At 41.7% G+C, this 274,974-nt stretch overlaps 2 protein-coding genes across 5 annotated transcripts; one reads left to right on the forward strand and one right to left on the reverse strand.

Annotated features, from left to right (window-relative positions):
* Nucleotides 1–871: 871 nt before the first annotated feature.
* On the forward strand, nt 872–161,613 carry hth (Meis homeobox homothorax). 4 transcript variants are annotated; one of them, XM_089258150.1, is made up of 15 exons: nt 872–1,253; nt 40,158–41,291; nt 50,781–51,058; nt 53,910–54,051; nt 65,023–65,073; nt 67,168–67,218; nt 75,207–75,392; nt 103,192–103,315; nt 118,914–118,961; nt 134,133–134,228; nt 139,122–139,145; nt 149,293–149,441; nt 155,687–155,763; nt 158,384–158,442; nt 158,607–161,613. In XM_089258150.1, exons 2-15 carry the CDS (start codon nt 41,277–41,279, stop codon nt 158,765–158,767), a joined length of 1,461 nt encoding a protein of 486 aa, XP_089114276.1. In that variant the 5' UTR covers nt 872–1,253; nt 40,158–41,276; the 3' UTR covers nt 158,768–161,613. The 4 variants fall into 4 exon arrangements, with proteins under 4 accessions (XP_089114276.1, XP_030242659.1, XP_089114283.1 ...); XM_030386799.2 differs by lacking the exon at nt 872–1,253 and having other exon boundaries at nt 37,523–41,291; XM_089258157.1 differs by lacking the exons at nt 872–1,253; nt 118,914–118,961 and having other exon boundaries at nt 37,524–41,291.
* Nucleotides 161,614–251,356: 89,743 nt separating this feature from the next.
* On the reverse strand, nt 251,357–253,386 carry Cyp12e1 (Cytochrome P450 12e1). The gene is made up of 6 exons (XM_030388142.2): nt 253,274–253,386; nt 253,102–253,207; nt 252,739–252,982; nt 252,562–252,678; nt 252,046–252,499; nt 251,357–251,986 (listed from the first exon to the last, which is right to left on the reverse strand). Exons 1-6 carry the CDS (start codon nt 253,349–253,351, stop codon nt 251,399–251,401), a joined length of 1,587 nt encoding a protein of 528 aa, XP_030244002.1. The 5' UTR covers nt 253,352–253,386; the 3' UTR covers nt 251,357–251,398.
* Between the last annotated feature and the right edge of the window lie 21,588 nt (nt 253,387–274,974).

The following is a 274,974-nucleotide window of genomic DNA, read 5'->3' on the forward strand; positions in this document are numbered from 1 at the left end:
CTGCTGCTGCTGCTTTTGGTACGTTCGATGGCGGCAACGTTTGGTCCTTGTGTGGCTGGCTGGCTGCCTGTTTTGCTGTGTGTGCCCCCGGTTTGGTGTTGGTTCGCTGTGTGAGATGCGAGATTTTGGCTTTTGTCGCTCGCTTCTCTGCTCTTTGACAAACGCGACGCGACGCGAGTGAACAGTCAGCCAATTTTTTGTTGTGGCACCGCATTAAAAAAAACTCACACGCAGCTATTTTTCTAAATTTTTCTAATCAAGCTGAGAATCGAATGTGTAAATTGGCAAACGCGTTAATTGGCCCCAAAATGAAACGCGATTTGTGAGCCACGGCAAATATAAATAAATACAGCTCCCGCTGCTCTCCGCAAAATCGAACCTGTCGCGAAATTAGAAAATTTTTGGTGCCTGTCGTCTGTCGCCTGTCGGCCGTCGTTGTTGTTGTCCTCCTTGTCGTCGTCGTCGTCGGCCGGGCTGGGACGCCGGCGGGCCATGTTAGGGCGACGCATTGGACCCGTTCTAGCTGTTATTGTTACCATCGTCGTCGCCGCCACGTTGCCAGCGTTGTCGTTGCGTTCGCGTCCAGGTGCTGTGCCCACGTCGCATCTCTGTGGCATTAGATTCGAGGCGGTTCGCGGGCGGCTGGAGGCGGCTACATTGTGGGCTGCTGGCCCTGTGGGTGCCATGTGGGCATGGAGCTAAGATTTGGCCACTGAAAGTGTTAGACTTGGATGCGTAAAAGGCGCGCGCAAGCTAGGAAAAGTCGCGTAGCCCGCCGCCAGCCATCGTCTCCCATCCTCCACCCCCCTCAGCCTATTCCTCTTTCATCCACATTAGACACCCTTCACCCATAGTGTTTTAGTTTAAGAGGCTCTCACTCGTTCGCTCACTCGTTCGCTCGTTCGCTGGTTCGCTCGCTCGCTCGCTCTCTCCCTCTCCGCATGGCTCTCGCGGACTGTGCGAATCCCTCTCCCGGTCTGTCATCCTCTCGCTGGTGCGTGTCCGCTCTCTCTGTGAATCGCTCTTACAGTTGACATGTTTATGTTTTGGCAACAAACGGTGCTCTCTGTTGCAAATTTTGACAGCTGCACATGTCAGCACAGTGGTACAATTCACAAACATTTGGCTCAAAATTAAAATCTGCCCATTCGGCAAGTGGATGACAAATTAAGTCCAACAAATGGTTCCTAGCTAAAGCTACACTGATTTAACGATGCACGACGAGGAAGGAACTTGACAAAGCAAATTGATTGGTGAGTTTCTTTTGACTGGATATCGAATAAGTTATGAAATTGATAATGAATATTCATATCTTAGAATAATATATAACATAGATCAAATTCTCACTCCAGTATGAATGACAAGAGCTGCATATGAAAATGTTAAGAATTTGATGGAAGGGTATAAATATGCCTTAAATTTATCTGCTTGTTGATTCCATCTACTCCCATCCCCTCGCTAGAAACTCTTTTTTTTTGATATGGAGATTTTTATGCTGATCACACTTATCAAAAGTAGTTTGTCTTAAATTTGTATAATATATTTATAATTATGAAGTGGTTGAGTGTATATCTTGAATGGGAATCTCTTAGGATTGAGAGAGCTCTTCTCTAATATTATCTTTATATCTAATGTTAACCCTTTTCGAAATTAATTTTAATGTTTCCTTTTCGAATTTGATGCATAATTATTCACGCTTTCGATCTACACACATGGCTGTTCTATAAACTGGTTCAGCAGAATGCAAGGGGGATGAATAGGGCCTAGTGTAGGAGTTTTTGAGACATTTGACTACAGAACTTTACTGACTGCATTATACTTATTCATGATCTAAAAACGTATCACTTTTGGTACATAAATAGAATGAATTTGGAGTGAATGACTAAACATTTTGAATTCTATCTATCATATCCTAATTTACTAAACATTCTTTAAAGAATTTTTTATGCTATGTAAATAAAGGAATTTGTGAGATACGAGATATAGTATTACTATAATTAGTTTATATTTCAATTTAGACGTATCGGAAATATCTACCACTCTATACATTTCGGATTTTATGTCTCTAACTTCGGTAGAGGCGAAACGGACATTGAAAACACCAATATACTCTGCTACTTTCTTGAATGAGCGCAAGTATTTATGCAGAGTTAAATCCCCTTGAAAATCGTATAATGAAGAGCTCAAAGCTCTAATCTCTAAATGAAAATTTGCAGATGCTTTCTAAGTGAAAACTCGTAAGCTTTTGTTTAGAATAAGTTCAATGAACGACATCAATTGTCCAAAATACACATAATCACATCTAATGCAATACTACTGCCAGTTCATTGATTGTTGATCGCATCGAAATGCGAAATTATTCCCAACACACGCGCCTCAAGTTCTTTTATTTAAAATGGCTGCAATTAGGCGAGCTACAATTAAAGTGGCGTCTCCAAACCTAATCATCCACTTATCTAATATTGATAAGTGAAGCACACAAAATCTAATTTGCCGGCCACGTAATGCTGACAATTCGAAATCAATTTGCTTATTACTAATATCCCATTGGCCGCCGCAGTGATGAGGCCCCAAAGCCCAAAACCCAAAACCCAAAACGCAAACTAGGCAAATATGCAAATTGGATGAGCGGGCAAATGGCAAACATTTGAAATGTCGATTTAAATGCTGGCGAATGAGCCGAGCGAGTGCTGCATTTAATTAAAAGTGCATTATTACGTATATTATATAACGCATTATGAGAATATTTGAATGTGCATGCATAAGACAACAGGCTGTCTGCCCTGCTCAGCTCAGCTCTGCTCGACTCGCCTGGGCTCAGCTTGGATTGGATTGGATTGGAGCCGCAGTCGGGCTGGACGTCTGCCTTATTTGACAGGCCAGACATTCATCAACACAACGAATGGTGCACAGCTCGTAACGTTTGCACGAAAACTCATTATTTTAATTAACTTTCTCTTCACAAAACCATTTGGTGCGGTTGCCATGGACATCGACACCGACAACAGCAACACCAACAGCAACAACAACAACAACAACAACAACGACATCGACACCGGCGACTGGCGAACGGCAACAACAATCCGGAGCAAAGGCGAATGTTTTGCGATTTTGTTGCACTACTCGCACCGAATATGCACTGACACAGCCGGAGAGACCACGAGACCATGAGACCATGAGAGCTGCCTGCCTGGCTGGATGGCTGGCTGGCTGGCTGGCATCGCAGCTGCTTTTGGCCGGTTCGCTGGTTGGCTGGTTGGCCTGCTTGGCTGTTTGGGCTGATTGTCTGGTTGGCCAGCCTGCGGCTGTCCTTTATCCTGCTAAATCGCATTACTAACCTGTCATGTGAAATGTCAACCGTAAAGCGCTCGCTGATTGTTAATTTCACTTTTATTATCGCTCCGCGTTGACGCTCTAGTAGCTCACTCTGATATTGTTATTGTTGTTCCCGTTGTTCGCCATTTACCATTTCCCCATTTTCCCATTTCCCAATTGCCAAATGCCAATTGGCAACTGCCATCGGTTTGTCTTTGGCAGTTGAGAGCTCTTTAGGCTACAAATGGTGCCTAAGTAGCCAAAGCCGCATAGTTTGTTGACTTTGAGCCACATTCGTAGGGATTTCTATTGGCTTTGTCAAGACTCTCAGCCTATCATCGTGTTTGACATGGCCTAACAATCACTTTCCTATCGCATATAATTGTCATTTACTTATTTTATCTCTATAAAAGCAACTTGCTTTATATCATTAAGTGTAAGTATATATATGCGTTTTAATTATATATAATTTATGCGACTCTATAAAAAATTTACAGCATATAAAAGACTCGATTGATCAGAATAATATTGCATTGTCTTAACGCTTATTGGTTTACTGGAAAAGGTAAAAAAGACTCATATGTAAAAGAGTAGAGATTTTTTACTTTTATCAGATAAAAGTAAAAAATCTCTACTCTTTTACATCTTGGAACAATATTTGATGAAGATTGCACCGAAGGTAGATTCAATGATAGAGAAGTCGATCTATATCCAGTTGCTTTTGCATGCTTATAATAACATATTATTTGAATGAACTTTATATTTCTGCTTATTAGCTTTTGTGAACATTTAATAGATGATTCACAAAAGCTGAATCTAACTTTCAACTATAGAGATTTTATGATTCTACTTATTGTTCTTTAACAATTAAAAATGTGAACAATAATAGACTTTCATATTTCTACCATTCTCCGTCATACTATAGAAACTATAGATTTTAATATAATATAACAAACAAGTAAGAAAGCTCTAGTCGAGACTGCTCGACTACGAGATCCCCTGAACCCTTCGAGCAACTGATATTTCAATAATAATTCGCAAATACACACGCACACACACACACACACACACACACGCATACAAACAAACACACGCACACACACACACACACACGTATAAACATTGAGCTTGGGTTGCGCTGCAGTGTTGGCGATATTATGAGAACTTATTTGTGGAATAATTTGATTTCTAGACGTACGATCGTAATGAAACTTTCAGAACGTAATCATAATGTTTAAATGTATGTGTATACCGAAGCTCAAGTCTCTAGTATTTGATATACGACTTCTACAAAGATGATGGTGAGGGGGTGAATTTGGGGGTGGGGGGTAAATTTTAACAAAAACCGAAATTGTATAAAATACATCTTTATATACATTTTAAATTTGGAGACTCTAGCTTGAAAGATGTAGGAGATATAATTTTTTAAGTGATCTTCGATAAGGTTTTTTATCGATAAAAAAATATCGGAATGAGTTATCGTTTTTTAGTGATAAACTCGATCTGCGCGTGATATATACGGACATTTTAAAAAAAAGTTGAAGTCTCTAGCTCTTATATCTTCTGAAATCGACGCGTTCATACATACGGACGGACGGACGGACGGACGGACGGACGGACGGACGGACGGACAGACAGACGGACAGGCCCAAATCGACTCAGCTCGTCGTGCTGATCAAGAATATATATACTTTGTGGGGTCTGCCACGCCTCCTTCTGCCTGTTACATACTTTTAACAAAACCATTATACCCTGATTTCCCATTTTCAATGGGTTCAGGGTATAAAAACAGTTTTGATATTTAACATATATATATATATGTGGCTTTTCCATTATGCGCCAAGACAAGACACACGGCCTGGCATGAGATGAAGAAAGCTAAAAGCTTAAAAATATCACTAAACTATGTGTTGAATGAGAACACTTCACGTAGTATTGTGTTAAATGGGGTATTCCAGCACTATTTCTATCTCACTATTTCCCTTAAAAGCCCCACCATTTGCAGTCTTTGTTGAGCTGCAAGATTTATAGACATATTTTCAATGTGCCTTACTGATCTTTGAGAATACTAAAGGTAAAAAAACACATTTAAAATACAATCAGTAAATTAAATTAAATTATCAGTAATAGTAACTTTATATATATATATATATATATACAAATTGTTATAATAATTAAAACAAACTTAGACGGTGATAACTATTTATTTGTTTGTATAATTTATTATTTATTTTTCAGATATATTATTTTAAAAATATTGAATTAATACTTAAAAGATAATTCAAATTAAATTTAATAAACTTAAAATTGTTAGATTTAAGATTTTTTCTTTCCTTTTTGATACTTTTAAATATATTTTTTTGTTAGAATATTTAAATATAGATACATGTATAATAATTTTGATAGATAAGTTTTGATCTTTCCGCATTGATTTCCCAATAGATAAAAATATTTTTAAAATATATTATATTAACTTTTTAATAATATTTAAAGAATTAGTATTTAAATATGACTGAATTTTGTCATATTCCAAACTTTCATTTTTATTATAACTACAAAAATATTTTAAAAATATGGAATTCATGGTTATAAAATTAAAATAAATTTGTACTAATAGTTAAAAGTATACTAACTTAATAGTTTAATATAACTGATTTTAGATCCTTCAATTTTGAAAATATTGAATCAATTGTGCTTCATGAAATGAGGATTCTTCAACAACAAATTTGACTTGTCATTAACAGCAACAGATTAATTGATCTCATAGGCTCTACAACTTGGGTGCATTTAATCTATAAAAATACAAATCAGAAAAAGATATTGCTTTACAATGTGAAATGCTTCAATGGAAACTTCTTATAGCCCATCTAACACCTCACGCAATTCGCATTGAAATTAATATCTTATTCTATAATCAGTTCAATTATAGCGCTACTGAAGATAACATCTTGTTCTGGTAGTAGTTTGTTTTATACATCAGGGTCGCCGAGCGGTGCATGCATGCAGTTTCTTTCAACAATCATGTCGGGACTTTGTTCTGGGCAACATTTGGTCAATTGTCTCGTTAACAAATTGCACGGCGCAGAGCTTCAGCTCATTTTCATAAATGCAATTCGCGCTGTCTTCTTTTGTTGTTGTTGTTGTTGTTGTGGTTGTGACTGTGGTTTGGCTGCATGCCCCACTGCCCATCGGACTTGCTGGAGGCCACCTTCGTGGCAGCGCGTGGCGTCCTGCGCCCGGCCTCAACTAGTTGTAGCTGCTACCGAATGGTCGGAGCCAAGCAGCTCATTGCTCCACTCCACTCATGCGACGGCGTCTGTCACTGGTTATTCCCAAAGGTGCAAACAAAGTGATTATACTTGGCCATTGTTCCGACTCTCTTTGTGGAATGGTCGTGGTCGTGGGAGTAGGAGTGGGAGTGGAAGTAGATGTGGGAGTGCTGCGTGCTCGAGTGCGGGACGGTGCGTGCACGGCGGTGGTGTCCGGTGGTGCCGGGCAGTGCCGGATTGGGGGCGAGCGGTTTATTAATTGAAATGTTAGTGCAGCAGTTACAAAGCAGCTCCTAAATAATAGATTTGTATCGAGAATTGTGGCAAGCAGATATTTGATGCTCATTAAGTAAAGTGGTTTTAGTTTTGCCCTAGCTCGTTTTGCAATTTATGTTCTCGGACCATGTCGAGCTGCCACGGCCAATGACAATGACGTCGACGACGACGGCGACATCGACTATAGTGACGTTGAAGCTGACACTAAGGCTAACACAGAGTCAGAGTCAGACGCAGACTGGCAACTGGCAAGTGGCGGTTGGCGGCTTCACAAAAAAGGTCCGAAGATGAATTGGGTCTCGTTTATTTTAATGCGCTGTCGCCGCAGTGGGTCGTACAGATGTCTGTCTGGGGCCCGGCTGAGCTGGTCTCACTTATTAGACATTAGCCCAGTCGAAGCTCGTGACTTTGTTGTGGGGCGCTTTTGTCCCCATTCAAGCATTGCGATCCAATCCAAACCGATCCCTACCATAGACCATAGACCATAGACCATAGTTGTTGGGGCCCTTTGTGTAAGGTGCACATTAGTAGTAATTTTTAATGGTTTACTTTTTCGTCTACTTTGTTTGAATGCTGCGAACGGTTTTCTATTTAAATTGCCTGTGTTGTTTCTGTTTCAGTTTCTGTTTCTGCTGTTTCCCCAAGGTTTTTAGTGGTTTATTATTTAAATGAGAGTTCAGCTTAACGGCCATGCCTATTGTCCCGCTTCGACTTCTTCTTTCTATTTTCTATGCTATGTAATGCTTAGAGCTCTCCACATCATTCTGCTCTGTCTGCTCTGTTCGAATTTAATCAATTTGATTTATTCTCTTAGTTCATATTGTGTTGAAAATATTGTACGAACGCATTGTGTCCATGCGTATCCATATCCATATCCACAACCACAGTCACACACACACACACACCGCACCACCGTCACAGCCAAAGCCATATCGTATGGCATACAGGAAAAACAGATTTTAATTTTTGGAATTTCTTTTGCCGTTAAGAGGGGAGCTGAATTAGCATAAGCAGCTGAGGGTAGGGCCACGAATCATCTCCGCCTCCGCCTCCGTCCTCAACTTTGACTCCGACTCCGATTCCGAGTCTGAACTCTTAGGGATCTGATGGGCATTGTGTTTGATGCGATGCCGTTTCTTAGATTTTCAAGCTGAAGAACTTAAGTTTCTGTTCCGATACGCACATGTGCACACACATATTTACATCTAAGTATGTAAAATATTTATGGCAGCCTCGAATCACATAAATATATAACGGGCAAAGGCAAGTCATCTTCAAGTGGCGCATATTACATAGAGTGTTGTATTTATGTGGGTCACGCAATAAGCTGAAGAGATCTATCACACACATGCACCAAACGATCTTAATGAAATAAAACATACTCTAGCCTGGACAAAGACCAAATATGTACAAACATTTCGACGTTTCTGGCAAAGCGCAATTACGAAATTGAGAAATGATTGAAAGCTCAGTCAAAATGGTATTCAATTAATATTCTGTAAACTCTTATAGTAAATATAGTATAATATATATAATAATAATTAAAGTAAATAATATTCAAATGTAATGTATAAAAATGTCTTATGGCTTAACAAGTATTTGCTGTATTACGAGAGAGTCAGCGAGTAAAATAGAAAGAGACATCGGTAGAGAGAGAGAGAGAGAGAGAGAGAGAGAGAGAGAGAGAGAGAGAGAGAGAGAGAGAGAGAGAGAGAGAGAGAGAGAGAGAGAGAGAGAGAGAGAGAGAAAGATCGACAGGAAAAAGTCGATAAGAGTGAGCGATAGAAAAAGAGTGTTAAAAAGAGAGTGTGATCGATAGAGACTTAGATCTACCGAATGATCGAGGGAGAGGTATACAGAGCGTGGGAGAGAGGGACAGGGAGTAAAACAGATATCGCCCGAATGATCGAGAGAGAGGTATACAGAGCGTGGGAGAGAAGGACAGGGAGAAAATCAGATATCGCCAGAGGGAGGTATCGGCGTATAGGATGATCGATAGAGTTGAAGATCGATAGAGAGAGAGAGAGATCAGTATGCATAGAGAAAGAGAACGACAATTAAAGATATTGATCTGTAAGAAGAGAGCGAAATTGATAAAGAGAGAGAGAGAGAGAGAGTGAGAGTGAGATCGTCAGAGAGGAAGAATGACAGATCGATAGACAGAGTGATACAGAGAGAGAGAGAGAGAGAGAGAGAGAGAGAGAAAGAGAGTGAGAGAGAGAGAGAGAGAGAGAGAGAGAGAGCTCAACAGGGAGAGATCGATAGACAAGCAGAGATTAAGAAAGCGATAAATCGATTAAAAGGCAGATTGGCAGACAGGGCGATCCATATAAAAAGTAAGAGAGACGGAGAATAATAAAGAGAGAACGAAGTATAGTATGAGGATTAGTTTTAAATATATTTAGCTAGAGATGTCTTTGACCCTATTAAGTAAACTGTGTTTTTGCTCATGACGAAAAAAGAACTCTTACATATACATATGTGACACACTCGTGCGATCTCCACGAGCTTTAGTATTGCATATTTAATGAAATCACAAATCAGGCAGTATTGTGCCTTTTTAGCTGACGTAGGATTCAATTAGTAAGGCAAAAATGTTAGCCTTTACTGTTATCTTAATGTTATGTTAATGCTATGTTAATATTATTAGTATAAAGGTTAAATTTATGGCTCCAAAATGGCCAGCAGTGTGTAAACAAGCAAGATATACATAAAAGGTTGTTTACCAAAATGACGCAAGAACGGATATTTAATACGCTATAGACTTTTCTTAATTTAAAGTAGATCGCTCAGAATAGACGCATGTATACATATATATTATAGATAATGCATAAAAAATAATGAGTTTGCATTTTGAGTTAGTAGAATTCAATTTCATTTATGACTGACTTCAGCTCAAGTCGAGCAGTGGAAGCACTGCTGCTGGCTTTCACTCCAGCCGTGTCAATCGAAAAACCGATCAGGTACAGCTAACAAGCTGAGGCCAGCTACCAGATCCGCTTGCCACTTGCAGCGTGCAACACCCACCCACCAGCAGTTAAGCCAGCGCATTTATCTCGATGGCCACATACAATTGCTGAGCAACAGGAACAGGATCGGGCTGGCAGGCAAATACACAGCAATAAGCAACAGGCAAACAGCGCACCACACCCAGTCAGCCCACTTTTGTTTATGAGAAATTACATTTGAACTGCAAGCAGCAGATGCCAATCTTATTAATGTTGCTTGCTGTTTCGTCCGTCTGTCTCTGTCGGACGTCTGCCTGCCTGTTTCTTGTTGTTAGTCGTAGTTTCAGCCAATGCCTTGTCGACTAGCCAACATTTTTGCATACAACAGCAGCAGCAGCAACAGCAACAACAACAACAACAACCACAGGTTGCCTGGCATCCCAGGCCATTCAGGCCAAAATGTATCAAATTTCAATGCACAATCATCACAATCAAAAATAAAAATTCCGAAATCAACTTTTGTTGGCTTTTGGCTGCGCTGTGAGATCTCCGTTGTGACGATGACTGCAGCCGGGCTGCCCAGAGTCACACTTGGACGTTGTTGTTGTTGTTGTTGGTAGTGCTGGTGGTGTTGTAGCTGTGGCTTGTTGTTGGTAATATAAGATACGAAATCAAAAATACATCATTGGCAACAAGCGCAGCCTGGCTGCTCCAGCAAACGGTCTCCAGCTACGAGACCATCGGCCATCGGCCATCGGTATGGGCATCACATTGGCATTGCCATCCTCCTGCTCCTCCTGCTCCTGCTGCTGCTGCTGCTGCTGCACGTTCATTTGTCTGGGCAACGCTGATTGTATGCATGTTTCGCTTTTCTTCTGCCGCACGCTAAATGAAGTAAGCAAACGTTGATTACATGGCCTCAAGTGTGCGCCGTGTTCGCAGCCGCCTTGCTGAGGAGGAGCCGAGCGGTTGCGGATCGCTGGGAGCGCTGCGCGGAGTGGGATACCGGTCAACGGTGTCGTCTGGCTGAGTATCTGCATGTTGGCGCATCGCTCGTCGTTTTTAATGATGACTTCAAATGAGATGCTGTTTATACGTTGCTCATGCAGCCAATCTGCGAGGCAGGCCTGGCCATAATAGACTTCATTTTAGCCTGATTAAACGAATTCTCTTTTTGCTGAGCCTCCCGCTTGCCGTCGCCATGCTCCTGCTCCATCTCCAAATCGAAGTGTGTTAATTTTTAATTAGAGTTGTACTGTTATTTGTTGCCGCTGATGCTGTGTTGCTGTTGTTGTTGTACTCGTTGTTGCTGTTGCAGTTGCCGTTGTTGCTGCTTGATCAGCATAAAGGGTTAAGAATGCAATTGACTTTGTCTCGCCCTCTTGACTTCAGCCGCCACAAATTTGCAAATGCGAAGGAGACACGAGACAGGCGACAACCATATAAGGTGGGGCCCCGATTCGATGCGACACAAGCAGCGACGACTCCTCTTTACAACTTACATGTTCTTAATTACAATAAAATGTTACAAGCTTAAGGTGAGGTGAGGCTACGTACAACACAACAGCAACAGCAACCACGACGCCAATTCCAGCTTCAATTGCAGCTCCACGCTTCGGTGCACTTTGATGTAGGCAACAACAATAGCCCCAACCCAGAGCCCAGTGAGCCAGCCCAACTTGAACTGAGCCGAGCTGAGCAGAGCTGAGCGATGGCGGCCACGAGTGGGATCAGCCCACAGAGCACTTTCAATATTGTATTCGCGTATTATTATGAAATCAAGTCTGCTTGCCCTCCGCCTTCCCCATCGCCTTCGCCTTCCCATTCTCATTCTCGGTCTCATTCTCGTTCCGTCGACTCCGACTCCGCGGCCAGGTATGATATGCATATAAATAAATAAAAAGAAAATTGACAAGCTCATAAACTCGCTCGCGCCTAAGAGAAATTCAATCTCGTAGATACAAATGAAACGCAATCATATTTTATGCATGAGCCCGAAAAAAAGAAGAAGAAAAAATGTACAAAAACAAAAGCAAACGGCAACAGAAAATCACCAAACTGCAAAGATACTTACGACTGTATATAGTATATACAAAAATGTATGTCCCACACATGTGTCATTGCGGTCACTACATACATACGTATGTATATGTACATATGTATTTATATGAATATGAATGTGTGTGCGTGTGCAATTTTGGTTACTTAGTAGGGTGTATCAAGGCAAATAATTATTAAATTAGATTATCATGAAAAGCAGTTCTAGACATATATATATCAAGTATATAAAGTATATTAAATGATATATTTAAATATTATAATATTAATTTAAATATTTTGAAGAGAGCAAAAATGATTTAAAGGAAAAGTTTTCAATAAAATATATATAAATTCTGTTGGATTTGTTAAGATTTATATATACATATATCAGTTAGAATACAAATAATAAATGTATTAATAGCTGTTTATGCTATGGAGGAACGTAGCAAATTTTTATGAGGACACTAAAATATATTACAGTCTAGCTTGTGGTGAAAAACAGAAGTTTTTAGAGGGCGGATATCCAAAATGTTTCTTATTTAAGAATAATTATAGTTAATATAAATACTATGTACTTAAAAATATATATATTATAACTTCATACTATTAATATAAAGTAGTACTAAGTTTGAACTTAAAATATACGTACTTCTAAATAAATTTATAAATATATCTATAAATTATAAATATATTTATAAAATAAATCCTATAAAACTATAGGAAAATAAATAAATAAAACTGTATTTATTATATAAATATTTTTGATAATACAAATCATGTACATACACAAGGCAAATACCATTTGTGTCTTTTACTAGATTTCTAGTATTATTTTAAAACTTATAAAGAAATATATTAAAAACTTTTCCAATATTTGAACAGCTATAGAAAGATATTGAGAAACATCGTTTATCGTTTGTTTTTCAATGCTGGCCCGGTAAGAACTTTGAGAATTTTGTTGTCTTGAGCAACCCTGCTGAGCATGTGTGGCGTTTTGCTTATGCATTTGAGTGCAGTACCGGGCTGGCACTCCGACGAAGGTGTTAAGTTATGGCACAGTCTCCAGCTACACAGCTGGGCATCCAATTTGCTGGCCACCACGCGTGCGTCCGTCTCCTTATCCAGAAATTAAGCATCAGCATCGCATTTCGCAGCGCTCTCGTTGTTGTCGTTGTTGTTGTGTGGAGCAGTCATACCTATGGGTTTGCGTTTGGGTTTGGGCTCGGGTTTGGTTTTGTTGCTCAGTTTTGAGTGTGCTGGCAATGCTCACTGTCACCGGTTACCAGTAACCGAGAGCGCGAGCGAGAGAGAGAGAGAGAGAGGGCGAGTAAACCACACGCCCCGTTTGATTTATTGCGCATTGTCAAATTATCCTTGATAAGTCATTAATATATTTTTTGGCCACTCTTCTCAGTGGTAGCCGGCAGAGTCGTCCCCCAGTCGCAGTCATCATTAATGCCGTCTGTTTGTTTGTTTTGTTTTGACGTTGACTCTTGTGGCTAACGTTTACATTTCTGCTGTTGCACGCATTGCTGCTGCTGTTGTTGTTGTTGTTGTTGTCGCACAGTTGCACAGTTGAACTTTAATGCTCAACACTTTCGAATGTGCAACGCCCAATTCACATGGCCATAAAAAGCGCTAAGTAACCGTGGCTACCAGGGCGCCACACACACACACACACACACACATGCACACACACTCGCACATAGTCGGGCATAATTTATGTCTTTACAAGCTCTCAAATGAAGTGGCAAATTCACACTTTTAGCCAGCCCGTAAAAATGTAATAGTTCGGTCAGATTGTATGACCGACCACAAATAACATCATCATAAAACCCAATTCACAAATCATAAATATAAATGAATTTGTGGTGCGGAGCACCAATACGAACCCAATCCAATCCAATCCAATACGATTCAAACCAATTGCACGCCCAGACGCCAGACGAGTGCCCTGATCATCGATCCATTTCGCATACAATAAAGCAATCTGATTTTCGTATCATAAACTTAAAATGCTCTCAGCCGGGCTTCAACATTTGCGTTTGCCAGCCGTAAATCTTCCTTGGCCGAACGGCCGGCCGTCCAGCCGTCTGGCCTATCAGCATGTACATGCTATCCATGCCAGATACCGAGCTCAGCTCCTCGCCTGGCCCAGCCCGGCGCGGCCTGGCTCTGGTCCAGTGTTTGCGCATGCGCACGCGTTGCGCCGGCGTTGATAGATTTATGGCGCCAAATAAAATGCCTTAAGACAACAAACCAAATCACCAGAGAGCATAACACAGCCACAGCCACAGCAGCCACAGCAGCCGAGGGAGGAGGCATCGGGAGCGCTCAGATCAACCGAGTCTGGTTAATCAAATAGTAGATGCGAAGAAAAAAAAAAGAATGAGAGAGATCCCTCTAAACATGATCATTTGCGATTTTACTGTGGGCCATAAATGACTGGCGATAATGTTTGAGAACTGCAAAGCACCAGAATATGGCATCCTCTATGTTCAATTATAGATACTTTACGATGCATTCAAGCACTGGAATTATCAATGAAAGAGATTTGATAATCGTCTGTCAGAAGGGGAATATCTTGAGTGATTTAGAAATATTTTTTATTTGATATGCATTTAATTCACATTTTTATTGATTTATTTGCATATTCAAATAAATAGAACGTATATAAAATTGATGTAAAATAAGAACTGTTTGTATATCACTTAAGTTATTAAAGAAGAATGAAAATTACGGATTATAAATTAAATAATTGTATTTTAATTGTTTTATTAAAAGTCAAACTCTGAGAAATTCGTTATATATTATTAGATATCCAAACTTTACAAATGAAATCAATTAAATTAATTGATGATATTTATTACTAAATATTTAAAAATATTATATTTAAATAAAATATAGTATGACGCGTACTAGACATTAGCTCATAAATAATATTAAAAAATTAATTATACTAATGTATATAAATGCTAATACTTAATCTAGTTGCGTCAGAGGCAGCTAAAATACGCTACATTAATGTAAGTAAATAAATAAAAATTATTTTTTTGTAATAAACAAGAAATAAAGAAGTTCTAAATTCTTTTTATGTTAAGTTGTAGGATAATCTCAATAAATGAATAACAAATTAAAATATACAAAAAAATATTTGAATAGTTATAAATTGATTATATAAACTCAAGGAATACTATAAAAACATATTTTTTAAAGATTTGTGTTCTTTTTGATTTGTGATGATTATGTTAATTGTATAAAGTATCAATAAAAGTAAAAAATGACCAAGTATTTGTCATCAGTTATGTATGAAGCGCAATTTAGAATTTTATATATATTATATAATTTATATTTAAGATTCCCACATATAAAGGAAAATATCGGCTTACCATTTGTTAGAGTATAAATCGTTTAGAACTATTTAATAATTCAAACGAATGGAGTATTAAAGGAGAGTTACCTTCCTTAATTAAGTGTGAGCGTAGGGTATGGACGATGTCAACTTAGTTGTGGGCAAATCGAATCTAACTAACTAGTCGAGCATCGCGAGCGCACAATTTGCAAATCACGTTCATAATAATTCGCAGATACGATAATTAGTCGCAATGCGATTATAAGAGATCGCCTGACTGCTACAGCGAAGAAGGAGGAGGAGCAGTAGGAGCAGGAGGCCCACGGCGACGAGGACATTGCGCATGAGTAACGCGCCACCAGGGCAAGATTTATGGCCGCCGCCATAAGCAATACAAGGACTTGAGCAGCGGGGGAGGGCTGAGCAGAGTGAGGGAGGGGAGCTTACGTTCATTTGCGGCCAGGCGGCGATCTCGTGGCCGATCTGTGGCCGATCTGTGTCCGACTCTCGTAATTTATGCGCTCACACGCTGACATAATTGCGGCTGGAGTGTTGGATGGGCGTTCCACAAGCCGATCGTTGGCGGAGGTGCGGTGGGTGTGGGGTGGACTAGCGGAATGCTGGGCTGTCTGGCAAATTGATTGAAAACTTACAAGAACTGTAGCACAAATCGTGTCCACGGCGAGCGAGCGGCGATGGTTGGTTGGCGAAAATTTTTATTAAAAATAATTACACCTTTGTAGTTTGTCAATCAAAGCGTTAACGGGGCCAAGAGACGACGGCTCGTTGAAAAATCGCTACAACTTTTCGCTGACTCAACAAGCACACAAAATGCCGGCCAATTGGGGTCCTCGCGGCGGCGGTCGGCCGAGAGAGCGGACGAGCGACGTAAATCTCATTTGAGCCTCTACTGACATGTCGCAGGATTAAGTTGTCAATTGATGTAGCCATGGAGCAAGCGCATGGCAACGCCTATCTCGTTGTTGTAGTGGTCGTCGTTGTTGTTGTTTCTGGTTTGTACTCCTGCTGCATCGCCTGTTTTAGCAGTGCGAAAATATTGAAATAACGTTGTATGCCCAGGCAGCTCAGCTCGAGATTAGTTGCAATCTCAATACAATAAGCGCATTTTGATGGATTTTCAATTGATTTACGATACAGCGATACAACGATACAGAGATGCCTGATGGCCTGGCTCCTCCTGCAATTAACCGACAGCATTTGGTCTGGGCTGCCGCAAAGGCTGATTGAATGACTTGGCTGGCTGACTGCGCCATTGCAATGGCTGCTCCTCACTTGTCAGCTGCCCGCCCGGACAGTTGGCCAATAAAGATAATTTATGCATAAGTGCAAAAGTGTGATGGACTGGGTGTGAGAGCCAGACCTCTCTGCTCCTCGCTGAGCTGTGTGCTGATTACTCCAGCTGTATTTGCAGGACAGACAGTGCCCATAAGTCAATTAGTTATCCACGTCTGGTGCTGGTTTTGCGGTGCTAGAAACTCGATTTGCGATAAGATGGCCCACTGATACGAAATTGATTTTATGGCCGATAGAAGCCAGCAACACCAGCCCGCCCCGAGACCTGGGCCCCACTAAGTGTTTAAAGCTCTGTCCTTTCAATTACGGCCAATTAAAGATATTCCCACTTGTCTCAACAATCTTTGAAACACTCTTAATGAATGCACTGAGTGGCTGACAACCTCATACACACTCTACTACTACTACTACTACTACTACTATGCTGAGCCCCGATGCCTAAATGAACGTAACGTGTTTTCAATAAAATATGCCAATTAAGATTGCTTTTAAAAGTACTCGCGCAGTAAATGATAAATGGATATTGGCCAATTTACAAGACTAACTTTATTAACTAACGAACAGGCACACACACACACATATACACACACAAATGCAGCTCATATAACTCTCTCGCTGATTAGCAGGAGCGCCATTCGTATGCCTCATATAGATTACTGAATAAACATGTCAATTCAAGCCCGATTTGGCTCTTCATATTGTTACGATTTTACTGCATTGATGATTCTTATTTTTAATCCTGTGACAACTGAATAAGATGACTTTTCAGAATGATGATTCGCTTTCCTCAATTCAAGCAAATGATTCTAATTAAAGAGTCATAAACAAAGAGTTAACATTTATTTATCTTTTAATTTATTTTTCTTTGTGGGCAATGGGCAGGAAAATTTTGAGCTGAAGTAACGGAATCTTCAAAGATTTTACATGCTGAATTTAATTCTCAAATCGGCATTTGCTTAATATCTCTGTTGTTGTTGTCATCTAAAAGGAGTTGTACTTGAGTATTGTATGATAAGATGCAGATCTTGACTTCTTTCATTTTCATTTTATATCTTATTATGTAGCAACCTTTTTTTTAAAATATGTTAGAATTGGAGTACACTTTGCAGCGTTCTGTTGTTGGTCCTCGATCTATGTATGACTCCTTGATATTTTGGCCATTTTTTACTAATTTGAAGTTGTTTTCTGTGGTGCACGTTTTGCTTAGGTAATAATTTAATACAATAATTTAATTTTTTTTAGAATAGTTGGAATATTGGTTATTTGATTCTGTTGACCTGACAGTCAACCTGATAAACAAAAATCTATTAAGCTATTCATAAACTATGAACATTAAACTCTTATTAAATAGCTAGATTTCATGCTTTATGAATTGTTTATATATTATTAATATATTTATATAAATAAATTAATAACTATTAAACAATTACTATATTTGCAGTGAATATATTATATCATAGTTTATATATTTGTAGTATAGTTTTCTACAAACAGTAATATAGAAAACTTCTATATTACTTAAAATTGAGACAAGGAAGATTAAGCTTTGATTGCAAAATGTATTATAGATAAACTTCAATTGCAAATACTCAGCTCTGTTCAGCCTAGCCTTATATTTCAGAGAGTGGCACGAGCTATGTGAGCAGAAAATACTTAGACCAGCTAAGTTCGATAAAATATAAAATATATTATGGCAATTGTCTCTTAATGTGCACAATTTACAACAGCTCTCAACATCTTTACACGATTTTTTGTATTCCATTGAGTTGGCTAACGAGCTCTGTCAAAAGCAACTTTCTCTTCTGTTCTGCACTTATGCCAAAAACGAATGCCAAACAAAAAATGGAAAGAGAGGTGGGAAGAAAGGAACAACAAAAAACAAAAGTGCAACACGTGAACATTTGTCATAATCAAATCAAATTTTATGCACGTGAAAATGCATCAGAAAAATGTATTTCCATTTTCATGTTGCTGCTTGTTGGGAAATGTTGCTCTTGCCAGTTGCAGTTGCCAGTTGCCTGTTGCCTGTTGCTGTTGCTGTTGGCCCGTAAAAATGAATCGTGTTGATGATGATGACGGCAACGGCGACGACGGCGACGACGGCGACGACGACGACGATGATGATGGGCCGATACCAATAGCCATATCCATGCCATATACATAATTGGGCACGCGATGCAATAAAATTGGCACAGCCAGCGCCAGCAATCGCAGTTGTTATTGTTGTCGGTGTGGGGCTCTGCGAGGTGCGGGCGTGTCGCTGTTGGGTGGGGGTGGTGCGGATGGTGCCTTTGCATTTACAGTTTGCATATCATGCCAATGACGCAAGCTGTCAACTTCCCGCGGTGTTCATAAAAGTCTTGTTTTGTTTGATTGTCGCATAGCTCACACAAAGAGAGAGAGAAAGAGTGTGTGTGTGTGTGTTTGATACTCACATATGCATATGCAGAGTCATTGCATTTGCATTGTTATCTCATAGATACGGATGTCCGACCGCCAGACAGCTACGGCTCGACATTCCCGTTGTTGTTGTTGTTGTTGCTGATGTCGCCCGGATTTTTGGTTTTCCAGTTTGTTCAGTTGGCTCTGGGTTATGGCAGCCAACAAATATCTATCAACTGCACATTCCTGTTGCTCTCAGCCACTGACACTGCCACTACCACTGCTGCTGCAGTTGTTGTTGTTGTTGTTGCTGTTTTTGTTGCTGTTGCAGCGGCACTTATCACTTCATTGCAGTTTTATGGCGCGTCAAAATTGATGCTTAACGGTTTTTCGCGTTTGGCCACATTTAGAACCCGTCGCAATTGCAGTCCCCAACTTTTTAACTGCATCTGCCTGCCTGGCTGCCTGCCTGCATCGTCATGGCCCATGTGCCATACAATGAATTTGATTTTCATTTTGATTTCGATGTGGATTTCGCCGTTGATTTGCCTGTAGACGATTAGCGTGCCAAAGGCAACTTAATGTGCAACTGTTGCATGTGCTTTACACTTGATCAGCCAAGAGTTAATTGATGATGATTCTATAAAAATCTTGAATGTTAGGCAGTATATTCTCGAGCGGATTGGTAGTTGATATATCAATATACACTTTAGTAACCACTCGTTAGACACTCGAAGTGTAACCTATTCGAAAGATCACAACTTCGACTTTTCACTTCAATAAATTGCAGTATGATACATATTGTAAAAAATACTTTGTTATATCCAGTATAATAGTATAATGAAATATAATAGAATGATGATCTACAATTGGTTGCATTTCTGTTGCCTAACACAGCCAGGTCGAGATAATCTCTTACCTACTACACCTATTATACCCACTACTAAATCGAAGTAGTCGCCCTAAACACATTTCATAATTCATTAAAACTACAGTTCCGTTTTGAAAAAGTATAAATATATCATGCAAATGTATTTTGTTCCCCTTGCCAATACGTAATGAAAATAAAATTCGGCTCTTATGAATTGAAATTTGGTTTCAGGGTCTCTACAATTCGCAGTGTAATGCGAAACTCGTTGTCAGCTAAACTATCATTAGGTTTATAAACAGCCGTGCCGCCTTCTTATCACTCACTCGATGCATTCGCTTAGTGTGATGACAAATTTCTATGGCTATAGTCGATCCTCAAAAGAGTTAAATAAACATTCCCAAAAGATAATCGAATTGCATGATATATATATATTTCTATGACTTTAGTCAATCTGCAGAAATTTTTAACAAATACTTCGAACAGACCTTAACAAAATAATTTAATATACCTTCATTGACCATCATCAGTAATTTATTTTGCTAATATCCTTATGCAGTAAACTGAAACGTCTGAAATAAATACAACTTGAATAATTGAAATAGCCAAAAACATGCTGAATACCTATTTTCTTAGTTTAAAATACAAATATAAAATCCCCATTGATTTGACTTTAGTTATTTTAAATGAAAATCTCAGCAACTATTAAGATTATGTAATTCACAATAAAATGCTATTCGCTTGCCTATTCACATTCTTCATATTCCTGCCTTTATATAGACCTACATTATAATATTCCTAAAAAAAAAGAATTGGCTGAAAGCTAATCAAATTTCAGCTACAATATTTTTGCTTAAAAATGCATATTAATTCCTGTTTAAGTTCAAGTCATTTTTCGTCTGTTTGCAATTTTATCTCTCTGAGTATAAACAGCAAATGTTTTTGCTTCAACTATTACATGTACAAGTCTATCAATCCAGCTACGGCCTTCAGCTTCAGCTTCCATTCCGCTAATGAGCATGAGTCCTCGTATATCCTTGACTCACTTCCACATGGCAAGTGCCAGGCAGAACGACAATTCTTTATTGCTTTATGCATCTCAGATTAGCTGGCATTATCTTATCGGATGTGGAGCATGCCACAATCTAAATTTTATAAGCAACAGATTAATTTCCACTCTTTGTTCTATATGGGCTCGGGCATTTACATCTCAATTCAATCGCCTACGCACGTGAACCGGACATTAAAGTCTCCTCTCTGTCTCTCCCTCTCTGAGTCGCTCTCTCTCTCTCTCTCTTCCTCTCTGTATCTTTATGTCTATCTTAATCTATTTGGTGGGGTCACAGGTTGAGTTTCATTTTGCGCCATTGATTTTATTACCAATTTTAGGTGATTTTTATGTTCTAACAACAATTTGAGAAGTTTTACGAGACGAGACGAGGCGAGCATGAACTCTGCTGGCCGAATGGGCAATCGTTTGGTTTTGTCTTCTTCTCCTCTGACAACTTTTCATGCATTCAGTAGACTTTTTACGATCATTTAATTGAATCGTGAACATTTCTATTTGGTCATTTGGTCGAGAGCGCAGCGATTGGGAGATGCGCATAAAAATGCCCAAACAAATGAGGCTGTGAAATATGCAAGTGGATATAAAATATTTATAGAGTAGGCACAGACTGTCACACACCGAGCCATAAAAAGCGATCATTAAAGGGACTTGACTTCAAAATTGATAATATTATTATAACTTTGCTGCTCGAAATCAAAAGGCAAATTGAGTCACTGGCGCGATCCCAGGGGAAGCCGAAAGGCGACAGCTGAAAGTAAAAACTGTACAATGGCTCGAACAACTGGCAGGCATGTGGTTGCTCTCTCTCTCTCTCTCTCTCTCTCTCTCTCTCTCTCTCTCTCGATCGTCCTGGATGGTGCACGGATGCGCTTGAGTCAACACAGCCACAGGGCAGGAATTACTCAAACAAAATGGTCGTAAATCGAGAGGTTGACTTCTTGTCGTCAAAAATGAGGACAGCAACAGCAACAGCAACAACAACATCGACATCGACATCGCCATCAACCACTAAGCGGATTTTCAGGTACGCCGAACCTTTCGGCCCTTCGTTTTCCTTTGAAAAGTGCAGCTGAACGCAGCTAGACGCGCTTCGAGGAAATTCAGCCCAAAGAGAACAGCACTTAGAGCAGCTACAGTGTCTGGGGCGCAACCAGAAATTGAAACAAAACAATCAGCGAAGCGCAGCAAACGATGCGTCCTTAATTTCATTACCCAAAAAAAAAAAAAAAAAAACAAGAACAACAAAACAGAAAACTCCAACTGAGCATCACTTTCGCTTTCGGCGCAGCCAAGCAGATCCTAGATCCTAGTCCTTGCACATGTAAGTCGACACCTTGCGCTGGCTGTGAAAAGGACCTCGGGGATTAGGTACAGGCGGCCGCAGGGACGATCAGTCAGTCAACGAGCTAGTTAGTCACTCACTCGAGTGCGTACTGTGGCAATCGAGAGGCAATATATTCGCCATTTGATGGCTGAGCTTCCGCTGCGTGTTGGACTCGAGCTGACTTTTTATTTTAATGCCGGCACATTAAAATGCATTCATAAAAAAGAGTTTATATTCTCTTATAATTGTGGCCAGGATCGCGCGCGACTTAACACGTGATAGTTTATTTGGCTAATAGAAGCCGATCATAAAAGCCAACTTTTATATGCAATTTAAATGCCGCCCGGGACGTGTGCAGCTCTCTCTCTCCCTACTTCCCACTCTCTCTCTCTCTCACTCTCCCACTCTGTAGCTATTCAGTATTTTAGCATCAAATTAAAGTTGCTCGTTTTCTCGTAGGAGTTTTATTCTGCCTCGTTAAAGTTTACACGCTTTGGCATCGGCTGCTGCGTCTGATTTTATGCGATTTATATGGCCGATCTTGGCAGTAGTCTCAGCTGAATGCTGTTGCTTGCAAATTGCTGCTTGATCAACCTGACTTTGCAGGCTGCTTTCCCCTCTTCACATTTGCTCACTTTTATTATAGACTCCTATAATTAGAAGTATTTCATTTGCTCACTCCAACACGAATCGCGATAAGGTGTTCTAATTGATTTTAAATGATTTGACAAAATCTGAGCGCCCTGTATCGCGTCTGTCGCAAACATTCAACATCGAACATCGAACATCGAGCATTGAGCATTGAACAGTGAACATTGAATGATGATTCATTTGCTAGATGTTCAGCCATTTGACACATCACTTTCATTTCACCAAATTGATGATGTTTACTTATCTATGGGTGCGACGCGACTCGACTCGACTCGACTCGGCGCGGTTGCATACTCCCACCTCTGCCAATATGTAGGTTAAAGTGCGTTAATCTATAGTGCTTGTTTAGCGGATACCCTGTAAATACCATACAACTAATTGAGTTTTTGATAGATGGGACATGGAATTTTCAAAGTTTGCACTTATTGAGAGCTCTATGAATGACATTTGTTGATTTTGTGATTATATATGTAAAATATAGGAATATATTTTGTAGATTTATACATCAGAAGAAGAAGAACAAGATAAAGAGTCAAACAATCTTGATAAAAGAGCAATTATATATCATATACAAAATCTATGAAATATAATTAAAAGTTTAGTAAATATTCGAAAATCCCTAACTACAGATTACAGCTTAATAATACTCATATATAGAGATATATGTGTGTAGAATTGTATGTAGATAAAAAAGAAGTATGTAATTAAATTTTTTTTTTTTTAATTTTCTTTGAGTTACTTTAGTAAAATATATATAATATATAGAGACATGAGCTCTTAAAAGTTTAGTAAATATTCGAAAATCCCTAACTACAGATTACAGCTTAATAATACTCATATATAGAGATATATGTGTGTAGAATTGTATGTAGATAAAAAAGAAGTATGTAATTAAATTTTTTTTTTAATTTTCTTTGAGTTACTTTAGTAAAATATATATAATATATAGAGACATGAGCTCTTAACTCCAGATTAGATTATGTTAAAATATATTTTTATAATGTATAAATAGCTTTACTTAAAACTTATATATATATATATATATATATATATATATATATATATATATATATATATATATATGATAAACAAAGCAGACAGTGCCTTACAAAAGATCAAGTACCAAAAAGATATTTCTTTTATAAGTTAACAAAACATTAACTGTGAGTTTATGATAATATTATATAAAATATATAAATAAAGTACAACAATTATATAAAATTGTACATTATTTTAATTTTTTTTTTAATAATTTTTTTTTGTTTTTTATTTCTTTTTTTTATAAAATTACACAATAATTTTAAAATCAATAATATTTATTGTACATACAATATATATATATATATATATATATTAGACAAAAGAAAAATGAAGACTTCAATGATGTTCGATAAAATATCTAGCATCAAATTAAGATTTCTAGTTGAATTAATAGCTTCGAATCTTACGTATATACAACAAAATTATTTGTAAATTATCTTTGAATTCTTAAAGAATTATCTTTGAATTCGAAATGACTAATGACCATAATAATTATTTTTATATATATCATATATCATACTATTCATTTAATGATTAAATTAATTTATTTTGTTTAGAGCTCTTAATAAATGTAAAAGGAATTCCATAATATTATATTTAGATACATATATATAATATACAACATGTATAGCCAATATAAGAAATTTTACATCTTTTGCGCATCAAATTTAATTGAGCAACGCTCGCTGTCCTTCTCTGTCGTTTAGGGCTGGCCTATTGACCTTAGGCTATCTTTCGAGCAGCTTATCAGCGGGCAGGGGAATCACGTGGGTGCCTTCTGAAAGCGAGCCCAGATAGCTATCTAACTAAATACTAAACACAATGCCTAGCAGCCAAAGCTCTGTCTATTTGGCGGAGGTATGCGAGTGCGATGGGGGTGGGGAGTAGGGAGGTAACTGGCTGATCGAGGGGGGAGTAGCTGGCTGATATCTGCCACGTCTCTGTGTGGCAGCACCTGAACACGAAATATCAGTGATTGAGCGATCAGTTAAAACGTTTGTGAAGTGAACGCGAATGATTGAGTGGATATTGTGGAGCGGCGCGCCCCATTCCCAACATAGAAATGGACTTGGACTCCTCTGTGTCGTTTGTGGTTATGGTTGGGGTACGTGTGATAAACACTGAACGGCAAGTGTAACGGCAATGGCAAACGGGCAGAGGCAAGCGTCGGCATTAAGTGGCATTAGGCTGTGTCAAAAAAAGCATTTACTATTTCGCAGAATGTTTATTTTGGTTCGCCTTGTGGGAGTTTCTTCAATTTGTGTGCGTAGATATCAATTTCAATTTGGGTAACGATGCGACATGTCCAACGGTGGGATTCACTGGCCGACTTAACCGCTGAGCCCCCAGCTGAATGATCGGGCGAGCGAGGATCGAGCATGCGAATGGCGAAGGACCATCAGAGCAGCAGCAGCAGCAGCAGAGCCATCGATTGGCAAGTTTATGGCAGGCAAATGGCCGATAAGTTGGACGAGTTTATGACGTAGCACTTGTCAGTTTTGACAAGTTCGTTAATGGGCCGGCCAGCCGCGTTGCATTCCGGCCGGGCCAAGAGTGAGAGAGCCAAGTGCAGTTGCGAGGCGTGAAATGCTCAATTAACACGAAATTTACGATGCGACGGACCCTCAACCCATTAAGACAACCTGTTATTAGGCAAGGTCCTTGAAGCCAAACCGAAAAAACTAACCAGCAACACCTACCCATGTGTGTCTCTCTCTCTCTGTGTATGTGTGTGTGTACCTACAGCAAGGCCAACATAATTTATTTGCCTTTTCTCGCCTAGTTCTCAGCAGCTCGTCGAGTGTATAAAGAAACGCTCGTAAAAACTTTCTTTTGTTTCGACGTGCGCAACTTTACGACTTTGCTGAGTGCGTTCCGAATTTCCTTGGCCCTAAGCAATTTCTTTGCCCAAAAAATTTCAGGCTGGCGGTGAGTGAGCGAGCATGGGGCAGGAGGCGAGGCCGAATCACAGCCAACGGCAATGAAATATCAATAAAAGGAGCAACAATTTAATTTACACAAGCAACTCTGACAGCTTGTAAACTGTCCGAGCGGGAGAGAGACTCGACGTTGTCATAATGATAACACTTACTGGGCCATCAAATAGACGCATCGGGAATTTTTACGAGCCTCGGTGTGTCGCTGGTGAAAGGGTCGACCAGGAGCTGGTGCCTGGTGCCTGGGTCGTGCAGGGGTCGCCGTTGCTGTGGACATGGTTTGTCATAATTTTCTATTTATCGTGTAATTTGTAGCGCAATTTGTTGCTCGTAAAGTGCTCGAGTGAGAATATGATCGGGTAATGTTAAGTTAAGGTTAACATTAACGTTAACATAATGCACAATGGGCTATATAAAAATCGTAAAATGCGCTTAGAGCTGCCAAAGTGGAGCCAAACATCGCCGAATGACATGACAACATGAAATTTATAGACTTCTTTATGAAGTCACCAAATCATCCATTCCGTGCCAAGTTTATGTTCGCTTGATGAAGCCAAGCGGATAACTAAGTCACCTTCGTAAGCAAAGAGATTCTTATGCAAATATTGTATTATTACCCTGTTTAATTCTCTGTGGGCTAAAATGATTTGAGTGCTGTCGTCGTAGAGTCTAATTTAGACACATAATGTTGGAAAGGAATGAAGGGAATAAAAAACTTCAAATTGAAACAGAGAGAATGGGATAAATGCAGAGAAATACATATATTGATATGTAGTTAAATGGATGGATAGAAAACTAAATTGAAACTGGACAAACGCCATAGTACGGAAATATTTATCTACTTACGGATATGTACCTGTCGATATCGATATAACTTTAGATAGATAGCTGGATAGAAGGGCAGATAGGCAGACAGGTAGATAAATAGATAAAGACATGGAAGAATATATAGTACCGCCGGACAGAGATAGAGAAGAGAAACATGAAGAGCGAATAAAGGTGTTATTGCACTCATGAGAATCGCATAGAAGCGCAATATTTTTTTGTTGAATTAACATTGAAAATGCTTCTTTCAAATTAATCGAATATGCATTTCGATTCATTTATTTCTTATTATAAGATATTGCCCTAGAAGATAATATGTTATCATAAAAAACTATCTGTATTTCAAATTTGAAGGAATTGCTCAAAAAGTCCAAACTGAATGAATATAAACCGATATTTTATGGGTCGAATACCCCTCCCTCTAGTCTGTTAGTGCCTATTGCTGTTATTCCCACATCCTCAATTCACATTTTTTCAATAATAATCCATATCAATCGATCAGTTTCCATTAAGAATAAAGCACCACAAATATTCTGGCTTTACTGCTGGAAATGCCCAACGCTCAAAGGTCAAGTGGCGAGGGAACTCACACGATTCGTTTGCAGCTCGCGAATAAGATAATCAAGAAGCGCTTATCTAAGTCTAATTATAATCGAAGTACTCTCAAGTGCATTTCAGCCGACGGCTAAGCCCTTATCAAGTTTTTCTGGGAATAAAATTCCAGGCATTTATCTGATAAGACTGTCTAAATATTTGGAATATCTTTCCCACACACCGTTAATATATATTTATAATATATTTTTATATTATTACATATCTATTGGCGCTTAAAAATAAAACATTTCAGCTTTATATAGATTTAACAAACTGATCTAAGACACTTTTGACTGATTGACTGCCATTTGGGGAGGCCAAAAACCGTTGTGTATAAATAGACTCTTAACTGTTTTTTCCATTCGATTCGGCTCTTAATATATTGGCCTCAAATTGAATACAAAATTGATTTTGTTTCACGATTATCGTAATTCCTTCGGCCACTAAATCAACTGCAGCAGTTAGTTGCTCATAATAAACAAATAAATATATTTGCTTTGCCTGGGAGATGGAAATTTGTGTTAGGCAATTGCTCAAAAGGCACATAAACCATGCAAAAGTGCAGCGCGTACGAGGCGTATGCGCAATCTTCAATCTACGGCACAGCATCCGTTTTTAGACGTATCCATCATCGTATCGTGCCACACACACACACACACACATACACACACACACACACGGAGTCAGCATGAGGCGCAGACACACGAAAGTATTTTGCAAATTTGCGCTCAATTAATTGCATATAATTCATTTGTTGTTTGGCAACGCACGCAGAGGGCGGGCGCAGGGGCTGGGGCTCCTGGTCCTGCCGCTGGCTGCTGGCTGCTCTCTTGGCCAACATTGGGGTATTTTATGGCATTTTGATTTGATTTTTGACAAACGTCGACGTCGCCGTTGCCGTTGTCGTTGTCCAGCCAATGCCCCGTTTTTTGCTGTTGTTTTTCTTGTTGTTGTTTGCTCGTGTGCAACGCCCTCCCCTTTTTGCCCGCTCGCCAATTTGATTTATTGCCGACCTTGTTATGTGCAGGCGCATTAGCGATATATCCATTTCACTTTCCATAATGGTGGCGGGACCCAAGTGACAGCCCCCGTCAGCTCGTCAAGCTGCAGCAGACAGAGCGAGACGACAATAGCAGCTGCCTTTACGATGTTGCTAGCTTGTAAGCTTGCTGCTCTGTCTTTGAGTATGAGTGTGTGTGTGCGTGTGCTGGTCTACCTTTGTGTATGTGTTGCCTTGTAATTTAACAGGGGAAATGGTCTGCGCTCTCTCTCGCTCTTGTGCGCCCCTCTTGGTTTATAGCAAGTGGAGAGAGCACGAGTGCAATGCGACGCAGGGGAAATGCCAACACTATACTTTATGGCTGCGCTTACGATTATAGCATGTGAAGCACTGTGTGCGCAAATTTACGAGTCTTCATAATTAGGAAATGCAAAAGTGACGTCACGTGCCTTTTGTGATCCTGCCGGGCAAAAAGATCTTACCCTTATTTATTGACAGCGCGCAATAATAATTAAATTTTATATGTAATAACAACAGAAGGCAACGCCCGAGAGGGGAAAGACGACAAGGCAAAGTCGAGAGGGGAGAGGAGCGCTGGTTGTACCCTTCCCCTCTTGCCTTTGCCTTGGTGTTTTGCAAATTCTTATTTTAAGCTTTACTTAAGTTTTTAATTTTTGATTCTCATTTTTTTTTTTTGCATATTGGCAAATAAAGCCAATTTATAAATTTCGCTTATTCTGACGCCGCTTTTGTTATGCAAATGAGACGAAGAGGAAGAGGGAGATCAAAATGTTACATTTTTGGCGGAATAACTGAGCAACTCGCATGGTCAGTTCGTCAATTAGTCAGTTAGTCAGTTAGCCAAATGTCGAAGTCGGACTGAGATTCCGATTCAAATTCAGTATCCGATTCAGATTCAGATTTTTAGCCGGTTTGGCAGCATTTCCGCGCTGTGATGGACAAAGCTTTTAGGGAGCTCTCGAATGAATCTCGAATCTCGATTCTCGATTCGAGGTTCTCGAATATCTCATTTGGCATTCGCATTTGGTTACGCATTCACGGTAAAGGTCACTCGGGTCATTCGACGAGATGTCGATCCGCATTTGAATGTGTGACATCAGTGAGGCTGATTTACTTCTCCACTGAGCGCAGAGCAAACATATTGAATTACCCAAATTAGCAATTCCATTTCGGGGCAGGCGATATTTAGAGTCACAAAACGTCGATAAATCGTTCAATTAAAATTCGACCGTCAGCACATGGCGAAATCTCGAGCGGGCCAAAGAGAGAGACAAATGAAAGCAAGATATTGACTAGAGCAAACCTATTAAATACAAATAAATAATTAAATCAAAAACGACAAAATTTACATTTTGAGAAATATTTACAGGGCAAGAAAAAATAAATAAATAAATAATACATTATTTTAGTTTGGGAGTTTTTAATAAATTCAAAAGAGGCAAAAACAAATCACGGAGATTCAAAATGAATGAAATATTAAGTTTTAATATAAAATAAAAAAATAAATAATTCAACCTGAATATATTTAAAGATAGTTTAGACCATTTCAAAGTATTATTTCTATATATTTGTCAAACTGTCTTTATTAATTGTATAAAACATCTAAGAATACATAAGAATTTCTTCGATATAAAAGTTTTTAAAGTTTTTTGGATTAAATATGATAATTCTGTTTTAAGATATTTTATAATATGTCAGCTATATATATTATATAATATATATATAATATATATATATAGTTTTTTAACCCCTTTGTTATTAAGAAACATTTCGTACTCTGATTTTATTTAAATTTTCATGTTTACTTTATGATTTTTAATTGCCCAATGTATTTACAACTATTTTCCTCTTATACTGGATTAAATATCAGCTATTAAACTAATTCTCATTCATTTTTGGAACGTCAAAATATTGCATTTAGATTTAAATGGATTTTGTTGTTGTTATATTTCTACATGCAACTGCGCCAACTGCGAAGTTAGCAGAGTGTGTTTATTTATATGTATGTATATATGTGTGTGTGTGTGTGTGTGTGTGTATGTTAAGTCTTGTTTATGCTAGAAAGCAACTTGGAAGGGCGGACCAGAGCTTTCTTAGGTGTATAAATCGAACTCAAAATTTAAAAAGAACTTCAAAATATGCGTGAATTAAGAAGGCTTGCATTCCTGGCTCTATATAAGTGTGCTACAAGCCCTAATGCAATCAGTTAAAGCATTTCGAGATTGACCTTTTCTCCGATAATCTTGGACAATCTTACATCATATCAAATAACTGCGAATTATATCTAGAGTTAAGCCACATACATATATCATAGTACCATTCGGATATTCTACGGATTTCTGATTGTTGATAGTTATATCAAATCAAATAACTGCGAATTATATCTACAGTTTAATCATATTCATATATTAAAAATCCCTTCGGATATTACAAAAACTTTTATTGATTTTTGATTGAGCTACAATAGATTTACTCTGGGAATTTTTACTTAGCACTCCTATTTTAGCAGTTCCTGTGTCAAAATTTCAATATGTTAACTGTAGTTTTTAGCTGGTTTCCCGCTCATTTTTCTTTTGGTATCTGCTTTTGCTCACATTCTGCACGACCTTGAGCACAAATTGAAATTGCTGCACTTTGATTATCAGCTACTCATGCCTTATTCTTCTTCTTCTTCATCTTCTTCTTTTTGTTGCTTTCATTGTTTGGCTTCTGGTCAAACAGATTGAAATTATTTTGTTTTGTTTTTTTGGCAAGTTTTTAACAAGCAAAAAGGCCAACGGCAGCGCGAACAACGCTGCGAGCTGAACGATAAAGCCGCAGCAGCTGTAGGCCATGGCAGGAGTTGGGGGGGGGAGCAGCAGGCAGCGGGCAGCGGCACAGCCACAGGATTCTGGGCAAAGGCCACGTTCCTTATCGAAATGCCGACACAGTCGAAACAACGTTTAATTAGAGTTTGTTGTTTATTTATTTATTTGTATTTGCTCGAGTGTGTACAGAGTGCGTGTGTGTGTGTGTGTGTTTGTGTGTGTGTAGCTGGTAGCCAACTAAGAGCCAAGGCGTCGTCGTCTGCTGACCAAAGTCGTCTCTCCTTCCCTCTCTCTCTCTCTGTCTTCCTCTCTCTCTCTCTCTCTCTGTCTTCCTCTCTCTCTCTCTCTCTGTCTCTTTCCTCTGAACCGCTGCACTTTTACAAACATTAATAATTTCATTGAGTTGTTGTTGTTGTTGTTATTCCTGCCGTTGTTGTTGTTGTTTGTAGAGCTCGACGGCAACGGCTTCCGTTCTGGCTGCCAATACACAGACAGCTGCCCCGCCTACGCCCCCCAATCGCCCCATTCCACACACACACACATACACACATGTCCGGCTGTAGTGTGTGTTGTTGTTGTTGTTATATTTTTGAACATTTCATAAGAAATCGTTTGTGGCATTATTTAATTTTGTTATTTTTGTTGCTTTTTCGTTTCGTTTCTTTTTTTTTTGTTTTTGTTTGCTTGGCTTTTTGTGCGATTGTTGTTGTTGTTTCTGTTTATTGTTGTTGCTGTTGCTAGTTGTGCACATTTTATTTACTTTGTTGTCGCTGCGAGCTGACGAACTATCTTCAATGGGCACTCGGCCGAGTCCTTGCCACGTCCTTTGGCCGTTGCTGCGGCCAAGCGATAATAATATTTGTTATTTACTTAAACGGAAGGAAAAAAAATAAAATAAAAAGCAACAACAAGAAACAAAAACGGAAATGCACATAAATTTCTTTCTCGTAGATTATAATTCCGACCCACTCTCAACTGCTCGCCCCATCGCACTCTCCTTCTATCCCTCTCTCTCTTTCTCTCTCTCCTTCTCTCTTCTCTTTCTCACTCACTCGCTTTCACTGTTTGCCAATAGTTTTTCCTCAAGCTTTCCCTCCCCCTCCCCTTCCACTTCCATTTCCTCTGCTTCTGCTTCTTTTTCTTCTTCTTCTTTTGGCAACAGAGTTGCAAAAGCTCCAAATGGCAGCAGCGCCAGCTTTTCCAATCTATAAACAATGAACGCTCCAAATATATTTCTATATACATATATATATATATATATATATATATATATATATATATATATATATATTTATCTTCTTATTCATAATTTGTTCAATTTCAATGGGAAAAACTATGTTGATACAAATATGAAAAGTTTTCAACTTATTTTTACATACTCGCCCATAAAGGAAAGGAGTATATTGACTTAGGTATACGAATCTTTAGGTTCACCCAGCCATTTGCCCGCCGGTTCGTCCATTTATCCATCCGTCCGTACGTCTGTCCGTCGGAAAATACGCTACAAAATGATTTGAGATTCTTTATATATTCTCTGCCTTATAGTCCGACCGATATAAATAGTTTACACAATAATCGGATTAGTAAGTAATTTGTTCAACAATTGAAGAGCTGGAGATCCTGAGGATTTTTGGTTCAACTAATTGAGAGTATAAATTTGCTCTTAAAGTGAAAAAAAAAAAATGCCTGTACCACCGAAGGAGAATTTATGCTTAAGCTCAACAGATATCCCAGATACATTTTTTTAATTATCATATTTAAATTTACATATCCCGATACGAAAATTCGAAAGATCTGTATTGGACATAAACCCGGAGCTACTACAGATAAAAATAATTCAACTTAAAATATCTTAAATGGTGTTTGCTTATCATTTGATAAATAGAAATACAAAACAATAATAAAATAAAATTATAATAAAAAATAAAAATTATTAAATCCTTGGCTTGAAACTTTGTATGTATTTTGTTCACTTCATTTTATGTTTATTTAAAGTTTTACATTTGAAATCTGTAATATCGATAAAGTAAGATGTATAAATTATTCTCTATGATCAATGTGAGACGTAGAAATTAATTATATGAGATCAAATCAAATATCTCAGCATTGAAAATAAGAAAAACCCTCTTAGAAAATTTTCAGAGCAATTTTCGTTTAATGAAAATGAAAATGAAAATTTGAAATCTGAAATTTGTACTAGTAAGCTATTTCCTAATCTCGGGATTCCACGATATATGTACATAGATAAATACTGCAGTAAAGTAGTAGAGAAATATAAATTTCTTACACTTTTATAAGTAAAATGCGCCTAGTAGGGTAATAATACAGATAGTATGTATATGAATCAAATAATATATCAACATATTAAAAAAAATATATGATAAAATTTGGTACTAAAACTTAGTAATATAATCAATATATAAAACCGAGGACCTCTGTAGCTGCTGCTTCACTATTATAAGTTGGTTTCAAGAACATCTTATCTCCAAATATCTAAATTAATTAAATAAATTAATAAATAAATTTGGTATTCTATAAAGTATTCACTCTATTCTTTGTACTTGTAATACCCATAAGTATTACTGCATAAATAACTAAAATATCGATTATATTATTACAAATGAAATTGAAGTTCGTCTTGGTTTTGGTTTTTGTTTTTTATTTATATATACAATATATTTTTTTTTTAATTTCTCCACTTGTGCTTTCCTCCACGTTTTCTTCTTGAAGTGACATCAATTGCTTTGGCAGCCCTCTCTCTTCACCCGCCTCCTGCTGCTGCTGCCGCCTCACTCCGCCTCTCCTCAAGCATTCGATGCACTTTTCATCTTTATTAAGTTGTATTTTCTTATAGACAGGCAACAGCAGTCGCAGCTCTAATGCCATAAGTAGTTTTTCATTGGAAAAACAATATGGTTCTCTCTCTGTATATGTGCGTGTGTGTGCAGAAGTGATTTTCGAATGTCCCATGTCCCGCTCCCCTCACTCCTCTCCCTCTCCATGTCCCTCTCCCAGCATCTCTCGCTTCTGTGACAGTTTCAAGTGGTTTTTCAGGGCAATCAATCAAAAACGAAAAACATTTCTCGTGTCTGCCGATCGCTTGACTGCCAAAGAGAGAGCGAGAGAGAGAGCGAGAACGAGAAAGGAGATGAGGGCAAGAGTGGGGCGTGTACGACACATGTGGCCAGGCTGCATGCCTGATGCATCTTAATCCTGCATCCTGTCTCCCTTTCACGCCCACTCTCGCTCTCTCCTGCTCTCACTCATTTGCATGCTGACTTTAGCTGTTAATAACTGAAAACTAAATGAATTTCCACAATTTTCTTTTCGCCTTTCGCAGGTAACGTATGATGAATGGTCGCTCTTTAGTTGTTAGCACCAAGAAAGTCAGGTAAGTGTCCTTTTGGCATCTCTTTAAGTCCTGGCCGAATGGTTTGATAAATTGCAAAGTGCCTCGCAAACTTTGGCCCGCACCAGTGCCCGCCCAACCTCAGCAACAGTTGAATGTCCTGTCAGAGGCAGACGAGACGACAATTTGTTGCTGTTGTTCTTGGGCGGCTCACGCGGTGGGCGGGGGCGTGACCGGCATATTTATTTGTGCATATCGAGCTATTTTCGTTTGTGTGTGTGCCCAACAACGGGACTTTAGGTGCTGGACCTAAGCCCGTTTTATGGCAAGCGTTGAAAGTCACAAAATTTCGTTCGTTAGACGCAGGCAGAGCCCAAATGGAAGGTAAAGTATGACAGCAAACAGGTAAATATGCATTTATGTAAGCAGGTAGCAGTTCGAACGAAACGTATGCGATCATTAAATGTGCAAAAATAATGAGAAAAATCGAAAAGAAAACGCAAACAAAACTCCAAATAATTTGGTCCGCGTCGCGAGTCCAGTGACTCTATAACTGTGCGGCACTCGAGAACAGCTGTTTCGGTTTGCCATAAAAAGTGAGTGCGCACATTTATCATGCTGGCCCGCTCGCGCAATGCGGCGAATTCGGTTGGACGTCGTCGTCGTGCTTGAGCTCGTTTGCCGCTCTCTCTTTGTCGTGCGCGCAACGAAAACAAAAACAAACCATTAAAAGTGCAGCGAAATGGCCGTTTGAGCGTGAAATACGAGCGAAAACAATGCGGCGAAGAGCGGCGCGTTGCGAGAGTGCCGTTGTGTGACTGTGTGTATGCGTGTGTGTACGAGAGAGTGTACACTTGTCTGTCAAGATTATGGCGGTTTTTCAGCAACACCGAGTTGGGGGCTGCCAAAAAGAAAATCATCGTCGCTGTTGCTGTTGCTGCTGCTGTTGTTGTTTCCTCAAGCGCCGACGGCAACTCCTATTTTTCTTCATATGCCATTTTATACTTTTTTTTGGCTTTGACTCGCGAGCGACTTTCGTATTGCACTCGGCATTCGGCACTCAGTTCAAGTTGAGTTTGAGTGAGTTTCGCTTGTCTCACATACGCAGCTTCAGTCATACACACACATACAGCAACATTCACATCAAGTTGATATCGTGTCGTCGTCTTCATCTTTGCTGTCGCTCGCTCGTCGTTTTCATTTGATAAATTGCGTTTATAAGAAAGAGATGAATTGTCATGCACAGCAGCGCAGCGCCAACAACAACAGCGCCAGCTGTTGTGTGCTTGTGTGTGTGTGCGAGTCTGAGCGAGCAACGGTTGGCGCTCATTTGGGGCCCGCTGCCGCCGCTTTAAATCATATTGGCTGCGCCTCAGTCTCTGCCTCTGTGTGAGTGCAAGTGTGTGAGTGACTGAGTGTGTGTGTAAGTGTGCGTGAGCTTTCTCATCGCCACATTTTTCGCTCGCACACAGTTTTCTTCGCCTGCCTTGCCCCTCTCAACATCAACGTTCGCTCCAAGTGCTCGACGCTCGTCTGGGATTGGAAGTTTCCAAATGCAATTTTGCTGCCTTGAGCTTTTCGTCTTATTATCAAGCTGCCGTTTCTCTTGCTTTTTTTCTTTTTGTGTTTCTTGCAGGTTTTCTCCTATTTCTTTTTTTCTGTTTTTGCTCAGTGGGTGGAGACCTCGGTGCGCCCATCTCTCTCTCACTCACTCACTCTCGCGCTCGCTCGCTCGCGCCACCTCTGCCTGCCTGCCTGCCGAGCTCTGCTGATTTAAATTTCATGGTCTCCTCAATTTTAGCCAAGTTGTAATATTAAATTAAATTAAATTCCCTTTGCATTTTTCTTCCTCTTTTTCCATAGCCTGGCCTTAAAAAATGCACTAGACAAATTTCTGCTAACAAGCACCGTTATTACACGTCTCCCACCCGTCGCTCTTATTAATTAATTGAAGAACTTTCAAATTGCAATTGGATTAGCATAAATTAGAGAGTTCTTTGCCTACGAGAATACATATCAAATATAATTTGCTTCATATTTTCAATGTATTAAATTTGAATATCATTTAGAGAAGTTATTGAACAGATTAACAACCTGAGATTTGTTTTAATTGCCTTTAAAAATTCCATTGGAAAACTTTTGAATTAAAAGCTATTAAAAGGAAGAATAATTGAAATTCTTGAATTATATTTGTACATATATTATCCCATATATATTTACTAAAGTATATGTACATATGTATATGATATTGAATAAATATGTATTCAATATACACACATAAAATATGTAATAAGGGATAGATTTATATATATTCAGAAATAATACAAATTGAAATAAGATAAATTTTTAAAACTTCAAAACTATTTCGTTGTAAAACTCATATATTATATTTAATATAAACAGATTGAATTATTTTTATTTAAATCTTGTTTTTAAAGTCGCATTTTGAACATTGAAAATAAAATTTATATAAATTACGAATCAATATATGATTTCTCTTACATTTTTAAGAAAGACACGAAAAATTGAATAAAATGCATTCGTAATCCATATAAAAGCTAAATAGGTTGTTTACATCCCCTTTAAAACCCAATTCTTATATTTTTGTAATATATTTTACAAGTTTTCCTCAATTCTAGATATATACTTGGCGTTCATCTCCTTGAACTTGTGTATTAAATCACTTCAATACCATTTTGTTCATTTCTTTCAACGAGTCCGTTTTTGGCAATAACACCCACCCACACACACACACACATTCACGTGCAAATAAAATAGCAATTTATTACTTTTAATTGAATTTTCAAATGAATGCAAATTCTGTTCACTTTTGTCTGTTCTGTTCAGTTCGTTTTTTTTTTTTTTTTTGTTGGCACACAAATTTTGCATTAGCGCGTCTTAAATTTAAAACACCTTGGGTTGCAGCAACAACTTTGCATTGAAAACTGAAAAGGCAACAACAAGAATCTCAAACCGCAAATCAATCAACGTCTCATAAATTTGTCAAGACGGCGACAGTTAGACGAAAGCTGCGAAGCGAAAGAGGACAAGAGGAAGCGAGGACAAGTGTCGCTCGCTCTCTGCCCCTCTCGCTCTAACCAATGCAGCTCAGCGCTTGTGTGGGGGCAGGGGCTGAAGTGTGTACAAAATACGATCAGCTGTTTTGAAATGGAAACCAGATTAAGTGCAGCATCATCGTCATCATTATTATCTTTGTCATCGGGCCACAGCCCGGCAGCGGTGGCAACAACAATATCCTTGCCAACGCCAGCCAGCCAGCCAGCCAGCCAGCCAGCTAGCCAGCCAAAACAAAAAAACAAAGCAATTTTTCATTTTTTGCTAAAACGGCGGCAACATTAAAACGAGCGCCGGCGTCGACGTATCAGCAGCAGCGCCAGCAGCAGCCGCTCGTATTTGCCGTTGGCTGCCCAAAAAACAAAAATGGCGACCGGGCGCCGCGAGCCGGTTAACCGAAAAAAAACAAAAACAATTGGAAAACGGGAGCAACAAAAGGCAAACAAAAAAAAAAGACTAAAAGGACGCACAGGCCAAAAATGCGTTGTTGAAAAATTGCCTCGAAATATGTGTTAACTGCTTTTTAAACTGCCACGAGGACGACGACACGACGACGGCGACGACGTCGTCGCCAGCAGCAGCAGCAGCAGCAGCAGTAGCAGCAGCAACAACAATAACAAGCAGCAGCAGGATATGCATTTTGGGCCGTTGAATTTATCGGTGGGCGATTTATTATTGCACACAAAGTTCACGGTGCGAACAGCTGTTGGTGTTTGTGTTGTTTTTGTAGCTGTTGTTCCTGGCAGGATCATTGGCTAAGTGGCTGGATCGCCATGACGCCTGGCGACGGCGACGTCGTCGACAATGACGACAGCGACAGCGACGTCGCTGCAGCTTTTGAAGGCGTTACCTATTTGACTGTCGTTGTATGTGTAAGTGCTTCTCTTTTCGTATGCCTGTGTGCGTGTTCATGATTGTGTGTGTGCAAAGAGCGCAAAAAAATTGAGCGAAAGTTGAGCGCGTTTTGAAGTGACGGACAAGCGCAAGCAAGCAAGCTAGCGAAGGCGAAGGCGAAGGCAATGCACAACAACAAGCGACAGCGTCGTCTGGAGTGGCGGCAAAGACTAGAAAACACCTGAAAGCACTCACTGGCACAAACACGAAGCACGTAACACAGAGCAGAGAGAGAGAGAATACGCTCAACCCCAACCCCAGAAACCACCCAATGCCCAATGCCTGCGCGCACAGGTGGGGCGGCCAAAGAAGACTGAATGGCAAACTGATGCAAACTGCCACTCACTCAAGCGAAAATAACAAATGGGATTGGTTTTTGCTGATTTTCAACGCACGCACAGCGACGGCAACAGCAACAGCAACAGCAGCGACGGCAACGACGACGGCGACGGCGACGGCGACTACGACGACGAGTGTACTGGCAGCAGCAGAGAGAGGCGATGCGACGCTAGCAGCGGCCAAAACCTATAAGCCGTCTCCTTTTGGCCAAAGCCAAATAAATTTCAAACGAATGAACGAACGATGAGCGAGCGCCAACGACGACGACGACGACTACGTCGTCGTTGCGCAAAAAGAGTCGAAAAACAAATGGCAAAACAAAAACAAAAGCAAAAAAACACACATATACACATGCACATGCATACATACACATAGCAAAACTGAGCACAGTAGAGTAGCGCAGCCGAGGCATGACATAGCCAGATTGTGACAAGTGTGTGTATGACAGAAAAGGCGTACTAACAAATCAGTCATCATCCTTTGCGCTCTGCCTTTGGGCCCCATTTTGTAGTGCGCTCAAAAGAGCGCGCCTGCGCTCTCGCCGGTCAATTCGCCGCAATTACAGCAACAAAGCAGCCAGCAAGCGCACACATAAATACACACACACACACACGCACGCACCACAATTCGCCGGAGTCGAATGTGTTTGTATAGCCATCGCACTCGCACTGCTGGTAAATTTATGAGTCTCCGCGTTGTACAACCTTTTTTAATGGCACAATTGTTGCGTCGCCGCCGTCTTTGCGACTGTGTGTGTGCGTATGTGTGAGTGTACGATCGGGCAGACAGTGGCGTGCAAGCGTGCATGAGCATGATTGACAGTGTGTATTTGCCTTCGAACCGCGTACGACGTGCTTGTGCTTGTGCTGTCTGTGTTGTGTGCGAAGCGAGAAGCGAAGCCGAAAACGCCGAAGCCGTCGCCAACGTCGCAGCCGTTGAGAAAAATTATTATTATTACTATTATTATTGCTATTACATAGCATTATTATTGTTATTGCCGCACAGCAACAGCAACCCACAACAACTAAATCAAGAATAATAATAATCATAACTGAACATATTTTGGACGCCGCCAAAAAAATTTTTTCGTCGCGATCTCCAAGGTTAGCCAAAAATATCAAGGAAAAACAAAGAAACAATAATAAAGTCTCAAATAAGCAAAAAGCGCGCGCGTCTCGTTGCGCGACGTTACGATCGGTCGTTACGTTACGTTACGCGGTACGCAGCAACGTTAACGGACTTTCGTCGTGTTGCCGCTACCTTCGCCGTCTCAGTCGCCGCCGTCGCGTTACCGTCGCTAAAACCACATTTTGCAACATTTTCCCATTGCACGCGTTTCGTTAGGAGGAGACTCCAAAAACAAAAACTGCACTAAATGCCACTATAAACTTTAAACTGTAAACTGTTAACAGTTAGTTAATGTTCTTCGATTGGCTGCTGGATTGACAAGCTTTTGGTTTTTCATAGTATATTATAGTATGTAGAAGCAGCTGTGATAAATAGTGCGCATATTATACGAAAGCAAGAAGTATACGACATACAAAACAAAACAAAAAGAATACAAAAACAACAAAATATAAAACGGAACAACAACAACAACAACAGCATCTTCAAGGCAAACAATCTGAGAGGAACATTTCGAAGTAAACGAAAAATAGAAGACCAAGCAAAAGAAGAAGAAGAAGCAGCTGCAAAAGGCCCGAGCAATGGATTTATGACAACAACAATAACCCACGAGCAGAGCTAAAAGGCAACAGCAACTGCAAACTATGTTGCCTGGCCCACACAAGCAGCGACTACAACAACAGCAACTAGAAAGAAGAAGAAGAACTACTACAGCAACGGCAAACCCAATATGAAAACAAATTGTATACGATTTTTATAAACCGCAAAACAAAAACAAAAATTATATATAACTACAACAAATTATATGTAAATATATATATACATAACTATATGTATACAAAACAAAAAAGATCTCCCGCTAATAATAAAAACGCGCGCGTAACTACAACAACAGCAACAACAACAAAGTATACCAGAAACAACAACAACAAATTAAAACATAAATCTAAGCAAAGAATGTAAAAAATCTAAAGCAAAGATTTTAACAAATGTGCCTGTGTTAAAAAAAAAAAAAATAAATAAAAAATAAAAATTAAAAGAAGCAGAAGCGAGTAGTAGAAGCATAAAGTGCAAAGCAGCTAAGAACCACGTTGAAAAAAGAAAAGAAAAGATAGAAAAGAGGAAGCAGAAGGAGTTAGAGGAGCGAAAGCAATTCAAATTATTAAAAATACACAAATTCTAATAATATTTTTGTGAGTGTCAAGCATTAAAAATAAAATAGAAACAGAAAAGGAAAAGGAAAAAGAAAACACCACCCGAGCATAGCAGGAGGCCCCAACACATACAGAGATCTACAGAGAGAGATAGATCTTCGCTCCATAGAGAGATCGGCACGACGACGACGACGAGGACGAGGACGCAAGGGACGCGGGCCCCTCGTTTTGTGTTGAGCCGCCAACTGTCGTCTGTACACCACTAAAAGTGGCACAAATCGGGTTAGACGTCGCTCCCAGAGCATTAATGGCTCAGCCTAGGGTAAGTACTATAACTAAAATTAACCGTAAATCCAAATTCAGAGTCTCAGCGTCAGAATATTAGTGAGAAAAATTGGTGTCTTTGATTTGGCGACGGCATTTTTTAGGCGACGGCTTTTTAGCTAGGAAAACATTTTCACTCTCTGCAAAGATTTTCCACTCGAAAGTATCGTAATTTGTACAAAAAGAAGTAAAACTGGAATTTCGTGTTCTATAATTTCGGAAAAAATAATGTCAATTATTTGATAATTCAGTAAGAGCTATAATTGTTTGTGAATATTCCCGAGTTCTCGAGACAAGTGAAGATTTGCCCAATTATAGTGTTGCAAAATTGTGTAAATTTTCGTATAATATGTTTTGATTTTGTTGTTCCATGCCGTCGGGTTTTGGAATCGGCTTTGGCTGTAGCTCTGTGCATATATTTTTATTAAGCATTTGATTGTGGCGTGACAAGATTTTTATAGATATATCAAGCTATAAAAAAATTATAATTGCGAGAATTTTATCAACGACATAATCTGAGTACACGTTAGTATTTAGGTATATGCATACATGTTTTCAGAGAGTTATTATCAAATCAAGTCTGCAAATTGTTTCATTTGTTTTTATTTGTTTGTAGAATTATAGAGTTTTGGAAACTCGCAACAAAATGAAGAAAATAATTCTTAGATAAAAATGTGTGGTAGATGATTAAATGATACAATAGAATAAAATGTGATAAAAATAAAATATGTATTGAATGTGTAATGGAAATAGACAAAATATGTAATACAATATATGATAAAAGTAGAAATAATATAAAAATATAAGATAGATATTGACTACTAGATACATAGTCTAGTTTATATAAGATATATTTTATTTATTTATCTAATTTATATAAAATATATTCTATTTATATATTATAAAATTATGAGATTTAAGCAATAAATAGTAGACATATATAATAGAGAAGTAAGATAGAATCGAAAATGTATAATCTTATATGAGGGAAGAAATCGTTAGCAATCCATAAAATACATACATAAAGAATATTTAATAGGAATAGAATATATTACAGAAATATTAGGATTATATAATAGAAATGAAAAGAATATATAATAGACATATATCATACACATATAACAAAAATAGTAAGATTATATTGTTTGCAGTAAATATTAGGGTATTTTCATTTGGGAATCCAAACTCTGAAAAATCATAGGATTTGTATTTGCTTGAAGATGTCTGTAAAAGATACATTTACAAATTGCAATTAACATTGATTTATTTGCACATAACTTAAATAATAGAGTTAAATTTTGTGTGTTGGTAAAGAAATTTCGATCTATTTATTTATTTTGTTTTATATTATTTTTATTATCATAATTTGCCGTGGAGCTCTGGCCAGACATCAATAAATTATTTATCAGCTGACTGACCAACATACTTAACGCTCTTTTCTTATTTTCTGTTTTGTTTATTATTTATTTTGTTGTATTTTTGCTATTTGTTATTTACCAACTTTATGAACTGATTAACATATGTGTGTGAAACGAACTTGATATTTCTATGGATCGTTAAATCGTTAGAAAATGTATAACAAAACGAGAGCAAATCAAACTCAATGAGAAACTCTCTGTTGGTGTGTGTGTACAGTTGATAATTAGTATATTGCGTGTGTGTGTGTGTGTGTGCTTGACACTGTCGCACATAGTTAAGGCACTTCGCTCAGCTAACGATATGCCATATAGTAAAAGTTTAAGTTTTCGCCTTGATTTAAATATTTTAACTGCACTACATGCGGTTCGGTTCGGGGTTCGGGATTCCGGGTTCAATGCGTTGCGGTTCGCTGTTGGCAGGAATGACAGAAGATGTGAGCCGTTGTTCACATAAATTTACACTTGTGGTTTAATACGCCAAATTCTCGCGCTCTCTCTCTCTCACTCACTCTGTGTGAGTCTCCGATTCCAATTGCAACCAAAAAGTCATTGGTGTGTGAGTGTGTGTGTGTGTGTGTGTGTGTGTGTGTGTGTGTGTGTGTTTGATGTGATGCATATAATTTTATTGCACAGCATAGGCAGGACGGGCAGTGTACGGCGTACGATGTACGGCGGCTTGTCCGGCATTCATTGAGGGCAGAACGCTGTGGTTTTATTATTTACAATTACGATTTCATTGCATTTCTTTGCGTTGCGAATTCTTTTATATTTTTATAATTTACACTTGATACGAAAAACAAGAGCAACATTTTTTTGATACATACATTTATAATTTGATTATCTGATGCCTATCGCAGTTAATGAAAAACCAAAAAGAATAAATAGATTACAAAATGCGAGCAGCGGCAATTGCAAATTGTTGTGCAGCTGCCACACACACAGACACGGACACAGACACAGGCATTCACACTCACACAGATGTAGTCCCCCTCTGCATGGCTGCAACACTCAACATTCAACATTCAGCACAAAAATTGTTTTGGTGTTATTTTAATTTAAAGGTTAACCGCAGCGTAATTTGTGGCATAAAATATAATTCGTCTAGTGTGCGCGCTGCTCTCGCGCTCGCTGCAGAATGAAAAAGTCAAGTAAAAATCAAAATACAAATGAAAATCAAAATAAAAATGCAAATGCAAATAAAAATAATAAAATTCACATAAAAGTGCAACGAAAGCAAATGGCATTCGCGTTCGACATTCGCCTCCGTTTGCCACAGTTGCAGTTCGCCATTTGTGTTTGGCTCTGCGGCTGCATTTTCGATTTGGCCTTAAATTGTTTTCAGCTTCTTTTTTTTTAGTGTCTTTTCGATTTTGTTGGTTTTATAGTGCACAATTCTCACATTTCTCATGAGTCTTGCCTATTGGCAGTTTAACAGTTCATAGGCAGGTCGTATAAATATTATTCGAGCTCTATAAATTGAAGGGAAGCCATTGAACAAGATATGGCAAATATTTTACAAAATAAATATATTATAAATAAATATAAAAATTTCTTGAAAATATTATAATATAATTTAAAGTACCTATAAAACATATAAAGAGTATATTAAAAAATATTAATATTTAAAATACAGTTGTAATAAATTCTATTATTATTTAAAGTGCAATGAAATCAATTTAATTAACATTTATTTTGCTAAGAATTCTCTAGACATTTCTTGAATCTTATAATCCTATAGTTAGGTAGATAATATATTTATTTCACAAGTTATATAATAATATTATATGTAGGTTAACCTAAAGTTAGATTTACAATTTAATTAATTTATATATATTTTCGACGTTTCTTATGCTTGTACCAAAATATACGAGGCAATAGATGACAAAGTTTTAATTGAATTTCCAAGTTAATGCTAAAAAAATGTAAGAGCAAAGATAAGCTAACTAGATAAGTTAGACTAGAACAAATTTCTACAGTTATATGACCGAAAGTTGGCTGGGAATTACTTGACGTTTGCCAATTCTTATTCTCGTTACTTTCAACTCGAGTGATTCATAGAATCTGACGGAGAGAAAGACAAACTGTGACTTGGGAGACCAAGAAAGACGCAGCCTCCAATGAGTCATGAGGCGGATCTAAATTGAATCTTGAGCAGCTGAGTGGAATTTGAGCAAGGCTTACCCCAGCATAGAAACTTGTTCCTCAGGACTCGGGCGCAAATTTAGTATAAACAAATTATACAATTTATGTATACGTGTGTATGTACATTGGTTGTTATATATGCATATTTTTACCATATTCATAAGAGTAACAACGGCGACTGCATAAAAATTATGCGCTGCAGGCCACGCTGAGCCTCCGACACAGAACGGAACGACTCTGACAGTCTCCCGGTATTGGATACCCCATTCCCATGGACTGCTCTGGGCTCCTCCACTCTCGATAGCTTCTCCTGTGGCAGTGTTTGGGGTTTTATTATTTTTTTGTTTCTTGTTTTTTCGTGTGCTAAAGAGCTTCATGTTTAATGATCAAATTGCGTGCCTCGTTTGGTGCCTGTTGGTGCGTTGTTGTTGTAGCTGCTGCTGCTGCTGCTGCTGCTGCTGCTGTTGCTGTTAGTAGTTGTTGCCAAGAGGCCATTGGAAGTGTTTTCATTAGTTTCATTTCTTTTTACATTTGCGCCCAAATCGTCTTTAATTTTCGTTCGCTTACAAATATTTCGCACAATGTAATTTCCCCCAACATTAGCGCTAAGCGAGCGTTAATTTTCGGCAAGTTAAGTGAATTCCATTACATCTCTTTGACTTACGCGCTGGCCAAAAGAAAGATATGTACTATAAACTAACTGACACAAGCTGCCGTTGGGCTGGCTTGGTGGGGGCCAAAGCAACGAAAAGACGTGGAAAATCATTTAGACAAGTTGCACGCCGCTCATTAAATTAAATGAGCCATCAGCACGCAATTTATTTTAGTATTTTTTCTTTACTTTTTTGTTTTTTGTTTTTGTTTTTTGAGTAACTTTTGCCATGCCAGACGTAGACGCAGACGCAGACGCGGACGTAAACGCAGCTACTTCACAGTTTTGCCATAGCTTCACTCCATACATGGCTCCCCCGCTGCCCTCTGCTCTTCAACTGTTTCTTTAGTTCTTTCAAGCCAATTTAATTAAATAGACACCGCGTGCTGCTTAAAAAATTTGATAGAAAATGTGAGATAATATTAAAAGTTGTTTTTAAATTTATAAACATACATGCATACATACATACATGCATTTATATATAAATATATATTTAGAAATTAATACAGTGTATAGACGGACAGATACTAAAATGCCTTGAAAACGTGTCTGAAAGCGGCAAAATGTTTAATGATATTCCAAATATTCAAAATCATATGAGATTCGTTCGTCTGCTTGTATTTGGTTCATTTCATATGTATTTATGCATAAATTAGTTAAAAGCAAAATGACTAATCTAATTTGTAGATTTGTGTTTTGTTTTTGATTTTTATACTATTTTTTTTTAAGTTTAACAATTTTGATGAGTTTGAATATTTTCATTATTACTTTTTATTAATATATACAAGCCAAAGATATTATATTGCTTATATTTATACATCTTTTTAATCCCAGGCGTACTTAGGATATTCGAAATGCTAATTCCTAGAATTTCAATTAACTTTGATTTTTGGTCTGGTTGAGCTTATGACAGGTTCGAAAATTGCGCTAGCTATTATATTAAAAAATGTAAAAGTATTTTTGGCACTGCTTTTAATTTAATAAATGCTCGCACTGACGTCATTTGTTGTTCTTGTTGTTGTCTTATTTATTTTTTTGTGTTTTGGACAAATGTTAAAGCAAGAAAAATGTTTGCTTGCTGTCGCGTTGTTATTTGCGTAGTCGTTGCTTTCATTTTAGCTGCCGATCGTGTGATCTATAGTATAACTACTATATATGAGCTCGAGACATTCTTTTCCTAGCATTAATTAGAACTTTTAAAATAAATTAGCAATTGGCACGAGATAAATTAAATTCTCCCTTCAGATTTTAGAGTGGGTTTTACATGTTATTATTTATTTTATTTTAAATATTAATATTAATTTTATTTATTTTATTTGTATTATATAATTTTTTGTATCAATTTTTTATTTATTTGTAATCATTTTTATGATTATTTATTTTTTTTATACAAATATATATATATATATTTTGTTTATTATTTGCATTATTTTTTGTTTTATTTATTTTGTATTATTATTATTAGTGGTAATAAAAACGAGCGTGCTCGATTTGACTGCGGCTGCAACTGTAAATTAAAACAACGCCGAAACACGCAACAAAAATTAATTGTCTAACACCAAATAAACTATACAAAACATCGACGACGACTCAGAAGCAACAAAAAATAGAGAGAAAGAAATAATAATAAAACTGGGCGTGTGCCCGGCTTAATGAAATGCTCTTGGCTTTGCCGGTGGGGGTTGGGGATGAGGTGTAGGGGTGACTGGGACTATGGCTTACTCCAAACAGTTTGGGCGACTCTCTGACACACCTACAACACCAACCAATTCCAATTCCAATTCCAATCCCAATCCCAATCCAAATTCGAATTCTAGAGGCAATGGCACTAGCATATCTCAGGGTCATGTGGTTCTGCGGTTCGTCTGCTAATTAAGCGAGCAAAATAAAAAGCAACAACAACAGCGAAAGAGGGGAAAACAAAAAATTAAATTAAAAAAGAAAACGAAACAAATTCAAATACAACATGATAAACAATTAATTTTGATTAGCCGGCCAACGCCGCACAATTAAGAATGTGAAAGAATGAAAAGCAAAAGTGTTGTCCGAATAAGAAATCAATAACACTGTCCAGCACATTTAAGCACAGAGCTCCAATCGAGCGCATTTATGTATATGGAGCACACACACACACACACCCCCACAACCAAACACACATACACACTCACACGTGCTGGTGCTTTAAGGGCTTGCTAAAATGGCGGCCATTGTCACCACACACACACACACACACACACACACACACATACAGGGGCACACACAGACAGTCGCACCTATAATTCTTGCAGTCTGGCGCTGGTCAGTTTTAGGCGCCGTTAGATAAACTCCCCAACAGCAACAAAAACATTGAAATTGCCGCCTAAACTGAACACCTAACGAACGTACCACTATTTGAATCTATCTAGCCCACTCGCACTCGCACACTCTGTGGGCCAACTGCATCTGTGTGGCGCTGCATTTGGCTACAGTTTTCGGTTTCAAGTTCAGGCCAAAAATGTTTGCGCAAATGTTTTGGTCAGTTTTTGCCAGCCGCCCACTTTTTTGGCTGCCCGTTAGGTTGACACATGCGTGCGTGTGTGTGAGTGTGTGTGTGCGTGTGTTTGTGTATGCTCAACTATAACAACGAGCACAGTAACTGCCTAATGCAAGCTTAAAGTGCTGCACAAACTCTTGTAGGCCTTAAAGCCAACAATTGAGTCGAGTGAGTTGTTGCTGTCGTTGTAGTATTAGTTGTTGTTGTTGTTGGCTCGATGACTTAATGTCTCGCAATCACGACAAAAGCACACACACACACTTATACATATATAGATAACACATATACACACACACACACACACACAGAACAAGGACAACAACAGAGACTCAGCAACGTGGTTGAAACTCGTCCCGTCGTCCTCCCGTTGTCCCATTGGCCATGTGACTGCTGCGCCTGTCACTGACAGCTAGCGCCCCGCACCGCCCCCGCTCGCTCGCATTGTATGTGTGGCCCGCAAATACATAAATTTTTGAAGGATTTCGGCGCTGAACTTGTCAAAATCAGACGACAACACCAACAGAGCCAACAGAGCCAACATTGCCATATACACACGGAGCTCCCGTTCGCGTCCCCTGATTGCTGGCTGTGGGCTATTGATTCACCCATCGGTAAAGAGAGGAGTGTAGTGTACATACAGACGGACAATGCGAGAGCAGAGCTTGCGACGCGCTCAACAAGGTCATTGGCTCGGGTTCGTTTGGGGCCCGCAGATGATCATCAATCAAATGGGGGAAAGCCTTAAGTCTTCGGTGCCGGGTCTTAAGTGTGTTTGCCTGTTCGATTTTTTGGCGCGTTCGGTTACAAAAGTAACAAAAGTCCGCTCATTTGGGCACTGCCATTGGGAATGGGATTCGGGAGTGGGATTCGGAATGGCAGATGGGGAACGCGCGGGGAATACGCGCCGCTCAATTCCCACATTACTTATGTACAAGTACAAATTGTGGTAATTTTCAGAGATCTCTTTGTTGGCGATTTTGTTTGTGCTTTGCTTTGTTTTCTTAGCTGTGGCTATAACTGTGACTCTGCCAGTGTCTGTGGCTCTGCTCCGCTCTGGCGTTTGGTGGTGCTCCACAATTTCCTCATTTCTAAAAGCAACGTTGCCTGCGAGCTGCTTTGTATATTCGCTCATTCGCTGCTGGCTCTGCCACCAACACTAAAATTAGCATAACAACTTTATAGTTTAACTGCTCGACTGCCTGGGTCTGGCTCTTGCTCTGGCTCTGGGCCCGTTCGCTGGCCTGCAACTGATCCGGTCTGGCTGTATCTATAAGTTTGTATCTTGCATGCATTGCATATACTATATGCACAGGGACGCCAACACTAAGAATGAGTGACAAAGAGACAAAAAACAGAAAACACACAGAGAAACGGAACAAAACTCGATTTGTGCTTGCTGCAGCTCAAGAGCTGCACAGTAACTAATCTGTTGTGTGTATCTAAAGGATTGCAGAAAGCCAAAATGACAAAAGGTCTCGCTACGTTTTGCAGGTGGCTGTAGCAGCTGCTGAGCATACCAAAGTAGAAGCCATGGATGGGAGGGAGGGGTGCTAGGCAAACACAGTCAGCCATTGATAGACCCATTTCAAAGCAAGCAAGCACACACACACACACAGACACAGACAGAGTCTGTCAGGTGCAAATCCTGGCTGAAAGCTGAATGCCAAGTCAAGAGCCACTTGCCTCAAAGCGAACCCAATACCAATCCCAAGCCGCCAAGCGTCACTCAGTCAATTGCTAATTTAGTGTCAAAGATTTTTCCAAGACGATAACAACACACACACACACACACTCTCACACACATCAATTGCGAGGGAAAACTGCGGCAGCAAAAAGTGCCATCATTTCTTGTCGCTGCACAAAAATCTTGTCAACTGGCTGCGCCACGGCTTCAGCTCCTCGCAGCTCCAAAATTATGCAGTGTGAAGCGATGACGACGACGACGACGCCACTTGAGTATAAAAATGATAAAAATCTTACACAAAAACAACAACAACAACAAGCAGCAATCACAATCACAAAAGGCCGTAATCACAGAAGGCGGAGAGCAGAGCCGCGCTGAACTTTAAAAGCATACATACATACACATGTACATACTTACATATATACATACATATACACATATAAATATATTCTCTTGTAGTTGTTGCCGTTTGTTGCATATACGTGAAACCAGTTTGCAATTGCGAGCGAGACGCAGCTAGTGCGCGCTCACTCACACACACACACACACTGTGAGTGAAACAGATTAACTGATAACATTAAAAATTACTTTTTTTTTTGCTCTCTGTTAACTGTTTTGCTGCTGCTGATTTTTGGCGCTTAATTAATATGCAAAAAACGTCGAAAGAAAAGAAGCGACAACAGCAACAATCAGCTAAATATACTTATATCTCTATATACACACATAGAGATATCTATATATATCCATATATATAGATATGCATATAGTGCCGTAGCCAAAGTAATCACAAGGTCAAACACAATGCGAACTGTTTTGTTATTTTTTTGGGAGCTTCAATTTTTGTTGACGTGCTTGGAAATAATATAGAAATGAATGTAGGTAGACAAATGTACCGATATATAAATGATGCATAGAAATAGCTATCTCTGGGCAGGTAGAAATCTATAGACTGGCGCTGAGCAAGATTTCTGATTGAGTTAGTTACACAAATATTGCCAATAATATAAAAGTATAATATATTCATTCTTTCTCTCTCTCTCTCTCTCTCTCTCTCATAGTATGACGATGGCCTGCATGGCTACGGCATGGACTCTGGCGCCGCCGCCGCGGCGATGTACGATCCACATGTCGGCCATCGGCCGCCGGGACTGCAAGGCCTCCCCTCGCACCACTCACCGCACATGACGCACGCCGCGGCAGCGGCCACAGTTGGGATGCACGGCTACCATTCGGGGGCCGGAGCGCATGGTACACCTAGTCATGTATCACCGGTTGCTAATCACCTAATGGGCGCAATACCCGAGGTACACAAACGTGATAAGGATGCGATTTATGAGTAAGTAATACCCCAAAATAATTTCTTCTTACCGAAACCCTTTCGATTGCTCAAATCAATTGACGCTGAGCGCTGTGAATGAACCAGTTCAGCGATAAGCGCAGATCGTAAAGTGTTTGCTCATTCATAAATTGGATTAGACTCGCTCGAAGAGTGCAAAGTGATTAGCGATTTGGAGTTGAAAACATGATCACGTGAAATACTTGATAGGCTTCGATCTATATATAGATCTAGACTATCAAATCAGACCACTACCATATCAGTTTTGAGATTTAGTACGTCAAAGAGCAGCTCATACAGACAGATCTTCATAATGCTCAAGCATTTATAGAGGCACCTATGCTGATCTATTAGTTCATCAGGCATGATCACATGAAATACGCAATATATAGATCTAATAATGACTAGAATCATGATAATATGATCAGCTTGAGGTTGAGTACTTGAAAGAGCAGCTCATATAGGGGGATCTTCAGTTAGATCAATCATTTGTACTTCTCATTATCGCTTAGATCTTCATTCGACCTAGATCATCTTGATTAAATGACAAATGTAGCTTTCGGCCAATTAATTTATTTAATTTAGTCAAGTTCCGCCTGGCCTCCTGCCAAGATCCTCATCAAATTTTGGGCCTTTGATCAGTGATCACCTCACATATTGAATACCAATTGGCAGGGATCGAACCCTGGGCCGGGCCGCCACCTGTTGCCGCCTGTTCGCACCTCTGGCGCAGACTTCATACATACATATATAAATGCGAGGCGAGGGAGTAACATAATTTAACACACACGCGACTCAATGCCCACGATCCTGCTGCAGAGCAAACAAAATTTGAAAACGAGCAACAGAGAACAAAAAATACAAAATGTTTTTCTCTTGGCTGGGCGTGACCTTCTGTGTTTTGCGCAAAATACAAAATTATGGGTTTCCTTTTGGCAAGAGAATTTCTTTTTTAATTTGTGGGCTCCGAGTGCGGTTGTGGCTGCAGATCGGGGGGTGTGGCTCGTGTTTAGTGACGGACACGGCACAACGAACGTGCTTAGGCATTAGGGAGTCCATTCCAAATGAGCAGCAGGTTGTTATTGTTACTGTTGTTGTTGTTGTTGTTGTTGTTGTGCCTTCTGTTCGGTGTTAAGTTGCCAAAATGCGGTTTCGGCTTTTTCTAACTTGATCAAGGAGCAGGCAGCGTAGGACACGCTCTGCTCGTGTCATTCGCATTTCTGCAGTTGCGTGCGTCCTGCCAACTGGCAATTTTCATGTGCTGCAACTGACGATGGCCGGACCCGGGGACAGCTGCTTGAACCTTGTTTGTCTTTGGCTCGTTTTTGTATTCGCATTTTAATAAGCAAATATTTGCTTCATTTTTTGTGTGTTTTTTTTTCTCCGGCAATTTTATGAATGAGTTAACTTTGAGCTGCCATCAATCAGCTGTTGGTCGCTGACTGTTTGATGAGCCTCCGTGCTCATCCTCTACTATCGCAGTCTCAAGTGGGTGAGCAAACATGGCGCATGACTTCATTAGCACACTTTTTGGCTGGGACTTTGACTGTGCCACCTGCAACGGCCACAGCCACAGCCACTGCCACAGTCATCGGCACTGTAAATAAAAACTCGAAAATGCGCTTCTTATTTGTACAATTGACACCTTGAAAGCGGCAGCCAGACACAAAAATAATAATAACAACAATAAGAAATGGACGAATGAAAAAAGCAGCCGCTACAATAAAAATGAACATGCGCAGAACTCTCTTAACACCTTCTCGAGTGGAGTGCTGCAACAACAGCAGCAACAGCAACAACTTCAGCTGCCTGTCACAAATGCCAAGTCATGGCAAATGAGTGCACACTTTTTTCGTTGTTGCTTGGCTCGATCCTGGCCAGCGGCAAAGGGCATGGAAATGGAATTGAAAGTTGGAATGGGAAATGGGAATGGAAACTCTGCCGTTGCTGCTGCTGCTGCTGCTGGTGCTCTGCGCACTCGACTGTAAAAAGCGCAAGGGCCTTGGCATTAGCAGTTGTTGCTGCAGAGTTCAGGGGTTTCGGGCCATGGTCCGCTTATTAATAGTTGTTAAGCGCACGGCTACACCCTCGCCTCGCCAGTGGCCAATGGTCAGTTGTGCCATCTAATGACCAAATGAAGAGTGCCTGGGCAGGGCCAAGGAGCAGCCCCGACGGTTGCGGAGAGGGTTCGCTCGCTCGCTCACTCGCTCGCTGCCTAATTTTGTTCAGGTGCAATTTGTGCTTGGAGCGTGAAGAGCAGTTAACAACAATAAAAAACAATAGGTGAGCGAGAGAGAGAGAGAGAGAGAGAGAGAGAGAGAGAGAGAGAGAGAGAGAGAGAGAGAGAGAGAAAGAGAGGGTAACCAGCCGAAAATAGAAAACAAAAAATGGTCAAATCATGCATAGTTGCTGAACTAATCCGTCAAAATGTAGGGCCAGGTCATAATTGGAGGGATTATATGTAGATGTGGACGTATATTCTGTTGGTTTCGGTTTTTTGTCCTTAGGCTGAAACGAAACAGCTGCTGTTCATTTGCATGGCAGGAAATAGTTAAAAGCAGCTGGCAATCCACTGGGAAATAATGTTTCTAACTCATGAATATATATGGTACATACATATACATAGATATGGCATTGCCGTCGACCTTAACTTAAATCGGCACAAATCTTAATCCAACTCTTTTCGGTTTATTAATCTGTTGAAATATAAATTATAATAATAAAGAGTAGAATAAATAGAACTATAATAAAATATTTTAGATTAGTATACTGCTAGTACAATTTATAAAAGTGAAATATTAATAATAATAAATATTAATAATAATCTATTTCTATCTCTTTCATTTTGCAGACATCCACTATTCCCGCTCTTAGCGCTCATATTCGAGAAATGCGAATTGGCCACATGTACGCCGAGAGAGCCTGGCGTGCAAGGTGGCGATGTTTGTTCGTCGGAATCGTTTAACGAGGATATTGCAATGTTCAGTAAACAGGTAAGCAAAGATACCAAGGAAGAAGAAGAAGGGAAAGAAGGAGAAGGGTCGGCAGGCAACAGGCCAAGAGGCTACTATTGCCCTCTCTGTCATGCTGTTCACTTTGGGGGTAATTGGAGCCTTGCCACATGTGCCACATGCGGCACAGCCAGCAGCAGCTCGCGGCACACGAGTCTAACGAAGCAAGCCGTTAAATGATCGGATTTCGGCGTCTCTCCCTCTCTCTTTCTTTCTCTTGCTCAAGTGGCTGCAGCTAATTGCAAGTGACTCTGGCCTGCCACATGTTGCAAATATGTGCCTCCTGCCACAATTGACAGTTCCCAAAAAAAAAGAAGAGAAATAAGGCGAGCGAACGAGCTTATAGTAATTCCTTGCCACGCTGACATTTCAATAATTTACGATGTTTTAACACACAAATTATAATGTTGCAAGCTGTAAGCACATCCTGGCGCATTCTCTCCCTCTCTTTCGCTCACTTCCTCCCTCTCCATATCTCTTTCTCTCTCGTTGTCTGTCTTGCTGCCTTCTATTTATATAAACGAGATCACATTAACGACGCTCACTCAGAGGGCGAGCAAAACTTATGGCTCCATCCAGAGAGATTTTCATGTTGCACGATGCAACATTTTTGGCGCGTCAAAAAACAACAAAAAAAGGCAAAAAAAAACATTTTAAAATAAAAATGAAATGAGAAATAAAATATAAGAGGAGGCTCACTTTTGTTGCTCTTGCTCTTGCTCTTAGCCAGTTGAGTTTGATTCGCAACAAACACCAACAAAAAAAAAAAAATGATGTTTTTATTTATGGCCCATTTGGAATTTTGACAGGCCTGCCATGGGTAATAAAACCAACAACAACAACAATAACAACAACAGGCACATTTATCAAGATACATTTTTGGTCCTTTGGCTGGGCGAGATTTTGATGAACTTTTGTCAAATTGTCAATGAAATGCCAGAATGAAGTTAACAAATTTCGCATGGCCCGTGAGATGGGGGCTCAGGTTGCTTCATATTATTAAATTTTAATTGGATTTATCTCTCAACTTCATAATTCATAATTTCTAATGGTTGTCAGACATTACTTCACACTTTTGCCCAGTGAATGAGGCGCACACAAATACCTATATATACACAACTATATATATATATGTATGTAGATGCTACAGATATAGACAGCATCAACAACTTAGTTGTCGCTTGCATTTCATTTGATTCGATTTGAATTCATTTGGGTCTTTTCTTAGTTGGCCACTAAATTGATGCTGCTGCTGCTGCTGCCGCGGCGGGGTCGTTGTTGTCTCCGTTGCCGTCTTCGGCTGACAAAAATAACTCAAAAATGTCATTCGCCCATCGAATTTTAACAAACGAGCAGCAGCAGAGCACTCACCCAGTCGACTGACTCTCGAGTGCTGCCAACATGGGCGCTAAAAATATGTGGCGATGCTTCGTTTTGTTTTTTTTTTTATCTGCTGCCCCACTGTCGATGCGTTTTATATAGATAGTTTGCATCTTCTCTGCAGGCACATCATCTATATATATATTAATGTGTGTGTATGTGTGTCACTTCATTTTGAGTAAGCAACTGCGTAAAATGCGCCAACGCCAACGCCACAGATCGACAGCGTGAACGAGAGCAACAGATCGAGATCTCAACAATCTGAAAAGTCGGCGCACTCGGCGCATCGTTTGGCATATACTTAGTTAGGCGACTTTTGGTGTTGGCGCTGCTAATGATGCAGCTAAGGAAACGCTTTATAATTTCTCTTTAAAAGCAGCTGAAGAAAAAAAAAAACAACAACAGCATTATATATATATAAATATATATATGTATGTATATAAATATATGCGGTTGTGTGTACTTTATAAATAAGCAACAAAAGCTGAAGATGTTGTTGCTCCCAAAGCAACGCATCGCACATGTCTGTCTCACTCTTTCTCCCTCTCTCGCTCTCTCTTCCTCTGTCTGCCTGCCTGCCTGTGTTTTGTTATTGTTGTTGATTTGCTTAATGCTGCACAGCCTTTGTCTCCAATTTGCCTCTGCGCCCGCTTTTGTTTTTGTAAGACAAAGACAAACCCCATGCTGATTGCCCAAATAATTTTTATGATTTCATTTTAAGTAATTTTTAATGAAAATCAGTCGTCGCCCGCCTGCCCAACTGACAGTTTTTTGGCGTTTTGGCTAATAGTTTCTACATGCGACGAGTTGATATTTTGGCGTTGACAACGCAACTCCATTGTCTGATCCTCTGACTGCTGTTGTTGCTGCTGTTGTTGCTGCTGTTGTTGTTGCTGTTATTGCAGATTGCAGCCATGCGTGTAGCAGCAACAGCAGCAGCAGCAGCAGCAGCCTGCGTCTGCTTCTAAGTTGTTGCCTCACTATGTTGGGGGCTGTCTGTTTTGGCATGATGATTAATGAAGTGCGGGCAAACTGATGATGATGCTGATGATATTTTAAATTTGAGTTGGACTGTAGCTGTTGCTGTTTTCCATATGAGCAACATGAAGTTGTTGTCTGCTGTTGCTGGTTGCCTGCCTTGCGACTGTCCTTGACATTATAGCTATGGCAAAGACTGTAGCTACATCTGTCACAACATTGACACGGCCCGAACTGAGCAACTTTCTACACTGGAACTCGAAAGAGACAGCGAGAGAGAAACAGAGAGAGAGAGAGAGAGAGAGAGAGTAGTTATAGGAAACGCCTTTGGGCTATGGTTCGTTCTGTCGTTCTGGATTAGCAGCAGCAGGTAGCTCGCAAAAGAAATACGCAGAGAAACCCGAACAGGTTAAGCGTTAATACCAATCAATGGCTTGGCCTATGGCTGAGCCAGCGTTTGTACAAAAGCAATTTAATGTGTGCCCCGTACCCGGAGACTCGCTTTTCCCAACATTCTGTATTTTGTTGTTGTTGTGTTTTTTGTTTTCGTAAATTGCATTTTCTGATTTCGAATGAAACGAAACGAAACGAAACGAGAAGAAAGACACAGATTTCTATAGTGAGCTCATAATCAGGTATGAAAGGTTACGCTTGCGCAGTTGTGTATTGTCAGAGAGCGAGCAGGCAAGCCAGGCAAGGCAGGCAGGACGGCGGGACGGCGGGACGGCAGCCAGAGCTAGCTAGTCAGCCAGCAGGCAGCTTGGAATGCTCACTTGGAACTGTGCCTGCATCTCTACGCATTTGCGTGTGTCTCGTTTGCTGAAAGGAACTTAATCTCCTTTGTGCAATATTCCTCCCTTTTGGTCGCACTCCGCAACGAAGTCGCAGTCGCAGTCGGAGTCGGAGTTGGCCAGGCTCTCGTTCCTCGTTCTCGATGTTGTTGTTTTTCTTTTAATGATAAAAAATACAGAAACCTTTGCCTTTTTATTTGGAATTCGGTATTGGTACCTTTTTAATCTGAGCAGCTGTGCGAGCAAGTGAGAGCGCACAATCGATCTCTCCCGCTCTGGCTTTGAGCTTTGCGCAGTTATATTATTAAAGCATTGTTCTTTTATTTGCTCGCACAACCCTTAGAGCCAGCGGGTTCTCGGTTTTGAATTTCTTGGCGAACAAAGGCGCAACTACACACAATCAGGCCCAACTTGTTAGCCAAAAAAAAAAAAGAGAGAGAGGAAAGGAAAAAAAAGAATACTGCGAAAAGAGCAGCGCTGTTGTCCCGTTTGAAATGCGAATTGCGCAGCCGCAACTGTTGCCAAATGGCCAGCGGCACCGCTGAGCCACCACAGGGAAACTGTTTACAGCGCACCACCCACCCGGGCAGCGTATATTTACTTTGACTTACGTCGCTTTACTGCTGCAAACGCTTCTCTCTTTGCTTTTGATTACATTCGAATTCTTTTCCATTTGCGTCTGTGGCAGCTTTTCAGCTATTTCGGGTTTTTCGCTTTTCCAATTGCTAGAATTTCGAATTTTCTCCGTTCTATTCAAATATTTGTTTATGAAACCACTTGGCGCCTTTTAAATGTTATTATTTAGTTTGCTCTGCGTGTGTGTGTGTGTGCGAGTGTGTCTGTGTGTGTGTGTTTAGATTGAGCGCGCATTTGGCCGGGGTCGTTAGACGAATCGTCTGCTTATCTGATGACTTTCAATATTTGTACAGTAGTTTGACCCTGCCTAACAGCTCTATATGCACGATATGAAATGGTGCATGCTGCATTTCGTGGATACATTATCGCTGTGTGAGTGCCGCATTACTTAGGCCCTAATACGTTCATCAAATACAGGCCATAACCCATTAGATTGGCCCTATTAGCTGGCGATGGAATGCAGACGGACAGCAGCAGCAGCAGCAGCAGCAGAAAAAGAGAACGAGTTATTTATGTACATAGAGATATACATAGACATATCTTATATATGTACAGTTTACATATATATATTCTTAGATAGATCCACGCATTGATCTATATAGGTATTTAGTTGACTATTTCGTGTGCCTGAACATTTTATTAGCCAGGTGGCCATTATCATTTAATTGTGTAAGCATCTCGAGTATTTCACTCTGATCCAAAGTCTTTCGCTGCGCCTTTATTTATGTGCCGTTACTTATGAGCCGCCATGATTTATGTCCCGTTCTCGCGAACGCGACGTCTGCTAAACGCTTTCAATTAAAAGGTGAAGGAAGAAAGCGTCGACAAATTGGGCAATGAGTGCTGACAATCGATGGCAGTGGATACCCTGTAAATGGCTAATAAGTGGGGCATGCATTCGACACTGAATTGGTAGACAATGAGAACGATTGGAAGCATCTCTCTTTTGTCTTACATTCTATTTCTATTTCATTTTGATATTTGAATACCCTGTAAATTGTAAAATAGGCATGTAATCGACTCATATTTATATAAGTTTAGAGAATTGCTATGGCCTTGATACCCTGTTGGGGTTATACAGGCATTCTCTAATGATTAGGAGCTTTTATACTCTGTAAATTTCTTCAGTTAATACACTAGGGCAACAATGAATTTTATGTTTGATAACGATTCTAGTCTAATATTTGCAATGAGTATCCGCTCGTCTATACATCTCTGAGTGTACTCATTTTGGGTAGTCTCTGTCAAACGCATCTATAGCATATTTACTTTGCATTTTCTTGCTGTTATCAGTCAACGAACGCCGGATGTTTGTCCAGGCCGCGGCCCAGACGCCTCTGGCATGATGAGAGCGATCCATGAGGCACAGGTACCATTGATATGCGCCACAAGTAGTCAACGAAAGCATCACACAAATTGTTGGTGCTGCTGCTGCTGCTGTAACATTCCAATGCAAATATTGACATTCAGAATGTTGCTAATGTTTACGCGCTTCTATGCCAGATTGTTAAAAGGTATCCGAGCCGGGAGTGGCAGCTACCTCAGTGCTTCGTTTGTCTTGGGTCGTAAAAGATGGCCATAGACACACTTATAGATACAGATACACACACACACATACACACACACACAGAGGGTATCATAAAAAGTAAATCAGTCGAGACGCGCCGCATGTGGAACTGTCCCATTATGGAACTACGCGCATGTAGCTTTTACTCTGGCACTCGCACTCGAATTGTCACCTCAATTGTCGTAGTTTTTTTTCTCTCTAGTCTTGTAGTTGTTGTTGTTGTTGTTTTTTACTACTGATATTGTGTGCCCATTATAAAGATAAAAACGATGGCACTGCCAGATCGAGCGCGTTACACATTTCTCGCTGTGGGTTCGGTTTGGCTTTGCTTGATGTTTATGTTTATGTTTGTGTTTTGTTTTGGTTTTCAGTTCGGTTTGGTTGGGTTTTCTGGCTCGCCTAATGGACGGTTAAAGGTAATCAGGCGACATTAAACAAGCACTACAACAGCATTATCATTATAATCGTCATTATCATTAACGCGATTATCAACATCAGCAGCAATGCCAGCACACGTAACGTCATCAGCTAAGCAAATATCATTTCTTTTTTCATGTTTTTTTATTCGGTATTGCATTACAACAAAATTATTGTTCAACAAAGTTTTTTTTAGTGTTTTTGTGTGGGTGAACTGCAGCTCGAACTGGAGCTGGGAATAAGTTGAGGGGGGGCGTGGAGGGTAAAAGGCATTGCGGCATTGTGCAAGCTTTTAGGTACTTAACTGTGGCTAGCTGTTGTTGTTGTTGCTTGTAACAATTGTTGTAGGTGTGAGAAATTTGATAGGCTTCCTTGAGTCTTTGGTTACCGGGTTGAGGTAACTGCAATTTTCAAGTGAATGATTTTGGAAACAGATGTTAAGGCCTCATGCCAAGGCAGACGGCCAGACAGGGCTCGCGCGGACAGAGAGAGAACTTCATCAGTCGCCTTGCAGTATGATTATTAATAATAATTAGTAATTGGTAATTATTTATAGCTAGTCGAAAAACCAGTTCTATAAAAATCTTCAATTTCTTTTAAATTACATAGCCACACACACACACGCACATATGCACGCACACACACACAGCAAGGGCATTTCAAATTGTTACCTGTTGAGAAGTTAAATTTACTTTTGGTATTTAATTTTGTGTTCTAGAGAGATAAAAAACTCGATAACATTTCGACAGCTTCTCTCGGCAAATGTTGCGCATGTTTGTTGTTATAGTTGCTGTTGTTGTTGTTGTTGTTGTTGTTGCTGCTGCTGCTGGGCTAATTCGTTTGTCTTGCGTTTGTTTATGATAGAGGCGGAGGCAGAGCCCGCATGCGGTTGTGCGGCGCAGAGGGCTAGAGTCGGAGTCCGGCGCCGTGGCACGCAGCGAAATACAAAAGTAATAATGAAAATTAGTGTAGCGACGTGCAGTAATTTAGGCGCCACAGAGACACACACACACAGAGAGAAAGAGAGTGCGAGATGGAGAGGGAGTGAAAAAAGCCATTAGCTTAGATAAACTAATAAGAGAAACGTGCACAATGAACTAGTTCCATTTGCAGTTACAGTTTCAGTTTCATTTTCAACTCATGAGCTACCTTTGCCGGCGCTGACGTTGCGTCTGCGTCTGCGACTGCGACTGGGACTGCGATTGTTGTTATCACTGCAGTTTCTCAAGTGCTTTGGGGTTTGACGGGGGCTTTGCGCTGGCGATCGCCCGTTGTCCGGCTGGTTGGCTGTTTGGCTGTTTGGCTACTGTGCGCGCTGATTCCAAAAGTCGACATGGCAGGGTGCATAAATTGCTTTATGGCCGTTTGCTGGGCGCGCTTTATGGCCATTACTCAAGTGCTCAAGACTTCACTACACACACACTACACTACCCTACACACACTCTATACACTTGCACCTCGTCCTCTCTGTAGCGCGCACAGGTTTATGGCCAACACAATGCCCGGGCTATAAACGCGGGCGGACTTGGACGAGCAGCTCCTAGCTATTGGCATAATAAAAACGTAGCAAAAAGAAAAACAAACGCTCTCCGCTCCGCACAGCACACACACACACACACACTCACACAACGGCGGTTTTATAGACTTGAGCTCTTTTGTGGATTGCGTTTCGATTTTTATTTCGGTTTTTAGTGGCTCAAATTTCTATAAATTTATCATGTGAGAAATTAAAAGCAGTTCTGATTGAATCATAATTCTAAGTATATATACATACATACAATCAATGTGTGTGTGTATGTATTTTGGGTTTTACTTTGGCGTTTTATGGCCCGATTGTGGCTGATAGCACGTGGCCAGGTTGATGAAATAAATGAATTTGATTTGAAAATGCCATAGAATTTATGGCTGGCCAACGAAACGTCAGCAGCGCCGATCTTGCAACTGTGTAGTATCTTTTAGCGAGACAATCTATGGCAACGTCACCGGAAGAACACAAAACACAGAACACAGAACCCGAAATCGAATTCGAAAACCTCGAGAACCCCACACCGAACCCTCATTGGTGGCCACGGGCTGTCAGCAGTCGCTGCTGGTTGTATAATTGCATTTATTGGGGGGCCATCATAAAAGCGCTTCAAGAGCAGTATCTAAACAGTAGTGATTTTATTTAGTCGCCGTGCTGCTTGCGAAATTTATGAGCGGCCCATGTGAAACTGATTAGAAGCCAAAGAAAGAACCTGCGACAGTCCAGGGGCGAATATGACACGCAATTTTCTATTTTCTATTTTATTTTTAAAGTGCGTGTGCATGTGTGTGCGCGTGCTTGGGGCTTTTGTGGGGGTTTCCGCATTGGACACTACTTGGAAATTGAAAATGTGCTGCTTCTGCGCCTGGCTATAAATATGAAATTGTCAGCTGCAGACGCCCACGCGGCTGTGTTGACAAAATGTTCGCCGTTCATATAGAATTTTCCTTAGGCTTTCTCATTTTCATTTTCAGTTTGATTTTGATTTCCATTTTCATTTTCATTTCATGATGTTGATGTTATTTTCACGCCCGCTGCTGACTCGACGTTCCGGCATGTCCCGGCTTATTTATAGACTTGTCTCATGCTGTGTATTCGCTTGTTGGCAATGATTTATACATTTTTAAAAACCGCATCGCAGACAACGGCATTTCGTTGGCCCATCGGGCTAGCCGCTTATCAGTGGCTCTTGGCTAGTAATTACCACTGAGAGAGAGAGAGAGAGAGCGTGCCTCTTGAAGGAGCGAGCGAGGGCAGCCATTTTGATTTGGAGATTGAAAAGTGCGTGTGTGCCTTATGCCCCGTTCCCCGATGTCTCGCTCTCCCACTCTCCATCTCCATCTCCATTTCCCTCTCGCTCTGCATAAAGAAACCGCGACCCTCGTGCTTTTCATATCAGCTAAAGCAAAAGCGCGACCTGGTCGCCAGTCAGCCATCCAAACGGAGAGTTATCATGCAAACCAGTTTGACAACTTTAACTGTATGTGTGTGCGTGTGTGTGTGTGTGTGTGTGCAACGCCAGCGACCAACCAGCATTTGAAAATGCAACATTAAAGCCAACGGGCAACAGCTTTGGCACAAAACTCTCCACACGCAACTTCAGCCTATGCTCAATGGCTGTGCCTTGTATCAGTTCCTATTGTTGTTGTTGTTGTTGTAATTGTTGGTCCGTTTGCCGCACAATGGGGCGTTTTTCTCATGCTTCATTGTGGCCCGATGCCCACATATTTGCAGATGTTCGACTTGAAACATGGAACTGCAACTCCTTACCGAACCGAACCGAACTGTTTGCTCGCTCGCAATATAATTATTAGTCATCTATGGCTCAGTGGATTCTAATTGCCGTTACGATACTCCAAGTGGCTTGTATGTATATGGAGTGAGAGATTCGCCAGCAAGTGTGAATCATTACACTTGATTCTATAATAAGTGCATTAATAGACTGAAATGCCTATTTTAATCGGTAGTACTTAAAAGTCATTATAGCCAAGCGATCTATTAGGCAGTTAACTTTCGTATATATGTGTAAAGAGAAGAGATCATACATTAACCTCTACAGAGATCAGTACACTGACGATCAATGCGTACATAGACTTGAAATACTCATAGATGTCTTCTCATCCTAACCTCTTTAGTGATCAATGCAATGGTCGATCTATGCATTAAGAGACTTGCAATACTTATAGAAGACTGTATAACTCAACATCTTCAGAGATCACTGCTATTATATATATCTGCACTAATAGAAGAGATCATAGAGAGATCAGTTCAATGATCGATTTTCACATTCATCGACTTGTAATACCTATAGGCGTTTTCATAGCTCAAGCTCTCTGTTGATCTATGTTTAAATAGTCTAAAGGTATTTTCGAAAACATCATAGCTTAACATCTAGAAATATCAGTTCAATCTATCTATGCATTAATAGACTTGATATTCCTATAGAAGACTCCAACTTTGCAGAGATCACTGTAGTCGTTGTTTCACAGAGCTAACTGTTAATATACCTGCATTGTTAGACTTGAAATACTTATAGACACTTTCATAGCTCAACGTCTGCAGAGATGACTGCAATTGGCTCGATCAATAGATGTCTGCTGCTGCGACCGCCTGCAGTGTAGCCTTCCAAGCATATTTGCATTGGGTGGTCTCTGGCCAAGGCCAGGGCCAGAGAATAGAAAAGACACAAATGAGTATGCGAGTACAAGGTCGAGTCGAGTTGAGATCGTTGCGTTGCTATGAAATTTCGCAGCGGGTGTAGCTCTTTTTATGTCTTCTTGCCTTTTATCTACACATAGAGCTATCTATCTATTGAGGAACGACCCAAGCTGGTCTCACAGATCTCGCACAGATGGGGCATAGAGTTCCGTGAGAGCCAGCAGAGCGCCTCGAACGACCGAACAGCGATCTTCACTAATGGCAACAGCCAAAGCAACAACAACAACAACAACAGCAACAGCAACAATAATAAAATCAACAAATAATTCGCAGCATTTATTTGACCTTCTGTCGCATTTTGGTCGGTCGGTCGCGGTCTGTGTGGCCATTTTTTTTATCTAGCCACATATTGCTTTTGTGATTTTTATCTAAGTGTGGGGTTTATTTCTGTTGCCTTTTGCAATAAAAATAAAATAACAACAACAAAAGCGAACAAAATAAAAACGAGAATCGCTTTTATGGTCACAGCGAGTCACCTCTGATGTCTGATGAGCAACAACAGCAAAAGCAAATTTTACGCAAATGTTGCGTTTCCCATGCTGTGTTTTGGTAACCATCTCCCGTTGTTGTTGCTGTTGCTGCTGTTGTTGTTGTAGCTGTTGCCTCGTTTTATATGTAGTGTTTAGCTTGCTGAGCGCTTATCGCTTGGACTGTGAGCTGGCATCATAAAACTACGACGACACCGCCAGACGGACAACAGCAAAACATTGGCGACCTAGTCACGGAGTTGCTGCAGTTGCCACCTGCCTGCGTTCGTCAAGAATCAGCAGCAGCAACAGCAGCAACAGCAGCAACAGCAGCAACAGCAGCAGCAACAGCAACAACAGCTGCCACTGCTTATGCATATTTGCAACGATTTGAAGCTAGTATACATAATGTTTCTCTCTTATACTCATGCCATCTCTCTCTTTCTCTCTCTTGCGCTCTGCCTCTCATTTCAGATAAGATCACAGAAACCCTACTATACCGCAGATCCCGAAGTCGATTCACTGGTAAGTAAACAAAACGTTGCCCGGCAACAATGTTGCTGCAACATGCCTCTCTGCATGTGTGTGTGTGTGTGTGAATGCCTCTCTGCGATCACCTTGACCCAAAACAATGACAACAATTGAATAATTTTCTTTTATTTAGAATAAATCACAGCAAATTTAGCTGCAGCCAAAGCAATTTATGAGCATTTGTTTGCTCACTTGCAAGTCGAAGTCGACATCCACTGCTCAGAGCGGACCAAGTTGTTTAGTCATTTTATTGGACAGCGTTGCCATACTTTTCTCTCGCACGCATTTTGATTTTGCATGTTGCTGCAGGATGGGCACGGCCAACAACGAACGGGTTAAGGCGGAGACGGGAGGGGAAGGCAGGGTAGCAAAAGGCGACGAGCAAACGACCAACGACCGATGCTCAACGCGACTACAATATGAAGCAGAACGATTTAATGATGCATATGACATTTTTGCACTCTCTAAATGGCCAGCCTTTGGGTGTGCAAAAGACGGCGGCAACAGCAACAGCAACAACAGCAGCAACAGCAGCAACAACAACAGCAACAATAAAGTCATCGTCGTGCTCGTGGGTTAGTTAAATGCATTCAGATCTGGGCAGTCCGAGTCATAGCCCCAAGGCAAAGGCAAATGCCATCAAGACAACCTTGACGGCGATCATGGCATGATCATCATCAACATCATCACGATCATCATCTTGTTATTGCGCTGGGGCAACAAGTGTATATATAAAGTCCTCCTCGAGTTATGCCAATCTCTAGATTAAGAGAATATACATATGTGTATAAGAGAGTATATAGATGCAAGATTTCGCATGGCAACGCATGAGTCAGCATATATGTAGCTGCTGTCTGTCTGTCTGTCTGTCCGTCTGCCTCTCAGCGCATTCCACAAGAGATTTTTTGGAGAACATGTAAATCAAGACGGAAATGCTGCGTGCAAAAAGTGCAAAACGATCCATGCAATTGGGCTGTGCAAATCGCGTCAACAGTTGCTGTTGCTGTTGCTGCTGCATATAAAGAGATTAAGGGGCAAAACTAATTTTAATTGCGGCTGCCTTCGTACCACACGACAGACAGAGGCCGCTCTGCCCAGTCGTAAATGTGTCACTCACAGAGATGCTGCTGCTGCTGCTGCTGCTGTTGCGGCGTTTAATGTCGCTGGTTTTATGGCGTATTAGTCGCCGGCAACAGCAGCCAGGCAAGAGAAATCTCTGGCGGTGGCCCTAATTTTATGCACTTGCAGATTAGTTTATTAGTTGTAGTACAAACTCACTGAATGCCAGCTGAACTGCACAGCAGACGGAGAGAGAGCCAAATGGGGGCACCCGGACCTGCCTTGTCTGTTGGACAACTGTGATCGGCTTTGGCACCGGCAGCAGCTCCGGCTCCGGCTCCGGCTCTGGCCATGGCCGTGTGCGCCTGCGTACTTTGGCCATAAATCATTTTGGCATGCCACCACTCAGTGGTGCTGCTGCTGCAGAGTTCATGTTTGAACATTTAAAAGTGCATTTAGTAACACTTACTTAAACAAAAATACGCATTGGCTACATCATATACACACGAGCAAGAGCAAGAGCAAGAGCAGGAGCGCACTCTTATGCTCTGCGGCTGTATGGCCGTGCTATAAAAATGTTTATAGCATGTTTTCTCTATGTTATTATTTTACTATGCGGTTCAGTTGGCCGCAGCTTGGCATTAAATGAAATTCTTTAAACTTTTTGCCGGACGCAGAAGCAGCAGCAGCAACAGCAGCTGCTGTTGTTGGCGCAGCAACAGCAACAACAACAACAACAGCATGATCGGCAACAGTGGCAGCCACACCAGTTAGCAGCATCGTAAAAATGTCAAATGTCAAACTGACGTTTTAATTAGCATCTGGTCACCCTAACAGTTGGCGCTCTTGCGCTTTGTATGTGTATGTGTGTGTGAGTGTGCGTGTGTGAGTGTTTGTGGTTCCGGGGCGTCAAACGATTTGTTTGAGAGCCAACTTTATGGCATTGCATTTTATGATCTCTCCTTTTGATATGCATAACTCATCCTTGCTCTCTTCTCTCTCTCCCTCTTTCTTACGCTCTCTTTGCAGATGGTGCAGGCAATACAAGTGCTTCGGTTTCACCTTTTAGAGTTAGAAAAAGTAAGTAAACATTGATCAACTCGAATATAATACTTATATATAAATACTTAAGACACTAATTAAAGGCAATAGCAATACGTTTTCATAGTGCTCAGGCATTAGTTGGTAATTAAATTGTAGCCAGCGAGTCTTATGGCAAATGCTGACTTGCCTCGTGGTCAGTTAACTTTAAACACTTTTATGGCTCACTCCTTGGCTGCAGATCATCAGCTCAGCAGTCATGCAATTAACTGCTGGCCGGGCTGCCAACATTTATCACCGACCCCAACGACCACCCATAAAACCCATAAATCAATTGCAAAGCAAAAAAGTAAAAGAAAAAACTCTAGTCCGGCCAAATACCCTGCAATAAAATAGAGGATATGAACTCAATGCATTTACGATTGCAACTAAGCAGGAATCTGGGATTATAACTACTAGCTATTAATATGAACAGTGGATTATATGATCGATTCGAGCTTCAACTCTCACAGATTTCCATAGGGTATATTGAGACTTGGTTAAACACGACTGCGCTGCGCGAATCGCCAACATTTGTGTTGACATTTTATTGAGCTTGGAGACACACAGAGACACCTGGGCTCAGCAGGCGGCCATATCTCTCTTGCAAATGTCTAAATTAAAGCAGCAACAACCGTTGGCCGTGCAGCTGGCCGTGGCCAAAACTGCATTAATTGCCAATCAAAATTGTAACATGAAAACCGCTTGCATAGCTTTAGATAGAGATAAGTCGGCCGTCCGACAGGATGTGACATAGCGTTTACAGAGCCAGATATGAGCCGAGCAGAGCACAAATATTTGTCGCACAGGTGCTTATCGCCTCAGTCACACACAAAAATTTCGGCTGTGTCGGCGACTATTGTACGATATTTGCATTAGGCGCCGCACAATACAATGCATTCATGGGCGGTGCGGCTTTGTTGTTAATTCATGAGGTGTGGATTTATACCCACACCACACCCCGCTCTCGCTCTCACTCTAGCCGCATATAAATAATTTTTGGGAATGCAGCAACAAGCAACACCTACTTTATTATTGGACACTTTATAGTCTAAATGAAAAAATTACAGGTTGCCTAATTTGTTTTAATTTCAAATAATATGCAAGCGCTTGACTAGACTGGGTGCGTGTGCGTGCGTGTGTGTGTGCTGTCTTAATGGAAGTTGTTCCTCAACGTGGTCGTAATTAATGCCTGCACACTCCACTCCCTCTCCCTTGCCGCTGCTGCTGCTGTGCCAAGAAAATTAATTAGGCAAATGCGCAGCGAACCGTGGAGCGTCGAGCGTTGAGCGTTGGGTCGGGAACCGAAACTGAAGCCCAGCCGGAGTTGGGGCTGAGCCGGGCTTTGAGCTAAGCGCGTCATCAGACTTTGTTTTTTTTTTCTCTCTCTCTCTTCTCTTCTTTCGTTTTTCAATTAACTCTTAAGTAAGAAATTATGCAAAACATTATATAAAAACACAAAAAAAAAAAAAAGAAAAGAGAAACAACATCAATAAGAACGCACGGCAAACGCTATAGGAATACGAAGCTGAGGCATTTGGGGCTGAGAAATGCCTTTGTAGGCCTCCACGGCAGCCATTTACAGTTATTGGAACGCTCTGGCATATGGCTAATGACACATTGACAAATACGAACAAGAAAAGTCAATCAATGTGCAATTAGTGTTGGCCAATCTTAATTACCAACTGCAGCGCTTTCTATTGAAAGTAGTGCAGTAAGCCAAGTCAGTCAGTCAGTCAGAGAGTCTGAGATGGATCAGTCTGCCCCATTCAGTCATTCAGTCATTCGGCCAGCTGCAATTTGTTGCAACCGGCACCCTGTATAACAAACAGAGGAGCGTAGTGAACCGAACGAGATCTTTATCATCATCACACACACAGCACAGACAACAGACAAGAGACAAGAGACAACAGAGCACAGAGCACAGAGCGCACTGCGAGCACAGCCCACGACAGGTTTTTGTTTTGTCATTTGTCACTCACACAGCTTGCGACACACACGAACCACGACACGGCCAACCAACAACCAAACAGCCAACAATCGGCACAAAGAACTGTAGCAACTTGTACGAAAACAACAAAAATACAATTCATTTATATGCAGCCAACAAAATGCAGCGGGCGATTTTGGTGTATAAAATAAATAAAAAACACAAAATGAAAAAAATACAAAAAATAAAAAATAAAATAAGCAAAAAAGAAATATATATATAATACTTAAATAAAATGTGCGGGCTGACTGGCAAAAAAAAAAGCGTCCATATATGCTTATGTATATATGTACATATACACATATGGTCAAATTAATAGGTGTGAAATATTTTTTGTGAAAAAATGGTGATAACGTCTATATTTTTTCAAATATTTTAAAAACTCAACTGGCATTCAGAAATAGACATATCTCAGAATAATAAAAGCAAAAAAAAGTTAAAAAAAATAATAACGGTTGATATAGTTTTGGCAAATATCACAAAATACTCAAAATTTTGCTGGCCACATTAATAGGTGTGCCTAACAAATTAAAAAAAAAAAAATTAAAATTTTGGAAATATTGTGAAATATTTATGTTATATTTAGATTAAAGGGGATAATACCCCGTATGCCCGCTTTTATTCGCAAAGATTTTGTTGATCCTTGATGGCATAGACGGCATTAGCTTTCTACACCTTTCCACGGGAATGGCGCTCCATTTCTCCTGAGTGAGATCCAATAATTGGGTATAATTGAAGCAGGTAGTCTTGGAAATGAGTCTTTTTAGGTGTCCCCAAAGGTTCTCAATTGGATTGTGATCTGGAGACTAACTTGGCCACTCATAAACATCAATTCTATTTCCATGAAACCAATCCTTAGCTACTGGGGAGTCCTATTTAGGATCGTTATCCTGTTGTAATTTCCATTTTAGAGGCATGTTGTCGTGGCCATATGGTAGCATAACACTACTCAATAATTCATTTTCAGGAATCTGTCCATTATGGAAATGGGTGATGATTCCAAACCCATGCCATGAAAAGCAGTCCCAAACCATTATGCCGCCTCCTACGTGCGTAACCGTATTTTTTGTATATCTAGGATCCAATTCTTTGCCTTTAGGTCTTCGAACATTTATATTTGAGATATTCCCAAACAAATTTGTTTTTGTTTCATCACTCCAGAGAATATTCTTCCATTTACGCTCTCCCTCTAAGCCAAACCAGGCCTTGTGAGTTTGAGCAAAATGTTTGCTCATCTGAATATTTGATCCACGCAGAAGAGGAACTCTGCGAACAACTCTCCCAGGTAGATCCGAGTTTAATAGCCGTCGACGAACAGTTTTTTCTGATACCATATAGCCCATTTCGCCTGCAATCGGCCCCGACGACTGAAAAGGACCCGTTTTCGCGAAGGTGACTATACGGGAATCGTCGGTTGCGGTAGTTTTCCGCCGGAAACCTAGCTTCCTTCTGTCTTTTTTTGATTTAAGGGCATTTCTGATGAAGTTCTCAGATAGTCCCATGAGTGAGAAAATGCATTCACAAGCTTTATCCTCTTCACGAAGCTCGCGAACGAGGTTTCTCTCTTCAGCACTGCAGTGAACTCTACGACCCATCTAATTTTGTTAAAATGTTGAAAATAAAAATTTTTATGCTTAAATCTAATTATATTTAACGAAAATACTATCTTTGCTTACTTAAAAACTCTTTAATTTCTTAATATTTTTTTTTTTAAGAAAATACACTTATTAATGTGGCCAGCAAAATTTTGAGTATTTTGTGATATTTGCCAAAACTATATCAACCGTTATTATTTTTCAAACTTTTTTTTTGCTTTTATTATTCTGAGATATGTCTATTTTTGACTGCCAGTTGAATTTTTAAAATATATGAAAAAATATAGATGTTATCACCATTTAAATAAAAAAAAAAAATTCACACCTATTAATTTGACCATATGTGTATATTGTATGCATGTATTGTATCTGTATCTGTGCATATTTGTTGCTGCTGCTAAAAACAACACACAGAATCAGTTAAAAAGACGCTTCAAGACTTGTGTCTGTCAAAACTGGTTTGCCAGCCCCATTTGCCCAGTCCTCAGTTCCCATCCAGCACGGACAATTCTCGTCACACAGTCACATGCAAAAAAAAATACGAAAAAAAAAAAAACACTCAACAACGACGGCGCATTGCAATTGACAAACAGACAGTGGGACACAGTGCCACAGACAGACGGAAGAGACGAGCGGACAGACAACACACGTTGGGTCAGTTGCACACACCCCGGCAGGGGGTAAGCAGTCGCAGCTTGGCGGCTGTACCGGTACTGGCACCGGCATGGGGGCTCCACTGCGACTACCACCACCAATGCCCCAGCGTACACGCCGAATTGGGGGCCTTGTTTTGATGGCCTGGCCAGTTTGGTGCTACAACACCAAACGACAAGCAACAGCTGTATTTTATTTGAATTCAGTTTTTTTTTTTTCGGCTAAGCGAGACTTGAGCTGCAAGCTGGACTTGAGATTTGATGGGGCCACAAAAAGAACAAATCAAATGAAGTGAAATGTGTGGGTTCCACATTCATTGGCATTAACACTGCGAGCATCTCGAATTTAACAGATGATATAATAATAGAAGGCCAAAGTGGCATACGATATGGAGTATACCGAAATCAGTGTTATTTTGGATTCCTCTTTGAAGCGTCATCGTAAACGTAACGTTTCTGTTACGTCAGTGGCAAAATATGGGCATTCCTCTTTCAAGCATATTCGTAAACGTTGCTTATATGAGCGCATTTTCTAAACGTCAGCCAAGGAGTTTAGGCTTACACATCTCTCTTCACTTTCTTCTTTGAAGCGCATCCTTAATCGTAACGTTCCTCTTTCAATTACATTCGTAAATAAATTCGTAGGTGTCATACTTCTTTAACTAACTTCGTTTCGTGAACATTTTTGCAGTTTTCCGTGTTTCTTGAAGCATATTCGCAAACGTTACATTTCTGTACTTCAACTATAATATTTTGGCATTTCTTTTTCAAGCACATTCGTAAACGTTTTACTAAAAATATATCTTGTACTTGACACTGAACTCTGCAAGCTATCAGCTCTTCATAAATTTGTAATTCCGCGTCATAGCATTTTCCTCAAACGTCATTCCATTTACAAAATGTTTGATATCAATTCATGTTGGCAGAGCATTCACAGTTCGCTACATTTAGATCTCAAAGTCAAATAACATTTCTATCTATTTATTTATTTGCTTTTTGTATTTTTTTCTGAATTAAAAAATTTATTTTTGCCAAGCGCTTAGATTCAGTCTGTACTGTTTTGTCGGCAATCGTTGCTATTGTTGTTGTTGTCGTTTTTGCTGTTGCTTTTTTAATTACATTTCATTTAAATGTCAGCAGTGTTGTACATTTTTTGCCGCACGCTTGTTAAACGAAATGCAAAAAATAAAATAGAGGGAGAGAGGGAGAGAGAGAGGGAAAAAATAAAACTTGTTGCTTGACTGGGACTGAGACAGAGACTGAAACTGAGACTGAGACTGAGGCTGCCGACTGGCATCGAGACTGGAGGCTGTGTCAGTTGGTCGGTTTCGTGTGAATCTCAGCCGGAGCTGGTCTAGTCGTCATCTCCGTATAGAACATTTAGCGCTATCTATGAGCGGAAATCGAAAATTACCACTGCGCAGATTGGAGCGATTTACATTAGATTAGAGCGAAGCGAATGCAGGCAAAGTGCAATAGTTGCATTGACAGAGCGAGAGCGAGACAGCGGGAGAGAGAGAGGGAGAGACAGTAAATGCAATGGAATGGTAAACAAAACTATATGCCCGGACGCATTGCGATCGTATCTCTGATAGAGGAAGCTGTAAAATGTAGCGAGGACGGGACTGTGAAAAGTTTTGCTTAACAGGATGTACAAATGACTGTAACATTTACAATGCTTGCAACAAGCAACGCCCCCAGTGCGCTGGCTGGCAACACAGCAGCTGCTGCTGGTGCTGCTGTCGTGGGTCCCAGCAGTGAGTTGCCCACCCAATGTGCAACAGCAACAGCCAGTCACAGCAGTAGCAGCAGCAGCAGCAGCAGCAGCAGCAGCACCAGTCATAAATATCGCAATGAGCTGTTTAAATGTCACACACAACGCTGACAAATTAATCAAAAATTATCAGCGGCCAAGCATCGGCTGCAACAGCAACAGCAACAACATGCCACAAAGGGCCGAGCCAGAGACTGGCAACTGAGCAACTGAGCAACTGAGCATAAAGCCGCATAAACATATCAATTTAGTAAGTATTTATGCCTTGTTGTTGCTGTGTTCTGCTGCTGCTGCTGCAGCGGCTGTTGTTGCTGTGCGCTGGCAACATGTTGCTGGCGTGCTAATTGTGCACTTTATGTGCATTGTTATGGCAACTTTGACAGCTATACACATATGCAGCAGCAACATGTTGTTGTTGCTGCAGTTGCTGTTGCTGTTGCTGCTGTTACTGTTATCAGGCAGCAGTAAAGACAAATTTGAGTCCTGTCATAAACCAGTTGCTGCTGCCAGTTTTTATCATCGTCATATTTTTGGTGACAATAACATTGAACACAGCCAGCAGCAGCATCGGCAATGACGTCCACAGCAGCAGCAGCAGCAGCAGCAGCAGCAGCAGCAGCCTGGAAACAAGTTTGGCAAGTTTCGGCAATGGGCAACAAGTTAATAGCCAGCCAGTCGGCCAGCCCGCCCGCCAGCAACTGTTACAGCTTTCGTATGCCTAAAAAAAAGAGAAGAAAACACAAAACGAGAGACGCAGCAGCAGCAACAGCAGCAACAACAACAGCAACAACAACAGCAGCAGCAGCGTTGCAAGAACACAGCAACAAGCAATTTGCATAAGCAACGCGCACTTTTTCGTAAATTAAATGCCTGCCCGTTTAAATGGAGCACCCTGTTGGTTGTTGTTATTGTTGGTGTTGTTGCTGCTGCTGCTGTTGTTGCTGCTTCTCTGTGTCTGCTCGAGCCCAGCGCAATTAATTTCTTTTTAGCCGTGTCGGCGGCTGCATTCCTCTTTGGTGCGCAGCCTTTTTGCATATTTGCATATGCGCTCCGCCTGACTCACACTCACTTTGGCCTTATCGCATTTGTTTTATCATACATACACACACACAAGCACACACACTCTCACACACGAGCTTACACACAGTTTTTGGCTACAGACAACAACAACAGCTTGGTTTAAAAACGCATTTTGTTGGCCGTTTGCTGTTGCTGCTGCTGCTGCTGCTGTTGATGTTGCTGTTGCTGTTGCTGCTGACGCCAGCCAATGGTCTGTGTGTTGCACGTGCTGCTTGCTTAAAAGTGTGCCCTGCGGCTAAACTTGGCTGACCAGCCAGCACTTCCTTTCTGGCTCGAATGCTTTTGGCCAGGCAGCCAGGCAGCCAGCCAGCGAGCCAGCCAGCTCTCTATGCATATTTATGTGGCCGGGTCGGACTCGCATTTTTATCGCCTGCAAGCGCGTACACCTTCTAAGCTTAGCGGTGGCTGTTGCTGACGTTGTCTACGCCATTTTTGAGTGCCATCATCAACCATTTGCGTGGCCCGAGTCCAGAGCCGGGCCTTGGATAACGCATAAAAAGCAATTTGCATGCCATTTGCAGCGGGAGAAAAAGCAGGTTTTAGCCATATTGTTGTTGCCGTTGGCTGAAAGAATGCAATGGCGCTAAGTGTTTGCAGCTGTCTCTGTTGCTCAAGTTGAATGGTTCATAAACTAACTGAATGCCTAATGAACTCCCGATTGTGGAATATGAAAACGTATTGCCAGATGTCTGATTAGATTAAGTATTATATTTATGCATATCCTTTATTTATATATACATATATCTGCACTATTATATGCCTAAATATCTATTATTGTACCATAAATTTCCTTATAAATATATATATGTTGATTTTCGTTTTGGCATCGCACCCTTTCACTCACACAACAATCTCTTTCTCTCTCTCACTCACTTTTTGCGGGTCTCTCGTTGCAGGTGCATGAACTATGCGATAATTTCTGTCATCGATATATCTCATGTTTAAAGGGTAAAATGCCAATAGATTTAGTGATTGACGAACGGGACACCACCAAACCACCAGAATTAGGTTCAGCAAATGGTGAAGGAAGAAGTAATGCCGATTCAACATCGCACACCGATGGAGCTAGTACACCAGACGTTGTGAGTACCCCCTTCGCGGGAGCACATGGTCCTATATTGGCGAGCTACAATGCGGTGGTGCACCCATGTTCGTAGTACGATAACGACCTTCTTGCAAAAACGAAGCGGGTGCTCACAATGCCCTGGGATTAAATGAATCAATAATAATAACCAAAAAGAAAAAGAAAAAATATGAATGTTGCGAAACTGCATAAGAAATTAAGTAAAATTAATTCATTTTGCAAAACTTCAACAAAAGTCCACAATAATCTCAATTGATTATCTGAGGATCATAATAACAATAATATAAACAAATATTGATGAATAAAATCCAATCAAAAACGCAGAAGAAGTTGTACGTAATTATGAACAAGAACAAGAACACACACACATTGTAAATTAGTCAAGTGAATTAATACAACAACAAAAAGATACTTAAAAAAAGAAAAGAAAATCAGTACAAGAGAGCAAATACATAAAATGAGAAAAGAAGCAAATTCTAACGAGAGCAACTGCAGCAACATCAACAACGACAACGTCAGCAACAACGGCAATGGCTACGCAGCAGCAACAACAACAGCCCAACAATAACAGCAATTGCAAGGACATTGCATTAGCGGCCAAAACGACAACAATGACGACAACGACAACAACAACACGACTCAATGAACAACCAACAACCAACCACAACAACAACAACTACAAACGAGCTTCCAAGCGGCCGCTAAGCGAGGATCTTCGACCATCCACACATTGACAGCTGTTGCTGCTGCTGCTGCTGTTGATGTTGCTGCTGTGCATTGCTGTTGTCTATCCGACTATGTTGGCAACTGTCGCTGCTGCTGCTGCTGTTGCTACTACTACTGATGCTTTGGCCGTTAGAATTTGTCTGTTTTTTGTACAGTTAACTGAGAGCCATAAATTTAAGTTAAAAAAAAGTAAACACACACACACTCAAAAACAAAACAAGCAAAAAAATGAGTATAAACAAAGAGTAATGCAAAACATAAGTCATGTTATTTATTTTTGAGCTCTTCTCGCAGAGACAAAAATAGAATACATTCAACTTGTAAATTACTTAAAATGAATATGATGATGAAGAAGAAGATACAGCAACTGAGCAACAATAATTAGCGCAAAGAAAACTATAAATTTGCTTAATTTGTAAAAAGTACCAACAACTAAAGAAAAACTATGCAAAAGAGAGAAAAGAAAATTAATAAGAAAACAAAAAGAAAACTAAGTAAAAGTTCCAGTCCTTCGTTTTTGCAAGAGGCCCATATAGCTCGCCAATATATTATTAATTATTATTAAAAACATTTAACAACTTTTTATTATTTTCACTACTTAACAACACAAAAAAAAAATTAAACTATTAAACAAAAAAAAAAAAACTAAAAATTATTATATTACGAGAAAGTTTACTAACCCAAAACTAACCAATTTTAACAATTTACATATGCACATAACTCTCTATATATATACATATATATAGAAACCATATACGTATAATTGCATATATATATGTACACACCTATATGTATGTATATATATATTATATATATATATATATAAATATGATATAAAAGCTAGCCTAATATGCATGGCCCTGACTATGCGGGGCTGCGTCGATAACTTTCGATAGAAGTGCTATCGTTTTGAGTTCGTAAACTTGTAAATATCGCCTTCGAACCCCTCCACAAACAAAACCAACACACAGACAGACATATTTAGTTACAGCAACAGATGCACACAATATCAATCGACACTTGATCTACAATTATATCTAAAGCCCCCCATTTCTCTATATATATATTACAACTCTGGTGCCAAATTTCCATTTTGGAACCCTAACACAGCCCCACACCCAAGACTTTGCGCCGCTGGAAGAAACCTATGCCAGTTATCGCATCAAGCACGAAGCGGACTTTTAATTCGCTCAGCGTGTGTGCGCCTGTGCGCGTGTGTATGAGAGTGTGCGCGTGTGTGTGTTTGGGTGGGTGTCACAGCAGGGAGCCCCAAAAAAAGAAAAGAGAAAAGAAAGGGATAAAGGAAAACCCTACGTTATTTGGTCAAATCAGAAAACATAACCCTAACTACGAGCAAACTTCTTAAGAAACTAAACTATAACTTAAAATAGAACTTAAGCATGTAGTTGTACGAAAGCCTAGGCTGCTTACAAGTCAAAAACAAAAACAAAAACAAAATCAGAAAGAATAAGAGGAAGAAGAAAGAAAAACAAAACAAAATTGTTCATAATGAAAGAAAAGTTTATTCCTTTTTTGTTTGGCTTTTCACTATTATTTACTTCAGCAACGTGTATACGATTTTTCAATACGTCCTTTTTCAAGGTGTTTTACAACACTGAAAAAACTTGCCAAAAAAGAAAAAACAAAAATTAAAAAAAAAAAAAAAAAAACGAAAAACAAGTTTCTAATCTTTAATTTAGTTAGATTTGTTTCCATTTTTGTTTCGTTTCTTTTATAAGTCTTATTTCAATGCGTTCTTAATGAGAATGGAGAACCAAGTGCAACTCATATACGTAAACAAAAAGATGAAACAACATAATAAAATCAACCTGAGTTCAAATGCAAAGTATACGAATAAAACATAAAGTAAAACATATGTTTTTCTATTGTTTAAAAAGATAAAAAAAAAAAAGTTAATACCAGATTAATGTTAATTTAATTAATTGAGAATTGAAACGCGCATATACGATGACATTATAAATGAGCTAGAATCCGTGCGAACTAAATATACGTAATGAACGGGATACTGTTTAGGTTATAATTCAAGATCATTAACAAGAAAACAAAAAGAGAACTTTAAGCATCTACTAAGCAAAATTTTTAACTATACAAGTAAATACATAAAATGCTACACGCGATACTATTATATAAAAGTAAATGTAATTATTAATTAATAACAAATATGGTACGTAAATACGTATATAGCGACAGTGCAGCTTCTGGTGCTCAAATCACAGCAGTTAAGAGATGGAATAAGATAATCCCATTGTACTACTATCCCAATCAAATACTTGCAACTAGACTAGGCCTAACCCCAAATAGTACTACTACTATTTCTACCTATCTACCCTTCTCCCTTGTCCCTTGTCTATCCCCCTTCAACTCAATGTATACTATAGCGTTATATAGTTCTTAGTGTCCGTAACGGAAGGCTACGTATTATTAGGTATACTAAGCTAAACTAAAAACTAAAGCTAAACTCTATGTTTACCCTAAAAACTAATTTCGAAATGAACTCTTCCCAGCTCTAGGCACTTTCTCTATCGCTATATTCTCCTACCTTTTGAGTTAATGCATACTAAACAACTCTAAAACAAAAATCTACCAAACATTGTACTTAATGGAGCTGCACTCGGTTGCAGTCCAGCTATATGGGCAGTCATTTGTATACTTACACTTTACGAGTAGACTATAAACCAACTGGTTTATTAGCGAAAGAAACAAACCAAGTAATGAAACAGAAAACAGAAAACAGAAAAAAATCAGAATATGTCAAAGCTTTTGTACTATTTTTTCAACTTAAGAATAAACAAACAAAAAACCTTGCAAATAAGTAAATTTGCTAACAAAAAAAAATCCAACACAATATAATAATTAATAAATAAAACTAGTTGTTGTACTTTGTCTCTTAAAAATTAAAAAAAAAAAAAAAAAAAAACACAAATAATACAAACAATTATTTGAAAACAACAAAAAACCATACGAAGTGAATACAAGCTGTAATTATAATATAATTTTAGCATAAATCTGTGGCCAAGCGATCTTAGTTGCTTTTTAGTTGAAAGAAAAAAATAAAAATAATAATTAATATACAAGAAAACATATACTATATATATTTATAAATATATATATATATATATAAGCTGTTGCAAAATTGGCTGCAACAAATTGTTTCCTATGATTTTTGGGGGCTTTTGCATTTTGTTGAACACTTTGTTTAATGCTTTTGTTCTTACTATTAGTTTTTTTTTTTAGTATTGAACGTTTTGCAAACAAAGCGAACATTTTTTATTGTTGTCATGTAAAAAGAAAAAAAAAACTAAAAAAAAAAAAAAACAAAATACAAAACTGAAACTGAAATACGTAATTGCTTTAGGTGATATTTTATGAAAATATAACACAAGTAAATATAAATAAAAATAACGCAACACAAACATATACGTAAATATATATATATTTGAAAAATAATTGAGATGCTTTTTGCTATTATTTTTGAAATATGTATATATAAAATATACATGCATAAAATTGAGTTTTCCTTTTCTGTGTGTGTCTAATTGCATAAATTCTTATTATTGTTTCACGAAACAAATTTTATTTAGTTTTTAGCAAAATTGTAAAATGAGAAACACGATACGAAAACTTATTGTAATGATCTTAGCAGAGAAGAAAACGCAATCAAAAAGAAAACGAAAACAAAAATTATATGAATGATAAACAAAACAAGCAGCAACTTCTATACGATATACGAATACATTTTAATGTAATATTTTTAATTATTTATATGTATACTAATAATATAATTAAAAGAAAAACGAAAATGAATTAAGAAACAACAACTACAGAGTAACGTTTAAAGAGTTAGCCAATAAATATATGAAAAAAGTATATTTGAAAAGTAAACGGAATGTTTTTTTAATCCACTTACGACATTGAGGCTTAGTTTATAAGGCAACGCATTTAGCTGGCCAATCTCAACGGGATCTTGGAAGAACTCACTGACTTGATCGAGCCGGAGCAACCCACAGAAAGATCGATGCACCCGATGGATAAATGGAGACAGTTGATGGAAAGAGAGAGAGAGAGAGAGCTATTTTAGTTGATATAAATATTTTTTTCAGCAATAGCTCGCTCCCTCTCTCGCCCAATCCCTCCTTTTTTTCTTCCTCTCCCTTTATTGTACATGCTTTGGCCTTTAGCTTTAAGCGTAACTCTTAAGTGCGTAAAGTGTGTGAAACGTGCGCGAATTTTTGTGACTTTCAATGCAGGACTCGCAGGACACCGAATCCTGGCTATCATTGCATGTAAATCGAGAAGCCCGCTCGTATTTCGTGGCTGCATTTTATTCATAAGCATTTCTACCCATACACACACACACACACACACACACACACACACACACACACACACAGAAATATGTATATAGCCGTGGCACGTGTAATCCGCTTAGGAGGCCGTCCACGCCTCCGCCTCAGCTCAAGTGTCAACTGCAGTGCACAGCAGTTGCAGTTAAGGATCTGCGCACTGCCCCAGCTCGAGCCTGGCCCAATCTGCGGCCTGCGCCCGAAACCTGAGCGTCGACCTGGCCCCGATCGAATTGCCTGGCAGCTGTGCGAGCCTGAAACAGAGCAACGGCAACGTGAGCGGGTCTGGGTCTGCTGCTCCTTCTCGGGCTCGTGTACGACTTGTGGAAAACACCTTAAATGACTTCTTTTTTCTTTATATTGTTTTTTTTTTTTGTTGCGCTGCAGCCCCGGCCAAGTTGGAGGCTCTGCGTGTTAGATGATTTCGTTCTGTTAATGGTAGCTACATGTAATTTGGCATTTTGCGTGATTGCCTGGGGCGTGTTGGCTGTTAGACATCGTTTCTTTCTCTTCTTTACTGTTTTTTTTGAATACTTATTTGTTGGGCATTTTCCACTTAAGCGAGAGTGAGAGAGGGGGAGAGATAGGGAGGGTCAGGGCAAAAGAAAATGCTTTGTGCTGGCTGCATTTGTATTAATTTCTACAGCAACGCCCCGCACAATTTTCCAGTTGGTTTCGAAAGACCTATAATTTTATAGGCATTAAGTCAAAAAGTCGAACTGGTTTTGGGTGTCTGTTTGTCTGGCCTGGTCGGTCGCTCGGTTGCTCCGTGGCTCGGTTGGATGGTCGGATGGCAGTCTGAGTTCCAGTTTTCGTGGCAAAGCAAAGCAAAAAAGGATGCTCGCCAGGCTCATTAGCCGCGCTCTCACCTGAGTAATACGAATACGAGTTAGCTTGGGTTTTTTTTTTCTCTGTGGCTTTGTGCTGCTTGGCCAAGCGTCATACTGTCTGTGACTCTAACCGCAGGCGACTGTCCGAAATTTGTGCATTCATTTGTGAATAAAACGCAGCCGATGTCCAACAGCTCCGACTCCGTCTCCGACTTCAAGTCCAAGGCTAAGGCTACAATTAATAAGCCAAGAAAGCCCTACAAATGCCGCCGTGATGGCTCAACAAAGAAGTTGTCCCATACCCGAAACCCCAAAACCCCAAAGCAGCGTTTGCATCAATGCCTAAGCCCTGGCTCAATGTGCAGCGGATCGAGTGTGTGACAAGGCTTTTGACTTTTGACGAGCGGCGATCGACGCGTCGTTCGGCGATCCACTTTTATTATGTATGAAGTGTCGCGTCTTCAGGAATTTCAGCCAACAGGGCAAAAAGCCCAAAAACCCAGCCAGCCAAAAAGCTAAGGCTCTTAAAGCCAACGAACGGCCCAAAACAAAGCGGCATCAGATGAATCGCAGACGCAGGCGCAGAGCCAGACGAGCGGGTGTGGTAGAGCCGGGTACAGCCGGGGTAGACAGGGCGCGGGGAGGGTGCGGAGCAACCGCAAAAATGTCATCACTGCTAATGTTTCAATGCAGTTGCCAATGTGCTCGACAAGTTTTTAGCTTTGGCTCATCTTGTCTTGTTTTTATTTTTATTTTATTTTGTATTTTGTATTTTTGTTTTTGTTTTTTGGCTTACTCTGCCTGCTGTGGCTGTTGGGTTTCAAGTCGCGTTCAATACAAAACTTTCAGCAATTTTTGTCGCACTGGCGATTCTTAGATTGCCCAGGGAATTGTACAAAGCCGAAAAGCGTTGAATGCGATACCTTGAGCCATTGGCGTGAAAAGACATGCCAAAGTGACGATGACGACGGTTCGCCTTCATTCATCGATCGGCGACAAAGAAAATACGGATTAGAAGAAATACGGATGGGGAGAACATCCTCTAGACTAGACTAGAAGGCATTTCCTGTCGAGCTTGAAAGTCCAAATAGAAACAATGAATTATTGTATCTCTTGTATATATTGTATCTACATTGAAATTCATTTCATACTTTCATTTGAATCTTATTTATTTTATACAATATTTGAAACTCTGCTAAATGTTTCATTCATGCTTAGCTCTCGATGCTTTCGTTTTCCTGGAATCCTATCCGTAAAATTCAATCGGCTACAGCAAAAAAACGTAAAGAGCACCAAAAATGCTTGGCAAATAATGAAATCTTAATGAATATTTTGCTGTTGTTGCCAATTCGTGTATACATAAATGTTTTTCCTGTTTTATTTTGATTTTGATTTTCTGATCTGTCTATGGCTCAGTCAAGTGTTGCTTCAAACGGCAGCCGCCGCTTCAAAAGCTCGCAGTTTCAACGCTCAGTTTTTTTTCTGCTATATCGAGTGCCCACATAGGTATATGTATATATTTATCGATACACTCATATCTACCTGATTGTGTCAACCTTCTGGCTTAGCCACAAATGTATCAGTGCGCATCGTCTTTGTGTGTTGTTGTTTTTGGTTTTCTGTTTTTAGAGTATTTTTAATATATAGAGAAACATTTTTTTCCAATTTGCCAGCGCAAATTCAATGGAAATTTATGCCGTAAAACAGCCGCAAAAAGCGAACAGATACCCAAAATAGCTGAGCCGGCCGCAGAGTCAGCCTGAATTGGCTCTCTTTGTCTGTCGCCTTTGTCTTCGACTTGAAAGTATTTTTTCCGCTGAAACAGAGAGTTTTTTCGGTTTTTGTTTTTTATTTTGCAAAGAAAAAAAGTAAAGATATTTCAACGTTGGCCTCCACTAAGCTGCAAATCGGTTTAAAAGCTTACAAATTATACAAAGTCCGATGCGTCGCTTGCGCTTGGGTCATTAGGCAAATGCAGGCGAGCGCTTAGCGCACATTAGCCGATGAGGCTTTGGCCCAATGGGAAGCCGTACTCTGGGGCGTTGGCCAAGCTGGTGAATGGTGTATGGGCCTGGTGCTTGCACAATTACCGTTAATTACCTGAGCTGTAGCTGCACTTTGCACCGCAAAAGCAATTGAAGTCAACTCGAATATCAAAAGGACGATTTACGCTTGTTTCAAACTCGATTAGCCAGCCAAGCGACCCACGCTCACCATTTCAAGTGCCTTTCAATTATCATCGATGCACGCTAGCTCGCGACCACAAAGGGCGGCGGGCAGGCAGGCAGGGGTTCGGTCAATGGCAACAGCAGAGCTACTAAGGTTCAGCACTTAAGGCCCGCTTAGCTTGTATTGGCCACTTGTAAATTGTAATTTAATCCGCCTAAACGGGAACTTAACTATCCTGTACAGGCGCAGCTAAATGCGTTTCCTCAACGGGGTTAAATATCAAAGGGCTCAAACCCTTTTTGTGCTGACCATTGGTAATTGAATTTCTCATGTGTCTTTGGCATTTTCAATATTTAATGCGGCACTCATTCGGCATTCGGCATTCGGCATTGGCTCGACAATTGACATTCCGACTTTTGATTGATTTTGCTTGTGGCCAGGGCTCGTTGGCCCTCGCTCGATGCCATTTGCCATTTGGCGCATACTTTGCTCGTTCGCATTTATGTCTACATCAGCTAATTTTCTGTCACACACACACACATATGTACGTGTAGATATATACTTAGTCACACAATCCCCTCCCTTTTATAGAGCACATAAATCACTTGCACTTAAATCCGCTGCTGGCGACGTCTCAGTGTCTGTCTGCTGGCCATTAGGGCTGCCAAAGCGAGATCTCAGCCCAACCCAGCCCCGTCCAGCCCCATCCGATTCAATCCTTGTATGCGGGGTTGGCTGTTTGCTTTGTTTGTTGTGCTGGCATTTCTATTGGCCCGGAAGCAGTGCGGCCAACATCTACAAAATAGTCAGCCAAAAGTTTGCCCGCATTCCGCTCAAGTCTTGGCCTCTTAGTCAGCCTCGACAGGCTGCTGCCTGGCAATTTTTATTGCCTTTTTGTGCTTTATTTCCTGCGCACTATTTGGGCCGCTTATGGGCCTCGGATTGCAGATTGGGCTTTGCTGTCTGTCCGTCTGTCTGTGTGAGTGTGAGTGCGGGTGGGGGCTAGCTCATTGGGGGCTTTATGCCTCAATGGCGCGCCGAGCATTAGATAATGGTGTTCCTGCTTATTGCTTACATTGACTTTTCTCATTCTCCCACCCTCTCTCTCTCTCTCTCTCTCTCTCTCTGTCGCTCTAATGCATTGTCAGTCCCTCGTTGGGATTTTCTATAATTTGCAGGCAGCTTAGCCGAAATGCCAACGGAAAAAACTAGCAAAAATAATTTATTGCATATCTAATAGCGCACGTGCCGGTGTCCGAGCCAAAGGACACTGCGTGCAAACAATATGTCGACCTACTTAGCAAATCATATGCTCAATATTAAAGGAGCCATAGGTAGATTATTTTAAATAATACAATTCAAATGAAAAAACCTAAATTTAGTTTAATTAATTTTTATTTTATTAACTTGATAAAGTTTTCCCCTTTTATGATATGTACTTAACGAATATTACTCAGAGTTTTCTTTTTTAAGTCACTTGGAAAGAGTTTTTCGTCTGCCTCATTAGCAATCGTTGGTAGTGCTGCCATTAGACCAGCCCATATTGACACATTTTGGCAATTTCCCCGGCCAGCGGGAAGAGGAAGATATTCTATTAGGCAAACGCCCGCCAAATGCCGCATAAATCTCTAAGCTACTTTACTTTGACGCACTTTACTCTTGGCTCTGGCTTCCAGCTCAGGCAATTCCCATTTGGGCGCCTTCGTATGCCCTGCATATGCCCTGCATTATGGGCATAAATAAGAATGCTTGTCGAACTGCCGCTACCCGCTACCGCCACCACAGACGCCGTCTGCTAATAAATGAAATATGACGCTCAGGCATGGGCATGAGCAGGAGCAGGAGCAGGAGCAGGGGCGTGGGCCACCCTCGTTTACCTTCAAGTTGGCTCTTGGCTCTGGTTCTCGCATTGTCGTAGCTCCTGTTTATTGCGCTCGGCCTCCTGCCAGCCATTACGATTTGAAGTATTCCTTAGGATCGTATTGTCGCAGCCGACACAATTTTCTATTTCTGGCAAATTATTTTTCTGTGTCGTATTGGATTTCCGAGCAGAGCTGAGCTCAGCTCAGTTCAGTTCAGTTCAGTTCAGTTCAGCCTTGGGTGGGCCTTGGGGTTTTTCGGGTTTTGGTATGCGCGGTGCGAAAACAAAATTGACGTCAATTACGCAATGCACACACTCACACAGGGCGAATGGCAAAGTTACCCGCAGACACCCAAGCCGTTGCCGTCCCAGACCCAACCAGTTGCCACCAGGCGGCGCTAGAGCAGGAGACCGCACCCCAGTACGCACTTGCATGCCAATGCTTCACTAATCCGCTTCGGGGATTTTGGGAATACGCGTAGCATACTTTTTGGGGTTTTAAGCGCGACGCGTCAGATGCTCTCAAGTTCGCTTGTTGTTGTTATTATTTCTGTATTCGCACCCCAACCAGCACTGGGCTACGACTCCTGCTGCTGCTGCTACTCCTGCTGCTGCTGATGTTGCTGCCTGGTGCTAATTAACGCATTAAATCATATTAATGTCGCCAAATGTTTCAAAGTCAGTCGCCATAGCAACATTTCCTCTTACTTGTATCTCCCTCTCTTTCTCTCTGTCTCTCTCTCACTGGCTGCTGCTTTGCATACTTATTGGCTGTGCTCTCGAAGGCCTGAGGCCTGTCAATAAGCCGGCATAAATTGCGACTAATGCTGATGCAGCTGTTGATGCCGCCGCTGTTGATGCAGAAAAATCACAAATTAATTAAAGAGCTGCTGGCTACGTTTGACTGGTTAATAAAACTTATATAATAATTGTTAATAAACTGAGCAATTTTATGGGTTTTCAAATTAGTTTGTCATGCCTTCTGCCAGTCGCAGTCGCAGTCGCAGTCGGAGTCGCAGCCAGAGCTTATATGCTAGTAGTATTTGTTGTTGCATGTTGCTTGTTGCATGCAACATCAACGCAGCAGCAGCAGTCTGAGCAGCAGCAGCGCATCACTGACTGGCTGCCATGCCATGCCGTGTTGTCAACTATTTCTTCGGTTCATAAAAATTGTTATTAATTGGCACTTAAATGCTCAAACGCAAAAGTTGAGAGACGTCGTCCGAGACGGCGTCGCACTTTTTGTGCCGTTGATGCTGTGCCTCTCTGCTGCATGTTGCTGTTGTTGTTGCTGTTGTTGTTGCTGCTGTTGTTGTTGTCGAGCGTGTTGTGAAATTTAAGCTTTTTAGCAGTTGTTGCTGTTGCCGTTCGTTGCATGTTAACCTTTGCCTCGCTTGTAATGAATGCAACTGCAGACGTCGACATGAAGGAGGAGAAGGAGGAGCATGCAGTGGGGTGTATGACAGGAAACGGCAACAGCAACAACAACAACAACAACAACAGCTACAGCAGATGGAGACTTACTTTAAGCTTTCATATAAATTTCTTTACTTCATGGCACTTGTTTAAAGTCCATTTGGGCACTGCGTGAGTGTTTATTGAATGTTTCTTTCGGTGTTGGCGTGAAAGTTTGCAACAGCAGCAGCAACAGCAGCCGCAGGAGGAGGAGGAGGAGGAGGAGGAGGAGGAGGAGACGAGAGATAGTCTACACAAGTTGAAGCATTCTGACAAAGACAAAGATCTAGCACTTCACTAACTGCTACACTGATTGTTTGCCCACATAGGCCTAGCTTAATGGCATACTATAATCTAATAAAAGAACTTGTACTCGAAGTCCGATAACATAAAACATTCTGTGAGTGAAATGGGATAGTAACAGGAAAACTTGGAGCAATTAAAAATAAAACAATAAATTGTTTATTTTTATAGATTGACAATTGCTTTATGCTGTTGCATTCTTATATACTATATTATGTGATATGATCTATTAAAATATACACATACAGCTACGATCATAAATCTAGTTGAAGTAGGGGAATTTGCTAACTTGATATATTAATTAATCAGAATATAAATTAATTATATTTTTGCTTATATTGTCAAAAAATTACTACAATTTTTGATCGCAGATATATGTATACAGTAGAATCCCGTTATAACGATTCTGCTTGTAGCGTCCATCTGGTTATTGAAACGAAAATTGTGATACCCAGACAAACTTATATGAGCAAACCTATACGGTTAGAGCGTCTTCCAGTTATAAAGACAGTTCCTTGAGCGTCGTTAAAAATGGATTCTACTGTATGAACATAAATGTAATATTTCTGTTTAGTTTTCCTCACACATCTATTATATAATATAAATAATTATAAATATATTAGAATATTATATATACTATGTGCATCTGTACATATTTATTCATTATGTAATATTATTAAATATTTACTGTATATATTAGATCTATTCTGATTGCTAAACTCATTAATATTTTATTTTAAATATTTCCTTATTATTCAATATGTACTAAAATATTTCCCGCTCTAATTTTCATTCATTCATATTTATGCTCTTCCATTAATAAGCCACAATATAGTATTTAATTTAATTTTCAATCAAATCCGATATTCTCAAGTCTCTGTTATTTCTCCAAGTGTATTCAGATTCTGCAGTGTGCTGTACATTGTAGTTAAGCTGGGCAGCCTGGTCAATTTATGACTTTTAAAGTAGCGGCTCAGAGTTAAGAAGCATTTAGTTCGCTTTTGCGGCAATCAGTCGACACGAGCTAAAGCTAAAGTGCCTTATCATTGCCACACACATACACACACACACAGAGAGGCATTTATTCCGTTTCACTTTAAACTCGACTCGTTCGCTCCCCCGCACTGCCTTTTGGCTAACTGGTTAGCGGGCTGCTGCTGCTGCTGCTGCTGCAGTGCGGCCATTCAAGAAATTAATAAAACGCCATAAAACGACAATAAAACACAGCTTCATACATATGAAATCAAGCAAAGCGAAAAGCTTATTAACTTTTGTTAAACATTTATTATGATTTTTTTCTTCTCTCTTTATCATTCAGCTGTGCTGCGAATGCGAATTGCAATTTTAAGCAGCAGCAGCAGCAGCAACAGTAATAATAACAACGGGCAACGGGCAACAGCAACGGCAACGACGTTAATTAAAATTGAAAAAAAATGTGCAAAAGAACACCTTGAAAATATAATTTTGTTATTTGCGCGCCACACAGCGGCAGTCGCCTCCACCCCAGCCGCACCCCATCCCATCGGCCCCCTCCCACAAGCAGTTTCGTATTCATAAATACAACAAAGAGCCAACGAGCTGGACGCTAGCCGCTGGCCGCTGGCCGCTGGCCGCCGATCGCTGGTCCGTTGCCATTTTTGGATGACCGACCGCTGTGCTCCGGTCGAGAGTGTAAATGATATATGTGGGCAGGGCGGGCGATCAGCAGCAGGGCGGGGCAGCAGCACTGGAGCTGCACTCACAATCGCAGTCACAGTCGCAGTCGCAGTCGCAGCCGCCGTTGTTGTCTTGTCTGTCATTTGGAGGCATACAAGCCACGCCACATGCACGGCGAGGCCGAGCCCAGGCTGAGCCCAGCTCCAGCTCGGGCCAAGTGCAAATGACTTATAAGAATTTAATATTTAACAACACAAATCAATTCAAAAATCATCAGAGACCGGGGCACAAAAACTCATTTGGTGCAGTCGGCTGTTTGGGATTCCGGGGTTTTGGGTACGATGCGAGCACCTGGAATCCATGCCGGTGCCGGTACCCCGGTGCCGGTGCCCCGGTGCCAGACAAAGTCTCATTTCGTTTCATTTCATTTCGATGTTATTCGCTTTTCGGTATCACTGCGCAAAGGTAACGAAAATGAAACTTTTACGTTAACGTTAAGGAAACGATGCCGAGCAGACAATGTAGACGATGACGTTGACCGGGGACCAAGAGGCGCTGGCTCTGGTAGGGACCAGGCCCAAAGTCGTTAACATGAAGCGTTTCGTGGTGGTCGTTGTTGTTGCTGTTGTTGTAGCCTTTTTGTGGTCAGAGCAAAAATTATGAAAATCAAAATGTTTTTGGCCCTGGGTCTTTGTATGATTTCTCAGAGCCTCTTTCACTCATTCACTCAAAGCTTTACTTGTATTGCGATGCTGCTGCTGCTGCTTCTTCTTCGCCTTATTTTTTATATTTTTTGATTACTTTTATTTATATTTATTTTTAGTGCAGCCAAAAACTTTGCTTCCTTAGCTGCTGCCCCTTGTCGTTGTTGTTGTTGTTGTTGTTGTGCACAAGGTTATATGAAACATACAACAGACATAAAATTAAATCTGAAAAACCCAGAGAAAGAGAGCGAGTGAGTGAGTGAGTGAGAGTGAGATAGAAAGACAGAAGATGCATTCTGCATTCAGCATCTCCCGCTGTGTCGTAAAGTCATTTCGATGTCGAGCCTATAGCAAGACAATGCAATTCAGCCAAAAAATCACGAGAAATAAATGTATATATAAATACACGTATATATTCACTATATATATGTAGATATATATGTGTGTATGTCTGTACATTGGTGCCTCACGAAAATTATTGAGCATTTAACACCGACAGTCGACAGATCGAGAGCTCAAGATCTTTCAAATTCAAGATATTGCTGGCAACGCCACGTTGCATGCACATTTCTCTATAGCGCAGAGGGCAGGGGGCTTAGCTTGTTGTTGTTGTTTGGGCCAGAGGGAGCGCAGTGAGGAGAGGAGGCAATACAAACACTTTGCACTCAACACCCATTTAGCTAGCTAGCTGCGGCTGCGGCTGCTGCTGCGGCTGCTGCTGCTGATGATCATGATCAGTTACTGCTGCTGCTGCTGCTGATGATGATGATGATGATGATGATGATGATGATGATGATGTTGATGATGTGGCCGCCAGCCGCCAGCCAAATTGTTTACAATCAAGAGAAAAAAATTTGCGATCGATTGCAGCGACGGTGGCAAGGAAAAGTGTGAGCAACCGCAAAGGCAATGCCACAGCAGCAGCAACAACAGCAACAACAGCAACACAACTGTAAACTATTTACAGCGTGGCAGGCTCGTTGATTGTTTTTGCTGCAGTTTGTTGTTGTTGTTGTTGCTGCGCTTTATACAATAAAATTTATTTGATTTTTTTACGCTGCTTTCATGCCTCAGTATTTTTCTTCAATTTTCCTGCACTTTTCAACTTGATCGTTGTGTTCTCTAGCTGGCCCGCGTGAAAAGCGGGAAAATGAAAATGCGGCGTCGATGCTGGCGGCGGCCGCTCCGCTTCGCTTTTATAAAAATAAATTGTTCGCAGACGTAATGATGCGAAAGCAATTGAGAATTCTATATATGCATTTGTCTATATGCCTACGTGTGTGTGTGAGTGTGTGTGTGTTTGTGTGAGTGTGTATGAGTGTATGCGTGTGTTTGTGTGTATGTTTGTTTGTTGTTTGTCGGAATGCGTAAAATTTCAATTGACTGTGGCAAAGCATAGAGCGATCTGTCGATCTCTATCGCTCGCGCTATCGCCCAGTCTCTCAATGTCTATCTTTATCATTAACTTTGTCTCTGGCCAGTTACGTAATGGAGGGCAAATAGAGCGATGATTGGCAGAACCCCAAGACTCAATGAAATTCATGAATGCCATGCACACGGGCAACCAGGCAACCAGGCAGCAATCCTTAGTCACAATCTACGTTGATCCTCAGCTTGGCCCCTCGTTATCAGTGCGATAATCGATGGCTGTTTAGACGTGCCACTGACAGTTGCAACAGCATTGCGCAACAGCGCGTGATCATGCAGTGTTGGTTAACGCTTGGCAGCGATCGCTAACCCAACGGGCGGTGCTCGTCGATTGCTCGTTTCGGGTTTGCCTTTTTGCCCCGGCCACAGACACGCCCACTGCTAGATTGCAAAAGACACAGACAAAGAGAGAGAGAGAGAGAGAGAGAGAGAAAGAGAGAGGGACAGGGGAAAATAAAAAACAAACGAACGAACAAAAGTTAATTGTTAGCTCTGGCTTACCCCCCTGGACCAAGGTAGAGCCTTTATGCGCCTGCGTGAATCTCGACTCCGGGTGGTACAGTCTGCGAGTTAATCCGATTTGTTGCGCCCCTGCGCCCAGCCGACTCAGCAGCAGCTCAGCAGCCTCTGCGCAGGGGTGGGTTATGCGAGGCTGTGATTGATTGCCTGAATATTTGGACCAGGGTTGTTTCGCTGCCCCGTTCCTGTTTCCGTCTGCATGTGCTGCTCTATCTCTCTCGCTCTCTGGCCTGAACGTGACTCAGTTGCTTTCTGAGGTGAAAATTTGATTAAGCTGCTCAAAATACAATCACAAAATTAATGAAAAAAGCAGCCCAAAATGAAAAGTGAACAACTGTGGGCAACATTTTAATTATTGCAATTACAAATTGCATTGCAAAAATTGCAAAAATCACGCATTTTATTGATTTTTAATTGCAGCTCGTTGCATACCAAAGCTCGCCAGCTCGCCAGCTCGGCCTGGCTCAATCAAGCCGGGCACAGAGCCTGGCCAAGAGCCAGACATGCGCATTTGTGCCTTTAATTATGTTGTTGATTGTGCCCGTCCGTCCGCTGTCCATCTGTCGCCGCCTGTCAGCCGTCCAGCCAGCCAGCCAGCCAGCGAGTCCGTCCGTCTGTCTGTCCGTTTGTCTGTCAGCCCATTTAGGTGCGAACAACTGCGAACTGTTGGCTGACTTGTAGGGAGCAGCCAGCTCGAGAGTGCCCCACACCAGTTAGTCAAGTTGAGTTGTCATAATTTTCTGTCGTTCAACAAAGGCGACAACAACAACAACAACATCAACAACAGCAACAACACCTGTCCAAGTGCCGCTGCTTGCGGCCTGGCCAAGTCGCAGCGCGCCAAATGCCGCAAATAACTCAGTTAATATAATTAAGTTTTGCACGAAATGTGCAGCAGAAATATGCGAAAAATGCCACGCAATCAGCGCCAAGCTAACTGAAACAGAAAAAAAAACTAAATAAAAAAAAAAAATGGAAAAATGGAAACAAAATAACGCAAACGCCTCAAACGCGCAGTCAAAGCAGCAAACCAAAAACTTAAACTTTAGTTTATGAACTTGTCCTGGCGTCGACACGTGTAAATCGCCGAGCCGTACACACACACACACACATATACACACATGTGTGGCCACATATCATGTAAATTACGTAACGGCCATGTGGCAAGCGAACGGAATTTATGAACTCGCTCGATTTTCTGTCCGAGCTGTACTTCTATGAGTCTACGAGTCGACATACAACAGAGATTCCGCCGCCAATAACTTTTGCGTTAACTGTGTTACGTCTCAACGTAATAGAATTGTAGTTCTGGGCTGCCTACCTAATAACTATTACGGTATACGTAATAACTAATACGTTATAAGTAGTACACTATAGCTTATTCGTAATATGCAAAACATAATAGATAATACGTAATAGTTGTAATCATAATAACATAATATGTAACATGTTCGTCTTACATAATACTCAATACGTAATACTTAATACGTTTCTATTTAATACGTAATAGTTAATACGTAATACGTAATATCTAATATGTAATACGTAATATCCAATACGTAATATCCAATACGTAATATCCAATACGTTGAACATTGTATCTAATACGTAATATCTAATAAGTAATATCTAATACGTTATACGTAATACCTAATGCGTTATATCCAAATACGTTATACTTAATACGTTATACCTTATGCGTAATACGCTATAAATAATACACAATCCGTTATACTCAATACGTGTGTTTTTTTGAGTTTGCTAAACACTTTCGTTGTTGCATATTGAACTACGTAAGCAGATTGGCTTTATTATTGATTAATGGAATTGCTGACTTGGAATTAGAACTTTGTACCATCATTGTAAAACAATTTCGTATTACTTGTGATTAGGAGCATTGATGTCTTCGGGCATTGCGGGAATTGGTCAAAGGTCTCCATTAATGATAATCCCATGTCATTTAAATCAAAAACATTTTCTTATTTGTAAGCTCTCAATATACGATGACGTAACATTATATACCAATTGGCAACATTTCTCAACTTGAACAAACGCTTTACTTTTCTACATATACAAACATTGAAAAAGAAAATTCTGAGATTTTATATATAGAAATAGATATGGATAGCTAGAATTGAAAAATCTAACCTGTTAAATTGAACTGTTCTTTCTATGACTAAATCGATCTATTTCTATAGTGTCCGACTGACGTTTTTATAGTGCTGTTAATGCATTCTGCATGCTGGTCTATTAAATTTCTGCAGCATAATTTGATTACGTTAGATAATTGGCTTACGTCGCTGCTTTTAGCTCTTGGTCAAATAAACAACTCCTTCCCGTTGTTGAAAAAATCAAATTTCATACATTCCCATCAAACAGTGCCACACCCCCCTCCCACCCGGACGCGCCCACTGCGGCATTTGCATACAAATCACGGCGACGCGACGATGCTGCCACCATTTGCAACCCTTCAAATGCGCCACAGACAACAACAGCAACAAAAACAACAGAAAAGCAAAAGAGTAAAAAAGACAACAGTAGAACGAGTAAAAAGAAAGAAACGAAATACCAAAAAGCGCTTCTAATGTTATTTTGATGTTGTCTCGATGGGTCTTCAATGGGCGCTACCGATTCACATGAACATTTACATTCTCATTCTCATCCACATCCACATCCACATCCACATCTACGTTCACATTCACTGACACGGGCTCTGACGGCACTGGCTGTAGCCGTTGGAAACCCGCAAAATGCGTGTTTTAAATCCAATTTAGACATTATCTAATTTAGGGCATCTCTGCACCACTCACCGGTGACAGACTCGACTCGACTCGACTCGACTCAGCGCGGCTCGGCTCGGCTCGAGTTCAGTTTCGATGCCTTTTTATGCAAATCTATGGAAATTTCATTACGAATACGCTGCGGCTGCACACCCCTTTGGCAGAGCCGGTGCTGCGACCCTGAAAGTATTTTTTGGCTAAATGCTGTAAACTGTGAAACGCCAAAAGACGTAATAAACTCATTTAAACGCCGCTACCGAGATGCCCTTTGGTTTGGGTAATGAAATTTTTGTAAAGCATCTTGCCACGGCCGCACGATAATATGCAAATGGCCCTCGGCTCGTGGCTGAGGCAGGGGCAGTGGCATGAAGGGGGGTGGCCCAATGGGACGTCCCGAATGGACGAGTGAATCTCTGCGCATCGTCGTGTGGCAATAATCAAATTTTCTAATTTTTATGGCTCTCTCTGGGCCAAAAGCCAAAGCCTCACGACCAGGTCTAATTGATTTTGCACTGGCCAACGTGATTTCTCGACTGATTTACGAGTTTGCCAGCCAGAGAGCTGCCCTTTAAATGGAAACACTCTCCGAGAACGCGATTTCTGTTTTACTTTATTTCTTTAATATTCAGTTTTTTCTTTTTTTTTGCTAGTCATCGCAATGACGATGGCGACGTCGTCTTCTAGTCTACTGCGCCCGGGCCGCAATGATGCGACAGTTTCGGCATTCGGCATTCGGCATTCAGCTTACAGTTTGTGGAGCGGGCCAGGGCTTTTAGAGACAGGCCGCCCCTTTTTAGAGGCCTTTTAAGACAATACGCGGCGTGCTGAACTTCGCAGCAAGCGTGACATGGCAGAATTCAGCAATGGCATGGGCGATCCAAGCTGGAATCGGGGCGTTGTTTAACTGAAGTGTATTTTCGGCTTTTAGGCAGTTACAGATGGAGATGGAGATGGAGATGATGATGGAAGTGGAGGTGAATCGGCTATAACAATAAGAAGAAAAGTATAGGTCTGCGAATCTTTTTGATCTACTTTGGAGCGACTGCTGCTGCTTGGACTGGAGCAGGGGCTGGGGCTATTTATCAGTGAATTATATCAATAATACGAGTAGTATATGAATTTCACATAATGTGACTCGACAATTCGTGGCCTGGGCCCGCGGTGCAGGCGCACAGCGACAAATCCTTGTAATGCCTTGTCTATGGCCATGTATCCGCTGGCTGGCTAATTTCAAATGTCAGCTTATCTGGCTAACAAGATGGGTGCCGGCCGATAGCCAGAGCCAGAGTGTCCGGAGTGTCCGACACCTCGTGGCCGTGCTTATCGCATGCAAAGATTGAGATTTTGGCACGTCAGCGCTGACATTGCATATGTCATGCGGGCCCAAATACTTGTTCGAGGAATGCAAATCTATAAAATCTCGCTGGCTAAACGAAATGAAAATGTCTGCTTAAGCAGTTGCCGTCCCGCTGCGTTGCAGGCGCTGACAACGTCCCGTCCACGTAATTTGCAAATGAGCGTTCGAGTCAGGCAACGGCTAAACGGGCAACGGGCACCGGGCAACAGGCATGTCCGCCTGATCCCTGACCACGATGTGGCTAATCTCCATGCCAGGCGCTGTCGTCTCTATCTGCCAGCGGAATCTATTTGACACTGTCTCTCTGTCGGCCAGCCTGTTTGCTTGTCTCCTGTTTGTCTCTTTGTATGTGTGGCTTGATTTTGGTCTGCGGCACGCCATGTAACAAGAATCGAGAGACTCCTTGGTGTTGGCTGTGTCCCATGTGGCGGTATCCCGTTCCCGGTTCCGTATTTCGGACCCAGGGGCGGGTGTGACATTTTACATGAAATTACTTTGCATACACATGCATCAAATTAATTACACGATTAATGTTTTCACATGCAACGACTGATCCTCTCTCCTGCTCTCGCTCTCGCTCTCTATCTCTCTCTCACTCGCGCTCTGTCAGCTTATGCAAATCTATTTCGCGCGATCATTGCAGCATTTGCATGTTGCTATCTTGATATCTTTGCCGGCAAGAAAATGATTCCATTGCCTTTCGTGATACGTCTCCACAGCCCCAGTCTCAGTGCCAGTCCCACCCCTCCGGCGCAGCTTTCTTCGTTTGAACTGGTCTGGGTCTGGACTTGAAAGAATGTGTGTTGGAATTGTGTGAAACATGCCATTTGAATAATTATCTTATTTGCATTGCAGCCGCAACAAACAACTGCAGTCAGTTGCAAATTAAAAAGTGCAAAGTCCATGCAGCTCCAACTCGTCTCTCGTTCTATCTCTCTCTGTCGCTCACATGTTAATCTCTTTTGGCTGGGCTTTGCGCAAAAGTTCAAATTGATAGCCAAGATTTGCGTCGCAGATAAATCCACTGACACACTGTGTGAACATTGCCCAATGCGAATCGCGTGCAGTTCCCGCTGTCGGCTCGAGCCGTGCTCCATTTCCGCCACAGTCCGAAGCGAGTCTCGATCCCAATCCAATCCCAGTTCCAAATTCAATCTAGTTTCGGTTCATGCTACCTTCTGCTCAGTCTCTCTCTCTCTCTCTCTGCCTCTGCCTCTGCCTCAGCTACTTTTCCACTGTTTGTGTAACATAATAACAAAGTCAAACAAATGATAAGTGATAGAGCCACAATTGCGCGCCACTCTGCTTATCTATTTAATATTTTTTTTTCTTCATTCCTTTCTTCTGTTTTGTGTTGTGTATTTCAGGTAGCTTCTGAATTTTTATTATCAAAATACTAATTTCTTTGTTTGCACAAGATTTCCGAAAAAACCCTAGTACTTGGACGGCAGCAGCTACGGTACCTGCTTCAATTTGTTATCAGCTTATAAATATTTAATCACAGACTTGTACTTGGGCGTGCTTTTTTCGATTGCGATAGCAGTCCAAGATTTCCTGTGCCTCGGAGCGAGACAGAGCGAGGCAGCAGCAGCAGCAGTCAGAGAGAGAGAGAGAGAGAGGTAGACTAGTGCACGTTGTACCACGCTGCGTATGAGTAACGACGCCCATCTGATCAACATTGTTGTATATCTGAAAGCATAGATAGATAGCACAGTAGTCGCACAATTATGTCAAGTGCTTCTACACGAAATTAACATGTTCTCACTCGAGTGGTTACGCCACTGACCCGCTCAGCTGGTCAGTCCAACAGACTTTAACTTTTATTATAGATAGACTAGGAAAGCTTGTAAATAGATAGGCAGACATAAATTTTATTACTTAAGACAGTTGTTGCTGAACTGTAAATACAACTGCTGACAGGGAGGGAAAGAGAGTGTTAAAAGAGCTACGATTTTATATACTATAATATTTATTCAGTATTTCCTTTATTTATATATAATAATAATAATATTTCTTACTTAAAGCAAAAACAATTTCATAAAAAGACAAATACAAAAGTATAAACAGTTATAAAACATACCAATGTAAAACGAACAAAGTAAAATAGGCAAAGATAATCATAATAAATAATAAGTATACAAATATATGTAATAATAATGATTTCACATTTTCTATGGAAGTTAAAATGAATAAAACTTGAAGAAAATGTATAAAAAATATATTGATCAAATTTAATATGTAATATAAAAATATAATGGAAAATATAATATAATATAATTTATGCTAAAGAGGAACAGGAGGCTAGGAACAAAGTTGCAATGCAAAAAATAATCAAATTAAAAATAATATATATAAATTTATTATAACACTATAAAAATAAGTATTAATATATTACAAATCAATCAAATTTAATGAAAATAATTGTATATATAAATTATATAGTATTTTATATATCGATTGCTCAGTTTAAAGTTCGCTTAGTCTGAAATTAAGTTAAATTCCACTTTAAATGGAATCTAAATCGTAGCATATAACTTAGACAAAACAAGCTGCCACTCATATCGACTGCTGTCTCTCTCTAGCTCATTTGAGCCACCTGTGCATGTGTGTGTGTGCGTCTGTGTGTGTGGTATAATTGTGTGTAATTAACTTGCAATTTGATTGAAATTATAGCCTGCACTCACTGCCACTTGCCGGCATAGACGTATATGTACATATATATATATATATACATATGGTTGTATGTGTAGCAATTTGCGTGTCGAGCGTCGAGGGCAACCCCAAAAGGCAGCCATATTGTGAATCGGGAATTGGCAGACCAGAGCCCCTGGCTGGCTGGCTGGCTGGCTGGCTGTCTGATTGGTCTTGCAAGGAGCAATGCTCCTACGATGCCAGCTTATTTCACTTTAATTAAAAATTCAACCCTTAAACAAAATGGCACACACACAAACACACACTCGCACTCTTGCACTCACACATGTGAGCGCATTTCATTTCATTCAGCGAACATTTTACAACTTGAACAAATTTGAAAAACAATTAAATGCCATGCGCGCAATTAAGTACAGAGAAGGTGGCAACAACAACAACCACGACAACAGGAGCAGTTGAAGTGGCACACGGGCTGGGTGGTGCGAGCATATACTGTTAATTAAGCAGAAGCAGCTGAAAGACTGCCTGACTGACAATGGGGCTACCAAGGCGGAGGCATAATGGCATGGGCGCCTTAGAGTTTCTGGCTTGCCACTAAGCGTTGCTCCAGGGCGCTAAAACCACGACAACAACAGCAGCAACTACAACAACAACCACAAACACGACACAAACAGACAAACACAAGCTTTTGTGTGTGTGCCCCGGCCAATGCCAAACAACAAATCCATCAAAACAAACAGCCGTCGGGGTTTATACGGATTGGTATTTGGGGTTCTCCTCAGCTCAGTTCAGCTTCGTTTGCCCTGAACCGCATCAGAAACATAAACCAAGCGAAAAACTTTCAGCCTGTGCGGCCATGTAAAAAGGATTTAATTATTTGTTCTAAGGATATGGATGCGAATTGTGTGTGTGTGTGGTTCTTAGTCAATCTGTGTATGCGTGCTGTCGCTTTGTGAGTGTTTGTACACAAACAGAAAAATATGTTTCACGTCCACTTTCGAGGCTGAGCAAATAGTTCAGCTCGCATAGCCCAAGGGCCAAAGGGGCAAGTGAGGCAACTGAGGCAATGGCAATGATTATTGGGTCTAGCTGAAATGCTAAGCTGCAGTTTTTAATTGTGAAAACGAGCATAGCCTAATCCTGGTTGGCCTCAGGCAGCAGCAGCAGCAGCAGATATCTCAATTCTAAATACCATTTTCCATTTCCCATTTCCCATTCCCGTTCCCATGGCTCAAAATGTCAAATGCACGCGGCAAACGCTGCAGGGCAATTAGCAGAAGCACTCCAGATACAGCTCAGCTCAGTGCCTCAGAGCTCTGCTGCTGTGCCGTGTCGCATTGGCAAATGAGTTACAATCATAATAACAGCAGTGGCAACAACTCTCGAGATGGCACACGCGCTGCCACGCCCACTCTCGAGAATCGAATCGACGCTTCCCACGCGCGCTCAAAAAGTTCTGCGCCCATTTGCCATAATTTGATTGTTTTCTTTGCAGTGTGTGTGGTGGGTGGGTGGATGGGTGGGTAGTTCGGAGTGAGGGGTGAGAGCGAAGGCGGGCCGTGAGGGCAACTCTACTAACTGTTGATTGTAGTGATTAACGGCAACGTGGCAGCCACTGTGATTGCCAGCTAGCAAATTATAGAGCCGAATCTCTAGCGAAAATTGCATGTTGTGAGTCCTGCACTTCCTTGGCACGCGGCTTTGACTGGGGCCAAGGCGCAATTATGCGGCAGCTGAGCCGACTTAGCCAAGTCACTTGGAAAGCTGACCAGAGGCAAAGAAACTAGAGTGAGAGAGGGGTGGCGGGGGGCAGCAAGCGGAAGTGCGGCAGATACGCAATATAATGAAGTGTTTGGGCAATCAAACAAAACAAAAGTTTGCCAACAGCAATTGACCAAGTGATTGTTTAGTTGTTGTTGTTGTTGCTGTTGTTGCTGTTGCTTAGTTGTTTGCTGTTCATTTTGGTGGGGGTAGGGAAGCGATTACATTTTATGTGAGAGCACAACTTTGCGGTTGTTTAATGTGCGGCACGTTTAAATTTTTAAACAACACGATTGTCATGCATGTCTGGCAGCAGTCCGCAGGCGGTAGATGGCTGTCGAGGCGGTCTGGCATCATCATCAAAAATTTAAAGAGCTGGCAACGCCATTTTGCTTATTGACGCTGCGTTTTAGCTGATAAATAAATAATTTGGCTGGCAGGCGGCAGGCGGCAGGCAGGTCCCCAAACCCCCAAGTCGATGGCACAGCGTCCCCAAACCCCTCAGCGCCAAAAAGGTAAACGAAAATTGTTTCTTGATCATTTTAATGCACCCAAAGGGACCCAAAGTGAAAAAGTTTTTGTTGCCGGTGATGAGGCGAAGTGGGAGTGGAATGAGGGGAGGCAGAAGTGAGATAGGGGGGACAACATTACGTGATGCGAAGCGGCATCGAGCGAGTGTCGTGCATGAGTGTGGGCCACGAGGGTAAGAGAGCAGGCGAGCGAGCTGAGCTGCCTCAACTCAATTTCATTAATAGTGAAAGCGTCAGCGCTTGGCCCTCATCATTTAAATAAAAACCAATATTTGATAATAATTGTCGCAGGACATGCAATGCGATAAGCAGCAGTAGCAGCAGCAGCAGCAGCAGCAGCAGGAGAAGCAAAAAAGAGGAGAAGAAGAGGAAGCAACTGCCATTCGAGTCGTGCCAATGGCAATTCGATAGCTTAATTTCCATGCCGCTTGTTAATTGAAAATGTAATTAATGCACGCATCGATAAGCTCTGTTACCCAGCACCAGATCCAGAGCGTCCACTGTCCTGTCCTGTCCTGCCCTGTCCAGTCCTGTGCCTATCCTTTCAAGGAGCGCGACTGGCATTTAGCACGACGCATGCCGCATGCCGCATGCGGCATGCCGTATGCCGTATGCCGTATGCCGCCGCATGCAACACTCGCCGTGTTCTGGTAACTCGATACAATTTCAATAGCCTGAAGACCGACCAGAAGAAGAAGAAGCTGAAGAAGAGCCTCAACTTCGACTCTAAAGTGTGTGCGGCAAGTGTGAAAGATTCGAAAAGCTGACCGACTCGAACTCCCCGAAAGCCGACAGCCCTATCGAATTTCGAGTGGCCAACATGCCACGCATAAAAGGAAAGTTTCGTTTGGGAAAATGCAGCCCTTTGTTTCACTCGGGATTCTGAGTTCAGTTTATTTTGATTTTTATTATTTTTTCATTTTTTAATGCGGCTAATTAAATAGTTTCATTTGCTCGCTTTAATGAGCCACAAATTAGGCTGCGGTTGGCCCGCTTTTTATAGCCCATAAAGTAGCCAACGAGAATAAAAAAATGTAAAAAAAAAAGCACACAAAAACAGTAAAGTAAAACAACAACTGCTTCAGGTCTATCGAGAGTCGCTAGTCGTATCCGTTTAGGCTGCAAATTGTTTATGCGACCATCAAAACACACCTCATAGCTCATACAGAAAGAGACAGTCCGAGAGAGAGGGAGAGAGAGGGCACTAGTAATAAGAGTTACTTTCAAATGCAGACAACGTCGGCCATAATTAATACATTGATTGCCAAATTAGCTACTTTTCGAACCAGGAATTAAAAGACAACGCAGACAGATTGGCAACAGGCCAATATCATTTGAATAAGCTGCATAAATTATGGCTAGGAATGAACAAGTAAGAGAGTCTTTATAGTTGTTTATGATAAGGAAGTTCTATGGCCATGCTATATAAATTCTTTAAATATGCAAAATTTCATTCAGTTGAGTTAGCATCAAACTGCAACATGATCAAAACTTTAGCTCAATCGCCCTACCCACACACACTCATCAAGAGCCATTATATTTGTATTGTCTATAGCGGGGCGCTATTAATATGCGATTTAACAAATATTTAGCGAAAACACATGCGATGCGCGCTGCATGCCAAATGAATCAAAAATTTGCTGTACGCACACTCAAAATTTATTGTATTCGAAAGTCAAGAATTTTTACGAGCTTGGGAAAATAATAATTTAATGCTTAAAAATTGTGAGCGATGGACTGGAGGTAGGGTCATTACTACACTTGTGTGTGTGTGTGTGTGTGTGTACACGTGCATGAAATGAATGCCGTCGCATTTTATGTTTTGTTGACTTCTGCGAGCGACAACAAATTTCGTCGTTATTAGCAGAATTTAAATTGCTGTTACCGATCGATTTCGAGCAGGGAGCTCTAGGCGGCAACGACGTGCTGGCTAAAAATATGGCTACATGGCTACATGGCTACATGGCTATATAACTATATGGCTATGAGTGCTCTGACCAGCCTGGACATTGACATTTTTGGTATCTGCAGCGTCGCGGAGCAGAGCAGAGCGGTTTAATATGCCGCCATCGTTCACGACGCGACGTCGCACAGCTAAAAGATGACGAGGCTGTTGCTGTTGTTGTTGTTGTTGCTGCTGCTGCTGCTCCTAGTTAGAAGACGCACACAGACCAGCTCAAAGGCAGAGCCAGTTGCTGCATATTAATTTGATAACTTATAAATACATATACATATACATATACTATACAATATATATATATATATATGTATATATATTTGCACACGATGTTGTTGCCGGTCTAGGCCTAGGCCACGATCGCGCCGTTTGGGCATTTGTTAGTCCAGAATATGGCCAAGCCATGGCAGTTTTGACAACTTGACAGTCGTGCAGACGTAGACTCAGACAGCGACTTAGACTCGGGCTCCGACTGGGACAGACAAGAGAGTCGACATTGAGTTGGCCGTCTGTGGACTTTATATTGATTGTATGGCCAGTTTTATGTGGCCCATTTTATGGTTGGCGTGTCAATTTAAAGCGACATTTATAAGCAATTTGTAACTAATTCTAACAAACACCTAACGCATGCCTGGCCAACTTGATCGATCTATTGTATATATAAATAAATACATGTTTCCTATATTAGTCTATATGATCGCTTTAATAATATAAACTCTCTTTCTCCCACTCTCTCTCTTTGCAGCGGCCGCCCAGCTCATCGCTGTCGTATGGGGGCGCAATGAACGATGATGCTCGCTCGCCGGGCGCTGGTAGTACACCTGGTCCATTATCACAGCAGCCACCTGTCTTAGATACATCAGACCCTGGTAAGTGTTGTAAATCGGATCATGCTATATATACCCTAGATGTATTCATTTGACTGTCGGCTAAATAATTCAATGAAACGTATCGTTCGCTCTTCATTGAATCGCAGCTGACATTTGCAGTACACTGAATAGATAATACACTCACACACACAGTCACGTTGCGAGCCTATGCGAAGAGTGGATGCTCTTTACACCTTTGCTGAGACTTGTCGCTGCCTCAGCTGTTTGATTATGTTGTTTGCTTCAGCCTGAGGTCTGAAGTGTTGCTGCGGCCAAAGTTATGAGCGGGCAACTACTTCAGTAAGCAGAGTGAATGCGGCTCAAAGCTTAAGCACACACACACACACACACACACACATATATACACATATATGAGTGCGACTGAGAGATACTTAGGGAGAGCCCTAAGCCGAGACTCGTAGACTGCCTGTCTTTTGCATGTTGCAGAGTCTTCACTTCAAAAGTTTGTGGCAACCGAGAGATTTTTCAATATTTTGAGTGTGTGCAGCGGCAACAAAAATAACAACAACAACAACAACTAAAGCAACAACTGCAACAACAATAATAACTTCGCACTTGGCGCTTCTTTTTGAAGATTTTTATGCTCGACGATGCTCGATGCTCGCTCTGCTTGGACTTGGACTCCACGTTGAATTATTTATGGTGATAGGCAAAATATTTTTTATGTGTTTTTCTGTTGCCGGCAAGAAAACAAAAGCGCGTTCGGCGCAAACACCACTCGACAGCGACACTCTCCGGGCCACTCGTCGTCCGCCTCGAGTGCTCCATGGTGATAATGCAGTTTTCATTTTTCAGTTTTTAGTACATACATAGATACACATATACATATATATAGGTATAGTTTTTTTTTTGAAGACGGCAATACTTTTTGGCCATAGACCAAATGACGCGCTCTCAAGCCCTGCGCTGAGTTTTACTGGCAGAAGGAGGCGCTGCGCTGGACTTGATGGCAAAAGAAACAGAAACAACTAAAAGAAACTTTAAAGTGAGCCGACTACAACAACAACAACAATAGCAACAACAGCAAACTATTGGCAACAAAAATATTCTAGTCGACTTTTACGAGATGTCTTCTTCTTCATCTTCTCATATTTTCTGTTCCATTTTGATTGATTTATCTACACGTCGAGTTACTTTGTAGACAAATTAAATTTTGGCATACTCCAAGCAGTTGAAGCTTTGCGAGAGAAAGAGAGAGAGAGAGAGAGAGAGAGCGACTTCTGCATCAGTGTGTGAATGAAAATTATCTACAGTTGAATGAGTTTTGCGGGCAGCGAGCAGCAAATTTTAATGTTCATTTCGAGTTTTTGCCATGGTGATAAGAAATTTGCTCGACTCGCTCGAGTCGAGTTCACATCATTTCCCTGAGTCGAGCAGCATTTGCCGCGCGTATTTCGGGCGTAGCAAATAGATATTTTCTACATTTTAAGTAGACAGAGAAAGAGGCAGAGACAGAGGCAGAGGCAGAGGCAGTCCAGGAATGTGGTTACCAAAGAAATTCACTGCTGCTGCACAAATTCCAGTGCACACGCAGAGCCAGAGTCAGGCAGAGGAATCCTTGGGTCGGGGGCAGGAGGAGGGAATAGCAACCGCCGTCGAGGGTTGCCGTAATTTTATGCACGAATTCGTAAAATGTTATTCAAATGGAAAATGTGATTTTTATCAATTTTGACAGGAATTTTTCGCAGAAAGCATAAAGAAAAACGTAGCACAAGGATGTGTCCTCCTCAAGTCTCATTTCTTTATGCGAGTATGTGTGTGTGTGCGTGTGTGTGAGGCACTCGAAATGCTTAAGTTGCTCTAATTTATGAGGTCAGACAATTGCCTAAAGACGTAGAAAATGACAAAACAAATCATGTATTTAAAGTCCTTAAATTATGAGAAATATTTTACTTGAAGAAATAGTGAAAAGATTGTGTTGGAAAATAGTTGCAGGAGGAAAACATTGTGTTCTCAGTAAGTTAAAGAAATCTTAATTGATATAACCACCATACGTTATTTATAAATGAATAATGACAAAATAAATTAAAAAAAAAATAAATAAATATAAAAATATTTATTAATCAAATAAAAAATAGACTACTCTAATTAATTCAAATAGTATTCTTCATGAATATAAAGTTATAAATAAAAACAATATTCTTAATAAAAAAAAATTTACAAAAAATATGTGTTTATTAAAAAAACAAACTAATCAAATAAAAAAAATCTTCACATATAATATTCATAATGAATAAATAATAAATAAAAATAAATTCAAAAAATTCAAAAAAAATATGCTTTTGTATAGTAAATACTTTTATTTAATATTCAAATTAAATAAATAAATATTAAATTAATGAAGTTTAAATAATTAAAAATATATAGACTTATCTGAATTGATAAATAAATTATCTAACATATAGGAAGTTGTGAAATAAATATATTTTACTTTAATAAATGGTGAATAGGTCTACAAAAATTGAAATATAAAGTCAAATTTAGTTGAATAAGAAACGACATACGAACTTTTAATTGATAAGCCATCCCAAGTTGTAATCGCTTTCTGATGAGCTAGAAGAGTGTCAATCGATGCTGGAGTTTCACATAGTTAGGATCGTGTTCAGTGTAGGTTCGAGACTCTGCCGCTTCGCTCCGTTTAATTGCTGGCCTCATCATAATCGAAATTGTTAGGGGCGTCAACGCGACGACTTTTGGCTAGATAGATTTCCATAAATAAATAATCCCAGCAATTAGTCGGTGGAAAGCCACAAGTCAGTCGAGACGAGTCGAGTCGAGTCGAGTCGACTCGGACAGCACAAAACACAGACAGTTTCGTGTCAGCCAGCCAGTCTCGATTCAGTTTTGAGAGTTAGTCTTTGGGTCTATATAATTATAGGGCACCCTCATCAACGTCCAGCGTCGCGCGCAGCGCATTGCATTCAATTAAAAAATATTTGTATATCTTTGTGTTGGTTCGTGTGCTCTGCTCTGTGACCTGCCCAAAATGCTGCTGATGATGATGGCGTTGATGACGGATCTCGACGTCTGTATTTTTCATATAATTTTCCATTTTGGCTCGGCTCGCCTTTTGGCGCAACAGTTAATGCGCAATTAAAGAGCCAAACCAGGCGATAAACGTCAGCGTTGTCAGCTATGAAAATATGCTGAAGGTCTCTGCGCGTATTTACATTCGAGAGTCGTCAAGTGTCGCTTAAATGCAAATCAAAATAAAACGAGATCAATTTGATTGCCTTAGCTGCCAAAATGCAAATAAACAAGAACAGCGGGCGAGCGACCAGCCCTTAGAGCACTCGGTGCCTGGGTCCGCAACCCTTCGGCGGCTACAGCTAACCCCCGGTCTCTGACATTGATTGAAAATGCTGCGTGACGTAAATTAACTTTCATGGCGTGGGGCAGCCTCAGAAGTGCGTGTTATCCTTTCCGCTCAGCGTGCTCAAAGGTTCGGCGCTCTGTGCTCTACGCTTAACGTTTGTCAAGCCGCAAGACCCACACAATTGCCAATTGTTACAGTTTTAAAGTAACGAGGGGTTGCACACGCATACACACACACTCTCTCTCTCACTCTCTGGATATGTGGCAGCTTGTTGTTGTCATTGCGGCCTTAATGCCACATTCACATCGATGACCTGGAGTGCACTTTTCGCTTTTGCTACTAAGGCGATTATCTTTGTTGCTGCTGTCGCCCAATTTTTGCTTATTTACATTGATGAAATGTGTTGCAACAACAACAACAACAACAACAAGAGCAGCAACAACAACAGCATTCAGCACTGAGTAGGAACAATAGCAATAACAATAACAGGAAGCTCTGGCCCTCTAGCCGTTGCCTGTTTGTTATCTTACCACGCACAATTAGACAATTTTCATTTGGCTGGCCGACAGTTTCTCATGAGAGTTTCTCTGTAATGTGAAAGCATTTTTTCGTTGTTGTTTGCTGGTTTGCTTTTAATAGCATTACATTTGCTTGGTTTGACAGCAACTGGCGTAGTCGAGGCGTAGCTGGGGCGTAGCTCTATCAGAGACTATTTCGTAAAAGGTTCTTGCAGTGATTTAGCACGGCCGGAAGTCAGCCAGAGATTAAAAGCTTTGCTTTATCAGCAATTCGTGGCATGTAAATATATCTAAACTAGATCTAGAGCTAACAGTAATCCTATCTCTCTCTCTCTCTCTCTTTAGAAGTGGCTGGAGCTAGTATAGAATTTCACATATATTCATATACATTGTCAGTCCAGCCTCTATGGATCCATTCACACCTCAGCATCATCAGTCAATCTTGTGATGCTTGCATCTGCCTTTCCCACAACTTTTTAACTCTTTTGTCAAATGCTGACACAATTTCCGCCACCAACGTGGCACAACAACAACAGCAGTAACAACAACAGCGACGACGATAAAAAAATTAAAATTTTACGCATTAAACAACTTTTGAATAGAAACGCTCGCACGGCTGCCAAAAAATTACCCATATCTGTTGTTGCGTATCTGCACACCCTGCGCACCCAGCCCGAACCCAATACCAATTCATAGACTACACATAGAAAGCAATCCCAAAAGGGGCACCAGCTGCCGCACGTACCCTGGCCAGCTTCACAATCAGAATCACCAAATAAAAAAAATTGAAACAGAAATTCGATGTTGCCTGCGCCTTTCATAATGAGCAGGCCAACCCCAGCGAGCGAAGAGCTTATGTAACATTACGTCAAATTGCACAAAAGGCAATACATCTTCATCCCCTAGCACAGGCACACACACACACACACACACACACGCATACACTCAGTTCTTATTTTACAATGAAAATTTACGAACTGACTGTTGCATATTCGCCTGCTGCTCCTCTCGCTGCTGGCACATTATCATATTTCTAGGACCGACACGCCAATGAATAGAATGCGCATCGAATTTCCCAGACCTGGGATTGGGCTCGCTTATATACATACATATACATATATATACTCTGGCGGGGGTTCAGGGTGCGGGCTTCGGGCTTCGGCTCTTGCCACATCAAACTCAACGAGCACATCAACAAAATCATCAACACCAGCAGGGAAAACTCCGCTTGCGCCTTGGACTCTGTCACTGGCAGAGGTCGCAGCACAGTTGACAAACAAGCAACACCAACAAAGACAACAACTTGGGCGCTTTTTGTTGCCTTGTTGCGGAGGGTTGCCGCCGCGTGCAGACAAAATGCAAACTTCCTGATGTTCTGAGGCATGAAATTTTCATATTCCACTCATTTGGTTTTTTTTTTTTTCGTTACTTGTTTAGATATCTTTTGTTGAAAATCGAGTTGCTTTAGCGTGACTTTGACTTGACTTGCATTTGAAGTCTAGCTGGCAGAGTTATCGCCGTAATATAGTTGTGATCTGTGCTACACTGGCCTCCCCATAAATTAGTCACAGAGCTGAACTGTATCAGTTGGCCACTCGGTTACCGTATGCTGATAACGACCTCTGTGTGTGTGTGTGTGCAAGTGTGTGTGTGTGTGTGTGTCTTGTCATGACAGACAAGGCCTTTTGCACTTGCTGTTTTTGTTTTTCTCTTGCTTTTTTTTCGCACTCATTCAACAGACGCGTCAGTCATAAAAAATCATGTTCTTCTTGACTTTTATTATTCATTATTTTCACATTTATTTCGCTCGCAACAAATTTGCAACTTCAATAATATATCGCCATTTTCTATAAAAATGAATGAAGCAGCCCCAAAGAGCAACAACAACAACTACTACTGACTGTCGTTTGCCTTTAATAGAGCTATCAAAAAGTGCAGCCTGCTGATGACAGTGGCTTATCAAGTCGCCATTCGCTGGCTGCTGCTGCTGAGCTGTTGTTGTTGTTGTTGTTATTGTTGGTGTTGTTGTTGTTTTTGGTGTCCCCCCCGTTTAAAATTGCATTTCTCAACACACAAATCACAAATCACTGCAAGGCATGCAATCTCTCACACAAATCATTCCATTTTTGCCAGCGCTGTCGACGTCAGCGTCTGCGTCAGCGTCAGCGTCGACGCCAAGTGTCATTAGCGTCACACGCCGGCGACGTCGTCATCGTTAGCTCCATGTCGCGGACGGGAGGTTCGTTCGTTCGTTCGTTCGCTTTAAGTGTTTATTAGTATGAAACATTTATCAGCAATTATAATTATATGGCTATATGTGTGTGCATTAAATGGTAGCGAACTTTGCGACCCGAGATAGCAAGTGGACACGTTTTTATGGTGGCCACTGTGCCGCACTCGGCGAATGTCCACTAAATGCTTTTTAAACGTAAGCCGCAAATTAAGCAACAAATGGCATAGGCTGGACAAAATATCTTGAGTGGATGGATACACACTCTCACACACACACACACGCCCATTAGTTGAGACGCTATAGCAGATAAAGATTGTGAGAGGGGAGGAGCGGCAGAGAGAGAGAGAGAGGGAGAGCGATGGGGTAGCAATACCGTTTTTTACGCAAACAGGCAACACCTAAGACATTAGCTGCTGTTCTGGCCAACAAGAGGCAGGCCAAAACCAAACATTCAATGACAAATTATGCGCTTTGGCTGGGCGTACCCACCTGCCAGACCCAGAGCCAGCCCAACCACCTAACCGCCTAACCACCGATCCACCTACATAACTACCTGGCTGCCCGCCCGCCTGCCCGCCTGACTGCCTGACTGCCTGGCCGTTTTCTACCATTAACATTACCATGTTGTTATGCCACCTACGAGCATTCCAATTCTCTATTAAGTGGCAACGGGAGCGTGTCGTGGGCGTTTTGCTCGGCTCGTTGCAGGGGCGTGTCGTGTTTGGGAAATTTTTGACATTTTGTAATGGGAGCGCGGACGGTGAACCGGCAAACGGGCAAACAGACAAGCCAGCCAAATTATCTACCGTCAACAGGAAGAAAACGTGTAGAGAACTCTGCGTTGTAAATATGCTTCGAGGCAGTCCACAGAGTGAAGTAAGTAAGTGGTAGACTAGCCTAATGATAAACGACATTAGTAAAACACACAGGGCTGCCTGCTATTATTATTGAGAGGGGGTTGTAGGCAAGCCTGAGGGGCATAATGAGCACTGAAGTACCGAAATAGAAGCAAAACGGAAATGAAGTTGTCGAACCGAACTCGAGAGCCAAGTGGAAACTAACGAGCAGAAAATGTGGAGGACGAAGCGCTGAGGTGTGATCCTGGGGAGGATCCCAACAAAAAGGTGTAAATTTAGTTAAATTAAAGTGATAGAGTGTCCCTCCATAAGTAGAGAATGTTGCCATTGTAAATGTAGGCTAAACAGTAGAATATAACGTCTCAGCTTATCGCGTTCGTTGATATCTTGGTTTGATCCTCACAAACTTACATACAAAGACCTCCTTTGAGCATACATAGGAATATACATAGAGTATATATAGAAGCTGAAGGAAAATAATAAAAGAAAATGTAGATATAGAACGATCAATGCAGTAACACAAAGAACCTAGAACCATTTGTTAACGGTGATTTTTATATCAGTACAAAATTCTTTTATATGTCCAATAGATAGACATATTTACTGAGTGTGTAAGTATGAACATTGTAAGATATATAGGAAGATCTCTTGCTGTCTCGCCTTTAAAGTAGCAAAAGGAAAATTTTAATAGAAATGTATTACTCAATTCAAAAGACATTTTTATACTAATTTCTATACAATATAAAAGATATAAGCATATACATATTTAGTGGGCCAAATACAAGCTACACATATAGATCAATATATTTCGTATGCTTGGTTTTAGAGGAACAAAAGTTGTTGGCAAATTTAGTTGCGTTTTCTTTTAAATAAAATCTGAGATATATGTTTATACACTGAGACCTATATAAGATGTATAGAGAGATCAATGCCATTCTCTGTGCGCCCCTCCCCGCCTGCCGCCTGCCTTTTACAATGTAGATCATTGAACTTGTCTTTGTGTCATTTGGCTGCTCTTGTAGCGCCTCTACAATATCTGCGCCAATTGTCCCATGTCCGAAAAAGACGACAACCATCAACGACGACGACAAAGAGCACAAATGGTGGCACATTGGTGTGTGGTGTGTGTGGTGGTGCTGTGCTGTGGCCCCCACCCCCAGCAGCCCGTCCCACTCGCATTGCGATCCCCACCCACTGCAGACACATGTGTTGGTTTGGCTAAATTTAAACAACTTTTGCCTGCAATGCTTTCAATGGAAAAATATCTTTTGTAGCGCCAAATGGCGCCGTGGCAAAAGTTTCATTTTGTTTGGTTTTTTCTCTCTGACTGTTGGCTGTGGGCCGTAGGCAGTTTGCTGCCTCTTCAAATATTCATTGAGTTTGAGTAAAAGGCCGAGGCCGAGGCCGTGGCTGGGGCAGAGTCTGAGGCAGAGGCAGAGGCGCAGGCACGCAGCCATTTCATTAGAGTAGAGAGGACAAGGCCCGAGCCCGAGCATATGGAGCTGACTAACCGACTAAGGCTGCAGCTCCTCTTCACATTTAAATGCGCACATAATTTCTAATTTGTGCCTCTAATTTATGTGCTCCAGCAGCGAGACCCAAACTAAGCACAACAAACTTGCCAATTTAACGGGCGCCCAAGCAAAGGCAACAGCAACAGCAAAAGGAAAAGGAAAAGAATATGCCGAAAAGAAAAAGTAAGCCAAAAGGAGCAAAACAAGTAAAAGCAAAGAAGATGGCAGGGAAAAACTTTTGCCGCCACTTACATATAAGAAATAAATAAAGCCATTCCTTCTAATATACAAAAAGCCTCGAACTGAACAAGAAATGAGAAAATTACTTTTTTATAAGTACGACAGGCAGCAAGCCAGCCAGGCAGGCAGTGGGGGCAGGCAAAAACCAACCACCCAAAAGGATCCATCCGCCGCCAATCTTACTCCGCCCAGCGCACACCTTGATGATGTGCGCAGCAGCAGGAGCAGCAGGAGCAAACATTGAGTACTTGGCCTATATAAAAAGGGCCAAACATTGCCTAATTTGGAATTGCCTACAAAATGTGCATTAAAATAACTAGAATCTACTACGGCCACGCCCTCGCTCTCGCCCTCGCCCTCGCGCACAGTAGAGTCGTCCTGCCATGCCGAAAAAGGTGTGTAATAAAAACAAATGTATGTCGTTTGTTTATATCAGCAAGCGACAACTTTTGCTGCTTTTGCTGCTTCTTCTTCTTTCTTTCCTTTTTTTGGGGCAGATTCTCCTGAGTTTTTTTGGTGGGATTGTTGCCTTTGTCTGTGTATTTCTCATATTGCGAATGCGCCGCGTGGTCTGTGCGAAATTCGAACCCTTTGTAGCACCTGGTGTGGTCGGCTGTTGTTGTTGTTGGGGTTTCTTCACCTCCTTTCTCCTCCTCCTCCACCTTCACCGTGTTCCTCTTCTTCTGTTTAGTGCGCTGCAATGACAAGCAATGAAATCAAAAGGCATGCTGCAAAAACAGCCACAAAAATCGAACTAAATTTTACGACATAAACATAAATTTTATGACAGGCGAAAGAGTAAACGCCCGGGTTCTCGACTGCCAAAAGGAAATCAATTTTATGTGCTGGCCAAAATAACAATAACAACAACAGTTCAGAGATAGAGAGAGAGAGAGAGAGGGCGAGAGAGCCTAGCCTAGACTAGCTGCACGGAAAGACCACAAGAAAGCGGGCGTAGAAAAATCTATAAAAAATATGTGAGAACTATTAAAAAGTCGTAAACTGAAACCAACTAAGGAACGTTCAAGCAGGAGGGGACTTTGGGACGGGGGGTTGCGGCAGATAAAGTGTTTAGCTTTGGCTTTGCATGTCGTAAAGTCGCCGTCAGTCAGCTAGATGCATAGATATATGTATGTATGTATCTATATCAATCTATATATACATATGTATAAGTATGTGTTTGGTACGGAAATTGTGTAATGCGCTGAAACGTTTCTTGGGAGCTGTGAATGTGAACGTTTGCATTAATAATGCCATTAATGGTCACATTACAAGTGTAATAATAATTGTCCTTGATAGATACACACACAGACATAGAGAGATATATATACATACATGGGCATGGCTTGCTGCAATTAGGCCAAGCGACTGTCCAACTTGGCTCGGCCTGCATTTTGGCTTAATGTAAACGCATTTAAACGCAATTACTTTTCACTCGATGTGCGTGCGTGTGTGTGTGTGTGTTTTCTTACCAACTGACACGTACCAAAGCAATTGCTGTTGCTGTTGTTGTTGTTGTTGTTGATACTGATGATGATTGCTGCCGTCGCTTGGAGTGTCGTCATAAAGATCCTTTATCAAAACGTTAATGGATTGAGTTATATATACATATATAGATGTCTCTCTGTGTGTGTGTGTGTGTGTGTGTGCTATAACAGTTAACTTCTTTTTTTTTTTGTGGCTAGCTCTTGTAGTTGCTGCTTTGCACGTGTAGCAACCCCCACCACAATGGTCAATGTTTTGGCTTTGTGCAATTGCACTGAGTTGGCTCACACACGCACACACACATATACAGAAGCATTTAATGTAAAGTTAATGAAATGCTTTGCTGACCCATGTGCGTAATTGTCGACCAGAAGGGTATTATTAATTATGACGCACCCTAATTTGAGCCAAGAGCGAAGACACTGTGAGACTAGTTGGCAGTATAGCCCGTGGCTGAAATGTGCTGAAAGCCTATATTAATTGCATTTTAATGAAACTAGTAGGAAATTTGTGACACACACGATATGAGTGAATATGAAATGGAACCCTTTTCCAAGGAAACTTCATCTGCAGCATAGATTAGTAGCGAGCAGAGCAAAAGCGAGCTGATAACAGTGAAATTCAATGGAAATCGTGTCAGAGAGAGAGAGGGAGAGAGTGGGAGAGAGAGCTACTCATTAATCAGCTAGCTCGAGTGGGTTTCTAGAATTTACAAGTAATGCTTCAAGGGCCGCACTAGAACTACATAGCATATGGATGGCATGGCATCAGTTACACAACTCTCGATGCGATTCGCTCGCTCAGCTCTATTGCTGTCTCTTTTTGCTCGCTAGTGCATATGGCTATCCCTTTCGCAGCGGCAACCACAAATGAAATTAAATATAGGCAGCATTGCAAAAAAAAGTAAATCCAATAATAAAAAAAAAAAAAACAACAAGGCAAAAATCGCTGCGGTTGGCGCGTGTGTTTTTTGTTTTATTCTATTATCAGTTGCCATGAAAAACAAAAACACAAAAAACAACAAAAATAATATATGAAATAAAATAAAATGAAATGAAATAAATGATGTTTGCATATTTGAGTCGCCGATGGAGGCGGTGCATGTGTGTGCGCTGATAAAAAATTCATTAATTCATATGCGAAATGCAATTAAGCGCAGTGGCTGCCACAAAAAAAAAAGAAATAATAAATAAAAAAAATATACAATAATACAAAAGCAAAAAATAAATAATAAAAAAATATATAAAACGACAAAGATGACAATTAAAAAAAGCTCGTGGCATAAATAAATGCGAAACAGCAAACGCAGCGGCAGTTAAATTAACAAATTGCATGCATATTTTAAATAAATATAAATATTTTAATAAGATTAAACTATAATGCAGCCAAATGTCAAAGCCGCGCACTCCCATCGGGATAACACAGCGCGCAGAAAAAGTGCATTTTGCTTAATTTATGCGGTTTTCAATTACCCCTTTGATATGAATTAATGACCGCACCCGGACGCATATTCAGCTCTCATCTGATTTCTTTCTCTTTCTCTTTTTTCATATTTCTATCCTCACAATTTAATTAACGTTCCCGTTTTAAAGCAAACACTATGATATTATAGCAAAGATCATAAGGCCACCCAGAGCTTTCTCTGCGATGCTCTCAAGCATGCCGAGCTATCGTGCGCCGCTCTATGCGCTTCTCACTGGCTGGCTGACTTGCTTTCTTTGGCTATCGTCGTTGTAGTTGCTGTTGTTGTTGTTGTTGTTGCATGCTGCACTCAATCATTTAATCCAAATGTTTTGTTTTGCAACTACTTTGAGCTATGCGCATTCCTGTAACCGCAACAACAGCAACAGCAACAACATTCTTGGGCGCAATGTCTGGCCAGCGCAATTTCATGCCCGTGTAAACTATTTGTCGACAATTTTGTCTGCAACAAAAGTCCGCGTGCCACAGCTAGAGACGAGGCCACAGCCATAGCCAGTTAACCAGCTCCAGTCCAAGTCTCTAGTCCTCGTCTCATATGCAGCAAAGCGTAAAAGCGCGCGCTGGCACGATACCTGGCTGGTCTTCAGGTCTTTTGGCGCTCTTCTGGCCAATTGCCGGTCTAATGATCAAGCTCAGGCTGCACATCCTGGCCATAAAAATGCACAAAATATGCAGAGTACATCGATTTAAATCAATTCTAAGCGCTATCAGTGCCTCAATGCCATTGTTATTGCCCTCTTTCTCTCTCGCCCTTTCTCTCTGCCTCCCCCTCGCCATCTATCTATCTCTTTCATGCTGTGTTGCGAGTCAGCGCCTTATCAGAAGCTAACGCGTGTAAAGTAAGTTTGCGTGTTGCGCGGCAAAGTGCATTGATAAGCTATAAACCAGCTTGAGTTGGGGGTCTCAGCTCAGCTCTCGACTCGACTCGACTTTCTTTCCTTCAGCCTGACTGCCTGGCTGCCTGCCTGTTGGCTGATTAGTTGATCAGCGAATGAATTCAGGCTTTTAAATATGCAAAGGTAGAACGACAACGTATGAAAAGTAAAGGGCCACAGCGGAAAATCAAGCAAAACGGCATTAAGAGCCTCTTAAGAGGCAACTGCGTTCACAAGATTCGCGACTCGGGTCTGCTCAAACCTTGGCCAGCTCCAGCTCCAGCTCCAGCTCCATTATAGCTCATTATCGCCCCGAGCAGCGTCTTACATTATGTTGATGAGTTTTTTTCATCCACTCACTCGCTGGCCATTCTAATAGAAAAGTTCTGGCTACACTGAAACAGAGATAGAGAGTGAGAGAGAGAGAGAGAGAGAGAGAGAGCGAGAGAGAGGGAGAGTGAGTGAGTCAGGTAGAAACGAGTAGCGAACAGCCGCTGTGCTGTGTTCATTAAAAGGCTGCCACGCCCACAATGGCTTTCATTAATTGTTGACAATGATTACCTGGGGCGATGGCCCCAATGCCAAAGAAAATACCAACAACTAAAACAACAACAACAACAACGAAAAACAGAAACGGAGCAGAGACGAAGACGTTGCCTTGCGCTGGCCAAGCGAAATGCAATTTCAATTTCCAACGACAGGTGATAAATAAATCGAAACGCAACGAATTGAAATGAATCGGCATCGGTGGCATTGGCAATCGATTCGATGCGCTGCGTTCCGAATGAAATTGCGCCATATTTGGGCGTTATTTGTGGCCAATGCCGCGTCGAGTCGAGTCGAGCCAAGTGGCCGAGTGGCGAAGAGGCCGAGCGAGGCATTTAATTGCCACCACGGCGTTTTTGACGTCTACGCATCAGAAATCGAGGCCCCATCGCATCGCCAGCCGATGCTGCTGTGTGCATTTTGAAAAGGTGTTTTGTCGCGCAGACCTCAATCCAAAACACCCCAGGCCTGGCCGCTGCGTCCCATCCAGTCCAGTCTGGTCAGCTCGCCTTCTTCCTCCTGTTCTTCTGCCCATTCGCCTTGTTCCCTCTGTGCGAGTGCGAATTGGCATTTTATTTTGCGCATTTGGCATTTTCGGGGCGCGTTGTTCATTTAAGCGTGTTTAGTGTCTGTCGCTGTTGCGCTTTTTAATTTCATTTCGAATTGTCTTTTTTTTCGCCTTGTCTTCTCTTATGTCGGTGTCAGTGTCAGTGTCTCTCCCTCTGTCTCTCTCTCTCTCTCTCTCTCTCGCTTACAATGGCAGCCAAAATGATTTAAGATGTTCGACTGTCAGTGCTGACAACATTGACAGTAAAATTATATCTACGCGCGCTGCAGCAGGTTAATTATCATTGATTTATTTACAACTCAAATCAAAAGGAAAAACATGCAACAAGCAGCAGGCACACAGGACGCGACAGGCACAATGACATGTCGAGGTTACAGAAATGAACTTTGTACTCTATACTTTGGAGATCGAGGTTAAGAAAGCCAACCTTTTAATTCTTGGTATACATAAAAGGGGGTATAGAAATACGCCTCAGATATATCCATTCAGCTAGATGTCTTTGGGGTAGAGCAATCAATCCTTCTAATTTTTATTAGTATCAATAAACATGCTATAGAAATTCGCTTCAGACATATCCATACTCTATACTCAGAAACATTATAGGATCCTAAAAGAGGATCTAATTGATATATGATATGATTTACAGTAGTCTTCATTATTCATGAAATAAAGATACTGCACACATATTCCTATACTATTTACAGAGAGAGTAGAGTAAAGGAAACCTTTCTTACAGAAATCGTGTGTCTTCCATAGGATCCTAAAGTATATGAAAAAAAAAATTTTTTTTCTCTCTTGAGTAAAGTAATCCCTCTTGAGAGATGGATAAAAAAAGAGGGAATGTCATGGAGTAGCTGAATCAGAGTAAAGTACATCATATAGATTGAATCTGAAGTTTCATAACACATCATATACAATAATCTGATTCATTCGTTACATATTATACTATATATGATACTCTGCAACAGCTCCTTCTCCCTATATATATGATACGTAAATTATACATAAAATATAATTTAAATGAAATCTATCTTTTGAGGAGAGAAATCTCCTCTAGTTATTATGCAAACCATTTTCTTGTTTTTGTTTTGGTGGCACACCAAATAGTTTTGGAGTCCATATGATTGGCTTAAAATGCCATAAAATGCAAAAACAACAGCGAAAATGTAGATGAAAAAACGTAATAAAAATTAAATAATTTATTGAAATGAAATGCGTGTAAAGCTAACAAAAAAGGCGAGTGAAAAAAAAAAACACAAAAAATTAACCATGACAGCTATAAATATTTTCAAATAGACAAACAAACAACAACAACAACAAAAATGTAAATCTGTGCGTTAATTTGCATTTTTGTTGCATGATAACAAAGGCAGCAGCAGCAGCGGCAGCGGCAGCTGCAGCGGCAGAGGCAGCGGCAAACGCGTAAACCGCAAGCAAAATTAAAACACGAGACATTGTTAAAATATTAAATTAAAATTAACATTGCCAAATGGCAAAAGCATCAGCATCAGGTGTGTGGCAGGGGCTATGGAGGGGGCTGATGGGGAGGGGCTGCGGCGGGGGTGCATAAAATGGCTTGTCAAAGTGAATTTAAAATAATTATTGTGCATAATGCGGCATGGCGCGTATTAAATTAAATGCTGCACAATAATCGAATTAATAACAATAATGTATTATAACAAAAACGGCAAAAAAAAAGTGGTAAATGCACACACAAACACACGCACACATATGTAGTGTTTGAAAATATTTCATTTATAAATATATTTTAATGTCTGTTCGCATTATGCGGACTCTGGCGTAAATCCTTTTGCATTTGATATGCATTTATACCTATATCAATATATGTATATAGTTTTTCTTTATCGCTAATTATTATTAAATTGCGCATTGAACTGTAATTGATATTAATATGCATTGCGGTCTCTTGTCTCTCTTTGCAGATGGTAAGTTCTTATCATCACTCAATCCTTCAGAACTAACATACGATGGTAAGTCACATTCCACATTAAGTCATTTAACACATAGAACATAATGCTTGTAGCGAGTACACACTGTATGTATATGTATGTATGTATGTATATGGGGCACACGCTTTCGCTCTGGTTCTGGTTCACACATTAATCACAGGCAGCAACTTGGCCCAGCACCGATCGAACATTGATGTCTGCTTGTCTGTCACTAATCCGTAGCTTCTGCTCCTGTTGCTGCTGCTGCTGCTGCTCCTGCTCGATCACGTTCGCTGCTGGAGCACGCCCAGTTAGCGCGTCGAGGCCTTGCCGCTTCCTGTTTGCCGTTTTGCCAAGAAATGAGAAATTTCTTTTTAATTTAGACCTAAACAGACGTGGCGGCTGACACAGCCTCAGCAACCCCAGCAGCCCCAGCAGCAGCTGATAAAAAATCATTATAAAGTTAAATTTTAATTAAAAACTACAATCGATTATAAAAATATGAGGGCAGTCTGTCTGCGGCTCATAAATTGAGCACACTGGCGGTCTCGTAGCTTTCAACGTGCATGCCACGCCTGCCCCAGCCCAGCCCCCCAGCCTGCTATCTGGCGATGACGATGATGATGATGAACTTGTGCCAATTTTTGATGCTCGCTGATGCTAGCGCTGTGCGCAGTGGCAGTTGCCGCAGTTTGATTGTGGCCAGCCGATAGCTGCTCACGATCCGGGCCCTTGATGCGATTATATAAGCAACCCATTTCGCTTTCATTAATGAGCAGCAGTAGCAGGAGTAGCAGCAGCAGCAGCAGCAGGAGCAGGAGCAGCGTTCGCCTGGCACGTGATTTTTTGCTGCAAATTTGATTTATAGCCCGGTTGCTGTCTCGGCTAAGCGAGCGGCCCCCGCTTCTGCAGTTTATCGAAAAGGCTACAACGCGTTGCAGCTGGCGGCGTTAACTTGAGGAATGGCGTGTAAAGCCATTAAAGACGCTCGAAATTAGCAATAGTTGTAAAAGCCGCAGCCCAGTCAGTAGCCCAGCCAGAGCGCAACGACCAGACCCGGCTGCTAGACGTTATTCATTTGTTTTCCTGCTGGACCAGGACCTACTAACCCAGTAAGGGCAGACAGTCGGACAGACAGACAGACAAACACACACAAGCGTTTAGGCTCTGCACAGAAACAAAGAAAGCAAAAAATAACCGAAAATGAAAATGAAATATGCCAAAAAGTGTAATTTGTATTATAAGCTCTCGAGAGAGAGGGAGGGAGGGAGGGAGAGAGAGAGAGCGGCACAAGGACTAAAGTGGAACACGGTTTTGTGTGACTTCTGTGCGCCCACAACAACAGCAACAGTAACAGCAACAACAACAAATGCAACGGCCATGGCCAGGGCCAGACACAGACACATATACATACACAGGCAAACGCAGCGAAAGCGAGTGAGTGCGAGCGAGAGAGCGCGCATTTAAGCACAACTTTAAATAATCGTCTGTCAGAACTGTCAAACAAGCCGGCGAGCGCTAGAATTAATGGCACAGTGCAAGACAAAGAGAGCGGGAGTGAGAGAGAGCAGGAGAGAGCGAGGAGCCGAGTAACAGTTGCTCTGTGTGTGTGTTTGTGTGTCGCTTGCAATTTGTTTGCCCTGCGCAGGCGCAAAGCGTGCATTGAACCTGTGCCGCTGCCGCTGCCTCTGCCTCTGCCGCTGCTGCTGCTGCTGCTGCCACGGCCTCTGCCTGCGCCTGTGGCAGTTACCCGTATGTGGAGCAGACACCGCCACAAGTTGAATTATTGTTTTTGCGCGTATCGAATGAGAGAGCGAGTAAGATAGAGCGAGGGAGAGAGGAGAGAGCACGCGACGCAGTCGCAGCGAGTTAAAAACAATGTCTGCCCAGGCGTCGACGTTGCTGCCAATGTCGCTGCGGTGCTTTATCACTCGGCCCTGCCGCACTCCGCCCACCTAGCCGCCATGCAACTGTATCTCTGAATGTGTGTGTGTGTATTGGTGTATAAACTTTACACAAAATTAATGCGCTGTGCCGCAGCGGGCGAACTTTCAACTGTTGCTGCTGCTGCTGCCGTTGCTGCTGCTGCTGCTTCAAGATGAAAAATTATTGCTTTTAATTTATTGCATAAACAAAAGCAATGTGTGTGTGTTTGTGTCTGTGTGTGTAGTAGCGTTCAAGGTCATGGTTAAAGTGTGCACGCACACATACATACACAGACGTCGCATTGATTGCGCTGCTTGGGGCTTTCCCCGGCGTCGCAGTCGCAGTCTCAGTCGCAGTCGCAGCGCCGCCAACTGTCAAAAATGATTTAGTAGTTCAAAGCCGCGTTTTGTTGCTGTTCTTGTTGTTGTTGTTGCTGTTGCTGTTGCCGCACATCATTTTTCGCACTTTTGGCGACTGCCGCCGACCGTTTGCCTGTCAAAGGCAAATCTAACAGCAGCAACAACTACAACAACAACATTGACACTTGCAGCGGCCATTTTGACAGCTGCTAAAGGTCAAAGTGAAAGTAAAAGTGAGGCAGGGTATTTGACAGATTACACACACACATACAGGCAGCTCCCTCTCTGTCTGTGTGTGTGTGAGTGTGTCAGTCATTCATTCATTCAATTGTTTCGTTTAGAGCCGTGTCCGTCCGTCACTAAGTTGTCAAGTGCAGCGCAGCTTTTGAAGCATTCTCGCACATTTTTATAGTTCATTGCGCTCAATAAAGTCAGCGAGGCAGGCGGGCAGCCAGGCAGCCGGTCAACCGTTTGGCCAACAAATGACAGCGGCAACAATAAAATGCCAAATCAAAATCAAAAACAGGCAAAATTAACTAGTCATAAAAGCGAAGAGACGACGACTAGAAAGCAATTAAAAAACAAAATATACAAATTTATACACAAAACCAGAAACATCAACGCCAAACGGCAACTGTTGATAGATCATTTCATATATGTGTATATGCATATATACATATATGTATATGTAGATTTGTTGTTGTTGCTGACAAATTCAAAACTGAAACTGAAAACTGAAAAGCGAGCGCCACGGTTAAAAACTTTGATTTATGATGTTGATAAATGAGAATTTAATAAATTTGCTTATTTGCTCGTCGCGTCGCGTCGCGTCACGTCGGCTTTTGGTTTCGATTTCAGTATTGAGTTTTAGTTGGCACTGCAAAAAGAAAAAAAAAACAGCGAGTTGATTCGGCACACAAAACTCAAATGACCAAACATCAATTAAATCACTGGAATGCCTGGGGTACACCTCGACTCGAGCTGGGCATTGCGAATGCCCGCTTTGATAGACAAATGATGGCGCTTATTTCAATAGATTAACATGCTCTTAATGTCTGTTTGAATGTCTCTGGGCTCTGGGATTTGTTTTCGCTTTGCATATCAGTTTCTTTGTTTGCACTCGCTGTCTCCTCGGGGGCAACGCATTTGGCTAAGCAATTGGCAATTAACGATGCCAGCGATGAGATGAGCGATGAACCAGTTTGAAACGGAGCTCAGAGAGGCCTATTGGAGTGTAGAGGAGCTGTTACAGTCGAGTCTCGATAATTTGTGCACCGATATATCGGAAATCTTGATAAATTGGAAGAATTCTATCCCCTTAAGAGAATCTTTTTCTTCTTCTTCTGGTCCCCTTGTCATTTCGGTTACAAGAGTGCTCACTACGAATAGAACTTGAAAGAGTTTCCCCATTTGTAATGCTCTTCTAATATTCCAGGCAATAAACATTTCGCTCAATTGAATACAATTCCTGCTGCTTGGCACTTGAAACATATAAATAATACAATTTACCGCCCACACTCCACACTCGACTCATCATAATTCCAAGGAGATGAGCGCGTAGCTGGTGTTGGGTGGCACGTTCATCCCGGCTGGAATACATAAATCCACCACAATATGCGCTTGATATTCACTTGATGCGCCCGAATCCTGGCGATTGTCCTGCTGAATTATGCATGCAACAAATTGTATAAAAATGTGTGCAACTTTACGTAGTTACGTGCCGAAATTTGAAAATCAAGCGACCCACACACACACACACACCCAGAGAGAGAGGGAGAGAGAGAGAGAGGGAAACGATGCTGAAATTTGAGGCATACTTGTCAGTGCCGTTTCCTGCCAGACAACAGCCTCAGCCTTACATGGGATAAGCCAACCCTCGCCGGAGCAGTCAACTTGCTGGGGACGATTGGGTCTGGTCTCTGGTCTGTGTAGCGTTTACAAAGTGATTACTCGTGTTTAAAAATTGATGACTGCTGTTGGACACGTTTTCAATTTGAAACAGCCGCCCCCTGCTCGACAGGTGTCTACATTTAACGAAATTGAAACAAGCTCAACTCCGACTACAACTGCAATTCCAACTTCGACTTTGAAATTTGTCACATCAAATCATTTGCTCGACCTTTGGCATCTCGTTAAACGCCAACGAAACAAGCGCCACAATTTTTATAGCCCAGCGATAGAAAGAGGTAGAGAGAGGGAGAGAGAGAGGGAGCGAGTTGTCGCATGGCAATTAAATGCCTCGCCTATCGTTAAATCATCATCGGCGATGATTGACTCGTGGCTGCTGTCCGTCCTTGAAGATTTACGGCCAGTTAAATGGCATGAGGCGCGCACAATATTCGAGCTCTGTTTTGTCACATCGCCCGATAATCGATTTCCGAGAGACGCCACACATTCCGGCCTTTTATGATTAGCCATTAAAGTAACGGCCCGGCTATAGTGGATTAGCAACCGGTCGCATCGACTGTAACCAAATATTTTAATGGCCCCGCAGCGAAAATATACTCCCAAAAAAAGAAGAAAAAAAAAAACATTTGTCTAATGAATTGAGCTGAATATTTGATTTGGTTTCCACTGTGCCAGCTTGAAATGGCTTTCAGGTGTGCTCAAGGGCGCCGTGGCATGCCCCCAATGCAGCGCAAAAAGAGCCGGCAGGATGTCCGAATGTCCGCCCGTCCGCGTAGGCAGTCCGCGCCCTGAGCTATGCAATGCTCCACGGCTGCATAACTTGAAGGCGTACAGTGGGCATAAGTGTGCGTGTGCGTGTGTGTGCGGGGCGAATATGCAGTTAAGCACATTTGAGGCAAGTTTTGTGGCAGTTGCATGTAAAGTTTAGACAGGTTTTTATTAGCCAGCAGCTGCTTTCGTTTTGGCTTAAAGTTTGATTAAACTTCAGCATTGATAGCCAGCCAGCTAGCTGCAACTCATGCGAGAAATGTATAGACGTTGCCCGTATATATAGAGAGAGTGCGATATATATATGTATATAGACAGAGAGAAAGAGATGTATATGTGTGTGTGTGTGTACTCAAATATGGCCAACTTTGATATAGCTGTGCAGCTCATGGACTACCTACTCATGCACCCACTCAGCTAACAATGTGATTGCGCAGCGTGGGCGTGGGTACGTTGGGGCATATCCATTTGCCAAAATAGCAAAACTTGCATAAAAACTTTGCGCAACAACTTGGACTTTTTCATCAAACAAAACAACAAACTAAAGCAGAATGAAACAAACTTTTAATGCAGCCAGGAAGAGCAGAGCCAACCAGAGGCAAGCAGGAGCGAACCCACATAGACAGACACACACACACACGCACACATACACTGGCACAGCTGTCAGTCAGTCCAAAATATTTTCACACACATACATCGCACACTCGCACATAGATAGACCAATACAGAGACGGCTCGCCAACATGGCGAACAAAAGTTTGCACGCTGCGGCAAAAAGCGGAAATGCATTCAAAATCTAATATGGCAGCCATGGTCATGAGCAGGAGCAGGAGCAGGAGCAGGAGCAGCAGCAACTGCGACTCTTTGCTGGAAAAGTAGCAGCTAAACAAAAAGTCTAAAGAGTGCCAAAGAAGAAAATGCAATTTTCTGAAAAACCCATTAAATGTTAGCCAGAAAAAAAGGCAAGCAAAGCAAAAGGAAGAAATACAAAAAAAAAAATGAACGACGTCGACTGCTACGATGAGAACTGCAAATAAAGCAAAAGCAACAGCAGCAGCAGCTAAAGTTTGCTTGGGTGGGAGGCGGGGCCAGTGATAGACTAGCTATGTATAAAAGTATGTGAAACTACTCCTGCTACTCCTGCTGCTGCTGCCACTGTTGCTACCACTGCTGCTGCTATATAAAATGCCGAGCATGACTTGTGTGTTTTAAAAGGCAGCGCCTTTTGCATGAAGCCATTAAAAGCACTTTAAGCCAACGAGCGAAGCTCGAACAATGAGTGCCTTAAAGTTGAGTCGCTCCACAGCTGCAGCATGTCCGTGCTGAGCCACCACATTCGCATTCGCATTCACATCCTCATCCATATCCACATGTCATACACCAGGCTCCCAAAAGGCGGCGCCTGGCGCAGGCAGAATGCGCTGATAGAGCCATTTACGCCGTCAGCACATAATGATGACAATGCAGGCGAATGGGTGGGCGTTGGTGTGTGTGTGGGTGTGTGTGAATATGTGTGTGTGCAGCAGCAGCTGCAACGTCTACTGACGGATTTCCATGGCACATAACAAACATTGCCTTGGGCCACGCGCGTCTGGTATTGAAAGGAGCAGGCGATGCTGCAGATGCAGACTTGGCCAGGACGAATGGAAGCAGCCAAGCAGGAGTAGCAGCAGCAGTAGCAGGAGTAGCAGCAGTAGCAGGAGCAGCAACAGCAACAGCAGCTGTTGTTATTTCTATGCCATGTCCTCTGTCTGTTCATTTATCTCGCAGCCACTGTCTGTGTGTGTGTGAGTGTGTGTGTATTTGTGGCAAGGATATATGCCTGACGATGAAATTTAATGGGGTGCTTTGATGCGATTGGTTTTCATATAACGCAGGCGCTTAAAATCATCGAATCATTCAAAAGAAAAGTGAGCTGACTGCTCCACACACTCACACTAGCACACACACACATACACACACGGGCTGAGACAGACGTGGCTGGAGCAGGCGCCAAGAGAGCGCCGAGCACCAAACGGTGCCTGCCAGAGCAAAAGACGAAGAGGAGCGAAAAATGGGAAAAAAAAGAAAAACACGCAGCTCGTGTATAAGAATTTTTCTGCTGACTGAAAATAAAAGAAATGTCGAAAAAATACGATAGAAAAAAGGAAAACGAGGAGCATAGAAAAGCTGAAGCTGCTGTATATGTGTGTGAGTGTGAATGTGTTAGTGTGTGTGTGTGGGGCATTTTGCTTGGCTGAAGTTGCCGACTCGCTGTCGGTTTTTATATAAAAGCAAGCGAGGCACGAGGATGGCGATGGCGATGGCGATGGCGATGATGACGACAACTGAACTCAACTCGACTCAACATTGAGCCAGAGCTGAGCTGAGCTGAGCTGAGCACGAGGAGAGCCACAAGCGCCGAGCAGCGTTGTCCGAGGCGAAGGAGTCGCGCCGCAGCTTGTCGTGGCCTGGACTTCTCGCCAATACGCACACAACCAGCTGCCACACCAACACACACACACACACACACACATACGTTTTGTTTGGTCTGCGCATGAAGAAAAAAACAAGAAGAAACTTTCTTTCATTTTATATTGTTCGCATTTATTCGAGTGCTGTTTTATTTTATGCTCTAGGTTTTCACTCACTATACAAAGAATGCACAATATTCACAGTATTCATAGTATTCACATAGTATTCATATAGATATTCACATTTCATTTTTAATCGGAGCTCAGTTTTTTGTTCATCTTTAAACTTGAAACTTGTTGAAGCTTAACACTCTAAGTCAGCTGCCCCCTTAAGGGGGTGTGGCCCATTAGTCAAAGCCTACGGCAAAGGCTAGCTGCATAAACAAAAGGAGCTGCAAAGGCCTAAGCGACTCGCGAGCTGCCATGACAAATCACTCGACAAAATTCAAGTCTGTCTGTGTGTGTGTGTGTGTGTGTGTGCAGTCAAGCAGTAAGCAACAAACATTACACACACACACACATGTGCAGCTCGCAGTTTATCGATTATTGTAGCATACTTACTGGCGTCATTCAGCGAGAAATTACTCTTTCTTTTCTATATGTGTGGCAGGAGGAGGCCCCCATTTAGATTTGGGGCGAACTGCCGGCAGAAATTACACTCAGCTTAGTTGAATTTCGAGCTGAATCATGCTCAAGTGCAAGTAACGGCAATTTGCTGGACAGTGTAAGCGCCCAGCTATAGCAGGAGCAGGAGCAGGAGCAGGAGCAGGCTCTGGAGCTGGACTGTCGTCTGTGTGTAGGCTGCTTTAAAAGTTCTGTTTTATGAACTCGCAAGTCTAGTCAGATTACTTGGGTCTACATACAACATGACAGGCACACACACACACACGCACGCACAGAGAGATTTAGCCAAGTTGCAGACGCAATGACAGCGACTATTTAACACGCATCATAGCATGAATTTTATGTACACACTCACACAGACAGACAATGGCAGTGTGTGTGTGTGTGTGTTGAGTGTAAAAAAGGAAAAACCAGTGTCAAGGTTAACGACCAATGAATTTATTTTGCTTGAATAAATTTTACGATAATGAGGAAATTGTCGTTGTCGTTTTGGGTATTTTTAATGGCCGTAATGTTGGCGCTTGCTACACGTTATTCTGATTGTTGTTGTTGCTGTTGTTGTAGCTGTAGCTGTTAATGCGCCTGCGTCTTAATGCGCAAGCGAGATGCCAAATATACACACTTCCATGCGTTCTGTGTGTGTGTGTGTGTGCGTGCGTGTGTGTGTCTGCCTTTGTTATTAAAAAATGTCAGACAATTAAACAGCAGCCATAAAAGACGAACCAAAAACAAAAAAACAAAAAACTGAGCCAAACAGACTTAAACACATACATATGTATATTGTGTATCTGTGTGTGTGTGTTTTGCCACATTAATATAGTTACACGATTTGTTTGTCTGGGCCGGCGCTTATCAGAAATGCCGCAAACGTTTTTCAATTTCCGGCTGGCACAGTTTCCGCTGGAACTGTAACTTGGCTCTGGTCTCGAAGTTTGGCCGGCCTGAGCCTGGCTATTCCCGTTAAAGGACTCGCCGTGCGCAACTCCATTTTACGTAACATTAATTCTGTGATTTATTAGGGTCACGTGACCAGCGCAACGGACGAGTGAGCCGCCCGAGTCACGCGGCTGCCAGACGCTGCGACAGCCGCTGACCGCAAGCACACACACAGACACTGCAGGAGCAGGAGCAGGAGTTGGCAGAACTCATCAAATGTAGCTAATTTAAGCCAAATCAGTTGTAGTCAAAAAGGCGTACAAAAATAACGCTTTATAATACGTGTATATATGTATGTATGTGTGTGTATGTATATATAATATAAGGAATTTCTTAGTCAGTCGCAAAAACAAGTTCTTCACTGAGTCTGTGTGTGTGTGTGTGTGTGTGTGTGTGTGTGTGTGTAGGTGTCATAAAGTGCATTCACATGAATGCGATAAAGTTTATTGTCAGCTCGCTGCGACCTGGCTGGCAACAAGAAAAATTAATACCAAAGCATTTGCCTCTTGTTGTTGTTGTTGTTGTTGCTGTTGCTGTTGTTGCTGTTGGCAGAGATCGCACACGCCTACGCAAACATGTCGCAACTGTCATTTCAGCTTAAGTTGGTCCATTGTACGTTTATATTAGTCGCGCGGGCCTGCGTTCAGATAAAGAGCGAGACAGTGCGAGAGTGTGTGAGAGAGAGAGAGGCAGAGAGCTGAGCAACAGCTCCTACAGCAACTCCAAGTGCTGATGATGTCTTGTTGTTGCTGTTGTTGCTGTTGTTGTTATTCGCCGTGTGTGTCTTGTGTGAGAGCAAAGAGTTACGAGCTGTGCGTCTGACTTTCAAATTCATTTCAAGTGTAAAGCGATATGTGGCCTGGCAGGCAGACAGACAGACAGACAAAGACAGACAATGACTGAGAATGAGACTAAAGGGGAGAGGCGGCGTGGACCATTGTGGAGCCTTCCTTGTCGCGCTGGGTGACAAACTTTTGCCTTTGCTTAAGTTACAAGTCATGTTCAGCATTTTTCCCGATTTCTTTGGCGAAAAAAAAAAAGATACAAATTTTTATTGAATTTGCAAACATCGACAACGGATTGCCTGAAAGCCTTTGCCATATGCCAGTTAAGCTGACACGCCCACTTCCATCACACACAAACACACATGCTAAAAATAAAATACAAATGAAATATCAATAAATTTATATATATAGATTTTTGTGCATTTATGCATTTTTAAACTAAGCTCTTGAAATTCCTTTTTGGGCTGTTGCCTTTTTTAATGCATTAGACACAACAACAGCAACAACAACAACAGCTCCTATCTCGCTTTCACACCCACACCTCATCTCTCTGTCTCCCTCTTTTGCACTGTGTGCACATTTAAGTCTGGCATTATTTTTATAACCATGCGTGAAAAGCATTTTATTTCATTTGAATTTAACAAAAAAAAATTTTAAATGTAAAAATTGCAACGGAAAATGCCAACAACAACAGCAACAACAACAATGACAATAACAGCAGACACATAGACAACATTCAGTTGTTGTTGTTGTTGCTGTTGCTTTTGCACAGTCGTAAAGCAGCTGCAGCAGCGCCACCTTCCGGCCAAACTGAAAACATAGGTGCAATCAGCAAATTGAGTCTGCTCACCATTAGAATACCCTGTAAACGGCCAGTAAATGCGTAATTCACATAAAAAATAATAAATAAATAAAAATAAAATAAAATTAATAAAAAAAGAATTTAATTCCCTTAATATAAAAAGACAGTACAAAATTATAATTAAATAAATATATTGTAATTAAAATTTAATAAAAAATATATATTTTATAATATAATTGGATTTGTATTTTTATATGTAAGAAATACAAATTATGATGAAGTCTTCCGACATTCGTTTTCAAATAAATCTGGCTACATATGGTGTAAGTTATGGGGAGTAGATTACAGGGTATGTGGCTTACGTTCCACCCCCGCACGCTTTAGCGCTAAAAAAAAAAAACTGTAAAAAATGCATATAAAATTTGTTTGTGTATGCAAAAAATTACACAAAAGAGTTTGCAAAATATTGCAGTAAAAAAAGGAAACAAAATGGAGATGTGGCAGAGAGAGAGTGAGATAGATATAGAGACACATGAGTTGGGAATGAAATGGAATGAGAAATAAGCTTAAACGGACTTAAATGCAATTTAAAATGTTTCAATGGGATCAAAAATGAAATAAATCGGCGGATATATATACTAAATACGTACATATGTGTATATAAATATCCAGGTATATGTATATATATTTTAAATAAAGTAAATATACATATACATATAGATTTTAAGTCTACAAAAATAAAATCTACCCAAAAATAATTAACAAATAAATTAATTAACAGCTAAATAATTCGAAAAAAAATTTAATTTAATTTAGAAATACATAGTTTATATTTATTTTATATACAACATGTGAGATAATACTTAAAAATATTTAAGTTTTTTTTCTGGGTTTCAATTTTGATTTCTGGCTCTTGGTGCTTTTGTCTGTTGTAATTCAATGGCAACCCGCCGACGGCAATCGCAGTTAGGTAGCTCACCTGTGCTATCGCCCCACCTGCCCCACCTGTTTTAATACCTGTCAAGTTTTTTGGGCACCTGTGGCCGCTGCTCGTACTCCTGCTGCGGCTGCTGCTGTTGCTCTGGCATTAAGTGCATTCATTAAAGCAACGATTGGCCACGCCCATCGGCTGCCAGCCCACCACTTTGCCCACTTTTGCTCTCGCATTTCACACGCTCAACCAATTGGAAAATTTACACGTGCAAAATGATGAAAAATTGCTGCGGTTTTCTTTTGATTTTTTTCCATTGTCGTCATTCGAAATTGTTTGGCATCAAATTGGAAAAACCCGAAAAAGAAATGGGAAAGCAGACAAAAAAAATAATAATAATAATAAAATGGCAAAATGTTTTTTTCCTTCAACATTTTCATTTAAAGCTGAAAAAAAAAGCAGAATATATATAAATAAATATATATAGTGAGAGATATGGATATGTATGTATGTATGTGTATATACGAATATATTTTTACATTTTGTTTTCATTTTATATATTTAAAAAATATATTTTGTTCTGTTTTGCTCGTTTTGTGTGTTATTTAAATGTGAACATTGTTGTCGTTTTGTCATTTAGCTGTTGTTGTTGTTGTTGTTTCTGCTGTTGCTGCTGTTGTTGTTGTTGCTTTGTAATATTTTTAATTTTGCGCAGGCAGCGACATAAATCATTTTGTCGCGCATTGCAAAAATTCCAAAAGAGCAAGGCGAAAAAATTACAAAAATTTTTAAATTAGCTCGCAACACACACACACAGACAGAGAGAGAGAGAGAGTGTGTGTGTGTGGTGTATGAAATGAAAATAGGGGGGCAGCTGGGTGGCCCGACTTGGGGGCTGGAATTAAATTTTCATATGAAAAACTCAGCAGCGCCAGCAACAATGTGAGAGTGGGCGACTGGGAGGGGCAGGGGAGCAGGGGGCTGGGGATGGGGCTACACTGGGGAAACAAAGCCAAATAGTAGAAAATTGGAAAGATGAAGTTGATTGTGATAGCAACAATGTGCCTTTTGGGGCGCGGGGGCGTGGCCAGCAATAGGGGTACGCCGAGAGGGGGCGCAACGGAAAAAAAAGCAATTTTCAATTTTTCTACACAAAAATGCGAGCGACGAAGCAAACGCTGCTAAAAACTTTGACGACAGACAGCAAAAGGCAGAGTGGGTGGGGCTGCTGGGTCGAGTGCGGTGGGTGGTGGGGGGCAACGAGGCTGCTGGGTCGGGGTAGACGTTTGCGCCTTGCAGTAGTCGCGCTGGCAAGTGATAAATCATTTCAACTGTCACTTTCGAAACACAATTTTATCTAAACACACACATACATACATACACATATATATGTAGATATGTATATATGTATATGGAGAGAGTAAGGGAGAGAGACAGTCAGAGCTACAGATACAGAACAGACGTTGGTATTTGGGGTTCAATTGTTGTTCTTGCTGTTGTTGTTGTTGTTGTCTGGGGTGGCTTCTATTTCTAAATGTCGAAATGTCTGCAGTATGGAAAATTCATTCTATATATATATATATATATATATATATATATATATATATATATATGTATATGTATATACATATGTGTGTGTGTGTGTGTATTTGTATGTGTGTCACTCGTTGTTTGAGCTGCATTTGAACTTTGTGCCTTGCTGATAAGAATGCATTGTATTTGCTATGTTTTAGTTTTTGATTTTCCTATTTTTTCGGCTTTTTTTTTCTCATCGGCTTTGTAATCAAAATGACAGCCCAAAAGAGTCTAGCGCCATTTATCAGCACTTAAGAGCGTGAAGGGTGTGGGCGAGGGGAGCTGGGGGGCATGAGGCAGTGGCGTGACACTCAAAAATAGTTTTACTATAAATAGCGACGGGAAAAGTTGGGAGAGAAATGGAAAATGGGGCAGAAACAACAAATATTTCGTTTTGTTTTTGTCATTCTTGAAATTTGTGACAAACACACACGCCGGCTATTTAAAATATCATAAAAATTGTCAACAACAACAAACTTGAAAAACTATTTGGAAAATATTTCCTTGTCGTTTTTTTTTTTTTTTTGCTGCTATGCTTCTGCTTTGCTTTTGGCTCAAGTTGTGGCGCGCACATTTTTGTCAATTTATTGATTTAACATTGCATAATAAGCAGCCAGAAGAAAAAAAAATGACGAAAAACAAAACACAAAATCATTAACTTGGCTTTGGCGTCTACAAACAGAAAAAAAAGCGCCAACAGCAACAGCTACAGCAACAAAAACAACCTTTATATTGACTGGTCGCTGCGTCTCGCTACTCAATTCGCTTTGAATTCGCCTCGCACACGCACACACAGCGCGGCAGTTGACTAGCGCCGTCTCGCTTGCACGAGCGCGACAGCTGCAGGCAGCTAAGCAATGGCGCTGCCTTCTTACGATATAAGCAGGCGGCAAGCAGCCAGTGTGCTCAACTTACGATACAGCGACGGGGAAATCTCTTGAGTATGCATGAGAGTATGTGTGTGTGTGTGTGCCTCTCTCAGAGAGCGCTTCAGCGCAGACTGTTTGGCTCGGGCTGCCGTTTGAGTAGTTTTATGCGTGTGTGTGTGTGTGTTTGTTTTTATTTTATTTTTTAACTATAAAAACGACAATAAAATTTTTAGTACAAAGATTTATGTGCGAACAATTTGGTCTTTGTCTCTGCTCAGCTCAACTCAATTAATTTGTTTTGCTTTTATTTTATTTTGTTTTGTACTGTTGTTGTTTTGCTGATTGTTTGAGCGCATTTTGAATTTGATTAAACAGGTGCGACAGCTGCGACATCTAATATGCCATTAATATTTTTATTAGAATATATATAGACGTTCTCTTTTTGTTTTTTAAAGTAAGCATTGTCAACCCTCGACTGCAGTTTGTGTGCACGATAAACACCCCACAAAAGCGTCCATAAAACGTGCCCATTACTACCAAGAAAATTGGCCATTAAGAAAACGAGGCAGACGCCTCAATGTTGTTGTTGTTGTTGTTGTTGTGCTGGCCAAGTTAGAATTTTAAATAAAGGTGCGACGCCCTCAGTGAACAGAAGAAGTAGAAGAAGAAGAGAAGAAGAAAAAAAGCAGGAAAATAATAGAAATTGGGGCGCGAGTGTTAGCCACCCTCTGGGCTGGCAACGCCCAGGCACTTGGCTTCATTCAATGGGCCAATAAACCAAATTATTATTAACGCCATTCTCATCTTATTTTCTACAGTGTTTCATTTAAAGTTTTATGCGCTCAAAGTGCCCATAAAGCTGAGAGCAGAGGCCATAAGCTACAGATAGTTGTGGGCGTAAGCTCAAAGCGTTCCACCTGTCACTCAATGTGACTGTGTCTGTGTGAGTGTGTGAGTGTGTGGCTTAACATATTCAACATTCTGTCAATATTGCGCAAATCTTGAAAGTTTGACAAGTGTTGCAAATCGCGTGCGACAGTTCGTTGAGTTGAGTTCAGGTTTTTGCCGGCAGCACGGCTTAAGAACTTAAGAACCTTAGATATGATAGCTTATACATACATACATACAATACAATATATATATATATATATATATATATATATATATATATATATATATATATATATATAGATAGATAGTTAGTTAGATACTTTATCGCAAATACTGTTATTGATTTCGTTAATTAATGTGCGGCTTTTCCAATTTCTCCTTTGCAGGACGATGGTGTCGAAGAGAATGGTCCTCACCTGCCGACGCTCGCAACGCAGACGCCTCCCGGCGGCTCTATTCCTCAGTCTTCCTTGGCAGTCCTGGTAAGTACTTGAGCTAACTGTAAACACCGAACTGCCAGACCCAATCGAACCTTTATCAGTCTTACGCGCCAACTGACGTCAATGTTTCCATTAGATTTCATTGATTTACAATATCGTATTTGCTTTGGCTTTGTTTTTGTTCTTTCTATTTTTTTTTTTTTTTTTTTCGGTGGTTTGTTAAACGGAAACCTGCCGCATGACAGTGGTGTGGCATTGTTTTTTCTTTTTTTTTTTTTTGTTGTTTTGCGATTGTTTTGTTGCGCTATCGCCGGCACCAGCAGCGAGATCTGTTGCCCAGATTGTGCCAAAGAGTTAACGTTAATGGCAGCGACTACTAACAATGGCTGACTCTGCCGCTGCTGCTGCCTCATGGCCAGGCGCAGTAGGTAATTTCTATAATGATATACGAACTTGCCACCGGCCACAAAACTGCCAAACAAAGGCAACTGCTGCCCCAACTAGGCTCAACTCAACGGCCGCCCTCATGTCCACGTTTCCTGTTAATGGATCAGCCAATGCCGCAAAGTGCATCTCCTGTGCAGCGCATATTACGATTGCATTTGGATTTTATGATCAACACTTTTTATTTTGTTTCATATAATATAATAATAATATGTATGTTGTATATAATGAAGTAGGCCAATAAGAGCATAGCGAAAATCATTAATCAGTATATATAAATCTATCGTTAGCTGAAGTGGGTCTATCGATAATCGATCGACATAATCATATATGTGGGTGTACATCATTATATATATCACATATAGCATAGTTATGTATTATATATTTATCAAATTCCATTCCGAAAAAGTGTTTTAAATTCTCTTGCATATAAATGATATATGTATCTATGAGTATATAAATATTATACATTTATCGAATTCCATTTCTACAAATTCTATATTCTATTGCTCAATTTTGTTGCCTAGTGTAACATATATGGCATATCTCTATAAATGTATATTATATTTATAAAATTCCATTTTTACACAGTTTTTTCCTTTCCTTGCTTAACTTTGTTGCCTAGTGTAGCCAAATTGCCTAGCTTAACCAATGGGGCGTAGCTTCAACTCCGCAATGCGTGCCAATTACATGCAGCTTTCTTCACACAGAAACAGATTCTCTCTCTCTCTCTCTTTCTCTGTGTGTGTCTATGCTGTAATCAAAATTCCAAATGCCAGCAGGTTGCTCACTCGAGCAATTCGTTAAAGTCAATTTGCAAATCATTTTTCCATTGAAACTCAATCTACGTCCACGTGAAAATACCCAAAAGGAATGAACTTGCGGCTCAGCGAGCTCAGCCAGTCAGCCATTCGTCCGTCTCTCCGTCTCTCTGTCTGTCCATCGTCTCTAGTCTCTCCGTTTTGGTCTGTCGTCTCTACAGATTTAGCCACACAGCGCCTCACACTCCTTTGCCGCATCGATAATAATGATTTTCTTTGAAATGCATACTTGAGCTCCAACTCCTGCTTCAGCTCCAACTCCAGCCTCGGCTTTGGCCTCGTGGCTATGGCTTAAAAAACAGCAACAACAGCAACAACAACAACAAAAAACTGACAGACAACTTTGTGTGCGCTGCAGCTTAGCTCTCTCGCCCTTCTCCTGCTGCTGCTCGCTTAGACTTCGATGGCTTCGAACGTGGTGTAATAATACTAAATTGTTGCTGATTATCCTTTTGGCGGTTCGCCTTTGGACATGTTCTTTGGCCTGGGCTCTGTCTGCGTTTTTGGCTCTGTCTCTGGCTCTTTTGCATACGCTGGCCTCGCTTTCAGTTCTTTACCTGAAAATGGCGTCACAGTCGCTGAGCAGCAGCGGCAGCAGCAGCAGGAGTCGGAGCAGCAGCCGTTGCTCTGCTGCATCTGCAACTCTATTTCGACTCGGAACTCCGCCTCCCTCTTCACGCTCTTCTTCTCTGGGGCATGTGTGTGCTATGTGTGTTGGCTTGATTTTGAAAGAAATCAAGCAAAAATCAAAGCCAAAGCCGCCAAAAAAACACAAACAAACACACACACACACACATACAGAGCCTCTTCAATGGAGTGGTGTGGCTTGAAGTGTAGCCAAGAGACGAGGCCCACTTCAATAGCCACATAAATAGACTTGGAGTCGCGCTTGACTCTGTTACTCTTTGGAAAATCGTGTGGTCCGTTGGCTTTTCTACAACGTTTCGATTCTGGGTTTGTTTTTTTCCTCGTTCTTCTTCTATTTTTTTTTGGGTGCTTCATTTTTATGCTTCACTTGGCCGCTTTGTCGGCACTTGAGCCGTGGAGCGCTTTTCCACTCCGCACGTTTTTCGCAGAAACTTTTCTGTCGCGCTTTGGTAATTACCGTTAAATGACCCAAGTCGCCACGGACAGAGGCCTCCGCCCGCCGCCCGTCAGCCGCCGCCCTCTGCCCGCCGCCTCCTGTCAAACTGTGAGCCGACGCAGTCCTTGACAATTGTCAACTGCCGGCCGTTGCCTCAAGGCTGAGCTACAGCTTCGCTGTCTGCAAATTAATTGCGGCCCAGGCCGTAGTCAGAGCCGGAGTCAGTGAGAACTGGCCTAAGCCCCCAGAGCCACAAGTTGTCCAACTCGGACGGGCCAAACAAATTTTGCATACCAAATGCTATTTGTGTTCGCCTCGTTCTTCTGTTTGTTTCTGTATCTGTTTCTGTGTCTGCTTCTGTTTCTCTCTCGCTCGCCCAGCTCGGCAAAGTTTGTTCGAAGTTGCACTTTGCATTTTAACAGACGGCGACAACTTCCAGCAAAATCAATTAACAAACAATAAACGTTTGTTGGCCAAGCCAGACACGTATTTTATTTAAGTATCTAGAATATTAAAATGGGATCAGACACGACTTGTTCTGCGCGTGAGTGAGAGAGAGAGAGAGAGCGAGATGCGAGAGTGAATGAGGGGCCGTTGAAGAGTGACAAAAATTGAGGCACTGCGTCGGCGACATTCATTGAAACGTTTTTGGAATATTTGAACGGCTTGCGTTGGCTTTCTTTAATGCGTTTTGCTGCGGCTGCAACAACAACAACAACAGCAAAAACAATCTGAAAGATACTTTTTGTGTGCATGTGTGTGTGTGTGTGTGTATGGCCATTGGCCGGGCTTAATCTGTCGCAATGCCTTGGAGGCCTTGGTGAGAACCACGAACCACCCAGCGACCGCCGACAGTCAGCGAGCGCATCAACTTAAGACGATTATTTATGAACTGCGGGCCAGGGACAGGGCCATTGGCAATGCCAATGGATTGTTAAAGCCAACTGCAATGGCCGCTGGCCGCAGGACACTGACATCGACACCGTCCACCGTCCGCCGTCCACCGTCCACTGTCCGCCGACACCGTCAAGCACCGACACCACAAAACATTCTACATGTGTACAATGTAGCAATGCGTGTTCGATGACTTAAATGACAACGAACGCGAAGGGGCGAAGGCAGAGGCAGAGGGCAGAGGCAGACAGAGATGAAGATGGAGATGGCGATGGTGATGGAGTTGGAGTCGGGAGACGATCTGCCGAGGAGCTGCCTGAATGCCTTGCGCAGCTGTAACAAAAGTCCAATGCGCAGTTCACAAAATACTCTTAGCCATGTTATTACAAGCGGGCTAAATGACTGCCAAAGCAGCAAGACTTAAGAGTGGTGCAGCTTCAATCAAAACGGCTGAGAAGAGGGGGAGATGTATGTAGAGAGAAAGAGAGATATATATAGATAGATAGATATAGATATGAATATGTAATATACAGATGTATAAAGAGATATATAAATATATATATGTACATTAAAGATACTTAAAACTACAGATGTATCAAAATATACATACATACATATATATTACTCTTATATTCATATATTTATTTTATATGCCCTCTTGCCTGGGCCAACCGCCAAAAAAAGAAAACAAAAACGCCAAGAGAATCACCCGAGTCTTAGCAGCTCGAGTTTGGCTTTAGCTAAGCTTCGGCTTCAATTTGCATAATGCCTCAGGCTGCGGGTGATTAAGAGCCAAAGAAAATCAAACTTTATGCAAAAGCCGAGCAGAGCCATAAAAAACGAACAAATATAATCAACAAAGGGCAACTAGATTTGATTTGCGTGTGAGAACGCAGCGGCAGCAGCAGAAATCAAAAGTTGAATGAAGATTAAAGAAAAAAAATATTCATAAAAATATATATAAAATTAAATATATATCTCAAAAATGTATATATATATATATATATATATATATATATTAAATGTTCAGCCTTTATGCGCATATCTCTTCCTCTTCTTTTTTTGGCGTGCTCCGATTTGCTGCATTTGATTTGCTCCAAATATTTTTGGTTCACACTTCGAGCTGATGCCGTAGGTTCCATAGTTCTTTTTTTTTTTTTTTGATTGATTGCCGAGCTGCCTCTGCTGCACAATGCGTGTGCGAGAGTGTGTGAATATATATCATATTTTTATGGCAACAACAACGACAACAACAAGCTGCGGTCAAAGTCTGCACGAAAATTTTAAACATTTTTGTTTTCTACTCCGTTTTTTGTCTTTTATTATTTTTTTTTTTTTTTTGGTTAGCCGCCAGGCGAACTGTGATTCGAGCCTGGGTCACACACAGAAAAAAATATATGTATATACGTATTTATATATGAAAAAGATTTATTGTGCTGCGAGCTTTGAGGTCTGAGAAATTTTCGTCAGGCAGCGAATTGAACTTGTTGAGGAAGATAATTCATCTGTTTGTTTGTTTTTGGCGAGATCGGGTTGTAGCATTTGTAGCTGCTGGCGTTAATTAAATTAGAGTGAAAGATGGGCGTTGCACTCTCCCTACCCCCCACTCCTTCTCCGAATATATACATATATATCTATATCATAATATTCCTTTACTAAACTCTCAACTTTCATCTGTTGTTTTCATTGCAGACAATTTCGGAACGAGTGCAAGCGGTAAGCTTTCTCCTTGATTCATATTTATGTATATACACGGGGCTAGCCCGTTTCTCTCGACCAATGAGAACAGACTCACGCCCAGCTGCAAAATGGCCAAGAGTGCGATCTGCAGTCAGCCAACCAAACTGAAACTGGCCAAGCAGCCGCCGAGCAATCTGCAACATAGCGTAACGCTCTCTAAACTGAAAACTGAAAAAAAAAAAAAAAACTGAAAACTGAAAACTGAAAATTGTATGGCTTGTGACTTGCTGGCTGCCTTTTGATGCGCCCTTCATTTAGCATTTGACAGGACCCATAATTATAAACGGGCATAACCCATCATCAGCATCAGCATCAGCATCAGAGTCAGACTGGGACTGAGACTGGGACTGGGACTGAGCAGGAGGCAGAGTCAGAGTCAGCTAAAGGCTGGCGCAGCAACAACTAAATGCTGGGCCCATATAAATTTTCTGATTAAGAGCCATCTTATCATTATTATAGACTGTGCGCACGCTCGGGCTCTGCTCTGACGCTGACGCTGACGCTGAAGCTGACTCTCTGACTCTGGCAGGGGCGACATGCTGCAGAGAGGGAGCAGTAGGGGTAGGGGCACCAAAAAAGAAAAAAACAAAAATGAAATACCGAAACACACACACACACACACACATGAGTGTAGTCGTGCGTGTGTGCGGCAGTTTCTGTGCCCCCCTTAAAGGCATTATAGGGATTTAGTTTTTGGGATTTCGATTTCTCACACAGCGCAGCAAACGAAGCGAAAGAAGATGAGAGAGAGAGAGAGAGAGCGAGCGAGAGAGAAAATGAAAGAAATACGAAATGTGTAGAACATATTGTTGCTTGGGTTTCGTTTCCGAAGATTTCCTGTGAAATACTTTAAGCCCCGGCCCTGGGCAGGCCAGGGAGACCAAAAAGAACAAGAACCAAGACCGAGACGAAGACGGAAAGCGAGACCGAGAAGCGGGACTGAGACCCAGAATAACAGAATCGATTCGGTTCTCAGTTTTGTGTTGTGTTGTGTTTTGGGTTAAACATACTTGAAATTCTTGTTTCAACTCTTAGGCTTGGGAGCGGGGGCGGGGGCGGGTGCGATGATGATGCCGTTGGCGAGGGGGCGGGGTTGTTGAGGAGCGTGCATCGGCTCTTTTTCTCTCTGTGTGTGTGTGTGTGTGTGTATGAGTGTAATTTAATACGCTTTCGAAATTAAGAGAAATATATATAAATATAAATATCTATACATATATATGTATATGTATTTATTTATGTCTGTATGTACATATGTACACACATACAATCTCGATATGGTTGGTAGGCATGAAAGGTCACAGCGCAAAGATTTAAATTTGAAATTAGTATGGCCGCATCGAGCAACATAAATAACAACACAACCAAAACAACAACAACAACAACAGCAACAACAACTGGGCAACACATTGACAACCATGTCTTACAAAGCCTTTGTGGCTGGCTAAGAGAGCGGGAAGCATCTAGGAAATATTTCATTATTATTAGACAGTTGCTGAGCAGCCGCCGAGTGCTCGACTCCTCTAACAAGGCAGCTCATTGATTTGGTCTATTATCTAAAAAGAAAAAAGAAACTAGAAAAATAACAGAGAATAGTTTGTTAATTTATGCAGCGACTGGAGCATGTTATTAACCGTAATTTGCATATTATAAAGCCCCCAACAAAAATATCAGATATTTTTAATGATTTATATTTCAGTTTCTATCTGGCTTTGTTTTGCTTTGGCTTCTGTCTCGGTTTCTCCCTCTTACTTCATTCATTCCATCATCAAGTTTTCAATTTTCGTTCTTATGCTAAAGTTTTTCCAGTTACTGAAAGAAAGCCTTTTGCAAATGTCTGTCGCAAGATTTTCCCAGCCAAAAAGTGAGAGGGGAAACATATTCCGGTTGTTTTTTTTGCTTCAATTTACTTTATATTCATATTTTTTTTTATTTTTGTCATGTCGTGACTGATGCGTTATAATTTTCATGCTGTTAAAAAAGCATTTTCAGCATGTTATTAAAAAAAAAAAAAATGAAATAAACAACAGCAACAACAACTACAGCTGCAATGTCTGCTCCGTTCCGTGCCTTGTGGCTCCGCCTCGACTTTTGTTTGCCGCAATTTGGATGTCAAAATTCAACGCCAGACATTTAGTTTTTGTACATTCTTATTTTTTACTAAGTGCTAAACGAAATTACACGCTCATGGATTGCATAATATTATGTTGATAAGGATTATTTTCCAAATTATATAATAGCTGCGAGTAGCTGAAGCAGCAGGAGTTGGAGCAGAATAGCTAGAATGTAAATCTTGGGCAAGTGAATTAAACTAAACACGAGCTGTAGCGGATAAAATATGCATGCAAACTTCTGTCTGTCTGTCTGTTAGTTAAAGTTGCGACTTGAGTCTAGCAGTTGAGTGCCACACGAAAGCAGAGCAGAGCTGAGCTGAGCAGAGAGAACACCCAAAAACAAATTAAATGCGTTGCCATTAATCTTGAGGCCAGCGAGACGCATATCATCATCATATACACATACATATGCATGCATACATGTATGTATGTACATGTGAGTGAGCTGCACGTCTTTGGTGGCTCCACAGACCGGCTCCAGCTCTGGCTCCACAATCAAGGTGAGATGCATTTCAACATGTCTCATAAATTCGTGCGGATTGAGCGCAGAAACGCGACGTTCGAATTCGGATTTGCATAAAACTTCAGGACTGCACTCTGTATACATATGTGTGTGTGTGTGTGTGTGTGCGTAACCAGCAAGCAAGTCGTCACAAATATACATACATATATATCTATATATTTATATACGATTCTTTAACTGCGTTCATAAATTTGGCAAATTTGACAATTATGCGCATTAATAATAAATAAAATTGACAATAATTGAATTTGAATAATTTGATTTTGCATATGTAATAGCAGACAGCGAGAGAGCGAGACAGGGAGAGAGAGAGAGAGAGAGAGCGGGAGAGACATATGGCTAATCTGCATATAAGGCGGTTGCTCTGACAGCTTTTTGACTGCTTTTTTTTTGTGGGTAGGCGTGAAAACATGTGTTGGCTTTGCTTATTCTCTTGTTGTTGTTGTTGTTGTTTAGCCTTTCATTGGCGTTGCCATTTACGCTCGGAATTTTAATAAAGTTTTGAGCACTTTTGGGCGACTTTTTTGTTGTTTTTTTTTCTTTGTTGCAGTCAGCTTTTTTTCTGGCTGTTGTTTTTTTTAGAGGCGCAAAAAAGTTTACAAGCTGCTGCCTGAGAACCAGCGATGGCAAGAGTCCAAGGCGAGGCGGCCAATCTCAGCGGACCGCAAAAATCCGTATAAAAATAATGAGGCATGAACATGTTGCAGCATCCCGCAGCAGCAGCAGCAACAGCAGCAACAAGCATTATTATTATTATTATTTTTATTATTATATTTTGTGCCGGCAAAACAATGCAACAACTGACGCAGCCAAGGCTCAAAAATATTGCAGCGGATCACACAAATCCGCCATAAAAAAGATACATAAGTGTGCGTGTGCGTGTGTGTGTGTACATTCATGTCTATAGCATATGCAGGCATTGGCAAACTGGTCAAGCCAAAAGCCAAAGCTAAAGCCAAAGCCGCTTTTGTGTTAATACCTCAAAACGTTTCGTTCTTTTTCTTAGCTTTTTTTATTTCAGTATTTTGTTGTTGTTGTTGTTGTGGCAGCCTCCTCTCCTCGTTGGGCCTGGGAAGCACAACAAAAAATGGCCTCAGATATGGCTATAGAGGTGTGAGTACGTGTGTGTGTGTGTCGGCCATATGTCTAGAGCTCTGGCTAAACCTTTGGCGGGGCCGTTGTTCATATTGACTTGTTGCCGTTTTATGGCGTTGCCCGATTGGTGATCCATCATCATTGTGAAGCCTCGCATAATTTGCCGTTTTTCGCACATGAAAATCGTTTGGGAAATTGGGCACACTTAAGTGCCGGCAGTTAAATTGCCTATGAAAAATAATGGAGGAAAATGGCAGCTGCGTTGGGCTGATGCCACTCCATAGTTGAGTGGGAGAACACACTAATGGCAATAATTAGATATGCATTTCAATTCACTTGAGATACTCACACTTGCTGTGGCTCAGTTCACCTATAAGGAAATACTTGTCCCATCAATTATGTGACGGCGCCTCGTGCAATTTTTCAACATTTAATTAAGTCATTCGGCAAACACTTTAAGCTTTATTAATTTGCCCGATCGCATAAAAGTAATGGCTACTCATGATTGTCCGAGCCGCCGAGATGTGCGACAAATCCTCAAGCGATCGAGCGAGCGGGCAAATTAATTGCCGATGTTTATCACTCACGGCGTATTCAATAAACTTTTCATAAGCAATAAATGCGCTTGGCTTAAAGCGGCGCAGGCGTATAAATCATTATAAATGCTCTCTGTATGTGTGTGTGTGTGTGAGTGTGTGTGTGTCTTGGCTAATGAGAGTGAGATCGGCAGCAGCAACACTTTGGAGGTCTCACTTGGCTGGTCGACACAAGTGTTTGTTGTTTAGCCACCCACTTGAGAGGCAACAACAACAGCAACAACAGCAACAACAATGACTATGACAAAGAGGAAGAAGCTTTTGTCATGCGTGAGCTGAGCAGCGCTCGGTGGCTCGCCGCGCTGCCTCAAGTGGGCCAAGCTCGAGCAGCGCTGAAGTGTTTGCATTTCTTTGAGCCGACTGCTGCAGCGGCTCATCTAGCCGTGTGACAAAACATTCAGTGGCTCAGTCGTTGTTGTTGTTGCTGCTGGAACTCGAGTCGCAGGATGCCACCCAGGGCGTTGCTGATTTCTCTTGACATGTTTTGAATTCAATTAGCTAAATGCCTCAAGTTGCTCAAGGCTCAACGGCTCTCGAGAAAGCCGCAAGTCAATTGCTTCTTGCCATTGCTGCCACGAGTAGCTGCTGCTGCTGCTGCTGCTGCTGTTGCTGCTGCTGCTAGCTGGTGTTTATTATTATTAAAAGCGAAACTCAATTAGTTGGCCAACCCCATCGAGACGCTCCAAGTTTTCTTCATCATCTTCTGCTTCTGCTTCTTGTGTTGCTGTTGTTTCTCGTGCCTAGCTGTGAGCTTAAGCAGACTTCCGCCATGTTTAGTGTTCACCGTACGGTGGTTGGCGGCACTCAGGAGGGGCTGGCAGCCATTGGAAAATGATTGACAGACGATTGGCATGATTTTGTATAAACAAAAGCCCCAAGTCGAAGGCGCAAAAATTGTTTAAATGAAAACTCGCACACACACACGCACGCACGCTCACACCTACACATCATGTGAAAATGGAAAGTTGGGGGTTTGGTTTTCATTTTCTGTGTGTGCGTGTGTGTGTGTGTGTGAAGCGTCTAGGAAAAAGTTTATTTAAAAACTAATTGAAAACTGCTTGCCACGGCTACGGTTCGCTTCTCCTGCTCCTCCTGCTTCTGCTGCTTCTGCTTCTGCCAGCCATGCATAGACCCCCCCACCACCACCACCACAGCTACAAGTCAAGTGCTACGCGTTTTTGGCCTGAATTGAGAAAAACAATGCTTGTTCTTTTCCGTTCCGTTGTCTATTTGAAAGGCAATTTGTTTGTTTTCCTGCTGGCCACGCAAACAGCATGGAAAAGTGCATTTCTGTTATGGCAATCGAAAAATGCATTTATAACATATTATTTCTATTTATTATTCCAATCAATATCTCTGGCTGTTGCTGTTGCTGCTGCTGCTGTTGCTGTTGCTGGCCATAAAATGCCATATTTGCTTGTTTTTCCAAAAACCCAAAAGTTTTCTCAACTGTCAAATTAAACTGCCAATCGACTTTTTTGTGTTGTAAAAGAAAACTTTTAGTCTGCAGTTGTTTGTGTTGTAAATGGATTCATTTTATTTTCATTTTTATTTATTATTATTAATAAACGCATTATTATTGTGTTGAATTAATGTCAATTAAATTTGTTTTATTTAATAAGAGAGTTTATAAAAGATAGTAGACCAAATCATTGGGTTAGTTTATTTGAAATTTTAGGAATTTAAATTTTTTTCTTTTTTTTGTATAACTTGTACAAAATAGTTTAACGAATATATTATGTATGCATTACTCTGAGAATTTAGTTGAGTGCATTATATATGTAGATAGTTTAGTGCATTCATAACGCTTGATAAAGAGTCTTGAATGCCTGGGAGAGTGTTTGTAAAAGTTTCCTTGAGTTGTATTTCATAAAGGCGTGAGTAGATTTGAGGTATACTATCCTTCTTTCGTTCACCATGTTATTTTACCAACCATAACAGCCTTAGTTATGTAATGCTCATGTTAACATCAAGTTGTGTACAGCTTTTATCTAAAATAGAAATGATTTACCAAAACAAAAGTCACTTTATAGGATAGTTTCGCTGCTTGCGCTTTCAGTTTATTTGGAGTTATTTAAAGTGTTTTTAGTTGATGGTGTCAGGCAAATCGAATCAAGTGCAGGCTTTTAACAGATGGTCAAGCGTGCTGCCATTAAAAGCATTTACAACATTTATAAGTAGTCAACATGCAGCGTTGTCAGGCGGCCGGGCGGGTGGACGGTTGGGCGTGGCTGCTGCAGCGTCTCCAGCTCCGACTACGTTGATGGTTTAGGGGCGACATCTGAGCGTGGGTGGGTTTACTAGTGGGCTGTGGCTTGCCTTGCCGCTCTCTCCCCCTCTCTACCCCCCTCTCTCTCTCTCTCTCTCTCTCTGCTTCTCTGGGTGGGTAAGAAAAGCCAGCAGGAAACTAAAAATGTTTTGTATGTCCGTATAAAGGAAAAATCGCAAAATTTACTGCAAATTGGAATTTTGCGCAATTGTAGAAAAAAAGAAAGAAAGAGCGGAGAGCTGAGAAGAGTAGAGAGAAAGAAATGTGGCAAGCAGGGCAAACGAACTAACCAGCCATCCAGTCAGCCAACCAATGGCAACTGTAGCTAAACATTTTCTTTCTGCCCGAGCAGGAGGCGCGGGGGATGGGTAGGGGGCAGTAGGAGCTTTGCCTTGCAATAATAACAACATACGTCTGTCTGTCTGTCTGTCAGTGTGTCTGCGGCAAAGACGCAGTGGCTCCTGCATCCTTTGTGCTTCGTCCTGCCGTCGCCGGCGCTTTAAGCCAATAATAAATAAAAATGCTTGTTAGCTCACCACCCCCATCCCCACCCCCACTCGCACCACTGCCCCCACTCGGTGGCAGTGGGCAATGGCAATGGTAACGAAAATTGCGACGGCATCGAATTTATTTGCCCAACGCAAACTTATTTAGGGAATGCCAGAGAAGAGGGTGCAGGGGTGGGGCAGAGGTCTAAGGGCTGCTTCCATAAAGTCGCCAAAGTTATAGTGAAAATTAATTAAGTTTTGCGCTGCGCTTAACAATTCAATTAAAAAACGAAAGAAATGAAGAAACTCTGCGGCGCTTTATCGTCCCGCATAGCAAGTGCTACAACAAAAAGCACTTTGGCCGAGCAGCTACCCAGTCCCACTCCCACTCCCAGCTCCAGTCCCATTCCCATTGCCAGTTCCAGTCCGAGCTGGCCCAATCTCTGTTACACGAGTGTGCCGCCGCTCAAGTGCCACAAGTGCTTTTGCACATCGTTATTATAACAATAATAAGCAGCCGCGTCGCTGGGCAAAGATTAATTGTGTGTTTTGGTTTGCCAGATCCCTGCCACGAATCGAATGTAAAATTGGAGCACACAGCCAAAGAAATGACTTCGATTCGAGTGCGGAGAGTGGAGAGTGGAGAGTGAAGAGTGAAGAGAGGCCAGAGTCGAGAGTCTTTGGCGCAAAGTGCAATCCACTTGAAGGAATTTACATATCAGCAGCAGATACCGACGGCACCAGCATTCCGCCAGCAACAGCAGCAGCAGCAGCAGCAGCACCGGCTCCTCCCTTCCTGCCCTCCCCTGCTGCTCTGTGGATGTGCCTCAATGTTGCAGCCAAATGCATTAATCAATTTCATGTTTTCTTAAGCGCGCGCCCGGCGCGATTTGAGTGCTTCGCGAACGATGCCGCCTCTGCCTCTGCCTCTACTCCAGCCCCTGCCTCTGCCTCTGCCTCTGCCTCTGCCTCTACCTCAACGTCTTCGTCTGCGTCTGCTGCTGCGTCTGGGGACGCTTTACGTATGAGTGGAATAATCAATTTCGAGGATCATAAACAACTTTTAATGAAGTTGTTAAGTGCCAGCAGCTAGTTGCTCAATGCGCCCTGCCTAAAGTGCAGCTCGCCCGATAAGCACAAGCGCAAGAGCAACTGCATCCATAATGGGCTCCAATTCCAGCTTCGCTGACTGCTCGCATCAGAGTCAGACTCGGAGTCGGCGTCGACGTCGACGACGACGTCAACGTCAGCGTCAGCTTCCTCGACTGTCCAGAGCGAAATACCATCGCAATCACGCATTTCCATAATTGCTAAATTATGCAGAGCGCTCCACGCAGCTTAGTGGAAAGGCGCGGCCCCATCCAAATGGCCAACAAGTGTGCCTTTTGGGGTATTCTTTTGTTTCCGACTTTTTTGTTGGTTTGTTTGTTTGTTTCTGGTAAATTAATTTTATAACCTTTGCTGCATACACTTCTGAGAGTTTCTTGTGCTCACTTCCTTGAGGAGGAGGAAACAAACGTTCCACTCTTCGAAATGAACTCGAAATCATTTGCCTAGCACCACGAATCTTATTTGTTTTTCTATTAGATATACATGACTTATATGTATGTAGAGCATTCGGTATTCAGTTCGAGTTTGTTTTGCCTTTGTTTTATGGTCGTGTTTAGAGAATCAACCACACCACTGGCCAAGCAGTCGAGCACTCAACAAACGTCTCCATCGGCGACTAAATTAATCAAAACGAACTTCCGGTTTACGCAAAATGGCGTGAAGTCTGCCACCATGAGAATGTGTATATGTGTGTGTGTGTGTGTGTGTTTTAGGCATGTGCTACTGTGAAAATTGTTCGCTGTTGAAAATTAATGAATGAGTTAACTGAAAAATTAATGAAAAGCCAGCGGGCCAAGCAGCTACAGGTGAGAGGAGGCTTGTGACGGTGGAAGGGCGCGGAGGGTGGGGTGTGGCCAGCAAAGGTGTTGTGCGAAAGATAAAGCATGGAAAATTTATGAAGCAACCGCAGGGAGAGGAACTCGCTGTCATAGAAGCTCGCCTCCAAGTTAGACATTCATAGACGCACCATGTTTGGTGTTGGGAAATATTTGTTTTGGCACACTCGGTCGGGTGGGGCGGGGGTGAGTGCGAGAGGGCGGGGGCGTGAAATTATGCAATATTGGAGCAGGCATAGCTCGTAGGGTACTGTGGACCTGGTTTATTTTGTTTGCATGTGCGCAGCCATTTGGGGCTTCCTGTTTGAGGCAGCAGCAGCGGCAGCAGAAGAAGAAGCAGAAGAAGAAGAAGGCATTTGAGTTACTTAAGTGTAACTAAAACTTAAAGTAAACACACAAATAACATACTTAATATTAAACAAAAATATACAAATTCATATAATGTGGCTGCCGCTTATGATGACGATGATGATGATGATGATGATGGTGATGATGATGATGCCGAAAACAGGGAAAACAAATGCCATAGCGGAAGCGCTTCTAGTGTGTGGGGGGATGTTGGATTGTTCCCATGCAAACAAAAGATAAAAGCCCCAGAAAATTTAAATTAACCGAAAATTATGCATGAACATTACCAAAAGGCAAAGCCGAAGCCGAAGCCGAAACCGAAGCTGAGGCCAAAGCCTGAGCCAAAGCCAAAGCCAAAGCCAAAGACTGCGTATGACAAATATTAATTTTGTTTATAAACCACAACGAGCAAAGGGTGGGCAAAGGGGGCGCAGAGGGGCACTGATTTGACTTGTCTTAAACGGCAGCCACAAACAATGTCATCCATATGATTATCATTATGTTTAAGCAGCAGGAGGCTGGCTCGCTGGCTGCCTGCCTGGCCGGCCTGCTCTCGGCCTGGCCAGAGACAAGTAATGTTATTTTATGCTCACTTGACAAACATTGTGAACAACAACTGCAAGCAAACAGAATTGCTGAGCTAGTGCTCTGACAATATTGACATTGTTTGCTGTGGCCGTTGTTGTTGTTGCTCATTTTGAAGCTGACTAAACGTAACTCCTGCATCTCTTCTCTTCTCTCATACAGGTGACGCCAGCAACGCAAGCATAGGCAGCGGCGAGGGCACCGGCGAGGAGGACGACGATGCGAGCGGCAAAAAGAACCAAAAGAAGCGTGGCATTTTCCCAAAAGTGGCGACAAACATATTGAGAGCGTGGCTGTTTCAGCACTTAACGGTAAGTCCAATCAGCAGCGATACACCTGCGACACACCAATGGGAGCTGCAGCTCTCCCCACATCTTATCGCAATCTGCAGCTACATTCGCCTCTGATACACGGCTGATAAGGGCTTAGTTGAGCCATATTTGAGTTTTGGCCACTGCGATAAGATTAGTTGGCCCAATAGCTATTTTAGTTTCAGTGGGCGTGGCCGAGCGAGCTGCCATGCGTTGAGTGGGGCGTTGCAATGCAAAGTACCACCCCCTCCCCAGCCCGTCGAGTAGTGGAAATCGATGATCCACTCCGGCGACGACACTCAGTTGACTACGCCGGAATTTATAAAGTCATTCGACTGCTTATCTCGGTGTTAGGAGAGTGGACTAGGCAAACGAAGGGCCAATATCCGAATGGGCCAGGTTGGCAGTTGGGCTTTGGCTTATGGCCTGCTCAATGCGCCCAATTAGATTTCCATTTGAGCCATCAAAGTGCGGACTGTCCCCAAATGTGGCACTAAAACCAAATGGCCAGCAGCCGGCCAACTATTGAAACGGAGACCTGACCAAATCAAAGCTCAGAGCGGAAAGTCCGGCCAGCCGGATGTGTAATACAAATAAACAGATTTGTTATGCGCCACTTTATGTTAAGCAGAAGCAGCAGCAGCAGCAGGAGGATGAGGATGAGGATGAGGAGGAGCAGGCTGCGTGCAAGGGTTGTATAGCAGAAAAGGGCTAAGAAAAAAGTGAATAGAAAATGGGAACAAACAGAACTATAAGATTTTATGCGCTACGGTCAAGCGACTGTTAAGGAAGTTCAAACTGCTGCGCCACAGTTTTGGCCATTAGCCACATTCGCCCTTCGCTTTGCGGTTGCTGCGTATGTAAAATGATAAAAATCTAAATGGAATTTTGTAAAAGTGTATGCACATGTGTGTGTGTGTGTGTGTGTGTGTGTTTGTGTGAGCTAACGACTGACCATGCCCCGATAAGCAAACAAATCGGAAATTAAAGTTGAAGTTTGACGCTGGAATGTTTATCTCTGCTCGGGTCCAGCAGCGAGTCTTGAGTTTTAAAATGGCTTAGCCTGGCGCATCGCCACCCCCATTAGCCTAGCGCCACACACATACACACACACACCAACCCACCCACCCACAGCCACCCGCCTCTGACATTGATGGATTGCCGTTTAAATCAGCGCATCGCTCATGTTTGCCCGGCTAAGGCGTCGCCGTCTGCTCCGTCGTCTGCTCCGTCTGATTGCGGCTCGACTTTCACAGCCTCTGGCGGATGTCTGCATATATCCTTGACTGATTTTTTTTGCTTTTCTTCCTCTCTCTCTCTGCCACAGCTCTAAGAGCTTAATGCCATTAACAGTTTGGGAACATTAGGGAAATTGTTTTTGCTCGAACTTAAAGTTCTTTTGTGTGCCGAGTCGCATTTAGATAATGCAAATGCAATGTTTGCCAATTTGATTTATCGCCCGACTCCAATTCCGATTTCCATTGGCATAATTAACAGTTTTCCAGACATCGGCTGCCAAGTGAAACTCGATGCCAGCTCGTCAGCCATTGCCATGCGGATGGCGTATGGCGTCGCCTGCTGTCCATGGCGACGATGGCGTTGCTAAAGTCGTTAAAAACCAGACCCCAAATAAGACGACGACGACGACGACGACGGCGACGATGACGATGACGTTGGTGCTAATGAAGTGCACTGCTGCAGTCGACTGCTGCAGCAGGAGGAGGGAAGCTAGGGGCAAAGGGAATAGCGACTGCAGCTGCAGCCCGACTGGGGTTGGGTTAAGCGCACTGGCTGGCCAACCAAAAACAAAAGCCAAGCAGACGAGGGCAATGCAATGCATGGCTGCTTTGTAAACGTTGTTGTTGCTGTTGCCATAATTATGGCAGGCGCGCGAATATTTTGTTTACATTTGGCGCGCACTGCAGGCAACGAGCAAAAAGTCGCATTTCGCGTGCTCCGCCTACTCGCTGCCTGCCACATGTGCCCCGTACCGTTCCCCGTGCCCCGTTCCCCTGTCCACACCCCATTTCCCCTTTGCCGTTGCCAGTCACACATATGCCCAGCTCCCATGCAGCTCTTTCCATGCGCGAGTTTCTTCCGGCCGACGCTTGTCGGCCTCGGCTCTTCGATTCAGTTTGTTGCCGTTTGTTGTTGTCGGCCCACTGCAGAAGTAACCCCGAAAAAACAAAAACGAAAAACCGTCTGCAAAATGGCCAAAACGTTGCGCTGCCAGCGTTGCATTGTTGTCAGCGCTCTCGTGTTACATGTTTCAGCCCAGGAGGCGCGACGGCGCTTGGTGTGTGGCATGTTTAGCGCGCCGGGCCAAGACGAACTCAAGATGCGCTACGCTTGACGTTGACGATGTGTGCCTCAAGCCCAGCTACCATTTAAGCGCATCAAGCATAACCCATGTCGGCAGGGGTTAAAAAGAAAAACAAGGAAAGCACCAAGTGCGGCACTTTAACCCTTGCCCGCGGCCTCTTGTGGGCTCAGCGCAGCTCGGCGCAGCTCTCCTACCTTTGTCAGTTTCTTGACCCTTTTGACATACGCACACACACACATACGGTGGCCGTAGGGCATCTCTTCATGTGTGTGTGTGCTTTGACTCGCGATTGTTGCAAATTATTTTCTTTCTTTTTGTTGCGCCAACATGATGACGCCGACGACTCTGAGTATGAGGACAAAGTTGCGATTAGTGTAGTTCCTCTAGCTGTACCCCTGACTCTATTTGTAGCTCCACTATATCTCTATCTCTGCCTATACGTCTGCCTCTACCTCTAGCTCAAGCTTTACCTCTACCTCTACCTATCTCTACCTTTACCGCTACCTCTTGCTTTACCTACATCTTCAGCACCAGCTCTACCTCTACTTCAACTTCTACCCCCTCCTTCCCTCTCTCTCTGTTTGTCTCCCTCTTGGCCTGCCATGCTATCTCGCTTTTCACTGGAGTGGAAACACTCATTTGGCTCTGTTTAGACATGCAGTGCAACTGGAAAAAATCTTCATAATGGCTGCCACAGGCCGACGTCGACGCCGTTGCAATTTTCACCGACGTCGCAGCAATTTGCAGTGGCGGCTGTTGCTGTTGTTGTTGTCGCTTGTTTCACAAATGGCGTCGCATTTGGCGTTGTTAATGGCGGCGGTGGCGGTGGCGGTGGCGGTGGCGGCGTCTCTGGCCGGTTGTACGTGTGCATTACCGAGCCAGAGCCAGAGCCGGAGTCGACGTCTTGGGCTTGTTGTGCCATGTGTCACGGCATTGCAGTCATGTTGACATCATGTGGCCAGCCAGAGCAGAGTGAGTGAGCGAGAGCGGGACAGAGGGAGAGAGAGAGAAAGCTACAGGCCGCAATCGAGACATAGGCCTATGCCCGAGGTTTGCTGGCACTTGTCGACATCACTTGAGGGGGAGCTGAAGGGCTGGCACCTAAATGGATGTGTGTGAGTGTCTGTGTGTGTGTGGTGATTGCTTTAAATTCATTTGCCAAGTTTAAATAAACACAACACGAGCGAAAATATGTGGAAAAAGTGGAGCGAGTTAAGCGACAAGCAGACAATGGCAAAAACAGTGGCCCCTGCCCCTAGGCGAAGCCAAGCAGCAGCAGAAGCAGCAGCAGCAGCAGCAGGAGGCGGAGGCAAGCCAAAGAAGACATGGCCAGTGCTGGCGGGCTGACGGGCTGATGGGGGGCAATGCGAGGCGGCGACATGGCAAAAGCAACTTAAAGGCGTGACAGTAATTAATTATTTTGTCGTATGGTAAATTAATAAACCAAATGGACTTTGTTTCACTTGACATGTTTGCACTCGCCTGCTTGGTTAGCTGCACCGTCTGTCTCTCTGTCTGTCGATAGTTGTGTATGTGAGTGAGAGGGAGTAGGGGTAGGGGTAGGGGGGATGTGTGGTGTACGAAATGCATAATTACTTACATTAGCGTAATTGGCGCACCACAGCGTAGCTGCTGATGGAGCCACCTTGAGCAGCTGCAACTGCAGCAGGAGTGGCAGCAGGAGTAGGCGGCCAAATGAGAGCAGCGCGAGTTGCGACAGGCATTAATGCGCCTTTGATAAGCCACAGACAGGATGATAATGAACTACTGGCTGAATTGGCTGACCGCGAGAGGGAGAGATAGACAGAGAGAGAGAGAGAGAGAGAGAGATAGAGTAAAGCATTGCCTAGTATATATACAGATGGCAGTGCAATAATGCCAACCTCAGCCAACCATATCCATATGCATATGCACATTCCGTTCTGGGTAAAAGCATTTCTCTAAATAGATGAACGCCACAAAGTATGCTATAAATTCCATTTTAATTTACCTGCATGTAATTTATGCCTTTTGACTTCTTGAGCATTTTCTAACCTCCTGGCAACGAGGTGCAGCAGCAGCAGCTGGAGCAGCAGACTGTGAGTGGAATCGTAGGTCTGGGTCTGGGAACATTGCCATTGGCATGTCCATTGCATTTACATGGACATCTACGTTTATTTGTCAATACACAAATTTCATATACTAGTTTTCGTATTGGCTATTGTCAAGAGCTGAGCTGCGGCGTGGTGGGCGTGGTGCGTGGCCTGTGCAGGACAGCAAACAAATATTGCTGCCGGGCAGCCAACACGTAAACACATAGAGATAGAGAGGGATAGAGAGGGGGGAGAGTGAGTAAGATGCATACACAATATCTACAACAAGACAACACGCAAAATTTATTAAACACAAACAATAAGGCGAATGCATTAGAGGAGCAGGAGGCGTCGGAGAGGGGGTGTGTGGCGACAGACGACAGCCCAGAATGGGTGTGCACGGATGTGCAAGGACAACAAGGCAACTAAATTGCATTACAGACATTACGCAGGACATGCAGGCCAAGCGGACAAGCGGACAGACAGAGAGACAGACGGAGCGACAGGCAGTGGATAGCAAGACAAGCGACAAGGATGTGCTGCGTTGCACATTTCGCATGGCATTCGAAATTCCTGGCACTTGAGCACTTGCATATTGAATACCGAATGCACGAACTACAGCAATATATATATATATATATATATATATATCTATATATATGTAATTTAGTATATAACTATATATATTTATATGTATACCTGCATCTGTATACAAGTGACAGTCCATATATTGTACTGCCGAGAGTGTGTGTGTGTGTGTGTGTGGGGGGCTAAGAAAACGGTAAATTTCAGCAGCAGTGGCACAACAATTGCTTCCTGTGTGTAAAGGCAAATTGCATTTGCAGACAACTGCGAGAGCGCCGTGCCGCATATCGCTCAAAAGTTCAATTGCCGGCAACCGCAAAATCACAATACACAGACGGACGCACAGACAGACGAGCAGGAGTCGTCGGGAATTGAGGCAGTGCCCTGACGAGTGCCAAAATTGAAACGCCCACAGCTGCCGGAAATGTTGGCCGCACCGCCAGAAAGGGGTTAAACAAAGCGAAACTGCCGAAGCGACGCATGCGCCAAAGGATCGCGTCGAACAGAACAAAAGGCGAAACCAAAGCCAACAGATTGACAGCCATTTCCGTCAGCGCCAGGTGAAACCTCAGCCTGACTGCGGCACAAACTCGCATTGAGTCAACATTAGAAATCAGGCGACAACAAGAGCAAATAAAACAAAAAAAAAAAAAAAATAGTGAAAAAAATGGAAAATTGTAATAAGCGCCAGCCGATTAGATTAGCTGCAGAGCGAGCCATGCGCGCAGGAGGCGGAGGTGCTGCTAGTGGGAGGGGCGCTGGCTTCTATTTGCCCAGTGACGCCACTGTGGCGGCGCGCCGGCTGCAAGATTTATGAGAAGCTTCGGCCAGCCCCAGTCGCAACTGCAGTTCTGTTTCAGTTTCAGTTTCAGTTTCTGTTTCTGTTTGCCTATTTGGCGCTACCGAAAAACGAGCTGCATCAAAATTGAGGACATTTTGAGTGGCAGCGCCTGATAAGCGAGCCACTCACTGGCCGCAGATTCAGATAAGCAAAACCAAAACCAGAAGCAAAAGCAAAATAAATAAAGCCCAGTTGGTTCAAGTGCAGCAGCGCCGTTCGCTGACAGGTTAAATTTCTCCATATATTATTGTTTATATGCCCATTGGAGCAGCCCTCGCAATGATTGATCGACGTAGCTCCACTTGCTGCGGCCGGTGCGCGGGGCTGCCAGATTGTAAATCTTCCAGGCTTTGCCCTGTTAATTGAATCGTGAGCGCTGTTCGTATATTAATAGAGCTTTCCATTTCTGCTTCTCTCTTTGCAGCATCCCTACCCATCCGAGGACCAAAAAAAACAGTTGGCGCAGGACACCGGCCTGACGATACTGCAAGTTAACAATTGGTAAGTAAGAAGGTGCCACAATAGACAAGCTGATCATAGATTGATAGTAAGCACAGCCAGAGATCTGTGAGTGAGTGCAGCTCGATCTGCAGGCAGATCCGTGTTGGCTGTGCCACACCACTCGAATGCAGGCCAGGCCATTAGTTGCACGCTTTATGGGTAGCTAGAGCCCAGAGTCAGACAGCTCAAGGTATCAGCTTACAGAGAGCAGGCCGAACCAATTTATAAGGCAAAGAGCTGGAGCAGCTTGAGCAGCTGAAGCATGCCTGGGTCCATGAGATGTGGCAAATAAAGTTATGTAGTATGTTGCACGACGATGTTGCTGGCAACGGGACAATGACAGCCGCACAAATCCTAGCCAATGTGGCAAGCTCTCAGGCCGAGCAGGCGACTTCATCAAATTTTGCACATTATGCGACATGCTGCAGAACCTGACACCTGGCAGCCAATGCAAAAGACAAGACAGGCCAATGGATGCACAAAATGCAGTCAGATTTGAGAATGTGCGGAGAGAGAGAGAGAGAGAGAGAAAGGGGGAGTGGGTTGGGACAGAAAAGCTTGAGCGCCAGTTAAAAGCGTTGCTGAATCTTTTATGCAGTTGCTGGCCCCATGTCTGGGCCATGGAATGCTTTTAAGCAGGGACAGGCCATAATAAAATCTAGCGAGAAATGTGTGAGCCGCATTTGGGGCCCGCCTGGAGTGGGCTGGGGCTGTGGTGAGGGCTGCTCTAACGCAGGCACTCAGCTCAATTAAATTGAATTTCGCGCTTACTGAAGCACACTGCAAATTAACAAATACGGCGGCCAGGACTGGCAAGGACTTGCAGGGATCCCTTGCCCATTTCGCTTAAGCACGCAACGCTGCGTAGACAACAGCGATAAGACAGGGACAGACGAGGCGGAGGCAGCAGGTCAAAAAAAAAGTAGTAGATGAAGAAACCGAAAGAAAAAGAGAAAAGAAGAGAGAGAGAGAGAGAGAAAAAGGCAACAACCTTAGCAGAAAATAGCAAAATAAAATGTTGACACTTTTGGTTATTTATGGGCTGGCAGACGACACCTTCGCCAAAGCACTAATCCATGGGGAATGGCCACTGGCATCGGGTGGTGCCCAGCGCCCAGCGCCCAGCACCCACCACACACCACCGGACTAAATGTGTATTTATTTTGCGCAATTTGCGGGGCAAACAGAATGAAAGAAACTGCGTAAGCAGCAATTCAAATGACCAAAACGAGAGTGAGAGAGGGAGCCCGAGAGAGTGAGAGAGTCAGAATGGGAGAGAGTAAAAGTCCATTAACACCCAATAGGAATAAGAAAGAAATGCTGGAGAGGCACAGTCGGGCTTGCTTACGGCGGTAATCGAAAAAGTTTTCTGCTGTAGCCAAGTTTTAAATATTAACGCTTACTTACAGCTGCAGAGCTGGAAAAAAGTTATAATTGTGGCGTAAGTACATAAATAACGCTGCAAATGTGCTGCTCAGTTATATTGTTGTTATTGTGCTGGACATTAATGTGGGACATGGCATACGGGAATCTGGAATGTGGAATGCGAATGTGGGTCTGCCTGAAAGCATCAACTGCCTGCCACACGCCACAGAGCGCGGATGGCCGAGGAGGCAGCCAATCAACTCAGCAGCCAGCGGCCAAATCGATTTGCAGCTTACATCCTCTCACAGTTGCTCTCTCTCTCTCTCGCTCGCTCTCTCTCTCTCTCTCTCTCTCTCTGTCTCTTTCACTCTGACTTTAGCTGGCTGTCTCTTGAACTGTTCCAAAAACGCAACGGAACTCAATTCCATTTTGTCGTTTTGATAAACGATTTCAGGGCGTTGCAACAATTTCCGCCTCAAAATGAGCAACTGAAATGAACTGCAAATTGAAAGAAAAAAGAGAAGAAAAACACAAACCAATCCTTATACATATAGTAGAGAGAATATATTTATATATGATATGAGTAAAGGATTTCAGCGGAAGCTTTCGGAGCATTAACCTCGGCTAACTTTCAATGAGGTTTGGCTAATGTCTGAGGGGCTTGTTATTATTTTAGGCTGTGTATTTTTTTGCCTTTTTTTTTATACTTACTATTCGAGTGTGTGTGTGTGTGTGTCAACCCATGTGGGTAAGCGACTGTCACTCCGCTGAGCTGACTGTGGCGATGGCGGCTTTTTGCTTTAATCATTTCATTTCTTTGGTCTTTTCGTCGCTGATCCTTCACGCAGCGGATCAGCTGCGGCAGCGGCAGTGGCAGCGCCGCAACTGCCTGCTTATTATTTCTTATTGCATTTATTAAACGACAATCATAACCAAAGTCGGCATTGGGCTTTGTAAAGCCGGCTGTCGGCCATTCCATTCCCCAAACTCCGTTGCCGAGTCGAGGCTCTCCTCCACTCGCCATTGATGTGGCCCGACTGTCGCAGCAAAAAGTGTGACTCTGGCCAAGATTTGGTTTAGTTTATGGCTAAGTTGCGCACATAAAGCAGGCTGCTGCAAATCCCTGCAGTCGCCAGCAGCCGCAGCAGCAGCAGCAGCCGTCGCTGACATAGTTTATAAATAATTCATAAATCCTGTCGCTGTCTTGCGCTTAATTAAAAACTAAAACAAAAATCTTTGCTCGACTCTTTCACAGGTTTATCAATGCGCGACGAAGAATTGTGCAGCCAATGATCGATCAATCGAATCGAGCAGGTAAATATCCAATTTCCACACTACAAATAAATAAAAAAAAAATCCATAACTATGAAATAGCGCAGAGCAAATAAACACCAATTAGAAGCTTTGTCTAATTTCGCACGCAATTTCTAATTATGCGCATTTTTTTCTCTTCTTTTATTTTTTGCAACTCTCAACAGTTTACACACCGCATCCAGGTCCCTCCGGTTATGGTCACGATGCCATGGGCTACATGATGGACAGCCAGGCGCACATGATGCATCGTCCGCCCGGTGATCCGGGCTTCCATCAAGGCTATCCGCACTACCCGCCCGCCGAATACTATGGACAGCACTTGTAATCCAGCGCCGGCAACGGACACGGCGCGACTGCGGAAGCCTCAGCTGGATCCTACACCCACATCCAAACCCAAGCAGAAGCGGCGGCAGCGGCGGCGGCAGTGGCAGCGGCAGCAGCAGCAGCAGCGGCAGCAGCAACGACAGCGGAAGTGGAGGGCAATGGCTGAGCGTGCCCGTAAGCGGATGTTGAGAAGCACGCTGACAAAGCGACAAAGCCAAAATCATAGCTTAGACCTACAACTACAACAATACTAAAGCAGAGGCGAGGACAGAGACAGAGAGACAGTGGCCAGGACCCTTGAACCGTGTAACTTACAAAACCGAGTGGCAATATCAGTCAAGTAATAGATGAAGTAAACACTGTAGTAAAATCTAAAAAACAAAAAACCAACAAAAAAAAAAAAACAAAGAACAAAAACAAAACAAAATGCATACACACAGAGGATATTAGCTAATCGAAAGGCAGGCGCAACAACAACAGTATCACTAGCATCCACAGCAACATCAGCAACAGCAGCAGCAGCAGCTGCAGCAGCAGCAGAAGCAACAATTTTGAAAGAAACTATTTGTGTATACCTTAAACATACATAAAAACTACACATGCAACAAAATAAATAATAAAAGCAAACAAAATATATATATATGAAGAAGAGAAAGATATTTATGCATAAACAAAAATGAAACGCTTAGATATAAGTTAAATAAACAAAACAGAAGCCAGACACACACACACTCACACACACAGCGAGATTGAGAGAGAGAGAGGGAGAAAGAGCAACGAAAGCTTGCTAATTATATTTGAGTTATGCAAATTTTACTTTCGAAAAGCTACAAAAGGCAAATGCAAAAATATATTTCAGAGCATGAATTTAGGCGCAATCCAAAACGAAATAGAATTTACAAATTAGGCTAAAGCGATTTGGTTTGCTTGGCGAGCTAGTTTTGTTTCATTTTTTTGTTTGTTTATTTGTTGTTATTTAACATGAATTTAGTAAATGCGCCACCCGGAAAATCGCCGAAGAAAATTGAAAAACACACACACACACACAAATAAACAGAACGGAAAATTCTTCGCTAGAGTTTAGTTTCTTTTTAAATTACACTTATAACAAGTCAGTTGTAGTAAACGCTTTTGTTCTTTTTTATTAGTTAGTGTTTAGCATTGTTTTTACGTATGCATACAAGTGTATATATATACATATATAGTAAACAGCAACGGCAACTAATTAAACCTAATTAATACATTAATTACCAACTATTTACTTATGTATATGCCTATGTCTTATATCCTAGGTTAAACGCTCTAATTTAAATAAATTGAATTGTTTTCTAATTTTACGCGTTGCAAAACTTAAGTGAAGAAAAACAGAAAAGAAAAAACAATAAGAAATTGAATTTAATTTTGAAATGAAAAAAGAAAAAAAAAATTGAAAAAATTAAAAACAAAAATATTTTGAAGTTGATTTAAATAATTTGGTTCTGCTTGTGTGTATTTGTAGTATTATTTCCAAGAAAATAAAGAATATATCGATTGATCACATATATATCTATATATATATGTAAATCTAAAGATGAATACACACACACACACACACACACACGTACATACATACATACATACAATTATAAGCATACATATACACATACACAATACAGATACAGATATAAATAATAATAAATTATGAATAATTTTAAATTGTATTTTTATTTATGTATTTTAATTTGTATGCGTTATATTTAGTTACTATTATTATTATTATTACATTTACTTAATTAATGATTTAATTATAAAAACGTGAATGATGATTAAATGATGAAAATAAGAGTAAAATGCATATATGAAAAACAATTGAAAAAATACGATTTCTGGTCTTTTTATTTCGATTTCATTTCGTTTTCATATGGCTTTAGCACTTTCAGCCGCTTCAGAAGCTCCCAATTGAATCTCTTTATTGGATACATACTGACACCCACATACAAACACATCAACACACTCACACACACACGTATAGAATTTATTCAGAATAAGTTGCAAAATATTGTTTAAATTTATAAAATTGAACTGAATTCAAGCACAAGTGCGTTTAAATTGAATTTACACAGTTTTTAGAGTATATAACAATCTAAAATCGTAACGAATATACGTAAATGAGGAAGAGAAACAAACTGAACATTTAAGTGTTGTATTTCATTTTGGATCATACTGTAGCAAGTGTAAAAATTGTGAGTACCTAGGAATATTTTTGTTCTCGAGCTCAATGATTAAAATGCAGAGATCATTTAACTTAAATTAACTTATCCTTACCTAATTAGGATCGAGAGAGCTTCTTTCGCATGGAAACTCCTAATTTCATTAGCAGACACTACCTACTGACTACTGTCGAAACAATCACTCAAAACGTATACGAATCTTCTCAAAGAATACACCATTTACTACATACATATAAATTATGCTATTGTTTCGCACGAACAGAAAATTTATTTACAAATTGCTAAAGGCAAATGTTTTTTTGCAAGCCCTAAAACGAAAGAATCAAGCGAAATGCAAATGTTTTCTCTAAAAAAAAAAAAAAAAAAAATAAATAAAACAAATACAAAATTATACGATTTATGCATTGATAGTAATATATTAGACTTAACGCTAGTTAAATAATCAACACTATTGACTTGAGAAACGATTAAACGCAAATTGTACAGAACGCCTTAAAAAGAAAACTAAAGAAGTAAAACCAAAGCATGGAATAAGCGAATGAAGTATACGAGTCTATATATATATATATATAGAATATAAACTATAAATTGCTAGATATATTATTATTAATTTTTAAAATGAAAAAAAAAGCAGAAACATACATAATTAATTTAGTAATGTACATCTTAAGCAAAGGAACCAAAGGCAATTTGATGGAAATGGCGAAAATCCAGATGTTAACATGTTGATGGCGAAAAAGAAAAACTCTCGGAGAGTGTAAAACCCTTTCAGTAGTTTGTTTTCTGATCTTGAATACTTCTCTTACTTTTCCTACATTTTATATATACTAGCGTTTGTTCTCCTAGAGTCGGCATGCTACCCGAAGAGTATTTCCATTGAACGCTTGTAAATTGAAACCGCTAAAAGACGATGTTAAAAGTGAATATAGATGAAAGTAATTTAGAAACTCAATTATTTCGTATCTTGGTGACCGCTTGCTTGGCATTTTGAAAGTGCCCGTTATGTGTCAGTGTTGATAAGCGTTAAATTATGCTTAAAATAAATAAAAACTAAATTAAAAAAAAAAAAATGAAAAGAAAATTAGAAATAAATGCTATCAACAATTACAAATGAATACATATTGTATATGAGATAATTTGTAATATGCTTTTTATGTTTCAACTTTTTTCGTATCAGAATTTAAATTAAAATGTGATTTTTCTCGAAACTTTAATGTATACGCCGTAAATATTTAATATGATTATTAAGGACAACAGCAACATTTATTACGATGATTATATTTACATACATACATACGTATATTTAATAGATATTGTACATTTTTGATAGCCTCTCATTGAAAATATTTTGTAAATAGCGCATGCATACATTATAAACGGAAAAGAAAACAGAAAACGAAACGAAAATATGAGAATATTATTATTAAAACTGTATTTAATGCTAGTTGGTGATCACCGAAGCAAATGCAAACCCTGAGCATAGACTAAAAGTGCACAAACAATTTATACAACTTTCAACTTACCCACGCGACAGCATCGGAACAAATAGCAGAGCAAACGACACAGCAACACAGGAGGCATAGATAGAGAGAGCGAGCGAGCGAGCGAACAAATGAGCGAACGAGTGAGCGAAAGGGACAGACTGTGTGTGCGTCAGATAAGAGTTAGTAAAAGAGAGAGAACTAACTCTAAAAAGTTGCAATAAAAATGCAAAAAAAAAAAGAAGAAAAAACTAAAAATAATAATAATAATATATTTATATAAATTAAATAAATGTTTGTGCGTGTAAAAATTAACTTTAACTAAATTCCTAGGATTAAACAAACAAAGAGAAAGAAAACATGACAGCAGTGGATTAAAAAAGAAGTAAACGTAATTATATTAAAAAACACAAAAAAGTATCATTAATTTAATAAACTAATTGAAGCTTCTATGTAAAGAAATAAAAACAGAAACCCTAAGATTATGAGCATATTGGAGAGGTAAATAGAACAACAACTTGAAGGAAGAGGAAGGTGGGAAAAAAAAAAGAAATTACGAATTATGAGAAAATATTGAACATAATTTTCAATTGTAATAAATTATGAAATAAAAGATTATGAAAACCTATTCGAAATGATGCTGTTATTATTTTATAATTAGATAAATCTTCTGATGTCAGACAACTGTTGGGGTCGCGAGATATCTCATATAGACTGTGGGAATTTCAGACACTCGAAACATTTGGCAACTGACAACTGATGTGGGTGTCCGGTCGCAATTTGCCAACTGTCAGCTGGACAACTGGATGACCGTGCCCCGATCTCGCTGCCGATTCCGATCTGGATCACAGCTGACCCCAGGCCGGCGAAGGATGAGGTACACCAATATGTCTCGCTCACCTTCGCCCGCCAATAATTGAACTATAATTGCCTGGAACTCGGCTGCGATGCGGGGCACACGCTTCCTTCCACCTTAGCCTTTCGTGACCGACAGACGGCATTAGTTGGTGTGAACTCTATATGCACCTTTGTCTCTCGTCTTCGTTTCCTATTTGGCTTCCATTTCCAATTCCAATGCCGATTCCACTTCAATGGCACAACAGCTGTGCGGATTGCCACGCACACACACTCGCACACACGCATGCAGGAGTCGCACTCGCAGACGCACGCTTGACCAACAAATTCAATTAATATTAATTAGCCAAGGTGCTGAGCTGGTTGCTCAGCCTGTGCGCTTTTGTTTCTCTCTGTCTCACATACAAACACACACACTCACGCACTCACTTGAGCACAAATGGAGTTTTAATCATTTTCCAAGTGTGAAAATTAGTTGCGTTTAAGTTGCCTATAATTAGTGACTCGCCACACACCCGCACACACACACACATTAGACAGTCGGAGGCCTGGCCGTTTGTGACACCAGCCAACACCCCCGCCTCTGAGGCCCGCCCTCGGTCCGCGGCAGCTGTAATTACTTTTACGAGCTGTTTACAGCTGCTCCAAGCAGCCATTATGCGGTGGCTAACAAAATTTTCGCTGTCAATTTTATGCAAATTTCTTGCGTTTATTTAACAAAGTTCCAAAGTTTTTCCTTGTCGCGCGTTGTCCACCTACATAAAGCTCTTCATATTGTACACTTGTGGCAATTGCACTTGCTCCCTGTCCCCTGCCTTCCGTCTCCCGTCTCCAGCCTCCTGCTTCCTCCTCTTCCGCTTGCTTCCATCCCTGTCTGACGTTGTAATCTGGCGCTGCTTTTAGTTTGTTGTTGTTTCGAAACTTTAATTTATTTTCATTGCGCATTTTGATGCTCGTAATTCCCTCGTTATTGTTGCCTCCTGTCGCCTGCTGATGCTGCCTCCTGTTCCTCTGTTGTTGTTGCTGTTGTTGTTTTTGTCACGCTTGGTGTTGGCATCATTACATTTTGCCATTGTATTGTTGCTGTTGCTGCTGCTGTCGCTGTTGCTCTTGTTTTGCATATGAATATGATTTGAGAGCCGAGTGTGAGCATTGTAAACTGCGCTTACAAAAGCCACAGCCCCGTTCGGCGTCTCCCTCGCCCTCAGCCCTCAGCCCTCAGCTCAGTCGCCGGTCGCAGTTGCAGACAAAGTCTTCAGCCCCTTCTCGTGGTGGTTGTTATTTTAATTTCATTATATTTTCCTTTTTTTTTTGCAGCCAAGCTGTGTACACTCCACTTTTATAATTTCAAAACAGATTAATGTTGCGCATATGTGACACCATTTTATGCGACGGGTTTATCTCTTTTATGGCATCATCATCATCATCATCGTCGCGGACTCGAAGTCAGAGTCGGAGTCGGAGAGTGTGTGCAGGCTAGGCAAGTGTTTGGGCATGCATAGGTCTTCTTTTTTTACCAGCAAGGGGATCAGTGGGAACTTAAGTAGGAATCAGAGTTCACCTTAATGTGTGCCAGATCAAAGCAAATAAAAAAGGTGTTCAACTGAAAGTAATAACGGTTAATTTTTATGTATCTGTATCTGTATCTGTATCTGTATCTGTATCTGTATCTGTATCTGTATCTGTATCTGTATCTGTATCTGTATCTGTATCTGTATCTGTATCTGTATCTGTATCTGTATCTGTATCTGTATCTGTATCTGTATCTGTATCTGTATCTGTATCTGTATCTGTATCTGTATCTGTATCTGTATCTGTATCTGTATCTGTATCTGTATCTGTATCTGTATCTGTATCTGTATCTGTATCTGTATCTGTATCTGTATCTGTATCTGTATCTGTATCTGTATCTGTATCTGTATCTGTATCTGTATCTGTATCTGTATCTGTATCTGTATCTGTATCTGTATCTGTATCTGTATCTGTATCTGTATCTGTATCTGTATCTGTATCTGTATCTGTATCTGTATCTGTATCTGTATCTGTATCTGTATCTGTATCTGTATCTGTATCTGTATCTGTATCTGTATCTGTATCTGTATCTGTATCTGTATCTGTATCTGTATCTGTATCTGTATCTGTATCTGTATCTGTATCTGTATCTGTATCTGTATCTGTATCTGTATCTGTATCTGTATCTGTATCTGTATCTGTATCTGTATCTGTATCTGTATCTGTATCTGTATCTGTATCTGTATCTGTATCTGTATCTGTATCTGTATCTGTATCTGTATCTGTATCTGTATCTGTATCTGTATCTGTATCTGTATCTGTATCTGTATCTGTATCTGTATCTGTATCTGTATCTGTATCTGTATCTGTATCTGTATCTGTATCTGTATCTGTATCTGTATCTGTATCTGTATCTGTATCTGTATCTGTATCTGTATCTGTATCTGTATCTGTATCTGTATCTGTATCTGTATCTGTATCTGTATCTGTATCTGTATCTGTATCTGTATCTGTATCTGTATCTGTATCTGTATCTGTATCTGTATCTGTATATGTATCTGTATCTGTATCTGTATATGTATCTATCTAGTTAGTTAAATATGAGATCGTCTGTCTATATATGAATTGAAATAACTTTAAAATATTGTACATCTTGCACATAAGCCCAAGTTCTCCCTTAAAGCACAGTGCATTCAGGATTTGTATTCACAATTGCATTATGCCGCCCACAATAGAGCTTCGCTATGATGGGAATGAAATTTATACCAAATCAGCTTGGCTAATTTGGTTAGCTCGGTTTCTGTCGGCAGTGCCAAAATCTTGCTTGAGCCGTGTCCATTGTCTTTTGTAATGTGATACGGAGCCCATTCAAGCCAATGCTGTCAAGCTATCCATCCACTCATTGGCAATGCCTACGGCTATGGCTATAGCTGTGGCTGTGGCTGTGAGTGTGGCTGTGGCTCTGGATGCGAGCTCAGTCCGAGGCTCATTAATGCACTTTACATAATCGCAAAATCATTCAGACAACGTAGACGACGATAACAATAAGAGGCAACGCGACCATTCACCGACTACAATGGCAAAGCCAGAGTCAGAGTCGGAGGCGGAGTTGCAGACGGAGTCAAAGTCGAATCGTATTTGAATTTGGGAGTGGGTGCGCCAGTTGCCACTGACAGAGCCAGAGCCAGAGCCAGACCCAGAGCCAGAGCCAGTTGCCAGTGGCAGTGGCAGTGGCAGTGGGTGCAAGTAAAAGAAATGAATTGAAATGTTTTCGGATAATTTAAATGACTTAAATTATGTAAATTGTCGCTCCAGACAAAGGCTATGCAGCTCAATGTGATGCGATGAGATGCGATGCGATGCGTGGTGCGATACTCGCGCTTGTCCCAGTCCCAATCTAAGTTCCAGTTCCTCATTGTCAGCTCTTGTGAGTGTCGTCTCTTGAAATGCAGTGCCCCAGTAAATGCGAGTGTGTTGGGGGAGGGGGAGGAAAAGTGAATGGCAATCGCCGCCGTCGTCAGCCCGCACTAGATTCACTTACAAATTTAATTAAGTTCAATTGAAAGTAACACCATGGACGCTGTCGCTATCGTCAGCGTCAGCGTCAGCGTCAGCATCTGCGCTGCGCTGGAGGAAGGAGGTAGCTCCATGTGGATTCGTTGACTTGGGCCATGTAGCGACAATCCAAAACTTTGTTTTGACAATTGATACAATGAAAAATTTAGAGCGATTAACGTGCCGTGGCGTGGCCCGGTCTGGCCTGCTCTGGCCCGGCTTGGCCTCGCCTCGTCTCGCCTCGCCGCACTGCGTGGGCCTGTAATAGCCTCCACAGATGTCAGGCGTTGGAGCGTTGGGGCAGCTTTGACTTTTGCCTCGTTTCGCTTTACACTTTCATTGGATCTGTGCACTTGCCCCATATATGCGGCAGCTGTAGCATTCCTGGCATAATTCGTATGTATGTAAAGGCAGCCTCTCTATATGCCCATCTAGATGACAGCAGATGCGTGTGTGTGTGTGTGTGTGTATCCGTATCTATATCTGGGCCTCTGTATCTGTTGATGTCTAAATTTACATAATTGAATTTGTTTGCTTGATTGTCGAGCTGTCGATGCGCGATGCCGTGCGGGAGGGCACTCACTAAAATGACAATTGCTAGTTCCGGTCGTTTGCAGTTTGAAGTGCCATTGACGCAGCCGACCGCAGCGACGGAGAGGAGGGCGGCGGCAGTCGGGAGGCGGGCATCGGGGAACGGCCCTCATGGATGCCGCCAGCAAAAATCAACGCAATTTGTCAATAAAAATGTAACTCTAACAGATTGTGAAGTGTGCGAATGTGCTCAAAACAATCGGCGGGCATAAATTATAGTCAATATATTCGACTAACCCACTGTGATTGTATGCGTGTGCGAGTGAGTGACTGGAGCAACTGCAAAATACGCGAAGCTTCTGTGACTGCGGGTAGCCCTACTCCTGTTATGCGGCATGCCCGGACTGCTTGACTTTAATGGGTATAATGATTTCCAATGCAGATTAAACGATCCGATTATGTGAGGCACTTCAGATTCTCAAGTGCGCTCGTTGCCTCTCTCTCTGTCTCTCTCTCTCTCTCTCTCTCTCACACTCTCTCTCTTTGAAGCACTCGTAGACCTGAGTTGATTGTGTGTGAATTCACATTGTAGATAAATGAGTTACTATTAGGCGGAAAGAAGATGAGTACCAAGAAGAAGAAGAAGAAGAAGAAGCTGAGTAGATATTTATACTACGGAAAGGCTTAAGTGAATTACACTCGAAATTTTATACAAATTTCAAGTACTTTCAATGCAGTGTAGACTATATCTAATTAGAATTAATCATATACATATAGAGAACTTTACATATTTACATGTCTGTATCCCGTATTCTCTTATGCTGGTCAATAAATTGTTCCACTCAAGTCGGAAATTCGCAATCAATTTTAATGCATTCGACTGCAATCAAAAATGTTTGTTGTCTGCCAGTTGACTTTTGGCCAGGATTTTCATACATAACTTACAAGACACTGGCCACGCCCCAAGAACGCCCCCAATGCCATTTAGTCAGCCAGCAAAAATAGAAACGAAGTAAATTCAATTGCGAACTAAAACATGACGCAAACGGACAGTTTTGTAAGAATGCATTCACATTTATTTAGATATTGCAGATAAAGCCAACATCGACTCATACCTACATATGTACATACATATGTATATGTATGTGTATATAAATGTAAATTTAAGGGTCTGTGGCACGCTGTGCAGCACAACAAATCGTGCATCGATTGCACTTTGTGGCAAATACTTTGCGCATGTCAACAAATTTGTGTTTTCTGTGTTGGCAAAATTATAAAAGTCGCAATAATTCCTTAAAATCTTTGCATATTTTCAAAGAGAGATAGAGAAAGAGAAAGAAAGAGAGGTAGTTATAGTGAGAGATGGAAAAAGCCATGCTGCATTGTTGTCAATAATGATGATTATGATGATGATAATGATGATGTTGCTGCTGCTGCATTTTATTTTATGCTTCCTTCCGTTTTTAAGACGAACTTTGCTCAGAACTTCTTCTTGCTCGCTGCTCCTCTTCGCACTCCGTCCGGCTCTATCTGCAGTCCACGCATTCAGTTTTCGGTAGGGTTGTTTATATATCCGCACTTAATGCTTAATTCAGTTACATCTGCTCTGCTTCGCTTTGCTTTGCCAGCGACGTTGACAATGTTGTTGTTGTTGTTATTATTGTTGCTGTTGTTGCTGCTGTGGCTGCTGCTTCCATTGACAATGACATCATCATTATTGCGTGCTCAGCTCCAGCTCCAGCTTCAGCTTTAGCCAGGATGGTCCTCCTCTGCTTCTTCCTCTTCTTTCTCTCGTCTTGGCTGTCACATCTTTGTTATATTTTTGCGCAAAATAAATGAAGTAAAGTAATATTATTGCACTTAGACCGCATTAAGTTGTACGTGGCAATCTGTGCTGGTGTCGCCGCACTATCTGCGGAGGGGACGGCTGGGCATGGCATGGGATTTACTTAGTTTTGAAATTTAAGTGCCAAGGATTTTCTACGAAATTAGCCAAAGAAATGCCAAAGGCAGCGACAGCGACAGCCACATAGACAGAGACAGAGACAGAAATAGAGATAGAGATAGAGACAGGCAAGACAACCCTGTGCTAATAAAACCATAATCAAGTATACGCACTTACAGCTCTGCCTCCCCACACTCCAATTAGGGTTGCCCCGAAAGCAATCCTCTCTCTCTCTCTCTCCATCCGTCTCCACCTCCCTCCCTCTCTATCTGTATCTCTCTCGCCATCTCACTCTGTTCTCGCTCTTCTATCTGCTGGCATTTCGGCGCAGTTAACAATGGAAAATTGCTGTTGACATGATTTTGCACTCTGCATCGACTGCATTCGGCAATTAGATTTGTCTCTCTGCCCTGTCTCCCCTGCACCGCCCCACTCCGCCCTGCTGCTGGGTATCAGTATCAGGCCCTGGTATCGGTGTGGCTCTGGCAACACATTTTGGTGGCTGCCATTGCAAAAGTGCAGCGCTGCAGTTTTCCATTGCGTAATGTGCGGCTGTCAATTTGTTTGAATTATTCGACGAGCTGCCGCCCTCCTCACTGCTGCCCTCCCCACTGCAGCCCTCAGATGTCAGTAAAACGGAAAGCGCTTTTAATAAACTCTCGAAACAACTCGGGAATCGCCCCTCCGGCTCACCAGCTCAACAGCTCAGCAGCTCAACAACGTCTAGGTGTCATTTATGCAACAGTTTGTGTTTTATGGCGCACGGCCGGAGCTCCAGGCCCGGGCACTTGACCATTTTTGGTGGGCCGGTCACTTTTGCAGGCCATAAAACTAAAATATAATTATTGCCAGGGCTTTTTACTTTTTATTTTTGAAACCTGCGGTCTTTTACAACTCTGCGCTGCAAAGGGTGAAGGCTGGGCAGCGGGCAGTTGAGCAGTCGAGTGGTTTCAGGTCTTAATAAATATGACGTCCAGTCGTTAAACGCCAATGCTCTATAGGGTATATGCTATAGCCAGGCTTATGACGGGGTATCTTGGGCTACAAGTGTGCCCTATACATAAATATAGCAGAATATAAAATTAAATTTTATAACTTCAATATAAGGTATACATTTCGATTCACTAAGTTCTTATTATTCATGAATATTTTTATTATTTAACAAATTTTGAGTTTGGAATAGAATGTATTTATTTAGATATGAAAAATATTCAAAATTATTATTATTATTTTTTATTTTTTTATATATTTAAGGTATAAAAAACATTTACATTTAGTTTCTCCTTATTTTGAATAATACAAAATCTAAATATTACAAATAAATATAGGTTTTATTATTTCAGGATTTTAAATTTTTTTAATTTAGATACTTTTCTTCTTAATTAATCCTAATTTTTCAAAAAAATTTATTTAATTTTTCTCTTTGCTAGTTAAACATGTTTTATATTTAACATAATAAGTCAATAATGTAGATACTCATTTGATGTATTCTAATCCTAAATTCAAGTGACAATATTGTCATAGGATTTGTTAATTAATAAAAACAAAGTAATCTAAGCTTTTGCAGCTTTCTAATGTAAATAAATTGCCCATACAATATTTATATTATATATGAGTAAAATGAATATAAATCTTTTGTGGAATTACTAAATAATTTAAATAGTTTGTCAATCTTAGTTATAAATATTTAAATAAAATTAAAATATATTTATTCTAGAATTGCTAAATAATTTTAATAATATTTATCAATATTAGATGTATAAATCTAATTAAAATTGAACTAAATTTGTTATGCGATGCATTATAAAATCTATGTCGATTCACTAAATAAATTGAATATAGAATACTAATATCTGAATTAATTATTAATAATAACATTTCTCTTTATTTAACTTGTATGTATTATTATGCACATGTATGTTTATTTTTTCTGTTTTAATAACAGCTTAACGAACTAGAAAGCATTAATTTGCATGGGATTATCAAATCGATAAATTAATGCAAATAAATATATAAATAAATATGGCAGGGCTTAGCGTAATTACAAATACAAATAAATGTGTTAAATTATTAATTAGCATCAAGTTGTTTTTGTTTATAGTATTTTTATTTCATTTTTCGATTTAGCAACTCATACTGAACTCCTAACATGCGTGCTTTATGGACTTGCCGACTCTCAACTACAATCCCAAATGCCTTAATAGCCTTTCGATGACTCGTGCATCTCGAGTTATTTGCATAGATCAGTGCTGCGGCAGAGCTCAGACGTCGAACGGAGCTGCGGCTGAGGCTTGTGTCGAAAAGGCCACAAAAATCTCATAAACTGGGCAAATTGAATGGACAGCAACAAAAGCGCCGCTGCGGCCATCAAACAGATGGACACTCGATGGACGCCGCGTCGCCCCGCTCGCCGGCCAAGGAGGCAACCAGATGACCAAGCTGAGCTCAGCTGCGATTGGAATTCGCTGTGGCCTGGTCGGTGGGTGGACACCACTTTAATTAGCCTGCGCTCGCGTTTGGGTTTGGGTTTGCGTTTGCGTTTGGCATTGAAAATGCCGACTGAAGAGCAGATGGATAGATGATTTCACGGACTGCACGAACGGTTGGATGGATGGATGGATGGATGGTTGCTTGGTCGATAGATGAAGCGTATGAATGAATGACGGAATGACTGAGGAAGACTCGAGTGCTTTTTGGCTTTTTGGCGGGCGTTTGAAGTGCGCCAATGATGATTTCCTTCAGCTTCATCTTTAACTTTTTCTTCTTCTACTTCTTCTTATTCTTTTTCTTGTGTTTAGCAAAATGTTGTCTGCAGTTGTTGTTGGGCTCTGGTTGCTGTTGTTGGCGCGTAATTAATTTCTACAACGATTTTTCATTCCGGGGCGCTGAATGAAACAACAAGCGAGAGGCAAACCAAAAGAAATGTTTGCTCAATGAAAAGTGCCAAAAGTAATTAATTTCATGCGAATGCAACGATGCGCACTAAGATCTCTCCTGCTGCTGCTGCTGCTGCTGTGTGCTGTGTGTTTTTGTCATTGCCGTGCCCCATGTGCCACAAAAATCACTCATGCAACAACAGCAACAACAAGCGGCAGCAACAACAGCAGCGGCAGCTCCTCAGTCGATTTCCTTGCCATATTTTTTGTCGTTTGCACTGATAATTGCTTTAATTTTCTATTAATAAGCATCGGAGGATCGCGGAGGAAGCTGCTAACAATTAGCCGCTATGTTGCATGCGACTTATAACATGGCAGCCACAGACTTGCAGGGGGACGGAGAGACAGACGGACGAACGGACGGACCGCCACATTGTCAGATTTCAGTTCGAAAATACGAAGCGACGACAGCGTCAGGTTCGTGCTGCTGCTGCTGCTGCTGCTGCTGCTGCTGCTGGTGACCCCCTCCCCCACCTCCTGCTCGGTTGAACGATGGGGGCAACAAACATGGCGACAGTTGCCAGTTGTGGCAATTAATAATTTTGCTGCGCGCACATACGCGATTAATTATGGGGCCCAACAGGGCATGGGGACGAGGCCGGGGGGCGTGGCCGTGGGCATTTTTCGGGCTGCAGCAACTGTCACGCGTTGCATTTTCATTGAGCCTGCGCCCGGTCGAAAATAGACAATAAACAGGGGCCTGGGCCTGGGGCTGCCTAGAGAGGAGGCAGTTTGGCAGGCGGAGCGGGGGAAATTTCATTCATTTTCCAATTAATTGAAGCACGCGCGTTTACTTTCACTTCTTCCACTTGCAGCTAAACGTAGGCAACCTCGACTTTCATCGTTTCGCTCTCACTTTCCGGCACATGCGGGTGGCTGTGGTTGGGTGGTTGGGCGGTGGGGCGTGCCGAGCTTAATGGCACTTGAAAATCAAATTGGTAAAAGCAATTAAATGACGCCCCAAGGACACATTACAACAGCGCCAGCGACAACAACAAAAGGCAGACGCTCACAATGACACGCACGCACACACGTACACATATGCGCGTGATTGGCTATAAAAAAAACGAAGAGGAATTCTAATTATAATTTAACGCAAATTCGCAGTCTGCGTACGGCGACTGCATGGCTGACTGGCTTATTTTTGCTTAAAGGTCCGCTCGAGCCTTGGACAATCCACCCCCAGAAAACAGAATGATCTCTGGGTCTATGTCGCAGCAGCAGCAGTCGAAGCCGGGCCCCTGTTGCGCGCCGCTCGCTTTGTTGGCGAGTCCTAAAAACAGTTGCCGCACAATGCGCCTGTCAATTGCAGGCCAGCTCGCTTCGCACTGCAGATGACAGCTACCGCTTCAGCTACTGCCTCTGCTGCTTCTTCTGGTTCTCGTTCTGGTTCTGGTTCAGTCTGCCAAGTCATGGACTCATCCAGGCCGACTGCCATTCAACCCGGCAGTGCTTCATTCACTCGCAAACTTATTCATTTCGCGCCAGATTCGAAGTTCGTCTCATAGTCATGGGGCTGGCTGGCTCCAGCCCCAGCTCGGCTGGCAAATTGGTTTCATATCCACTGGCCCAGCCAGCCGCCATTGTCGTCGTCTACTCCAGTTATTGGCGGCGTCTCAGACGCCATTTTGTCTTGTTTATTAAAATTAAAATGCATATATTCCGCTCCCCCACAAGTCCGTATTAATGCCACTTTGTATATAAGTAAAGTAAAATCCTATTTGGGTTTTTTCGCTTTTTAATTTCCACATGTACTGCCATAAGGCTCCATTAAAATGCTGAGGTGGAATCCATTTGACAAATGCCGAGCATATTGGCTTGCCCATGTCCCGAACGAGTAGCTGCCCTGATATGGGTGGACTCCACTCCAGTTGCCGCTCGCTGCTCGTTACCCGCTGCTTGGGACTCTATTACGCGCCGGGCTCTCCCATCAGATCCACCAGCCGACGCAGACGACAGAGAATAAAGCAAATAACTTGCTGGGAGCTGGTCGGAGTAGTGTATTAAATTATAGCACATACCGAAGGTCATGAATTCTTATTTTCTTATTTTCTCATTTTACGTATTGCTTTTCCGAGCCGCACGAAAGGCAACTCCAGCAAATAAATGAAAATTGTCTAAAAGCACAAAAATAAACTAAACTCGCATATTCGCATTTTTGTCGAGAGGAACGTAGCAGCAGCAGCAGCAGCCCCGAAATGCTCCACTCCTCCTAACGCGTTGGCATGACAGCAAACCCAACCAAACCCAACCCCGCCCAGCCCAGGCGAATCCAACTCAGCTTCAACACCACCGAAGCCAACAACAACAACAACAGCAATGGGCAATGGCACTGAAAAAAGCAACAAACAGCATGGAGAGCATACAGAAAAACGCAAAAAGTAGCGGAAAAAATAAGAGAAATTGTATAAATTGAAGTCCTTTCGGACCATATATCACTTTACTTGACAGAGCAATTCCCTTATCTTTGAGAAATCCTGTCGACTGGAAAGTGCGCAAGGACGCGGCGTGCAGGCGAACGGCCTGAGCATGGGCGACGGCAGCGATGGCAAGGACCTGAATGAGAAGAGAGCGACAAATGCGGGCCATGCCAGGCGGAGTCCTGACGACGGCAAAGCTGCTAAGCTCAAGTTTAGCAAAACCCACAATGGGGAAAAGCAACGCCAGCTGAACCTAAAGGTGGGGGCGTGGGCATGAGCATGGGCATGGGCGTGCGTTAGCAGAAGGCGTGGCATAGCTTAAGATGACAGCGCGCGGTTTATTTGAATTTCTTATTATAGTCGAGGCTGCTGTTGCGAGGGCGGCTGTCGCTTTATTTTTTATTTTCTTGTTTCTTTTTTTAATTTCCCAGCATGTCCTGTGGGGCAAATCCTTTCAGCGCTGCACGCCCCATGCACAACCCATGCCCGGGCAGACGAGGCGTATTCAATTAGAGCACCTTTTTATGCAAATGCCTTCGCCGTAAAAGTTCGATAATTGGCGATGTTCTACAAGTCAAATCAATGCGTCAGGTGAGTCCGCCCAGGCGACGAGGCGCTGCTCGACGAGGCGCTGCTCCCGCGGCCGGTCGCATAATTTCAAATGAAAGACAGCAGAGCTCTGACAACTTGGGGTTGCTTCGGAATTAGTTTTCTAACCTGCGGGCGCGTAGCTGATAATTAAAAATGCGATTTTTTATACGCTTCGCTACCTCGACTGGGCCGATAGGGCTGAGCGAGATAGAGACGCAGCTCAAGACAATGACGGCGGCATCTTTGCGTCTGACGCATAAACCAAAACGCAAAATGTTGCCCCAGGGAATGCGGCGAGTCGTGGGTTGTGGGTAGCGCAACCCTTTGAAAGTGCCACACGGAGCATAGGCATATAAACAGACATGTGTCTATGTATTGTTAGAGTACACACACACGCACACACAGCAATTGCGGCAAGGAAAACAATCTCATTTTGGGTGAAACTTGTGCATTATCCTCGCAGTGCAACTGGCCTTATCTACCTTTGCCATTGGCCCGAAAACCGTAATGGCAATTTGAGCTGATTTTCAATGTTCCAACTGGGATTTGGCTGCTAGTTGGGCTGCCATCCAGCTGCCAGCTCTTTATCAAGCCATTATGCGAGCCAGTTCCAGCTCCAGTCCCAGTCGCAGTCGCAGTCTGGGCAAAGCAGAGCAGAGCTGATTAAGCCATCGATAAGTCGCTGAACCGTTATGTGACCGAGCTCTGTCTCATGCCTTGCCCTACATCGAGCGCCTCCTGCATCTGCATATGCCTTTGCCAGCCCCTGCTACCTGTCCCAGCGATTTGGCTCACTCGCCTCACGCATTTTCTCACATTTGTCGAGAAAAGTCTTCATCCATCCAAGTCGACAGCGGCTTCATTTTAATGAGGCGTTAATTAATTGCCCGCTTGCGCGTTTTGACACTGCCCAACCAACTGGCCAAGCAGCTCAGTGGCCGAGGCAGAACAAGAGACGGAGCCAAGAGATTTATTGTCTTTCGCACTCTTAGCGCTGTCTCTGCGAAAGTGTTTATTAAAATATTACATTTGACATAATTGGAATTTATGTGACACTGCGCCGCAAAAAAAGAAAAGGCAGCCTGAAATATATATTCTGCCACAAAGTGAGCCAAACAGACAATAGACCAAATATTATTGGCCCGATTAGCAGCTAAAGCAGAAAATAATATATAAGAAAATACAAACTAAAGCGGCAAATATTAAGATGATTTTGTTGAAACGGAGAAAATTACATGGTAAATAATGAGCTCGATTTAAAAGTTAAATTTGTATTTATTTGAATATAAATATAATATAACCATGATATTCTTGTATAATGAATAATATAGTAATTGTAGATCTGATCGCATTACTACTACTACTTCTAATATTATTAAATTAGATTATCAAATGAAATTTCAGCAGTTTACCTGTTATAGCTGCTATCCATTTAAAAAACATAAATAAATTATAGCTGCTTCTAAAACATGGCAGCCTTCTGTTGTATGAATGAAATTAAAATTCACAATGTAAGAAGATAAATAAAATGAAATATAAATAAATAAAATGAAATATAAATATAAATTAAGCATTATATAAGGTCATTTAAACCAATTTGTACTTAGAACATGCTAATTAGTAATCAAATATTCAATGCTTACTTTAATATCCTTTGTATTTTCATTTAGTTAAATATTTTCAATATTAATATTGAATGATACAGAGGCCAAAAAAGTTTTATTTTTGAAAGGAACAACGTTTCAATAGAAATGAAATAATAGGACGATAAAGAAAATGTTCAGAATTAATGAAAATCATCATATTAACATATCCTGAATAAGAGTTGTATATGGAATGCAAATGTTAAAGCCAATTTTATATAATTTTGCCCTCAAAAAACTAAAAGGTAACAAATATTTTTGCTATTGGAATCAATTTAAGATTTAAAGATCAATTTCGCACATATTAAAATTCAAAATAGCCCAAAATTGTATGAACATAAAAGTAACTTAGCTCACAATTTGCTGACTCTAGCTTCAAGAAAGTTTAATAATGTTTTAGCTGAGAAAAACATTATCAAACTCAAGGCTATTGGGCCATATTTCGCAAGTCATTAAATCATGAGACAGATAAATATGAACAAAGTTTTTATATCACACAATTTATGGGAATTTGGTCAAGCAAAATATATTTTAATACTGTTCGAGATAGACTCCCAGACAGACCAAAATATTCTCGGCTGTTGCACCTGATCAAGAACATATACATATACCTGATGGCATCTATACACATTTAAACCAAAACATTCAGCTAAGCATTCCCAATTTCAATGCACTTCTAGCTTATCTATGACGCAGATTGAAAGTTTTCAATGTGCTAAGTATTTGCCAATAAATACTATAAGCCTGAAAGCTTCTACTTCCTTAATTCGTTTATTGTTCCCACTTAGGCGATTTATACTTAATGTGTTCATTTCTATAAATTATGAAAATGATTTCCAAGCAATGAGCTGATTAGACTGCGAGTAATTTATTTTACGACGTAAATGGGCGATTGCAGGTAAAGTTATGCGGACGCTGAGCGCTCTTTGAGGACTGGTTCGGTTGCCCAATTAGAAATCATTTTAAGCGCCTTAAGCCAATTGACATGGACACCACACAATGGGCATGCAAACAACAACAAACAACAGGCAACAGGGAACAGTGAACAGGCAACAGAGAACAGACAACAAACAAAACAACAGGCGAAACAAGCGACAACGAGCAACCCCATGGCCATCTTAAGCGCCTGATCTCTTGTCTAAACGCACATAAAAGTCATCAAATTCACTGAAAACAACATTTGGCTTTACGTTTACGTTTTGTTGTCATTGTCACCGGGACAGAAACAGAAACAGGAAGAGGCGGAGGCGGAGGCGGAGGCGGGGGCACAGTGACAGTGGCTGGGTGAGGGCGGGGCGACGCGCTTGGGCTTTTAACTTTTTTGTTGCCATCTAGCGACGCACACCCCGCAGTAATCAACAAGAGTGGCAATGGCCACGATGCGCACTGCGTCCTGGCGCGTCCTGGCGCGTCCCGGCGCGTCCCGGCGGCAGAGCCAGCGACGTTGCCTGCCCTCAGGGAAACGTCAAACAAATGACAGTTGATTAGACAAACATCTCGACGGCGGCAGCGCAAAACGAGCATCAAATGGAAAATTGTGAAATTATGCAATACGCTTTCGCACTCACCTCGTCGCCGTCGTCCGCCCGTCCCCTGCCGCCCATCGAGTCAAATGAAGTAGTTTTGGACCCGGCCGATCTTAGCTGGCTGATAAGATTAAACTCCGGCGTACGCACCACGCCAGTTGCGACACCCATTCAACCTAACTGTGCTCCAAGCCGAAAAAAAACAAACCCACCCGCCTAGCCCTCGGGTAGAGCGACCTACAGACAGACAGAGAGACAGACACAGAGAAATACAGATACATGAAGGAGAACACAATGCCGAAATAATTGAATGCGATGAGGCTCATAGCCATCGTTGGCGTCGTTTTTTCCTATCAAGCCGTTAAACAACAGGCGTAAAGAACAACAACAACAACAATAGCAAAAACAGCAATGCCCTCGGAAATGGGAATGGCGAAACGGCACAGTGCGGGCACAGAATGGGCCTCATAATAATTTGTGAAATAGGCAATATCAGTCAGGCCAAGTAGTTACAATTACTTAAGTGCCTGCTAGCAAGGCCTACTCGAGAGCAAAGAGAGCCCCAAAACAGTTATGCTCGAGCCTAAAGGGGACTCAGCTGAGCTGAAGAGCAGGACTCGAAATGATAGCAAACTCAAGGATTTTGATTAATTAGAGAATGGTTAAAATAATAGAAACGAGAACTATATGCTAATCAGATTCAATACAGAAGTTACAGATTCAGATATGGAAGGCAACCATTCCAGTGTGAGCAATGTTTGCCATTCAAGAAATATGCTCCGACAACGTATGTATGTCAAGTACGAGCCACAATTTATCATAGGCCAAGTACATTTAGCGTATGCTTGCAAACAAATTCAAATTCAGCTAAAAAAGGACAAGCTACGCAATTTCTGACCATATTCTAGAAAAAACACACACACAGAGAACAGGAGGTAATAAAAAGAAATGCAGAAAGTCAGCTGGAAAACCACCCGAAGCCACACCCGCACCACAGCCAAAGAGCTGAACCACAAATGAAAACAATGCAGAGCGCAGCAGTTTTCATTTCTCTACCTTTGTGCAGGACTCGCTCAAATGAATGAAATGCAGGAAGAGCGCACAAAGGTAGAGGTAGAGGCAGCAGCAGCAGCAGGAGCTGGAGCAGGAGCTGGTGCAGAGACCTCAGCTGCGTTGAGTGGAACGTCTGTTTCTAGAGCGTTTGTTGTTTTTATTGTGGTTTTCAGTCGTTGTAGATGCGAGGGGACGACTCATCGTCGACTGCAACAAAAGCCAAGCGCAAAAAAATGTCTCCTTCTGTTGTGGTTGTTGTTGTTGTTGTTGCGTGGGCGATGCTTAACAAACAACAGAAGCTGCTGCTGCTGCTGTTGCTTCCCGTTTTGTTGATGAAATAAAATCCGCCTTTTGTGCATTTAATTTTTAGAATGGCAAACAAAGCGCTGGCAACAACAAAGGGCGTAGCAAATATAACGCAAGCACCAACAACAACAGCAACAACAACTACAGCAACAGCAACAGCAACAACATCACCCACAACAATGGTTGCTCACAATGGGCAGCAGGACACTAAAGCTGTGCACGCTGCACACAAAAACCTGAAAGGTTGTCGTCGTTCTACTCAACGTCGTCCTCATGCTCCGACTCCTTCTCATTCTCATGCTCATCCACATTCTCGACTCTCGATTCTCATACCCGTGCCTGGCCTCTTAACAAAGGAGCACCAACTGCAGGCAGCCTTGCAATTTGATGCCCCTGCCTAAAAGGGTTGTGCAGCCATCGCGCTCACTCACTCTCACTCTCTCTAATTCCCCCTCTCTCTCTCACTCACTCACTCGTGCTGGCACAGGCGTTCGTTAGGGCAACTTAATTATTGGCACGCGTTGCAATTTTTCTCATTGACTTTGCATGCCTGTGCCCATACCCTGCTGACAGATTCAAAAGAGTTTATTTGCTTTTCGATACAATTTCTATTTGCCGACAAACCGCATCAAAGGCTTTCCTGTGTGCGCTTAGGCAGAGTATTAAACAGTCAGTTGCATTGGGCTGCATCACTCAAAGTTTCTTAATATACGCCTGCTATACATTCTGTTGGGCGAATTCGAGACGTGCCACGTGGCGTATGCGCAACCTTTGACCGCAGCGCTGGCACAATAACAACAATAATAACAGCAGCAGCAGGCGGGATGGCAACTATTAAATAATAAGAAAAGCTCCCTTCATAATAGCGCCAGCAGCAGGAGGAGCAACACAACAATAACAAACAACAACAACAGCAAACAACTCCCCGCGCGCTCGTTTCGGGGCCATGAAATTGCAGAGCTTGAAACGGCGCCAGAGAATCTCAAGACGCAACATTGTAAAAATTACATCAATGGATTTGGTCCTGCTCCTCTACCTTCCCCTCTCCTCCTCTCATCATCTCTCTCTCTCTCTCTGTCTCTCTCTGTCTATCTGTTATCAGGGCAGCTAGCTCGTGTATTCAATGTGAAAATAATTTCTTTATCCTTTTTATGTGCCCATTTGGCTTGTGCCGTAATGCCAAAGCCAAGCATCACTCGTAAGAGCGAGATGGAGAGAGGGAGAGAGGGAGAGAGACAGAGAGATAGCGAGGTAGCATGGGCCTGGGGTGTACAAGTCGACGGGTTGGCCCCGTTGTTGTAGTAGTAATAACATCCCCCAAATGGGTCATTTGCGTATCCTCAAACAGCGAATAAAAATCAGTGAATAAGAAAAACAGGAAGTGTCAGAGGACATCCGCATGTTTGTTGTAGTTGCTGTTTGTTGTTTGTTGTTGCTCTCGCATTGTTCTCACTACATATCTATCTGATTGTATGTATATATGTGTGTGTGTGTGTGCGGGTGTGTGTCGCCATGAGTGTGGCCCATAAAAGGACCACAGTTTTTGGGTCTCAATACTTTTGATTAAGAGTTCGACATCGGAGCACGCTGCTAATTGCAAACGACGCTCGACCTCACGATTTATGTCGTGCCCGAAACTCTCGCCTCCTTCCGGCTGCCTGCGAGTGGACAGCCTCTAAATGGGCATGTCTACTAATTATCAGAGGGCGTGTGTCTCGAGTGCCGAACGAGTGTTCCGCCCGAGCCAAACAAAGAGTGTGCAGTAAATTGTAAACGCTTTGGTTTGCAGGCAAAACATAGGCAACAGCAATAGGCAGAAAATTATTTACATTAGTCCGTCGAGATATTAAAGGTTATTCGATTTCAGTTTTAATAAGTGTCTGATGAGTAGTTTGATCAGTCAGTCAAGAGCCGAATAAGTTTATGTGAGAGTAAGGCACAATGAAAGGGGCTTCAGGATTCAATGATGCAACAGCATATGATCGACTTCGAAAGGATGCTAACATAGTTAAACAGCCTAAATTACATATTATACGAGCAAAAAAATTTCACACTTTGTCTTGTAGAAACGAATTTTTATTACTTTATTTTTGTATGTTTATTATATTTATTGTGTAATACAATGCAGGAATATTAACAATGTATTCATAAGTAAAATACATTTTTTTGTATTTTTATATATACGTTTAATTTTTTTTTTTTTAATTTTTTTTAAGCTTTAATTCCCATTAATATTTTTTTTTAAATCATATAAAGTTTATGCTACATTTATATTTTACAGACGTTAGCGATGCTTTTCTACTGAGATATTTTATATATATATTATATACTTAGAATGATAAACACATCTGTACATCTATATGTTAATTATCATTATCAGAATATGCATTGCAAACTATTTATAGCATACAATTTGTGTTTAAATTTATTATATTATATTTTATATATAAATAAGGTAAGCATTTGATTCATAAATTGAAAGAAATTCAAATCAGGCAAATAGTCATAGCTGCATAATATATTATTATTTATTATATAATTCTAATTTATATTATAAGCAATATAATTATCTAATATATTAGAGCAAACAGCTGCTGGGGATAATAAGTAAATCAAAGCTAATTAATATAATAATAATCCAAGCAACTTCATCTATTCACATTCCATTCTCCATTTGAAATGTTTCATTTCAACTGCTTGACGTCTGGCAATTGTGAACGCCTCTTTATATCGATGTCTTTTAGATATTTCGCCTGGCTGGCCAATATGCATATGCTAATCTCAAGACCTATTTATGCAGTTCAGCTTTCTAAACGCTGCTCGTGTAATCTTCAACGAGCAAGCAACGACGCGTCGTCGCACCGTCTGCCTGTAATCCTTTTTTCGCAATTAACAACACATACGCATGTCAACACAACAGCGGGCAACAGCCACAACAACAACAATAACAACCTAATGGCCACAAGGCAGAGATGCAGTCGCCAGCAACCGCCAAACCGAGGACCGACAACCGCCATAGCCATCGGAGCTCCGTGTCTGGCGAAGATTAATGTGCGAGTCGCGTTCTGTTGTGGCTGTGGCTGTTGCTGTTGCTGTTGTTGTTGCTCTTGTTGTTGTTGTTGTGGATGTGGTTGTGGCGCGTCTTGGCGACTTATGGAAATTCATCATTATCAGCGACTCTGGCCGCTAGCCGGCTGCAGAGTGCGTTTAATGAGTTCTCAAGCGATGTTCAATTCAACTCATTAGCTGCGTTTTCCTGCTAGCCAAAAACTGCAAATCTCTCTCAGTCCTCCGCATGGTTTCTTTTGCATACACATATTAGCTGCGTGCTGGCTGCGACTACGGCTGGGGCTCGTGTGCGTATTTGTCATTGTCAACATTGGTGTAGAACATGGCGATGGCTAAGGCGATGACTCCTTCTAGTTGCAGCTGCCCAGGCTTTCACGCAGGTGATTAACATAAACGCCAAATGTCATGTTCTGCACTTTTGGTCGCCAAATGGCAAACGGCGAACGGCAAATGGCTCGACGGGGCTAAGCTGGCCACAGCCCTTACAAATTGTCCAAGTACATATCAACATACATGCATACATACAAATATAAGTACTATATGTGAGTTGGATTGACCAGCAGCCACCCCGGCAGAGTGCTGCGGCCCAGCACGATCCCTAATCCAAGTCTTGGCACGCGCTGAGTTCCATAACAAACGCCAAAAACTTTCGAGGCCATAAATCACGGCGTTTGCCAAACAAAACAAACCGAAAAACCCGCCCGGAATCCTCCAACCGCAGCTAGGCAAACAAACAAGTCACGGGGCGGGCCAAGTCAACGGCGGACAGCGCCAGCACCTTGATAAATTCAAAAGCACGCACTTTTGATTTAGGCAAATCCCCACTAGGATATAAGAACACGGATACTTCCAAGTATCACGAATATACTTGTGCATGTGTGTGTGTGAGTGGAGCCGGAGCTACTATATCATGCATTGGCAGGCAGCGCTCCAGCCGGAAAGAAAGAAAAATCTCCATAATATATGCCGGAACATATTCCGCACACAAATTGCACGCAGCAAGCGCCCTGTCCAGTCCAACGCAGCTGAAGCAGGAGACGGAGCTGCTGTCTCGCCTTCCCCGTTGCCTGTCAAGTCTGCAGCTACGTCTGAGCATTGCAATATTATAATTCAAATTTATGCAGCCAAAAAACCCTTTTCACACGCACTTTCTTATCGACACCATATGATTAGGAGCAGGACATCAGCAGCTCTGCTGGGCAGAGTAACTTTGTCTTCTTCTTCTTCAGTTTTTCTTTTTTTTTTTTTGCTCATTCCCATTAAAAGTGTCTGAGTGAGAGCGGGTGCGGGGGTGAGGAAACGGAAATGAAGCCAAACGGAACAAACAACAAATTTACAAAATGAAAATGCCACACACACACACACATATACACTTAGAGAGGGGTTTTTAGATGGGCCGGTCGTATGACAAAAAGCACACAGAGAAGACAACCGAGCAGCATCCCCACGGTATTCGTTTGGCGATTTGCCTGTTACAGGGTTGCAGCAGCCGCTGCCCCAGCTCCTGTTCGTGCTCCTGCTCCTGCCACTCCTCATGCTGGCTGTCCCAGCAAATAGCTTCGCTGTCGCCGTCGATGCTTGTTTTATTTATTGCTTTTTTAACCCTTTTTTGGTTGATTTGCTTTCGTTGTAGCTGCTTGTTTTCTGGGTTTCCTTTTGCCCAGCTCCCCTTTTCCCGCTCCCGCTATCGCTCAACGTCAACTAACAGCAATGATAGCACCACGCCCAACGCCATCGCCCACAGATGGCAGCGATTGGCGATTGGCAAGTTTCACTTTTGCGTGCTGCAATTCAACGGCCGCTTAATGAACTCAACTCCATTCGAAATGCATCGATTTTCCGCTGTCCCAGAAGTTTTTCACAACCTTCAGGCTGTCGCTTCCCTTCTCCTTCTTCTTCGTCTTCTTTGTTTGCCAACAATTGTTTTTAGCTTAATGAAATGCAAGCGGAATGACGATTGAGGGTAGCTTGCATATCCAAGAATGCACCAAATTTCAGAACTTTAATTGAATACAAAACTTGTTGTGGGAGCGTGAATAGGGAGATATACATATATTAATACATGTATAAGTATAGTAGGTGCACAAAGTGCCAAAGGCCATCTGAAGTTCAGTCAATGAGCCACACACTAAAGCTGATGTCATTGCCAGTAAACGGTAAACTTTCCAGGTAGAGCTATAATATATACGATAGTGACCTCATTTGATTTTTTCCTTCAACAAGGGATCCATCGATCGATTGAATACTTCTACTGATTGTGGATCCGTTTATATAACCATTAAGGTTTTTTCAAAAATGATAAAGTAGAAATAAATAATATATGTATATTATTTTGTTAATATATTTTTTATAAACAAAATAAATCAATTTCTGAATTAGTTGATAAATGTTGACTCCAAATATATTCAAAATATTTCAAAATAAATCAAGTTAAGCCAGACAACTGCATTCAATCTCATTAATATTCAGGAAATTTCATATAAATCGTAAAATTATATTCCAGTACACTAATATAGCTCAGTTGACTTAGAAGTATCATCTGCCATGAGATCTAACTGGCTTATAGTGGTTTATCAGCAATTAATAACATTCAATTATGGCTAGGAACAGATTAAGAAAAACGTTAACAGTTTTACTTCACGCCTCTTTCAGATTCTATTGTCATTTATGTACGAAGATCCTATAATCAATCCTAGAGCAATCCTATAATTTTGTGTCTCTAGAGTTGATGCTATCATAGCTGAAATATTTTAAAATATATTTTAAATTTATTCGAGTAATTAACAAATATTTTTACTATATATTAAAAATTAAACAAAATGTCAGTCTCTTATCAGCTAGCAAGTAATGCTTGTCCCGCCTCATAAAGCTCAACCAAATTCCAATGCAAATGCATTGATATACAAATGGAGGTATAATAATTTACCAGCAGACTCCAATCAGAAAATCGTTAATCAACAACCTGATCCGAGTTTAATGTATCTAGCAACCGCTCCAACGACTCCTCGCGAGGATTCTCTGATAAGCTTAATTACTCGCAGATCTCAGCGATTTCGCTGGCTCTTAATTAAGATGGCATGGTTGCCAAAGCTCACATATTTTCCATTAGTTATTATTTATTAAATGGCGTAGCTGTTAAATTTGCCACCTTGTAGCGCCCCAACTGGAGGCAAAGCTAGTTTTATTTGGATATTTTTTAATGTTTCTTTTATTTTTTTTCGTTTTGTTGTTTTGGCACTTTATTACAGATGATGTATGCTACTGCTGCTATTGCAGATAATAATGGCAATGATGATGATGATAATGATGATGACCTCATTGCCAGTGAAACACACACACACACACACGCTGAACCTCTGTACGAGATTATGTTGTTGTCCATGCAAAAACCAACATGTGGCGCGCTGGCAAACAACTCGCCTCGCCTCCATCGCCTCCATCGCCTCCATCGGCATCAGCCCCATCTTGGCTAATAATTTCAGTTGTTGTTTGTTATTTTTTTAGCACTCGCTGCATAATGACAAAAGTTTCTGTTTCTGTTTGCTGTTGCTGTTGCTGGCGCTCATCTGCCTTGCTCGGTGGTGGTCAGCGCTGGCCAGGCGCGCACAGCAGATGACAATCATTTAATTAGAAACTTTCCCATAGGCTCGAGCCAGCTCTCAGTGCTGGCTGTTGGCTGTTTCACTTTTTGTATTAATAACAATTTATTTAGTTTTTTTTCTGTTTTTTTTTTGTGTTTTTACTATTCACTTATACATGTACACATACGCGTATGTATGTATGTATATATATATTTTTGCGAGCTGCTAATTAACTTGTTTTAACAGGTGTGAAAAAGTTGTCACTGTGGCTGGGGCCGGTAATTACAGTTGGCCAACTTTTCATATGCTTTTCAGATGCTGATGCTGCCTTTGTCTCTCATATTTGCATACAGCAGCAGTAGCAGCAGCCGCAGCAGGAGAATCAGGAGAAGTAGAAGCAGCAGCAACAGCAGCTGCTGCTGCTGCGGTCTTTATGCATTCTGCAGTGACATTCATCAGACAAGGAGCCACTGGCGTTTGGCAGAGGCCTTGCAGAAATTACAAATTCCGATTGGAATTCCCCGATAAGTTGCCGCCGCAGAAACAATTAAATATCGCTGGCGTCGTCCACGACACGATTGGCATTTGTTATAGGCGCCTCGGTGCTCGCAAATGCGTAGCAATTGGCGCTACATTTGGCCACAAAATGCAGCGGGCGCTACGTGACCGATCGCTATTCAAGATATGGGCGCAGGAAAGCGACAAGCTGCCAGCCCAAGTCTCAAGACTCAAGACTCAAGTCTCCAGTCCCAACCCAAGCCCAAGCCCAAGCCCAGGCCAAGACACCAGACGGCCCGAGACAAGACAACTACAATTGTCAGGGCGCCGTTCGAGCGGCGGATTTGCAATTTGACTGATGATCGTGATTAGGCGCTCGTTTGGACTTTTGCAACGGGGGTTAGACGAACGACCTGGCGCACTGTGCTCCGAATTCCACATTTAGGGCTTTCCATGGCAGACTGAAGTGATATCTCTTCAGGTTATATAGTTCGACAATTAGAGAGCTAATACAATGAGTTGATATAGCTGAAGTCGGGTCTGTTCGGTTCGTGAGCGTGCTCAGAGAGCCGCGCTGACATGGCATTCGGGGAGCAGCGGATTGCCCTCGGGCCTGGCCATGCGATCGATCGTTCATTAAGCGAACGCTTTGTATAAATTATGCTAATGATGCTTCAATTGATTTGTAATAAAAATCCAAAGCGCTGCAGCAATAAGATAAATATGCTCAAAGCACGCACTTTGCATCGCAAGGAATCGGCTCTGGTCTGGTCTGCAGCGCCGTCTCCTGCATGTTCTGTCTGCCGCCTGTCGTCGCCGTCGTCGCTGTTGTCGCTGTTGTCGCTGTTGTCGCTGTTGTCGGTGTCTTGGCCATGGCCAGAGGGGCAGCTGGCTGTTGCTGCTGCAGCTGAATGCCTTGCCATCGCTAGCAACAATAGCAGCAACCACTACAGCAACAGCAACAGCAACAGCAAGAGCAACAACAGCATTTACATAATTAGAAAGCTGGCACATATGCTGCCGCCCACACCAACAGCTACAGCAACAGCAACATCGGCAACGGCAACAACATCTTTCTCATCTGCAACAGCTTTGGGAACAGTTACTTCATTGCAACCACCGCAGCCGCCAGACAAGTTCAAGTTGCCATTTTGAACCCTTTCAACCAATTTGAAACGGGGACCGCGCCAAACAGTTTCCCGTTGCCCAGCTGCTGCAATTAATGCCACAGCCGTGCTCCATGTGCCCAGCTCTCTCATACATATGACTATGCGACTGTATATATATATGTGTGTGTGTGTGTGCAAAATTGAGAAAACATGCCTAATTTCGTGTAATTGCTATTTGATTTATTACAATCTACAAAATTTGACTTTCGGCGCAGTCTGCGACGCCGACAAAGTCCCCAGTCGCTGCTGCTGCTCGCTGCTGCTGCTGTTGCTGCTGCGGTTGCTGCTGCTTTTCGGATTTATATTGGGTCTGCGATTGGGATTGGCTAGCCCACCAGTCTGAGTAGTTTTCGCACAGTGCTCATGTATCGCATGTATTTACTGTTAGACGTGCTCGGTGGCATTCAGTGGCATTGCCACCCACCAGATGCTGCTTGTTCTAGATGTTGCTGCTGTCGCCGTTGCTTGTCGATGTTGCTTGTTGCTGTTGCTGCCAGTCGCACAAATTTTCTAATGAGTAATTTGCCAGTGAAACGAAGCTGCCTTGTTAATGATGTGCGTGCTGCAAGGTGGGAGGGCTAGCGGAAAAACCACAGACCCACAGTCGGAGTCGGAGTCAGAGTCGGAGTTGACGCCGCAGTCGGAGCTGAAGCCGAACGTCATTGGGATACGTGATAAGATTTCTGCATTGAGTAATGGCTTATTGCAAGACAGTTGCGAGCTATATAAGCCTGAGCAGCTGTCGGAGAGCAACGAGCATCTAATGATGAGGCTTTCGATTAAAGACCGGACGGAGCTCGACGAAACACGCAGAGGCTCACTCGGAATAGTTGTGGAATCTTAAGAGCTCAACTGCTCAATTGGTTTTATATGACTGCTGTTGACTGACATTTGCAATATTTCTGTATATGATTTTCTACATTATTTAAATTTAAAATTGAAATATTTATATATGGTGTATATAATAATTATACGTAAGCTTCAAGAGTTACGATTCTATCAGGATATTAGAACTATGAGGCTTGAGTATTGAATTCGATTATTGATTAGAATTATTTTATACATATTTTCTTGAGCTCGAATAAATATAAACGCCGTCTGCAACGCTATTAGAATAGATTGATTATTCCTATTGGCTTGTAGGCGAATTGGAAACACGCACAGGTATTCATCCTCTAACTCAAACAAAGTGAAAGAGTGTATCGGGGTTTTTGTGAGGGGCCCCTCTTTCTATCAACATATCCATTCATCGCTTCATCTGTCCATATAAATGTAAGTCAGTTGGCCATTGAATTTATCGACTAAAGGGGCATGAAATCTAGAAATCTAGAAATACTGGAATGTATGTAAGAATCGATATTATATAAAATACTAATTTTAGTTTTCTAAAGTAGCGTTGATAGCCTAGTGATACAAAATATATTTAGGACTCTAAGTAAATTGTAAGTTAAATGCTATTATTTCGATACAAACTAAGGAGTATGAGAAACTAGAACTAGACATGAAAAACAAGTCCGCTCATAATATTTGTTACTGCAAAGAAAATATGTACATGAAAACTTTTATGAAAGGGCCTCAGTACGTAGAAGAGTGGGTCGCTTGAGCGTTCTATCTGTATCTTGCATATACATCTTATAGCTTGGAATATATAAAAAATCAAAACATTGTAAATATATCAAAAATTGTTTTTCTGATATCCTAAGACTTTCTCCTTTCTTACCGTAATTCATCTCGGCAAATAGATTATAAGCCACAAACTGAGAAATACTCGTCTCTGGGCAGAATAATGAAGTTCATGGCAAATGGGGCCACGCATAACACTAGAGAATAACTACATATCACATACATATACATTCATATATGTTTATATGTTTGCGCCACCCATAAACACGGGCCTTAATGAAGCCTATTCGCGTGGAACGCATCAGAGTGCACCCCTGCGCCCCCGCACCCCCTTCGGCGGCCTTGAAGCTGGCTTGCAGCTCATGTCAGAAGGCTTTTTGCGTTGACAATTTTCCTGTGTGATGGGCTCAAGATTGATGGGCCGCAATTATCGCCAGTTGAGTAATTTATATGAATACTAAAATGGGCGTGTCGCACAAGTGACGATGCGCAAACACAGCAATTGCGTGTGTGTGTGTGAGTGTGTGTGTGTGGGTAAATTCAATTAAAATGAAGTGCAATGCAATATTTTATGCAGTAATTGGAATTAAAATTCAAAACTAAGTATATATCGATTGCAAAAGAGAGCGCGCTGCGGGCGGGGTCTACAAAGCACGAGCACAATATACAGAAGCACACATCATTCACACATACAGTCAAGGTAGATGTGTGCATGTGTGTGTGTGTGAGTGTGACTTCATATGGCAATAACACAAATTACACAACATATGGTGCCAATGATGTCGACGTTGCCCTTTTTGGTGGCAACAACAAAAGCCAAGCCCAAGCCCAAGTCGCAGCCGAAGCTGAAGCTGAAGCTGAAGCACTTGTATAAGCCGTAAGTGTGTGTGTGTGCGTGTGTGTGTGTGGGGTTGTGTTTGCGAGTGTGGCACAATCCTTTTGCCTGTCAGTGATTTTAATGCCTTTATATTTCTCGAACACAAGTTACTTTGGGTTTCCTTTTATTTTTTACTTTCGACAAGCTTTTTACTTTTTTAATCTCAGGTGACGCCGCCTGGGTGTCGTAAATCACGCCACCCTTACCCGCCCTACCCTCTCCCCCTGCAGGCTGCAGCCACGACGCGACCTTATCGGGAAGGGGTTGCTGCTGTCGCACTCTACATCGGTGTGTGTGCGTGTGAGTCAGTGTGAGTGTGTGCGATAATTGAGTTGTGAATGTGCCTCACAATACTCGTTTATTTTTCGGCGCGTTTCCGCCAAGAAATTGATATGCCGCTTAGGATGTTGCGAATTATCGCATTATGCATTTGTGATAAAGAAAATAATGGGCAAGTGCAGGAGGCGGATAAAGGCAGAATATTTGCTAATTTCGAATAGACACGCCGCCTATATATTTCAGGCCACCCGCTGAGTCGCTGAGCCACTGAACCACTGAGCCACTGGGTCTAGCACCATTTCCATTAGTTAAATTTCACTTGGCCAGTGCCTCGTAAAGAATTATAAAATGTCTTAATGGTCGCATAACAATTTCAACAATGGAGCCCGCCCCAAGGAGCGACACTAATCGCCAAACAAAATGAAATTTACACAAAGTTTGCCCCTTTTGTCTCCGAGATGCCCGCTGACATAGGCCAGATAGCTCGAATGGCTTTGCTCGGTTTTTGTGGTGCTTTGCCAGCGGAAAGTGTTAAACATGTCAGGGAATTTGTTTATTGGGCTTTACTGGGCCACTCAGTATCTCTGTCTGAGTATAGACGGGTAGGGGCATGGTCAGGGGCATCTGTTTGGCAAGAAGCAGAAGGCTCTTAGCCCTAGCGAGCAAATTTTAATTACCAGAGCTGCAAGTTTAATTAAAATTTAACAGAAACTGAAGTCGCAGCCGCAGTAGAAGCTGAAGCCCAAGTCGCAACAGTTGCCGCCGTTGCCCGCCAGGTGGCGGCATATTTCTTACGCAATTTCGGAGCCGCTACGCTAATTTTTAATTAGCTGAAATTGCATAAATTGCTGTCAGTGCGCTCTGGCAAACCTTTTGGCTGCCAGCCGCCATTGTTGTGAGCTGTGCGGGGGTTGTGGGCGTTAGGGGGGTAGGTTCCAACTAAAAATACAATTCAAAATGGCGGCCGACAAGCGCAATTACAATTACCGTTGCATACTTTTGCGCTGCGTACATAACCTCAAAAGTGGCGCTGGCAAATGTCATTAAATAAAACTTAATTGACAATTTGAAAAGCCCACAACGAATGGAGAGACAGAGAGAAAGAGAGAGAGAGAAGGAGAGAGAGATCGAAGCTAGAGAGTGTGGAGAAGCTGAAACAGTCAATTAAGTTTGTCCGTAACAAACGACAAATAAAGAATACACAACAATTGCAACAACAACAACAACAACAACAAAAACAATGGCAGCCTCTGACTTTTGCATTTATTTGTGAAAATGCCAACAAAACTGCACAAATTAAAAACTGAATCGGCAATAATTTAGCACTTCTCGGCATTTATCGTACATATACATACATACACATGTATATATTGGGTTTCACTGCGGACTGCATTCGCTTCAAGAGAAGGAGGTGGTGGGGAAGGAGTAGCAGGAGCCGGGACAATTGGCATGCAAACAAAATGACGCTTTAACGCTAACTGACAGCTCAAGTTTAAAATGTCTGCTTATCAAATGGGGAATTATTTAAATATGCGTTGCTAATTAGGCAGCAAACAAATTCGTTTAATGAACGAAATGTGGACAATTTCACAGATAGACGTTGCCTATTTCAGGCAAGATATTGCCATTGTAGCCAAAAAAATAAGTAATACACTCATCCAACAGGGAATGTACGACTGAAAGATGGAGTTGAACTGTCGGGGACTCTGTAGAGAACTGAACTGAGAGAATGGTGCGGTCTTAGGATTTTTTTAGGTATTTTATGAATAAACTATATGGCATCCCTGGCAAATGAACTAGCGAGTGAGCACAACCTTTGAGCTAGTTTATTATTATGGTAGAAAAGTACATAGGGAGAGAGGAGTGCAGTACCCTTCACACTGGGCAGAAGGGAAATACGAAGAAACCCGAGTGATGAAAAGTAGAGATAATAATGAAGAGAAGACGTCGAAAGAAGACGTCGAGAGAAGTTACAATAAATAACACAGTTGAACGTATAATTGAAATCAGGATTCACGTTAATTTAATGATTTATGTGTAACTGAAAATAATATCGATATTGAATATAGATAATTATTCTTCTAATTTAATAAGTAATTTTAAATAGCTACAGATTATAGGCATTTCTACGTAGTTATATATAGCGCATGCTTTACTCAAACTTCCCGCTTACATCAAATTTATAGGGTATGCATTGCATTGCATTGCCATGACCCGCTCGAACCACGTTGGCCCTCTGGCGGGTCGTGGCAATTGGCGGGCTAGAAATGTTCATTTGATTGCAGGATATGCGCCAGAGTTTAATTATGCAAACAGCAAACAGTCGAAGGAAAAAATGGAAAATAGACAGAATAGGCTGGACCAACGAAAAATGATATACAACTAATTTATTTTCAATTTTCGGAAATCATGAGCGCTATTAAAATTTAGTTGCATGTCGCATGTCTAACGGACTCTGGCCGGGCTAACGGACTCTGCTCCGCTATAATCAGGCGGCAGTAAATGTGGCATGAAATTCGCGCAGGACAACGCTGATGCGGACTGCGGACTGCGGACTGCGGACTGTGGCCAGTTGTTGGGCAAATTGCAGCAGGGCTCCCGCAGCTCGCTCGCGGTATTCGCATGTGGTTGGCCGGTCGGCATGGGGCCGCTTGTGGTTGGGGCTTGTGGTGGCTTTTTATTTTTGCATTAACAGCAACAAACACGACAATGAAATGACAACTGAAATGTCCGATTATATTCCACACATCCCCTCACACACACACACACACACACTAAGAGAGACAATACACAAATAATAATGCAATATTATTTTATTCCAAAGGTCTGGCTGGCCTGTGGGCAGGGGTGGGGGCGTGTTTGCTATTCATTTTGCTGACCGGCGGCCATTGTCGGACGGATGTTAACTTCCACTTAAATGGCTTCGTTTCCGCTTGTCGTTTATTTGCCTTTTTAATATAATGCACATAATTTTTCAATTTTTATTTATGCATATGCATATGCATTTGTGTGCATGCATTTCATTTGCAGTGGCAGCTGCGCTTGCTGCCCCTCCCCCGCCCACGCCCACTCGCCAAATAATAATAATAATAATGCATAATAAAAGCGCTTTTTCTGGAAACTGAACCGCAACTGAAGCTCGATGTCGACACAAATCAGACGTCAGCATTTTTCACAATTCACATTTCCCGATTCGCCTTTTTCTGCTTAATTTTGCAATATTTGCCACAAAGCGCACATCCACATCCACATCCACATCCAGCTCCACATTCCCCATTCGCCGCCATTCGAATCTGCCTCTCAGCCTTGGTCATTCCGTTTCTCTGTCCAATAGTCTTTAGCTCTGTCTCTGTCTGTCGGCGCGTCCGTCTATCTGCACGTCTGCTCGTCTGCTCGCCTGTCATTTCAACTGCAGCTGTGTGCGTGAATATATGGCTTTCATATGAATGCACACACACACACACACACACACACACTCTCGCACTCACACACTCACTGCATTGTTTATGAATTTCAGCCATGGCAGCCCCTTGTGACAGCAGCCATTGCCACAGCTGTGCACTCTTCAATTAAATATGAAAATTTGTCAATTATTTTGTGCAACATGCGACAATTGTTAAATTTTTAATTATTTCTGTAGGCATTTTTCAGCGAATTAAAAAGACATCCGCACACGCACAAATAACTTGATTTAACGGCAATTCGTTACACTTAAACTGACAAACTGTGTGCGAAACAACTTTGAGGCAAGCAACTGGCAATTAAATACACTTTTCACGGATTCCCCTTTCCATTACAAAATAAGAAATAAACGTGCAGAATTTACTATAAAACTTAACACAAGAGACTTGTAACTAATACGATAGATTGTAGGTAAATTGATTTAAGCTTGACTTAATATGCATAGAACCGATCCTAAAAATATTTATTATTTGCACAAATGAATTATTGATACAATATGCAATACATATGGTAATATGACCATATATAGTACATTTACTTTTTTTTTAATGGGGTCCACAATGTTGGTTGAGTAATACATTTTTTTTCATTTCGCAATCATTAATTTCAAATTTTAAATATTGTATATTATGTGTCACATAATATTTTTTGAAATCTACGGACATTTTCTAGACCAAACGTAAGTAATACACTTGTATCCATTTGATTAATTATTTATTTAATTCTAAATAAAAGACTTTGCTCTGCAGAGCATTTATCAGTTCGGCAATGAAGCTCTTAACATATCCCATTACTATAAATATGAAGAAAAGACTTCAGTTATGTATGTAGGTGCATAATAAGTCTGAGTTAAGCTTAGAGTGTTGTATCTAATTCAAATGAGTGAATCTAAAGGTGTCTCATCTCAAACATAATCTGTCTCTGTCTTATTCATTGTTAAGGCAATTACGTATTAGTACACTTAGCATGTCTGTACTCCCATTTTTGTGTATATTAAGTAAACATCATAATGATAAGGATCCTAGTTATACATGGTTGGGTATTGTACCCCATTCGATCACGAATGAGTAAGCATTTGTAATCCTCACAAAACGCACTGCCAGAAAATTGTATTGACCTCTCTTACAATATGTATTAATGAACCCACTAATAAATTCAGTAGAATCCGCTCAAGTGACCGGCGCGACAATATATCCAGAATGTAGACTAGAATGTTCGTCGCAATAACCGTACGGACGCTATAAGTAAATGTTGAAAAGAAAAAGGAAACTCATTTGCTTTCAATGAATACATTTGTATATATCATAAATCGTAACTTTATAGTTTTCTCCCCAAGAATATTCATTATAAAGCTATTAATAAATTTACTCATTTGCAATTTTTTTTTTTTTTTAAACACATTTAATTCGGTTACAATTTAGCTTTATGCTATATGAGCTCTATCGCTTACTAAGCAAGGGTCGACAAGTCAACCTGCCCGAATTGCCAGCCATTCAGCATAAACAACTTCGGGTCTGGCAGAGTTCATTGCTTTGCTCGGCGCAGTGAAATGCAATATGCACTTTGGCGACTTCGTACTATGGGCTTTGCACTTTTGTTGCCGCTCCAGTGCAGTGTTTAGCCGCCCACTCCAATTGTGGCGCCATTTAACATCGTCAGCTCAAAACATGCGCCCCAACCTCACACACACACGCACACACACACATGCAGACATGCATGCAAAATGGAGTGAGCTGGATAGAGTCTTGCAACTGCTGTGGCCGTAATAATTCTGCAGTCATATCTGCATGTGGCGACATTGAGGCCGCGACGTGCCTAAAAAGAAATTGCGGTTGCCTTTGCCTAGTGACTGTCGCCTGACATGTCGGTGTTGTTGCTGTATGAGTGCGTCTATGTGTGCGTGTGTATGTGTGTGGCATTTAACACTATCAGAAGTCAAAAGTGCGTAGTGTGTGCCATATGCACTTAGCAGCGCTCGTTCCATGGCGAACTTAACTCAAAAATGTTTGCATGTTGCGTGCCAAGCAAACATTTTGCGCCATCTCCAGGCGAGAGCGAGAGAGAAAGAGAGTGAGGGAGCGAGAGTGGGTCGCAGGCGAGTGCAAGCGACGCATTTGCATGCCAGATTGGGCACGCGCATGTCCAAGTTGGCGCGTTGCTGTGTTGTTGGCCATTTGCCCTCTTGCAGCTGAGCTGCGGAGCTGCTGAGCAACTGAGCAGCTGCCCGCTGCGATTGGCTGCTTGAGCTGCCCTTTTAGCCATTTTCCTGTGCCAGCTGATAAGCCAAATGCATGCAAAGTTTTCCCAAAGGGCAAACGGCCGCTGGCAAAGACGACAACATGGCCAACACTCCATGCATTCCGTATGCGAATGCGAATGGGAAAGCGAATGGCAATGCGAATGGGAATGCGATTCCTGTTTGTTGTTGCCTTTTCTGTGACATTCAATCACAAAATGGCGTTTTCTTGTCAACGTCTGCCACAGCAGCTACCCGGAGCACGTCACGCCCACGAAGTCCTCGCCTCATGTCCACGCTGACGCCGGCGTCGACGACACAGCTAACAACAAAGCGCACAAACAATAACTCAAATGAACAAACAAACATGAAAACAGAGCGTCGAGCACAGAGCACTTCACATTTCGCACACCGAATAGGTAATATACTAGGCAAGGAAAATTTGTGTATCGTTATCTATAGGTAATGCTCAATAAGTTTCTTAGACTCACATGAATATTACAAATGTAATACCTTTGTGTATTCAACTAAACGTAAAGCGAACTGAGTCCAAACCTTTCTATAATATGCATTACATTGATAGAGAAGATCACATTTTTATTTATATAAAACACAGAAGTAATACAAAATATATCTCTTACTGAAATAATATATTTAAAAATCGATTTCAATAATTTAATGAAATTGTGTTTCCTTAATTATATTTTGGGAAATGGGATACGATTTATTATATACTAACTATATATAATAATAATCATATGAAACAGAGCGAAAGAGCAGCTCATACAGCGAGCAGGCATTAGACAATTTTTTAAAATCTGTATTTATTATTCTCTTTTCTTTTCGACAGTGTCTTACCCCATCACAGTGTATGTCTTTGTTCTATTTTGATATGATTATTGGACCATGTTGATATAGTATGACTATTATACGTTTCGCTTGCCTTTAAATTAATAAATAATAATTGACAGAAATTTATGTGAAAATAATTAATATTGCTAACATTACTCTAAAATACGTATATTATATGCCTTAATATTAATAATAATGATGAGAATGTTAATAATAAAATTATTAGTATTAGATCCATATAAAATATATGAAAATAATGCTAAACTAAATCTATAAATTTCACATGCATATGTTTATATATTAATTCTTTTTATGAAATTTGATGGGAATTTCGTTGGTTTAAGACATGTCTATTCAGCCCATATAATACTAACTGGATCTAATAATCATATGGCTTGTGTGAGCAGCAAAGAGCTGGCAAGGACGTGGAGCTGAAGAGGAGTGGGTGCTCCTCCAGTCCAAGTCAACATTCAAATGTGCGCGACGCGCGCTGCTGCTCGTAAAAATGCGCAAAGTCCAAGAAATGTCAAATAATTTTAGAAACGATATAAACCCATTTCATGTTTACGACAAACGCTGGGGCGATGGCAATGGCAACAGTGCATGGCAGCATTTGCATTTGCCGCACCACCCCAGCCCCCCCTCTACCACGCGCCAGCTGAACTCGACTCAGGCTCTAGCTATGGCTCTGGGTTTGGGTCTGGCCATAGCGAGAGCTCTGCCACCCGCACTTGGCCGCAATCGCCTCGTTGTGCTGCATGTGCGCATGTGGAGGCGTTGCTGGCTTCACTTTGCCGTTGCAGTAGTGCTGGTGGCTCTGCTGTTTTCTAATGTCCTGTCATGTACTTTATGAGATGTCGAGCGCCAGCGCATTGCCAAAGATGGTTGGCTCTGTTTTGGCCAACGCCAACAGCAGCAGCAGCGGCAGTGGCGGCAGTGACGGCAGCGGCAGCAGTGGCGGCCGTGCGCGTTATCGTGTCAAAATGAAGGGACAAACGACTACGACAACGACAACGAGAACGACAACGGGAACGACAACGACAAGAATGAAACGAAGCGAATGCCACCAGAGAACAGAGAATTACAGCACGGGTATAGAGCCTCTTTTGGTTTGGTCAACTGTCGCTGGTTTGTTTGTGCCCCAGCCCCAGCTCCAGCTGCAGCTGCAGTCCCAGTCCATGGCTTTCAGCCCCTTTGATTGTTGGTTTTTGGCGTCGGCTCGTTTCTCATAGGCTCTAGCATTTGCATTTGGCTGACATAGGCACAAGTGCAGCCTTTGGCTAGGCCGGCCTAGACTCCGCTCAGCTCTGCTCACAGCTGGCCGGGCACAGTCGCATTAGCTTAATTTGTGTGGGAGGCGTCATTAGAGGCGGCAGACGAGTGCTTTGTAATCAAAAGCATTGCTAAAAATAGCAGGCAGAATGAAAGATGGAGAGTGAGAGAGAGACAGAGAGAGAGAAAGAGAGAGAGACAGGGAGTACACATCTGAACAATCAGCAATCATGAAAGATGTGCCCAAACCCTGACGCATATAACACTCAATGTGCGATATACATGAACTACGCATAGAGAATTCATAGAAGAGATGAGCTAAAGCGTTTTAGACTTATATACTATTTCTGCATTTGCATTTGCATTTGAGAGCAATTCAACAATTATCCCAGTTATCAAATTTATCGATATCTTGTTAGTAATACGATAAAATAAATTTCCGAAATTGTAATTTCGAATGACTGCCATATCTTATCCTCAAATTGTATTTTTATTGTTATTACTCAAGAGATGAATTATTCAATTATTGATACAATAAGAAAACGCAGACCACCGAACTCCCTACATGATTGTAGCGTCTTCCGGTTATAACGACAGTTCCTTGAGCCTGACTCTACTGTATTTATTTATTATTTTCTCTCAGGCAGGCGCACTCCGATTGCACTTCCCAAGGCATTCGTTTGACTTCTTTCGTGGAGCTTCCTTTTCGTACATCATCCAATGCCTTTGAATATTTAGCTCCACATTTGATATTTAACAGGTTGGGCTGTAAACAACAATTTGATTATCTTTCTGAATTTATAATCCCATGCGAGTGTGTAATACCCTAAATCTGCCAGCGTGCGTTGGCTCTAGCGAATTTCGAATTTCAAATTTCAATTTCTCTATCAGACAGGCCATCGAGCCGGCTGAAGCCCGTGCCAGCATTTTGTGTGTATGAAATCCAGGGCCCCACACTTTCGCATATTCGCATAGAGTTTTTTTATATTACGCCGACTGATTTATGCATGAGATAAAACAAACTTTGTAGACACTCAAAGGCGGAGCAGCGACAACAATTTCCATGAGGGAAAAAATGTATATTAGAGCTCACAAAATATGCATAATATTTGATAATGCTTTCAGCGACATACAAAACATGTCCTTGTTGTTGTTACTGGTGCTGTTGTTGGTGTTATTTGCGCCAGGACTTTCAGCACGTCTACGCACAAGAGCAGAGGCAAATTTACTCTCGGCCCGCGGCACGAGGCAACCGAAGATCTTATCCGAGGCGCCATATGAGCATAAATTTCTGGGCGTCGTCATCGCCGTCGCAAAAAGGTCACGAGCAATATGTGCCCAGCCCAGAAGCTCAGCCCCGGCCCGCCCTGCCCCGCTCTGCCTCTATCGACTGCAGTGCCAATAAACGTGCCCAACTCGTGCAGTTCCAGCTGACGCATTCAAGACTCGCGGTGCAACCAGAAGCAGAGTTATTGAAACAGCCGACTGTCAATTGGCTCGGGCTGTGGCCAGTGGGCGTGGCACGTGGCTCTCACTGTAGCTGTCGCTGTCGCTGCAAGCAATTACAAGACGATACTACAATTATTTCTAAGCAGCGGCCGGGCTGGCCATAAACGAAAGCTGGAAGCTGCAAAGTTTTGCTTGTCGGAGCAATTAATACCAAAAATTACACACTTCCAGCTGGAGATGGACGCGAGCCGCAGGCGAAGATTTGAAGTGCCTGCTGGTTAGTTGCTTGTTTAATCGCTGATTTCCTGCCGGACCCGGCCCAGACAGACGTTGGCCATTCACAGAAGCAGAAACAGAAACAGAAACAGAAGCGGCAGCCGCAGCCGCATGAGAAGCAGCAGCAGCAGGACCAAGTTCTGGATGCCCGTTTCCGTTTGCACTTGAGTGATTTTGTTGGGCCTGTGGGTTGTCTTTCTTTGTTTCTGTGCAGTCGAACAAGCTCATAAATAAATTTACCAAACAAATAAATTCCAAAGCCATGAATCGTTTCATAATCAAGCGCGTTGTCTTTATCGCCGCTAAGTATCTGCCAGATAGCCAAGAAACTTTCTGTATCCCAGTGTGTCCCAGTCTGTGTGTGTGTGTGTGTGAGCCCCGTTTGGATTGATGCCCTTTTGGCCGCCTTTTGTCTTCGCCATGGCCGTGCGTAGTGGCGCACGTTCTCCCCGAACCACTGAAGCGTCAAGGTGTACCAATTTGCAGCGCATGCTTCACTGCGCCTAATAAGTTCGCCAACCGCAATGCCAACAAAGGGCCACCATTGAGTTCTTTTATTTCACTTCTCTCCTCTTCTCTTCTCTCTTTTTTTGGCCACCTCCAAAAGTTGTCAGGCCAAATGAATAAATTTTAGTTGGCATTGCTCCCATGGCTGTGGGAGAGAGAGAGTGAGAGAGAGAGGGTAGGGGCGGGGTCGATGCTTTTGATTTCCAACTTGTCGCCTGATTGTCACACGTAAACAAAGCCTCAAATTTGGTGATCCGCTCGACGGCCAGCGGGGCTCGAGGCTGGCAAGCTGGGAAGCTGGTCAATCCACCCCGAACCGAGCGCAGCCCTCGGCTGCTCGTGCGCAGCAGCGTGCAAATGATTAATGGACGCTTAGACAAATGGAAATTGTATGAATTACATTAAAGTGTAGTTAGTTCGAGTTCGAGTTTCATAAAAGGGGCGAAGCATCCAGCCGGCAATCCAGCGGACAAAATCTTAAAGTGTTCAAACTTTCTCGATTCCCCATGACGTCGAAGTTTTTGTGGCGCTTCCACTGTGTTGCTTTGGCAAAAGTTACGATATCATCAGGAGGAAACACTGTCCAGAGAGATGTCCAAAGTTTGGTGGATGCATCTCAGTTGGAATAACTCCCCCCACGGAGGCAATTGTATTGATACACTAATGACGGGGTCAAGAGACAAGAGCAGCTATCAAAGATGCTCAATATATGAAATGTCATCTTGTGGCTGAATACTGATCTATAAAGCAAGTCTGTAATTTAAGTAAAATGTAGGAGGATTTAAATGAGTTTTAGATGCATTATTTGTGGCAATAATATTGTTTGAAGTCAATCCAACTAGATTTTTTCAGTTATATTATGTAAAATCGAATCGAATCGAAATCTTTACCACTTAGATCATGTTATATCCGTCAACCCCCTATTTCTTAAGCTAGCTTGTTTTAGTCTTTTTGAAAATATATTTGGAAAATAATGCTCATAAATTTCATATATATATTAATTAATTATTCGTCGTATACATAGAGTCATGAGTATCGTAAAATATAGTAGAATTTTGGAATATTTTATATTAATAATTACAAGTAATTTATAACTATTTTAAAGATAAACGTTCATGAAATATTTCATTATGGAATATACAAATAAATACATTATATGTATAATAGAGAATATGCTTATCTCTGATATAATGCTTTCAGTTGGTTTAAGATTGATTTTATTCCAAATTAAAATTCACTTTTCACATATTATCACATACTACAATATTATTTTTATTTTTATTTAATTTTCATTAGCTCATATAATATATTTTATATGATACATATATATTTTAAGTATTATTACTCTTTCTATTTATTCTCTGATATTTCTTTTATTTTCTTGGGGTTTGGGTATGGGCAATAGACTGATAATGAGTTGAGCCACCACTCTAGAGGCTAATAGCCGGGAATAGTCGAATAGTATGAGTCTCACACTTGCGCCTTGGCGCTGCCTTGCCTTGGGAAGTTTGTGAAAATGGTATTCCCTTCTTTTGAGTTTTCAAATTTGGACAAGTAAAATTGCAGTCAAAACGTAAGAGAAAAGATGGAACCCGAGCGAAAATTTATGATTTATGAGCGAAACAATTACGCCGAGACCGCAAAGATGTTGCAGCCATTAGACGGTGCTGTGCGGGGGAGGGGGAGGGGCCAGCTGAGGGGCCCAGAGCAGAGCTCAACTGCAACGAAAATTAAAGTCGTGGCTGGCAGCCCCTTTAGCTTTAATTTCCGATTAAACTGAAGAAAAAGCTAAGTGGGGGCTACAACAACAACAACAACCACAACAACTTAAACACAACAAAAACAACAACAAAGGCTGGAAAAAATGAGAGAAAAAGAACAGAACAAACTGTAACAACATAAGAAATTGGCAGCAAACAAGCCAAATGCAACTGGACGGACAGACGCTCAGACGGGTAGAGAGACAGACAGACGGACAGACGGACAACGGCCATTGCAATGGTGTATCATATAATAATAACAACAAACACAAAAGCAACAAGAACGGAGCAAAACAAAATTATTACAAAAGGCAAGGCAGGCAAACTGGCTCCGTGCCGGGACAGAACTGGGCTGCCTGAGCCACCAACAACAGCAACAACATCAACAGCAAGAACAACAACTGGCCGCCACTCGCACTCGCATCATTTTGGAAAATCTACCTTGAAGGTAATTATAGTAATTACTTCACGAATCGCAAGTAGTGAGCGCTGCTCCTGCTGCCGTTGCCGTTGCTGTTGCTGTTGCTGTTGCTGTGGCCGTTGCTGCTGCTGCTGCTGTCGCTGACGACGTGCGACCGCCTAAAAACATCAACAGTTGCCGGGACCAGACACCGCGAATTGCAAGCCGTTGAGGGTCCGAGTCGAACGTAAGCTCCAGCTGACCAACATGGCGCAGTATTTTGGGCTGGCTAACTCATTGATACCCATGGCTGCGGGCTGGCCTCAGACTCGGACTCGGACTCGGCCTTAGACTCAGACAGTCATGGCTGCTGCTGCTGCTGTTGCCGCTGCTGCTGCAATTGTTGTTGCTGTTGCTGCAGCTCGCTTATCTGCTGGCACCGCAGGCACTGCTGCGACTGAGCCTCGGATCTTTAGACTCAGCCAGAGCCAGAGCCAGAGCCAAAGCCTAAGCCCAGGTTGTATACAGGCTTTTGCTTTTGTTGTTCTTCTCGTTTTGCGCATTCTGTTTCTCTGTCGCAATCGGATTGGATTTAGTTTAGCCCTTGATTAGTTTTCGCTGCGCTGCGAGGATACCGCCAAGATGCTCTTATTATTATATAAAAGTTGTTCCTTATTGGCTGCCTTCTGGTTGCTGCTGTTGCTGTTGTTGTTGGTGCTGCTGCTGCCTCTTGGCAAGGGACTGCAGTCAGAGAGCAAGACTAATTTTCTTGCACACGAAGCAATTTGAATTCGCAGCGCAGGCGCAGAGATCTTTCAAGGAATGTGTTGTTGCTGTTGGCGGGCGCTTGTTGTCGATTTGTTGTTGCTGTTGCTGTTGCAGCAACAAAATTGCTCTGAACTCTGCTGCACTTTGGAAATTTGCAGTTTCAGATCACGATGTAATTTGGGAAATTGCCATGTTGCACACTCGTAGCTGGAATGTTGCGCATATTGTAGGCTTTGCCTGAGTGTTGCTGATGCTCATGTTGTTGCTGTTGTTGCTGTTGGTGTTGCTATTGTTACAATGCACCTAATTTGTCACCGCCTGCAACAGGCAACAAAGTTTTCCTTTGTCTCAACTCTGGCCCCCATTCGGAGCCAGTTGCTCAGGAATTATGACTTCCCGCTGGCTCGCCAATTGCCATAATTAAAACTTGTGCTCATTCCGGGCCTTCGTCAGCTCCCATTGATAAATTCTAATTGTTAAATTTAATAGCCGTATCGATTGCTCCTTTGGCCTGTGAGAGTCTCCACAGCAGCAGCAGCAGCGTCAGCAGCTCCAACGCGTTCCCATTCGAATTTATTGGTACAAATGGCATTCTTAATGATGCTTGGGTTACCTGTGCACCATTTTGGCCCGCTCCGGTCGTGGTTCGGCGCCCGTTTGCTGCTCCTTTGTCGGCAGCCGCGGAGCCCACTTGAAAGTTGTCGCAGTAGCCGCTGCGAATGCTGCTGACATCAGTTTTCCCAATGCATTATAACCGATTTTTATTGCTGTCCATATATTTCATCTTATTGAGTCGTTGGCCGGCTCTCCTCTGCTGCTTCCTGCGGGGGGACGTCGACAGCGGCAAGTGCACTGCTAACTCATTTTAAGTATTCAACCAGGAAGCGCTCTGTCAAACAATAATACATCAGACAATATAATTAAAGCGGGCTTAAAATCTTCTTTGTACCGGCGTAACCTTTGATGGCAATAAAAGGGATCATATAGCCATAATATAAATATAGAGAAATAGATCCCTTGTGACTTTGGTAACATTTGATTATAATCGAAAAGTAATTCCATTTTAGTCAATGCCCATAACATATTTTATAAATGGAGAACAACTTTGCCATATATACATATACAGAGGGGAGTCAATATTCAAGAAAAAACAAGTAAGAACGTTGCAGTCGGGCGCTACCGACTGCGGAATACTCATTCACATCCCGCGGAAAACTCTTTTTTGTAAATTGCAAATTTTGTTATTTAAGCTTATTTTATATTTTTTAAATATTTAAATTTTATTTTTATATTTTATAAAAATCTTTCCTTCCGTGTTATCAATGCCTATTAAGCCTATTTGTATATACATATAAATACATACATATGTATGTATGTAGGTAGCTCAAGCATATAAATGTCGCAATTTGATAATACAAATGCCGATTGCCACGCCCCTAGTGGCCGTAGACACCTCATTTTTGGCCAGTTCTTAGAAAGAGCTAACGATAACGAAAATGCGAAATTCGAATGGTAACGCTCAAAATATGTGAAAATTACAGGGTATTTTTCGATATGCCACGCCCCCAAAGAGGCGTGACAATTATTTTTGGGGCATCGATAGAGGACGTTACCAGTAACTCAACTATCTAAATTTGAAGCTTCTAGCTCTTAAACTGTCGGAGATATAAAGTTTTGCGGTTTGCCACGCCCCCTTTGGGCGGGCATATATCCACTATAGCTTGTTGGACTTGGGAGGTCAACTCGCGTATATATACCAAATTTCAAGTCTGTAGCATCAATAGTGCCTTGAATATAGCCAAATTTGAAAAATCACTATATCTTCCCGTCCGATTTGCCACGCCCCTATTAGGCGTAGACATAACATTTTTTATCAGTCATTATAGAATTATAGCTTTAGCTCACGTACGAAATTTCAACGTTTTAGCTTTAGAACTTTAGGAGATACCGTTTTATCTGATTTGCCACGCCCCCAATAGGCGTAGATATATCCACCATAGCTTTTTGGACTTGGGGGGTCAACGCGGACCTACATACCAAATTTCAACTTTCTAGCTCTTCAACTAACATGATTTCTGGTATATCGGAAAATGCATTTTCCGATTTGCCACGCCCCTAGTGGGCGGATCGGGAAAATTTTAACACTTTATAAATCGGAGTTATACACGAGTATGTGTTCCAAATTTCAAGCCTCTAGCTTCAATAGCGGCGAAATGAACTGCGTTCATACGGACAGACGGACAGACGGACAGACGGACGGACGGACAGACGGACGGACAGCAAGACGGACATTGCACAAAACCAATATACTAATTCACTTCGTGAATGAGTATAATAATAGGTCAAGATATCTTTTGAACACATTTTGGTTAGCATCAGCTTACATCAACTCTAAAAAATAAATGTAAATAGACTTTACTCTCTTTATAGAAGAGTGATTCTTTTGGCATTGACTATATATCAGTAATCGCTTTGGTTTATCAATCAAATTCAGTTATTACATATATATATTAATTATTTTTAGTCATATATTTTCCCATATATCTTTTGAATGCCATTGCTTTCATATCTGCGAGGTATTAGACAACTCTCAATAGAAATAAAAATACTAAAAACGATCAAGTAAATAAATATTTATATTAATACAACAATTAAAACTTTCTGGCATATGTATATGCAAATAGATAAACATAAATAAATAAAATATATTTTTAAAAATCAGTATTATTTCATTAAATGCTACATACAATAAAACTATAAATAAATTACAAATAATGTATTTGGGAAAAAATTAGAAGTCTGCCGCAATTGATTTCAAGTTTTAGATTGGGTGCAAAGCATAGGAATCAAACCAAATCAATACAATATAAATATAACAATTCTAGAAGTTTGTCAGTCTACCAAAATATATTCCTGTTCAGCTTGTAAAGCTTTTGTGAATTAATTTAGAAATCAATTCGAATATAAAATAATTATAAATTTGTTGTAATTACAAAGCCTTGCATATTCAATCAAACTGATGCACGCATGGAATTCGCTTCTAAACAGCTAACAAGATCCACGCTCGGCTGAAACCAAATCGAATTCCGCAATGCTGAGATCATGCAGAAGAACCTGACTTGAGATGAGCTAACAATAGGACTTGGCCACTCCCAGACTGGGAAATGATGGCGCAAATTTCTGGCTAGCAGAATTATCCGGCTAATCAGCAGAAGGCCAAACCAGCGAGAACAACAACAACAAGCAGTATAATAAACACAATATGTGGAGGTATGAGTGCCCTGCCCTGTGCGTTCATATGATAGCCATCAACAGCATTGGAGCATAACAAAAATGAAGAAGTGCGTAGGCCGCAGCTGCAGATGAGTCGAGGATGATGCTGAAGCCGAGACCGAGACTGAGACAGAGACGGAGACTGCGGCAGGATGAGCCAGCCAGAGACATTTGCGGTCTTGAGCGTAGTCGTGGCCGTTGTTGTCTCTAATTTCGCTGGACCAAATAAATGTCGTTACAAATCACGATGGAATTCAAGCCGGGCCGTGTCGAACTAGACGTCGCCAGCCAAGCACAGCCCAGGGAGCGATAAATGGCAGACAGGCGCACTGGCAACCAGTTGGCCTGGCTGACTTGGCTGACTTGGCTCACTGAGCTAACTTGGCTGACTTGGCTGGCTGGCTCATTATTTAATGGACTGATCGATCATAAAAAATGAGCTACATGTGAGTGTAGCATGTAAGTACAAGTTGTAGTCGTACCTGGACACAGATTCAGTTGTTGCAGCTCCAGCCGTCGTAGGAGCGGCCACGTTTGAAACTCAACTCAAATAAAGCTTGTCACGTCTCGGGGCCTCATGAGTTGTACAAATGTTTTGGGCCACAATTGGAGCACTTCTGTTTGACAGTGCGTATGATTTATGAGTGCCTGCTGCTTGCTGTTAGCTGCTTGCAGTGTCCACTCGTGCTCAGTGAGAAGGAGATAGACAAGGCAGAGAATGAGACAGAGAGAGAGAGAGAGAGAGGGAGAGAGACTTTCATGCGCACTTCCGGCGGAATTTCAGACTTGACTTTTTGCTGCTCAGCGGCTTTTAAATGCAACAGCTTGTGCACTGTGAAATTGTACAAAGTGAGCCTGTTCCACCAGCTGTGCTGCGGTGCTGCGGTGGTGCTGTGGTGCTGTGGCGCTGTGGCGCTGTGGCGCTGTGCCCAGGTAGTGGGAGGAGGCAGCTTGAGCAGCCTCCCTGGCAAGTTTATTAGAGTGTCCCGCAGGACTTGCCTGCCACTTGCCCACTTTACATCCGCTGCCAGCAGCAACAACAACAACAACAACACAACGACTAAACGAAGTCGAGCAAAAGGCAACAAACAAAATTCAGTGAAGCAATTTCTATGAAATTTATTTCACATGAAGATTTATCGCGATTTCAGACAGCACTGGCGACACCTGCCAACGCCTACAAATGTAATTTATGGCTGTCCCGCATTATGCACACCAACAAACACGCACATACACACACACACACACACACACACACGAATACAACTGAATATACTAACACAAACAGGCACAGCATGTGGCAACTCCTGTTCTCTCTCTTCGCTCATTTAACACCAAAATGCTCATAAGCGCGCGCTTGGACCCTGCTGCCCTACGCCTACTCCTCCCCCGCCACTCCACTCAGCCCCCGCGACATCTGACACTCGTCCGAGCGAGCGACCGACCGACCGACCGACCGCCCACGGGCCACTGCATAAAATATATTGTCGTATCTGTCGCAAAATTTGACTTTTAGTCATTCACTCTGTACGAGGCGAATGCATTCGCAACACTTTTCCCTCCTTCTCCCTCCTCTGTACACCTACGTTCTTCACTCCTTGATTCACTCAGCAGCAGTCGAGCAGCCGAGGGCGCTTCTAGCTCTCGCTATACGAAATTAACTCTAATTTGAAAATATATGCATATATTTCCAATACAATGACCTAACAAAAATATTCATTAATTTCAAAGCTGCAAGAAGAATCTTAAAAGGAAAACTGTAAGAATTAATAAAGTCATTTATAATAGACAATTATTATCTTTGAAATTAAATAAGTAATGGCTAATGAGTATATTTATATATATGTATATAATATTCTACAATTCAGCCTTATGAATCTTCTTATGATTTACACATAGAATAGCCAATTTTATCATTATATACAATATATTTACGTCTATACAATTACATTTGATTGAGCGTGTCAACATTAAATTGAAATCAAGACGAGTGATTAATAAAAATAAAATAATTAGAATAACCAAATTATTATTAATTAATTTTTTTTTTTTTTCAAAGCAACTGAAATAATAATAATAATGATGATAAAAGAAAGCTCCCTCAAAAAACAATTTAATTAAATTAATCAGGGCACGATGTGCCTATAATAATTGATATACTTATCTATCAATATACGTATACTTATACAATATATCTACATGCGGTATCTACATGCTATATACTGCCCTATACTTATACAAAGGCAATCGGAAAGTTGTTCAAGTGACATATGAACCAATGTAGATAAATGAATTTGTTTTAATATTTAAAAGATTGGCTAACAAAAAACTGCATTACAAAACCAATATAATAAGTATTATTCTAATACACATATAAATATAATTCACTTATATACATTTTAATGTAACAAATATAATCTAACTTATTAACTAACCAAACGTGTCATATGGATGTCCTATGCATTTATTATAGTAAATGAATTTCACACTTAAATTCTTCAAGTCTCATATCACCTCTTTCAATAACATGCAGCAAATAATTCCTGTTATCGTCCATCTACAAATCGATAGCGTTAAATATGGAACTATGTAAGCAAAATGATTTTTAGCGCTCAACTGCTTTGCTGGCTGTGCATAAATTCGTAAGTAGCTTTATCGTCAGAAGTCCATTTTAGGGAGGCCACAAACCGATGTTAACTCGGCCGTCCTTTGATATGTTGAACATCATGCCACTTGGCGCAATTCTGGCTAAGAGCTGTGCATGCATTTGCATATAGCATATAGCCAAGCACTGGCATTTACAGGAACTCCGACCCAAAAGCAGCCACAACAAAAATCAAGAAATGCAACACTAAAGGCAACGGCAACAACAACAACAACAGCAACAACTGTCACTGTGAGCTTTTTGAGAAATTCATAAACTGAAAAAGTGGATTTTCATATGAAATTTTTGTGTATGCAACTCAGAAATTCAAATGCGTCGCAATGACAGCCCCCGACGCCCCGCCCCCTGCTCGTACAGCTTCTTTGGATGGAGCACAGCGTGTCGCACGCATGAACACCTCGTCTGCTCCGAGGGTCGAGTGGACGAGAAACGTTCCTGGACGCAGCAAACAACATAAGTCGCACTAATGCCCATAAAAGTCGCACTTGGCACCGGCACCAGCACCGACACCAGCAACGGAGCATGCCCGCAACCCCCTTGGCAATCATAGTCAGAGTCAGAGTCGGAGTCAGAGTCGGAGTCGGAGGCCAGTCGTGAGCTCGTTTTGGCCAAGTGCTTGAGATAAAGCTGAGCACCTGGAATAGAGTGACAAGTGGGCAGCATTTCATACAAATTGCTGTGGACGACTCAACGAACGACAATTTAATGATAAGCGTACTGGGTCGAAGTTTTTAGTTTAGCTCACAGCCATGTTGTTTGCTGGCTCTCTGCTGTCGGATCTCCATTCTCCAGTCCCGAGTCTCGGGTGTCTGGTTGCCACAACTCAATAAAGTTTACGGCTATGAAATTGCTTGCAACAAAAACGCAATTTAACAATTAACAGCACGAGCACTGAGAGCCAGCCCACCAGCAACAGCAACAGCAGCAACAGCAGCAACAGCAGCAACAGCAACAACAGCAGCAGCAACGGCAACGGCAACGTTTATTATTGTTATTAACATTTTTGCCAATGCCGTAAGGTGAGTTTTAATTGATGGTGCTTGTGCCGTGCTATGCCGTGTCGTGTCGTGTCGTGTCGTGCCTTGCCGTGCCTCTAATGCAGTTGTACAAAAGCTGATGGGGGCCCGGGTCGAGTTGGCTTGGGCCGACTCATCGGCTCGCTGACTCGCTCTTTTGCATGTGCCACGCCCCGCCGCACAAGCGAACGCGCCGTCTCGCTCGCACAAAGACAAAGTCGTCGGCTATTACGAAATTATCGTCTACGGCTGCCAAGCCGAAGACATTGCCCAGCCCTGGCCCTGGCCCTGGGGCCATAAATACATGCACCGAATGGGCAGCAGTCCAGTTGTTGCAACCAGAAGCTGAAGCCTAATTGCAATTTACCTTTACCTTTTGCTGTGCTTCTCTCTCTCACTCTCTCTTACTGTCTCTGTCTCTGACCAGTCGCAGTCGCAGTCGCTGTCTTTGTCTGGGAGTCTCATCCCCGCTAGCAGTTTAGAATTTTAAATTGTTTAATGGTGACTAACTTACGATTCCGAGCCGAGTTAATTACGTCGGGGTGCATATTTGCCAATATGGCTGGGATCGCGGCCCTAGGCCCCATAGAAATGCCAACTGCTGGACACTCTCGCTGGCCGGGGCAACAGGTGCTGCGTGCTGTGCTATGCTAGCCGCACAGAGGGAAGGGGCAGCATTTGTGAAAAATTTAACAAAATGAATTTGTAATTTCATGTCATAAATAATTGGCCGCTAACTTGGCCCCTTGCTCCAGCTACCATTCGCAGTTGGAGATGCCGTCGCAGTCGCAGTTGCAGTCGGAGCTTAAATTGAAGCCATTGCAGAGCGCAGCCATCGTTGGGTTTGGTCCAAACAGACGGCCAGTAGGAGAACGTTCAGAAATTCTAAAAGCTAAAATTACGCTAAATGCTGATTAAGTGAACATTTATCATCGCTCGTTGGTAGCTGCCCGCTCGCCGTTTGCAGCTGTATTAAGGAAATTGAAGTGGAGTGAATGGAGCGAGCGAGCGAGCGCGAATGGCAACGGGAATGGAGACGCTACGCCGGCAGGGCCAGTTAATTTTCTTGGAAAACCGACAGGCCACAGAAGCTGCTGCCAATGACTTCGTGGCCAGCCACTGCCAACGGCCGCTGCATTATTTTAGCTGAAAAACAGCTGTTGCAATCACTCAACGCGATTGAGTATAGAGATTATGATACGAGTCAGGGGAGTTCCCCACATGCCGTTTGCCTAGAGTCATACTTGAGATTGGCAATGGAAATATGTAATAATTTGAAGTGTCTATATATGTATTTAAATACAGTTATCGAATATTGCTTTATTTCCATATGAGATATAAAATAATCAAAAATTGAATTTCGCTTTGATTTATCTCTAGTTATCTTTATGACACAACATGATCGAATGGAAATTTTCAATATATAATTGAAATACAATTAATATATACATTTGCTTAACATTCATTTATTTCAATATGAGTTTAAGGGTAATCAAACAGAATATACTTATTTACGGTTCTTTTATTTCATTATGTATTCTAAATTAATAATATTTGCATATTTAAGGGTTTCACTAACATCAACTTTGATATTGACAATTAATTAAATGAAAATTGGTAATATTAAGAAATATTCTTCTATTTTATATATTTATATTGGACTTTTTATTACATAGTTCTAAGGATATGAACAAGTATAATATACGCGTTTAATTGATTAATAAGTTATTTTTCATTTTTAATGCTATATAGTATATATATTATTTATTTATTTATATATTTTAATTTTTATTTTATTTCATATCGAATTGTAATAGTTAAGTCTTTAAAGGTTATGTAGAATCATCTTAGATATTGGAAATTATGAATATAAACTTGCAGTATAAAATATTAATGTTTTAAGCTTTCTTTTTTCTATTTTTTAATTAACAGATTTATTTAGAATAAAGTATTGCATTCTGTAAAACTTTGAATACAACTATGATCAAAATTGACATTTTTATAAGCCTTGAAGGAGCTTTCGTTTGGCATCATATTCGAAACTATTTTAGACTCATGCGATGCCATTACTTAAACTTATTTATTTGCAAAAACTACAAAAACTTTACTCTGCTCGGTGACTTTTATATTACTCGGTGGCTGCCCGCCAATCTCTGAGAGAGCAGACAATGCTGCAGTCGCACAACAATATAAGGCACCGAGGAAGACAATTGACAAACATACAGCGACAGATACTTACACCAAAAACCGAACTGCCAGAACACAAAATGTCGGCTTATCAAAGGCGACGGGCGACTGGTGACTGGTGACTGGCGAGCAATGTCCAGTTCGCTGGCCATAGACAATGACTGCGGCGGCGGCGGGCGGGTGGGCGAAGAGGGGGGCCGACGAGCTGCAGGAGTTGAGGAAAAATCAAAGACAATGACAAGTAGCCACGAGATGAAAATTCAAGAAGATGCAACGTCAATTTGATACATATTTATGATAATATGCTCAGTGGAAGCAGCCATAAAAACAGCCTGAGGGGCAGCCCCATGGCCCAGCCGAAAGAGCGAGCCAGCCAACCGAGTGCAGTCAGCCAAGGAGGTGGAGTGCGGCAGCGGGAGCTGCGAACTGCGAACTGCAATGGCGGCAGCGGCGGCGGTAAACAAACGAATCGAAACGTAACGAAAAACTTTGAGCGGTTCCGGTGACGATGCCTCTGCCTCTGCCTCTGCCTCTGCCTCTGCCTCTGGCTGTGGCTGTGGCTCAGACGCTGCCGATGGCGGGCTTGTTAGTGGAATCTGGATGTGGAAGACGTGCGACGACAGCGACAGCGACCGCTAGTCAGGCTCAGGCACAGTCGGAGGCTCAGTCTGAAGCTTACATTGTTATCGAACTATATCAAAATGATCGGCGACGTTGGCCACATTTGCGTACCCAAGCTGCAGTTGGAGTCAGAGTCGGAGTCGGAGTTGGAGCTGGTGCTGTGATTGTGCCGAAGCACCAGAAAAAACAGCTACAAACAATCGCCGCCAGCGATCTGTAGGCAGGGGAAGCAACGCTCGCTTGGTTGGTATGCAGATCAGCAGCAGCAACAGCAGGAGCAGCAGGAGAAGTCGTCGTCGCATTTGCATGTTGAGGCAGAAGTTACGGCAGGGGCAAGGTGAGAGGAACCGCTCGCCGCTTGCCAGCTGAGTGTAGCAAACGGGAGCGCTCTCAGCTCTGGTCTCTGGCCCAGACCCAACGACGACGCTGTGCGGATGCGACTCCTGCCAGCAGCACCAACAGCAGCAGCAACAGCAGCCGCAACGATGACGATGATTGCTGGCCATTGATAAAGCAGCGGCTGCCTCGTGTACGCGCTGAAACTAAAAACTAGAAGCATTTACCGCAATTGTAATGTCGAAAGTACATGATATAAGATCATAGATAAACGCTTCAGATTCTGTAGCATCTCTAGACATCGCTTGGCCCCCATCCCCTGCTCGCCCCACTCATCCAGCCGATGGCGGCTTGTTGTGCAACTGCGTTTGTTCTTTTATGTCGTAAGACGTTTCTTATTTTTTCTCTCGCTGTGCCATTCAGACTCGAACCGGGAGCTCTGCTCCTGTGTTAGGCTTGGTAATCCACGCCAATGTTGAACTGGTTTCACCATCGCCTTCACCTTTTCCATTGCCTTTGCCTTTGCCTGCTGCACTCGTTGTAGTTTTTGGTGCGGTTCAGTTTCGGTTTTATTAGATCATTAGTTGTCTGCAGATCGATAAAGATCACACAGACGCTCGTTCACCTGACCAGCTCCAGCTCCAGCACCAGCTCCAACTCCAACACCAACTCCAAACTCAACTCCAAATTCAGCTTCAGTTTCATCGGCATCGGCATCGATGTGTGATTGCCAAAGAGTCTCATATCGCCTCGTATAGCTCGGCTGGTTCAGCTCAGTGCGGTTCGGTTGGCTTTCGTACTTTTTGCTGTCCATAAAGTCGTTTTGTTTGTTCTTAATGACTGCGTTTAGATCTTGATAGCTGGCCCACATCAAAGAGCCACTGCCGCCGGCGCAGCTCAGATAGCCCAGCGCAGTCGCTTCACAGCCATATCCACGTTGTTTATGGTGCACTGCCAGCTCTGGATACTGGATACTGGATACTGGATACTGAATACTGGATGCTGGATATGAGGCACGACCATTGACTGCAACTGCGATTGTCCCGGGCCAAGACAAAAAAGGCTCTCACAGGTGCGGGGCACACAAAAAGCCGATTCCGTTCGAATCAGCCTGAATGCCGATAGTTCCCTTCTCCCCTTCCAATTTATCGGTTATCACATGTGCAATCTGCCTGCTGCTCTGATAGTGAACAATGCTCACTTCCGAGCATTAATGCTCCATAGTTCTTATTGCATTTTAAGTCTTCCAATCAATATTAGTTATCAACTGATTTCTGAGAATTTCTTTTCACATGGTGCTTAGAGTAACGGTTGTAGTATATGTATATATAAAAGAGGTAAATTCAATACTTATACGATATTAATCAATTCTTCCGTTTGTCGGATATTCTATATTTTTTACTCAACTTTTTACTCAAAATTACGATGGCTAACAAAATTTAATAATAAATCAATTAACATATTTATTATTTTTATTATTATTTTAAATGGGAAATCAGGATATAATGGTTTTGTTAAAAGTATGTAATTGGCAGAAGGAGGCGTGGCAGACCCCACAAAGTATATATATTCTTGATCAGGACGACGAGCTGAGTCGATTTGGCCCCGTCCGGCTGTCTGTCCGTCTGTCCGTCCGTCCGTCCGTCCGTCCGTCCGTCCGTCCGTATGTATGAGCGCGTCGATCTCAGAAGATATAAGAGCTAGAGACTTCAAGTAGTAGAGACTTGTGCTTTGGAATATTACATTACATTACATACATTTGAACATTATGACCAACTTCTGAAAGTTTTATTTAGGATTGCACGTCTAGAAATTAGATTATTCAAAAAATAATTTCGTTTAATATTGCCCCCACTGCAGCGCAGCCCAAGCGCAGTCGCTGCTTACTGCGCAGTTAGCACAGCGCGCTCTAATACGTGCGTGTGTATGTATGTGTGCCTAAAATAAGTGCCGAGTGATTAGAATATCAGACTGGAGGGTTCGGGGTATCTCCTAGTCGAGCAGTCTCGACTAGAGTTTACTTACTTGTTTTTGTAACTAAATATTTGTTTAACTTAATATTTGTTTAATCCATGACATACCCTTTAATTCGTCAGATAGCTCAACAAACAGCAATTTAAAATGTTTTTCATTTTGCATTTAAAAATAAATCAATCTCAATCTTTCCATGTAGAATACCTATATGGGCTTTTGCAGTAAGAACATCAATCGGCTAAATTCAAAGATGGACTCGACCTAGAACTGGTTCGTAAGAAACACAATCTGGCTTAAGGACCAAGGAATTCCAACGAATGCAGAACTGATTGGATGAATGAGTTCTAGATACGCAGAAGGAGTGGCAGCGCACCCAAAATCAGCTCGGTGCTAATCTGAGGGTGAACAATAACAGGCGAGGACTCAAAAGACGGCATCCTTTAGACCGGCTTAAGGATATAATCCCGACATACTTACGAAATAAATTAATTTATAATTAAAAGTATATAAGCATGTTGTTAAAAAGCATTTATTAAATACTTTTTTTTTTTTTTTTTTGTTAAAAAAAACTTTTTCACAAACTTATATCAAACTTTGTATTAGAATTCATTATTGAAATATGAAAAGGCTATTCAGATTACTATAATCTTGTGTTAAAAAAGTCGAATATAAAATCATTTAAAATACACAATATACCTTGTTACCATTATAACAAAGAAAAAATTAATTATGTAAAATATTTATACATATAAAATAATTCAAAAGGATTGTCTATTCATTAAGTAATGATTAATAAATGCAATAATAATAACCGAAATAATAAATTAACAGACATACTATTATGTAAATATTTAAATACTATAAACTTATGTTATTTAGTTTCTTTCTATTTTCGACTAACTTTCTCTTTGACAACAAAGCTTTGAGACACATCTAAGATTCTCTTAATATGCGTATATAATGATATATTGCTGTCAATTTCCCCAATCACAAGCTAGCCAAGTGCATAAGCTGGAGAGCCCGCCGGCTTCTGCACTTAGCCGACACGGACACTTCAATAGCCATGAGCCAGAGAGCAGAGGTGGATCGAGTGGAGGGCGGTGCTGGCTCGCGCCATTAGGTAAACGACTTCGGTGAGCAGCCAGCAAAATGCAAAGGTGCGGCCCGAACAGAGCTGAGCAGAGAGCACTGAAAAAAGAAGCCCACATTAGATGCTGTGAAGTGCATAAATCGATGAAAATGGCAGAGACTATGCCACTAACAACCTAATAACTGCAACAGCCAGGCCAACAGACCGGCCGGCCGCCTGGCTGGCTGGCTGGCTGGCCAACAACAGTCCAGGCCGGCCGACAAACTACAACCGACGACATCTAATCATGGCCGGAGTATGAAATGCCCAAAGTAAAGCCACTTGCAGCAGCTCGTCCACTGTCCAGTGGCAGCAGGCATTGTTCTTCTGGGTAAGGCGTTAGCCGGTGGCCAGTGGCCAGCGTGCAGTGCTCAGTGGCCGGGAGGGGTGGGCGTTTGCCTCTCATGCTGCGGCAGCTGTGCACCGGTAAATTTTGCACTTTAGCAGGCAAAATGTCATTGGCAGCAATGGACGCAAAAACCGCAAGTACACTTGAGTGCTGCACTCGAGATGCCGTTGTCGATGGCAGGAGTCGGGGGCTTTTACACAGTGATTGCCGGTAACCCGTTGGATGTGGATGTGAATGTGGATGTGAATGTGGATACAAACGCGGCTGGGACATGCACGAAGTTGTTGATGTCACAAGGCACAAGCACAGGAATAGGCAGGTCTCAGCTCTCTTTCAGCTCTAGGCTGCAGTCGCCAATGCAGTTGGTGTTGTGCCTGAGCATGTATACAAGTGTGTGTGTGACTATGTGTGTTTGTCAAGGCTTCAAGCTAAAATTCAGCAGACATGGCCGGGCCAACGGTCGAGCCGACGGCGAGAGATTTCATGTGAAATTAGCATGTCGTGACACAAATGACTTAAAAGCACTCAATCGCACCGAGCAGCCAACATCCAGAACAGGGAAAATCGAGAGGGAGGCCAGCAGAGAGTGAGAGACAGAGAGAGTGGGAGAGAAAAGTACTGTGTGCACCTGGACTATGGCTGGGACCTAGCGGAGCAGGAGTCGGGTGCGGGTTAAGCCTTTGCAAGTGTCGCTCGCCCGCTGCGTGCAAAATAATTTACATTCACACGTAGAGTTCATCAACTGTTTGTGGCACCAGCAGCAGCAGTGCCAGCCATAGCTCCTTCACCTCCAGTCCCAGTCCCAGGCTCAGACTCAGGCTCAGTCAGACTGCCAGTGCCCAGGGTCCAGGCACAACTTAATTAAGCCCGCCAGGCAGCAGAAGCATCAATGCAGCCGCCGCCACTGCCGCTGCCGCTGCCTCAGCCGTGTCAGAGGCTCCACAGCTCTCGTATTCGTATTCCGAGTCTCGTTCTCATTCGCATTCGCATTCCAGACAACATCCCATTGATTGCATTAATGTATTTCTTCAAAATTATTGTTTGCTCGGGCGCGCCTGCTTATCATAAATTATGTAAATGGAAAAACGCGAACCGGAAAAAAGGCTTGGGCTTAACAACGGTTCTCAATTAATGAAGCCCACGATATCAGTCGCCAGTTGCAGATAAAAATGCAAAAACAACTGCGCATCGAAAGCGAAAACAGGGACTCGACTCGACTCGACTCGACCTGGCTGCCTTGGCCGGGCCTTAGACTACCTGAACCGACCAAAAACTTGGCCGAGTGCGCCAAAAAATTAAGCAGTGACAGTTGATAATTTGTCAAAGCCGCAGAAAGAGAAAGAGAGAGAGAGGGAGAGAGGGAGAGAGAGACCCCTAGTCCCGATATGTGGTCCGAGGCGAACAAGAAACTTGTTCCACTCACTGCTGCCCACTGATCGGGGCTTCGTGACTTTTCGATGATGTTTGTCGATGGGAAATAAATGTAAGAAATATCAATTAAAATGTATGAAATCGATATAGCTCCGGGGCATGCACGACTTATAGACTACCCAATGCAATTTATATTTATTAAATTAATTGTATATGAACAACATTTTGTTAATACAAGATTATATATTATTTATACAATTTATGATGAGCTGACATTCATTACTAAGGATATATTATTTGACAATTACCTGTCAAAGTTGACAAGTACCATTTGCAATAAACTGCATGGCATTAAAGAAATTTGATATATATGATACATACTATAGACTTTCGTTCTCCCCCAGCAGGAATACTAAGAAGGAAAATAGAAAGATCTGTGAAATTTCTCTTTAACATAAATTTGATTGTCTTATAAACATGGCCAATCATGTCAATGGATGAAGTAGGACTACTAAAAAGCAAGGAAAACTACCTATTATCTGATCGATTGCTTGTTAAATTTGACAATCGCCTTGTACAATAAATTTCTTCCCATAGTACATTTGATTAGACTATAGTCTTCTGCTAATAGATAAAGCAGGAGTGTTCAGAAGGCAAGGCTAAGGATCTATGTGTATATCGTTTGATTGTCAAAGTTGAGAGCGACCTTACACAAAAGTAGGAGAAGATCATTTCTCTCGATTCGATTAGACTATAAATTGGCATCTGCTCAATGCAGGAGACCAGGGTATCTAAAGGGTATTGGCGCGCCAGTGTAAAAAACTGTTTAGCTCTTTGGCTTTTAATGATGACATGCGTTCGCTGCTCATAAGCTTGGCCAGGACATGGACACGCATGCGTAAGTTGTTGCCAGTGTAAGTGTCAGTTGCTGCTGATAATTAGCGATTAAATTTGCCGCGCACTCAACTGTACGTATGCGGAGTTGGCTCGCAGTTTGCTGTTGGCCAGGTTAAAGGGACTTCGGGCGGTTCGGGTGGCTCGGGCGGTTCGGGTTGGCGGCATGTGGTCAGTGGCAGCGGCGCTGATTAACTGCCAGCGGTTGCAGCCAGGCTCAAAGCGATGGTAGCTGCAACCCTAACGGGCCAGGGTCAGGGGGAGAGCTATTGGGGCTGGTAATGGCGTTTGGCATGGACTGCAGTCGAACAGCGGGACAGCGCTGGACACGCACGCACATTTTGAGGTTAAGCACGAACATTTTAATGCGATAATTTAACCAGAATTTGTGGTTACATTGACTAATTGAACAGGTGTGGCTATTAAACAGCCGCAGGCACAGCAAATGCAATCGCAATTCGGGCATTTGCATGCTAAGGACACCGTGCAGGACTCGCACTCGAGCGGAGCTCGGACGCTTCCTCGATACAGAACACATTTGCGTGACATTCCAGCGTGTGACCGAAAAGCCAGCGACAGCTTGATAATTTGTGAGCCTGTTGACGGTTAGCAAAGACCTCTCAACTTCCTATTATGTGCGAGTATGCACAGACATACATACATAATGCGTTGCCCCCCCCTCTTCCGTTTGATTTGGCCAGGGTTCGACTTGGGTCTTCCCTGGTCAAAGTGCATTGCGGTTTCGGCCTGGCCCGGGGCCGGGCTGCTCATTCAATTGTTGCATGTGGCACGGCACTGGCTGCAGTACCTAAGTAGCGAGGACTCCCAAAATTAAACACTGTTGACAGCTCGCACTCACACACAATTTGAACAATTTGAATGCACTGTCCATGCCCAAGCCCGTGACTGGGACTGGGACTGGGACTGAGACTGGGAATGGGATGGGATCGGGTTCAGAGTCTCAGCCAGCGGTTCGTATTATCCAAAGCTGCTCAGCATGTCAACGGGCTGCCTTTTGTCTTGACAGTTGCATGAAACTCTGCTTTTCGAGTGCGTTTGTTTCTTTCGGGCATTGTGTTTGCGGTTGCCGGGAATCATTGTTGCCGGCGAACAAAAGGCTTTGATTCTATCGAAAAAATTAAATATCTCGTTTCATAATTGGGTAATTTGAGTGGGCAGCCAGCGTGTCTACGATAGCTAATTAGTGCACTCCCATTGACCGCCGAAAGCCAGCCTCGCATCAATGGGGGGCTCCATGTGTAGGCGAGAGCTGCAGATAATGCGGGTTTTTGGGAAACAACAAATATCCATTTAATGGAATGCAGAAGAGCAACGCGCTCCAAACTGCCAGGTCTACTAATAATATTTGATTGTCGGCTCTATTATCTATTACAAAAACAAGAACTGTATTATTGAAAATATTTATTTAATGATTTTACGCCAATGTTTGTAGAACGCGGATCAATGCTCTATTGATAGTCAATTCACTTGTTATATTTAGACAAATTGTCTCTTTTATGTTTTCACTACTTTTCCGATGATTCAATATCCGTGAGCGTATGGGTATAGGAGCAGATTATTGAGACCCCTCATCTCTGTATTTATAAATTGAACCCGAAATGGTTATTCGAATTTGTTCTTGACTATTCGCTTGACTATATGGAAACCACTTAGGTAAAATGTTGTAGTAAATAATAACTAATTAATATAATTTAATACGTTTCAAAATATGTAAATAAATTTTTATTATACATTATAAGAGAGTATTCTTATATATATTTTTAAGTAATATAAGTGCATATATTGTTCAGCACAAGCAAACAATAAATGCTGGAAATGAATGAGACAGGTACAAATATAAATATATTTTAACAGGTATATAATATTTTTTTGCAATCTCAAATAAAGTATTAATTAGAATTAAATTATGTATTTGACTTTTATATCATTTGTTTCAATCCCTATAAAATTATAATATATTATGAATGGTAAATTTAAATTAGATAAAACAAAACAATGAGTCAATTAATTACTCAACTTTTTCATTTTCATATATTTTATATATATATATTTTTTTTTTTCACAGAATTAGTTCAATAATAATAAATGTTTTTTGCCATACGCCAAAATAAATAAAGGAATTTGTTTCACTCTTTTTAACACAACAAAGGTTCAACTGATTTTCACACAATTTTTATTGAACAGCCATTCTCAATTTAGTAATGAAATATATAAATAAACTCAAAGAAATAAATAAATATACATAAATGTACATATATGTATATAAGAAAAAAAAATAATTGCGAAAACTTTTCCGGTAAATTGCAAAATGAAAATATTAATAGATCAATTAACTGATTGGAGAATAGAACATGTTCGTCCACTAACAACTCTGACATTTGGATATTGGGTTGCAAGCGAAGTGTTATTACGAATGCAAGCCTTCTATCATGATTTTATTATGAGCCTTCCTCCCTCCTCCCTTCCTCCACCATTCAAACACAAGCCGTACGTTCAGCCAATTAGTTTTAAATTTGTATAGTCAAAGAACAAGCTATGCGATAACAACAGCAACAACAACAACAACAACAGCAATAGCAACAACAATGGCAAGAAATAACTGTAGATAATTTGAATTGAGGAATCGAAAAGCGTGCAATCAGCATTGTTGCCACATGCTGGCGGTGCACGTCTTTGCACACACACATAAGAACTATCATTGCATGTGTGCCACATTGCGTATGCTTGTGTGTGTGCATTTGCATAGCCAACGATTTTTTGACATGTTGACAGTTGATTTTTCTGACAATTTAACTGGTTTCAATGTAAAATCAGTTTCGAAAATTACACTCAAATGTCGACTGACGACTTTAAAGGAATTTTACAGTCGGCCTCCATTTCTATATACATACGTATGTGTGTTGCTGACCATCGCGTGCAGTAAATTGTCAGAGAGTGTGTGTGTGTGTGTGTGTTTTATTGTCTCAGTTTCAGTTATAGCGACCGATACGATTATTTTTCACAAAAGTCAGCAAGCAAATTATTTAAATTGTTATTTAAAAGTTGTAATTATATGTCAAGAGTAATTAGTTTTTGATTTCCATTTTATTTTTCATATTATTTTTTAATCTTTTCCAAACAAGTTTCCAGCTGACATAACGAGTAATAAAATAAAAAAAAAAAATCTAAAAAACTTTCTGCATACTTTCGGGGCGCAAGCGAAAAGTAGGAGAAGGTCTCATTGTATATGTATATAATTAAAAATTTATAATTATACATATATATGAATAACATAAAAATTTATGGTATGGAATAAATTAGGATTTCAATGAACATCAAAATTCAGAAACGAATAGCTCTTAAATCTTTTCCTTCAATTTTTAAGTTTTCGCAAAATACTATTTGCTTTATATATTTGGATTTTTATTAATATACTTTTATGTTTGTGATTTGCAATATTAGATTTGAATATTTGCAAAAGAAGAAATGATGTTAATAAATATAAATACAAACATTTATTTAGATATACAATCTATTTATAAGATAAAATAAAAATACAGAATTGTTGAATTAAATCATTAAAATTAAAATAAATTAGGAATTAAGGTATGATTTTTATTTCAGCTTAGAAATATTATATAAATATAAATTTTAAATATTTAAAATATATATTAGATATTTTAAATTCGAATATTTCACTAAAAATCAAATATAAACGTTTGTAACACTAAACAAAAGAATGTTAAAAAGCTTACAAAATATATATATAAATAAATAAATGTATATTAAATATGTTTGTCTTACTAAACACTCTTTAATTATATTATTATATATTAATTCAATAGAAATTCTTCAAGCTACCCTCGCATATCATAATAGAAGTTGTTTCATGTTGCACAGCTCATAATCAAATTGTTACACTCCTTCTTGGGCGAGCAACAGGGATGAGCCCCAATCGAGTGCAGCCCCATTCGCGAAGGGTGAGAAGTGAAGGGCTCCACGCGCTCTTTGTGGAGCCCAGCCGAAAACTGTGCTGCAGCTTCGCTTAATTAATTAATGCACTCTAGCAATTTATGAAAATATATCAAAAGCTGACAAGCTGGAAATTTATGTGCCCAACTAACCAGTCGGCGAACGGAGGCAACCTGAAATGGCAGCCGGCGCCGCTGCCAATACAATTTTGGCTCATTTCAGTAGCAGCCGCACCGCACTGACTGAGGCTGCCCAGTTGCTGCTGTTGTTGTTGTTGCTGCAGTTCCAGTTGCAGTTGCAGTCGGAGCTCGCATGAGCAGCAAATGCAGCGCAACTAATGCGCCTCAAAATTCCTGACTCTCTACTCTCTGAATGGCTGACTGCCTGGCAGGCTTTCTGGCTGTCTGGCCTTCTGGCCGGCCGAGCGCTGTCACTGCTGCTCCTTTCCCAGTCGCGTCCAGTCCAATGCGATGTGGCACTTGTGAACACTTTAATTATATGGTAAGGAGAGTTGTCGAGTTCCAGTGAGAGGGAGAGAGAGAGTGAGATTGGGGCCTGCTGCCTGCTGAGGTGATAAAACACTCGATAATCGCACAGATCGTTTTGCAGCCGCTGCTTGCCTCTTCAGCATTTTTCAGCAGTGCCATCGTCATGGCCATCGCCAGGCATCGCCATCGCCATTTGCCATCGCTGCATGCAAACATTATAATTTAATTGACAAGATTTATCGCGTACGCAATTAGCGCGGCAAATGCTGCCATTGCCGCCGTTTCCGCGTAATTCGGTGGAAGCTGCCGCAGCCTCAGTCGCAGTCGCAGTCGCAGCCGATTTAGACAATTTTTCTGCACAGCTTGCATAAATCTCTTTGGATGCCGTTCTCGTTGTCGCTGTGGATGTGGCTGTGGCTGTGGCTGTGCTACCCGGCCTGGCAATTATGCGCATTTTGTTTTAAATGTCGAAATTAATAATTTTCACTTTGGTAATTATGACATGGCCGCTGAAGTGACAACGACAACATCAAAGGCGCAGAGCAACTGCCTCTCACCTCTCGCCCAAGGGGCAGAGGGGCGGCGACGCTGTCTTTGGCAATGCCTTTTGGAAATCCACATAAATTCCAACAGCGTGTGCTACTGCATCAGCCCAGCCACCAGACAAATGTTTCTATTGCAGATTTATATCATTTTGGCTAAAAAAAATGTGCAAGCCTGACAGATGCAACTGTTCGCACATAGAACCACCAGCTCAGTCCCCAAACATTAATGTCATTGATAGTTTGTGGACCGTTTAAAATTGGAATATTATAAACTACAAGGCTGAGATTGAGATAACTTATCTTACTTGAAGAAACTTTTAAAATTACACCAAAAGTAAATGGAATGAAAATTGAAAACAATAGAATACAATAAGAGGTATTGAAACTTCCTATTGAAATGAAACCCAATATTGTAAGTTTAAGTCTAGCAAGTCATTTGCAAATCTTGAGAAACAGATAGCCAATAATCTAATATTATTATATAAATCTCAGGAATAAGGGTATTACTGACTCCTTAGCAAGCATTAAAGGCTTCATTTTACTCAATACTATTCATTCGAATGCAGTAAGTCGGAATTTTGTCACTTTTCTATTTGATAATGAAGCCGTTTCTTTTCTTTAGCATCACCACATTTGATCGATGCGGATCTCTCGCACGCTGCATACATAGAAATCATACAATTAAAAGATTGACTTATGCAGTGATAATGGGATCAGCCCTTAATAGCTACTTAAGAATCAAATCCTTCAAATAATGTTACACCAGCTATACGTTTTCTCACTTTTGGGCTATTCATTCCCAAATTCAAGCGATCACAATTGAGTATTTTTTTAAGTCTCTCATATAATTTACATTAAAACTATTTAAATTTGTTAAGCTTTATTTTATGATTAAAACAATATAAGCTTAAATTTAAATGGAACTCAAACCCAGACTCCAGCTGTCATCACTCACGCAGTTTGTAAATAAAGAAATATATTTCCAACTCTATTATAATCCATGAATAAAAGTAAAAACTTGCTTAAGCTCCACTTCAAGTCGTATCCACTTGATATGCCATCTCTCACCTCTCTGTGACCTTTAAGGGCTGCAGAATAATTTAATGCATGTTGCTGTTAGTGTCACACATCTTGTTGGTAACTCAACTGAATTTGGGTGCAGCACTTGCCGCATTCTCACGCAGACCAACAGCAGAGGCTCAGTACATCACCTGCTCCAGGTCCTGGTGTTGCTCCTCCTGCTGCTGGCCCTGCTCCGGCAAAATTCATAGCCCGAAAAACCACAAATGCTAATATTTCTGTCAGAGCTGCTTCGCAGCCCAGGGCTGGAGCGGGGCGGAAGGCAGAAGGGTTTTCGGGTGGAGGCTGAAAAGCACTTTGGATTTCAATTTGTGCAAAACGAAATATTTCAGCTGAGCACCTTGCAGCTCCACTGCTGCTTTAATCCTGTGGATTTCTTAAAACACCCAGAAAAAAAAAGCAAAAAATAAAAGGAACGCAACAAAAAGATACTAAACCAAATAGATAAACAAGCACATGGAGCACTCGCAATCCCAGACCCAAGCAGAGCGCGCAGCACGCGCATGTTATCCTTCGAGGCACCTGCTCCGGAACCAGGCGCTGTCTCTGTCTCTGTCTCTGTCTCTGTCTCTGGGTCTGCCCAAGCTTCAAGCTCTTTGGTATGCATGAAATGTACGCGCCGCCAAATTTGTTGTGCGGCGAGGCGAATGCGCAAAATGCTACACCGCTCTATGTGTGTGTGTGTGTGTGTCTACACCCACTCTTACACACTCACGTATACATACATATATTTTCCAATTCTTATTGCATATAAATTCGCACGTGGTGCGACTGTAATCAACGTGGAGGACACTTAACTCCTTGCCTTCATGCCAAGCGTATCTATTTTATTTTTCTTAAAAACTTCGCCCACCTCCTCTGCCTCTCTCTCTCTCTGTATGTCGACTACAATCGAGCTGGTTCATTAATCTTGCTAATGATGCTGCTCAGCAAATTGCATCTCAAACAATGAGTGAAGGAAGAAGAAAACAAAATGTAAGCAAGAAAAAATGAACAAGTTTACACAATTTGAAAATCAGTCAAGCAAAAGCCAAGACGGCGCGTAATGAAAATGAAAATCAAAATCAAAATGAAAATGATAAGAAAATTTCTGCAGCAATGCACAGGGAAAGTCCAGGGAAAGTAGAAGCGAGCTGAGCAGCTCGAATATAATTAAAATACCTTCCATCATTAGTTTCGCAGAATGGAGAATGGAGAATGGAAAATGGTTTGCGTGACATTTTCGGGGCGCTGCAGCCAAGCACAAGACAGAGATAAGTAAAGGGACACAAACAGCAACAACAGCAACAACAACAACAAGGACTATCGCTGGGCAAGCATCAAAAAAGTTAAATTAAGGCAGCACCCAGCAAAAAATAAAAAAAAAGGCAAAATTTTCATTAAAATTAGAAACAAATCAATATTTTTTTTGTTCGGCAAAACAACAAGGAAACGAGCTAAAAGCGAATCAGAAGTCGAGCAAAACAAGAAACAAGGATAATTAATGATTTCTGTGCGCTTATCTGGCGGCAGGAGCCGAGCCACTGAGCCAGCCCAGTCGAGTCGGCTTGGGTGAGGCGCTGCTGGGACGTGGGAGGCGTCCTCGTGGCTGACAACTTTGCCCATTGTCTGGCATTATCTTTTTTGTTAGCTCTATGCGTGTGCGTATGTGTGTGTGTGTGTGTGTGTGTGTGTGTGTGTGTGTGTGCTGGTGTGTGCGCAAAAAGGTAAACGAGCTAAAAACTTGCAGCCACATTTGACCAGGACCAAGCGCGGCAGGACATGCGCCTAATCTTTAAATTCAAATCTCATTTTCCAAACGAACCGCCTTGCGCCCCACCCCCAGCCGCACTCTCGGTTGTTTTGTTGTGCTTTATAAATTAAGAGCAGCCAGAGTTGGATTTTTTTTCGTCTTTCGCTTTGCAGGCTGTGCGCCGTCCATTGTTTGATTACAATTTAACATTTCGTGACTGAGGCCCGAATGAAGGATCTATTTGTTGTCGCGTAATCTGTGCAATCACTACAAAACGGCAATAAATCAGGATTATGCGAATGTGGCGCGATGTGTGTGTGTGATATGCCCAAAGCCAAAGCCAGAGCCATAGCCATAGCCAAAGCCAATACCAAAGCCAAAGCCAAATCCAGAGCCAATGAGGCCGAATGCTCTCACAGAGTTTTCACATTTCCCAGCACCTTTCGCTAATGTTTGGTCTCCCGCCAACCCTCGCTACGGGATCTTGGCTTACCCAGAGGCACATCCCCTCCACGCCTATGCCCGACCCGACCAACCCCGCCCATCCGCGCCCTTCGCTATCGCAATCGCTCTCGGGCAATGTGCGTGCGGCCGCCGTGCCATGATTTATGTTTGTAAATTTGAATAATTTATAATTAAAAATGTTTTGCATAGAATTTGGTTACTTAATGTCGTTGACTTTGGCTGCATTTTCTTTTCTTTTGCTTTTTTTGGCATTCCCTCTCCTTCTCTCGTATTGCTGTCTTGGGCTCCTTGTGTTACGGGCTTTAATTACTTTTATCCTTTTGTGTCGTCCTTTGTTTTCTTGCATTGCCTGACATTTCCGCTGCTGCAAGTTCCTTTCCTCAACGTTTCTTTCGTTTATTTTTTTCGTGTTTGATTTTGTAATCTAGTTTCAACCTTATGGCTTTTAATTTCCTCTCTTTCTCTCTTCTGACTTTCTTTCGCTCAATTTATCATTTTGTTTTGGGTAAACAATTTCGGCTGGAGCTGAATTTTATCTGGCGAATACACGACAATAAATGTACCATTGGGAAATAAAGAGTTTTTTAGCTCTCAACTGGAATGCGATATTCATTATAGACAAAAGAAAAAGAAGAAAATATGTATAAAATAATGAATATAAATTTTAATTAAATGTATTTGAATGTTATTAATTTTAAAAAATTTTGCAATGTCTTAAAGAATCGTATGATTTATTCTCATCCTTTTTCAACTTACCGTAGTTTCACTTCATAAATATTGTATAACTTCTTGTAATTAATGTATTCGTTTCTTCTCTTTAACAATATCGCCATCATCTCTTTATCTTTCTACTATGATAACCTTATAAAAATGATTTAATTACAAAACTGAATTGAGCTGCTCAGTAACTAATCAATACATTATTGTTCCAGGTGATATCCCCCTTTTCATCTGATCAGTCCTGTTTTCAACCGAACTAACCATATAATTACCCAATGAAAAGTATAGGTGTATCATATTACATAAGAATAATATATATTTAATTAGGGAAATTACTAATAATTTTTCGATAGCTATAATTTGAATCATTAAGGAAGGCTGCAGAAATCTATTGTTTGCTTGCTTAAATTATTTCATTGATTATAGATCTTCCATCTCCAAAATACCGACATTTTCAGTATTTTCCAGAATGGTTATTTAATTGTATCAATGATCTCTTTTGGCAGTACTGCCAATTCTTTCAATCTTCTCAACCAGCATCAGTTATTTTCCTTTCACATTTAACTCCCAAATAGATATTCCCCATTTCTACATCCGAAGTAGCTACGTTTTCATTATATTCCATGATTATTATTTTATTATATCAAAATGAATAGATCAATAATTTCATTTCGCTGTGCTAGCTCAACTCATTCATTCAATCTTTCCATCCAGCTGAGTAGGTTTTTCAGCTTTTGTTATTTTATTTCAAATAGATATTTCTTGCTCGAAGGCCTGGCCATAATGCTGTCTGTCTGTCTGCCCACTTACTCATATCTAATGACTTCTCAATCTGTGTCCCCAAAGTGCGCTGCACGCTTCCAGTGGAGCACTTAACGGCGACTTCCGCCCCAGTACGAGGCGAAGCAACGCCAGTGGCTGTGGCTCTCGGTGCTGGGCCTCGGCTCGGATGGACTCATTTCATTCATGAGTGGATGGTCAGGTTGCTGCGCATCGCCAGCTCGTTTGGGGCTTTGATAAATGCGTTTTTCGGGTATGTAAGTCAGTAGCCAGTTGTCGTTGTGGTTGTCGTTCCCCTTCTCATTGTTGTTGTTGTTGTTGTCTGCATTGTCGTCCTCCTCGCCTCGCTGCGCTTTAGAAGCGATCTTCGAGCATTGCTGGCTGAATGTGAAAAATTATTATGCGTTGCTCTGGCTTTGAGCAGTCGCCGCCGACGCCGCAGCAGATTAAATAAATTCAGCCAGCAAGCCAGTCCGCCAGCCAGCCAGCCAAACCACTGAGCCACAGTCGGCTTAATCTCGAAAAAAATCCACAATCCTCAATCCGCCAGCCGCTGCAGCAAAAACTTGCAAACTCAATTGGCAAAAGCTGCGGTTCACGGTGGATGCCAACCGCTTCTAGCGGGTCGCCAAAGCGGCGACGGGGCCAGGGGCCAGCACGTAATCCCAGTTGCTCCATCAGTCTTGTTCGATCAATTGCACATGCGCACAGGTTCTCTCTTGGAGCATTTCTCGTTGGCTACTTGACTCTGTTGGCCATTTGCTGTTGGCCATTTGCTGTTGCCAGTTGGCTGTTGGCTCATTGTTTGCAAGAGTTTTTTGCTCGATCTTTGCGGCATTTGGCGGCTGCAAAGGATTATGTTTTATTTATGCGCCGCACAACGAACTTAACTTCAATAAATGTCCGGCAAATATGTGGAGCATGTGTTTCTTGGCAATTTTTGTCGTAAATTTTTATGTTTGATCGTCGTTTGCCCGTAGCTCGTAGCTCGTTTAAGGCCAGTTTCCCAAGTCGGCCGACTGGCTCACTGGCTGACTGGCTGACTGTCGATTGTCGGCGGTTATGTTCTACATTTCGTCATATTATTCGCAGCATTATTGTCAACTGTCTGACTGACTGCTTGGCAAAAAGTGATGTTGACTCGATTCCAATAACAGCAGCAGCAGCAGCAACAACAGCAGCAACCACAATAACTGCCGCTTCCTTTGGCGGTGCATCTGAGAAACGTGGCCTTCAATTGCCTGTCGCTAAATTGTGAAATGCAATTACCAATCGCAGCATTTAGAAATGTCCAACGCCAACGCCAACGCCAACGCCCACTTGCCAAACCAATTTTAATATGAAAACCCAATTATCGACTCTAGCCCCGGGCCGTGCCATTGCTCTCGATGCCTGAGTGACGCTTTTGTCTGTAATTGTCTGTGGTTTAATTATAAAACGCCTCCTTCTCGCTGGGCCCGGCCGGGTATGCAAAACCGCAGTCCTGACTGAACAGCGATGATTCGGGCCAAGCTACCCCGTCGACCGATGCGACGCCTCTCCTAATTCGCCAGCCCCTTTTCTGTGGGCTCATTGTCCATCCGGCTGTCCGACTGTTCGGCTGTCCGCTGGCCTGTTAATTTTACACTCGCATAAAATGCATTATCAATACATTTAAACCATTGTCAGGTTTGGCTTTTTGAGAGCACCTGCCCCTGTTTGTGGCAGCAGCAGCAGAAGCAGCAGGAGCAGCAGCTCCGATATCTACTCCACCACAAAATATTTTGTGCAAAAGCAATTATGATTTTGTCATTCGGCAGTGTATCCCAAAGATATGAGCTCTCTCTCTCGCTCTCTCGTTCTGCAGGACACTCCAATGCATTGGTTGCTGCAGTTGTTGTTGTTGTTGTTTTCGTTGTTATTATAGCAATTGTAGTTGCTGCTGTTGCTGTTGCAGTTGCAGTTGCTGTTGCCTGGAGGCTTCGTCTGCCAGTTTCTGTTTTGGCCAAACAACACTCGTCCCCGATATGAATGGCAAATGCAAAACGTTTCTGACATGCTCATTCCGTAATAAACATTTTTGAGTTATCACGCTCTGCGAGGCTTTTAAATGATTACGTTCTCGAATGCGCATTTCCTATTTAAATCTCTCGATGACCACGGAGAAGGAGAGAGGGAGCCTTCGATGCTCTATACTCATTGCATGGCAGGTGGCCAAAATGAGCTGCCTGACTTTGATGAAACCTGCCGCAAAGCTCTGCCGACAATGTTGAGTCTATTAACAGCAATAGTAACTGCACTTAGCTTCAAAATACATCGTCAGTTCAGTTACAGCTTAAAGTGAGATATATACATATCTGAAATAATGCTAGAAGGCTATGAATACATTATTAAAATTTATTATTTATTTGTTTAAAAATAAACGTAGTGCAAAACTGTAACATTTTACTTTTCTTGCATCATTTATGTTGTGAATGTCTCGAATGTTGTGATAAATATTTAAAATATATTTGCATCGCTTCTGTAATATTCCTATAGAATGAACGTAATATTCCATATGATCTCTAAAATCTATCTCTATACTCTCAATTCCACTCAGCCAATCCATCGAAACCACACTCGTTTCTTGTGTCCACTAACATCCAGTTCATTATATCACAGTGCCTCTGACACTAAAATAAATATTGTTAAGGACCGCCAATAATAATAATTATTTGAGCATTAAATTACAATTCCAAATTGTTTTATTGATTATCAATTGCTAAAATAATTAAACCTCCTTATAGAAAATGTTGATTTTATTCTTTTCTAATTAATAATTTACCATCAATTATTTACCACCAATTATTTGCAATCCAATTAAAGAGACTAAAATAAATAAGTTGAGTGTTTTTTTGGCTGTCAAAGTAGCTATAAGTCAAGAAGAGAAATGGGACTAGAGCTGAAAACAATATTCTAATACAATACTGAAACTCGAAAGCTGAAACTCTGAGCTGAGCTTACAGAAAAATCCAAATTTGCCAGCATACATTCAAGACTTGAATAACTCTACAGTAAAAATCTATTTGGTATTATATCACATAATTTTTGTAGAATAAGAATAAACGTATTGTGGAAAAGTGAAATGCAATACTTTTCTATTATAATTCAAGCCAAAAGGCTTGCGTGGCCTTTGAGTGACTGAAGTGCGAGTATTTCCTGATGAATTATAGAGAAAATTCAAGCAATGCAAAAACACTCTGAGCAAGGTAAAGCTAAAGCTTTTGGCTTGTCTTTCATCTCAAAAGAATAGATAAATATTGTGATTGGTTTTTACGCCTCCCAACACAATATTGGTCAAGGACACACAGAAACTCTATGCATTATTGTTTCTCACGGCTAAACTTAATAAATATACTTAATTAAATTATTCTGTAAGCAGCACGGATAACACAAGAAACAAGTTTCATTGGCCCTAATGAGATAAGCTTGGCCCAAACTATGTCTATTTCCAAAGCAATCCCCACTTGATTAATGTTTTCTTTCGTTTCTATGCTTTCCAATCTGCGCAGAAACAAAGCAAAGCAAGCAAAGTTTTGGTTAATTTTTCCCCCACTGGAAAATTAGATCTAATTACCGATGTTTTTATGAAATCCTTGGGGCATCCTTGCCCAACGAAATGCCGCGCGCAAATCAAATGTGTGCAAATATGTGAAGGACTCGACTGAGGGTTGCTCGGGGTCAGCTCGGGTGTGCTCGTAGCCCTGTTCACCCTTTGAACCTTTGCGCTTGGCCAAGCCAGTCATAAAGTTATGCCAGCCCAGTTCCAGGAATCATGCAACTCGGGCGCACTAATTGACAAAGTGTTAAATTTCATTTCCTGGCGCTTAAAAATGCCTCTCAGGGTTGACATTAAGTAAATTATATTTAATATGTTTATAGACTTGTACGTATGAACTATGAGTATATAAGTACGTGTATGTGTGTGTGTGTGTGCTGTAATTATGTAATTTCCATATGGATGTGATTTAATTACCGTAATGGGATTTGAGCCAAGCCTAAGAGACTGATGCGCACTGTGTAATAAAACGCTTAACATGATGAATGATGAATGATTCAGCAAAGGGTTCACCAAGTCCCCAAGAGTCGATATGTGCAACGGCCATACACATATATATACATATATGTATGTCTCTTTATATATATATATATAGTTCTAGCATGTGCAGTTTCCCAGGCGTCGCTTAATTTGCTGCGTGTGGCAAATTGCTTCAATTTGTTAAGAAAACCGAAACTTGCGCAATATGAAATAGTTTCTCAATTCCGTTCTAGTGCGACCTCAGGTTGGCCGGAATTTCAGATTTGAGTTTTTAGTTTTCAGTGCGCGGTGAATAAATTGCGTTTCGTCCTGCTGTCAATGTCAAAAGTATTTCTATTTCAATTTTTTTTCTTTTATTATTCTCTTGTATTCTTTTATTTTCGGTTTGGTTTTCGTGATTTCGTGTTTTCTTCAAATCGAAAGTCTGAAAAGTTAAATTATTCATAGCAAAAAAGCAATTTGAAGCGCGACTGCAAAACTTTTGTAAACGCAGTCAAATTGCAATTAGCCTTTTCTTCCCTTTGTTGTTGCTGTTGCTGTTGTTGTTGTTGTTGTTGTTGTTGTTGCTGTTGCAGTTTGATGCATGCGTGCCGGAGTCATGCCACGCCATGCCAAGGCTCGACTCAAATTTTCTTCTTCTTGGCGCAACTGACAGCAATTTTCCAGTTGTGAATTATGTGAAATTTGCTGGCTGCCACGGCTAATGGAAATGATTGCCAGCTAAAACGCAATGCCCAGCCGGCGGGAGGTTTCGGCATTGCTATTGCTATTGCTGTTGTTGTTGCCGTTGCCTGTCAGTTGGCTTTAATTTAATTTTGCACACGAATTATAAATGAAATCAGCTACATAAAAAAAACAAAAAAAAACAACAACCAGAAGAACAAAACATGACCAGCTGAAGGCGAGAGAGTGTGGGGCATCTGATGTGAGGGGATTGTGATGCCAACAAGCGCAAAGAAATGTAAACAATTCATTGAATTTGCAATTACACGCACATTTGGCACACTCACTAACACACGCACACACACACTAACACACGCACACAGCGATGCGTGTAATGTTTGTTGCTCTTAAAATGTAAACGCTGCCAGCTATATATAAACACCAACACATACACTCATACACACACACAGCCTGTTGTATTTACATGGAATGTATCTCACAGATACGCATCATATATATCTGTTCGTTCGGTAAGTGAACTGAATTGAGAGACAGGATAGCCAGGATTGCCAGGATTGCCAGGATGGCCAGGATGGGAGCGTGTAACGACGCCATTTAATGTTTGCACACATCATGACCCGCGATACGCTTTTGTAATCACAATCCAATTGTAAACACAATACAACTGCAAAAAAAAGCTCTCAACATTCTATATACAAATAAATTTTACGCAGACCATTTCCGCCTATAAATACCTGAGCCAAATGACGTCGAGCCACCAAATGCTGAAAGCAACAAATTCTCGACCTTTCTGCAAGGGTAAATATCTATACTATATATTATTAATATTATTTGATATATTTCAGATGAAATTGTTTATATGCATATATTATATTGTATATTATTATTGATATGTATTACACTCAAATTCTTGATCTATTTAAAGTCTTTGATATATCTATAAGATTATTATGTTTCACTCACTGAATGCTATTTAGTTTATAGTCTCATTATTTATAAGCATATATGAAATACAATACCAATTTTTATATTCTCTTATGGTTCTTGATCTATTTAAATTTAAAAGACTATTCTGAATATTTATGAATATAATTTTACTCTTTCCTCTTTCAAATATGGTACTTATAATTTAGGAGAATATTATATATTTTTACTGCTACATTTTTCACATATTTTATCTCCTCTGATTGAATAAATTTATATTTAGTATATCATGTAATTATTAAAAAAAAATTTATTAGATATATATTATTTATTATATCTTTATATTATATATTCTATTATTTATTTACGGTGAGAGTAAGATTATATATAAAATTTACCACAATAATCTAAATATGAATAGAACATCATTTAAATTTAGATGATTATGATGCAATTTTTTATATAATTTTACTTACTACCTTATATTCAAATTCCATATTTAAAGCCATTGAAATTAATTTTATAGTTTGCTTTACTGTCAATACAAATTAAATTTGCTTAATTTACCACGCCCTCTCGATTAGGGTAATAGCAAACCTTCAAGAGTTTTGTATATCTCATTGTCCCTAATATTTTCATGCATTGAATTGGTTTCTATACCGATTGAATATTTGCAATTCGAATTGAATCCGTTACAAAATCAAAGAATATGCTGTATCATTAGGGCCGTTGGCTATCTTTTGAAGACGCCGAGCTCTGAATGCAGTGTGCATTAGAGTGCAGCCCGTGCTGGCTGCAGCTCGGCATGATTAATGGACAGAAGTCATTTCAGCCGGAGGCAGGGCTCTGGGTCAGGCTCAGCCTGGGCATGGGACAGGGGCGCGGGGGTCAGGGATTCGGCTGAAGTGTTGAGCAATTATAAGCTAAAGCCTGCGAAACATTAAGAATCTCTGGCAGGCGTCAATCACAAGCCAGCCAAAGTGCATAATAGAAACATTTCGCCCGTCGACAAACGCGCAGAGGCCAAATTAATAAAATCAGAGTGAGTGAGGGAGCACAACATGAGAATTTAATAAAAACTGCGAGACACAAGTGCAACACATGCGTGGGGGTGGTGTGCCAGCCAAGGGGAGGTTGGGGGCAGCAAATAAGATTAATGATTGCAATAAATCTAGCGACAGGAGGACTGCGGGACAGACCGACAGATGGACGCAGCAGACAGCACGCTAATAGTGCCACCAGCAAGGACACAAAGGATACACTCCTTGCCGCTGCTAATAATGCGCAAGCAAGTCCAAGAAATCGGGCCAAGCTTACGGCCCACCAGCAGGCTATCCGTGCAGCAGCACCACCCCACCCCCCCGGCTTATGCGAGCAGAGGACTAACGTACCATTACGCTGATTAACACACGCGCCAGCGCCAGCGCCAGCAGGGGTTGGTCCTGCCCCTGCGACTCCTGCTGATAACGTCGCACAACATGCCGTAAGCCGCCCGAATGCCGACTGCCGGCTCCGATTGCTGTCTGCGGATTGCTCATTTGGCCGTGGCCGTGGCCCTGTCCCTGTCCCTGGCCCCGTGGGGTGCACTTGCGAAGGATGCGAGCTAGAGAAATTCATCATCTTGCTGTGTCGCTGGTGCCATATCCTTAAATCTAATTACGACTTAATCGACGCCAGTGGCGACAGTTGCAACCAAATCGAGCCACAGCCGCAGCTACCGTCACCAACCACCGAGCCACCCTACCCTGGACAAGCTTATGACGCTCAATTGATAAAGTCAAACCCCGGGCACTGGGTGCACATGTGCCTGCATGTCCTTCCACCGTTTTCATGCCGCCGCTGCATGTCCTGCATCCCCCCGAGGATTCTCGCCAACTGCGTCGCTTACATGTGTTAATCACAGCCGGCGCTGCTCGTCTTTTGTCTCTTTTGTCTCTCGGCCAGCCGCGCGCTTTGTTAGTTTTAATTGCCTAAAAAGAGCTTCACACAATCCCAGCAGCCGCAGCAACAACAAACAGCGTGACTTTCCATGGAGAACACAGCGGGTTTTATAGTTCTCGATTCTCGATTTCTGCTGATACCCTTACAACAAAGAATTGCTCTATGTATCATAAATATTAATATGCTCACTAAAATAAAATGTATTCTAATTAAATATATGTATATATTAGGTAATGATGCTTGCTCTTTACATCATTGAACTATTTAAATATTATTATAAATAATTTAGTATTATTTTTGAGCACTACGGTATACTTCGTGATATTGTCGTAGTTTCGCTGCTGCTTAGCTTCAACTTCAATCTATATCCGACATTTCATATTGTAAGATTTGTTCTATATATTTGATAGATTGCAAGATTTATAAATTGAAAACTAGCTAAATTGACAAATATAAAATACTAAGTAGATATATAGGTAGAGCTATAGAAAGATTGATATTTTGGTGGATTCATAGATATATGTACATATATACATACATAACCCTGGGATAGATGAATAGGAATATAGATAGATAGACATAGAGATGGAAGAGACAAAGAGATAGATAGACAGAAATATTGATAGCGAGATAGATGGATAGGATAGATTATCAGATATATAAATATAAATTCAGATAGATAGAAAGTATAGATAGATAAAAAAATAGATGCAATAATTATACACAGATAGAAGATAGATAGAAGAGATACATAAATACATAGATTAACAAATAGAGAGATACCAGATATATAGATTCAGAGAATAGATAGAAACATAAATAGCTAAACATATTGAGAGATGCTTAGATAGATAAGTACATCTATTTACAGATAGATATATAGATATATTTAAGTACATTTAAGTAAGGGAATTTCACCACAGGTAAATACTTGGAGATACTCGTATCAAATACTAGTCAAAGCTGATGCATGCCTTCGTAGACTCCACTTACAGGGTATATTACAGCTAGTGTTTCGTATTGGCCCATGAAGAGCAGCGTCAACATTTGGCGTTAGTTTTGTTTTGCATATTGTCCTGTCCATTGTCTCATTGTGTGTTGGCTTGTCTCAATGCCGCTTTTGTTTTCTAACACCCGCAGCGACACACATCCCGAGTGTGTTCATGTGAGTGCATGTGGGGGTGGGTGTGCGTGAGTGCAAATATTGTTGCATACGTGTGGGCGTAAATGAATAAAATGGCTCGAGCCGCCGAAAAACGATAAATTCAATCGAAAATCGTTACATGTCAATGCATTAATCGGCCATAATCCCATTATGGCGCAAGGATATGCCGGCAAGTCCTCTCAATGTCCCTCTCACTCGCACTCTCACTCTCACTCTCTCTGTCCCTCTCCCTCTCACTCATTCGGTTCGCCTCTATCTCTACATATATCGCGGCGCGAGAAAAAATATTGCTACGCATCCTATTGTTGTTGTTGTTGTTGTTGTAGTCTGCGTGTCGCATTTGATATTCATGCACGCGCATGTTTTGTTGTTGTTGTACTTTTTGTTTGCCTGTTTGATGTTTGTTTTGTGCTTTCCGAACGGTTTTATCTGTGGCTCAGCGTCCGCGCATTTGGCACTGCCGCCGTCACGCAGCAGCACCGCCGCACCGCCACACCACCGCACCACCGCACCACTGCCGCTCCGCTTCACCGACGGCAACCACGGACGATGGCGACGCATTTGACAAATGGCTTCTGTTTCAGGACTGCCAGGACAGGGATCTGGAATTGGGCCTGCTGGCTTTGCCCGGATTGGAGGCTCGCAGGCTTCCTGGATCGAGGACTCGGGGGCTCGGGGGCTTGTGGTGTTGCCAGATGCTCAGCAATTGCATTTTACATCCATTGTTGTTTTACATGTGATAAAAATGCCATCTATTGTGCTCGCATCGCATTGCATTATATTTACCTTTGTGCAGCCCGATCCCGATTCGGCATATTGCCATTCGCTGCAATCCAGCCATCAGCAGGAGCCGCAGTAGCAGCAGCAGCAGCAGCGACAAATACAGTTGACATTAAGCTCCACAAGCGGACATATTGCATTAAATAGATTTGGGGCAGAAGCCTGTGGCAAAGTGTATGAAAGCCATCAATATTTTACAAGCATATACATTTAAAGATTTTATTAGAGAGCTCGATAAAGTACATATAATAAACTAAATATACTTAAGGAATAGAATCTAATTTTTTTATATATTGTATATTTATATAATATTTACAAACTTTGAAATATGTTTGAAAATGAATAGATTTTAATTTTGTTGTTTACAATTATTAAAAATATAATTACAAAAAATATATATCTCTATTTAATATATTTCCATTTAAAAATATGTTCTCACCATTTTAAGAGCAATATATAATTATGTAATTAAACCATTCGAGCCTGAGCCTATGTTATTATTTTCATTATTATAAAAGCTCTCTATTTGCGTTAGCAAATTGGTAAATGTTCATCCTTCATCTTAGCTAGAGTACTAGAGTCTACTACAGTACTCTTTTGTTTCGGGTAACTTAACATTCTTCATAGCGTATTTATTAATGTTGCTTTTATTTGATGAATTTCTCATCCGTCAAATTCAGTAAAATTAGTAATAAAGTCAAAATCAGTAATAAATGAATATGATTTTAAAAGGCATTAAATTTACAATTAATGGGATACTAACATATAAAATTGTTGTACATATAATAATAATAAAAAAAATATATAAAAAATTTCTATAAAAATTTCTCTTTTGCAATATTATTTACTCAATTATAATAGAAATTAAGCACTGTCATCTACAAATAGCGACAATAACCAATGAACTATAAAAGAAACGACAAAGAAATATAAAAAAAAAAAAAATATAACGAAATTGAAAATCAGTTGATATAAAACAAACATTGTGAGGCTTTCATCGTCCTTGCATTCCTGGCAGTATCTTCTAGATGAAAACAATGCCCCTCAAGCAAAAACAATATACGAATGTACGAAAAAATTAAGACATTTGTACGTTTTCAATAAGAAAAGGCACACACACACACACACACACATGCACATACGGAGAGAGGGAGCACACACCGTGGGGACCCACATGTGCGAAACATTATTAATATATTTCAGCGAAAGCTGCAACTCGAACTTGGCCCCATGTCATATATCAGAAATCATAAGCTCCCCGCGACAACAAATAAAAAAGAAGCATGAAATTGTAATAATTCCGGCAAACCGAAAAGCGGAGCAGGATTGGGCGGTGCTGGTGGTGGGCAATAAGTGGGTTGGGTTGGGTTGGGGTGAGGTGGGGTGCGCGGGCGAGGGCGACGGATGAGGCACGACGACATTTGAACGCATAAAAATGCCAGAGCCGGTGCGACGCTGTGCCTTGAGGCCGATTTTTGCTACTTTATATCCACTTTATATGCTCGCAGGATGTCCCAATTACTTTGAGACTCACACACACAGACACACACACACACACACACACACACACACGCAGATATGATTGTGTGCGCGTGTGTGAGTGTATCGTATTTCAAGTCAGCCATGTGCGAATAGAACTTAATCTGCAACAAAATGTCGCCAAAGGTGGTTGCCGGAGCCGGAGCAGGAGCTGAAGTCGGAGCAGGAGCCGGGGCCGAGGCCGAGGCCGTGTGCTCCAGTGTCTGTGCAAGATTACTTTCTATATTTTCAAACGTCTTTAGCCGTGGCCAACACACATACACATGTGTGCTCCATATATGTAGCTACATAATTTTTTTCTCATACTCGGAGCGTTGCCTTCGGAGGATTTGTGACGGGATTTCCTTTTCTATTATTGGCATTAGGCATGTCCTGTGTGTGTTATGCATTTAAATTGCGTATTTTTCTTAGCGATTTGTCTGCTTATCGCCGGCTCGTACCCAAACCAGGGGCGTGGCCAAGCTAGATGGGAATGCAGATGGGCTGGGGGGCAGGGGTGGTTGAAGAGTGGGCCTACGCAAGCGGACTAAAACTTCTTAATGTTTATGGGCGCAACGTTTTTCATTAAATTTTTGCCGTTCCTTTTGGTCTGCTGCTGCTCAGGATGAACCTGACTCTAACTAGTTTACGATTCCGGCTCTAAATATGGCAGTAAACTGTGCGCTTCATATTGCGCAGCAGACCAAGCCTGATCCTTGAAATCCTTTTTTAAATACACAGCAATTTTTATATAATTTTAAAACAAATAGTCGGCCGAACGGACACCGAACTGAATGCTACATTACACCCACTTAGAGACAGTAAGAGAGAGAGAGAGAGAGAGTGAGAGGGGGGGAGAGTGGAGTGAACAGACCCGCATTATCCTTTTATCCGTGCTGCGCTTGGCCAGTCCAGTGCCTGGCCACGTTATCAGAGACAGCAGCGACCGCAGCAAATTTGCAACCCTTCTCATTAGAGGATTTGAAAGGATAAAACGCGACGCAGGACGCTTTGTTGTTGAGTGATACTTGGCGCAAGTCGCTCTATGCGAGGGTGTGGCCGATGCCCAGATGCCTAGCCGCTGGCTACTCGACTGCCATCAGTAGTTCTTGGCCTGGTCAGCAGCTCCGGCTCCTGCTGTTGACTTCAAATGTGAGCATTACGTTTCCGTGTTTGTTTATTCAAACGGAAGCAAAGTCGTTCTGTTACAACGCCGGTGGCAGCAGCCCAAAGCTGAGCTGAGCTGAGCCGAGCAAACCCCTTGCCTAGCCTCAACTACTACATCTACATTTACATCCACACACACACACACTTTGCACCCTTTGTTGGGCACATCCTTTTCACTGTTTGCTACTGCTGCTCCTGCTCCTGCTGCTGTTGCTGCTCCTGCTGTTGCTGTTGCTGTGTGCATGCAGGCGATCAAAGCTCAGAGCAATTAATCATTTTGTTTGCCCTTTACACCCATTTATTCAGCCTGAACGCCCCACGGAGCGAGCGGACAGCCTGCACATCGAGCCACTGAGCCTGGCACTAAGCCGAGCCAGAAGGCATATCCCTCGATATGCCCACACCCCGTGGCACCTAAGCAGCACTCAAATGGATGCCAGCATCAATCTCATGCCTAAGCAACATTTTTGGCGCTCATTTCGCTGTCGCGCACAAAAATCACACACAAAACCAACACATACTCACACTCACACATACATACACTCATTGAGTCGTAGTTTTTCATCTTTGACGCAATTTGAAATCGTTTCGGAGCCACATCCCTTGAAACAGTGGCTGAGCCATGGCATCCCGCCCATTTCTGTTCCGCTCGGATCTGACCAAGCGCTTACATCCACTTTGACTCTCTCTCTGTCCAGGTCGAGGGCGTGGGCCTTGGTGTGTGTGTGTGTGTGTGTGTAGGCGTGGGCGTGGGCGTGGGCATGCTTTTTACACTAATGGGGGCGTGGCATGGCAGTCGTGATGCCATAATGAGCTCAATTCTCAAAGAATGTTGCTGCGGCACATACTCCTCTATCCCTAGAGCATACCCAGATACCCTAACTCCAGCTCGCGTCAATGGCGTCAATTATTTCATTGTCGTCGTCCTCAATGTTGTTGTTGTTGTTGCTGGTGTCTTGTAACTGATGACGCTGCTTTTCGTTGCGTTGAAAATTTTGTGCTGATTTTGCATTACGCGATTTTGATGTCAATGCCTTTTTTCCAGTTTTCGTTCCATGGTCCGATTCCGGGCAAGGAACGAGTTGCAGTTGTTGTCTTTTTTTCTGCTGTTTTGCCATTATTGCGCAGTTTGACAAATTTGACAGGGTGTAAGTTAATAGTCAGAGAATCTCAGCAAATGATGGGAGGGTGCGTAGCAGCCCGTAGTCATGAGTCATTAGTAGGCAGTACTTACTGTAATTGCTTGAGGGTAATCCATAAGTCAAACTAGCCATATAATCAAGCAATATCTTTATATAAATATAAATCACTATTATTATAATAAATATATATAATGTTGAAGAAATCGTTTTAATATTATATCTAATATATCTATTAAAAACTTGAAAACTAAATTTATAAACTATTTCAAGGTAAATTAAATGGATTGCAATGTTCAACCTGTAGAATAAACGCTGTAGCAGGACTTATTCAGTCTTCGTTGTTAAAGTATTCTTTTGCATAGATATGCTTAAATCATAAACGATCTACTGAAATTATTTAAACTAGGCTTAATAATAATAATAATAATAATAATACATATGTATATGCTGAGCTAATCTTAGTTCCGAATAAACACAAGTTGTCTTAAAATTTATTAAATAGTATCTATGGCCTTACTCTTTCGCAAGCTGTAAGGTTTTATATATTTGCCAATACTAGATAGGTCAGCCATTTTCAACGATCATAAATCCTATTTTCATCATTTGAACAGCAACAGTAAGTATTATTGACTTAGCCATTCAATTAATTCACTGCCAATATAACCACGTAAATGTTTAATGCTATTAAAGGGTTTAATGTTATTACAACCCCAAAAGATGTTGCAATCGATTTGGCAATTTCATTTCATTTAAGAATTTGTTTATATAACTTACTAAGCTCTTCATGATCAAGTCTTGCCAGCTATTCAGGTAGAGGGCTTGAATGATCGCTGAAACAAAGTAATTCGTCATCAAAAACTGATAAAATAGATTTTGACATAGAAATTCATAACAGATATATTAATTAATAATTATAAATGTATCACTTTTAATTAATTTTATATAGATATATTTTATATGAATATTATTTTATCTTGTGTCATTATTGCATCCACATCGTATAAATGCATTTATTTTTGAAAGCAGTTCCCAACCTATCTCCAATCTTAAGACCTTAAAGTTGTATATGATTATTGCATTGTACGGCATTTATCTGGTCTCTAGCTCTAGTAGCGTCAAAAAAATAATTTCTTCACTTTGTGTCTACTCAAAACTGTATTGTAAAATTTGTTTTTAGTATTATGTAAATAATTTTTACATAATATATATGCCTAATAATGGGATGTATTATAGAAGACAACAATGCCCATTGAGATAATCTCCGGATCCTGCAGAAATAAGCGATGCTTTTACAAATGTTCTGACTATTTGTGGGATGAGACGTTTCCATTTTGATGCCAGGTCTGTTAATATCTTATAGCACTCGCATGGCAGGGCATGGCATGGCGCGTCGCACACACATACGCAAATGCCAGCCGAGTCCCCGGCGTATCCTTTCATTTCAGATCGCTTCGGCGGACGGGGGTGGGTGGGTGCACTTCTTACGCTTGTTCTTTCAGAAACTGTCACATTTCAACTCGCATTTTTATTTATTACATTTATTATGAGAAATTCTACATGCGCGCATACGCAAGTGTTGAAATGCAATAAAAGTGAGATGCCGAGCAGCATACCTGTTCCCCGCACAACCGAACCACCCCACCGCCCAACCAACCCACCAACCGAGCACCCTTAGCTGGAACTACGTGCATGAATATGCGCGCACCTTTTTGGTCGCTTTTCATTTTTATTTTACTCTTGGTCGTCTCGCTTTTGTGTCTTTCTTTTTGTTCGCCGCTTCTCTCGGTACGCAATTCGCATAATTTCACACACGAAGTAATTTCGCAACACCCCACGCAGGCACTTGCAACTCCTTTTGAATTTTCACACCAATTTTTCAACTCGACAAACCCGCTCGCAAAAAAATAAAAATAAAAAGAAAGGTATAAAAATCAGCAACAGCAACAACAAGAAAAAAATCCATTTCATATATGAATGTATGGAAAGAAAAGTGCAAGAAAGGGCTGAGCGGGGAGGGTAGGGGAGGGGCTGACTGCCTGGCTGACGACTATCATCGTTGGGCCATAGGAAACGCACGCTGATGTGCGAGAAAAACACATCCGCCTGGCTGGAGCAGCCCGCAGTCCGTCGCCCCCCGCCCTACGTGCGCCTCCCACAATCCCAGAGCTCAGCCCATGGCCAGCTCGTTGGTTGGCGGGCTCGTCTGTTAGCCCAATTTGAATGCGCTGGCGCATATATCATTCCAGTTGACAGGACAATTCTCTTATCTGCGCAAAGCCAACACAACAGCCGCAGCAGCAGCAGCAGCAGCAGAATCCGAGTGAGAGTCAGAGTCAGAGTCAGAGCCAGAGCCAGAGTGGCAAAGCCAGATCCACAGGCCCTCTTGAGCGCGACTCGTGTCCAGGCTAAATGAATATTTAAGCAGAAAAATCTCCAGCCCATCAATGGCCCAAATGGTCAATGACCAATGCTTTGGCCTTAAAGCGGCCACAGCTTTTGATGAAGTCGCCGTCACAACAGCCATCTATTAGAGACTCGCACATGCACTATGTGAGCATGTGTATGTGTGTGTGTGTGTGACACATTTATCAGGCTCCCCCAAAGACAATCAAAATTAACGGTGGGCGTGCTTGCTCGCTCTCTGGTCAATCACAATCTCTGCTCCTGCTCCTGCTCCTGCCCTTAACACACACGTACATTACCCAGGCTGTGTGTGTGTGTGTGTGTGTGTAATTTGTTCAAGCTGCTGTTGTCGTCGTTGTCATTAAAAAGCCATTTCCCCCATATATCATCGGAGGCACGCCCACACCGACGCCCACGCCTCTGGTCCAAGTGCTGGCATATAAATTACTTTATGATATTGTTTTGAACCTGCGCGACAAATAAGATTGCCAGCCGAAGGACTCGCAGGGTTACACCGGGCACTGAATAGGTCACGCCGTCAGCTGGCAGCATCGAAAATTGAAAGTTCTTGCGATTGGGATTTGGCGAAGCGTACGAAGCGCTTTAACCGCACTTATGGCCCATTTGAATATCCTGTGACCGGGCAATAAAAACGTCACTGACAACCGTCACACTCACACAGAAGCAGGGACAGAGAAAGGGAGAGAGGGAGAGAGACAGCTTTGTTAAGGGTCTTACTTATCGGAAGGATGGGGGGCACGTTGTCGAGATGCTTCAGTGTCAATTCAATTTTATTTTCATTGTGTCATAACAATAACATAAAATTAAAATAACATAAAAAGGAAATTGAGGATGCACGGAAAACAGTTCGGGCCGTAGTTGGAGGCTGGAGCAGTCGAGTTGTCGGCTGCAAATCAACTCAGCGTAAAATTGTCAGGCTGTATTCTGCTCTCTCTCTCTCCCAGTCGCTGCTCCTGCTTCTCCTGCTGCAACACTGCTGTTGCGATGATCTGGTTGTTTATCTTCAGCGAATATAAAAACATACGAACGACCACAAAGCCATCTCTGCATCCACCGAACGAAGTCGCAAAGTCGTCACTCACTACAATGATGACAGGCACACACACACACTCGCACACACACACACACACATACAGCATGCAAGACATTCTCGGCTTTGTTTTGTCCAACTTTAAAGGGCACTATGTGCGGGTGTGCGGGGTTACGTTGGTGGTGCCCATGACGTAAGGGCACATTTATGGCGTAAAGTATGTAACGTAATAATGTCGCCAACAGTTACCAAAAAGCGGGCATCTCCAGCTTTTGGACAATTTCGGCTCTGCAATCCAGCCAAATGGCTGCCTCCATTGTTTTTGTATCCCTTTTTTCCTGTGACGCTGTTTGGTGTCTGGCTTCGTCCGTCTGTCCTTCTGTCTGTCTGTCGTTCTGTCCTGCTGCCGTTGCCAGGAATTCATTTGGAAAATTAATAAAAATATATGTGCGCCATACACTTGCTGGAAAAAAAAAACATTCGAGCTGCTTTTGTTGCTCCAGCTGAAAAGAATATTATGCGGGTGTGGGCACATATGTATGTATGTATGTATATGAGATGTAGTGGGAGAGGCTTTGCGGACTTTAATCAGCAAAATCTATAAAAAGTTTTACACAGCTCTACTTCATGTTATCAACGATGACGAGCTCTATAGAAACAGACAACATTAAAATAGACGGGCGAGCTCTCTTCTAGTGTAAAATAAACTACATATGTATGTATATGATAGACGAAACTCATTAAGTCTTATAGATCCATACTCTTCACTTTTGTGTGGTATACCATAAATTAAGGTGAATGGAGATCCTACTATTTGAGGAATATGGCTAGAATAGCGGGAAATAGAATAAAATGTACTTTACTCAAAAACAAAAAATTATTATATTTAAATTTGACTTATGGATACACCAAATCAAAAGCAAAGATTTTGCTCAGAAATAAGTGTTTTTATAATAAATGTTCTTATTTTATTTGAATAAATCTGAGCTACAATATAATTATTTCAAATAAACAGCCAATTAAATTATTTTCATTAGTTTTAATTATAATTATGTTGCCAAACACTTAATTACTTATTTTCATTGAGTATCTTGAATTTATGCCGTTTTTTATTCCCCGGATATATTAACAAGAAATTATTGCATAATCCATACTACAGTCATAGCAACACCAACTTTACTTTTCTCACTGTGCTTCTCCCTCTCCCACTCACTCCCTCTCTCTCTCTCTCTCTCTCTCTCTCTCTCTCTCTCTCTCTCTCTTTCCTTATTTCTGTCTCTCCCACTCTCTCCGCCTATTTTCACACAGACACATCATTAATGTCAACAATCCGATAACCGCAATTTCCCTGGCAGGCCGTAATGCAATAGACCAGGCAAACAATTCAAATTTTGTTTTTTATTTAACTAACAGGCAGTCAAGCGATATACACAACAACAACAACAACATTAGCAATGCCAACAGCAACTCAATAGAAACGGGGATAATTTTTCAATTTTTCAATTTCGTATGCGTGGCGTATTTAGAATACAATTCGATTAGAAATGCTTTAGCTCTTCGAAATAATAAATTAAATTTGTTGCGTTCTCCGTCTGCAGCCCCATTGCCAATGCCATTATCACAGTCAATGCGTGGGCGGAAGCTGGGTGGTGGCAGGGGGGTGGGTCGACGGCAACCAGCTAAAGTCGCTTGGCGGGGCGCAAAAGGTTGCGAAATTGCGCGACTGCTGGCTGCCAGTTGGGGAATTCCTGCGGCAACGGTCTGGAAAAGAGTGCGCCGCATGCGACGGCGAATCAATTTCCTGCAAAACGAAGCGAAGGAAGGCCGCCATCGAGCCTTAGTCCTTGGGTGTTTTCTTAAAATAACAAAATTACTTTTTATATGCAGCCCGAGCCGGGATACAGCAGCAGCAGCAGCAGGAGCAGGAGCAGCAACAATAACAACATGCCATTGACAACCATTAATCATGGACGCCTGTCAGGGCGGGTCACAGGCCGGGGTGTGACTGGGATGGGGAGGGGCGGAGGTGGGAGGTAGGAGGTAGGAGGCAGTCAGCGTCATCGTCGCTTGTCGTCTGTCTACTGATTGTCCTGCGCTGCAATGTAGTGTTTCTTTTTTGCTGCTTTAAAGTTTGCCTTTTACATGCTAATGCCTGGCACTGGGGCTCAAGTCATGCTCGTGCCCATGCACAGCCACGCCCAGCTGCGAAATTGACAAGCAAGCCGAGTGCGTTGTGACATGACACTTGCAAGGGAGCCAGGGACACGGCCGCAGCTACAGCAACTGCTGTAGCCGTGCCTCTGCCAGCAGGCGTGGGCGGAGGGCGGTGGGCGGTGGGCGTGGGCACGGCTCGAGGCAGACCAAAGGCAGGCTGAAGCCCGGCTGCAGGCAGGTTATGTATGCCATCATTAGACGTGGTCCGTTGGCCACGCCCGTCCAGTTGCCAGCACGGCAAATTGGCAGCTCGGCACTGGACGGCCGTGTCATGTCACAGGCTCGAGCAGCAGCCCAGTCAAAGTTCAATGCGAAAGCCAAATTCCGATTGTCAAGATGTTACTGCACTCGCTCTCTCTGTGTGTAAGTGTGTGTGTGTGTATGTGTGCTGGACATGTCTAATTGCTCAGTTTATGGGAGGCTGCATGTCATAAAGTGCAAATGCATGCCGATCCACCTAAAAGCAGGCAACGAGACATGCCACATGCCACATGCAACATGCAACATGCAACATGCGAGCTGCGCTTCCATTTTGGAGCTCTTCACTGTGATTTGTGTGCGACTCTGATATTTGACATGCATTTTCAATTTAGCAACAGCTTTAAGAGTGCCTCTGCCCCGCCTCCGCCTCCGCCACCGCCTGCGCCCAGCTATCGAATAATGAATTCCATTCATTTTGTTTGTCTGCCATCGTCCTGGGCACAGTTCAGGCTGAGATAGACTCGCCTTCTCCCCTCTCCTCCCAGGACACGATAAAAGTTTATGCACTGCAACGGCCAGCATTGACATTTCAAGTGGTGCCGCCTCGCAGCGCTCGATGGAGGTGCTCCTCGGAGGCGGTTCACCAGGACTGGCGCCAGCAGAGAGCATAGTTTTAATAATGCACAAGACGACGACTCCAACGTAAAGTGGCATAAAATGCAGGACATACGAGAGCTGCGATGCGATGCGATGGCAACAGCGACGGCTACGGCGGAGTGCGCAAAGATAAGACCCGGACTGTCCAAGTTCCGCCCAAGCACTCGTACAGCCATCGTCAACAACAACAACAACAACAACAATGGGAATGGCAAAGCTCTCTCTCCGGGCAGCAGGAAAGGTGGCGAGACTCAGGGCCAGCAGCAAAACGTAGGTGGGAAATGCGACTATGTCTATTCGATGTCAAAATGAATACTTTTGCATTATTTATGCCAGCGCATTTATTTGTTGTTCCGATAACGAAGCAACTGAGGAAAAGAAACAAACACGAAAAGTTTATGAACTCTCCGCAAAAGTCCACGGAGAAATGAAAACGACTTTAAGACTTAAATGACTTAAATTGTGTTCGCTCCAGCAAATGACAAATCAGTTGAAATGGGAAGTTTATGTTTTCTGTAAATTTCACTCAATCTCTATTAACTAAGGAGTGCCCTACTGGTCCTAGTACTCCTTGCTATAAGGTATCCCTAAATATACACAATAATAATAATAAATAATTGCATTTATATTTTCCTTACTGAATAAATTTTCCGTTGATAAGGACTCTATAAAAGGGTCTTCTTCATGCATCAGAAGCCAATTCTAAAAAGTCTATATATATCTAAGGTTTGGGATCTCTGAGAATAAAGATGGCTCTTGTTGAGATTGTTCTGGTAAGATTATAATATTATAGATTATAATATTATATTATATAATACTCTTTTGTACTTTGGGGACAAAAAGTTTGACAAGAGCAACTCAGTTCGTTATAATTGTAAAAGTATTTGAATCTTTTATAGTAATATGCGGCCGTCGAGCTTGCATTTGTAAGAGCAGGACTTCAAATGGGAGTCGTAAGATTCGGAATGCCGCTCTCCCCTGTCTTTCCAGTACTCCAACTGCAACTGACCAAGTGAAGAATAAAGACTCTCTTTGCTGGTGATGTTACCAACAAAGAAGCAGATAGTTGCAAATTTGATGTCTCCGACCTTAAGGATGTATTAATCGTGATCAGGAATACATGTACTTATGTAGTTCTTACATGTATTCTGCTACCAAGAAAATATACCTTAACTTAATCAATAATTTTATTGTACGTCAAAGTCACAAACCATTTTACTACTGCAGCCCCAAAGTATACTATATATTATACAGATAATAAAGTTGGGAAATCGCCAATAGTTGGATGTGCTATACAATAAATAATCATTTAATAATAAATGACAAGTCTCCTTCTATATAATAAAAACTAAAATCAAATAGAATTAAAAAAAAAAAAACGTTTAAGCCTAAAGTAATTTATGTTATTTATAACTGTATATTATGTATACAAAAAATGTGTGAAAACATGTACTCCAAAATATTATATAATTACTTATATTATTTAACTATTTACAATGAAACACGATATTAAACTAAACTTTTGTAAAATATGTGAACAAGATATACCGTATCATTATGATCCACCTCAATCTTAGTATAGACCCAAGATAGCTCCCACTTAGAGCACACAACTCAAGGGCATTAGCACATAGTTTCGCACTTGAGTCCAAATCGTTAACCATTCTTCAGATGCCACACAGAAGGCAGGGCCCACGATACGCCACGTCACAGACACGTTAACATTCGAAAGGCAGTCAAGTGCTTGTTCCTTTGCGGGCACAGACAAGTGCACTTGACAGATCCACAGGAGCAGGCGAGCAAATCAATTGAGTCAAGTAGTTGCTGCTGTTGCTCGGCTGGGGGGACACTTGGGCGAGAGCTGGAGCTGGAACTCTTGAGAGGCTGGAACTCTTGGCTCTGAAGGAGCTGCTGAGGGTGTTTCCTTGCCATATGTTGGAGGTATCATTGCTAAGCGGTTCTTTTATATTTATGTACGGATGTGAGGGATTACATGGAGCGCTCCACAAACTTAAACTTGAACGGAATGTTGGGCTTCACAAAGAACTGCGCCTTGAATGCGTTCTCAATTGGGTAGTCGAAGCCCACTTGGAAGTTGCGCACCAGCCTGGCCACGGCTATCTCCATCAGCATGTCCACGATGCGCCTGCCGGCGCAGGCGCGCGGCCCGAAGCCGAAAGGCAGGTACATGAAGGGCGTGGCCGTGGCGCCCACCAGATTCGCATTGGTCTCGTCGCGCAGCCAGCGCTCGGGCAGAAACTCGCGCACCCGCGGCACAAACAGCTCCATGTTGGCCATCTGGTAGTTGGCAGCCATGCCCACATCTTTGCCAGCCACGATCCGGTAGCCACTGAGCACCACGTCGCACGGCAGGCGGCGCAGGGTTCCAGGGCCGATGGGATACATGCGAATGCCCTCCTTGATGCAGGCGCGCAGGTAGGGCAAATGGGCCATGTTCTCTATGGTTAGCTCGGAGCTCTTCTCGGGCAGCACAGCCCTGATCTCCTCCAGCAGGCGGGCCTGTTTTTCAGGATTCTTGGCTAGGCTCAGCAGAGTACCAGTCAGGCTGACGAGGGTCTGAAATGGAGGATTGAAGAAATGGAATCCGGAACTCGACACGGATTTGGAGCACTCACTGGATCCACGCCGGCGAAGAACAAGTCCATGGCAATGATCACGGCCGCCTTGCGATCAAAGTGCGCCAGTTTCTCCAATATGCTAGCCTCCTGCCCTGGCTCAGTGGTGATGCGGCCCACCCGCGCATCCTCCTCGATGCGGTGCAGCGCCTGCTGTACGTGGTTATAGCATATGTCTGTGATGGTGTCCAAGGAGCGCATCAGCTTCTTGAACATGGGCACTGGCAGGTACTTCCAGATCGGCGGCATGATGTCCAGTTGGAAGCTCAGCTCAAGTATGTTCTCCAATGCCTTAATCAACTGCTTCGCCTCCTCACTCTCCCGGTTCTCGCCGAGAAGGCCGAGGCGCGTGTTGAGCGCCACGGATCCAATGGACTCCAGGACCAGCCGACGAATATCTTCGCCAAAGTCAGCCGGCATCTCTTGAGTGCTCGGGTCTCTAATGGCTCGAATGCTGCCAGGGGAAAACATCCATTGTCAGTCGAGAGGACTTAGATCCCAGATCTTCGAGCTTACCGGTCCAGGAACTCATCGTTCACGTGTTGCAAATTGTTTATATAGAGCTTGGCGTTTCGTGGCTGCAGCAGAATCGGATTGACAGCAGTTCGCATCTTGCTCCAAGCGGGTCCATTGCTAAGCAAGGAGATACGCCAATTAGAGCCAAGAATTCGTTAATCTTCTCTTGCAACTCACCCGGAAGTCAAACCGTCAGCGCCCTCGAATATATCGCGTCTGTGTACCTTTTTATAATAATCCAAGGTCTCGAAGCTGCGCCTATACGGATACTGTCCCTCGTTGCGAAAGATCGTGGCATAGTCCACCGGATTCAAGGTGATCACAATATCAGTGCCCGCCACGCCAGGCATGCGAAATATGTCGCCATAGCGCTTGTTCATATCCAGAAACATTTCGTGCACCGCCACATTCTTATAGCGACCTGCGATTGGTCGGTGATAAGACAGAAAAGTTGAACCGAAGAGAGATATATTGAAAGAGCGCATAGTAGGTGAGAGGAACTCGAAGAGAGGAACTCTTTAACAGCTTTCGCTCACTCACCGCCTGGGAGAAAAGATCGCACAAACTCGAATTTGCTGGGACCCGGAAGCTCCGAGAAGGGTTTCGCTTGCTCCAGAGGAATGGCATCTACAGCAGCAGCAGAGGCCTGGATATATTGGGATTATAAATATTATTTATTGATTATATTATATATATCTATGAGTATCTATACCTTTGTGCCAAACGCCCTCTCGATTTTGAACACTCGAGCGCTGAGCTCTCGCCATCCAGCCAACTGCTTCGACAACATTTTGTGCACTGAATGAAGTGAGCGCTGTTCAAAAAATTTGACTAGATGTTTTATTAATTAATTCCCTCGTTCTCATATTTCTCATATTTCGATGGCGTGCTGAGCGAGCTTTACGCTCTCCCAGCGTGACGTGAGTTGATTAGGTTTTATACATTGTTTGTTTTGTTTTGGTTTCTTTTCAGTGCATTCTCTTCTCTCGTCTCTTTTGCTGCACTCGAGCTTTAAAAGCTTTGAGCAATAAATTGATTCTCTGTTTTATTTTGCCTTGTTTAAATTAAACAATAAATAACTCAACTTTAATCTTGTTTGTTTTTGTTGGGTAAGGCATTTGCGAAATGTAACAAATTTAATTTAATTCTATATTGGTATTAGTGTATAATATTAATACAATATTCAGCAGCAATTTATTTTTTCTTATTAAGACAAAAGTCAATTCTTCTATTAATAAAGAATATATTTAACTAACAATTGAGGTCTTTCGTTAAGCATTTTTTTTAATTGCTAAATAATAATTAATAATTATGAAAACGGCAGCTCATCTGCCAAAAATGTTTAATTATTTTCTATTTTCTTATTGGAAAAAGGTCTGACATATATATTCTTCAATACTTAAACAATTAAAATGAATATTAAACTAATTTAAAGAAAATTCTGACTCAACATATTCTGCATTTATTCCTGTCTGAATACAAAATTGTAATCATAATATGAAGAGTTTATAACATTAAAATATATATAAAATACATTTTATTCTTTCGATTTCATATGAATAGCCACATTAAAACATAAATTAGAAGGATGAAACATTTTTATTGAAAATTTTATTCAACAATTTTTATCTTCATATAATGTAGTTTTATTTGATTAAACAACAACTATTTGTAATCATACAAAATCTTATTTAATTTAATTATTATTTCAATAATTTATTTTTACTTAAAATTCTCCAAAATAAGTTTAATATTTATTTTTAACTCGCACACACATACATTTTATTTCTCTAATTCATTCTTATAAAATTAAGCAGCTTCCTGAATTTTAACTTCTAATGCATCTCTCACTTCCTCAAAATATTCCACATATTGCGTATACGCAACGCTTTCACTTTCAGGTTTAAAGTGGCTCACCTAAACAGGAGACACGGGCCAAATTTAAGCCTGTCAGTGGCAGAGGCTCGCCCAGTCAGACAAAAGGCAATATCGCAGCTGACAGAAAATCTATATAGGATGGCAGACAAACGGCTATAATAAAATCGATTTTTTATATCAACGTCCAGTGACGAGGGCGCGTCGCATTGGCCGTTGGGACGCGTCTCGACCGGCGGGCGCATAAATATGAGACACGCAGCCAGACACATGTACATACACACACACACATACAGGCAGAGAGAGGAGGGAGGCAGACAGCACGCCAACCGATGATGGGCATACAAAAGTTGACCTCGACTTTGAGCTGTCAAAGCCAAAAACTAACTGACCTAAACCAACAAAAATCGACTTTGCAGCCTAAACACAAAGCTGAGCATGACAGCCAGAGCGGGTGAGGGCGTGGTGTCGCCGGGGCGTTAAAATACAAAATATCAGCATGACGCAATGATTTCCGGCAAGTGAAAATGAAACCTGTTGGAGCTGAATGGCGCTGAATATGGCCTCTGACCGGCTCGACGGCATTGCTGCTGCTGCTGCTGCTGCCGCTTCAGCTGGTGCTGGCAATATAAACAAATTCAATTTGACAGCTGACAGCGACAATGGCGACGGAGCAGCAGCTACAGTGAACAGACCCAACAACAACATCGAGAGAATAACAACAGTATCCGCGACACACATACAAAGAGAAAGCCGCAAGTAATAAACTTTTACGATCTGTTTTACGGCAGCGCGGCACGTGCAACTAGGCTCAGCACATTGGCAAGCAGACAGGGCGTGCGGGTGAAGGGGGGTGGGGGTCGAGTGCGCAACGGTTCGTTGCAACATAAATTTAATGAAGCCAAAAACGCGGCTCAACAACAACAACAATGCAGACACCATAACAAACACACCCACATATGCGGCACACATATGCAGAAGGAGGCAGAGGCAGAAGGAGGCAGAGGCAGAAGGAGGCAGAGGCAGCGCTCCACAATGTAGGCAATAAAAATAAAATAAAAGTAAATTGTTCAAGGACAACAATATTTTATGCTATTATTCTACAAACGCAGCCACAAGCACTGAGCGAGAGCAAACGAGAGAGAGACAGAGACCGAGAGAGAGAGGGAGATAGCAGGCACTAAAGTCTACCCCCTTTTGTGTTGGCCAAAGAATCTTTCTCTTTGTTTTGCAGCGAAAAATTTACAAATTTCGCCGCATGCTTTCGACCAGAAAACAAGAAAAAATGGGTAAAAGGAGGGTTGTTATCCTCTAGTGTGTGTGTCCTGTTGAGCAATGGGTGCGTCTGCGTCTGCGATTGCGATTGCGACAGCAGCAGCGACAGCGACAGCGACACAAAAACGTCAGCAACACTCAAAAAGCATTCGCGTCTGCTGGCTGGCTGGCTGGCTGGCTGGCTGCTGTCCCTGTGTCCTTGCCCGTAATGCCATTGATGGATGATTCTCTTGCCGGAGAGTGCCGAAAAATAAAAGCACTAAAACTTGCAATTTGTATGGAATACATCAGCAGCAGACGACGCGGCCGTTGGCCAGAAAGAGGCGGCACGACAACAGAACCTGAGTTATAGAAAGCCATAACCTGCACTCTCCCTTGCACTGTCTCTCTGTGTGAGTGTGTATGAGTGTGTGTGTGTGTGGGTGTGTGAGTTTTGGGGCGCGCTTTATGATTGCCAGGCATAAATAAACGGCAAAAGCACCCCAATGACGGCAAGGGTGTCCTGCTTCTGTATATAAAAGTGTGCGAATATGTGCATGTGTGTGTGTGTGTGTGTGTGTGTGTGCTGGCAAAGTGCACTTCCTGTGTCCTTTCAGTGTTTTGCCACCAATTGCTGCCAGCTACAGCAGCAACAGCAGCAGCAGCAACAAAGCTGCCTCGAGTTCACCTGCTTTACATTGCCTCTGCGGCGTTCTTGGCTCGTCCTGCACCTTTTTCCGCTGGCGTTGGCGCTGTCAACGCCGTCGACGACTGGATAAATGTGTATCCACAGATACACGGATACACAGATGGCCTTGCATGTATATGTGGGTCTGTGTCGCTAACTGCCTTGTCCCCGGTCTCTGAATGGATGTCTGCGCATCTCCTCTCTGCTGCTTAATGGCTCTGTGCATGTGTGTGTGTGTGTGGCTCTCTGTATAAATGTGTGTGTGTGTGCGTTAAGCAAAAGTAGCAATTCATCATAGAAAATGGCGGAAGTAATCGTCTCTTTATGGGGGTGTGCATGTGGCTAAGTGCGCGTGAGTACATCAGCTCAAAGCCGTATTCAGCAAGTGGAGCACAAATTAGAATTTCACTAAAGACGAGTTCTTTAAAAATATAATGAAAATACAGCCGAGTATAAAACATGCCATGATATTTACCTACAATAAAACAATATTAACAGTATATACTATTATATTAAATAGTTTACATGTTTTTATTTATTTTTTTTATATGAATTTATTTATATAATTCTATAATTTTAGCAATCGTATGCATTACACTTTAATATATATTTTTTGTTACGATATATGTATATGTAAATTTTAACTTTATTTATCATTTTATTTGTCCATACGTCCCCAGCTTTCAACTGCCTTCTAATTTTCCAGGACACCATCTACTACATGCACAAAGACAATTTTATTGAGAATCTCTGAAACCAAATCTCATTTCAATGTCATATTGATCACATAAATAAAATAAATATTATTAAATATAATTCTTCATCTATATAAGTACACTATTGCTTCAATCGATTCCAAACTTCTGTATTTGTTTGTTGAAATACGAATAATTGCAGACATAAGACATCCACTTATTGCATCGATTGTTGTATTGTATCGATCCGATCGAGGAAATTTCATTTTGATAAGCATTTGTCAATAGCAATGATAACACTACGTACATGAGTCAGAAAAGAAAGAAACGCAGAAACTTTTATTGCCCTAACTAGGTTTACTAAATAATCTATTTGTTACATTCAGATAGAGCAGAAGCTTTTGACTTTACATTTAATGAAGCCCAATGTACTATCTGTTTGCCTATCTAATACTATATAAACATTTCTTGAAACCATAAAAAACTAACTCTTATATACATATACTTATATAGAAGAAAGATTGAATACATGCTCCTTTATTATATTGTAATTTTCAGGTTCAAGGTCAATTTCAAGCTCGATGAAAGCCATAATATAATTATTTACAATAATAAGTATATATTATAATTATATATATGTATATATTTATACGTAATTACACTTTCGCCCGATATTTATTCCAATATATATTTTTCAATGATATCAAACTCAGATAGACGAAGGAACAGCAAACTGAATAATTCATAAACAAAGCCATGAGAGCTAAAGGAAAACTATATACATATGTATACTTTTCTCATGATATATTTTTCTTAATTTCACAACACTCTAAAACTTCCATTAATATAGTTTGATATTGCTTCAATAAACATTTCATTACAAATAAAATTTATTCTTTGCTTCATAATTTGTCAGTTTCTATTTTACATTTAGTTAGATTAGCATCGGCCAATCAGTGATTATTTAAGTTATGTGAATAATCGCCTGGAAGCATTCATGCATTACTGCTTTCATTAGTCGAGTGAAATTATTTATTGCAGATTAAATATTATTTAACCATAAATGTTATTACTCTGAGTGGAAGCTGGAATATTATTGCAAACTATCTCAGCCTTAGGCCCAGCCCGGGATAGTTCCTAAATTATATAAGAGCTCCATAATGGCCAGACCATGTCGAGTCCAAGCAGCTACCCTAATAAAATGTGTTGACATGCCCATATGCTCCACTCTAGCAACTGTGCCCCGCCAAATGGCCAATTGGATTAGCCAATCCATTACGATTGGCTCGACTACTCGCTATCGGGAGCATCGCCAACACTCTTAGCATTTACTGCCACAGCGAACATGAAAAACGCATCTCTTCGCCACTTAGAGCTCGTCTAACGACTTTGCACAGTTTATAGCCCGGCTGAAGAGCAATCCAAACATGCCCGAAACCGGAAACCAGACACCCAGAACCCAGAGCCCAGAACCCAGAACCCATAGCCCAGACCCCGATCCACAAGTCATCAGGCTTGGCCCAAGAGTCGAGCATTTAGTTAATTTTAAATGCTTATTAGCGCAATTTACAATTTCTCACATGGCGGCGGGCCCTAAAACCGAAATGCCAGAGTCAAGTGCTTGGAGGCGTGAGGCGTGAGGCGGAGCATAGCTAGTCCTATTCCCAGGCAGCAGGAATCTGAATCCGAATCCCAGCATTATCGCCACTCACATAGACACTTTGGGACAAGCATATGCAGAGGCGAAATTATAATTTTATTATCATTACCAACGGCGAGTGTCTTATCAGTAGAAGTTTTACGAGGCCACAGATCGCACACACAGGTCATGTTAATTCCATTGTTGTCATTGTTGTTGTCGCTGTTATCCTTTCGAAATGGATATAAACTGTAGCTTAAAGCGTTTACGATGCGTTGACGACATCGTCGGGACTCGCATAGCTGGCCGTCGCCTCGTCTGCTCCGGACTTTATGTCCTTTTTATGCGCTTTTTATGTTTCATTCTAACCTCAATTTAATTGTTTAGCCGGTGACAATCATTACCCCAGTTGCCAGTTAGTGTAGGAGGCGGGCAGGCAGGCTGGCGGGCAGGCGGGCTGGCAGGAGAAGGGGCGCCAACAACATATGTAGTAGTCCACAGTGAGGAGTTTTACGACTCCAAGGAGCTGTCAATTTGATGTCCTCGATGCTGCCACATTGACAGCACAGCTGCCAGTCGAGCTGGGTCGGGCAGGATTCGGGCTGCTGGGCGGGTGGCCGCATCCTTGTAATAAAAACATGAAGATTACGCTTTATAGCCCCGGCAAACTTAACGGAAGTTGTAAAACACTCAAATGTAATGATGCCAGCTCCCAGCTCCCAGCTCCCAGCTACCAGTCCCGGCTCGGCCCAAGTTGGTGTGAAAACTAGCGCCGGGCTTTTCATTTCACGTTTCCTGGCGAATTTTACGAGCTCGCCGATTTTACGATGCGCGCGTTGTTATCCCAGCCATCGAGATGAACTCGCTTATTATATTTCTATTACATTATAATTTACAGCGCTTACTGTTTGATTTTTACGGCCATTTAATGGGGCCAGTCACAGATTTGTCAACGCCTCTCCACAAAATGTGGAAAATACCGCAAATATGTACAGGTTGCTCCTGTGGCAGATCTTAACATCCTCCATCTATGTATATAGACTACACAGCTCATAAAACTCTGCCTGAGTCATTGAGCTATTTGTTTTTTATGGCCATGTCGATTGCACCACTCTCCCTCTCTCTCTCTCTCGCTCTCTCTCGCTCTGCCGTTTTGGCTAAAACAAAGTATGGCCTTTATTATTATCGAATGTCAGCGTCGTCGTTGTTGTCGCTGTCGTGTCGTTGTTATCCTTGATCCTTTCTGGCGGCTCCTGCTGCAAAAGGTGTAAAAACGTTGTTGCCCGCTGCCATTACTATTATTGTTTTTACAGCTCTCTGGCTGTAGTCTGGCTCCTGGCTCCTGGCTCTCGGCGTTCATTGAAGCGCGAAAATGGATTTGTTTTTTACGACTTGATTATTATGACTGCGTTTGATTACAAATATTGCGGCCCCAAAAGTCTTTCGCTTCTTTTTTTATGTTGCTCACTGGAGTTGTAAATGGTTTTGATTTGGATTTTGATTCTGATTCGGATTCTGATTCGGATTTTGCTTCAGCTTTGAATCTCTTTCTTGCTTATGTTTATTAATGAGACATCATCGTTTGCAGGCAACGCATCGTTTGTGCACTCAACCAGGCAAATAACATACAACAACAACAGAACAGAACACACAACATGATTGTATAGAGTCTCGAAAGATTTCGCTTACTAAAGAGATTCCAACCTAAACTAATTTGATGAATAGTTTAGTAGATAGATCTTTTATACTTAGCTCTGTTGCAAGAACTATACAGAAATAAATGGTAATTATATTGGTTAATTATTAGTAATTGTAGATTGATTGTTAGTAATAAGTACATTGAACCACTAATGTCAAAGACTTTCGAGAATTTAAAAAATAATACTGTATATACTCTTTAGTAGCCAAATTCTATTCATTTTGTGAAATCAACAAGCTAAATGCATTTAATAGACTCCGTTTTAACTTCCAAAATCTATGAAAAAAGTATATTCAAATTCTTGATTTCTGCATTTCATTAATCATCATGGTCTGTGTTCTCCGAATTATAAAATAATATGGAATTGAAATGTTTGATGGGAATTCCATATAGCTTTTCAGCTACATTTTGAGAGAGCTGAACCTTACAACTGAAGACTTAGAGCTAGATGAGGTAAAAGTAATACAAAGAGCTGTAGTAAATTGAAGTAAACTTTCTTTCTATAGCATCTGCCAAGAGAGCTTTTTTTGGAAGGCGATCAACACACAGAAAGTTTCGCAGCACAACTCACTGAGTGAGCTTTTGCATGTGAGCTTTCTCATACCTTTCTTACTTTGAGAACATATAAATCGACGCTTGAATAAGTTACAATTCGTAAGGAAATAACTAATAATTTGTTTTAATTAAACACGAGTTATTATAGCATCCATTCAGTTACCTTATACCTAAATACAATATGCAATTGCTCAGGAAAATTTCTAAAGCTTGACAATGGGAATTTGTTCAAGCTATAAACATTTGGATCCATTTATTGAGAGAAGAGAAACTTGCAGAAATATCCATTTCTATATATTATATTATACAAATCTGAATTGTACTTCTGCTTTAAAAAATCGAATTCATTAATCAAGCTAAAAATTCATTCACTCATGAATAAAATTCAGATTGAATAATTGCAGTTTTTTAATCAACTTTTAACCCCAAAATGCATTCATTCATAAATAAAATTCAGATTGAAGTTGTGTTTGTTGTGACATTTTTCCTGATTGACTTTGCTTTCTTAAAAAAAGAAGAGAGAAAGAGAGAGAACGACGCAGGTGCAATCGCAATTGCAATTGCAATTTTCACCTGTTTCTTTGCTGAATTTGAAATGAATGACTCAAAGGACGCATTCCAGCCAGCCAGGGCAATCAAGGAAACAAAGCTGCAAGTCGACCGAGCACAATATAAAGAAACAATTTTCCTGTGACCGAGGCGAGGCGAGTGCGAGTGCAATGAAATAAAATTAAATCTGCAATTTTGAGGTTTTGTTGTTTGGGCCATAAAAAGCGTCTGGCTTAAAGCCGGCTGCGGTCGTGCTGGGGACGTATTTACCTTTGACCCAGCTAAATGGGCAGCATTGTCGAGACGCTGCCAAGGCGAAGCGAAGACATGCAAAAACTTCCATCAGGCAATTTGATTAAAAATGAAACAACTTTCAGCCCAGCTCAGGGCAGCTCGGGCCAGCCCTGGGGAGGCATCCTGGCCGCTGCCAATGGACGCTTTATAGGACTTTCACTTCAAGTTGCGGCCATCATAAAATTATACTTGGTGTTACAGGCGAAATTGCTGTTCAGCTGCCAGATAAGTCCGTAAAGGAAATTACGGGCAGCATAATTGAAAGTGCGACGCTTTGTGGCGGAATCAATGGAGGCCGGGGCTTTGGTTACGCAGCAGCACATAATTTCATGTGAAATGTGCAAAGTCAATTTCGATTCAAAACTCAAATGGCCCGCAAGGTGGCTCCGGCTCTGGCTTATCAGCTAGACAAAGGCTTGCGCCACGGGATGAGTGATGGGCGTGCCAAGACATTTGCGCTCCAGTTCCAGGCGAGATAAGATAACAACGGCCCCGGCCCTGGCAGCCTGCCCGCCGCTGGCAATTCCAATGAAAAATGAGTTAATTAAAGCCACGTTGGCAGTGCCGAGGCTAAGATCAAATTCTTTGGGGCTACAAAGTTTCAGATAAAACTCGAAAATGCTAAACAGTCACGCTTGTTGTCCGAGCTGCTTATTAAATCAAGTTAAGAACTTTTAGAGCCGCAATAAAAGTGTCAAAGATTATGGCATAGTTATAGGCGCGCAAAGTGTCGAAGGGCGCTGTTGTGGGTGTCCTGGTGAGCGAGTCTATGAGGATAAAGCAATTAAATTCGCTTTAATTACGACGCATTTTTGTTTTCACCAGCGCACCAGGATGTTTGTTAATTTCATCGCCTCATGCGGCTCAGATAAAATGGCAGTGAAACGCGCAGAGCCGGAAAATTTTTGTGACCAAAGTCGCCATCGCTGCTGCCCTGCCCGCCGCCCCCTGCTTGCCTCCTTGATAGGTCGCAGCTCGTGCTCTTTGCTCGTTTTGCATGCGCAGCATTTGCTGGGTTGAGATTGGGTCTTGCGGTGCCAGGGACTGGCATGTTTATCTGCACTCAGACAGATACGCCGCATGTCGAGCACTGGTAGCTGGAACACCAACCCAAGCTGCAACTGGAGCTGGAGCTGGAGAGGAAGCTCCGGCCGGGTAGTGTGTGCAAATGTTGTGCGAGCCATTAATCACACGATTTCATGAATACATCAGCCAGTGAAGCACAGAGGCCAGGCCGGGATGTGTACTGAGCGGCAGCCAGACGACGATGACGACGACAGCGCAGAGCCAGGGACAGGCTGCAGCAGCAGCAGCAGCAGCAGGACTCGAGGCAGCCACAGGCACAGCCACAGCCACAGCCTCAGCCGCAGCCACAGTCACAGCCCGGACGAACATAAACGCAACAAAACGAAATGACTCAAAAATCTTTTTTTCAGCTCATGTTGTGTTCGTTTGTTATTTTCTTCTTCTTTTTTTCTGCCACTGCTGCTCCTGTGTGTGCGCCGCGAAGGGTTATGCGTATGCGTATGTGAAGTGGGGTTGGGGCTGGGGCTGAGCTGAGCTGGGCTCATATCACATGCGTCCATGCAAAGCATTTCGGTTTGTCCGGGGCTAAGGTGACGCCCGGCTGTGTGAGATGCTAGTTGCATTAATGACATCAGCAGCGACCGGAGACGCACAAGTCGAAGTCAGAAGCAGTCGCTCAAACTGGCTGCGGCTGGAGCTGGAGCTGGAGCTGGGAATGGGAATGGGAGTGGGAATGGGAGTGGGTATTGGGTATGGAACTGGGACTGGGCCTGTGGCTGTCAGTGAAGCCATTTTCTGGTAACGAATTCTGGACGGACCCAAAGCTTTGACTGTGGCTCTGCCTCTGCCTCTGCCTCTGCCTCTGCCTCTGTCTCTACCTCTGCCTGGATTCGACTCCTGGTTAGTTGGCAGCTCAAAAATGTCGTTGGCCATGTTGGGCGTGTGTGGCACAGGCGAAGCATTAAGCTCTTGACTTGTAGTCGAGCTGCCCCACCCACCAGCCAGCTACCTTCTGGCATGGCATGCAGCTGGGCGTTCGTCAAACTGCGTTTTGTGTGCGTCCGAGAGACGTTGGCCAGGCCATTAAGCAAGTGTTTAGTCGGAGCAAAAAATGCAGCCCCAATGACTGATGGGTATTTCATTAGTGGGCCTTAAGCACCGCCTGGCAGGACTTTAACTTGAGCTGAATCTTTGCCGCATGCATTAGCATGCTCATGTCTCTTCCAGCAGGAAGCTAATTAAGCATGCGAATGCGCAAAAGTTCGCTGGCAGAAAAAGTTATGCCAATTGGAGTGCGCATTTCGCAAAAATCCCTGTTTCACATTCGTTCTGATAAACATGCCAAACAAGTTGCGGAATATTCACACATACACACACATATATATATATATATATACGTACACACAGAGTCAGCGCCCGCTTCCTGGCAGCGCATAAACAACACACTCAAGCTCGTTTCCGTTGGAGACAAAAGTTTTCTTCGGCGGCTTTAAAATAAACTTGTTTATATTTTTAATTAGATGCACATGAGGTTTTACTTAGCAAACTTTTGACGGCCACACGCAACAACAACAACAACAGCAACAGCAGCAACAACAAACTCTCAGTTATGGCATCTTTAATGCTCCGGTTGAGCTTTTGCACTTTGCCAGTGGCGTCCGCCTCCTGCAACTTTCTAGTCTTTCCACCAACAGAAAAAAAGAAATACTTTTCAACTCACACAGACACACACACATAGACAAGTAATTGTTATTTTTGCAGACACACATCCTGGACACATCCTGGCCGCACAGAGTTTTATAATTTTTCCATTGCATACGCCGAGGCGCTGCTCCGATTTTTGTATCTCAACAAAGTTTTGCAATAGGATTTTAAGCATAACTGTGTGTGTGTATGTGTGTGTGTGTAGCACTCATTGCATATGAAATAGCTGCCCAACTTCAGTGTGCAATCGGCTTAGGCGCTGCGAAAACTTTGCTTTGCCTCGCTGCAGGTAAATGTCAAAATTGATGCCACTCAAAAGGGCGCAAAACTTTGCTCAAGCTGCATTTCCCTACCCCTTTACATATATATATATATAATATTAGTTTTTTATTTTCCGCGCAGCCTTGTTATTGTTTTCTGCCAACAGCAGCAGCAGCAGCAGCAGCTGGCCACAAAGTTGAGCATTGTTTACCAGCTGACCTGTGACCTGACCAGAGCGGAAACGCTGCTCAGCAGCAGCAACAGAAGCCTTCGCCACCTCCTCCTCCTCCCCCTCCTCATCTGTGCAATCAGCAGCCCGGCACAGTTGGCTACGTGGCTTTAGGCACGGGCTTAGCCTAATTAAAAATAGGGAGAGAGAGAGAGAGAGATGGAGAGAGGGAGAGCGACGTCACATTTTGTGGCCTGGCTGCTGGGAGGGCGCAACACTTTTAAATTGAATCAACTTGAGTGCTCATAAATTTGTGCAGGGCTGCTATGCTGCGGCTTAGCTGGCGTCACTTGCAGTCCTCCGCCGGACCCTGGCCAGGGGCGAAACGACGTGTGGCTGCTGCTGCTGCTGCTGCCACTGTTGCTGCTGCTGTTGCTGGTGCTGGCATTATGCAAACTTTTGCTTAAGGTCAATCAACAAAAAGTCGGCTTGGCTTGCAATGCTTTGGCTCACTTTAATTCGTGGCTGTCAGCTCTGTTTGTTGTTGCCGCTGACACATATACAAACACACTCACACACACACCCATACCTATCGCATCTGTATTGTCTCTATGCCGCGATACACACACACACATATGTATACTTGTTGTGCTCTGCAAACGACTTTGGCTTGTTAATGGTAAGTTTTTCAAAGAGAGCCAATTAAGTTGTCAGTCATTCTCTAGCTGATGCCTCCACTTCCAGTGGCGCTGCTCCTGCTTCAGCTCCTGCTCATGCTCCTGCTCCTGCTCCTGCTGCCACTGCCATAGTCCCAACTGGGTGAGCTGCGTCTGTCTGACATGCCAATTAATTAATTAAGGCATCTTGCAGCATTTCGCAGCTGAAAACGCGTCTGCGCGCGTCTTCTACCTCAACTAAAGTGTCAAAACATTGCAACAATTTAAGGCAACAGCAAAAAAAAATAAAACACACACACACACTCACACAGATGGGGAGAGGAAACTTCACGCTGCGTGTCGCGTGGTAATTTAAATTTTAATTTTGATCTTAATCTCTTAATGCGAAATAAAATGCCGCACACTGGTGCCCGAGCGAAGCATCTGCAATCAGATTCAGCCATGCTGTATACCTCTCTCCCTCTATCTCTCTTTCCCTGTCTTTGTTTTACTTACTTTCTGTTGGCTTCTAATTTACTTTCGCCTGCTGTCTCCGCACGTGGTTACACTTGCTGTACTCAAAGATATTCCACCTCGCATTTTGCAAACCTGATAAAGTAAAAAAAAAAAATAATATTAAACTTATCTGTGTGCAAACAAATGAGAACGAGCAGAGCATACATGCATATACACTCACATATGTACATATATGAAATACATACTATATTTACATATATTAGAGATATATCCTATATATCATTTTATCGAGTGAGACAAACATTGAAAACTGACATGAAGAGGTAGCCAAAAAACTATCTAGAGCACCTTGAGAGAGATAGCCATCGAAATGCATAATGGTAAGACTAGGGGAATCTCTTCCTATCACTCAAATATTATCAGTATAGTGAATCAATTGCACTGCAGCTACAGTAGGCTAATGGATTGTGCATTTCTTTGAGCTAAGCTAAATGTAAATACGTGTTTAAGGTAATTTATATTACTTATCGATATCAAATTGATCTCTTTACAGTAAATAGGTATTCGCTGTAAAATATCTCGAACAATTAACATGATTGACATATTCTGGTATTACGTTCAGACTCATCAATTCTCGGAAAAGTATATTATTTAATAAAAGAAAGAAAATAGATATTTTGAAGTATACAACAGAACATTAATGAAATCCATGAAATTGAAAAAATATTATATAAATATTATACAAAATATATATGGAAATGTAATATAATAAGAAACTTCCCTCAATCAAAAAATATAGCTTTAGTATATATGGAAATATAATACATACAAAAAACAGACACTTTCTTTGCTCTATCAATTTCATATGCATAAAATGCATATATTTTGTTTAAATTCAATTCAGAATATATGTATGTATGTGTATATATGTACATATATGTAGGTATATAAAAAAAGCATTTGATTTTTTGTAAATTCATAAAATTTGAACATAATTCCTTAATATTGCAATGATTTCAGCATTCATTGCGAGCAACTGAGCAGTTTATGGTGTGAAAACGATCCCAGGACACACACAGTCGTCCTCTATGGCCGGGCCAGGACGCTGTCAGAGCGCTGCCAGGTGCAGGCCTATGTACAAATGCTGTGCCTATCTCTAAAATCCTCAATGGCCTAAAGGCTCTCACATGTGCTGGCAGTGGCATCTCTCTCTCTCTCTCTCGCACTCTCTCGCTCTCGCTCTGCTGCCTCTCTTTCTCCCTGTTGACCAAAGCTCGAGTTAAGCCGGAGCACTTATGGAACTGAAAATTAAACAGAAAATGTCATGCATTTTGCATTCGGCAGTGGCCACAGCATAACAAATATGTATTCAAATATGAATGACCCAGCCACGCCCCCGCCCCTTCCACACACACCCACACACACACACACACGAGATATGCCAACTGCCCACATATTACATAGACACGACTATCGGTTGCCCAGCTCGAGTCTCGCCCATTATACAAATGGTCATATTTAATTCGTTCTGCTGGCAATCGAAAAAAAAGGAAGAATCCCCCACTAACAACATGGAGCAGATACACACACGCACACCCACACACACACTCATACAGTACAATGTACCAAATCCCGTGTCTAATCTGTGGCAATAATGCTGCATATAAAAAGATAAAGTTCGCAGTGGACATCGGCAGAAGGTGGTCATTGGAATTGGTAAGGTGACCATAAAGTTGTATGATTTGTTTTATGGCCAACAGAGGACGTTATTATTGCTAAAAGGCACGCCCACAATGCCAAACGCCCCGGCAAGACAATGGAACAGGTAACAAGGGAAGATCCACAATCGACCCACTGAATTTTCGTGCACCCCGAATGCTGTGTCCACAGACAACGAGAGCGAGCGAGCGGGAGAGGGCGAGTGCGAGTGCGGGAGGGGCTGACAGGGGGAGTGTGAGAGCTCAATAAAGCATAATATGCGCACGTTTTTAATTGGCGTCCGCTGAAAGGCAGCCAAAGAGCCAAAAGATGGCGACGTTAGCTGCTCCGTTGCTGACCAGAAACCAATTAGCGCCACACCAGACGATTGCCAATTTCATGTGTGTGTGTGCGTGTGTGTGTGTGTGTGTGTGTGTGTGTGCGTGAGTAAGTGCCAAAGTCTAATTACGCTTCAATTGCGCTACTTGCATATAGAACGTTAAATTATGGAAATTTTTCGCAAAGGCGCATTCCTTACACACACACACATACATGTGTGTATAAGTATCTCTGTGTGTGTGTGTGTGTGTAGCATACAATTTTAATTTCAAATTGACAGAGCACAATTAGGCGTTTGTTTCACGGCGAACAACCCAACATCCAGCATCGCAGCAGCCAGGTTACACACATACATACATACATACATATATACATACATACATATATATATTCTTGTAATGTATTTTATTGACGTTGGCGAGGTTATTGCATTGGGCATAAATTAATTTCACGACACGTAAATTGAGCAGTTTTTGACACTGGCAGCCACTGGCAGCCACCCACCCCTGCCTGTTCCGCCCCACCCCCCCTCCACCCTTACACAAAGCCAATTACGTAGCTAAGGTTTTTGCTGCGCGTGGTGACAATTTTGCTGCTTACCTAAGATTTTCGTTGTCGTAATTGTGTGCCACACTGCAAACCATTAATTCTCGTTAGCGTCCGAAAAGCAACAGCAACAACAACAACAATGGCAACGGCAATGGCAATGGCAATGGATGTGGGGCCTGGGCCTGGGACCTGGTCAGCAACTTGGCAGCTTCTTTGGCTCTTTTCATATTAATTTAGTTGATTTTTGTGTGAATTAATTAGGCAAAAGGTGAAAATGAAGATGAATGTTTTAATTAGGCAGGCCAGGCAGTGAAACAGCGCGGATTTGAATGTCACACGCGACCCAGCTCCCCCCCCACTCTAAGACCAACCAACCCCAACCCCAGCCCAATCTCAACTGGCAAAAAAAACATGCAACACTTTAAGAGCTTTAAGAGGCGCAATCATTTGCAGCACGACCCGTGGAATCATTGGGGCCCTGCCATAGAAGAAAATCCCGGCAAAGGCTTAAGCACTGTCTGACAAAACACCTGAGACATTCAATTATAGTGCCACGAGCTGCGGCTCCAACAGCCACCAGCGCCAGCGCCAGCGACAGCAAAGACGCCAGCGACAGCTGCGACAGCAGGACAGCATAGACAGGCGGGTCAGAGGAGACGACGATGGCTTATAAAATTGTCAACCAACAACAGCTCCAGCTCCACCTTCAGCTTCAGCTCCAGCTCCAGCTCCAGCAGCAGCAGCAACGAATTAAAAAATATATTTATATAGAGAGCTGGGATACAAAATAAGAGCTGGCATTTCAAGTGTAGGCCATAGATGAATTCTGGGATGCCCTAACGGTTAACTTAACTTATGCAAAGAAGTGTTTATACAAGCTCAATGTAAAGCATTCCAAATTTCATCTATGACCTCGTACTCTTATACTATTTAATAATAATTTATTTATGCTATGATTAATTTTATAAGAGGTAAAAAGAAAATATTGCATTAAAATAAAGAATTTGGGCAATTTATTTATTTTATATTTAGTTAATAATTTAATAATAATTATTTGATTCTTAAATATCGAATGTGAAATTCGTGGATTCTGAAATGCTCGATAAATAGTAATTAATTACAATAGGTCATTGGTAAGAATTAAAGAATTCCTCTGTGAATTTGTATTCTTATATTTAATTTAATAATAACTTATTTGTATTTGCCTTAAATATAGAATGGAGCATGTTTGAATACTGGAATGCTCTTAGTTGACTTATGTAAAGAAGTATAAATTTGTATTCTTACTGAATTTAATTATAATTAAGAGCTATATATTTAACAGCTTAATAGTAAGCAAAAATTAACAATTTGTTTTCTTGTCTTGAATAAACAATGTGGAAAAACTTATTTACTAAATATTTAATTATTATTTATTTATTTATTAAATAATATTTAATATATATTTATATTTTTTATATATTTATGTAAATCACTTGGTATTTAGTATTTGATTTTCATTATTCTTTACACACATATAATTATTTTTAATCTTATTTGAAAAATTACAATATAAAGGGCGATTTCTGTCCGTTTGACCATTGAACTCTCTGTCCGCCCGACTTTCCACCTGTCTGTCTGCTGAAGACCCAAAATGTGGCCCAGATATCCGTTAGTATCCTCACTGAAGTCAAACCAAATGTCTGAGATCTGAGATCGTGGACATACCATTGGTTAATATTGAGAATCCGGTCTGTGCAGGCTAACCCAACTTATATAATTATATATAAAAATGTAATGCAATGCACTGTACTGTATTAGTATAAAATAATGCCCTGTAATGTTAAGTATTATTATATAAGAGTATACTCCTTTTATACACATTTACATTTAAAGGAATTAAAATGGAAATTTCGAAATTAATGAATGCACAAAGCAGCAAATTGTAGCGTATTGAGATGTGGGTGTGTCGCTCGCCTGAGCAATGCTCTGGCTACATTTACTTGGGCAAAGTCAGCCAGAGAATGCAAAATGTGAGAAATAAAAGAATAAAATAATAACTCGCTCGGCGGTTGCAGAAATGCTTAACTGCAGCAGGAGTAGCAGGAGTAGCAGCAGGAGTTGCAACAATAACGGCGACTGAGTTGAAGCGAATGTTTCAGTTTAATAAGTGGCAAATGGGCCAAAGCAGCTGCGGTTCATTCAGCTCAGTCCTGAGCCCTGGACAAAGCCGGCCAAGAGTTTTGGCATGGCATTAAGCGAGCGTTGGCTGACCAAGGCGCTGGCAAAGATTGAGGGCTCTAACTGCCCTCCAGACTCTGAGCGAGATTCAGCAGGAGAAGTTCGCATTGGAAGGGGGAAAAGTGTCGTGGGGGCATTTTGCAGTTATGATGTCTCAGTATATGGGGTATTTAGTGCGTTTATGGGGCAGCTTTAAGTGGCTGACACATGGCAGCTGGCGAGCCAGAGTGTGCGAGTTAATAGGCCGTGTGCTAGTGTAACTAACCCATGTTTATGTTTAACACTGCGCAACACAACTTTTGAGCAGCTCGAGCGCAAAACCCCAAAAGGAGACCCCGCATAACTCTCGGCTGCTGCTGCAAACTGAGGTTTGTTCCCCAAAAAAAGCTCATTCATACAACATTTAAACAGTAACGGGACACAGGCCATCACACACGCACACACACACATCAACCTTTGGTATTCAACGTAATCGCTTTCAACCACTTCAACGGCCATTTTGTGTGTTCTTGTTGTGTGTGTGTGTGTGTGTGTGGCCCAATATAAAACCAATGCTGGCTGTTGTTGTTGTTGCTGTTGCTGTTGTTGCTTTTGGCATTTCGGGGCCAGGCATCACAGTGCCAGACGTACCTTTATCGCTTCAAAGCACAGAAGCCGTGCTGAAGAGTGGAAGATTTATGGCGGATGCTGGAATTTAATGAAATTGCAAAACGAAAATGTTACAAGCACACACAGAGAGAGAGAGAGCGAGAGAGAGAGAAAGAGGGAGTGAGTGAGGGAGCTATAGAGATAGAGATGGGGCACACACGACACGCACAAAATGGCGGCAAAGGACAACAAACAACAGCGACAGCTGCTGCCCGGAATGTGCACAAAGCTTCTCATCAACCCTTTGCGTTTATTTCTGTTTTTTCCGTTTTGTTGACATTTTCAGCTCGTTCTTGTGTAATTTGAATTTGTGACTAGAAATTAAGCAAAAGTGGCGCTGCTTTAACTTGGCCAACAGCACGCAGCACGCAGCGGGCAGGAGACGGCAGCCGTGCGGGCCAAATGCATTAACAGGCACTTGAAAAGTGCAATCTGGCCGCAATTGGAATGAATACCCGGCCGCGAAATGGTGGCGCGTGATAAAACACGTTTTAATATCAGGGCTCACTCAGACTCCAACAGTCGACCCACACACACACACACACACACATACACATTCGCAAACACACTCTCACACTCACACTCGCAATGGCTATAATGGATATTGACAAAGGCCGGCTGCAGTCGGAGTCAGCCAGTTGCCAATTGGCAGTCAGCAAGAAACTGGCAGCAGGCAGCAGGACACTCGCCAAATGTTGCACACAACGTTTTACAAAGTTTGGTTAAGGCCAGCCACGCAGGAGGCCAGAGACTAGACAGAGAGAGAGACAGGGAGGGGGAGAGAGGGCGTTGCTGTGTTGTAGGCGCCGTTAAAATTCAATGAATTGAAATTGTAAAGCGCGTCGCGACGCGATGCGACACTGCTGCCCAGGGAGCTGCCTGCTGAGCTGAGCCTCCTCCAGAGTGTTGACTGGCGTGCAGTACAAAGCCATGTCCATGTCCATGTCCATGTGTGTGTGTGTGTGAGTGTGAGTGTGTGTGTGTCTGCAACACCGGTAATTACTGCCACGTGACAATGAAAATTACCAGGCAGCACAGAGCCTTTAAGGCTGCTCAACGCATCGCAGCATAAATATTGAAGCGCCCCCGCCTGAGCATATTGAGTGCCAAGAGCCATTGCTCTTCAAGATCTACGACCCGGGGATGGGGGCGACCAAGCCAAACGAGTCGAGGCCGAGCGCAGTTTATGAAAGTGCCCAGAGCAGAGCAACGAAGACGGCGAGCCTCCTCTCTATGAGGAGCAGCTCCTAGGGCACAGTGGTGCCAGCTAAGAGAACAGACAATGGAACAGTTCACTCTTGTTCTTGATCTATTGAGCATCTCTCTTTCGCACCTTAACAACTAATAAGCTCCAATTGTATGCCACTTTCATATTTTATTCATTGGAAGGCAAGGCTTTGACTAGTGATGGCACAATTAGTCATAGGATACACCCTGATCGATTATAGGAATAGACAGCGCTGTATAAACAATATTTCTGACATATTTTGTGAGTATTGTGGAAAACGTAATTAATTTCCTCATTGAGTGACCCACTTCATATATTCGGATATTCCGCTGGATATTGCACTTTGCGTACTGCCGGTCACGCCCACTGTGGCAGGGTGGGCCAGCTGGGCTGCTTGGGCTGGCTTGGGTCGGCTGGTCAACATCAGCTGAGCTCGTAAATAAATCAATGAGCCGTTTTGTATTGCAGCCGGCGCCTTCGCTTCGAGTCGGCGACAGGGGCGCAGTTTCTGCCTCTTTTTATTCAGGCCCATGCTCAGCCTCAGAGGAGCAGCGCATAAATTTATGCAGCTCGCCTTGGAGACGGACTCAACTCAGCTGGAACAGTGCTCGACCCAGACACGCCATTCGCCATTGGCCATTCGCCATTCGCCATTCGCCATTCGCCTGGCTCTTGGCCTCAGCCTCAGCCTCAGCCTTAGAGTTGACCTCGGCCTGCTGCTCGTCACTGCTGACGTATGTTTAGCTTGAGTGGATTTTATTGTGACAGCGTCAGGATTTAGTATGGACAGCAACTGGAACTGGCAGGCAGTAATGAGGTCTCGATGCCACGCCCCATCCGTCGGTGCGCCTCAACCATGGCATGCAGCATAGTTTAGTGTCTGTCTGTCTATCTGTGCGTGTGTGTGTGTTTTATGCACTGTTTTGTAATTAATTTGAGCAATTTTTGCGATTTTAGCCAAAATTTATTGACTGCACTCAAACATTGCGCATACGACGCGTCTCCCAAGGGCCTCGCAAACGGGACTGCCACATGGCTCCGGCTGCAGACAGCGAGCCACGCAACGCGCCACAAAATCAATGCTAAAATATGCAAATTTTTATTTGCGCGACAATTTCAATTTAACGACAATGACGACGACGACGGCAGCGCACAGTTTTCTATTAACATTGGGTTTCCTTTTTTTTTTGTCGCCCCCGTCGGTTTGCTTTGAATGGCGAATTACTCTCAGCAGTGCCGTTAACACCACTGTGCAGCCACTCCCAGCCGCCCCCAATCGAGGCGGGCCAAGGGAGCCAAAGGCAGCGAATCGTTTTTCGAAAATGCGGAAATCTGTAAGCAAAGTTTTGGCACTTTTAAGGCCACGGCTACGGCTACGGCTCCGGCCACTGGCAGGGGACGGGCAAGCATTGAGCCATTCAGGGGATCATTATGCGTACAGCCACGTTATGGGGCCTCAAGTGTCGTTTTCGGTCGGATGTTGGCCATAGGCGTCGCCAAGGGGAGGGGCGGGAGGCATGAAGTGCCAGCTGCAAAGTAGCCGGCGGGATTTCCTTGGCCAATCAGGAGACAAAGCAAAAGCAAAAGTGAACTCAAGCTTAGAGTTTATATTATTGCTATATTTATATATCATCCTAAAGATAAAATAGTCTATTTACTTAACTTGGAATTAATTATAATTACAATAAAATTGACTAAAGAATTTCTAAACAAAGTGTGTTTGTGTGTTTGTTTCTGCAATATTATATTATTGCTGTAGAATATTTGTATAAACATATATAATCCTAAGGGTAAAAAGTTTGGTTAACAATATTCATCTTGTTATAATTAATTGATACAAATTATTGTTATTAAGATATTTAAGTTCATTCTTATTAATTATCATTGAGACACTCAGATGTCATAGATCGTTTTATATTGCATTTTTGCCCTATAGATTATATGTATATAGTATATACATACATATATCAGGCTAAAGGGAACAATATTTAACCAGCGATTAAGACTAATTATAATTAAATATGATTATAAAGTTAACTGAAGACATTCAAGAGAATTCATTTCAAGCCGAGCTAGAAGAGAGTCGTAGTACTGTTGGAAACAAAGAACTCTATGATAAACTCATTATTTTGCAAACAATGAATGCTTGTATTAAGATGAATATGTATATATTGCTAAAATATAAGTTTC

The sequence above is a fragment of the Drosophila navojoa genome, chromosome 2 (genome assembly GCF_054131105.1).
Source record: "Drosophila navojoa isolate 15081-1374.11 chromosome 2, UAZ_NAV_1.0, whole genome shotgun sequence".
In the NCBI taxonomy this organism is placed as follows: Eukaryota; Metazoa; Arthropoda; class Insecta; order Diptera; family Drosophilidae; genus Drosophila; species Drosophila navojoa.

Coding starts and splice junctions, on each gene's coding strand:
- hth (XM_089258150.1), top strand. Junction 118,962..134,132: donor TTCAGAACTAACATACGATG/GTAAGTCACATT, acceptor TCTCCTTTGCAG/GACGATGGTGTCGAAGAGAA. Junction 134,229..139,121: donor AGTCTTCCTTGGCAGTCCTG/GTAAGTACTTGA, acceptor TTTTCATTGCAG/ACAATTTCGGAACGAGTGCA.
- Cyp12e1 (XM_030388142.2), bottom strand. CDS start 253,351: ATGTTGTCGAAGCAGTTGGCTGGATGGCGAGAGCTCAGCGCTCGAGTG. Junction 252,983..253,101: donor GCGATCTTTTCTCCCAGGCG/GTGAGTGAGCGA, acceptor GACCAATCGCAG/GTCGCTATAAGAATGTGGCG. Junction 251,987..252,045: donor TCTTCGCCGGCGTGGATCCA/GTGAGTGCTCCA, acceptor CCTCCATTTCAG/ACCCTCGTCAGCCTGACTGG.